This window comes from Salmo salar, chromosome ssa19 (assembly GCF_905237065.1).
Source record: "Salmo salar chromosome ssa19, Ssal_v3.1, whole genome shotgun sequence".
Taxonomy (NCBI): Eukaryota; Metazoa; Chordata; class Actinopteri; order Salmoniformes; family Salmonidae; genus Salmo; species Salmo salar.
The window spans coordinates 2,256,311-2,522,177 of record NC_059460.1 but is presented as its reverse complement, the minus strand read 5'-3'; the positions used below and the strand labels follow the sequence as shown (position 1 = coordinate 2,522,177).

The 265,867-nt window shown below is 43.1% G+C and overlaps 2 protein-coding genes and 1 pseudogene across 4 annotated transcripts; all 3 read right to left on the bottom strand.

The window, feature by feature from the left end:
- Window positions 1-54,682: 54,682 nt before the first annotated feature.
- Window positions 54,683-198,064, bottom strand: LOC106578315 (MAGUK p55 subfamily member 2-like). Of its 2 annotated transcripts, XM_014157001.2 has the most exons (13): window positions 197,688-198,064; window positions 161,031-161,112; window positions 106,501-106,601; window positions 102,334-102,510; window positions 101,824-101,979; window positions 101,368-101,595; window positions 73,108-73,239; window positions 72,875-72,977; window positions 67,920-67,988; window positions 67,538-67,699; window positions 65,644-65,846; window positions 65,100-65,228; window positions 54,683-60,872 (listed from the first exon to the last, which is right to left on the bottom strand). In XM_014157001.2, the coding sequence occupies exons 2-13, from the start codon at window positions 161,059-161,061 to the stop codon at window positions 60,696-60,698; spliced, it is 1,668 nt and encodes a 555-aa protein (XP_014012476.1). In that variant the 5' UTR covers window positions 161,062-161,112; window positions 197,688-198,064; the 3' UTR covers window positions 54,683-60,695. The 2 variants fall into 2 exon arrangements, with proteins under 2 accessions (XP_014012476.1, XP_045557941.1); XM_045701985.1 differs by lacking the exon at window positions 197,688-198,064 and having other exon boundaries at window positions 161,031-161,293.
- Window positions 198,065-198,391: 327 nt separating this feature from the next.
- On the bottom strand, window positions 198,392-219,345 carry LOC106578324 (peptide Y). 2 transcript variants are annotated; one of them, XM_014157008.2, is made up of 4 exons: window positions 219,301-219,342; window positions 213,012-213,199; window positions 200,093-200,173; window positions 198,392-198,623 (listed from the first exon to the last, which is right to left on the bottom strand). In XM_014157008.2, the coding sequence occupies exons 2-4, from the start codon at window positions 213,197-213,199 to the stop codon at window positions 198,599-198,601; spliced, it is 294 nt and encodes a 97-aa protein (XP_014012483.1). In that variant the 5' UTR covers window positions 219,301-219,342; the 3' UTR covers window positions 198,392-198,598. The 2 variants fall into 2 exon arrangements, with proteins under 2 accessions (XP_014012483.1, XP_014012482.1); XM_014157007.2 differs by having other exon boundaries at window positions 198,393-198,623; window positions 219,291-219,345.
- Window positions 219,346-229,574: 10,229 nt separating this feature from the next.
- Window positions 229,575-231,569, bottom strand: LOC106578322 (speckle targeted PIP5K1A-regulated poly(A) polymerase-like; annotated as a pseudogene).
- Between the last annotated feature and the right edge of the window lie 34,298 nt (window positions 231,570-265,867).

The following is a 265,867-nucleotide window of genomic DNA, read 5'->3' as shown; positions in this document are numbered from 1 at the left end:
ACTGGGGTAGGCCTATTCATAGGAAAAATAGCCTAGATATGGAGGCTGCAAGTGCCCAACATGTGGGAATATTGAAAATGTGCTGGCGTATAGGGACTTGGCAAAATCATTGATGAAAGCTATGTCATCCCAAGACCATTTCCAGAGAATGGGTTTTTGACTGGGTCTCTTCTGTACAGATGACCAATTTTATGGGTTATTCAGAGGTGGTGTGAATCATACCGTTATGACTATAACTACTGTTCCCTGAAGGAGGGAAATGAGGTACAACACAGCTATGGGGAGTTTGTGCTCTCTACTGAAGAACATTAGAAGGCCGATGAACACCATGCCTCACTGGAAACCCCACCTTCCACAGGTGATACACCCGAGGCATGGATTCATTCCTTAAATTTGGTACCGCTCTTCACCGAGCCCAGAAGTGGGCGGGGCGGAGCCGAACAGGTGTTGTACCTTGTTTCCCTCCTTAAGGGAACAGTATAGTCCTCCCAACAAACCGGGAACATTCCCAGAACATTAGCTAAGATTCCCATTACGTTCTACAGTAGTTAGGGTTTTATCTCACATTATGATGATAACATTCCAAAAATATTCAAAGAATGCTTTTGATAACATCTTTATAGTTTATTTTTTTAATGAAATATCCTTGGAATATTCTCCTGACATTCACTAAAATATTGTGAACAACATCTGTAACAACCCCCACAGAACATTCCCCAAAAGTTATCTTTAGGTATCCAGGTAATGTAATAACACAATGTACCAGTAATGTTTTCACAGCAAACCAAAATTGTTTATGTGAAAGTTCCCAGAACATTTGTTAGATTGCGGCAAATGTTCTCATAACACAAAAACTATCCAGTCATGCTGATGATTATACAATGTTTGTATAAACATTCCCCTGATGTTTCAAGAACATTCCCAGAAAACATTTTGTCTGTTCTTTAAAGGTTTCCAAATTGTTTCTTTAGGTTGTGGGAACAGTCTGGTGGGAATATTGTGGGGACATCACAAAAGATATTTTACCAAAACACAAAACACTGTCCAGTTGTGCACATGATTACACAAAGTTTCTTTTAGTGTGCAAAAAACTTTCACGTAAGAAAGCAGATTGGAATGCATCTCCATTATTTCTACCCAGATTTAATGGCAATTTGCATTTGGGGACTGTATTGTAGGCCCACTACAAGGTGAGATAGAGACAAATGGCATTTTAATTTCATAGGACAAGTGAACAGCATTTAATCATACAAACGTTGGTCAAAACATATACAGTGTAGGTTCAATGGTTGTAAAGACAGGGAGAGGTCTGTTTGTAATAAAGAGATGCTCTGCTTTTTTGACACCGCACTCCACAAAGCAAGTCCTGCTGGCTCTAGTTTTATCTTATGTTGCTTATTGACCAGCCCAGTGTACAGTTGAAGTCGGAAGTTTACATACACCTTACACCAGTTTTTCACAATTCCTGACTTTAATCCAAGTAAAAATTCCCTGCCGTAGGTCAGTTAGGATCACCACTTTATTTGAAGAATTTGAAATGTCTGAATAATAGTGGAGAGAATGATTTATTTCAGCTTTTACTTATTTCATCACATTCCCAGTGGGTCAGAAGTTTACATACACCCAATTAGTATTTAGTAGCATTGCATTTAAATAGTTGAACTTGTGTCAAACGTTTCGGGTAGCCTTCCACAAGCTTCCCACAATAAGTTGGGTGAATTTTGGCCCATTCCTCCTGACAGAGCTGGTGTAACTGAGTCAGGTTTGTAGGCCTCCTTGCTTGCACACACTTTTTCAGTTCTGCCCACACATTTTCTACAGGATTGAGGTCAAGGCTTTGTGATGGCCACTCCAATACCTTGACTTTGTTGTCCTTAAGCCATTTTGCCACAACTTTGGAAGTATGCTTGGGGTCATTGTCCATTTGGAAGATCCATTTACGACCAAGTTTTAACTTCCTGACTGATGTCTTGAGATGTTGCTTCAATATATCCACATAATTTTCCTACCTCATGATGCCATCTATTTTGTGAAGTGCACCAGTCCCTCCTGCAGCAAAGCGCCACCACAACATGATGCTGCCAGCCCCCGTGATTCACTGTTAGGATGGTGTTCTTCAGCTTGCAAGCTTCCCCCTTTTTCCTCCAAACATTAAGATGGTCATTATTGCCAAACAGTTCTATTTTTGTTTCATCAGACCAGAGGACATTTCTTTGTCCCCATGTGCAGTTGCAAACCGTAGTCTGGCTTTTTTATGGTGGTTTTGGAGCAGTGGCTTCTTCCTTGATGAGCAGCCTTTCAGGTTATGTCGATATAGGACTCGTTTTACTGTGGATGTAGATACTTTTGTACCTGTTTCCTCCTGCATCTTTACAAGGTCCTTTGCTGTTGTTCTGGGATTGATTTGCACTTTTCACATCAAAGTACGTTCATCTCCAGGAGCGTTATGACGGCAGCGTGGTCCCATGGGGTTTATACTTGCGTACTATTGTTTGTACAGATGAACGTGGTACCTTCAGGCGTTTGGAAATTGCTCCCAAGGATGAACCAGACTTGTGGAGGTCTACAATTGTTTTTCTGAGGTCTTGGCTGATTTCTTTTGATTTTCCCATGATGTCAAGCAAAGAGGCACTGAGTTTGAAGGTAGGCCTTGAAATACATCCACAGGTACACCTCCAATTGACTCAAATGATGTCAATTAGCCTATCAGAAGGTTCTAAAGCCATGACATCATTTTCTGGAATTTTCCAAGCTGTTTAAAGGCACAGCTTACATAGTGTATGTAAACTTCTAACCCACTGGAATTGTGATACAGTGAATTATAAGTAAAATAATCTGTCTGTAAACAATTGTTGGAAAAATGACTTGTGTCATGCACAAGGTAGATGTCCTAACTGACTTGCCAAAACTATAGTTTGTTAACAAGACATTTGTGGAGTGGTTGTAAAACGAGTTTTAATGACTCCAACCTAACTGTATGTAAACTTCCGACTTCAACTGTATGTGAGCAGAGCATAGCGGAGCTGGAGTGGAGCTTGCCCAGTTTGCCTGAAGTGCAAAGCGAGATTCCCAAAGGCTGGAGCATTGGCCTTCTTGCCCACTCCAATTTCGCTCCAGTAGCACTCCAGTAGAGCTCACTTCACGAGCTCAGGGTATGCCCGGCCCAGCATGCCTTTGTAGTCTACTTGTGTGCTGCTATAGCCCCTTGCTTTATTTTTATTTATTTTTATTGAACCTTTATTTAACTAGGCAAGTCAGTTAAGAACAAACTCTTATTTACAATGACGACCTACCAAAAGGCCTCCTGCGGGGATTGGGGCTGGGATTAAAAATACAAATAAATTAAATAAAAATATAGGATAAAACACTCACAGCGACAAGAGAGACAACACAACACAAAATAGAGACCTAAGACGACAACATAGCATGGCAGCAGCACATGACAACAACATGGTAGCAACAGAACATGGCAGCAGCACAATATGGTAGCATAACAAAACAGGGTACAAGCATTGTTGGGCACAGACAACAGCACAAAGGGCAAGAACGTAGAGACAACAATACATCACGCAAAGCAGCCACAGCTGTCATATAGAGTGTCCATGATTGAGTCTTTGAATGAAGAGATTAAGATACAACTGTCCAGTTTGAGTGTTTGTTGCAGCTCGTTCCAGTCGCTAGCTGCAGCAAACTGAAAAGAGGAGCGACCCAGGGATGTGTGTGCTTTGGGGACCTTTTACAAAATGTGACTGGCACAACGGGTGTTGTATGTGGAGGATGAGGGCTGCAGTAGATATCTCAGATAGGGGGAGTGAGGCCTAAAAGGGTTTTATAAATAAGCAACAAACAGTGGGTCTTGCGACGGTTATACGGAGATGACCAGTTTACAGAAGAGTATATAATGCAGTGATGTGTCCTATAAGGAGCATTGGTGGCAAATCTGATGGCCGAATGGTAAAGAACATCTAGCCGCTCGAGAGCACCCTTACCTGCCGATCTATAAATTACGTCTCCATAATCTAGCATGGGTAGGATGGTCATCTGAATCAGGGTTAGTTTGGCTGCTGGGGTGAAAAAGGAGCGATTACGAAACCAAGTCTATATTTAACTTTAGCCTACAGCTTTGATATGTGCTGAGAGAAGGACAGTGTACCATCTAGCCATACTCCCAAGTACTTGTATGAGGTGACTACCTCAAGCTCTAAACCCTCAGAGGTAGTAATCACACCTGTGCGGGAGAGGGGCATTCTTCTTACCAAACCACATGATCTTTATTTTGGAGGTGTTCAGATCAAGGTTAAGGGCAGAGAACGTTTGTTGGACACTAAGAAATCTTTGTTGTAGAGCGTTTAACACAATCCGGGGAGGGGCCAGCTGAGTATAAGTCTGCATCATCTGCATATAAATGGATGAGAAAGCTTCCTACTGCCTGAGCTATGTTGTTGATATAAATTGAGAAGAGCGTGGGGCCTAGGATCGAGCCTTGGGGTACACCCTTGGTGAGAGGCAGTGGCTGAGACAGCAGATGTTCTGACTTTATACACTGCAGTCTTTGAGAGAGGTAGTTAGCAAACCAGGCCAAAGACCCCTCAGAGACACCAATACTCCTTAGCCGGCCCACAAGAATTGAATGGTCTACCGTATCAAAAGCTTTGGCCACATCAATAAAAATAGCAGCACAACATTGCTTAGAATCAAGGGCAATGGTGGCATCATTGAGGACCTTTAAGGTTGCAGTGACACATCCATAACCTGAGAGGAAACCAGATAGCATACCAGAGAGAATACTATAGACATCAAGAAAGCCAGTCAGTTGATTATTGACAAGTTTTTCCAACACTTTTGATAAACAGGGCAAAATAGAAATAGGCCTATAACAGTTAGGATCAGCTTGATCTCCCCCTTTAAAATAAAGGACTAACCGTGGCTGTCTTTCAAGCAATTGGAACATCCACAGAGAGGAGAGACAGGTTAAAAAGCTGTATTTTTCTACCTATAGAAAAATGTAAAAACAACTCTGTATTTCTGCCCAGCCTGACAAGAGTAGCCAAAAGGGTGTTTAGCATTCCAAGTGGCTCTGCAAGTGTGGAGAGGATATTCTCTACTGCTGGCTGGCTCTCCAGGCACCATCGCATGAGCCTGAAACCACTTGTGCTAAAAATGAATTCAAAGGCACCAATGAGTCATTTTTCATTTAATTTGTATTTAGTTCTAAGTCACAGCCTATATGTGCAAATTATAGACTATGATGATTTACTACAATAAAATGCTATTTAAATGCTGAGTGCTTTACGTCCTTACCAGCCTATTTTGTCGCACTTGCAAAAGCTTCACAATGTATTTCTTTGTAGGCTATAGTCTTGAAATAAATGAAATAATATAGCCTAAACAATTTCTTTTTCTTCCTTCTTAGGCTCCCCGTCTGGCTCCTGACCTATTTAGAGTGTTTATATGCTGTTTAATATGACATGTAGCCTATTTGGAGTGTTTATATGATGTTTAATATGACATGTAACTGACTGCATCTCTTCTTTTTTATAAGAAACATTAATGTGATGGAAATTCCAAATTGTTTGCATAGTCAACTTACACACAGCACTACACACTCTTACCCCACCAGAAATGCCACCAGGGGTCTTTTCACTGTCCCCAGGTCCAGAACAAATTCAAGGAAATGTACAGTATTATACAAAGCCATGAGTGCATGGAACTCCCTTTACACAGCACAAGTGAACAGCAAACCTGGTTTCAAAAAATAAAGTCACAGCCTATATGCACAATTTATAGATTATGATGATTTTCTACAATAAAATGCTATTTAAATGCTGAGTGCTTTACGTCCTTACCAGTCTATTTTGTCGCACTTGCAAAAGCTTCACAATGTATGTCTTTGTAGGCGATAGTCTTGAAATAAATGAAATAATATAGCCAAAAAAATTCATTTTTGTTCCTTCTTTGGCTCCCTGTCTGGCTCCTGACCTATTTAGAGTTTATATGCTGTTTAATATGACATGTAACCTATTTAGAGTGTTTATATACTGTTTAATATGACATGTAGCCTATTTAAAGTGTTTATATGTTGTTTAATATGACATGTAACTTATTTAGAGTGTTTATATACTGTTTAATATGACATGTAACCTATTTAGAGTGTTTATATACTGTTTAATATGATATGTAACCTATTTAGAGTGTTTATATGTTGTTTAATATGACATGTAACCTATTTCGAGTGTTTATATGCTGTTTAATATGACATGTAGCCTATTTCGAGTGTTTATATGCTGTTTAATATGACATGTAGCCTATTCAGAGTGTTTATATGCTGTTTAATATGACATGTAACTTATTTGAAATTATGTGCACTTCTTACATTCACCTTTTCATGTTTATTCAAATACTGTTCATTCAAATCATATGGTTTGGTTTCAATACTTCAAAACCAAATGGTAGGTCCAAGGTAGTCACAAAAATAGATGGGTATTGGTTAAATTGTGATTTTAATGAATGAAGCGAATTTTGAGCTGCATTTTTTCCCCCTGTGAATGTGGAGTGTTTTTTAGCGGAGCGGTTGGAAAGGATGTGGAGCACTGCACTCCATGAGTGATGAGCGGGTTGATGAGCGGGATTTCCAACCGCTCAATTCCACTCACAATCTCTGGTCCAGTCATATGGTCAAGTGCTGCAAAGAAAGACCTATTTAATCTGCACCTGGCTCAGAACAGAGCAGCACGTCTTGTTCGTCATTGTAATTTGAGAGCTAATATCAATACTATGCATGCCAGTCTCTCTTGTCTGAGAGCTGATGAAAAACTGACTTCATCTCTTCTTTTTTATAAGAAACATTAATGTGATGGAAATTCCAAATTGTTTGCATAGTCAACTTACACACAGCACTACACACTCTTACCCCACCAGAAATGCCACCAGGGGTCTTTTCACAGTCCCCAGGTCCAGAACAAATTCAAGGAAATGTACAGTATTATACAAAGCCATGAGTGCATGGAACTCCCTTTACACAGCACAAGTGAACAGCAAACCTGGTTTCAAAAAATAAAGCAGCACCTCAGAGCAAAACGCCTATTCCCCATGTGACCTACATATGTGTATGTACTGACATGAACAGCATGTGTAACTGATAGATGCACACACACACACACACACACACACACACACACACACACACACACACACACACACTACATGTTAATGTGTTTGAATGTACAGTCAAAAGTTTGGACACACCTACTCATTCCAGGGTTTTTCTTTATGTGTACTATTTTCTACATTGTAGAATAATAGTGAAGACATCAAACTATGAAATAACACATATGGAATCATGTAGTAACATAAAAAAATATGTTTAACAAATCAAAGTATTTTTTATATTTGAGATTCTTCAAAATAGCCACCCTTTTCCTTTGATGACAGCTTTGCAAACTCTTGGCATTCTCTCAACCAGCTTCATGAGATAGTCACCTGGAAAGCATTTCAATTAACTGGTGGGGCTTGTTAAAAGTTAATTTGTGAATCGTCTTTCCTTCGTAACGCGTTTGAGCCAATCAGTTGTGTTGTGACAAGATTGGGGTGGTATATAGAAGATAGCCCTATTTTGTAAAAGACCAAGTCCATATTATGGCAAGAACAGCTCAAATAAACAAAGACACATGACAGTCCATCATTACATTAAGACATGAAGGTCAGTCAATCAGGAAAATGTCAAGAACTTTAAATGTTTCCTCAAATGCAGTTGCAAAAACCATCAAGCTCTATGATGAAACTGGCTCTCATGAGGACTGCTACAGGAAAGGAAGACCCAGAGTTACCTCTGCTGCAGAGGATAAGTTCGTTAGAGTTACAGCCTCATATTACAGCCCAAATAAATGCTTCACAGAGTTCAAGTAACAGACACATCTCATCATCAACTGTTCAGAGGAGACTGCGTGAATCAGGCCTTCATGGTCGAATTGCTGCAAAGAAACCACTACTAAAGGACACCAATAAGAGGAAGAGACTTGCTTGGGCCAAGAAACACAAGCAATGGACATTAGACCGGTGGAAATCTGTCTTTTGGTCTGATAATCCAAATGAGAATTTTGGTTCCAACTGCCGTGTCTTTGTGAGACGCAGAGTAGGTGAACGGATGATCTCCGCATGTGTGGTTCCCACCGTGAAGCATGGAAGAGGTGGTGAGATGGTGTGGAGGTGCTTTGCTGGTGACACTGTCGGTAATGTATTTATAATTCAAGGCACACTTAACCAGCATGGCTACAACAGCATTCTGCAGCGATACGCCACCCCATCTTGTTTGCGCTTAGTGGGACTATCATTTGTTTTTCAACAAGACAATGACCCAACACACCTCCAGGCTGTGTAAGGGCTATTTTACCAAGAAGGAGAGTGATGGAGTGCTGCATCAGATCAGACAATCACCCGACCTAAACCCAATTTAGATAGTTTGGTATGAGTTGGACCGCAGAGTGAAGGAAAAGCAGCCAACAAGTGCTCAGCATATGTGGGAAGTCATTCAAGACTGTTGGAAAAGCATTCCAGGTGAAGCTTAATAAATAAACGAACATGGAACAAAACATGAAACACGGGTAGCGTATAGACATGAAACACTGGAACAGAAACAATAACACCTGAGAAATGAACCAAGCGGAGTGACAGATATACAGTAGGGGAGGTAATCAAGAAAGTGATGGAGTCCAGGTGAGTGTCATGAGGTTGGGACTCTCAGTTGAAGGCAGGTGTTGTCTATCTGCCTTTGATTGAGAGTCCCATATATTAGGGTGTGTTTGTATGTGTTATTTGTGGGTGATTATTCTGTGTATAGCCTTGTGCCTTACCAGACTGTTTATTTGTCGAGTGTTCGTTTTTTCGTGTTTTGTTATTTTGTATGTTCATTTTTGAGAGTAATTAAAAATCAAGATGAGCATTCACGTACCTGCTGCGTTTTGGTCCTCATTCACCGACAACAACCGTGACATGACCGTACGTACATTTCCCAACCAGAAGCCATGGATTACAGGCAACATCCACACCGAGCTAAAGGCTAGAGCTGCCGCTTTCAAGGAGTGGGACACTAATCCGGAAGCTTATAAGAAATCCCGCTATGCCCTCAGACAAATCATCAAACAGGAAAAGTGTCAACACGGGACTAAGATTGAACCTTACTACACCGACTCTGACACTCGTCGGATGTGGCAGGGCTTGAAAACTATTACGGACCCCAAAGGGAAACCCAGCCGTGAGATGCCCAGCGATGCGAGCCTACCAGACAAGCTAAATGCCTTTTATGCTCATTTTGAGGCAAGCAACACTGAAGCGTGCATGAGAGCACCAGCTGTTCCGGATGACTGTGTGATCACGCTCTCCGTAGCCAATGTGAGCAAGACCTTTAAACAGGTCAACATTCACAATTCGCATTCTGCCCCAACAGATCCACAGATGACAGAATCTCAATCGCACTCCAAGCTACCCTCTCCCACCTGGACAAAAAGAACACCTCTGTGAGAATGCTGTTCATCATCCTGGACACTCAGCATTCAACACCATAGTGCCCACAAAGCTCATCACTAAGCCAAGGACCCTGTGACTTAACACCTCCCTCTGCAACTGGATCCTGGACTTCCTGACTGGCCGCCCCCCAGGTGGCCAGTCAACAACCCATCTGCCACACTGATCCTCAACACTGGAGCCCCTCAGGGGTGCATGCTTAATCCCCTCCTGTGCTCCCTGTTCACCCACAACTGCGTGGCCAAGTACAACTCCAACACTATCATTAAGTTGGCTGATGACACAACAGTGGTAGGCCTGATCACCGACAACAATGAAACAGCCTATAGGGAGGAGGTCAGAGACCTGGCAGTGTGGTGCCAGGTCAACAACCTCTCTCTCAATTTGAGCAAGACAAAGGAGCTAATTGTGGACTATAGGAAAAGGAGGGCCAGACGGGACTGAAAAGGAGCGGGTCAAGAGTTTCAAGCTATTTGGTGTCCACATCACAAACAAACTATCATAGTCCAAACACACCAAGACAGTTGTGAAGAGGGCACAACAGCACCTTTTCCCCCTCCGGAGACTGAAAAGATTTGGCATTCCCAGATCCTCAAAAAGTTCTACAGCTGCACCATCGACAGCCTCCTGACTGGTTGCATCATCGCCTGGTATGGCGGCTTCTCGGCATCTGACTGTAAGGTGCTACAGAGGGTAGTGCGTATGGCCTCGTACATCACTGGGGCCAAGCTTCCTGACATCCAGGACTTATATACTAGGCGGTGTCAGAGGAAGGCCCAAGAGTTGTCAAAGACTCCAGTCACCCCAAGTCATAGACTGTTCTCTCTGCTACCGCACGGCAAGCTGTACCGGAGTCACCAAAGTCTAGGACCAAAAGGCTCCTTAACAGCTTCTACCCCCAAGCCATATATAGACTGCTGAACAACTAAACTAATCCAATGGTCACCCGGACTATTTACATTGACATTCAGTTTTTACACTGCTGCTACTCGCTGTTTATTATCTATTTATAGTCACTTTACAAATGACATCGACTAACCTGTACCCCCACACATTGACTTGGTCCTGGTACCCCCTATATATAGCCTCGTTATAGTTATGGAAATTGATTGTGTTACTTTTTGATTGATATATATTTAACTAAATATTTTATTAACTCTATTTCTTGAACTGAATTGTTGGTTAAGGGCTTGTAAGTAAGCATTTCACGGTAAGGTCTATACCTGTTGTATTCGGCGCATGTGACAAATACAATCTGATTTGGTTAAAAAGTATGGCTAAAAAGGCTAAAAAAAAGGATGGAATTCCTGAATGACTACACTACCATTGCTACAGTGCCTTCAGAAAGTATTCACACCCCTTGACTTTTTCCACATTTAGTTTTTTTCCTCTGGCCCACACACAATACCACATATTTTTATTATATTTTATTTTTTACAAATTAATAAAAAAATGAAAAGCTGAAATTTATTGACTCAATAACTATTCAACCCCTTTGTAATGCCAAGCCTAAATAAGTTCAGGATTAAAGATGTGCTTAACAAAACATATAATGAGTTGCATGGACTCACTCTGTGTGCAATACTAGGGTTTAACATGATTTTTTAATGACTACCTCATCTCTGTACTCATCTCTGTACCCCGCACATACAGTTATCTGTAAGGTCCCTCAGTTGAGCAGTGAATATCAAACACAGATTCAACCACAAAGACAAGGGACTTTTTCCAATGCCTTGCAAAAGAAGAGCACCCATTGGTAGATCCAAAATGTAAAAAGCAGACACTGAACATGTTGAAGTTATTACTTACACTTTGAATGGTGTATCAAAACACCCAGTCACTACATAGATACAGGCGTCCTTCCTAACTCAGTTGCCGGAGAGGAAGGAAAACGCTCAGGGATTTCACCATGAAGCCAATAGTGACTTTAAAATATTTACAAAGTTTAATGAATACAGTGAATGTTCCTGAGTGGCTGAGTTAAAGATTTCAAAAAAAAATCTTGGAAATCTATGGCAAGTCCTGAAAATTATGCTGGCCGGGATGCTGGCCTTCTAGGCAGAGTTGCAAAGAAAAAGCCATATCTCAGACTGGCCAATAAAAGGAAAAAGATTAAGATGGGCAAAAGAACGCAGACACTGGACAGAGGAACTCTGACTAGAAGGCCAGTATCCCGGAGTTGCCTCTTCACTGTTGATGTTGAGACTGGTGTTTTGCGGGGTATTATTTAATGAAGCTGCCAGTTGAAGATTTGTGAGGCATCTGTTTCTCAAACTAGACACTCTAATGTACTTGTCCCCTTGCTCAGTTGTGCACCGGGGCCTCCCACTCCTCTTTCTATTCTGGTTAGGGCCAGTTTGCGCTGTTCTGTGAAGGGACTAGTACACGGCATTGTACCAGATCTTCAGTTTCTTGGCAATTTCTCGCATGAGATAGCCTTCATTTCTCAGCACAAGAATAGACTGACAAGTTTCAGAAGAAAGTTCTTTCTTTCTAGCCATTTTGAGCCTGTAATCAAACCCACAGATGCTGATGCTCCAGATACTCACCTAGTCTAAAGAAGGCCAGTTTTATTGCTTCTTTAAACAGAACAACAATTTTCAGCTGTGCTAACATAATTGCGAAAGGGTTTTCTAATGATCAATTTGCCTTTTAAAATTATAAACTTGGATTAGCTAACACAACGTGCCATTGGAACACAGGAGTGATGGTTGCTGATAATGGGCCTCTGTACGCCTATGCAGATATTCCATTAAAAAATCTGTCGTTTCCAGCTACAATAGTCACTTACAACATTAACAATGTCTACAATGTATTTCTGATAAATGTTATGTTATTTTAATGGACTTTTTTTTCAAAAACAAGGACATTTCAAAGTGACCCCAATCTTCTGAACGGTAGTGTACATGAAAAAGGGCATCAGGTCCATGGGAGAGAATTCACTTAGACTGCAGAAGACCGCAAGCAAATGTTTTTGGTTGTTATGGATTCTTATGCTAGATTGGCAGAAATTGTACACATGCAGTGTACTACTTCAGCTAAAACTGTTGAGGTACTCAGAAATCTGCCCCAGGAAGTAGTCACACATAATTGCCCACTCCTGTGAAATGAAATCATTCTTAAAATTGAACTGTAACAAGCTTACCATGTCACCTGCATATCACCCAGCTTCAAATGGGTTAGCTGAAAGGCTAGTACAAAATCTTAAGAAGTCGCTAGCTAAGAACAGAGCAATAGGTGGTATGACGTTACTGCATTGTGTTACTAACATCCTATGGCTACCTCAACACACCACATACTAGTACACGGAAAACGCCAGCAGAGCTGTTCTTAAAGAGACAGGTTTGTACACAACTGTCCCTGGTCAAATCACAGTTCTTACCGAGTGTATAGATTGAGGGGGTCACAAAACAAAAGTGACAAACTACAGTAGGTCAGATCCTTCTCTGTTGATCAAGAGGTCTTGGTAAAGAATTACAGGGGAGGAGAAAAATGGTTCTGGGTCCTGTCACATACATGGTTAATGTTGAGGGTACCTGTGTGAAAAGACATGTGAATCAGTTAATGAACATCAAGATGGTTCTCTTTATGTAGGAGGATCTAGGATGCTGATGACATTGATATGGACAATGCGATCAATGTGCCTCAGAGCACAGCTGCTGAAGCAGTTGAGGTGCCTCCACCACAGCCTCAGAATGTTGTTCTGAGACCCCGTCCTGACCGTAACAAACGCCCACCACAGAGGCTGGACTTGTAAAAGGACTATTGAAAAAAAACAGTTTGAAAAAAAAATGTAAACAAAGTAATTTGTAACAACTTGTTTTGAAGAATCCTCTTACCTGTAAAAGGAAATGTTAAAACGCCATAAATGGGTTATGTACTGTTATGTTATTTTTTCATAAACAAAAAACATTGTTTAAGGTAAAATAAGAGAGTAAGGTTCTCAAAACTAGTTGAAGTTACAAGGGAGGAGCTGTAGTGTTTGAAAGATAAGCAGTGTGTTATTATGCACTTCTGGTTTAAATGGTATACACGTGTAACTTAATTGGAGGCCCTCATTGGTTGCTAGCCAGGGTATTCAAGTGTGCTACATTTGAGCAGGTGCAGATGGACTTAGCTCGGAACACGCTATGTTGTATCCGCTGTTATGTTGGAAATAAACCATCTTCGTGATGTTAATGCATTATACTGTCGAGTTTGTGTGACGGCCGGCTGCCCAACAACCTGCCCACTTGACCCTATCCCCTCCTCTCTTCTCCAGACCATTTCCGGAGACCTTCTCCCCTACCTCACCTCGCTCATCAACTCATCCTTGACCACTGGCTACGTCCCTTCCGTCTTCAAGAGAGCGAGAGTTGCACCCCTTCTGAAAAAACCTACACTCGATCCCTCCGATGTCAACAACTACAGACCAGTATCCCTTCTTTCTTTTCTCTCCAAAACTCTTGAACGTGCCGTCCTTGGCCAGCTCTCCTGCTATCTCTCTCAGAATGACCTTCTTGATCCTAATCAGTCAGGTTTCAAGACTGGGCATTCAACTGAGACTGCTCTTCTCTGTGTCACGGAGGCTCTCCGCATTGCTAAAGCTAACTCTCTCTCCTCTGCTCTCATCCTTCTAGACCTATCTGCTGCCTTTGATACTGTGAACCATCAGATCCTCCTCTCCACCCTCTCCGAGTTGGGAATCTCCGGCATGGCTCACGCTTGGATTGCGTCCTACCTGACAGGTCGCTCCTACCAGGTGGCGTGGCGAGAATCTGTCTCCGCACCATGCGCTCTCACCACTGGTGTCCCCCAGGGCTCTGTTCTAGGCCCTCTCCTATTCTCGCTATACACCAAGTCACTTGGCTCTGTCATATCCTCACATGGTCTCTCCTATCATTGCTATGCAGACGACACACAATTAATCTTCTCCTTTGCCCCTTCTGATAACCAGGCGGCGAATCGCATCTCTGCATGTCTGTCAGACATATCAGTGTGGATGACGGATCACCACCTCAAGCTGAACCTCGGCAAGACGGAGCTGCTCTTCCTCCCGGGGAAGGACTGCCCATTCCATGATCTCGCCATCACGGTTGACAACTCCCTTGTGTCCTCCTCCCAGAGTGCTAAGAACCTTGGCGTGATCCTGGACAACACCCTGTCGTTCTCCACTAACATCAAGGCGGTGACCCGATCCTGTAGGTTCATGCTCTACAACATTCGCAGAGTACGACCCTGCCTCACACAGGAAGCGGCGCAGGTCCTAATCCAGGCACTTGTCATCTCCCGTCTGGATTACTGCAACTCGCTGTTGGCTGGGCTCCCTGCCTGTGCCATTAAACCCCTACAACTCATCCAGAACGCCGCAGCCCGTCTGGTGTTCAACCTTCCCAAGTTCTCTCACGTCACCCCGCTCCTCCGCTCTCTCCACTGGCTTCCAGTTGAAGCTCGCATCCGCTACAAGACCATGGTGATTGCCTACGGAGCTGTGAAGGGAACGGCACCTCCATACCTTCAGGCTCTGATCAGGCCCTACACCCAAACAAGGGCACTGCGTTCATCCACCTCTGGCCTGCTGCCCCCCCTACCTCTGAGGAAGCACAGTTCCCGCTCAGCCCAGTCAAAACTGTTCGCTGCTCTGGCACCCCAATGGTGGAACAAGCTCCCTCACGACGCCAGGACAGCGGAGTCAATCACCACCTTCCGGAGACACCTGAAACCCCACCTCTTTAAGGAATACCTAGGATAGGATAAAGTAATCCTTCTAACCCCCCCCTTAAAAGATTTAGATGCACTATTGTAAAGTGGTTGTTCCACTGGATATCATAAGGTGAATGCACCAATTTGTAAGTCGCTCTGGATAAGAGCGTCTGCTAAATGACTTAAATGTAAATGTAAATGTAATGTAATGAGTTTCTCTTTGCAAGAACAAAAAAAAAAACGCTTCCTTTAACCCGGAATGCAACATACCCCAAAGTCACTGTTCGCATAGTCCAGGGTGACACTGCTCATGCACGCCATTGGTGGACGCCATCTGAAGTGCCTTCTGAAGGAGCAGAACGCCACCTTGCCTTTTTTCATTTCCACCACTCTCGACAATCAAGTGTCTGAATGTGGGGAAGGGATGAATTTTATTCAGCTTACATGGAGGACACAACACTCTTGATGCCTGTGAACACTGTTGAACTTGTGGTAGAAACAAGGTGTTTAAGTGCCAACGTTTGCCTGAAGTTGGTCCATTCTGGGTGTGGGGGCTTTGGCTACTAGTGTCGTAGCCCGATTGGCTTTGCCTCTTGGTGGTACTGTTGTCACAAAGAACATCTAGGGAGGGGACCGTGCCACCTCCCCTCTCATTGTTCTAGATGAGCTGCAGAGGGACCAGCTTTCACTTCACCCTTGGGAGTAAAACCGCATTTGTGCCAAGCAGACTGGCGCTGCTCTTGTGGAACAGGACAAGCAGGAGCAGAATTGGCCACTGTCTGCAGATCCTCTAGAGGATGATGCCGCCGCAGCAGCAAAGGTCCTCCGAGGAAGGAATACGAGCAATACCACCTCCTTCTTTTTCTCCTCAAAACGAAACTGCATAGATTCCAGGGCCTAGCCAAACAACCCCGTAAAAGAAATCGGCTCATCCAAGTATAACTGCCTGTCTCTCTCAGTCACCTGTGACAAAGTCAACCAAAGGTTGGGCTGCACCACCAACGTAGCCCCCATGCTTTTCCCGAGCTCCGACATGGTGCAACATGCGCAAGACGAAATCGTCCGTAGCACGAATCATCTATGAGCCCTGCATTGGGCTCCCCAACAGCCAGAACCATGCCCAGGTCCACCAACAGCTCATTTTGGTAACCCTGCAGAACTGTGACCGTATACACCTTGTCAAGCTACGCCCCAGAAAAATGAGTGCTTATTTGGGAGCGACGGGTTGGAGTTAGCCATCCCTTTGTTAGCCAACAGGCCTAGGTCATCAGCTAGCTTCCCATCTACAGGAGGCATGAGGATAATCCCTGCCCCCTCAAAATCGAAGAAGTGGGAATACCCATGCAACATCAGCTTGGCTGAATGCGGCTGGGTCCAAGTCTGGGGGAAAAAAAGGCAAGTGGTGTTTGACTGCTGCTAGCACCTGTGGCAGATATTTCCTATCAATTCAAGACACCTTCCGCCGTGGGGTGGGGGGTGGGTGGGTGGACACTCCACTGACAAGCGTGCAGCCGCTCGGCGACATAGATCAATGAGTGGCGCTCTAGAAGCCAGGGAATCCCTTACTACATATGAAGGAGTGATGTGTGGCAGCTGAGAAGCCAAACCCTCTCTCTCTCAGAAAAGTCCCTGGAACCGACACCACGTTGTCATCAGAACGTGAGTCCTGACTCCTGTGTAACACTGAAGGAGACCGAAATATCAGCCAGTTCTATATTGCCATGCTGGGAGGATAGCTACATGGGATCCAACCACAAGCCCAGATCCACCCCTGTATCCTTCAACTCAGACTCCGCCGAGGTACAGGCACCCAGGGGAAGAAAGTCAACTTCAGTCCTATCAAACCTTCTAAGGAAGGCTACACGTCGCACGAGCTGGTTCGATCCAGGGCAGCTTGAGCATACAGCCAGCCAAGACATACAAGACAACACTCATGAGTATCATTCTAAGACATAGTGAAACCGCATGACTGTGGGCAAGGTTGTGAACTCGAACCCAGCCTTCGTGGACTTGGTCATGCTTGTCATCTTACTTACATCCATTTAGTGAGGCTAAACAGACAGAAGAATAACTAACAAATTGGTAAGGAACTTCACCAAACTAGTTAACAAAATGTAACACACAACATCTAGAAGGATGAGCATGGCGTCTTTAAGTGAGACAGTTAAGTTGGAGTAAAGCCTGATACATTTTGAATTACAGTGTTTGTTTTTTAAGAAAAACATAAATTGTTCTGCTCAGCTCGAGGTGAAGAGCGGAAGAATTGGCATTGTCAGGAGTGATTTTAATGTTCTTCAGTAGAGGGCTCTAGCGTGTGAACTCCCCATAGCTGTGTTGTACCTAGTTGACAAACGAAAAGGGAACCTACTTGACACACACTGTATAGGTATAGATGTTACCGCTGAACTAGAAGGTTTTGAGACTAAAACTTAAATTTTTTCAGATGAAATGTTTTATTACCAAGGACCATTTTTCTGATTTTGAATTTGAATTGTCATTTGCCCTACAGTATAATGCGGATCTTCAGTGCTACGGATGAAATCCATGGCTAAGTATGTTTTGTTGAGTTTATTTACAAATAACTATATGTTTCACCTAATAAATCTGAATATCCTGGAATAACTGTTGGTTGTCTGGCTGACTGTGACTGTTAGTAACTTGTCATTGTCAAACAATTAATTTACTTAAATGTGCAATATGCAGAAATCGCTCTGCCATTTCCTGGTTGCAAAAATTCTAATAGTTTGCCTAATTTCAGTTTGTGACAAAACAAGCAGTGATTGTGTAGAGAATCATTGTACCATCTAAACCACTGTGAAATATATTTTCCATGACCCCCAAAAATATTGTATTTTCAGCTGTTTGAAGCTGGTGTCCAAAACCGAAAGTAAAAGGTGCAAAACAAAACTTAATAACGGAAAGTATCGAAATAGCGCACATAGAACAGATCTACCACTTCTTAGACTTGCTTTTAATGAGATTGACAGATCTATAACTCCGAGTTCTATGTGAATTAGATCGGGTCGCCCAAAATGTAACGTATTGCAGATTTAAATAAACTATAGAAACTATTAAACTATGACAGATTCTAATTGTGTTTTAGTTACCTTAACAAACCATCTCGAACCTCCACTCCATTGAGGTTGCAGAACATGCAACCCCTGGAGATAGTGAATGTTTGAACAAGTAATGGTACTGAAGTGTGGGAGATTCCTCAGGTGATTGGATGACTCACCACAGTAAACAGACTGGATGGAGAGGGATTACAAATAAGAAGCTTTAATTAACTCATTCACCTGGCAACTATAGACAACTGTTGTCAATAACTGTCTGTCACTTCCTGTTTTAATAAAGCTTCAAAAACATTGTTTATTTCACACAATTCAAGTGTGTATGAAAGTACAAAGATTAGCTTGTCAGAATACAATATACACTACATGCTTTGAGAAAGTAATTTTATTTTGAGATGTATCATTTTCACAAACATAAAAAATAACATACAGTGAGGGAAAAAAGTATTTGATCCCCTGCTAATTTTGTACGTTTGCCCACTGACAAAGAAATGATCAGTCTATAATTTTAATGGTAGGTTTATTTGAAAAGTGAGACACACAATAACAACAAAAAAATCCAGAAAAACGCATGTCAAAAATGTTATAAATTGATTTGCATTTTAATGAGGGAAATAAGTATTTGACCCCCTCTCAATCAGAAAGATTTCTGGCTCCCAGGTGTCTTTTATACAGGTAAGGAGCTGAGATTAGGAGCACTAATAGTTTCTCTTAAAGGGAGTGCTCCTAATCTCAGTTTGTTACCTGTATAAAAGACACCTGTCCACAGAAGCAATCAATCAATCAGATTCCAAACTCTCCACCATGGCCAAGACCAAAGAGCTCTCCTAGGATGTCAGGGACAAGATTGTAGACCTACACAAGGCTGGAATGGGCTACAAGACCATCGCCAAGCAGCTTGGTGAGAAGGTGACAACAGTTGGTGCGATTATTCGCAAATGGAAGAAACACAAAAGAACTGTCAATCTCCCTCAGCCTGGGGCTCCATGCAAGATCTCACCTCGTGGAGTTGCAATGATCATGAGAACGGTGAGGAATCAGCCCAGAACTACACGGGAGGATCGTGTCAATGATCTCAAGGCAGCTGGGACCATAGTCACCAAGAAAACAATTGGTAACACACTACGCCATGAAGGACTGAAATCCTGCAGCGCCCGCAAGGGCCCCTGCTCAAGAAAGCACATATACATGCCCATCTGAACTTTGCCAATGAACATCTGAATGATTCAGAGGACAACTGGGTGAAAGTGTTGTGGTCAGATGAGACCAAAATGGAGCTCTTTGGCATCAACTCAACTCGCCGTGTTTGGAGGAGGAGGAATGCTGCCTATGACCCCAAGAACACCATCCCCACTGTCAAACATGGAGGTGGAAACATTATGCTTTGGGGGTGTTTTCTGTTAAGGGGACAGGACAACTTCACAGCATCAAAGGGACGATGGACGGGACCATGTACTGTCAAATTTTGGGTGAGAACCTCCTTCCCTCAGCAAGGGCATTGAAAATGGGTCGTGGATGGGTATTCCAGCATGACAATGACCCAAAACACACGGCCAAGGCAACAAAGGAGTGGCTCAAGAAGAAGCACATTAAGGTCCTGGAGTGGCCTTGCCAGTCTCCAGACCTTAATCCCATAGAATATCTGTGGAGGGAGCTGAAGGTTCGAGTTGCCAAACGTCAGCCTCGAAACCTTAATGACTTGGAGAAGATCTGCAAAGAGGAGTGGGACAAAATCCCTCCTGAGATGTGTGCAAACCTGGTGGCCAACTACAAGAAACGTCTGACCTCTGTGATTGCCAACAAGGGTTTTGCCACCAAGTAGTAAGTCATGTTTTGCAGAGGGGGTCAAATACTTATTTCCCTCATTAAAATGCAAATCAATTCATAACATTTTTGACATGCGTTTTTCTGGATTTTGTTGTTGTTATTCTGTCTCTCACTGTTCAAATAAACCTACCATTAAAATTATAGACTGATCATTTCTTTGTCAGTGGGCAAACGTACAAAATCAGCAGGGGATCAAATACTTTTTCCCCCTCACTGTAACAATTGGATAATACTGCTAGGAAACATAATTTCGAAAACTTGGAGAGAACCTACGTTTTCATATTTTCCCATAAAAGACTTGACAAAAGGAAGATTTAAACAACCTAAATGACTTCACTAATCAAGAACAGAATCACTTTCTTTCGCTGGTGGTAACTCAAATCTGCTCACATTAGTCGTGTGAATGAGGCCAATAGGGAACGATAGCATTGAAACGATTGTTCCTATGTTGCGCCTCGAACAATGAATGATTACTAATGACAGTTGCAGTTTCAGATTGAGATCATGTGTGCTTGAATGGGCCAAGTTTACACCCAAGCCGTGGCATGCCATTGACATGTAAGAATGTACCCACTGGGCACACACTGGTTGGATCAATGTTTCCACGTCATTTCAATAAAATTAAGTTGAACCAACGTGGAATAGACGTTGAATTGGCGTCTGTGCCCGGTGGGTAGTTACTCCCCTTTCTGCTGCTGTGAGATACCTACTGTAGATCTAGCTTGAGGTACAACTCCCAACCACAGATCTAGGATCAGATTAAACTACCCTCAAACTTCACCTTAACCATTAGGTGGACAAATTATCTGACCCTGTGTCAGTAGTTAGGGAAAACTTTTATCCGTAAATCTGCTGTCTCAATATCCCAGTGTACTCTTACAAATGTATATGACGATTTACAGTTCAAGGTGATGTTGTTGTTGTTCAAGGTCTGTGAAAAGCCTGATAACTTAAGCACCTCGGACTACTCTACATGTGGCGACTTGATTCTTATCATTCAGCCAAGGTCTTTGAATCCAAACCTTGTCCTATTCACCACTTAACTTTTGCCTCCCCTCTCCATCCTGATAACAAGGTATGTTGATGACTGTCTGATTGTACTTGCTCATTGCCATAACCAGAGGTTACTATATCTTTTACAGGCCTTTGCTCCATACTTTTTTTTATTGCAAATGAACTTTTGTAACACATTGGTTAATTTGTGACCATAAAGTACAGATGTGATTGATACAATAAGACAAAGTAAGACATACAGTACAATTGATTTAACATTAGAATATCTCTTAGGAATGTATTAATGATGATTCATTAATTCATAATTCATTCATAATTAATATGATTCATTTAATTGTGCTACACTCTCAGTAAACACGTTCTTGACTTACTGTTGATTCAAAAGCAGACACATTCGTTTAGATCAATTGATTTGCTTGTTTCAATCATGTTACGTAAACTTAGATCTAGGGCAGGATCAAATATTAGGTTTCTAGTTCAACCTCAAGCAGGTTTTGACTTAACAACCTCAATCAGAGTTACTATAGTTCAATGTCACATGACGACATTGGTCTGAAGATGCTCTTTCTGTCTGGTCAGAGCAGCCGGAGGATCTCAGCTAGGATACACATCATCACAGATATCTCACCTGCTCTTACTGTCAACTCTAGGTGTGCGCACGCACGCACACACACACACACACACACGCACACGGTCTCCATACTGCTTCTGACGTGTTTGGGCTCTTGATGCATCTTTGGGGAATAGCAGAAGATGACTATGTTACTCACTGAGGGAGGATCTTAGTTGACCTCACTACTCACTGGGCTTTGGTCTTGATGGTCTCCTACATATGGATGAGACACAAGGTGTGATATAATTGGAGCATGCCGCGTGATGGAGTAGTCCGGAGTGCATGTGCATCATTCAGAAAACAAGGGCTGAACTTTGTGGTAACCTGTTCATACATTTCAACACATTAATAATACTCTCAGCTCAATGTCACATGTAAAATACAGTGGAAGCATGTCTCAAGCAATATTTGTGACAGATGATATTGTGCTTTAAGAATGTAAGACATTCCTTCTCTCTCCAACCTACCCTAAGTGGAAAACCTCCATATCCCAAGCTGATCAACAATAACAAGTTCCGTTTGACTAAACAGCGGGAAAAGGAAGCCTTGAGGTCTTGAGCGGTCAGTGCTGTAAATGTGAGGCTGATAAACCATCAGACATGGATCTAAGGTCAATGTTACCTGGGAACAAAAAAGTTTCCTGGGACTATAGCGTCAGTCAGCGAGCTCACCATGAGTCGTTAATCATGAAACATTCACCCCCGCCCTTCTTCAGGTGCACAATTGAGAGCATCCTGTCGGGCTGTATCACCGCCTGGTACGGCTACAGCACCGCCCACAACCGCAGGGCTCACCAGAGGGTTGTGCGGTCTGCACAACGCATCACCGGGGGCAAACTACCTGCCTTCCAGGACACCTACACCACCCGATGTCACAGAAAGGCCAAAAAGATCATCAAGCACAAGAACCACCCGAGCCACTGCTTGTTCACACTGCTATCATCCAAAAGGAGAGGTCAGTACAGGTGCATCAAAGCTGGGACCGAGATTGAAAAACAGCTTCTATCTCAAGGCCATCAGATTGTTAAACAGCCACCACTACCACCTGCAGACTTGATATCATTGGCCACTTTAATAAATGGAACACTAGTCACTTTAATAATGCTACTTTAAGAAAGTTTACATATCTCGCATTACTCATCTCATATGTATCTACTGTATACTGTATCCTTCACTATCTATTCTTTACTATCTATTGCATCTTAGCCGCTCTGTCACTGCTCATCCATATATTTTATACTGATATATTCTTATTCCTTTACTAGATTGTGTGTATTAGGTTTTGTTGTGGAATTGTTAGATATTACCTGTTAGATACTGCTGAACTGTCAGATCTAGAAGCATAAGAATTTCGCTACACTAGCAATAACATCTGCTAACCATGTGTATGTGACCAATAAATTTGATTTAGTGTCTGTCTATTACCGTCTATGCAAGGCAACCCCAGTCAACCCTTTCTCCAGATTCTAGTACAATAATTGAATTGAGAAGCTGCAATGGAACTCTGTGAAGTGTGGCGAACCCAGGAAATCCCAATCACCACAGATAAAAGAGGCATATACTATAGGGTGTGTGTGTGTGTGTGTGTGTGTGTGTGTGTGTGTGTGTGTGTGTGTGTGTGTGTGTGTGTGTGTGTGTGTGTGTGTGTGTGTGTGTGTGTGCGTGCGTGCGTGCGTGCGTGCGTGCGTGCGTGCGTGTGTGCACGTATGTGTGTGTGTGCCTGCGTGCGAGTGTGTGTGTGTTTCTGTGTGTGTGTGTGTATGTGTTTCTGTGTGTGTGTGTGTGTGTGTGTGTGTGTGTAGGTGCTGGGGAGTTGGTTTGTTGGAGAACACAGTGTACATGGTTCACTCAATCAGTGAGGCTATAGCAGGGATTGGAGTAATCGGAGATGTTGTAAGTGTGTTTATATCATGGTCCCCTACTCTCCTCATCTCCACCTTCTGATGGTTAATCAATTTTCTATCATTGTTGTTCTGGTGGAGTGTGGTTGGCAAATACGAACCATATCACACAATGACATGATGCACTTGCAACAGTGTTTCCCTGGTCCCCCTGGTCCTCAAGTACCCCCAACAGTACATTTTTATTGTAACCCTGGACAAGCACACCTGATTCAACTAGTCAGCTAATCATCAATCCCTCAATGAGTTGAATGAGATGTATGTCAAGGGCTACAACGAAACTGTGTACTGTTGGGTGTACTCGAGGACCAGGGATGGGAAACACTGATTTACAACGTTTACATTCTGTTCTGCCAATGACATCTTAGAAAACATCCAAATACAGTACCATCAGTGTCTTTCGAATGGTTATAGTATAGTAGTATATGATAGAAAATATAAGTGCAACTCACTTCAATACTGACGTTTCAGGCTCCGCTGCCCTCATAAGAATAACAAAACTGATATAGAAACAGTTGTGTTTCCCATCAAATGAGGTCATTTGTATCAAATGGCTAGATGAACACGTGAGTTCCACACTGTGCCTCTGTTACAACAACAAGCCTATAAAACAGCACTACGGCAGTGCACCATACTGTTAGTGCTGAGGTGGATATTTTGAAGGGTTTGGTTTCTCCATGGGGGGGGCAAAAATGAGTAAATAATATGCTTTCTCTCGTGAGAAAGTTTCATCTCTTGAGAATATTCTGTGATGCACATTGTTTGCATTTAAGGTTAAGCCTATAATGAGTATACACAGTGTGTAATATTTTATCCTAGCCTCTTGGCTACAGAAGAAGCACATGCATGGGGATACTTTTATGAAACAGATTCTGGAGAAAAATCATTGGCTACATTTTATTGGTTATGGCATTACTCATCATAGCAACGTCTGGGTATTATTCAACTTAACTCTGGCCTCGATATAAGCCTAGGGATTTTTTTTCAAATCAAATGTGAAACTGCACCTTATTCACAAGCCAAATAGTTACTTTCCATAACACATGGAACTACTGTATGCAATCTTTCGTAAACATAACAGCTAGAGAGTCCTTCATAGCAAAGTAATCATAATCATAAAAACAGGTCATTAATGGTTACAAAAAGCCCAATCTGCAGTCAACAAGCTCAGAGAGCTACTGATGTAATGACTTGAGGTCAATAGGAAAACAGTGAGAGGCACTGAAGAGGGCAGCCTCGAGGTCTCTGCATTCTCTATGCTACATCAGTGTGCTCTCTCCTATAGTACATGAGTACAGTCTCTATAGGGCATGATGAGTGTGGACTGTCCTCGGCATAACAACAAGGGCTTGGTATTAAAATGATTAATCATTCATCACAATATGAATTATTATAAATGTATAATTTCAATATATGAGTTATTATAGATGTAGCTAGTGTTATTGTATTGTAAAAAGCTACTCTCTGTAGGTATTCATTACAAGGCTTATTAAATTGAGCCGAACAACAAACACTAGCTATGAAATAAGAGACATTAATACATGTCAGACTAGAGGGAACGCTTAGTGCTACACAAGAACACTTTATTAGGAAGAAACAGAGTGTTCTTATACAAATGAATGAATCCTCAGGGAGATACTGCACAGTATGCAGCAAAGTATACTTTTCCTGCTTAATGTTGAACAAGGAAAGGACCCCTACACTTATGTTTTTCTTTGTATCTACCTCTCAATAGATTGTCAGAGAGGAACTAAAGTATATGAAAGGTATTATCTTTGTATGCGACCCAATTGTAATTACCTTTGAACAAATGTAGGAGACTTCATTATTATTGTGCACAGATTTTCTCAGCTACAATAAGTTTCAATGAGCTAAACAATTCCAATTGAATCCTTAGTCCATTCCATTGCCCCCAGATGTACTGTACATGATCGAATACACATTCAAGCATCATCTGCTTGGCAGAAAATACACTTAAATCTATAATGTTTGTGATGGCATGATAGTCTGAAATAAATAAATAATGATCAAATGCTATATTCGAAAATGAAAAAACATTTCAAGTGATCTTTGACCTCTAACTGCTCTGGATTCTGAATGGCCTGAATAGCCTGTGTGGAACATGGCAGTATAAGTAGCACAAGAACGCAGATAAAGAAATAAAAATTGCAAAGCAGTAGTCCTTATCAGAGGTTAACAGGACACAAAGATCATGTTTACTAGGTAATATGAGCCATAAAATGTGATTAACCATGGCTGAAGAGAGAATTACACAATCCCATAATCATTTTCTGTCATAAAACAAAAGGTAGAACAACTAAGGGTAAGTCAATGAGACACGAGGTTACGTTCAAAGATCATGTAAGATACTGTAGCTACCCCTATACAATATCTGACCGTGAAAGAACTCTAGATAGCCTGACTGAAGCTTATTTGACTGTTTTATATGTTAACATTTATTTTGATGGAATATAAATTGATCCAGGCACAAAAGACAGCCAGTAATTTTATTTTCATATTGAACTAAGTTAACTATATAACACAAGGGCACTAAGAAGTTGTATTTTCGTAAGGCCTAGGGGGTTTATATTATTTTCTCTTTGCTTTTTAAATTGAGGCTAATAACTTCAAGGGACAGATACTCCCTTCCCCTAAGTTTAGGAGAATGTGCATTATGTTAGGTTGTGGGTAACGACCCCAATGTACAATCATACTTTGTTGACCAAGACTTAGAATTGTATAATAAGTGTTGCGATGTATTTTTATTAGTTTTGTGAGGCTACAAAATACATTTTTCTTATATGAAAGTGTCACGACATCGGCCGAAGTCGGTCCCTCTCCTTGTTCGGGCGGTGTTCGGCGGTCGACGTCACTGACCTTCTAGCCATCGCTGATCCATTTTTCATTTTCTATTGGTTTTTGTCTTGTCTTCCATCACACCTGGTTCCAATTCCATCAATTACATGTTGTGTATTTAACCCTCTGTTTCCCCTCATGTCCTTGTCGGTGATTGTTTGTTGTATGTATTGGTATAAGTTATGTTCTGGTGTGCGATGGGTTTTGCACCCTCTTATTTTATTTTGGTTTTCTGAGTTTTTGTATATTCATTAAACTGCTCCGTTTATACCAAGTTCACTCTCCTGCGCCTGACTTCCCTGCCATCAGCACGCACCCATTACAGAAAGGCCTTGGAGTGAGATTAATATTATTATTATTTATTTATGTTATATGGGGATAGCTACCCCCTTCCCTTTGGATAATGTATTTTTTGTTATGTATGTTGATGTCCAGCACTAATGAATATAGTATGGAGTGTTTCTGTTTATTGCTGTAATATTCTGCTGGGTCGCCCGGGGTTCAGTGCAGGGGAAGGCTGCATTTGGGATATTACACAAAGTTTAATAGGGGCACCCAGACGCTGTTTGTGTCTCCTCCTGCACTGTCCCCCTGCTGAGTCAAAGAGTGTGCCCCACATAGCATGGTTAGATCTATGACAGTCTTTTGGCCAGTTAAACTGACACTTTTTCATTTTATATGTCAATTACTAGACAAAAGGTATCTTGCTGTCCAAGACTTATAATTGTATTATGAGAGTGTTATCATTTATTTATTGTATTCGTTTTTTGTGTAGGCATTGCCAAGTGCAACATGGACTTACCCTCTGAGCAACTCTAGGGGTCCAAGCTCCTCTAAGGAGACAGGTTGGGATAGGTATTAGGGACATTTTTGGGGTAATTGTATTTTGTTAATAGTTTTTTTTGTTTTTGTGGGAGGGGTGTTGGAGGACAACTGGAGGACGACTTCGAGTTAGTATGGATCAGTGGTGATTTTAGCATGTAAATCTTGGTGGGGCAAACAACAAAAACTATTTTTAGATGCATGCCAGAAAAGGCACTACACAACACTAAACAATACATTAATTGCACTATAACGGTGACAAACGGTGCCCACAAACTGTTAGGGCCTACATAAAGCTGTCCCAATATCAGAGCTTTCTTTTCAGCACCATTGAGTGAATCCTTACCACCGCTACACCTGGCTATCAACAGAGCCTTGTCTGGCAGCTAAATAGTTCATTCAGCCTCATTTACTGCCTTTAAAAAAAACATAGATGATATGGCTGACTGGCTTAAAACCTCTTGCATCTAGACGTTCCGCTAGCGGAACGCCTCGCCAAATATCCAATGGAAGAACATGGTGCGAAATACAAATACCTCAAAAATGCAATAATTTCAATTTTTCAAACATACGACTATTTTACACCATTTTAAAGACAAGATTCGTTAATCTAACCACATTGTCCGATTTCAAAAAGGCTTTACAGCGAAAGCAAAACATTAGATTATGTTAGGAGAGTACATAGCAAAAACAATCACACAGCCATTTTCCAAGCAAGCATATATGTCACATAAACCCAAAACACAGCTAAAAGAAGCACTAACCTTTGATGATCTTCATCAGATGACACTATGTTATACAATACATGCATGTTTTGTTCAATCAAGTTCATATTTATATCCAAAAACAGCTTTTTACATTGGCATGTCATGTTCAGAACATGCATTCCCACCCAAAACCTCCGGTGAATTTACTAAATTACTCATCATAAACGTTGACAAAATACATAACAATTATTTTAAGAAATATAGATACAGAACTCCTTTATGCAATCGCTGTCAGATTTTAAAATAGCTTTTCGGCAAAAGCACATTTTGCAATATTCTGAGTACATAGCTTAGCCATCACGGCTAGCTATTCACACACCCGCCAACTTCGGGGCTCACTAAACTCAGAATTACTATTAGAAAAATGGTATTACCTTTGCTGATCTTCGTCAGAATGCACTCCCAGGACTGCTACTTCCACAAGAAATGTAGTTTTTGTTCCAAATAATCCATATTTATGTCCAAATACCTCTGTTTTGTTCGTGCGTTCAGGTCACTATCCAAAGGGTAACGCGCGAGCGCATATCGAGACAAAAAAAATCAAAATGTTCCTTTACCGTACTTAGAAGCATGTCAAACGCTGTTTAAAATACATTTTTGTGGTATTTTTCTCGTAAAATAGCGATAATATTCCAACCGGACAATAGTGTATTCATTCAAAGACGAAAAGAAAAAACAGCATGGTCGCGGGACCGCGCATCTCCAATCTCTGGATTGATGGTACTTTCAACTGGGAACTCCCCCCTCCCGCCCAAAAACAAAACATGGTCGAATCATGATGTCAGGGATCTTCAGGTCAGAGCTCCAGAAAGAGGCCAGAGTTCGACTTGGAATTCCGAGTTGGATGACCGTACAAAACGTATTTTCCCAGTCGGAGCTCATTTTTGCGAATGCCAAGCACGTGTAAAGCTGTCAAGGCAAAGGGTGGCTACTTTGAAGAAACTAAAATATATTTTGATTTGTTTAACACTTTTTTGGTTACTAAATTATTCCATATGAGTTATTTCATAGTTGTGTCTTCACTATTATTCTACAATGTAGAAAATAGTAAAAATAAAGAACCCTTGAATGAGTAGGTGTCTAAACATTTGACTGGTACTGGGGCCTCATACAAATGTCCTTGTTTTTGAAAGACAAGCAAACTTTTTGTCCATTTAAAATAACATAAAATTGATCAGAAAAACAGTGTAGACATTGTTAATGTTGTAAATGACTATTGTAGCTGGAGATGGCTGATTTAAAAAAAATGTTTAATGGAATATCTACACAGGCATACAGAGGACCATTATCAGCAACCATCACTCCTGTATTCCAATGGCACGTTGTGTTAGCTAATCCAAGTTTATAATTTTATAAGGCTAATTGGTCATTAGAAACCCCTTTTGAAATGATGTTAGCACAGCTGAAAACTGTTGTTCTGATTAAACAAGCAATAAAACTGGCCTTCTTTAGACTTGCTGAGTATCTGGAGCATCAGCATTTGTGGGTTCGATTATAGACTTAAAATGGCCAGAAACAAAGAATTTCTTCTGAAACTCGTCAGTCTATTCTTGTTCTGAGAAATGAAGGCTATTCCATGCGAGAATTTGTGTACTACTCCCTACATTTCTAAGTGACCCCAAACTTTTGAATGGTAGTGTGTTGATATATTTTTTGATACTGTAGCTACCCCTATACAATATCTGACAGCGAAAGTACTCTGTAGATAGCCTGACTGAAGCAACTCACAGCGAGGGAGAGCTGTGACACACTGGTCTGGACTGGAGGCCATTGCAAATGCAGTATTCGCACAGAAATGTGCTCCTGAATGTGCTGAGCTTTGATTGGTTCTCTCAAAAGTTTTGTTTTTCTGGAGGCTTGAGACCTAACCTTGTTTCGATTTGAAAATCCAACAGTTGGGGGCTGTGTGTGGTGGTCCATGTGGGTGTTTGAGTGAGAAAGACCCAGAGGAGAACCAATCAGTAAAAAAGCACATTCCCTTCATTATCGATGCATTGTGCTGACAACATCTAAATAGCCTTTCCAGACTCTGAAGTCAGGAGGACTTTGAGTTAGGTGTTAAAGGCAGTCCACTCTATAGAGATAATAGGGCTGCTTTTACACAGGCAGCCTAATTCTGATTGCAGCCAAAGGATCGGATAGAGAAATAAATAAATATTGTGGCGATTGAGATATTGACAATTTTCTATTTTACAATCAGTCTATCAATTTCAAGGTAATTCAAGTTGAAGCATTTTGCCCAACAAAAGCTTTGTTCCAATCTCATGTATGCATCGCCATATGTCAGAGGAAACAGCTATGACGTTACATTTTTGAAAGGGACAAGACACCTTATTGCACGATTATCCATAATCGTTCAAAATGGCTTTCAGTTCATTATCAGATATTCTTTATTGGCTTATTGATAAGTAATCATAGCAGTGTCAGAACATTATCATGGGCATTGATACCCAGCAGCACTTATTGACTGACCTCACTTAATGTGGCTCAAAGGCCGTATAGTCTTTACAATCTCCGCTGCTGGCTTGTTTGTTACACAGGAAATAATGGAGAGTCATTACAGCAGAGTTAATATTATTTTACTCTAAAATAGTTAAATTAACTCTGCAGAGTGAACTTAAACTTGGTTGTTTAAAAGAACCCCAGTGTTGTTGTTAATTACCAGAGTTGAGCATGATTCTGCCATTTTTCACTCTGTGTAGAGTAAAACACTCAAAACCACGCCATTCATTATCATATTCTCCAGCATGCTCTATTGCAGTTAGATTTTTTTGAATTGTTTGTTTCAATATTTGTGTTCTTGCATGTACATTGATTGATACATTAATCGTATGCAACACAAAGATAAATAACATACATTTTTCTAAACTAATCCAATCTGTTAGTTGGACTTATTGCACCCGTTACTGAAATGGTTGTTCCAGTTTAGATGATTTAGGTAGTCTCATTTCTTTATCTTTCTAACCCTGGCAGTCATTCTGAATGCAGGTTGTGGGTGAAAAGATATTCCAATTGTTGGATATCCCCACTCTGGCTGGATTCCAATAGGAATTAAACATCACTTTGCAAGCCAGAATAATGTGACTTGCAGGCCTAATGTGGCCTGCGAACCAGGACTTTCAGGTCACTGTATTACAATAGTATTTTTCTGTGTTTACCCTGATCAGAGTCAATTTAACCCTGATCAGAGTCAATTTATTTAGTGTTATGAGTCTGAGTAAATATCTAATGACACTGGTAGAACTAAAAATTACTCTAAACAATGAACTCTAGAATAGTGGGACAACACCGCAGAGAGTTAATAAAAGTAATGTTAATCAGGGTGAAACACAAAGACGCAGAGTTAAATATCAACACTAAATTGAGCAAACACAAACTCTGAAAAATAACTCTGTTGCCAGAATACATTTAGCCCTGTTTTAGACAGAGTAATGTTATCTGCACAGTCATTGTACTGTGTGAGAGCCTATCTATGGATCATGGCAAGGAAGGTACAATGCAGCAAATAGACAGGAGGAAGCACACTTTATGGATGCACAAGTTTTTTAAATGTAAAAACATAAATTTGACATCATCATTTCATGCTATTGTGGAGATAGGGTATGGATTTAGATACAGTATACACTCTTCAGTTGTCCCCATAGGAGAAACCTTTTGGGTTCCAGGTCGAACCCTTTTGGATTCCAGATCGAACCGTCTTCAAAGGGTTATCATATGGGGACAACCGAATAACCCTTTAAGCTTCTAGATAGCACCTATTTTTCTAAGAGTGTAGAGCGCGTTATCCATATAGCACAGACAGGCAGGCAGGCAGGCAGGCAGACAGACAGACAGACAGACAGACAGACAGACAGACAGACAGACAGACAGACAGACAGACAGACAGACAGACAGACAGACAGACAGACACATGCACAAGCCCATGAGAATGGACCTATATGAACTGTTGATGCCTTTAGAAAATGCATTATATAAGGCTGACCTCTAGTGGAGGTTCAGTAGAGTATCGCTTTATTCATGTATTTACAGTGAGCTTCAAAAGTATTGGCACAGTGACACATTTTTTGTTGTTTTGGCTCTGTACTCCAGAACTTTGGATTTGAAATTATACAATGACTATGACGTTAAAGTGCAGACTGTCAGCACAATACCCATACCCCCCCAAAATGCTAACCTACCCTATTACTGTAATGGTGAGAGGTTAGCATGGTTTGGGGGTATGATACAGTATATGTGCGTCTAACTTTCTCAGTCATTATTCACGATTCATTCAGGACTATCCGTAATTATGGTAGCATCCCCATTAATATAGAATTGTTAATAAAAATGACTCCAAAATGACATTTACAATTCATTTCTATTGGGCACAGAATAGAGCAAATGCATCCAACAAGTTTGTAGAGTCACAAGCATTGCATGCTAGGAATGTTGGACCAAATACTAAACTTTTAACTACTTTAATAAACATACAGTGGCAAGAAAAAGTACGTGAACGCGTTGGAATTACTCGGATTTCTGCATAAATTGGTCATCAAATTTGATCTGATCTTCATCTAAGTCGCAACAACAGACAAACATAATAATAAAATAATAAAACACAAATTATTGTATTTTTCTTGCCCTGATTGAATACATAATTTAAATATTCACAGTGTAGGTTGGAAAAAGTATGTGAACCCCTAGGCTAACGACTTCTCCAAAAGCTAATTGGAGTCAGGAGTCAGCTAACCTGGAGTGCAATCAATGAGACGAGATTGGAGATGTTGGTTAGAGCTGCCTTGTCCTATAAAAAACACTCAAAAAAATCTGAGTTTGCTATTCACAAGAAGCTTTGCCTCATGTGAACCATGCCTCGAACAAAATAGATCGCAAAAGACCTAAGATAAAGTGTTGACTTGCATAAAGCTGGAAAGGGTTACAAAAGTATCTCTAAAAGCCTTGATGTTCATCAGTCCACGGTAAGACAAATTGTCTGTAAATGGATAAAGTTCAGCACTGTTGCTACTCTCCCTAGGAGTGGCCGTCCTGCAAAGATGACAGCAAGAGCACAGCGCAGAATGCTCAATGAGGTTAAGAAGAATACTGGAGTGTCAGCAAAAGACTTACAGAAATCTCTGGAACATGCTAAGATTTCCCTTCACTGGAACCAAGGGACCAAGCCTGAACCAAGAAAAACACCCCAAGACCATTATTCCTCCTCTTCCAAACTTTACAGTTGGCACTATGCATTGGGGCAGGTAGGGTTCTCCTGGCATCCGCCAAACCCAGATTTGCCCGTCAGACTGCCAGATGGTTAAGCATGATTCATCACTCCAGAGAATGTGTTTATACTGCTCCAGAGTCCAATGGCAGCGAGATTTATACCACTTTTCACCACCATTGTGCATGGTGATCTTAGGTTTGTGTGCGGCTGCTCGGTCATGGAAACCCATTTCATGAAGCTCCCGACGAGCAGTTCTTCTGCTGACGTTGCTTCCAAAGGCAGTTTGGAACTCGGTGATGAGTGTTGCAACTGAGGACAGGCAATTTTTCCGCGTTAAGCGCTTCAGCACTTGGCCGTAACACCCAGCAGACAAAGGGCTGTGAGACGGGTTTAATTCTAGATACATGAAAAGTGGGATGTATACAGAGGGTGCGGGACAATCAAAGACAAACAGCAGAGGGGCTAAGGATTTTAGAGATGGGGAAAGGGCCGATGAAACGGGGGGAAAGTTTACGAGAGTCCATCCGGAGGGGCAGGTCCCGAGTGGACAGCCATACCCTCTGCCCGAGAAGATAGCGGGGAGCAGGGATCCGGTGGGCGGTCCGCTTGTCGCAGATTCTTGAAAAGAGCGTCTCTCTTCCGGGTATGGCAACAGCGGCGGATGAACATTTGGGCTAAAGATATGCTGACCTCTTCCTCTTTTTCAGAGAAGAGCGGGGGCTGATATCCCATGGAACACTCGAAAGGCGAGTGACCAGTGGCCGAGCAGGGAATGGTGTTGCAGGCGTACTTCACCTACACAAGTTGCTGGCTCCAAGTGGTAGGCTTGGGAGAAGCCTCGGATCTCTCCACCATTCCCGTGGAGTACCAGGACCTCTGGGAGGTTTTCAACAAGGCCCGCACTACATCTCTCCCTCCGCATCAACCCTACGACTGCGCTATCGACCTTCTCCTGTGTACTACTCTGCCTCGGGGGCGGGTCCAGAGACCAAGACCATGGACAGGTACATTAAGGATTCTCTTGCTGCAGGGAGTATTCGTCCATCTGCCTCCCCCACTGGCTCAGGGTTCCTCTTTGTGGAGAAGAAGGACAAAACCCTGAGCCCCTGAGCCTGTGTATCGACTACCGGGGCCTAAATTACATCACGGTTAAAAACGGTTACCCTCCAACACTCATCTCCTCTGCTTTCGAGCCTCTCCAGGGGGTGATGAATATCTCTAAGTTGGACTTTCGGAACGCTTACCATCTGGTTCGGATATGGGAAGGAGACGAATGGAAGACAGTTTTTAACACGGCTAGCAGGCATTATGAGTACCTAGTTATGCCATTCGGACTGACCAATGCTCCCACAATATTCCAGGCCCTGGTCAACGATGTGATCCGTGATATGTTTGTGTTTGTGACCAGTTTGTGTTTGTCTACCTTGACGACATTCTCGTTTTTCACCCAGTCAGCTCAAGAACACGTCCTCCTTGTCAGACAGGTCCTTCAGCGTCTCCTAGAGAACCAGACTTTTTGTTGTAGATGAATTTAACATTTATTTAACTAGGCAGAAAAATTTAAGCAAAAAAAAATTTGAATTCCATCACTGCACCATCTCCTTCCTAGGGTATGTCATTTCTGCTGGAAATATTCAGTTGGACTCTGACAAGGTGAGAGCGGCGGTGGATTGGCCTCAACCCATATCCAGAGTGCAGCTGCAACTTTTCCTGTGCTTTGCTAATTTCTACTGCCGCTTCATCCAGGTTTACAGCACCGTGGCTTCCCCCCTCTCAGCACTCACCTCTCCCAAGTTTCCGTTCATGTGGTCTCCAGCAGCTGACTGGGCGTTCTCAAACCTCAAGAATCGATTCACCACAGCTCCCATCTTAGTCCATCCGGACCCGTCCCGTCAGTTCGTGGTGGAGGTTGACGCCTCGAACGTTGGATTGGGGGCTGTCCTGTCCCAGCATTCTGCCCAGGACCAAAAGTTGCATCCCTGCGCTTTCCTTTCCCATTGTCTTAACCCCGCTGAGAGGAACTACAACGTGGGAAATCGAAAACTACTCAAGATGACAGTGGAGTGGAGGCACTGGTTAGAGGGGGCTGAACATACATACATTCACCGGGAATATCTCCGCACCGCCAAACGCCTCACACCTTGGGGGTGGGGGGGGTACTCTCACACATTGATCTGTTTCACTTGTCTTGTGCTTGTCTCCACCCCCCACCAGGTGTCTCCCATTTGTCCCCATTATCTCCTCTTGTCCCGTCCTGTGATCCATTTTTTTTATTTGTATTAGTCTTCCCAGTTCTGACCTTTCTGCTTGTCCTGACCGTCAAACTGCCCACCGTCCTGTACCTGCCTGACTCTGATTTGGATTACAACCCTTTTCTTGCCCCAACTACTCTTTTCTCTGCCCTTTGTACTATAATAAACTCTGAGACTCGTACTATCCGCCTCCTGTGTCTGCATCTGGGTCTTAGCCTGAGTCATGATAGTATAAACTGGCAACAGATAAACAGAAAACACAGGTATAAATACACAGGAGATAATGGGGACAGATGGGAGACACCTGGTGGAGGGTGGAGACAAGCACAAGATGGGTGAAACAGATCAGGGTATGACACATATACTATCACTATGAACATACATCATACTACTCTGTACCATTCTAGAAGAGAGCAATTGTCAGACTGGTACAGTATACTGCTCTGTGCTCAGTGTGAACAGTATAACAAGAAGATATATATATATTTTTCATTTCACCTTTATTTAACCAGGTAGGCAAGTTGAGAACAAGTTCTCATTTACAATTGCGACCTTGCCAAGATAAAGCAAAGCAGTTCGACAACATACAACAACACAGAGTTACACATGGAGTAAAACAAATATACAGTCAATAATACAGTAGAAAAATAAGTCTATGTACAATGTGAGCAAATGAGGTGAGATAAGGGAGGTAAAGGCAAAAAAGGCCATGGTGGCAAAGTAAATACAATATAGCAACTAAAACACTGGAATGGTAGATTTGTAGTAGAAGAAAGTGCAAAGTAGAAATAATGGGGTGAAAAGGAGCAAAATAAAATAAATAAAATGATTAGAACAGTAGGGGAAGAGGTAGTTGTTTGGGCTAAATTATATATGGGCTATGTACAGGTGCAGTGATCTGTGAGCTGCTCTGACAGCTGGTGCTTAAAGCTAGTGAGGGAGATAAATGTTTCTAGTTTCAGAGATTTTTGTAGTTCGTTCCAGTCATTGGCAGCAGAGAACTGGAAAGAGAGATGGCCAAAGGAGGAATTGGCTTTGGGGGTGACCAGAGAGATATACCTGCTGGAGCGCGTGCTACAGGTGGGTGCTGCTATGGTGACCAGTGAGTGGAGATAAGGGGGGACTTTACCTAGCAGGGTCTTGTAGATGACCTGGAGCCAGTGGGTTTGGCGATGATTATGAAGCGAAGGCCAGCCAACGAGAGCGTACATGTCGCAGTGGTGGGTAGTATATGGGGCTTTGGTGACAAAACGGATGGCACTGTGATAGGCTGCATCCAGTTTGTTGAGTAGGGTATTGGAGGCTATTTTGTAAATTACATCGCCGAAGTCGAGGATCGGTAGGATGGTCAGTTTTACGAGGGTATGTTTGGCAGCATGAGTGAAGGATGCTTTGTTGCGAAATAGGAAGCCAATTCTTGATTTAACTTTGGATTGGAGATGTTTGATGTGAGTCTGGAAGGAGAGTTTACAGTCTAACCAGACACCTAGGTATTTGTAGTTGTCCACATATTCTAAGTCAGAACCGTCCAGAGTAGTGAGTCGCTCTGGACGTCCAATTTGTAAGTCGCTCTGGATAAGAGCGTCTGCTAAATGACTTAAATGTAAAGAAAAATGTAGTGATGCAGGACAGGCGGGCAGGTGCAGGCAGCGATCGGTTGAAGAGCATGAATTTAGTCGAAAGCTTTCAGTCGAAAGCTTTGGCCAGGTCAATGAATACGGCAGCACAGTATTGTTTCTTATCGATGGCGGTTACGATATCGTTTAGGACCTTGAGCGTGGCTGAGGTGCACCCATGACCAGCTCTGAAACCAGATTGCATAGCGGAGAAGATGCGGTGGGATTCAAAATGGTCGGTAATCTGTTTGTTGACTTGGCTTTCGAAGACCTTAGAAAGGCAGGGTAGGATGGATATAGGTCTATAGCAATTTGGGTCAAGAGTGTCCCGTCCTTTGAAGAGGGGGATGACAGCAGCTGCTTTCCAATCTATGGGAATCTCAGACGACACGAAAGAGAGGTTGAACAGGCTAGTAATAGGGGTTGCAATAATTTCGACAGATCATTTTAGAAAGAAAGGGTCCAGATTGTCTAGCCCGGCTGATTTGTAGGGGTCCAGATTTTGCAGCTCTTTCAGACCATCAGCTGAATGGATTTGGGAGAAGGAGAAATTGGGAAGGCTTGGGCGAGTAGCTGTGGGGGGTGCAGTGCTGTTGACTGCAGTAGGGGTAGCCAGGTGGAAAGCATGGCCAGCCGTAGAAAAATGCTTATTGAAATTCTCAATTATAGTGGGTTTATCGGTGGTGACAGAGTTTCCTATCCTCAGTGCAGTGGGCAGTTGGGAGGATGTGTTCTTATTCTCCATGGACTTTACAATGTCCCAGAACTTTTTAGAGTTTGTGTTGCAGGAAGCAAATTTCTGCTTGAAAAAGCTAGCCTTGGCTTTTCTAACTACCTGTGTATATTGGTTTCTAACTTCCCTGAAAAGCTGCATATCACGGGGGCTGTTCGTTGCTAATGCAGAACGCCATAGGATGTTTTTGTGTTGGTTAAGGGCAGTCAGGTCTGGGGAGAACCAAGGGCTATATCTGTTCCTGGTTCTAAATTTCTTGAATGGGGCATGCTTATTTAAGATGGTGAGGAAGGCATTTAAAAAAAATAACCAGGCATCCTCTACTGACGGGATGAGGTCAATATCCTTCCAGGATACCAGGGCCAGGTCGATTAGAAAGGCTTGCTCGCTGAAATGTTTCAGGGAGCGTTTGACAGTGATGAGTGGAGGTCATTTGACCGCTGACCCATTACGGATGCAGGCAATGAGGCAGTGATCGCTGAGATCTTGGTTGAAAACAGCAGAGGTGTATTTAGAGGGCAAATTGGTTAGGAGGATATCTATGAGGGTGCCAGTGTTTACGGCTTTGGGGTGGTACCTGGTGGGTTCATTAATAATTTGTGTGAGATTGAGGGCGTCAAGCTTGGATTGTAGGATGGCTGTTTTGTCAATTCAAAGACAGGGTCACCAAAACCATAAAACCAGCTAAAATGATGCACTAACCTTTTACAATCTCCATCAGATGACACTCCTATGACATTATGTTAGACAATGCATGCATTTTTAGTTCTATCAAGTTCATATTTATATCCAAAAACAGCGTTTTACTATGGCATTGATGTTGAGGAAATCGTTTCCCTCCAATAACCGGCAGTCAAGTCAGCGTCACAAATTAAATAATTAAAATTAGAAAACATTGGTAAAATATTATATTGTCATTTAAAGAATTATAGATTTACATCTCTTGAACGCAATCAACTTGCCAGATTTAAAAATAACCTTACTGGGAAATCACACTTTGCAATAATCTGAGCACTGCGCCCAGAAAAATACGCGTTGCGATACAGACTAGACGTCATGTTGGGGAGATCTAAAATCGAAAATACTATGTAAATAATCCATTACCTTTGATTCTCTTCATCAGATGTCACTTCCAGGTATCACAGGTCCATAACGAATGTAGTTTTGTTCAAAAAAGCTCATCATTTATGTCCAAAAATCTCCGTCTTGTTAGCACATGATCTAAGCCAGCTGGACTTCTCGTCATGAACGAGGGGAAAAAATATATTTACGTTCGTTCAAACATGTCAAACATTGTATAACATAAATCATTATGGCCTTTTTTAACCAGAACATGAATAATATTCAAGGTGGACGAATGCATACTCTTTTATAACGTATTGGAACGAGGGTACCCAACATCAACTCGCGCGCCAGGTGTCTAATGGGCCATCATCGTTCCATGGCTCTTGTTCGGTCAGATCTCCCTCCAGAAGACTCAAAACACTTTGTAAAGGCTGGTGACATCTAGTGGAAGCAATAGGAAGTGCCAAAATATTCCTCAGCCCCTGTGTTTTTCAATGGGATAGGTTTAAAGGTAATACAACACATCAGGTATCCACTTCCTGTCAGAAAATGTCTCAGGGTTTTGCCTGCCAAATGAGTTCTGTCATACTCACAGACACCATTCAAACAGTTTTAGAAACTTTAGAGTGTTTTCTATCCATATATAATAAGTATATGCATATTCTAGTTACTGGGTAGGATTAGTAACCAGATAAAATCGGGTCCATTTTTTTTATCCAGCCGTGCAAATACTGCCCCCTAGCCCTAACAGGTTAAGCATGTCCCAGTTTAGGTCACCTAGTAGCACGAGCTCTGAAGATAGATGGGGGGCAATCAGTTCACATATGGTGTCCAGAGCACAGCTGGGGGCCGAGGGTGGTCTATAGCAGGCGGCAACGGTGAGAGACTTGTTTTTAGAGAGGTGGATTTTTAAAAGAAGAAGTTCAAATTGTTTGGGTACAGACCTGGATAGTATGACAGAACTCTGCAGGCTATCTCTGCAGTAGATTGCAACACCGCCCCCTTTGGCCGTTCTATCTTGTCTGAAAACGTTGTAGTTAGGGATGAAGATTTCAGAGTTTTTGGTGGACTTCCTAAGCCAGGATTCAGACACGGCTAGGACATCCGGGTTGGCAGAGTGTGCTAAAGCAGTGAATAAAACAAACTTAGGGAGGAGGCTTCTAATGTTAACATGCATGAAACCAAGGCTATTACGGTTACAGAAGTCATCAAAAGAGAGCGCCTGGGGAGTAGGAGTGGAGCTAGGCACTGCAGGGCCTGGATTCACCTCTACATCACCAGAGGAACAGAGAAGGATGAGGGTAAGGGTACGGCTAAAAGCTATAAGAATTGGTCGTCTGTGACGTCCGGAATAGAGAGAAAGAGGAGCAGGTTTCTGGGGGCGATAAAATAGCTTCAAGGTATAATGTACAGACAAAGGTATGGTAGGATGTGAGTACAGTGGAGGTAAACCTAGGCATTTAGTGATGATGAGAGAGATATTGTCTCTAGAAACATCATTGAAACCAGAAGATGTCATAGCATGTGTGGGTGGAGGAACTGAAAGGTTGGATGCGGTATAATGAGCAGGGCTAGAGGCTCTACAGTGAAATAAGCCAATAAACACTAACCAGAACAGCAATGGACAAGGCATATTGACATTAAGGAGAGTCATACTTAGCCGAGTGATCAAAGGGTCCAGTGAGAGTTAGATAGCTAGCCGAGCCATAGGTAGCAAGCTGGTAGAAGATGGAGGAAGGTCTGTTTTTAGCCAATCGTGCGATTCCGAGAAGCCTATAGCATATCACATTTTATGATTTCTCTTAATGTTTAAGCAGGAGGGCATTGTTTGTATGAAAAAACCATACTGTACTGTTTCACAAGTTACTTCATGAGACTACAGTACAGCATGGGACTTTTGTTCAATAGAAGTACAGTACAGTATCTTTGGTTGGGAATATACTATTGTGCGTCCCAAATGGCACCCTAGTCTCACTGTAGGTAATAGGGTGCCATTTGGACCCAAACTAAGTGTTGTAATACCTGTGCTGTTTCCCAGGCTGTAGATTCATCAGGAGAAAGTAGCTCGGAGAAAGATTTCATCACAGTAACAAAGTTGGCTTGCACCATGTTAATGAGCCCTCCCAAAGCTGGCCGGGAGCCCGAGGGCCGCTACACCAGACAATACATTTTCCCTTGTGGAGTAATGTATCCCATTAGACTTAGCATTGAGATTTGTTAAAGTAATATGTTATTGATTTGACAATGCCAGCAGCACATAAACAAGACACTCTCTCTATGAATAATATATAGCAGTCTACAACATTGTTATTACAAGTCTCTGGTATTATTAGCACTAGCGTGTCACGCTTGTCGTCGTAGAGAGAACGGGACCAATGCGCAGCGGGTTTCGTGCTCAACATATTCATTTAATGCGAACACCACGGAAGAAAACAATAAACAAACTAGCGACATGAAACAGTGAAAGCAGGCTCAACAAAAAGCAGTGCTCTCAAACAACTACCCAAGAAAAACAAAGCCAAACACTCCCTACTATATAGGACTCCCAATCAAAGGCAACTCAACACACCTGCCTTCAATTGAGAGTCCAAACCCAATCAACTAGACATAGAAACACAGACATAGACCAGTGACAAACCCCATAATACATACATCAACTACCCTCTGCCACGTCCTGACCAAACTACAATAACCAAATATACTCTCTACTGGTCAGGACGTGACAGTACCCCACCCCAAAGGTGCAGACCCCGGAATGCACCTACACAAAACACAGAAAACCCCCAAAACAACCAGAAAAATCCCCTAAACAAAAAGGGAGGGAAGGGAGGGTGGCTGCCGTCAATGACGGCACAGTGCTACACTGGCGGGCGACCCTTGCCGCGCCCGGCTGGCGGGCAACCCTTGCCGCGCCCGGCTGGCGGGCGACCCTTGCCGCGCCCGTCTGGCGGGTGTCCCTGGCTGTGCCCGGCTGGCCGGCGACCCTTGCCGCGCCCGTCTGGCGGGTGTCCCTGGCTGTGCCCGGCTGGCCGGCGACCCTTGCTGCGCCCGGCTGGCGGGCGACCCTGACTGCGCCCGGCTGGCGGGCGGCGATGGCTGCGCCCGGCTGGCGGGCGACCCTGACAGCGCCCGGCTGGCGGGCGGCGATGGCTGCGCCCGGCTGGCGGGCCACTCTGGCAGATCCGGCACGGCGGGCCGCTCTGGCGGATCCGGAACGGCGGGCCGCTCTGGCGGATCCGGAACGGCGGGCCGCTCTGGCGGATCCGGAACGGCGGGCCGCTCTGGCGGCTCCGGAACGGCGGGCCGCTCTGGCGGCTCCGGGCAGACGGGCCGCTCTGGCGGCTCCGGGCAGGCGGGCCGCTCTGGCGGCTCCGGACAGGCGGGCCGCTCTGGCGGCTCCTGACAGGCGGGCGGCTCTGGCGGCTCCTGACTGGCGGGCGGCTCTGGCGGCTCCTGACTGGCGGGCGGCTCTGGCGGCTCCTGACTGGCGGGCGGCTCTGGCGGCTCCTGACTGGCGGGCGGCTCTGGCGGCTCCTGACTGGCGGGCGGCTCTGGCGGCTCCTGACTGGCGGGCGGCTCTGGCGGCTCCAGACTGGCGAGGCTGGGCTGACGCACTAGAAGCCTGATGCGTGGGGCTGGTACAGGATGTGCCAGTCTGGGCACACGCACCTCAGGGCTAGTGCGGGGAGCGGGAACAGGCTGAACAGGACTAGGCTGACTACCGGGAAGCTTGGTCCGGGTTGCTGGTACTGGTCATGCCAGACTGGAGGTACTCACTTCCGGGATAGCACGAGAGGCAGGAACCAGAAAGACTGGGCCATGGAGGCGCGCAGGTGGCCGTGATCGCACCGCCTGCACAACCCGTCCTGGCTGGATGGAACTAGTAGCCCTGCACGAGCGGGGTGCTGGTACAGGGCGGACTGGGCTGTGCGTGTGTATGGGCGAGATAGTGTGCACCTCAGCGAAGCATGGCACCCGCCACTCCCTACGCTCCTCCACATAATCACGGGTAGCTGGCTTATGGCTCTTCATTGGCCTAGCCAAACTACCCGTGTGCCCCCCCCAACATTTTTATTGGGGGTGCCTCTCCGGCTTCCTCGCCAGTCGTGTACCCTGGTAGCGTTCCCGGTCCTCACCAGCCTTCCTCCACGGGCCCTCTCCCGCCAGAATCTGGTCCCAAGTCCATTTCTCACGAGTGTCCCTGTCAAAATCCCTTTTCTCAGCGTAGTCCATATAATTAGTGTTCTGCTCCTTCTTCTGCTGCTTGGTCCTGGTATGGTGGGTAGTTCTGTCACGACTGTCGTGAGAGAGAGTGGACCAAAACGCAGCGGAGTTAGTGTTCATCATATTTAATTATTAAACGGAACACTATACAACTACAAAATAAGAAACTGACAGCCAAACTGTCCTATCAGGTGAAACACAATGACATGAAACAGTGAAAGCAGGCTCAACAAAAAGCAGTGCTCTCAAACAACTACCCACGAAAAACAAAGACAAACACACCCTACTATATAGGACTCCCAATCAAAGGCAACTCAACACACCTGCCTTCAATTGAGAGTCCAACCCCAATCAACTAGACATAGAAACACAGACATAGACCAGTGACAAACCCCATAATACATACATCAACTACCCTCTGCCACGTCCTGACCAAACTACAATAACCAAATATACTCTCTACTGGTCAGGACGTGACAGTACCCCACCCCAAAGGTGCAGACCTCGGAATGCACCTACACAAAACACAGAAAACCCCCAAAACAACCAGAAAAATCCCCTAAACAAAAAGGGAGGGAAGGGAGGGTGGCTGCCGTCAACGACGGCACAGTGCTAACCAAATATACTCTCTACTGGTCAGGACGTGACATAGCGCTTATTAGCACTTACTTACTTTGTCTGTAATTCAATCCCGCAATAGCAATGTTAATCGGCCATCTTCTTGTGTCAGCTATCTATCTAGATGCTGAATATAGAGCAATAATATGGTTGTGATGTTTTCCCAATTTATTGTCTTCCCCAGCTCAAGGAGCTGCAGCCTCGGAAGAGAACAGAGAGCGTGCAGAGTACATGGCGCTGTGGCCCGGTGGAGTGTCTCGTTGCACCTGCTACCCAGCCTGGGGAACCCTCCTCTGCCAGCATCAATAATGGTCTCTACAGGTAAGCACAGCACTAGTTGGAATAGTGATGGGGTATGACCAGTTATTATACTGTAGTTAACCTGTTAGGGCTAGGGGGCAGTATTTGCACGGCTGGATAAAAAAATGTACCCGATTTAATCTGGTTACTAATCCTACCCAGTAACTAGAATATGCATATACTTATTATATATGGATAGAAAACACTCTAAAGTTTCTAAAACTGTTTGAATGGTGTCTGTGAGTATAACAGAACTCATTTGGCAGGCAAAACCCTGAGACATTTTCTGACAGGAAGTGGATACCTGATGTGTTGTATTACCTTTAAACCTATGCCATTGAAAAACACAGGGGCTGAGGAATATTTTGGCACTTCCTATTGCTTCCACTAGATGTCACCAGCCTTTACAAAGTGTTTTGAGTCTTCTGGAGGGAGATCTGACCGAACAAGAGCCATGGAACGATGATGGCCCATTAGACACCTGGCGCGCGAGTTCATGTTGGGTACCCTCGTTCCAATACGTTATAAAAGAGAATGCATTCGTCCACCTTGAATATTATTCATGTTCTGGTTAAAAAAGGCCCTAATGATTTATGCTATACAACGTTTGACATGTTTGAACGAACGTAAATATATTTTTTCCCTCGTTCATGACGAGAAGTCCGGCTGGCTTAGATCATGTGCTAACAAGACGGAGATTTTTGGACATAAATGATGAGCTTTTTTGAACAAAACTACATTCGTTATGGACCTGTGATACCTGGAAGTGACATCTGATGAAGAGAATCAAAGGTAATGGATTATTTACATAGTATTTTTCTGGGCGCAGTGCTCAGATTATTGCAAAGTGTGATTTCCCAGTAAGGTTATTTTTAAATCTGGCAAGTTGATTGCGTTCAAGAGATGTAAATCTATAATTCTTTAAATGACAATATAATATTTTACCAATGTTTTCTAATTTTAATTATTTAATTTGTGGTGCTGACTTGACTGCCGGTTATTGGAGGGAAACGATTTCCTCAGCATCAATGCCATAGTAAAACGCTGTTTTTGGATATAAATATGAACTTGATAGAACTAAAAATGCATGCATTGTCTAACATAATGTCCTAGGAGTGTCATCTGATGGAGATTGTAAAAGGTTAGTGCATCATTTTAGCTGGTTTTATGGTTTTGGTGACCCTGTCTTTGAATTGACAAAACATTACACACAACTCTTGTAAATGTACTGTCCTAACATACTCTAAATTTATGCTTTCGCCGTAAAACCTTTTTGAAATCGTAAAACGTGGTTAGATTAAGGAGATGTTTATCTTTCAAAGGGTGTAAAATAGTTGTATGTTTGAAAAATTTGAATTTTGACATTTATTTGGATTCAAATTTGCCGCTCTTGAAATGCACCTGCTGTTGATGGAGTGCACCACGGGTGGGACGCTTGCGTCCCACCTAGCCCATAGAGGTTAAACCAATGATAATGCCCTTATTACCAGTAACAGATGGACATTAGTCTACATTGTCTTAGAAAACACATTTTATGTCCATTTTTAAAATAACATCAAATTGATCAGAAATGCAGTGTAGACGTTGTTAATGTTGTAAGTGACTATTGTGACTGGAAACGACAGATTTTTTTGGATGGAATATCTACATAGGCATACTGAGGCCCATTATCAGCAACCATCACTCCTGTATTCCAATGGCACGTTGTGTTAGCTAATCCAAGTTTATCATTTTAAAAGGCTAATTGATCATTAGAATACCCTTTTGCAATTATGTTAGCACAGATGAAAACTGTTGATCTGATTAAAGAAGCAATAAAACTGGCCTTCTTTAGACTAGTTGAGTATCTGGAGCATCAGCATTTGTGGGTTCGATTGCAGGCTCAAAATGGCCAGAAACAAAGAACTTTCTTCTGAAACTCGTCAGTCTATTCTTGTTCTGAGAAATGAAGTCTATTCCATGCGAGAAATTGCCAAGAAATTGAAGATCTCGTAAACGATTTGTACTACTCCCTTCACAGAACAGGACAAACTCTAACCAGAATAGAAAGAGGAGTGTGAGGCCCCGGTGCACAACTGAGCAAGAGGACAAGTACATTAATGTCTAGTTTGAGAAACAGACACCTCACAAGTTCACAACTGGCAGCTTCATTAACCTGTTAGGGCTAGGGGGCAGCATTGACACGGCTGGATAAAAAACATACCCGATTTAATCTGGTTACCACTCCTACTCAGTAACTAGAATATGCATATACTTATTACATATGGATAGAAAACACCCTAAATTTTCTAAAACTGTTTGAATGGTGTCTGTGAGTATAACAGAACTCAAATGGCAGGTCAAAACCTGAGAGATTCCTTTACAGGAAGTGGCCTGTCTGACCATTTCTGGAACTTCTTTGCCATCTCTATCATTTACTAAGGATCTCTGCTCTAACGTGACACTTCCCACGTCGTCCATAGGCTCTCAGAGCCCGGGAAAAAAGAGAATGTCGTCATTCCAGCCCCAGGCTGAAACACATTATCGCCTTTCTCAAGTGGCCCATCAAGAGACACTAGCTTATGCGCGTGACCCCGACCGCCCCCGCCTTTGGGATTTTTTCCTCTGTTTGCCGAAAAGGAGATTCCCTGTCGGAATTTTATCGCTTTTCTACGAGAAAAATGACGTAAAAATTGATTTTAAACAGCGGTTGACATGCTTCGACGTACGGCAATGGAATACTTTGAATTTTATTGTCAGGAATTGCGCCAAGCGCGCGACACTTCTTTACTATTTCGGATAGTGTCTGGAACGCATCGAACAAAACGCCGCTATTCGGATATAACGATGGATTATTTTGGACCAAACCAACATTTGTTATTGAAGTAGACGTCCTGGGTGTGCATTCTGACGAAGACAACAAAAGGTAATGACATTTTTATAATAGTAAATATGATTATGGTGAGTGCTAAACTTGCCGGGTGTCTAAATAGCGAGCCCGTGATGCCTGGGCTATGTACTTAGAATATTGCAAAATGTGCTTTCACCAAAAAGCTATTTTAAAATCGGACATATCGAGTGCATAGAGGAGGTCTGTATCTATAATTCTTAAAATAATTGTTATGCTTTTTGTGAACGTTTATCGTGAGTAATTTAGTAAAATGTTAGCGAATTCCCCGTAAGTTTGCGGGGGGTATGCTAGTTCTGAACGTCACATGCTAATGTAAAAGCTGTTTTTTGATATAAATATGAACTTGATTGAACAAAACATGCATGTATTGTATAACATAATGTCCTAGGGTTGTCATCTGATGAAGATCATCAAAGGTGAGTGCTGCATTTAGCTGTCTTCTGGGTTTTGGTGACATTATATGCTGGCTTGAAAAATGGGTGTCTGATTATTTCTGGCTTGGTACTCTGCTGACATAATCTAATGTTTTGCTTTCGTTGTAAAGCCTTTTTGAAATCGGACAGTGTGGTTAGATTAACGAGAGTCTTATCTTTAAATGGCTGTAAAATAGTCATATGTTTGAGAAATTGAAGTAATATGATTTTGAAGATTTTGAAAATCGCGCCACAGGATGGCAGTGGCTGTTACGTAGGTGGGACGAATTCGTCCCGCCGGTCCCATAGAGGTTAAATAGTACCCGCAAAACACCAGTCTCACATCAGGCGTTCTAGGCAGAGATTAGCTAACACAACATGCCATTGGAACACAGGAGTGATGGTTGCTGATAATGGGCCTTTGTATGCCTATGTAGATATTCCATAAAAATCTGCCGTTTCCAGCTACAATAGTCATTTACAACATTAACAATGTCTACACTAAATTTCGGATCAATTTTATGCTATTTTAATGGACAAAAAAAATGCGTTTCTTTCAAAATCAAGGACATTTTGTCACGGCTGTCGAAAGGAGCGGACCAAAGTGCAGCGTGGTTGTAGTTCCACATTTTTTTAAATCCGTGAAACCTTTGCAATACACAAATAACTGAAAATGACAAAACAACAAACCGTGACACAGAGAGAAACAAACACTACTGAAAATATACAACCCTCAAACACAAATGGAAAAACCCCTACATAAATATGATCTCCAATTAGAGACAACGAGAACCGGCTGCCTCTAATTGGAGATCATCCCAACAACCCCAACATAGAAATAGAAACCTAGAAAAACAACATAGAAACAGATAACAAGATAACCACCCAAAAACACCCCCTGTCACGCCCTGACCTACTCTACTATAGAAAATGACATCTTACAAGGGTCAGGACGTGACAGTACCCCCCCCCCCCCCCCCCCCCAAAGGTGCAGACTCTGAATGCAAACAAAAAAAACAACAAAACAACCACAAAACACAAAGGAAGGGTGGGGAGGGTGACAAATGTCTATGGCGGCTCTAGTGCTAAACACAGAACCTTACTGTCCCTCCGATCCTCCAGCAGCGGAGGTGGCTCCGGTTCAGGGCGTAACCCCCCATTCCGCCCGCAGATCCCTCCGCTTCTGTAACACCGGACCATGGATCGTTGTCGGAGGAATCAGACTGTAGATCATTACCGGAAGCTCTGTGCTGCAGACCACCGCTGGAGGTTCTGGGCTACAGGCCGCTGCTGGAGGATCTGGGCTGCAGGCCGCCGCTGAAGGCTCCTGGCTGCGGACCGTCGCTGGAGGCTCCGGACTGTTGGCCGTCTCAGTAGGTTCCGGACTGTAGGCCGTCTCAATAGTTTCCGGACTGTAGGCCGTCTCAGTAGGTTCCGGACTGTAGGCTGTCTCAGTAGGTTCCGGACTGTAGGCCGTCTCAGCAGGTTCCGGACTGTAGGCCGTCTTAGTAGGTTCCAGACTGAAAACCGTCGCCGGAAGCTCTGGACGGGGGACTGTCGCCGGAAGCTCTGGACGGGGAACTGTCGCCGGAAGCTCTGGATGGGAATGTGCACTGGAATCCTGATGCGTGGGACTGGAATGGGTGGCACCAGACTAGTAACACGCACCTCAGGACGAGTGCAGGGAGCAGGAACAGGACACTCCGGACTGGGCATGCGCACTGGAGGTCTGATGCGTGGGACTGGCCTAGGTGGCGCCAGACTGGAAACACGCACCTCAGGACGAGTGCAGGGAGCAGGAACAAGACACTCCGGACTGGGCATGCGCACTGGAGGTCTGATGCGTGGGACTGGCCTAGGTGGCGCCAGACTGGTAACACACACCTCAGGACGAGTGCAGGGAGCAGGAACAGGACACTCCGGACTGGGCATGCGCACTGGAGGTCTGATGCATGGAACTGGCCTTGGTGGCGCCAGACTGGTAACACGCACCTCAGGGCGAGTGCGGGAAGGAGGCACAGGAAGTACTGGGCTATGGAGGCGAACTGGAGACCAGGCATGCTGAGCAGGTCTACTCCTTCCTGGCTGAATGCCCATCTTAGCCCGACACAGGTGAGGAGCTTGCACCGAGCGCACCGGGCTGTGAGTGCGTATGGGCGATATAGTGCGCATCACACCATAACCCAGTGCTCGTCCATCAACTCGCTCCTCAGCACGCCCACTCCGCAGCACTCTTAACCTGTTATGGCTAGGGGGCAGTATTTTCACGGCTGGATAAAAAATGTACCCGATTTAATCTGGTTACCACTCCTACCCAGTAACTAGAATATGCATATACTTATTACATATGGATAGAAAACACCCTAAAGTTTCTAAAACTGTTTGAATGGTGTCTGTGAGTATAACAGAACTCATTTGGCAGGCAAAAACCTGACAAGGTTTCAGGCAGGAAGTGGCCTGTCTGACATGCTTCGAAGTACGGTAATGGAATATTTAGATTTTTTTTGTCACGAATTGCGCCATGCGCACGACCCTGATTTACCATTTCAGATAGTGTCTGGGACGCACGAACAAAACGCCGCTATTCGGATATAACGATGGATTATTTTGGACCAAACCAACATTTGTTATTGAAGTAGCAGTCCTGGGAGTGCATTCTGACGAAGACAACAAAAGGTAATCAAACTTTTATAATAGTAAACCTGATATTGGTGAGTGCTAAACTTGCCGGGTGTCTAAATAGCTAGCCCGTGATGCCTGGGCTATGTACTTAGAATATTGCAAAATGTGCTTTCACCAAAAGCTATTTTAAAATCGGACATATCGAGTGCATAGAGGAGTTCTGTATCTATAATTCTTAAAATAATTGTTATGCTTTTTGTGAACGTTTATCGTGAGTAATTTAGTAAATTCTTAGTGAATTCGCCGGAAGTTTGCGGGGGTATGCTAGTTCTGAACGTCACATGCTAATGTAAAAAGCTGTTTTTTGATATAAATATGAACTTGATTGAACAAAACATGCATGTATTGTATAACATAATGTCCTAGGGTTGTCATCTGATGAAGATCATCAAAGGTTAGTGCTGCATTTAGCTGTCTTCTGGGTTTTTGTGACATTATATGCTAGCTTGAAAAATGGGTGTCTGATTATTTCTGGCTTGGTACTCTGCTGACATAATCTAATGTTTTGCTTTCGTTGTAAAGCCTTTTTGAAATCGGACAGTGTGGTTAGATAAAGGAGAGTCTTATCTTTAAAATTCTGTGAAATAGTCATATGTTTGAAAAATTTAAGTTTTTGTATTTTTGAGGAATTTGTAATTCGCGCCACGCCTATCATTGGATATTGGAGCAGGTGTTCCGCTAGCGGAACGTCTAGATGTAAGAGGTTAACGCCAGCACCTCTCTCCGGGAATCTTGCGTCGAACTCCGCACTTGACTCTCTGACTGGCTCCGGTTCACTCCACAGCTCTCCACGGTAAGCACGGGAAGTTGGCTCAGGTCTCCCCTCTGACATTGCCAAAGTTCCCGTATGCCCCCCCCCAAAATGTTTTTTGGGGCTGCCTCTCAACCTTGCCTCTTGGTGGATATAGCGCCTCGTAGTATCGTCGCTCCCTTTTTACTGCTTCAATTTCCTCCCTCGGGCGACGATACTCCCCAACCTGCCTCCAGGGTCCTTTCCCATCCAAAATCTCCTCCCAAGTCCATTCCTCCAGCTGATCCCTACCACGCTGCTTGGTCCTTTTGTGGTGGGTTGTTCTGTCACGGCTATCGAAAGGAGCGGACCAAAGTGCAGCGTGGTTGTAGTTCGACATTTTATTAAATCCGTGAAACCTTTGCAATACACAAATAACTGAAAATGACAAAACAACAAACCGTGACACAGAGAGAAACAAACACTACTCAAAATATACAACCCACAAACACAAATGGAAAAAACCCCTATATAAATATGATCTCTAATTAGAGACAACGAGAACCGGCTGCCTCTAATTGGAGATCATCCCAACAACCCCAACATAGAAATAGAAACATAGAAAAACAACATAGAAACAGATAACAAGAAAACCACCCAAAAACACCCCCTGTCACGCCCTGACCTACTCTACTATAGAAAATGACATCTTACAAGGGTCAGGACGTGATACATTTCTAAGTGACCCCAAACTTTTGAACGGTAGTGTATGTATGTATGTATGTATGTATGTATGTATGTATGTATGTATGTATGTATGTATGTATGTATGGCGCAAATTCACATACAAAGTCAAACGCACACCTTTCTGTCAGTCACTCAGTCAGAACAGAAAAGCAGGAAGGTAGTGCCGAAAAAAATTTGAGACCAAAAAAGCTCTTGAGGCCGACGCTGCTAAATTTGTGAAATTAACCGACTTATTTGCTAATAGTTCTGGTACTGCTTGTCCTAGTGCTGTGTCTGTGTCTGTGAGAGAAAACGGACAAAGACACAGTCACGCACACTGACGCACTGCTGCCAGTTAGGCCTAATATTTTGCCTGTATATTGTATGAAATACATTTCATACCTACTATAGTGGACTCATTAGGGAAGGGAGGATTCGCGGGAACATTTAGACGCTAGGCTACTTACATTATAGCCTAACAAGTCGTTAGATTATAACACATAGGTGTCATGACGTTGCCCTCTCTTTGAGTACAGGGAGCACAGTTGACCCCCTCCCCCTTGCACCATCCCCCTACCTACCTCTCCCTACCCAGGCCCGGTGAAGGCGGTCGTAAATTCCAAAGGAAATGTCCTGCCGCCTGGCCCAGTTGAGACACAGAGGGGTTTCATAGAGAGACCAAGGAAATTCTTCCAACTCACAGAATTGGGGAACCGAACGACATTTATGTTCTGGAGAAGGTATAAAAGATTGGTGAAGAATCCAGCTACGAACTGGTCCGCTTGGTACAATTTTGTGATACTCAAAAGAGACAATATAGCCATATTACCATAATACTGTTTATATAATAGCCTCAGCTATGGGACTTGCATCTAAATGGTTGTATAAAATGTATTAATAAGGATAAAGCTATTTGTAATACGTTGAGATGCTATGTACTGATGTTAATGTGATAGAATGTATTTCTGTTCAAAGCTGTAATGGCTGTCTTCTTCGTCAGACGAAACAGAGAAGTCATTGTCCAAGAAAGTGGACCAATACGCAGTGGAGTTAGTGTTCATCTTTCAATTTAATTACAGCCAGAACACTATTCAAACAACACAAGGAAACCGACAGCCAAACAGTCCTGTCAGGTGCAAAACACTAAACAGAAATAATTACCCACAAAACCCCAACAGAAAAACATGCACTTATGTGTGACTCCCAATCAACAACAACGAACTTCAGCTGTGCCTGATTGGGGGCCACACACGGCCCAAAACAAAGAAATACAAAAACATAGAAAAAGAACATAGAACGCCCACCCAATGTAACACCCTGGCCTAACCAAAATAAAGAACAAAAACCCCTCTCTATGGCCAGGGCGTTACAAAAGCTTAAATCAGTCATCGGCACGCCCCCCAGGGACACAGACAGGACCAGGCGTCATGTGACAAGCCTGTTCTATGTTCACGTATAAAACCCCTACCCTGATTTACTTTCTTGAGACCAGGCCTCCACTCCATGACGAGTTGGCCAATAGGTTTGACCATCCAATTCCTCTACTGAAAGTTAACTTTTAGACTACCGATACCGACAGAATAATAGCAAGTCTTTGATATTAATTAATAGTCTGCAGCTAAGTTAATTATATCATTGAACGCGAAGACCGACGAAACATCCATTCTATAACGACATTAATGAATGTCGCTTTGAAAGATCCATTCTAACCGAGAGAGAGAGAACAGGACAAAAACTCTCCAACAAGGATCCCGACGACACACTGAGCGTAAATATATATTGATTGCAATTGTTCCCGAATGAGTGAGCGTTCCTGTGCAAAGGCTTAGCATATCAATTGTTAATATTTATCAACTCTGTCGTGTCTTCTCAGCTGCCCTTTATGACCCTTTGTTTAACAAGACACCAGCCATGCCTGTTTAGCCCACTAGGGCACATTACTCTACCAACTCTTTGTGACGATAATTACTGTTTGTATGCTTTCTGTGAATTACTTAGTTTAGTAAATAAATGATTTTAAGACAATTGATGTACGGATGACTTTAGTAAAGGCTGGATTCGTGCAGATACAACAATTTACGACGTTTGGAATGAGACTGGACGCGAGGTAAAATACACCATTTAAACCAGAAGATAATCGGCCTATACTATAATATAATATAATATATAATGTTATAATATAGGAAAGTTATATTAGGAAAATTATAACTTTGTAATCTGAATATTTTCCTTGGTGCCCCGATCTCCTAGTTAATTACAATTAAACAATTAATCAGTTTAATCGCGTGATAATAATTACAGGGAGTTATTTGATAAACATGTCTTCAAGTTAATGGTGCCCAAAGACACGACATAGGTAAGGCAATAGCCATCTACTAAACATTTATACAGTGCTTTTTATTAAACACAAGTCATCATGTATTACAATAAAGGTCAATTCGGGGACTGTCTGTGTATTTGAATAGTTTTATCAATGTTTATTCGCTTCTGAATCAGTCTCTTCAGCCCAGCAAGTGGGTTTATGACCTGTAGTAACGAGAAACTCTGGTGTTGGATTACATTACATCGCCACCACCACTGAAGGCTGGAAAGTCCCCCCTATCTCCAGCTTATTTCATTCGCTAAAAGGCCCATCACTTCTAATCAGAAAGATACGCGTACGCGCATGTCACTGTCAAACGAACCACAGCACTAGAAATCTATGCGCATCCACATAAACTAGTCCCTGCATCGTTCTATGACAAACACAGAAGGTTGTATATTGAATTCAATAGGAGAAAACAGAGATGGCAGAGAGAGAGACTGTTCGTTCCTTAATGTAGCCATTGGCTGTATTATATAGCCAAAACATTAAAGAACTGGCAGTTTCTTGCTCTCTTTCTCTCTCTCTCTCTGTTTTCTTCTATATAATTATATGTAGTCTAATATTTAAACACATAGCTACATGGGCAGGGGGGAACACATGACATGCACTTATTTGAATATGTAGTTAAGCTGTTATACGGTATACAGAGGAGAACAAGGAGAATGTGGACTAGTGACTAAAATGGCAAGGCTGAATTTTTGTCCCAGTCCGCCCCTGCCTCAGAATGCTATTTTCTGTATTCTCCACATAGAGAGAGACCTGTCACAACAACAGACTACGATGGACACTGACAGTTGGTTACTTGGTTCAATAAAGTAAGTCTTTATTTTTCTGTTTCATTCTGTTTGTGATCTGCACCACTATCAAAGGGAAAACACTTAAATTAATTAACTTAATACACAGATGTGGATGTACTGGATACTACACATCACATCAGTATGTGAGCAATAACATGAGGTTATACATATTTTAAAGACAATATCCTAATGTAAAAGTATAAAATATGATGAATTTGGTGTACTATTTATAGAGCTAGATTAAAACTATTATTTTTATCTCATGGATGGTCAGTCCTTGCATCCATAGCTATGTCTATGAATTTGAGAGTGGTTACATTTCTTCAGCCCCCTCCTTCAGCTGTTGACCAAAACAGTGCCGGGGTGTTCGCTTTGGTGTTGTTAGATCTGCAAATTCCCCCTTTAAGTTAGTCTGCCCCATTTCTTTTTTTGTTGTTATATCTGCAGAGTTTCTACCAAAGCATTTCAACAGACCTCACACAAGACTAAAATAGTTTCTGTAATTAGAAAAGACTCTCTTTTTTACAAAAAAAAAGAACAAATGTAGCATCACTAAAGCACTGAGTTACACAATCTCATTCAAAAGAGCACATTCACTGTTTTGACCTGCCCAACTTCACCTGGCAACAGAGAGATCTCTTAAAATAATTATAGAATAATAATATAGTAGATCGGCCAACCGGGAAAAAGTGTTTGAAAAAATGTTTCTTGTCAAAAGCCGTCATCTGGGGGCCTCCCGAGTGGCGCAGTGGTCTAACTGCATTGCAGTTCTAGTTGTGCCACTAGAGATTCTGGGTTTGAGCCCAGGCTCTGTCGCAGCCGGCCACAACCGGGAGACCGGGAGACCTATTTCCAACATCTCACACAATAAACCAATTAAAAAAAATACATATTTGTTAAAAACATGGCAACAAAGAACAAAGAAATGGAAGCTGACAGTAAAACATTCCATTCTCGGAGTAAGAAAATAGAGCATGTGCTGCAACAGGGTAAATTCAACAGAAGGATGCATTGTTGATTGCTGTGTTAATGTCTTTGCATGTGTGCCTATGCATTCATGCATGCATTTGTGTATATTTATCTCAGATCATGTATTGCTATGCCATCTTATTTTTTTCAACAAAGAACATTAATAAGAATAAGTACAGTAAGATCAACAGTTGTCAATTATTTACAATTGTATGATCATATGACCAAATATACAGAATTTCATATAAAGAATAGTGACAGTTGGTACCTTTGTGTATTCTTTAAATCTGCCATAAAATGAAACACTGAATGTAAACATTGCAGTACATAGTTTTTGTAAGATTTGGTAAGGCCCCAATTTTCTTTAATAAATAAAACATATTTCGTAAGGATAAAAATGTTCAATGAACTCCTGGTAGTATAACAATGTTCATTATACTCCAAGACCTCCAGCACAGTATTTGCTAAATATATAAGCCTACTTCAACCTATATAATATACTGTCACTCGTATCACTCACACGCTACCCAAAACACCTCTAACGCCTCCACAACAAATACCAATATATATTTTGTTAATATATTTTTTATATTAATTAGGCTACTTCTTTTTACAGAAATTACAGTTCGACATCATGTCTGTGGAGGAACTATAATTTGTGCAACAGTCTACCATGAGGCAAACCCCTTGCACTGGAGCATCTGAATTGGCCCTTTACAACAGGCCTCCAACCAATACCCCATGAAAGTGATGCTTCCTATGTCATACGTCTGTATCCATGTCCCTGGGCCCGGTTTCCCAAAAGCATCTTAAAGGAGAATTTCATTATTTAGGAACCTAATCTGTAAATTTGTGATGTACTGTAAATGGCATGCTATAGAAGGGTCCAGACACTTTTTTTGCATTTTCACTTGGTTTTGAGAAACTTACACTAGCAGCGATTGACTTTCTGAGTTCCAGGACGTCCAAAGAACACAAAAAAAACCACCTAAATACGTATTTTTACAAACGGCAAAGCTCTTAGTATCGTGATGCAGGTCTTTAGCATCTTTACAGATGACATTGCGGATAAAGTTCAGAATGACACAATGTTATAAACCATTTTGTGGTGTGGGGCAATGACCATAGGGGATGTGGGGACCAAGTTAAAGAAAATAAATAAAACAACTTTTATAAATCAATAATATACATATTAACAACTGCAACAGTGATGAATGTGGGGGCAGAGTAAAAGTCAGTTGGGGGTATGGGGGAAAATGTCCATACAGGGAGAAGCATGTAAGGTAAATAACCGTTGAGGGGATGTGGGGAGGAAATGTCCATAGGGGATGTAGCGGGGGGGAAATGTCCATGGGGGAGTGGCAGGGGGAGATGGAAGGCTCATCAGGATGTCCAGGACCCAGTTACATACGGAGGAGTTCAGACCCATGGCCGTGAGCTTTGTAATGAGCTTATAGGGCACTATGGTATTGAACGAGCTGTAGTCGATGAACAGCATCCTCACATGTGCATTGCTTTTGTCAAGGTGGATAAGGGAAGTGTGCAGTACAATGGCGATTGCGTTGTCTGTGAATCTGTCAGGGCGGTAGGCGAACTGGAGAGGGTCGAGTGTGTTGGGGAGGGAGGTGATATGGTCTATGACAAGCCTCTCGAAGCACTTCATGATGACGGAAGTGAGTGCTGCTGGTCGGTAGTCATTCAGTTCAGTTACTTTCCCTTTCTTGGGCACAGGGATGATAGTGGACATCTTGAAGCAGGTTGGTATAGCGGCCCGAGCTAGGGAGAGATTGACAATGTCAGAGAACACAACAGCCAGCTGGTCTGCACATGCTCTGAGGGCTCGGCTAGGGATGCCATCTGCCATACGTCCTCAGTGGAGACTGTGAGTGTGTAGCCCACGTTGTCATCGTGGGCTCTCCTGGGCAGCTCAGGGTCATTGTACTCAAAACGTGAGAAAAAGGTGTTTAGCACCTCCGGTAGGGTGGCATTGATGACCTGCCACACATGCCTTGTGTCTGACCTGCTGAATTGCTCCTCCACTTTGTCCCTATACTTGTGTTTTGCCATCTTGATCGATCTGAGTAGGTCTTATTTGTACTGTTCAACCAAACTATTGTCCCTGGTAACCTTGCCCTGTTTATAAGCAGCATCGCTCTCTTTCAGTTTTCCTACAAGGCTGCTATCAATCCACGGTTTTTGATTCAGGAACGTTTTGAAAGACACTATTGGTATCACGTCATCTATGCATTTTCTTATGAATCCGGTGACTGAGTCAACGTATTCATTGATTTTGAAAACATATTCCAGTCCATGTGATCAAAACAGTCTTGGAGCGTGAATTCTGATTGGTCCAACTCTGCACAGACCTGTCCACCGGAACTTCCTTCTTGAGTTTTTGTTTGTAAGCGGAGAGAAGCAAGATGGAGTCATGGTCGGATTTGCCGAAAGGAGGACGGGAGAGGGCCTTATACCCGTGTCGAAAGGTGTGTAGCAGTGGTCAAGAGTAGAATTTCCACAAAATAGACAGTCGATGTGTTGGTAATAATTTCGGTGCACATCTCTCAAATTACTTTTGTTAAAGTCCACTGCAACAATGAACATTGCCTCCGGGAATGTGCTCTCCAGTTTGTTCAGGGTCCAATGAAGATCTTTGAGATCCTTTTTGGTGTTGGCTTGGGATGGGATGTACACAGACATGGCGATAATCCCTGATAACCCTCTCCGTAGCTAAAAAGTGTGACATTTGATGACCAAGTATTCCAAGTAGGGGGAACAGAAGCTCGCAAGTTCATGTACGTTTCCTCCATCGCACCATGTGTTGTTGGTCATAAAGCAGAGCCCAACACCTTTGATCTTGCCAGAGAGAGCCGTTCGAAATATACTAAAACCCACTGGTTGTATATAATCCGTTTGGATGTTGGAGGAAAGCCAAATCTCAGAAAACCAGAGTATGTTGCAGGATCGGATGTCCCTCTGGAAGGAGATCCTCGCTCTGAGTTCGTCAAGTTTGTTCATTTAATGACTGAACATTGGCGAATAATATGCTCGGAAATGGAGGACGGGACGCACAGCGTCTTAATCTCACTAAGATCCCGCCACGTCTGCCTCTCCATTGGCGTCTTCGCTTCCTACTCTAGGGAGGTCGGGTGGATGGTGAGTACCGAGTGATTCATATTCTAATAGTTCTACCCGGGTGTATGTAGTAATGCATGAAGTAAAATTATTATGAAAATTTGAGAAAAACAGCAGAAAACACCCACAAAAAAAGTAGAAACCTGCAATGTTTTATCAGAGCTCGAGGCGAGGCGCCCTCGGTCGGTGCTATCTTAACCACACACGCATACAGAGATCTCCGCTAAACATAGAATTAAGATGTTTTTCTGTCTCTCTGTGACCACCGATAACTTCAGAACGAAGTTGACTACAAATACAAAGTTGGCAATGTCTTTGCAATTGTTACAAACAAGCAAATGACAAACAATGCTTCAAATGAAAACTAAGATGACTGCATTAAAATATAAATAATATAGGCTACATAGGCCTATATACAGTATTTCAATCATATTGAAATACATTTTATGTTCAATCAGTTATATTTTGCTCATTTTAGGCTAAGCTACTCTTTGTAATTTTGGCCTCACTATTTGTCATTATGTTTAGCAACATGTGCAATGATGTGACACATTTTGTGCATTATTATTGGATAAGCATTTAGAATAAGCAGCCTCAATATTTGTTGCCATATGTGGAAATATCTAAAGCTGATCTGAGAGCAGCACTGCCTGTCTTTCGACCCTATCAGTATCGACACATGCTCCAACGACGCATTTAGCAAACATTCTCTCTGCGTGGTGTTTTGGGAAACGCATGTTACATATTCGGCCGTTGTAGGAATGATAAAAATGTTTAAACACTCGTAAGCCTAAGTTACATCACTATTGGGAAACTGGGCCCAGGTCTTTTGAATGGGAATGAAGACTATATCATTAAATTCAGGAAAACAAGGTCATTTAAGATATATATGATATAACATCATATTCATATTCGTGTTTTAGTCATATCAATGCCTTTTCTAAAAATATTTGACGCTCAAGAAGTAAGACATTGCAGAAAGTTAGAAAAGTCTCATTTGAACTACATCTCCTGCTGCTTTGACAGCATGCCGTAACATGCATGCTCTAGCCGAGAACTTACCAGTTTCGTCCTGCAAATAGGCATTTATATTAAGATTTAAATACAAATAAAAAACTTTACTGTTACTTTACTGTTAATTGATGCCAAGTTGTGGAAAGAACTGTATCCTGGATCCCTTCATCAAACAAACCTAAACTATTTGGTTTCACCAAAAAAAAAACATTTCCCATCAACAAATGCAGATCCATAATGTCGAGGAACAAAACTTATGATATGTTGGGTTGAATGTGTCCCTCGCTATCAAATAAGCGTTTAAAACACATTTCTATCCAGGGTCTTCCATGTTCGTCTGTGGGCTGCCATTGTAGATCACGCAGTAGCTAACTCTCACAATAAGAACCCGTTACTTACAGGCTGATTGATGTGTTGTATATTAAATTACACTGTTTGTTTTTTTATGAACATTGCCAGCCGGTACTTTTTTTAAATGCAAAAAAAAAATTAAATGCAAAAAAAAAAATGTGTAGACCTGGCGAGCTGTCGAAAGATTTGTAGTTCTAATGAAACGGATTTCACTTTTCGGCTTCATGCTTCTTCTTGGCCATCAAATACATTGAAAACCAGCATATGGTAGAGTATACAATTTAATATATATCTTAAATGACCATGTTTTCGTGACTTTGACGATGCAAATTTGAAGCTCATTCTTAGCCTACAAAACAAGGGAAACGGAACTAAAATTGATGTAACTTGCACATCGTATAGCGTCACACGCTGCTGAGGGAAACTCCACTCCTTTACAATTTACTCTCTCCTAATTGGTCCCACTCTACCTGCCAACTCCTCAGACCTTTGACCCCTATCCTGACCTCCTGACATCTAGCTCTGACCTCTGACTGATTGGCCTTTAGAAGACCCAGCTGACAGGAACCCACTGCTGCTCTGAGCTCAGTCTCTCCAGTGCCGTCTTCAGGCCGCAGAAGGCCCCCTCCAGGCTGTCGTTGATGATGTTCAGGTCAAAGTAATGTCCGTAGGCACGCTGGATCTTCCCGCTCTCATCCAATGTCGTCTTCAGCTCAGAGTCCTGCATGAGAGGAACAACATGGTGATGATAGTGGTGATAGACGTCTATGATAGAAGTCTATGCCCAAACAGTTCTAGCTTCTAATTTAAAAAATGAATCTCTCCAGAAATAAGTCTCTTACTGTTTCCGCCTGTTATAGACACCCCTCAGCACCCAGCTGTGCCCTGGACACCATATGTGAATTGATTGCCCCCCATCTATCTTCAGAGTTCGTTCTGTTAGGTGACCTAAACTGGGATATGCTTAACACCCCGGCAGTCCTACAATCTAAGCTAGATGCCCTCAATCTCACACAAATTATCAAGGAACCCACCAGGTACAACCCTAAATCCGTAAACATGGGCACCCTCATAGATATTATCCTGACCAACTTGCCCTCCAAATACACCTCTGCTGTTTTCAATCATAATCTCAGCGATCACTGCCTCATTGCCTGCATCCGCTATGGGTCCGCGGTCAAACGACCACCCCTCATCACTGCCAAACGCTCCCTAAAACACTTCTGCGAGCAGGCCTTTCTAATTGTCCTGGCCCGGGTATCCTGGAAGGATATTGACCTCATCCCGTCAGTAGAGGATTGCTGGTCGTTCTTGAAAAGTAATTTCCTCACCATCTTAAATAAGCATGCGCCTTTCAAAAAATGTAGAACTAAGAAGAGATATAGCCCTTGGTTCATTCCAGACCTGACCGCCCCCGACCAGCACAAAAACATCCTGTGGCGGACTGCACTAGCATCAAATAGTACCCGCGATATGCAACTCTTCAGGGAAGTCAGGAACCAATACACGCAGTCAGTTAGGAAAGCAAAGGCTAGCTTTTTCAAACAGAAATTTGCATCCTGTAGCTCTAACTCCAAAAGGTTTTGGGACACTGTAAAGTCCATGGAGAATAAGAGCACCTCCTCCCAGCTGCCCACTGAACTGAGGCTAGGAAATACTGTCACCACTGATAAATCCACAATAATCGAGAATTTCAATAAGCATTTCTTTACGGCTGGCCATGCTTTCCACCTGGCTACCCCAACCCCGGCCAACAGCGACGCACACCCCGCAGCTACTTTCCCAAGCCTCCCCAGCTTCTCCTTCACCCAAATCCAGATAGCAGATGTTCTGAAAGAGCTGCAAAACCTGGACCCGTACAAATCAGCTGGGCTAGACAACCTGGACCCTCTCATTCTAAAATTACCCGCCGCAATTGTTGCAACACCTATTACCAGTCTGTTCAACCTCTCTTTCGTATCGTCCAAGATCCCTAAAGATTGAAAAGCTGCCGCAGTCATCCCCCTCTTCAAAGGGGGTGACACTCTAGACCCAAACTGTTATAGACCTATATCCATCCTGCCCTGCTTTCTAAAGTCTTTGAAAGCCAAGTTAACAAACAGATCACTGACCATTTCGAATCACACCATACCTTCTCCGCTGTGCAATCCGGTTTCAGAGCTGGTCACGGGTGCACCTCAGCCACGCTCAAGGTACTAAACAATATCATAACCGTCATCGATAAAAGACAGTACTGTGCAGCCATCTTCATCGACCTGGCCAAGGCTTTCGACTCTGTCAATCACCACATTCTTATCGGCAGACTCAACAGCCCGGATTTCTCAAATGACTGCCTCGCCTGGTTCACCAACTATTTCTCAGATAGAGTTCAATGTGTCAAATCGGAGGACCTGTTGTCCGGACCTCTGGCAGTCTCTATGGGGGTACCACAGGGTTCAATTCTCGGGCTGACTCTTTTCTCTGTATATATCAACGATGTCACTCTTGCTGCTGGTGATTCTCTGATCCACCTCTACGCAGATGACACCATTCTGTATACATCTGGCCCTTCTTTGGACACTGTGTTAGCAAACCTCCAAACGAGCTTCAATGCCAAACAACACTCCTTCCGTGGCCTCCAACTGCTCTTAAACACGAATAAAACTAAATGCATGCTTTTCAACTGATCGCTGCCCGCACCCGCCCGACTAGCATCACTACTCTGGACGGTTCTGACTTAGAATATGTGGACAACTACAAATACCTAGGTGTCTGGCTAGACTGTAAACTCTCCTTCCAGAGTCATATTAACCTCACTAGGGCAGGGGGCACTATTTTCACCTCTGGATGAAAAGCGTGCCCAAAGTAAACTGCCTGCTACTCAGGCCCAGAAGCTAGGATATGCATATAGGATAGAAAACACTCTAAAGTTTCCAAAACTGTTAAAATAATGTCTGTGAGTATAACAGAACTGATATGGCAGGCAAAAACCTGAGAAAAATCCATCCAGGAAGTGGGATTTTGTTTTATATTGAATGCCTATACAGTATCCCATGATTTAGGACTCAAAATACACTTTCTATGGCTTCCACTAGATGTCAACAGTCTTTAGAAATTGTTTCAGGCTTGTATTCTGAAAAATGAGGGAGTAAGACCACTTTGAGTGAGTGGACCCTGGGAAGTCGCCAGACCTGTTTCCTGCGCACGACGCTATTGTCCGGTTGAAATATTATCGATTATTTAGGCTAAAAACAACCTGAAGATTGATTATAAACATCGTTTGACATGTTTCTACGAACTTTACGGATACTATTTGGTTTTTTGTCTGCCTGTTGTGATTGCCTTTGAGCCATTGGATTACTGAACAAAACGCGCCAACAAAACTGAGGTTTTTGGATATAAAGAGGGACTTTATCGAACAAAATTAACATTTATTGTGAAACTGGGAGTCTTGTGAGTGCAACCATATGAAGATCATCAAAGGTAAGTGATTCGTTTTATCGCTATTTCTGACTTTTGTAACTACAATACTTGGCTGGTAACTGTTTGTAATGTTTTGTGTGCTGGGCGCTGTCCTCAGATAATCGCATGGTATGCTTTCACCGTAAAGCCTTTTTGAAATCTGACACCGCGGTTGGATTAACAAGAAGTTCATCTTTAAGCCGATGTATAACACTTGTATGTGTTATGACATTTTATTATGAATATTTCTGTTTTTGAATTTGGCGCTCTGCAATTTCACCGGATGTTGGCCAGGTGGGACAGTAGCGTCCCACATACCCATAAGAAGTTAAACATCTCCAATCCAAAATTAAATCTAGAATCGGCTTCCTATTTCGCAACAAAGTCTTCTTCACTCACGCCGCCAAACATACCCTCGTAAAACTGACTGTCCTACCAATCCTCGACTTCGGCGATGTCATTTACAAAATAGCCTCCAACACTCTACTCAGAAAACTGGGTGCAGTCTATCACAGTGCCATCCGTTTTGTCACCAAAGCCCCATATACCACCCACCACTGTGGCCTGTATGCTCTCGTTGGCTGGGTTAGGGTTAGGGTTAGTGGTGGGTCACTATAACAACACCCACCAGTAGCACGCGCTCCAGCAGGTATATCTCACTGGTCAACGCATCCTTTGGCCACCTTTCCTTCCAGTTCTCTTGCTGCCAATTACTGTAACGAATTGCAAAAATCGCTGAAGTTGGAGACTTATATCTCCCTCACTAACTTTAAACATCAGCTATCTGAGCAGCTTGCCGATCGCTGCAGCTGTACACAGCCCATCTGTAAATAGCCCATCCAATCTACCTACCTAATCCCCATATTGTTTTTATTTACTTTTTTGCTCTTTTGTACACCAGTATCATCTGCACATCTATCACTCCTGTGTTCATTTTCTAAATTGTAATTACTTTGCTACTATGGCCTATTTATTGCTTTACCTCCTCACGCCATTTGCACACACTGTATATAGACTTTTTTCTATTGTGTTATTGACTGTACGTTTGTTTATTCCATGTGTAACTTTGTGTTGTTGTTTATGTCGCACTGCTTTGCTTTATCTTGGCCAGGTCGCAGTTGTAAATGAGAACTTGTTCTCAACTGGCCTACCTGGTTAAATAAAGGTGACTTACTATGACTTATTTGCGTACAAATAATTGCGCCCATTCAAAAAGCGTCTCAGGGTAGGAGTGCTGATGTAGAATCTTATTGATTGTGGTCTAAAAGGTCAAACTGATACTATGACATGACCGAGACAGTAACAAGGGGTTATGTAACACTGAGATTAGTGGTACACAGTCAGAAATGAATTGGTGTTAATGGGCTTATTAAATATGATGAATTGCTAGGGTTAATGCATTCTCAACATACCAGTCATACATTTTAACGCGTTTCAAACAACATATTCTGCTAACTGGAACAATGATGTAGCTATGATACAACTGTCCAGTCTGTCTGGGACTCACCGTTAACTGCTTAGTCATCACTCCGGCTTCTTTGGCAGACTTATTCATGGCTTTGAGGACCTCATAATCTGGAGCCTCAATAAACACCACGTAGGGAAGGAACTCTGATGTCCGCAGAACCTTAAGTGCCTGCAGAAATAAATGAAATAGTTGGAAAGCAGTTTTAATAATAGATTATTAATAGATGCTAATGCAGTAACAAGCTAATCAAATTAGCCATGAACCACTTGAGAATATTGAGTCTCATTAAAGTATTCCATTCCTTCCATTTCATCTCCGTAATGCAAACCTTGGCTTTGGTTAAAAAATATAATTCTATAATAATCCTATTACTTCACTGATCTATGTGCCAAAGTTTGGCATAGTAATGTAGCCAACAATCTCAATAAAACAATAAAATACGAAGGGGGGACCGAATTCTGTTGTCCTTTCAAAAAGAAAGAAAAAGGTAAAGATCAACCTCTTCTCTGGACATTGATGCAGAGAAAATGTCTGGAGTATTATACCGATGAACGAATAAAGATGCCCAGATGCTATAGTCTACCTGTGGGTTGACATCCAGGATGCAGATCTTTCCAGCATCCACCACCTCATGGATGGAGTTGATCTTCGTGCCGTAGAGGTTCCCGTCGTACTCGCCGTGCTCCAGGAAGCGTCCGTTCTTAATGTCCATATCCATCTCACTGCGAGTCATGAACGAATACATCTGTCCATCCTTCTCATCCACCTTGGGTTTCCTCGAAGTAACTGGAAACAGGTAATAAAGAGAGATTGATGGTTGTTGTTGGGTTATGTACATGAAGGTATAGCAACTGACAAACACAGTGCTGAGCAACGCACACAGAATAAAATAAAATGTAGTCTTTGTATCTCATACAAATGTGAATACAGTATTTATATTTCTAAATTGTTTGTATGTTTTTTTAATATTTTTTTAATATGGCATAAATTACAGAATACCAGAGTAAATCAAAGGGTCAATGTCAATGGCTTTGTCAGTGTTAACCTGTTAGGGCTAGGGGGCAGTATTTGCACGGCTGGATAAAAAAATGTACCCGATTTAATCTGGTTACTAATCCTACCCAGTAACTAGAATATGCATATACTTATTATATATGGATAGAAAACACCCTAAAGTTTCTAAAACTGTTTGAATGGTGTCTGTGAGTATAACAGAACTCATTTGGCAGGCAAAACCCTGAGACAGATTCTGACAGGAAGTGGATACCTGATGTGTTGTATTACCTTTAAACCTATGCCATTGAAAAACACAGGGCTGAGGAATATTTTGGCACTTCCTATTGCTTCCACTAGATGTCACCAGCCTTTACAAAGTATTTTGAGTCTTCTGGAGGGAGATCTGACCGAACAAGAGCCATGGAACGATGATGGCCCATTAGACACCTGGCGCGCGAGTTGATGTTGGGTACCCTCGTTCCAATACGTTATAAAAGAGAATGCATTCGTCCACCTTGAATATTATTCATGTTCTGGTTAAAAAAGGCCCTAATGATTTATGCTATACAACGTTTGACATGTTTGAACGAACGTAAATATATTTTTTCCCCTCGTTCATGAAGTGAAGTCCGGCGGGCTTAGATCATGTGCTAACAAGACGGAGATTTTGGACATAAATGATGAGCTTTTTTGAACAAAACTACATTCGTTATGGACCTGTGATACCTGGAAGTGACATCTGATGAAGAGAATCAAAGGTAATGGATTATTTACATAGTATTTTCGACTTTAGATCTCCCCAACATGGCGGCTAGTCTGTATCGCAACGCGTATTTTTCTGGGCGCAGTGCTCAGATTATTGCAAAGTGTGATTTCCCAGTAAGGTTATTTTTAAATCTGGCAAGTTGATTGCGTTCAAGAGATGTAAATCTATAATTCTTTAAATGACAATATAATATTTTACCAATGTTTTCTAATTTTAATTATTTAATTTGTGGTGCTGACTTGAATGCCGGTTATTGGAGGGAAACGATTTCCTGAACATCAACGCCACAGTAAAATGCTGTTTTTGGATATAAATATGAACTTGATAGAACTAAAAATGCATGCATTGTCTAACACAATGTCCTAGGAGTGTCATCTGTTGGAGATTGTAAAAGGTTAGTGCATAATTTTAGCTGATTTTATGGTTTTGGTGACGCCTGTCTTTGAATTGGCACAACATTACACACAACTCTTGTAAATGTACTGTCCTAACATACTCTAAATTTATGCTTTCGCCGTAAAACCTTTTTGAAATCGTAAAACGTGGTTAGATTAAGGAGATGTTTATCTTTCAAAGGGTGTAAAATAGTTGTATGTTTGAAAAATTTGAATTTTGACATTTATTTGGATTCAAATTTGCCGCTCTTGAAATGCACCTGCTGTTGATGGAGTGCACCTAGCCCATAGAGGTTAAATGCTACTGTAGTGCTACTCACAGGGGATGGTGGTCCCGTAGCGCAGGGGGTCAGACACCAACAGTTTGTTTTTTAGACTACGGCGGCCCACTCCCTGTGCTCCAATCAGAACCAATGTCTTCCGGCGAAACGGGGAAACTTTGGCCACCTCCTCGTAGATCCTCAGCTCGTGCCGATCAAACTCTGAACAAGAATATATTCATATCAGATATCCACATAATCAGTATTACTATCAGTATTACTTTACCTAATCTAATTCATGCTGTGCATACACAATATAGCATACCACATTGACAACCGTTTACACTTTTTTCGAATAAAGTTTACAAGTAAAGAATACAATGGCAGCAGTTTCAAACATTGTTACGTTTACAAATTGTCATTTTGGCACAAAAAAACTTACCTGCATTTTTGGTTGTCAGATACATCATCTTTTTTTTCTTCTTCCCACCCATTCCAGAACAAAAAGGACCTGAGAAAGGCAACACACAAAATGTTGTCTTCATTCAGTACTTCTCAACCCACTTAAATTGAGTCTTACAATGTTGCTGTTCTGTATCATAAATCAACTCTGCAATATGTAGCCTGTACCACCAGAGGGGAGTATGCCAATGCATTACAGCAGGGGCCTTCAATCTTACCCAGAAACCCCCTCCCAGGCAAACAGCTACCCAGGGACCCCCTTCATATATTATCAAAAAATATAATTTTTCCCACGTCTTGTCTTATCATTAGGTGACAGATAATGACAAGGAGAACTAATCAACATTTTATAATCAATGGATTTAGTAGATTGTTTTTCATTATTTTGACCTCCCCACATTTGATTTGTTAGAGGAAGTGTAACTCTAACATAGCCTATTAGCTAGAAGGGTAACCCCAAACACATTTTCACTAAGAGCAGCTGTTTAGCTGTATAAACAAAGTTCAGCTATGTGTTGGCAAAAATGTATGTTCAAGTCAAAAAAGCTTGCTAGTAGTTTTATTCTCCTCTTTTCTACTGTAGATAAGTAATTTGAAATGTGTTTATTCTGCTGTTTCTAGCGATATTCATAGAAACGTGAATAAAAAAATAAAACATACATTTTTTGGATATATATCTATAATTTAAAAAAATTCAGAATCCCGGTTGAATACCCCTGCATTACAGAAAGGATGGCCGTTCAATTTGATTACAACAGTACATCTGGGAATCTCTGTCACTGCCCAGTCGTCTCTTCAGTATGGCTGACAGGTGGGCTTTAAGGACATTTGTTTGAAGCAAAGACAACAATGGGCATGACATAACCTTTTGATATGTCTCTTTGTTCATGGATACAATTATGACTGTAATATTGACGCAGTTTATATATTTGTTGATGGAATGCATTAAAGGGCCAGACCTTTGAAAATGGACCACTTCTGCTTTTTAAATATGGCTCGATCACATTATAATCATATACTGAATTCTGGTTCCAACGGCTCATTCGGTAGGACCATGGTGCTTGCAACTCGACAATTGTGTGTTTGAGTCTTACATTGACTTGATACAATCAATACATGTGTTGACTATAAGTAGCTTGAGATAGGCATTTTATATAGTCGTGGCCCAAAAAAATTGCACCCTTGTACTTTTTTCAAGTAACTCACAATTTTCCCTAAAAATAAGTTGAAATTGAACAAAGTATTTCGTCTCCACAATTCTTTATTTCACTGTTAATATTACAGAACCTTTGTTTTTTTATTCAGAACTTAATATACTGCTCAAAAAAATAAAGGGAAAACTTAAACAACACAATGTAACTCCAAGTCAATCACACTTCTGAGAAATCAAACTGTCCACTTAGGAAGCAACACTGATTGACAATAAATTTCACATGCTGTTGTGCAAATGGAATAGACAACAGGTGGAAATTATAGGCAATTAGCAAGACACCCCCAATAAAGGAGTGGATCTGCAGGTGGTAACCACAGACCACTTCTCAGTTCCTATGCTTCCTGGCTGATGTTTTGGTCACTTTTGAATGCTGGCGGTGCTTTCACTCTAGTGGTAGCATGAGACGGAGTCTACAACCCACACAAGTGGCTCAGGTAGTGCAGCTCATCCAGGATGGCACATCAATGCGAGCTGTGGCAAGAAGGTTTGCTGTGTCTGTCAGCGTAGTGTCCAGAGCATGGAGGCGCTACCAGGAGACAGGCCAGTACATCAGGAGACGTGGAGGAGGCCGTAGGAGGGCAACAACCAAGCAGCAGGACCACTACCTCTGCCTTTGTGCAAGGAGGAGCAGGAGGAGCACTGCCAGAGCCCTGCAAAATGACCTCCAGCAGGCCACAAATGTGCATGTGTCTGCTCAAACGGTCAGAAATAGACTCCATGAGGGTGGTATGAGGGCCCGACGTCCACAGGTGGGGGTTGTGCTTACAGCCCAACACCGTGCAGGACGTTTGGCATTTGCCAGAGAACACCAAGATTGGCAAATTCGCCACTGGCGCCCTGTGCTCTTCACAGATGAAGCAGGTTCACACTGAGCACATGTGACAGACGTGACAGAGTCTGGAGACGCCGTGGAGAACGTTCTGTTGCCTGCAACATCCTCCAGCATGATGGGTCAGTCATGGTGTGGGGTGGCATTTCTTTGGGGGGCCGCACAGCCCTCAATGTGCTCGCTAGAGGTAGCCTGAATGCCATTAGGTACCGAGATGAGATCCTCATCTTGTGAGACCATATGCTGGTGCGGTTGGCTCTGGGTTCCTCCTAATGCAAGACAATGCTAGACCTCATGTGGCTGGAGTGTGTCAGCAGTTCCTGCAAGAGGAAGGCATTGATGCTATGGACTGGCCCGCCCGTTCCCCAGACCTAAATCCAATTGAGCACATCTGGGACATCATGTCTCGCTCCATCCACCAACGCCACGTTGCACCACAGACTGTCCAGGAGTTGGCGGATGCTTTAGTCCAGGTCTGGGAGGAGATCCCTCGGGAGACCATCTGCCACCTCATCAGGAGCATGCCCAGGCGTTGTAGGGAGGTCATACAGGCATGTGGAGGCCACACACACTACTGAGCCTCATTTTGACTTGTTTTAAGGACATTACATCAAAGTTGGATCAGCCTGTAGTGTGGTTTTCCACTTTAATTTTGAGTGTGACTCCAAATCCAGACCTCCATGGGTTGATAAATTGGATTTCCATTGATTATTTTTGTGTGATTTTGTTGTCAGCACATTCAACTATGTAAAGAAAAAAGTATTTAATAAGATTATTTCATTCATTCAGATCTAGGATGTGTTATTTTAGTGTTCCCTTTATTTTTTTGAGCAGTGTATATCAATTTAATCAGAAAATAAACATAAATTACATTGACAAAATGATTGATACCCTACCCTGGTCAAAATAACTGCAATCAAGCGCTTCCTGTAGCCAACGATGAGCTTCCTGCACCACTGTACTGGCTGTTTGGCCCACTCCTCTTGTGCAAACTGCTCCAGTTCTCCCAGATTTTAAGGGTGCCTTCTCCCAACTGCTGTTTTCAGATCTCTCAACAGGTTTTCAATGGGATTTAGATCTGGACTCATTGCTGGCCACTGCAGAACAGGCCAGTGTTTTGTCTGGAACCATTCCAAGGGGCTTTATGAAGTGTGTTTGGGGTCATTGTCCTGCTGGAAGACCCATGACCTTCGACGGAGACCCAGCTTTCTGACACTGGGTTGTCAGAAAGGCATGCTCAAGTGTGTGTTGGCAAATTGCAGTCAGGCTTTCTTATGTCTCTCTCAGCAGTGGGGTCCTCCTGGGGCTCCTACTGTACCATATAACCCCCTTTCATTGAGTTGGCGACGGATGGTGCGACAGGAAACTGTCGTACCTTGTGTCTGAAGGTCAGCTTGAATATGTGTAGCAGTTGGCCGAGGTGTTATCCACCATTCTAACAATTCTTCGCTGCAATCTTCCATCAAGTTTTCTCTTGCTGCCACATCCAGGGAGGTTGGCTACAGTGGCATAGGCCTTAAACATCTCGATAACATTACATACGGTGGAAACAGGAACATCAAGGTCTCTGGAGATGGACTTGTAGCATTGAGATTGTCCATGCTTGACTACAATCTTGTCTGACCTCAGATAATTCTCTGTTTTTCTTTATTTTCTCCAAACTCATTGTCATACACACAGTGACACAAAACAGGAGAATTAATCCTTTTCTCTATTCAAACTGGTTGAATTTATGATTTTTATATTACATGCACCTGCAACTCACCACTGGTGAGTACAATTCCAAAGTAAAGGAGAATCACCTGCTTGAAATCTAATTATTTCGAACTACTTCTGGAAGGTGCCAATAATATTGTCCGGGCCATTTTAGGATTTCTTTGGGGAATAAGCTACGATATAAATTAATTATTCAGAATTAATTTTATTTAAAAATAAATTGCACACCGAAGACCAAAATGTTTTATTTTTTAAACAGTTTTCTGGAAGAAATTGTGCATATTTGAAAAAGTGCAAAGGTGCCAATAGTTTTGGCCACGACTGTATGACCATATCATATACTGCGTGAATAGCCCCCACAAGTGTCCCATATTTGTCTCCTACAGGTCCAAGGGCAGTCTTAGTGCCTTAGTGGTCTGCCTGACTGCCACTTCCCTCTACTGAAGTGAAGAGCATGTGGCTGCAGGCGGAGTGGGGGACTCACCACATACCACCTGTGCTAGTGTGCTACAGACAGAAAGAGAACACTACAGTATGAATGTGACCTGGCACCTCCTGTCTAGATTGAGCTTAATGAGGAACAACCTGCCTTTCTGAGTTATGTCTTTCTAAGTCTGCTGCATTTTGCTAGTCCCTCTTCACTGATTAAACAACCATCTTAAAGGGTGACAAGGGGACAAGCAGGCAGTTAAAGCGTATACATGCACACAAAACACCCAGAACAACAAATGTCTTTATTTTGTCACAATTTATTCTACTCATTTTTGGTGGACCATTTGCGCATTCAGACAATAAAAAAGTATAATCTTATCCCATTTTATTTTTTCTTGTTTTATCTCCCTGACAAATGTGGGCTCCTGAGTGGAGCAGCGGTCTAAGGCACTGCATCTCAGTGCTAGAGGCATCACTACAGACCCTGGTTTGATTCCAGATTGTATCACAACTGGCTGTGATTGGGAGTCCCATAGGGCGGCGCACAATTGGCCCAGCGTCATCCAGGTTAGGGGTTGGCTGGGGTAGGCCGTCATTGTAAATAATTTGTTCTTAACTGACTTGCCTAGTAAATGTGTTCAACTTGAGTAAATTGAGTGCTGTCTTTAGTTTGTAGAAGATGCCAAGCTCCTTTGTGTCCTCCAGTACTTCTGTGGGTTATAATGCAATATATAATATACAGTACCTGCAGTAACCAGCTCCAGATCTCTCTTGACAAAAGCCTTCCTCTTCTCTTCCAGTAGCTGGCTAGGAATGAGGCCTGCACTGCCCCCCACTAGGTGACATGCCTGTGATGGAAAGAAATTCATAAATTGGTTCTATCACTGCATTGCAACAACAACATTTTTTAAAAACTATTTAGGATAAACATGATAAAGTGAAAGACTAAATAGTGGTTGTCCATTAGAAGGGACTGACCTGCCACCAGTTGAGGTCCTCCTGGTTGAAGAGCTGCAGGATGTCTCCACTGCTGAAGCCCAGGCCTGCCTCCTTACAGGGGATTAAGTTGTCATGGGACGGGTCATAGTCAAAGTGACACTTCACATACGCCTGAGGGAGATGGAGAGGGAGTTTGGTGAACAGGTCAGAGCTTGAGTAGAGGTAAACACCATCTAAACATAATACATAATATCTAGTGCTCAATACACTGCCTACTTAAAAATGCTATGTTAAACACTTTATTACAGTATTGTTTACATGCCATACTACTATTAACACAATACCGGCAACCAGTGTGTGGTCTCAATGGTTCCTGGTGAATAGCTACAGTATCTGGTCAAGACCATCTCAATCAGACAGCCTTGCTCACTTGAAACTCATTAATCTGCCTCTTACTTTCCCAGACAATACAAAGCTAGAGCACCACCCTTCGAGCCCAACCCCTGTATCCCATCTCCTAAAAATGGAAGAGTCGAAAGGAGTTAGAGCCAAAACAGGTAGCCATGGCAACCATTCCCTATGCTCAACGGCGATTACTCATGGCAGCAAGTTGAAGTGTGAATGAAATGTTCCCCTCAGCCCCTGAGCTACTCTAGACCTCCCATCACCCCTTCTACCCCCCAGTGACTTTAGCAATGTGGAGGGAAATGTTGTCACTTGGAGTCACAGACAGGACACTGGGTAAAATAAGTTTTCTACTTAGCTCGGTCACCTCAGCATACACCAGCACAGTACAGAGAGATGGTAGTTAATGTTGATACTTTGTAATATACCGGGCTGAACATCTCTTTAATGGACTGGATTAATTGGGCACTTAAGAGGAATGTATCATCCACTATCAATGTACTGTAGCACCCACCTGCACAAAGCTCCTTATATGTAATGTAATGTTACAGTGTTTTGACAAACTGTTTATCTCATTGTTGAAAATGTGTTGTGATGGTGGAGCAGTTTTGAGATGCAAGGGAAATGTCTGCACAAACAGACAATAGCATCTTATCTGTCATCTCTCTCCCTTTCAGAGAAACCATTTTGCAGCAACTCTTGGTTTGGATAGCTTGAAGTCACCTCCGGAGATCAAAATACTTCAAAATGGACCCTCGCCGGTCGCAAGGAAGCATTTCAATGCTGTAACCTCTAAATCTTTTGTCCGAACCTTTTGAAATGCGCCAAATATAATTTCAAAAAGAATAGCCCAGGGACTGATTCAAAGGCACTCTTTCAAAATGTCAGTGGAATGGATGGACAGTACAGAGCTGTGGGCTATTAGCATGCCATGAATTACTGCTATTTGAGAGAGGTGTCCAGTCCTGTGATCTTTTCCTTGATCTCTGGGCCAGTTACCGAAGGGTCGCTGGTTCAAATACTCGAGCCGACAAGGTGAAAAATCTGTCTGTGCCCTTGAGCAAGGTACTTAACCCTAATTTGCACCAGGGGTACTGTATTACTATGGCTGACCCTGGAAAAGAAAACCTTTCACTATACCTATCCGGTGTATGTGACAAAACATTTTATTGTTATTTATTTCATTTGGGTCATGATGTCGCTGAGTACAATCAATCTCGCACACTCTTTCCCACTGGGCACACACTGGTTGAAACAACCGTGTTTCAACATCATTTCATGAAATGACATTGAACCAACGTGGAATAGACATTGAATTGACATCTGTGCCCAGTGGGTTGACTCCTCAGAGACTCTGTGTCCATTAGCTAGACTCCAGGGGCAAATACTCACAGAGCTAAGGACACTATACTAACAAGGAATTCAAAGGCTGGGCGGAAGAAGTTCAGGGGGACTAATAGTAACCAGTAATGTGTTTTAGGTGTATTCATTTAGGGTGCATACACTATTTTAAATAACTATTTTTGTCAACTGAATGCTGAGTCTGTGGGTTGAAATGACAGATTGAAAAATGTTCTTTCTAGTTGGAACAGATGTACTGTACAGATCTTTTTCTGTGTTTTTCTGGTCCTTTTTGCTCTCTCATCCTCACAGTGACTCCAGTAGCTAATTCATTATCCATGAGAGAAAAGCCATTAGTAGGATTACACTTTCCCCCCCAAAATTCTCACAAAACTGTAAAAGTAAAATTGCAGGTGCAATTGGCAGGTTGACGTTTATTGGCCTGTAGGGAGAACTGAGTGATTTCCACTAGATGGGCCAGCTACAAACTCAAAATTGGATATATCATGCAAATTCAGGAAAATGTAAATGTGCTTTTTGGTCTTAATCTAAGGTTAGGGTTTGACATTAGCATTAGAGGTGTGGTTAAGGTTAGGGTTAAGGTTAGATTTTAAATCTGATTTTATGACTTTGAGGCTAGTGACCACTCTTGCCTCCAAGGCAAGATTCATGACAATAAATGCCACCATAGCACTCACTTGAGGAGGTTGCATTGGATGCGTATTCTTGGCAGGAGACACAAGGTTAAAGACTGCAGGAGGGAGACATTGCCTCTACAGTATTTTCTGAAAAACCAAATAGAATTTCATGTAAATTTGAAAAGATTTGCTAGGCTAAGTGGACTTTTTTGGCATATTGGATACACATATAAAATGCTTTCAGATATACAGAAGTCCCAAAACAGATATGGGCTAGGGTTACATTTATACTGAACCAAAAAATAAACGCAACATGTAAAGTGTTGGTCACATGTTCCATGAGCTGAAAAAAAAGATCCCAGAAATTTTCCAAAAGCATAAAAAGCTTCCTTCTTGCAAATTTTGTGCACAAATTTGTTTACATCCCTGTTAGTGAGCTTTTCTCCTTTGCCAAGATAATCCATCCACCTGTCTGGGGTGGCATATCAAGAAGCTGGGGACAATAAAAGGTCACTCTAAAATGTGCAGTTTTGTCACACAACACAATGCCACAGATGTCTCAAGTTTTGATGGATAGTGCAATTAGTATGCTGACTGCAGGAATGTCCACCAGAGCTGGTGCCAGGGAATTGAATGTTCATTTCTCTATCATAAGCCGCCTCCAATGTAATTTTAGATAATTTCGCAGCATGTCCAACCTGCCTCACAACAGCAGACCACGTGATACCACGCCAACCCATGACCTCCACATCTGGCTTCTTCACCTGTGGGATTGTCTGAGACCAGCCACAAGGATAGCTGATGAAACTATCGGTTTGCACAACTGAAGAATTTCTGCACAAACTGTCTGGAACCGTCTCCGGGATCTCATCTGCGTGCTCAACGTCCTCAACAGGGTCTTGACCTGACTGCAGTTTGTCATCGTAACTGACTTAAGTGTGCAAATGCTCACCTTCGAATAGGTACTGGTACGCTGGATAAGTGTGCTCTTCACAGATTAATCCCAGTTTCATCTCTACCGGGCAGATGGGGCCGTGTGGGAGAGCGGTTTGCTGATGTCAATGTTGGGAACAGAGTGCCCCATGGTGGCAGTGGAGTTATGGTATGGGCAGGCATAAGCTATGAACAATGAACACAATTGCATTTTATCTATGTAAAATTTGAATGCACAGAGATACCGTGACGAGATCCTGAGGCTCATTGTCATGCCATTCATCCGCCTCCATCACCTCATGTTTCAGCATGATAATGCAAGACCCCATGTCGCATGGATCTGTACACAATTCCTGGAAGCTGAAAATGTCCCAGCTCTTCCATGGCCTGCATACCCACCAAACATGTCACCAATTGAGCATGTTTGGGATGCTCTGGATCAACAGCGTGTTCCAGTACCCGCCAATATAGAGCAACTTCGCACACCCATTGAAGAAGAGTGGACAACATTCTACAGGCCACAATCAACAGCCTGATCAACTCTATGCAAAGGAGATGTGTCGTGCTGCATGAGACAAGTGGTGATCACACCAGATACTGACTGCCCTACCTTTTTTTTAAGGTACACTATATGGCCAACAGTATGTGGACACGTGCTCGTCAAACATTTCATTCCAAAATCATGGGCATTAATAAGGTTGTTGGTCCGCCCTTTGCTGCTATAACAGCTTCGACTCTTCAGGGAAGGCTTTTGACCAAATGTTGAAACATTGCCACGGGGACTTGCTTCCATTCAGCCACAAGATCATTAGTGAGGTCGGGCACTGATGTTGGGCGATTAGGCCTGGCTCGCAGTCGGCGTTCCAATTCATCCCAAAGGTGTTCGATGGGGTTGAGGTCCAGGGCTCTGTGTAGGCCAGTCAAGTTATTCAACACCGATCTTGACAAACCATATCTGTGTGGACCTCGCTTTGTGCACGGGGGCATTGTCATGCTGAAAAAGGAAAAGGGCCTTCCCCAAACTGTTGGTATAAAGTTGGAAGCACAGAATCGTCTAGAATATCATTGTATGCTGTAGCATTAACATTTCCTGTCACTGGAACTAAGGGGCCTAGCCTGAACCATAAAAAACAGCCCCAGGCCATTGTTCCTCCTCCACCAAACTTTACAGTTGGCACTATGCATTCGAGCAGGTAGCATTCTCCTGGCATCTGCCAAACCCAGATTTGTCTGTTGGACTGCCAGATGGTGAAGCGTGATTCATCCTGCGGAGGCTCCTCAGAGGAGGAAGGGGAGGACCATCCTCCTCAGTGAAATTTCATTAAAATAAAAATAGTGAAACACTAAAAAAGTTTAGATAAAAACCTTTATTGATAAAACTATACTAAATATATTCATATGTCACCAAATACGAACTGGCAACAGACAAACAGAGAACACAGGTATAAATACACAGGGGACAATGAGAAGATGGGTGACACCTGGAGGGGGGTGAAGACGAGCACAAAGACAGGTGAAATAGATCAGGGTGTGACAGTACTCCCCCCTCTAGGGACGCCACCTGGCGTCCTACCTGGGCGCATACCTGGTTGACCGGGATGCCGGCGATGGAACTCAGCGATGAGGGCTGGGTCGAGGATGTTCCTAGCGGGAACCCAGCACCTCTCCTCCGGGCCATAACCCTCCCAGTCAACCAGGTACTGGAATCCCCTGCCCCGCGGCCGAACCTTCAGGAGGTGCCTGAGACAGGGTAGAGGGGTGGGCCTGGAAACAGGAGACAAAGGGCTGTGAGACATAGGTTTAATCCTAGATACATGAAAAGTGGGATGTATACGGAGGGTATGGGGCAACAAAAGATGAACAGCAGAAGGGCTAAGGATCTTGGAGATGGGGAAAGGGCCATTACAACGGGGGGACAGTTTGCTGGACTCTACACGGAGGGGCAGATCCTGAGTGGACAACCATACCCTCTGCCCGAGACGATAACGTGGAGCCGGGGTCCGGTGGTGGTCCGCCTGTCGTCGATACCTGGAGGTGGTCTTGAGAAGAGCAAACCGGGCTCTCTTCCTCTTGCTCTGGGAAGAGTGAGGGCTGATATCCCATGGAACACTCAAAAGGTGAGAGACCAGTGGCTGAGCAAGGGAGGGTGTTGTGGGCGTACGCTACCCACATGGGCTGCTGGCTCCAGGTGGTGGGATTTGGCAGAGACCAGGCAGCGAAGAGTCGTCTCCAGGTCCTGACTGGCTCGCTCCTGACTGGCCGTTAGACTGGGGTTGGAACCTGGAGGACAGGCTGGCCGACGACCCATTGAGTGTGCAGAACACCTTCCAGAACTGGGACAAGAACAGAGGACCCCAGTCAGAGACCATGACCACCGGAAGTCCAAGGGTAGCTTGGAGAGAGGGATGAAGTGGGCGGCTTTTGAAAACCGGTCCCCCATGGTAAGGATAACCATGTTGCCATCAGATGGGGGGAGACCAGTGATGAAGTCCAGGGATATATGTGACCAGGGACGGTGAGGGACAGGAGTCTTATTCTGGGCACACACGGTGCAGGCGAGCTGACGTCTCTGCGACGAAAGCAGAGACGTCAGGAACCAAGGTGGGTCATCAAAAACGTTGTCGTACAACGGCCAGGGTCCGATGGAAGCCTGGATGGAAGGCCAGTCGAGAGGAATGAGGCCATTCCAGAACCGAGGAATCTGGGACAAACATCCGGTTAGCCGGGCCACCCCCACGCTGTGCCTCACGGACCCGGTTCTCTATACAGTGGGGGAAAAAAGTATTTGATCCCCTGCTGATTTTGTACGTTTGCCCACTTACAAAGAAATGATCAGTCTATAATGTTAATGGTAGGTTTATTTGAACAGTGAGAGACAGAATAACAACTAAAATATCCAGAAAAACGCATGTCAAAAATGTAATAAAATGATTTGCATTTTAATGAGGGAAATAAGTATTTGACCCCTCTGCAAAACATGACTTAGTACTTGGTGGCAAAACCCTTGTTGGCAATCACAGAGGTCAGACGTTTCTTGTAGTTGGCCATCAGGTTTGCACACATCTCAGGAGGGATTTTGTCCAACTCCTCTTTGCAGATCTTCTCCAAGTCATTAAGGTTTCGAGGCTGACATTTGGCAACTCGAACCTTCAGCTCCCTCCACAGATTTTCTATGGGATTAAGGTCTGGAGACTGGCTAGGCCACTCCAGGACCTTAATGTGCTTCTTCTTGAGCCACTCCTTTGTTGCCTTGGCCGTGTGTTTTGGGTCATTGTCATGCTGGAATACCCGTCCACGACCCATTTTCAATGCCCTGGAGGGAAGGAGGTTCTCACCCAAGATTTGACGATACATGGCCCCGTCCTTTGATGCGGTGAAGTTGTCCTGTCCCCTTAGCAGAAAAACACCCCCAAAGCATAATGTTTCCACCTCTATGTTTGATGGTGGAGATGGTGTTCTTGGGGTCATAGGCAGCATTCCTCCTCCTCCAAACACGGCGAGTTGAGTTGATGTAAAAGAGCTCCATTTTGGTCTCATCTGACCACAACACTTTCACTAGTTGTCCTCTGAGTCATTCAGATGTTCATTGGCAAACTTCAGACGGGCATGTATATGTATTCTTGAGCAGGGGGACCATGCGGGCGCTGCAGGATTTCAGTCCTTCACGGCGTAGTGTGTTACCAATTGGGCTGATTCCTCACCGTTCTCAACATCATTGCAACTCCATGACGTGAGATCTTGCATGGAGCCCCAGGCCGAGGGATATTGACAGTTCTTTTGTGTTTCTTCCATTTGCGAATAATCGCACCAAATGTTGTCACCTTCTCAACAAGCTGCTTGGCGATGGTCTTGTAGCCCATTCCAGCCTCGTGTAGGTCTACAATCTTGTCCCTGACATCCTTGGAGAGCTCTTTGGTCTTGGCCATGGTGGAGAGTTTGGAATCTGATTGATTGATTGCTTCTGTGGACAGGAGTCTTTTTTACAGGTAACAAGCTGCGGTTAGGAGCACTCCCTTTAAAAGTGTGCTCCTAATCTCAGCTCGTTACCTGTATAAAGGACACCTGGGAGCCAGAAATCTTTCTGATTGAGAGGGGGTCAAATACTTATTTCCCTCATTAAAATGCAAATCAATTTATAACATTTCTGACATGCGTTTTTCTGGATATTTTAGTTGTTATTCTGTCTCTCACTGTTCAAATAAACCTACCATTAACATTATAGACTGATCCTTTCTTTGTCAGTGGGCAAACGTACAAAATCAGCAGGGGATCAAATACTTTTTTCCCCCACTGTACCCCAGATGAGTGCAACCGCGAGACAAGAGGTAGGGAGGATGGTCTCGGGGTCCGATGGTGTAGCAGTGGGGCAATATAGGCGTGACAGCGCATCCGGCTTCACATTCTTGGACCCTGGGCGGTAGGAGATGGTGGAGTGATGGAATTTATCTGCTTTGATGTACAGCTGGTTCTCCAGAAGATGCTGGAGGACTTGTCTGACATGGAGGACATGTTCTTGAGCTGAGTGGGAAAATATGAGGATGTCATCAAGGTAGACGAATATGAACCGGTTCAACATGTTCCAGAGAGCGTTGTTTCCCAGGGCCTGGAACACAGCAGGAGCGTTGGTCAGTCCGAACGCCATCACCAGGTATTCATAGTGCCCGCTAGCCGTGTTAATGGCGGTCTTCTACTCATCCCCTTATCGGATCCGTACCAGATGGTAGGCATTCCGGAGGTCCAACTTGGAGAAGATGGTTGCCCCCTGGAGAGGCTTGAAAGCCGAGGCAATGAGTGGAAGCGGGTAACAGTTCTTAACCGTGATGTCATTCAGGCCCCGGTAGTCGATACACGGATGCAGGGTTTTGTCCTTCTTCTCCACAAAGAAGAACCCTGGAGGTAGAAGGACGGATCCACCCTGCAGCCAGGGAGTCCTCAATGTACGTCTCCATCACTTTGGTCTCTGGACCTGACAGGGAATAAAGCTGTGCAGCATCCGGGAGAAGGTCTATGGCGCAGTCATAGGGCCGATAGGGAGGAAGCGCGGTGGCACGGGCCTTGCTGAAAACCTCCCGGAGGTCCTGGTACTCCGCGGGAATGGTGGAGAGGACCGGGGCTTTTCCCAAGCCCGCAAGAAGACATCCCAGGGCAGACAGCGCCGACTTCAGGCAATGCCCATGGCAAAACGGGCTCCAACCCAGGATAGAACCAGTAGCCCAGTCGATCAAGGGATTGTGCCTCTGGAGCCAGGAAAACCCTAAAACCACGGGTGCATGAGGGGATTCGATGGGCAGGAACTGTATAAACTGACTGTGATTACCCGACACCCTCATGTTAATGGGACACATGGTGTGGGTGACTCTGCCAATAGAGCGCCCCTCCAATGCTCAGGCGTCCATGGGAATGGAGAGGGGTTGTGTGGGGATTCCCAGCTCCGACACCAGGGTAGCGTCCATTAAGCTTTTATCGGCCCCAGAGTGTATGAGCATCCGGAGAGATTTGGACCGGTCACCCCACAACAGGGTAGCATGAAGAGGGGTACGAGCAATGGAAGATGGGAAACTCCCTGTATGGCTCACCAGCGTACTCGTACCTCCTTGATGAGCCTGGTTCTTTAATGGGCAGGTAGATAAAAAATGTCCCGTAGCTCCACAATACAGACAGCTCTGGGTGTTAAGTCTGCGTAAGTGCTCAGCAGGAGACAATCTAACCCTGCCCAGTTTATTAACCCCTCCACCACCCCCCTCTTTGGAGGACAAATATCTTAATTTTTTTACAGCTTTTCAGCCACATATACATACATTTTACATATACATTTTACATACACATTTTGCATACACATTTTACATACATGGTACTTTTATATAAAGCAGTCACATAACAGTAATACATTACCAAACATAAGCTCTTTAATCCCAACCTTCAGCCATTCTCAACCAACCCCATCTATCACCATAGACCACCCTCGTTTGGTTTCCATGTGCCATATATTTTTCAATTGTGCTGTGATGTTTTACATCATTGTTTAGCCTTTCTAATCATATTCTATCCACAGATTGTGAGCTAAAGATGAAAACCTTTCCTACGAGTATTATTATATTATTTATTAACTGACTATGGCTTTCCAAATCACCCAACACTGTTATTAGAAAGGTTAATTTTAAGTGCATGTTGTAATTTTTTAACCGTTCCTGAACCTGTGACCAGAAACGAGTTACAAACTAGGAAAATCTAAAGCGCTGAGATTGTTGTATGCCCCATATATATAGCATTCTGTTGGTGGCAATCATTTTAAATAACAATTTAAATTGAAAACCTCTAAGTGTGGAATCAAGTTTTTTGTAACAGTGCATAAACCAATTGGTACATCGAAAATCACTTCCCATTTATTTTGCAACCTGTATGGCGCAGCTGTCAACATTTTTGTCCTCAAATGAAACTGATATATTTTTATATTTATGCCAGTTCCTTTCAGCCAATTTGTATCTTTAATATATGAGAGGCAAACAATTTCCCTACCTTCTCCCTTTTTCACTTGCCTCCTCCATTTTTGTGGTGGTGCTGCAATCAGTTGATTGTAAATTTGGATTGAGCAGATATTCCCATATATTTTCGATAACTGTATATGTGACATAACTCCTCCGTTTCTATTCATAATATCATAATACCATAATATAATTTTTATGAATCAGTATATTTCAGTTTAACTATAACATTTGGTGTAATATTTGTTCTATATTTTCTGGAGGATAAAACTGAAATTCTAACCATTTTTGTATGGCTTGTTTAAGAAAGGGTGATACTTTAAACAAAATGTCATTTTCAATTAGTTGGAAACGAGAAGTTGTAATCTGTATTACAAGTGTTACAAGTGTTACAATCAACAGTAACCGTGAGCTCAAGGTTATTGGCAGACTTGTTTACGTGCTGCTGTGCGTTTTGTTGCCGATCTTACTTTGCTACCTGACTAACTCACGGTTTTTACTTTTTCATTACCGTATATTTTTTGTTTTTCCCTCACTGAACTTTTTTCATTCAACTTTTTCACCCCGGAGGTTTTATCTGGACATGGTTCGTCAGGACTTCAAACAGCCGAAGCTAAGTAACATTAACATGATGCCTTCTAATTGCAGTCGTTGTACTTATAATATACAGGAGAACGATCGCCTTACGGCAAGGATAGCTGTGCTGCAAGCCCAGCTTCAGACGCAATCGTTAGGCAAGGGTAATTTCAGTGTAGGAAAGGATGAAACAGCGTCTGTGCCACCAGTAAGTACAGATAGTAACGTTAGTATAAACCCCCTCGCACGGTCCCCGCAGCCGGACAACTTTCTCATGGCTTCTGGAGGGAAATGCTGTAGGAATGCTCAACCAGTGTCGCTTATTCAGCCGACAGAAACTTTCAACCGGTTCTCCCCATTAAGCGAGTCGGAGTCGGAGGCCGAAACTTCTCTGGTCTCTACTCCTCCCGTTGTGGGGTCTGAGACGCCGAAGGCTCCCACCATTAGCTCTGACAAATTGAAAACCCTAGTCATTGGCGACTCCATTACCCACAGTATTAGACTTAAAACGAATCATCCAGCAATCATACACTGTTTACCAGGGGGCAGGGCTACCGATGTTAAGGCTAATCTAAAGACGGTGCTGGCTAAAGCTAAAACTGGCGAGTGTAGAGAGTATAGAGATATTGTTATCCACGTCGGCACCAACGATGTTAGGATGAAACAGTCAGAGGTCACCAAGCGCAACATAGCTTCAGCGTGTAAATCAGCTAGAAAGATGTGTCGGCATCGAGTAATTGTCTCTGGCCCCCTCCCAGTTAGGGGGAGTGATGAGCTCTACAGCAGAGTCTCACAACTCAATCGCTGGTTGAAAACTGTGTTCTGCCCCTCCCAAAAGATAGAATTTGTAGATAATTGGCCCTCTTTCTGGGACTCACCCACAAACAGGACCAAGCCTGGCCTGTTGAGGAGTGACGGACTCCATCCTAGCTGGAGGGGTGCTCTCATCTTATCTACGAACATAGACAGGGCTCTAACTCCTCTAGCTCCACAATGAAATAGGGTGCAGGCCAGGCAGCAGGCTGTTAGCCAGCCTGCTAGTTTAGTGGAGTCTGCCACTAGCACAGTCAGTGTAGTCAGCTCAGCTTTCCCCATTGAGACCGTGTCTGTGCCTCGATCTAGGTTGGGCAAAATTAAAGATGGCGGTGGTCGCTTTAGCAATCTCACTAGTATAAAGACCTCCTCCATTCCTGCCATTATTAAAAGAGATTGTGATACCTCACATCACAAAATTGGGTTACTTAATGTTAGATCCCTCACTTCCAAGGCAGTTATAGTCAATGAACTAATCACTGATCATAACCTTGATGTGATTGGCCTGACTGAAACATGGCTTAAGCCTGAAGAATTTACTGTGTTAAATGAGGCCTCACCCCCTGGTTACACTAGTGACCATACCCCCCGTGCATCCGGCAAAGGCGGAGGTGTTGCTAACATTTATGATAGCAAATTTCAATTTACAAAAAAAACCAATGACGTTTTCGTCTTTTGAGCTTCTAGTCATGAAATCTATGCAGCCTACTCAATCACTTTTTATAGCTACTGTTTACAGGCCTCCTGGGCCATATGCAGTGTTCCTCACTGAGTTCCCTGAATTCCTATCGGATCTTGTAGTCATAGCAGATAATATTCAAATTTTTGGTGACTTTAACCTCTTATGGCTAGGGGGCAGTATTTTCACGGCTGGATAAAAAACGTACCCGATTTAATCTGGTTACTAATCCTACCCAGTAACTAGAATATGCATATACTTATTACATATGGATAGAAAACACCCTAAAGTTTCTAAAACTGTTTGAATGGTGTCTGTGAGTATAACAGAACTCAAATGGCAGGTCAAAACCTGAGAGATTCCTTTACAGGAAGTGGCCTGTCTGACCATTTCTGGAACTTCTTTGCCATCTCTATCTTTTACAAAGGATCTCTGCTCTAACGTGACACTTCCTACGTTGTCCATTGGCGCTCAGAGCCCGGGAAAAAACAGAATGTCGTCATCCCAGCCCCAGGCTGAAACACATTATCGCCTTTCTCAAGTGGCCGATCAAGGGACTGTGGGCTTAGGCGCGTGACCTGACTGCCCCCGTCTTTCTGATTTTTTCCTCTGTTTGCCGAAAAGGAGATTCCCGGTCGGAATATTATCGCTTTTCTACGAGAAAAATGGCATAAAAATTGATTTTAAACATGCTTCGAAGTACGGTAATGGAATATTTAGAATTTTTTTGTCACGAATTGCGCCATGCGCGCGACCCTTACTTACACTTCGGATAGTGTCTTGAACGCACGAACAAAACGCCGCTATTTGGATATAACGATGGATTATTTTGGACCAAACCAACATTTGTTATTGAAGTGGCAGTCCTGGGAATGCATTCTGACGAAGACAACAAAAGGTAATCAAACTTTTATAATAGTAAATCTGATATTGGTGAGTGCTAAACTTGCCGGGTGTCTAAATAGCTAGCCCGTGATGGCTGGGCTATGTACTTAGAATATTGCAAAATGTGCTTTCACCAAAAAGCTATTTTAAAATCGGACATATCGAGTGCATAGAGGAGTTCTGTATCTATAATTCTTAAAATAATTGTTATGCTTTTTGTGAACGTTTATCGTGAGTAATTTAATAAATTGTTAGCAAATTCCTCCAGAAGTTTGCGGGGGGTATGCTAGTTCTGAACGTCACATGCTAATGTAAAAAGCTGTTTTTTGATATAAATATGAACTTGATTGAACAAAACATGCATGTATTGTATAACATAATGTCCTAGGTGTGTCATCTGATGAAGATCATCAAAGGTTAGTGCTGCATTTAGCTGTCTTCTGGGTTTTTGTGACATTATATGCTAGATTGAAAAATGGGTGTCTGATTATTTCTGGCTTGGTACTCTGCTGACATAATCTAATGTTTTGCTTTCGCTGTAAAGCCTTTTTGAAATCGGACAGTGTGGTTAGTTAAAGGAGAGTCTTGTCTTTAAAATGCTGTGAAATAGTCATATGTTTGAAAAATTGAAGTTTTTGTATTTTTGAGGATTTTGTAATTCGCGCCACGCCTATCATTGGATATTGGAGCAGGTGTTCCGCTAGCAGAACGTCTAGATGTAAGAGGTTAACCTGTTGGGGCTAGGGGGCAGTATTTTCACGTCTGGATAAAAAAACGTACCCGATTTAATCTGGTTACTAATCCTACCCAGTAACTAGAATATGCATATACTTATTATATATGGATAGAAAACACCCTAAAGTTTCTAAAACTGTTTGAATGGTGTCTGTGAGTATAACAGAACTCATTTGGCAGGCAAAACCCTGAGACATTTTCTGACAGGAAGTGGATACCTGATGTGTTGAATTACCTTTAAGCCTATGCCATTGAAACACAGGGGCTGATTAATGTTTTGGCACTTCCTATTGCTTCCACTAGATGTCACCAGCCTTACAAAGTGTTTTGAGTCTTCTACTTTGAGATCTGACCGAACAAGAGCCTTGGAACGGTGATGGCCGATTAGACTCTGGCGCGCGAGGTCATGTTGGGTACCCTCGTTCCAAAACGTTTTAAAAGAGAATGCATTCGTCCACCTTGAATATTATTCATGTTCTGGTTAAAAAAGGCACTAATGATTTATGCTATATAACGTTTGACATGTTTGAACGAACGTAAATATATTTTTTCCCCTCGTTCATGAAGTGAAGTCCGGCGGGCTTAGATCATGTGCTAACAACACGGAGCTTTTTGGACATAAATGATGAGCTTTTTTGAACAAAACTACATTCGTTATGGACCTGGGATTCCTGGAGGTGACATCTGATGAAGAGAATCAAAGGTAATGGATTATTTACATAGTATTTTCGATTTTAGATCTCTCCAACATGGCCGTTTGTCTGTATCGCAAAGCGTATTTTTCTGGGCGCAGTGCTCAGATTATTGCAAAGTGTGATTTCCCAGTAAGGTTATTTTTAAATCTGGCAAGTCGATTGCGTTCAAGAGATGTAAATCTATAATTCTTTAACCTGTTAGGGCTAGGGGGCAGTATTGACACGGCTGGATAAAAAACATACCCGATTTAATCTGGTTACCACTCCTACCCAGTAACTAGAATATGTATATACTTATTACATATGGATAGAAAACACCCTACATTTTCTAAAACTGTTTGAATGGTGTCTGTGAGTATAACAGAACTCAAATGGCAGGTCAAAACCTGAGAGATTCCTTTACAGGAAGTGGCCTGTCTGACCATTTCTTGAACTTCTTTTCCATCTCTATCTTTTACTAAGGATCTCTGCTCTAACGTGACACTTCCTACGTCGTCCATAGGCGCTCAGAGCCCGGGAAAAAACAGAATGTCGTCATCCCAACCCCAGGCTGAAACACATTATCGCCTTTCTCAAGTGGCCGATCAAGGGACACTGGGCTTAGGCGCGTGACCCGACCGCCCCCGCCTTTGTGATTTTTTTCCTCTGTTTGCCGAAAAGGAGATTCCCTGTCGGAATATTATCGCTTTTCTACGAGAAAAATGGCGTAAAAATGGATTTTAAACAGCGGTTGACATGCTTCGAAGTACGGTAATGGAATATTCAGAATTTTTTTGTCACGAATTGCGCCATGCGCGCGACCCTTCTTTACCATTTCGGATAGTGTCTGGAACGCACAAACAAAACGCCGCTATTCGGATATAACGATGGATTATTTTGGACCAAACCAACATTTGTTATTGAAGTAGCAGTCCTGGGAGTGCATTCTGACGAAGACAACAAAAGGTAATCAAACTTTTATAATAGTAAATATGATTATGGTGAGTGCTAAACTTGCCGGGTGTCTAAATAGCTAGCCCGTGATGCCTGGGCTATGTACTTAGAATATTGCAAAATGTGCTTTCACCAAAAAGCTATTTTAAAATCGGACATATCGAGGACATAGAGGAGGTCTGTATCTATAATTCTTAAAATAATTGTTATGCTTTTTGTGAACGTTTATCGTGAGTAATTTAGTAAAATGTTAGCGAATTCCCCGGAAGTTTGCGGGGGGTATGCTAGTTCTGAACGTCACATGCTAATGTAAAAAGCTGGTTTTTGATATAAATATGAACTTGATTGAACAAAACATGCATGTATTGTATAACATAATGTCCTAGGGTTGTCATCTGATGAAGATCATCAAAGGTGAGTGCTGCATTTAGCTGTCTTCTGGGTTTTTGTGTTATTATTAGCTGGCTTGAAAAATGGGTGTCTGATTATTTCTGGCTTGGTACTCTGCTGACATAATCTAATGTTTTGCTTTCGTTGTAAAGCCTTTTTGAAATCGGACAGTGTGGTTAGATTAACGAGAGTCTTGTCTTTAAATAGCTGTAAAATAGTCATATGTTTGAGAAATTGAAGTAATAGGATTTTTAAGGTTTTGAAAATCGCGCCACAGGCTTCAAGTGGCTGTTACGTAGGTGGGACGAATTCATCCCGCCTAGCCCATAGAGGTTAAATGACAATATAATATTTTACCAATGTTTTCTAATTTTAATTATTTCATTTGTGGTGCTGACTTGACTGCCGGTTATTGAAGGGAAACGATTTCCTGAACATCAACGCCATAGTAAAACGCTGTTTTTGGATATAAATATGAACTTGATAGAACTAAAAATGCATGCATTGTCTAACATAATGTCCTAGGAGTGTCATCTGATGGAGATTGTCAAAGGTTAGTGCATCATTTTAGCTGGTTTTATGGTTTTGGTGACGCCTGTCTTTGAATTGACAAAACATTACACACAGCTATTGTCAATGTACTCTCCTAACATAATCTAACTTTATCCTTTCGCCGTAAAACCTTTTTGAAATCGGACAACGTGGTTAGATTAAGGAGATGTTTATCTTTCAAAGGGTGTAAGATAGTTGTATGTTTGAAAAATTTGAATTTTGACATTTATTTGGTTTCAAATTTGCCGCTCTTGAAATGCACCTGCTGTTGATAGGGTGCACCACGGGTGGCACGCTAGCGTCCCACATAGCCCCAAGAGGTTAACATTCACATGGAAAAGTCCACAGACCCACTCCAAAAGGCTTTCGGAGCCATCATCGACTCAGTGGGTTTTGTCCAACATGGCTCTGGACCTACTCACTGCCACAGTCATACTCTGGACCTAGTTTTGTCCCATGGAATAAATGTTGTGGATCTTAATGTTTTTCCTCATAATCCTGGATTATCGGACCACCCTTTTATTGCGTTTGCAATTGCAACAAATAATCTGCTCAGACCCCAACCAAGGAGCATTAAAAGTCGTGCTATAAATTCTCAGACAACACAAAGATTCCTTGATGCCCTTCCAGACTCCCTCTGCCTACCCAAGGACGTCAGAGGACAAAAATCAGTTAACCACCTAACCGAGGAACTCAATTTAACCTTGCGCAATACCCTAGATGCAGTTGCACCCGTAAAATTAAAAACATCTGTCATAAGAAAGTAGCTCCCTGGTATACAGAAAATACACGAGCTCTGAAGCAAGCTTCCAGAAAATTGGAACGGAAATGGCGCCACACCAAACTGGAAGTCTTCCGACTAGCTTGGAAAGACAGTACCGTGCAGTATCGAAGAGCCCTCACTGCTGCTCGATCATCCTATTTTTCCAACTTAATTGAGGAAAATAAGAACAATCCGAAATTCGTTTTTGATACTGTCGCAAAGCTAACTAAAAAGCAGCATTCGCAAATGGAGGATGGCTTTCACTTGAGCAGTATACAATTATGAACTTCTTTGAGGAAAAGATCATGATCATTAGAAAGCAAATTACGGACTCCTCTTTAAATCTGCGTATTCCTCCAAAGCTCCATTGTCCTGAGTCTACACAACTCTGCCAGGACCTAGGATCAAGGGAGATACTAAAGTGTTTTAGTACTATATCTCTTGACACAATGATGAAAATAATCATGGCCTCTAAACCCTCAAGCTGCATACTGGACCCTATTCCAACTAAACTACTGAAAGAGCTGCTTCCTGTGCTTGGCCCTCCTATGTTGAACATAATAAACGGCTCTCTATCCACAGGATGTGTACCAAGCTCACTAAAAGTGGCAGTAATAAAGCCTTTCTTGAAAAAGCCGAATCTTGACCCAGAAATTATAAAAAACTATTGGCCTATATCGAATCTTCCATTCCTCTCAAACATTTTTGAAAAAGCTGTTGCGCAGCAACTCACTGCCTTCCTGAAGACAAACAATGTATACGAAACGCTTCAGTCTGGTTTTAGACCCCATCATAGCACTGAGACTGCACTTGTGAAGGTGGTAAATTACCTTTTAATGACGTCAGACCGAGGCTCTGCATCTGTGCTCGTGCTCCTAGATCTTAGTGCTGCTTTTGATACCATCGACCACCACATTATTTTGGAGAGATTGGAAACCCAAATTGGTCTACATGGACAAGTTCTGGCCTGGTTTAGATCTTATCTGTCGGAAAGATATCAGTTTGTCTCTGTGAATGGTTTGTCCTCTGACAAATCAATTGTACATTTTGGTGTTCCTCAAGGTACCGTTTTAGGACCACTATTGTTTTCACTATATATTTTACCTCTTGGGGATGTCATTCGAAATCATAATGTTAAATTTCACTGCTATGCGGACGACACACAGCTGTACATTTCAATGAAACATGGTGAAGCCCCAAAATTGCCCTCGCTAGAAGCCTGTGTTTCAGACATAAAGAAGTGGATGGCTGCAAACTTTCTACTTTTAAACTCGGACAAAACAGAGATGCTTGTTCTAGGTCCCAAGAAACAAAGAGATCTTCTGTTGAATCTGACAATTAATCTGGATGGTTGTACAGTCGTCTCAAATAAAACTGTGAAGGACCTCGGCGTTACTCTGGACCCTGATCTCTCTTTTGAAGAACATATCAAGACTGTTTCAAGGACAGCTTTTTTCCATCTACGTAACATTGCAAAAATCAGAAACTTTCTGTCCAAAAATGATGCAGGAAAATTTATCCATGCTTTTGTTACTTCTAGGCTGGACTACTGCAATGCACTACTTTCCGGCTACTCGGATAAAGCACTAAACAAACTTCAGTTAGTGCTAAATACGGCTGCTAGAATCCTGACTAGAAACAAAAAATTTGATCATATTACTCCAGTGCTAGCCTCCCTACACTGGCTTCCTGTTAAGGCAAGGGCTGATTTCAAGGTTTTACTGCTAACCTACAAAGCATTACATGGGCTTGCTCCTACCTATCTTTCCGATTTGGTCCTGCCGTACATACCTACACGTACGCTACGGTCACAAGACGCAGGCCTCCTAATTGTCCCTAGAATTTCTAAGCAAACGGCTGGAGGTAGGGCTTTCTCCTATAGAGCTCCATTTTTATGGAATGGTCTGCCTACCCATGTGAGAGACGCAGACTCAGTCTCAACCTTTAAGTCTTTACTGAAGACTTATCTCTTCAGTAGGTCCTATGATTAAGTATAGTCTGGCCCAGGAGTGTGAAAGTGAACGGAAAGGCTGGAGCAACGAACCACCCTTGCTGTCTCTGCCTTGCCGGTTCCCCTCTCTCCACTGGGATTCTCTGCCTCTAACCCTATTACAGGGGCTGAGTCACTGGCTTACTGGTGTTCTTCCATGCCGTCCATGGGAGGGGTGCGTCACTTGAGTGGGTTGAGTCACTGACGTGGTCTTCCTATCTGGGTTGCCCCCCCCCCCCTTGGGTTGTGCCGTGGCGGAGATCTTTGTGGGCTATACTCGGCCTTGTCTTAGGACGGTAAGTTGGTGGTTGGCGACATCCCTCTAGTGGTGTGGGGGCTGTGCTTTGGCAAAGTGGTGGGGTTATATCCTGCCTGTTTGGCCCTGGTATCATCGGATGGGGCCACAGTGTCTTCTGATCCCTCCTGTCTCAGCCTCCAGTATTTATGCTGCAGTAGTTTACGTGTCGGGGGGCTAGGGTCAGTCTGTTACATCTGGAGTATTTCTCTTGTCTGTGTGAATTTAAATATGCTCTCTCTAATTCTCTCTTTCTCTCTTTCTTTCTTTCTCTCGGAGGACCTGAGCCCTAGGACCATGCCTCAGGACAACCTGGCATGATGACTCCTTGCTGTCCCCAGTCCACCTGGCCGTGCTGCTGCTCCAGTTTCAACTGTTCTGCCTGCGGCTATGGAACCCTGACCTGTTCACCGGACGTGCTTGTTGCACCCTCGACAACTACTATGATTATTATTATTTGACCATGCTGGTCATTTATGAACATTTTAACATCTTGACCATGTTCTGTTATAATATCCACCCGGTACAACCAGAAGAGGACTGGCCACCCCTCATAGCCTGGTTCCTCTCTAGGTTTCTTCCTAGGTTTTTGGCCTTTCTAGGGAGTTTTTCCTAGGGAGTTTTTCCTAGCCACCGTGCTTCTTTCACATGCATTGCTTGCTGTTTGGGGTTTTAGGCTGGGTTTCTGTACAGCACTTTGAGATATCAGCTGATGTACGAAGGGCTATATAAATAAATTTGATTTGAGTATAAAGGCAAAAAGGCAATTTTTGAACAAAGGATGAGCCTTTCTTAATAATTTACTGGAGAACCATTTGGGGTTTAAGTATAACTTATGTACAGTATGAGTGAAGCGTTCAGTGAGAGGTTCAAAATATAAAAAAATTAAATGTTAATAAATATCTGGGGTTGCTGTACATAACTTTAACCCATTGTATAAGAGATTCACCAAAATTAAAGTATTCCCGGCATTTATATATAAATTCTAGTCGTACTTTATCAAACGCATTTTCAAAATCTGCTATGAAGACCAGGCCTGGTATCTTCGATGTTTCATAGTGTTCAATTGTTTCAAGTAATTGTCGTATATTATCTCCATGTAAAAAACCTGTCTGATCAGGACAAAAAATATCTGGTAAAACCTTTTTTATTCTATGTGCAATGCATTTTGCCAGGATTTTTGCATCACAACACTGAAGTGTTAGAGGCCTCCAGTTTTCTAAATGGACTGGATCTTTATACTTACTTTCCTGTTTAAGTAGTAATGAAATCAGACCTTGTTGAGTACCTGAAAGTCTACCATTTGTATAAGAGTAATTAAAATATGCTAATAATGGATCTTTGAGTACATCAAAAAAGGTCTGATATACCTCTACTGGTATACCGTCAAGCCCTGGTGTTTTTCCATACTGAAAAAATGTTATTGCCTCAAAAAGTACCTCTTCTGTAAATTGGCTTTCGACACAGATCTTTCTGTAAATTTGTTAATTTCATTATTATTATTATTAGGAAAGACATCCTTACAGTTAACATCATTCAGTGGAAATGGAGGTGACTGAAAACAAAACATATGCTTAAAATATTTTGCTTCCTCTTTCAAAATATATTTTGGTGAATCATTAAATAGTACCCGCAAAATACCAGTCTTAACGTCAACAGTGAAGAGGCAACTCCGGGATGCTGGCCATCTAGGCAGAGTTGCAAAGAAAAAGCCATATCTCAGACTGGCCAATAAAAAGTAAAGATTAAGATGGGCAAAAGAACACAGACACTGGACAGAGGAACTCTGCCTAGAAGGCCAGCATCCCGGAGGCCAGCATCCCTCTTCACTGTTGACCCTGAGACTGGTACTATTTAATGCAGCTGTCAGATGAGGCATCTGTTTCTCAAACTAGACACTCTAATGTCTAGTCCTCTTGCTCAGTTGTGCCCCGGGGCCTCCCACTCCTCTTTCTATTCTGGTTAGAACCAGTTTGCGCTGTTCTGTGAAGGGAGTAGTACACAGCGTTGTACGAGATCTTCAGTTTCTTGGCAATTTCTCACATGGAATAGCCTTCATTTCTCAGAATAAGAAGAAAGGTCTTTGTTTCTGGCCATTTTGAGCCTTTGAGTGATGGTTGCTGATAATGGGCCTCTGTACGCCTATGTAAATATTCCACTAAAAATCAGCCGTTTCCAGCTACAATAGTCATTTACAACATTAACAATGTCTACACTGTATTTCTGATCAATTTGATGTTATTTTAAAAATGGACAAAACATGTGCTTTTCTTTCAAAAACAAGGACATTTCTAAGTGACCCCAAACTTTTGAACAGTAAATTATGTGAACAACAGCTTGTGCACAATATCTAAGGAAGTCTCGAGGATTTGCTCGCCTGAGGTAGAGTATCTCATGATAAGCTGGAGTTGGAGCCATTTGAAAGTGGGGTACAGGGCATGTCGTCTCTCCACTATTTCATGGGGAAATTGTTCATTAATAGAGAATGTTGTGTTCTTCATTTCCCTACCCTGTTGTAACAAGGCAATTTTCATAATGTGGTGGGTTAGCATAGCTACGATCAGACGAGGCCTTCCCTCTGCTCTGCCACTGAAACGGTGAGCCATTTGAAAATCAATTGTTTCCACCTGTTCGTCCGTCATCTTGAGATTACGTTTCATGAATACCTTGCCTTTTTCCTCCGTTGACTGATAGTTTTTGTTTTCATCCTCCTTTATTCCCATTATAACAATATTATTTTTGATGAAGTAATTCAGCTTTCGTTGTTTAATTATCATACCGTAGCCCCTCTGTAGTGTCTTTTAGGGAGTTCACGGTAGTTTTCAATATCAAATTTTCCGCTCGTATTTCTTCCGTCATTTTATTACTGTAATCCATTCCTGTTTCTAAGGCCTCAACCTCCCCCAGTAGCCCAGGCAATCGATCCAGTTCTTGTAACTGCCCGTAAGCAATGCTCTATCTTCTGGAGACATAGTTATAAAAACATCCCCCTCCAATGTTAAATTTTGAATTTTAGACGGCGGCTTCCCTTCAGTTTCGCTCGCAGAACTCGAGGAAAGGTCTTCTCTTGTTTGCTTCGATGTATCAGTTTCTTTTTCGAGCATATCAAAATGCTGATCAAGAAATAGTTCCAGATTCTCTATATTATCCAGAATGTTTGTTTCGTAGTTATCAGCTAATCCTCAATTTTTGTGATTAATTCATGGGACAAGCTGTGCCTACCACACTGCCACCTGCCACATCATCACCTTGAAGACTAACCCTGCCCAGTTGCATGGGCTCCGGAGGAGATGACTCGACAGCCTTCGGTGACCTCCGAGAGACTTCCGTCCGACATCTGATCCACTCGAAAATGTGGGCTTCGGGGATTTCCTGGATTCCTCTGAGGCAAGGTGGAAATCAAGGATCAGCGTCGGCGACAGGGAACAGACTCCCTCCCCCTCCTATGTTCCCGTAGCCGCCCATCGATCCGGATGGTCAAGGCTATGAGGGAGTCGAGGTCCAGGGGCAGCTCCCGGGCTGCAAGCTCGTCTTTAATCCCCTCCGACAACCCGTAAAGGAACACATCTAACAGGGCTCCCGGGTTCCAGGCACTGTCAGCCGCCAACGTGCGAAAATCCCCCATGTAGTCTGCCACAGGGTTCTTGGGAAGCCGTGGTAGATTGGGGAGAAACGCCACTGGTAGCGAGGTAATTGACAGTCTTGGGGGTTTACTGTAGTGGCGGGCTGCCTCAGACAATCTGCGGAATTGCTCCAGTAATGTGTTGAAAGCAAGGTATGGAATCCTTTCATCAGACCTTGAAGAAACTCCTTGTGTCTTCCAATGGTGGCTGCCTGGGTGGAGATGGCAATGCAGAGCTGGTTCAACTCTGCTGGGTCAGTTATGGCCAGTTCGTACTATCACAACTCAGGATATGACCCAGATGCAGACACGGGAGGCGGATAGTACAGTTCTGAGATGATTTATTAGAAACACCGGGCAGGCAAAGGGCAGGTCGAGGACAGGGAGAGGTTCGTGATCAGGTCAGAGTCAGGCAGGTACAGGACGGCAGGCAGGCTCGGGTTCAGGGCAGGCAGAATGGTCAGAACTGGGAAAAACTATGGAACAGAACTAGAGAAACAGGAAGGCAGGAAAGAATGCTGGTAAGACCTGACAGTAGCAAGTAACATTAGCTAGCTAGCTACCAGCTCCAGTGTGCAGTTTTCACCGCCAACACTACTGCAAATTTAGTTGACTTTTTGTTAAAGAACCCCTTTCATTCTCTGGGGTAGACAGAAAAGGTGCGAATTAAAACCGACGGTCGACCTCTGCCTGAGATCAGTTTCATGAAGAAGGATGGAAAGCTGAGGGCGTTCAATACCAATTCGTATCAAAAGTATAGCTGGTAAACAGGGAGCCTTTCATCAAGCCACCTGTATTGCTGGCTTTGCCTGCATTTTGGAAAGCCTTGGGCGAAAGAGGGGTACAAAGACCTGAAGAACATTGATCGGTCAGCTAAACGGCAAAACAAAAGCAGGGAGCATATAAATGCCCACATCAGATTCAAGCTTCTGGGGAAAAAGCCGTAGCAATCAGGACGAAGGTCTGCGTGTTCAAACTGCGCAACAACGAGAAAGTAAGAAGAAACAGAGATGTTCTCAAGCGGCCTATCTACACCACTGCGTTTTTGGGCATGTAAAATTAGAGGACACGACGAGACGGGAAAGTTCCGCTAACAAGTACAACTACCGTCCATCGCATCATCCATTAAAAGTTAGATGAATCTTCAGGATTATACCCTTTTTTAAAAAATGTGTTTATAACATTTTCAATTTCAATTTTGTTGTTATTCTGTCTCTCACTGTTCAAATAAACCTACCATTAAAATTATAGACTGATAATTTCTTTGTCAGTGGGCATACATACAAAATCAGCAGGGGATCAAATACTTTTTCCCCTCACTGTATAGAGAACATACAAAAACACTATGGTAATAAAAAAGAAAGACAGCAGGGGTTCAAACTGTAGAACCCAGTTCCTACATTTGAATATAAAAATGGATTTTGGCAAACAAAACTATGCTACCTTTTATCTCTGGTTTTATAAGGCCTACAGTTGCATAGAACTGCATGATGCAAACATGCATAAAGCAAGCTCAGCCCTGTGAGTTCTACTGTCTATCAGTTCTTGACTCTGTGTCTCTCCTCCCAGGGCCAGGAGTTTTCTTCAGTTTTTTAAAACCATGTGACCTGATTAGGAAAAACTGGTCCCATCATAGCCCATATAAAACCTTTTTACAACTGATTAATCACTGTCATACCTTATAGGGTCCAGAGTTTTCCTGGTTAGGTTAACAGATACGGAAAAACTCCGGGCCCCAGGGGGTAAAAATTGCCCCCCCACTCTGGGACCTATGGTGCCACCAGTCTGCTTGCAGTTGTCAGTTATCGTCAGGTATGTGGATGATCAGGGCTTTATTCAGGAATGTTTCTTGGGCTACTTTGATGTGTTAAGTGGACAAGATGCGCAGAGAAACTTGTTGTTCAAACCTATGATGGCGCAGCTGTAATGGAATGTATCTGCTATTTGTATTTCCAGCTAAGTCCTCTCCTGTTCCCTGATTAAGAGATGATGACCACTCCACTCTACTACCATTGTCAACTCTCTCCTGACATGAACTGAAACCAAGTCTCATGTGCCCGCTCATCCACTGGCACGTTGAATGTTTCCTCTCCAAGCACTGTGAGTACCCCTATCAATTTTCTCTCATTACTGTATGTAGAGTCAATCACATACACAATCACATTATTACACATCAATGATTTTACTCCTTGCTTGGACTAACTCATTCTTAGCTCTTTTGTCTAACTGTGTAGTGTGTTGTGTTATTGTTTGTCTTCCCAGTCAAATCCTGTCCTGCACTGAAAGCCTCTGAACACCTCAACTCATGCCTCATACAGGGGCGGAAATCCCGGGGGGGACGGGGGGGACACAACCTCCCCATCCTGGGAAAAATATGTTTTGTTCCCCCCAATATATCACTGTAAACATAACTATGTAATTAAAATAATAGTAATAATACGCAATGAAAGCAATTGTGCTGATTATAGACACTTGATAGCGCGTTTTTAAGTTTCAAAAGATTGCGAACCCCCACCCTTTGCTTCACAATGGTTTGATCCACTGCCAATTCCTTAGTTGGCAAGGTAACAGAGGGTTCCTATCTAGTGTCTGAAAGGCACTCAATGCACGTAACTGACGTGAGGTTAATCCAGTCAATGCGCCATAGCAATATTTTGTTTTATGTTGGCAGGGTTCACACACACACTAGCTGAATTTGCAGAGCTAGCGCGCAAATATTAACTATTAAGCTAGCTATTACCTATTCCATTTATGTGGCGTCGTTTATGTGGCAACCCGAGGACAGACAATTTTTACGCGCTATGCGCTTCAGCACTCAGCGGTTCCATTCTGTGAGCTTGTATGGCCTACCACTTCGTCGCAGCTGAGCCGTTGTTGCTCCTAGACGTTCCCACGTCACAATAACAGCAATTACAGTTGATCGGGGCAGCTCTAGCAGAGCAGAAATTTGATGAACTGACTTGTTGGAAAGGTGGCATCCTATGATGGTGCCATGTTGAAAGTCACTGAGCTTTCAGTACGGGCCCTTCTATTGCCAATGTTTGTCTATGGAGATTACATGGCTGTGTGCTCGATTTATACACCTGTCAGCAACTGGTATGGCTGAAATAGCCAAATCCACTTTTTTGGTCATGTAGTGTATCTATGACCAACAGATGCATATCTCTATTCTCAGTCATGTGAAATCCATAGATTAGGGTCTAATGAATTTATTACGATTGACTGATTTCCTTATATGAACTGTAACTCAGTAAAATCTTTGAAATTGTTGCATGTTGAGTTTATATTTTTGTTTAGTGAAGAATTCGTCATAAACCCCTAGGAATTTAGGCATCCATTGCTCAAAATCTAATCAACTATTTAATCGTCACATGCTTTGTAAACAGCAGCAGTAGACTAACAGTGATATTCTTACTTACGGGCCCTTCGCAACAATGCAGAGAGAAAGAAAATTGAGAAATAATCGAAAAGTAAAACACGTAATAATAAATACACAATGAGTAAAGCTAAGTTTTATTTTTTATTTTTTTATTTAACCTTTATTTAACTAGACAAGTGAGTTAAGAACAAATTCTTATTTACAATGACGGCCTACACGCGGCTAAATACACGGGATACCAGAACTGAGTGGATGTGCAGAGGTACGAGGTAAATGAGGTAGATATGGACATATAAATAGGAATAAAGTGACAGATAATAAACAGTAGCAGCAAAGTATGTGATGAGTCAAAAAAGTTAGTGCAAAAAGGGTCAGTGTATATACAGTGCATTCGGAAAGTATTCAGACCCCTTAACTTTTTCCACATTTTGTTACGTTACAGCCTTATACTAAAATTGATTAAATCATTTTTTTCCCTCATAAATCTACACACAATACCCCTTAATGACAAAGCAAAAATAGCTTTATAGAAATGTTTGCAAAATATTTATATTTTTTTAATGAAATATTAAATTTACATAAGTATTCAGACCCTTTACTCAGTACTTTGTTGAAGCACCTTTGGCAGCCATTTCACCCTCAAGTCTTCTTGGGTATGATGCTACAAGCTTGGCACACATATATTTGGGGAGTTTCTACCATTCTTCTCTGCAGATCCTCTCAAGCTCTGTCAGGTGTGATGGGGAGTGTTGCTGCACAGCTGCTTTCAGGTCTCTCCAGAGATGTTAGATTGGGTTCAAGTCCGGGCTCTGGCTAGGCCATTCAAGGACATTCAGAGACTTGTCCCGAAGCCACTCCTGAGTTGTCTTGGCTGTGTGCTTAGGGTCGTTGTCCTGTTGGAAGGTGATCCTTCGCCACAATCTGTGGTCCTGAGCGCTCTGGAGCAGGTTTTCATCAAGGATCTCTCTGTACTTTGCTCCGTTCATCTTTCCCTCGATACTGACTAGTCTCCCAGTCCCTGCCGCTGAAAAACATCCCCACAGCATGATGCTGCCATCACCATGCTTCACTGTAGGGATGGTGCCAGGTTTCCTCCAGACGTGACAGTTGGCATTCAGGTCAAAGAGTTTAATATTGGTGTCATCAGACCAGAGAATCTTGTTTTTCATGGTCTGAGAGTCCTTTAGGTGCCTTTTGGCAAACTCCAGGTGGGCTGTCATGTGCCTTTTACTGAGGAGTGGCTTCCGTCTGGCCACTCTACCATAAAGACCTGATTGGTAGAGTGCTGCTGAGACGGTTGTCCTACTGGAAGGTTCTCCCATCTCCACAGAGGAATTCTGGAGTTCTGTCAGAGTGACCATCGGGTTCTTGGTCACCTCCCTGACCAAGGCCCTTCTCCCCCGATTGCTCAGTTTGGCTGGGCGGCCAGCTCTAGGAAGAGACTTGGTAGTTACAAACTTCTTACATTTAAGAATGATGGAGGCCACTGTGTTCTTGGGGGACCTTCAATGCTGCAGAAATGTTTTGCTACCCTTCCCCAGACAAAATCCTGTCTCGAAATTCTACAGACAATTCCTTCGACCTCATGGCTTGGTTTTTGCTCTGACATGCACTGTCAACTGTAAGACCTTATGTAGACAGGTGTGTGCCTTTCCAAATCATGTCCAATCAATTGAATTTACCACAGGTGGACTCCAGTCAAGTTGTAGAGTCTCATAGCAAAGGGTCTGAAAACAAATGTAAATAAGGTATTTCTGTTTTTTATTTTTGATACATTTGCAAACATTTCTAAAAACCTGTTTTTGCTTTGTCATGGGGTATTGTGTGTAGATTGATGAGGATTTTTATTTATTTAATCCATTTTAGAAAAAGGCTGTAATGTAACAAAATGTGGAAAAGGGGAAGGAGTCTGAATTCTTCATTTTGGGTAGCTATTTGGTTAACTATTTAACTAACTATTTAGCAGTCGTATGGTTTGGGGTTGGAAGTTGTTCAGGGTCCTGTTGGTTCCAGACTTGAAGCAGCGGTACAGCTTGCTGTGCAGTAGCAGAGAGAACAGTCTATGACTTGGGTGGTTGTAGTCTTTTGAAAATGTTTAGGGCCTTCATCTGACACTGACTGGTATAGAGGTCCTGGATGGCAGGTCATATGATTCACTGTATGGGGTCACAGAGGAATCAAGGGTCAACTCACCTGGCGTGGGGTGTGAGGCTCCTGGTAGCTGGGGAGGATCTTGAGCACCACACTGCCGCTGGCCTCTTTCAGCATCTGCTGGAGCACCTTGGGGTCGTTGCCCACCTCTTTTGCGTTCACCTCCTTGATAATGTCACCCACGTGGAGAAGGCCCTGCTGGTCGATCATCCCGCCGTGGAGGATGCGGGCGATCACCAGCTCTCCGCTCTCTACCCGAAACGTCACACCCTACAAAGGCAAAGATATAGCACTGAGTCAAAGAAGAGTAAAACATCCATGACACTGAGTAGAAGGACTAACAAAGGTATAACAAGGACCGCCATTTTGTTTTTTCATTTCATTAAGAACCATACTCACAAACTGAACAAACAGTTGCACTGTAAGCCACTGTAAAGTAAGCCATTTCAAATTGGCTGCCAGGATGTTCAGCATTTCTTGCCCCTTACTGAGTCTTACCAGGTGCTCTCCAGACACCTTGCGGATGCCCACCATCCTGACTGCGTCTGGGGCTACAGGCTGGGTGTTGAAGGCAGCGTCCATGAAGGAACAGGGGCTGAGAGGAGGAGTCTCAAAGGTCTTGGATGCCACCGAATCATGGGTTTGCAGGAGAGACTGTGAGTGGACAAATAGGGGCAGAGGATAATGATGTTGATGATTGCATGACACATACTGTAGGATGGAATTGATCTAGTAAGATTTACAACTGATCTTAAGAAGACTGCATTCGATACATTAAACACAGTAGCATGCCATCCATGGTAGCTACATCAGTTAGGTCAGTTTCCCCTCAATAAGGTAAAGTTCTTTGAGAATGGGTTAAAAAAACTCAGTATAGAAGTCTCACAGTAGGAGTGCTGATCTAAGATCAGTTTGGCCATTCAGATCATAATGAATAAGAGTACGTGGACAAGAGGGAACTTGTCCTAGATCAGCCCTGATAAAAGCTAAAACATTGAGTGTTTAGACCTGGAAGTGTGGCTCCTTCAGTATGCATGCCAGTTCGTCTGCAGCCTTGTTCCTGTGTGTGAGGGGAGTGAGCTCCTTCAGGATGTCCTGCACCAGCTCCATGTTGTTGTCACTCACCGCCTCCAGCCTGGACTCCTCCAGGTTCTCATGGGCCTGAGGGTAGCTGGGAGATGGGAACTGAAGGTAAAAAACGCTCTTGTTAATAACTAGCAATCTTTGTTGGTAATTTTAGCCTACACTATTTAGCAGACACTTTTATCAAACGCATCTTACAGTGCAGTGTGTGCATACATTTTTGTACTCAAACCCATGACCCAGGCGTTGCTAGCGCCATGCTTTTACCAACTGTGCCACACAGGACCATTAGTACCAAATGAGAGCCAATACGTGCACATAGTCACAGAGTATTCACCATTCACTCAGTTCTTTTCTAGCATTAAAGTCAATGAATTGTAAAAAGACGGGAAACCCCAAAATAAACACATAGTACAATTCCCATTCAGAAACAAACAACAAACGTCTCAGAAGATAAGCATCTGCCCTAAAACAGTCAAATACGCTGTGTGTTTTCTCCCTGTGCTGTGGAGCATCAATATTTTATTTTTATTATGAATATTTCACTTTGTCTCTCATACCGAGGGCACTGAGCCCTCACCTTTTACCGCGACTGGCCTCTGGCCCACCGCCCATGTGGGACTAGTGAACTGAATGATAATGTGTTAATACCCATCAATCTCCAAATGTTTATTTTTGGCTCCCATTAACAGCAAACCCTTTAATTTAAAAGTTTGAAACGCTGCATAGTTCTTAAATGGTTTAACGTTATGTCAACTTATGCTGTCTTAAACCCATTAGATAAACCAGTACATACATAGGTAGGTACAGTATAACTATAGTGTTGATTCAAAGCACTAGATAAATTAATGAGAACACTCAGAAGACTACTCAAATAAGGATCTCTATGCATAGCCGTTACAGTCTGCTGATGCATAGAATATAAAGATAGAATAGTAAATTATAAATGATCTATCATCCTGCTACGTTACTCCCAAACAGATACAAATAGCCATGTTGTTTTGTGGGTAGATTCACAGAGACAGTCATACTCCCATGGGCCTGTTGTCTAATCTCTGATCTGGCAACCATGGGCTGTTTGTTTACGTGAGGGAAAGGAGAGCACCCCTGCTGTTAAACAAGACAGACAGAAAGACAACACACACACAGACAGACACTCACACACACACACAAAGAGAGAGAGCGAGAGTGACACACACACCCACACACATATACAATGTGTATTGGTAAGGGTGGCAAGGCTGGTGGAGCGAGCTTCAGAGAGTGGCCCTTGAACAGGAGAACAACACAGCCAAAGGCAGGTTATGCCCCCATATAATAGCTATCTTTGCCCTCTGCTGTTGTTGTCTGGCTTTGTAAGCTACTTCACAGGCAAATTGAAAATATGGGAGGCTGAAGAATCCAAATAGAGCAAAAGACCTGCAAGTCTGTTGTCATTTATTTAGATACAGTATCCACTCTTAGAAAAAAGGGTTCAAAAAGGCAGACCTGGCTCTCAAGAGAAGACTGCCCACAAAATGAGGTGGAAACTGAGCTGCACTTCCTAACCTCCTTCTCAGTTTCCACCTCATTTTGTGGGCAGTCTTCTCTTGAGAGCCAGGTCTGCCTTTGGCGGCCTTTCTCAATAGCAAGGCTATGCTCAAGGAGTCTGTACATAGTCAAAGATTTCCTTCATTTTGGGTCAGAGGGTTCTACCTGGAATCCAAAAGGTTTCTCCAATGGTTTCTCCAATGGGGACAGTTGAAGAACCCTTTTTGAACCCTAGCGCCACATATTTCCCTCAGTTACTCAGACCCACAAAGAATTAGAAAAAAAATCAAATTTGGACAAACTCCCATATCTATTAGGTGACATACCACAGTGTGCAATCACAGCAGCAAGATGTGTGACCTGCTGCCACAAGAAAAGGACAACCAGTGAAGAACAAACACCATTGTAAATACAACCTATATTTATGTTGATTTATTTATTTTGTACTTTAACACTGTATATAGAAATAATATGACATTTGAAATGTCTTTATTCTTTTGGAACCTTTGTGAGTGTAATGTTAACTGTTCATTTTTTATTGATTATTTCACTATTGTTTCTTATCTATTTCACTTGCTTTGTAAATGGAAACATTTGTTTCCCATGCCAATAAACTCTTAAATTGGAATTGAGAGTGAAAGCGAGAGAGCGAGGGGCTCTGTTCTTTTCTTCAACTGGAGGCATTTGATGCAGTGCTCCCCAAAGAGCTCTCATCTTCTTGTCTCTTCCAGAAAACTCTGTCTGAATGCTCTCTATAGGAGAGAGAGAAAGACCACACAGCACTAATGGGCCAGCGAGTCTGTTCTTTCTCTAAGCGCAAGGAAAATAACACATTATCCCCCAGGACATGGTATTGTAAAAGCTCAGAGCTTCTGTCAGTTCCTAGGCCTCAACTGCATTTGATTGGATGACGCAACAATTACGACTATGTTGTAATGTTAATAATTACAATGTTAATGTCAAGGTTGATTTGTTCATTTCAAAATGAAAGCAAAACAAGTTGCATTGAATAATTTTGATAGTTGACTTTTCATTCTAGTAGCTCTTGTAAAAGTAAAATATTTTCAAACCTTACACGTTAACCCACTGTTCCCCGGGCGCCGAAGACGTGGATGTCGATTATGGCAGCCCCCCGCACCTCGCTGATTCAGAGGGGTTCGGTTAAATGCATTTCAGTTGAATGCATTCAGTTGTACAGATTAGGTATCCCCCTTTCCCTTTCCCTTCACTCGTGGGAATTTGCCTAAATAGGAATAAGGCCATTTTTGGAATAGGGCTAAATTGAAATGTTTTTTACAGAAGAAAAACATTTGCATAACCATGGTAACAATTCAAAGAGAACAGTTTGGAGATTATGGGAAAATTGTTGGACTAAAGTTGAGGACACAACAGTTCACCTGACACAAGACTGAATGCAAACATTACACTGTTGATTTTATGTGCATTTTACATTAACTGTACATTTGTGGATAACAAAATCTGAAAATACTCTGGATACATTTAGTAACATGATAAGAATATTCTTGGAAAATTTGTGGTAGGTGCAACCAATTTACATTTTTGTCATTTAGCAGACGCTCTTATCCAGAGCGACTTACAGTAATGAATGCATACATTTCATACATTTTGTTTCTCCGTACTGGTCCCCCGTGGGAATCAAACCCACAACCCTGGCATTGCAAACACCATGCTCTACCAACTGAGCCACACGGGACCAATGTTCCTCTAAACTGTGCGCATGCACGGGCTTGCAGCTCCCCCTGGATTGACGCAGAGAAGTGCGAGATTGAACTACACTCAACTTTCAAGAGTTTTCCCCGTTTCTTGAGTTTTCCCCGTGTTAACACTATCAACTTTTCCCTTTACTGGGGGAATTGTGATCGAATCAATGCAATATTAGCAATACTATGCAAGACTTAGCATGCAAAACTAACTATGCAAGAGATTTTGTAGTAGGCAGAACACATCTGAGTAGGATTGTATTGCATTGACAGGCAAGACTCAACCTCTACACAGACTGGTGCGCCATAACCAATCAGAGCTGCAGTAAGCCTATATGCAAATAGACCATTGCCATATATGGCTCTGTGCCATTGACTTTGAACTGGACTGTTTTAACAGAACTTGCGTTGTGAGTAGATGTGCTTGTTTTGAGATCAAAGCGAGAGCTATATGTAGCCACGTGTGCACATTTGTACATTTGTTCATATCCTTTGCTAGCTAATTAGTTATTAGCTCAGTTATAGATAATTTGTAGTCAGCAATGGGGAGAGTGGTTGCTTCTTACAAGAGCACAAAATGTGTGCATTTTTCTAGACATCTTTGAAATGCGAGTCAGGTAAAGAGCTTTTTTTTGTCTTAAAGGGGCAGTGTTGTATTTTGAGACAGGCTTGAATAAGCTAAGTAGCCAATAGGCAGAGGGTAGCATAATTGTTCTGATTCTCTGTAATAATGGTCTGGGAATAATGATGCATTTTATTTTGTAAAGTGGTTTCTTGCATCAAAAAACACCATAGACAAGTAGGTATAATGTAGGTATTCTGTAGGTACATATATTCTCACCACGGGGCTCTCCATGATGCCCTTGAGGAAGATGAGGTCCAGGTCATTGGCCATGGTAGAGCTGGTGCTGTCACTCAGTGTGTCCAGAACCTGCTGCATGGCTGAAGACAAACACAGAGATGAGGACAGTTAGGACTACAGGTTACTCACCGTTCCACTTTTCCAATGTGTGCAAAGCTGTCATCAAGGCAAAGGGTGGCTATTTGAAGAATCTCAAATATAAAATATACTTGGATTTGTTTGACACTTTTTTGGTTACTACATGATTCCATATGTGTAATTTCATAGTGTTGATGTCTTCACTATTATTCTACAATGTAGAAAATAGTAAAAATAAAGAAAAACCCTTGAATAAGTAGGTGTTCTAAAACTGTTGACTGGTAGTGTGTGTACTTACTGGTTTTATGCACCTCCCATGGTTTTCTTTTGTTTAGTCTCACACACACACACACACACACACACACACACACACACACACACACACACACACACACACACACACACACACACACACACACACACACACACACACACACACACACACACACACACACACACACAGAGAGAGAGAGACAGAGACAGACAGAGCAATTTCACCACTGTCATTCACTTCCCTTTGAAGTCTCTTTCTGTCAGTGGTGACAGCATTTTACTTCCCTTCCTCCTCAGTCTCTCTCTCTTTTATCTCTCCGATGTAGTCACAGTAGGGAGAGACTGGGGGCAGCGGGAACTGTACGATCTGACAAAGTCACGTCAACAACTCTACTTGTATTACTAGGAAGGTTGGCAGTGCAGTTGGTCCACTGGTCTTACATAACAAAAGGGATGCATTGAAGTAAAGTTGACTGACTAGTGGCATGTATTCATGGATGCCAAAGGAAGCCAGGCTTCCCAAAAAAATGTAACTTGAATTTTTTACTTTTTTTATCTCTCATCTCTCTGTGTTTCATAAATGTCCTTCAATTAGCAAGAGGCTGAATGTCTCACTGGAGAAAGCATCAGAGCGAACGAAACAGCGCCCCTCTCTCTCAGTATGTGCAGCATATCTATCTGATGCTGTCTGGTCAGAAAGAGCATGACATTGTTGCCGCCCCGTAGCGTTGAATGCAAGGGAAGCCAGCAAGCATTTGGTCTCCCTTGATAAAAAAATTAATAAAATAATAGCCAATCAGCGTTGAGCTAAACTGCATGAGCTCAGCTGTAAATGGTCCTGGGGCACCAAAAGAAAGTATCAAGGGAAGCCAGTTTGGATTTGGCTTCAAACCAATCACATTACAAGCCAAACGTCATTACTGACAGAAAGAAACTTGAATTGTTGCATCTCGTTGTTGTTTTGTTGTCCTCCGGTGGCTAGCTAGCTATCTCAAATCAAATCAAATCAAAGTTTATTTGTCACGTGCACTGAATACAACAGTTGTAGACCTTAAAGTGAAATGCTTACTTACAGGCTCTAACCAATAGTGCAAAAAAGGTATTAGGTGAGCAATAGGTAGGTAAAGAAATAAAACAACAGTAAAAAGAAAGTCTATATACAGTAGCGAGGCTATAAAAGCAGCGAGGCTACATAGACACCGGTTAGTCAGGCTGATTGAGGTAGTATGTACATGTAGATATGGTGAAAGTGACTACGCATATACAGTGAGGGAAAAAAGCATTTGATCTACCCTATACTACCCTGCTGATTTTGTACGTTTGCCCACTGACAAAGAAATGATCAGTCTATAATTGTAATGGTACGTTTATTTGAACAGTGAGAGACAGAATAACAACAAACAAATCCAGAAAAACGCATGTCAAAAATGTTATAAATTGATTTGTATTTTAATGAGGGAAATAAGTATTTGACCCCCTCTCAATCAGAAAGATTTCTGGCTCCCAGGTGTCTTTTATACAGGTAATGAGCTGAGATTAGGAGCACACTCTTAGAGGGAGTGCTCCTAATCTCAGTTTGTTACCTGTATAAAATACACCTGTCCACAGAAGCAATCAATCAATCAGATTCCAAACTCTCCACCATGGCCAAGACCAAAGAGCTCTCCTAGGATGTCAGGGACAAGATTGTAGACCTACACAAGGCTGGAATGGGCTACAAGACCATCGCCAAGCAGCTTGTTGAGAAGGTGACAACAGTTGGTGTGATTATTCACAAATGGAAGAAACACAAAAGAACTGTCAATCTCCCTCGGACTGGGGCTCCATGCAAGATCTCACCTCATGGAGTTGCAATGATCATGAGAATGGTGAGGAATCAGCCCAGAACTACACGGGAGGATCTTTTCAATGATTTCAAGGCAGCTGGGACCATAGTCACCAAGAAAACAATTGGTAACACACTACGCCGTGAAGGACTGAAATCCTGCAGCGCCCGCAAGGTCCCCCTGCTCAAGAAAGCACATATACATGCCCGTCTGAAGTTTGCAAATGAACATCTGAATGATTCAGAGGACAACTGGGTGAAAGTGTTGTGGTCAGATGAGACCAAAATGGAGCTCTTTGGCATCAACTCAACTCACCGTGTTTGGAGGAGGAGGAATGCTGCCTATGACCCCAAGAACACCATCCCCACCGTCAAACATGGAGGTGGAAACATTATGCTTTGGGGGTGTTTTTCTGCTAAGGGCACAGGACAACTTCACCGCATCAAAGGGACGATGGACGGGGCCATGTACTGTCAAATCTTGGGTGAGAACCTCCTTCCCTCAGCCAGGGCATTGAAAATGGGTCGTGGATGGGTATTCCAGCATGACAATGACCGAAAACACACGGCCAAGGCATCAAAGGAGTGGCTCAAGAAGAAGCACATTATGGTCCTGGAGTGGCCTAGCCAGTCTCCAGACCTTAATCCCATAGAAAATCTGTGGAGGGAGCTGAAGGTTCGAGTTGCCAAATGTCAGCCTCGAAACCTTAACCTCTTGACGGTCGCCTAGGATAGGGGGCGCTACAGCGATTTTTGAAAAAAATTCGTGCCCATTTTAAACGGCCTCCTACTCAAACTCAGAAGCTAGGATATGCATATAATTTATACTTGTGGATAGAAAACACCCTAAAGTTTCTAAAACTGTTTGAATGGTGTCTGTGAGTATAACAGAACTCATATGGCAGTCAAAACCCCGAGACCGATCGTAACAGGATGTGGAATTCTGAATTGCGGACTCAACTTCATCACTTTGCCTATAACTCACACCGTGAGCAATGGTTCATTGAGCACTTCCTGTTGCTTCCACTAGATGTCCCCAGTCTTTACAAAGTGGTTTGAGCCTTCTACTGTGAAAACTGACACAATGAGAGTCTGTGGAACGTGGTCACATGAGGAGGGCCATCACCATTATGATGCCGGCGCCCCTGGCTACCCTCCCCTTTCGAAACGTTTTGAAAGACAATGCAATCGTCCCCCTTGAATCTTATTGGAGCTCTGGTTAAAAAGGCCCTAAAGATTTATGTTATACAACGTTTGACATGTTTGAACGAACCTAAATAAAAAAAAAAAATGCATTTTATTGAAAGAGGAGTCCCGCGGCCGACGGAGCTTTTGGAGCAGCCTTCAGAACGCGCTAACAAGAACAAGCTATTGGGACGTAAAGGATTAACTTTTTCGAACGAAAATACATTTGTTGTGGACCTGGGATTCCTGGAAGTGCTTTCTGATGAAGATAATCAAAGGTAAGGGATTATTGACAATAGTATACAAGAGTAGATTTGATATGTGATTGTTCCAAGATGGCGCTGACCTGTAACGGTATCGCATCCCCTTTTATCGCAAAGTGTGATTACCCAGTAAAGTTATTTTTAAATCTGGCATTGCAGGTGCTTTCAAGAGATGCTAATCTATTAATCTTAGAATGACAATATTACATTTTTAAAATGTTTTCGAATAGTAATTTAGTAAATTGTAGCGCTGTTTCACCGGATGCATTTGAGGGAAAATAGTTAGTCAACGTCACACGCCGATGTAAAATGCTGTTTTTATATATAAATATGAACTTTATCGAACAAAAGAATGCATGTATTGTGTAACATGATGTCCTAGGAGTGTCATCTGATGAAGCTTGTCAAAGGTTAGTGCTGCATTTAGCTGTTTTTTGGTTATTTGTGATGCATGTGGTTGGTCGGAAAATGGCAATGTGGCTACTTTTACGATATACTCCTCTAACATAATCTAATGTTTTGCTTTTGCTGTAAAGCCTTTTTGAAATCAGACAACGTGGTTCGATTCAGGAGAGGTTCATCTATAAAACGATATAACATAGTCCTATATTTGAAAAAAAAAAATATTACATTTTGTTATGCTAATGGCGATAGGATTTTTCACTGGATGTCAGCCCGACCAGGGGTTAATGACTTGGAGAAGATCTGCAAAGAGGAGTGGGACAAAATCCCTCCTGAGACGTGTGCAAACCTGGTGGCCAACTACAAGAAACGTCTGACCTCTGTGATTGCCAACAAGGGTTTTGCCTCCAAGTACTAAGTCATGTTTTGCAGAGGGGTCAAATACTTATTTCCCCCATTAAAATGCAAATCAATTTATAAAATTTTTGACATGCGTTTTTCTGGATTTTTTGGTTGTTATTCTGTCTCTCACTGTTCAAATAAACCTACTATTAAAATTATAGACTGATCATTTCTTTGTAAGTGGGCATACGTACAAAATCAGCAGGGGATCAAATACTTTTTTCCCTCACTGTATGATGAACAGAGAGTAGCAGTAGCGTAAAAGAGGGGTTGGCGGGTGGTGGGTGGGACACTGCAGATAGCCCGGTTAGCCAATATGCGGGAGCACTGGTTGGTCGGCCCAATTGAGGTAGTATGTTCATGAATGTATAGTTAAAGTGACTATGCATATATGATAAACAGAGAGTAGCAGCAGCGTAAAAAGAGGGGTTGGGGGTGACACACAATACAAATAGTCCTGGTAGCCATTTGATTATCTGGTCAGGAGTAGGCCTTCCTCTGACACCGCCTGGTGTAGAGGTCCTAGATGGCAGGCAGATTAGCCCCAGCGATGTAGTGCCTTGCGGTCAGAGGCCAAGCAATTGCCGTACCAGGCAGGGATGCAACCAGTCAGGATGCTCTCGATGTTGCAGCTGTAGAACCTTTTGAGGATCTCAGGACCCATGCCAAATCTTTTTAGTTTCCTGAGGGGGAATAGGTTTTGTCGTGCCATTTTCACAACTGTCTTGGTGTGCTTGGACCATGTTAGTTTGTTGGTGATGTGGACACCAAGGAACTTGAAGCTCTCAAACTGCTCCACTGCAGCCCCGTCGATGAAAATGGGGGCGTGCTTGGTCCTCTTTTTCCTGTTGTCCACAATCATCTCCTTTGTCTTAATCACATTGAGGGAGAGGTTGTTGTCCTGGCACCACATGGCCAGATCTCTGATCTCCTCCCTATAGGGTGTCTCATCATTGTCGGTGATCAGGCCTACCACTGTTGTGTCGTCTGCTAACTTAGTGATGGTGTTGGAGTCGTACCTGGCCGTGCAGTCATGAGTGAACAGGGAGTACAGGAGGGGACTGAGCATTTACCACTGAGGGGCCCCTGTGTTGAGGATCAGTGTGACGGATGTGTTGTTAAGGTTAGGATCTTGTTAAGGTTAGCATCTTGTTAGGATTGAGGAGAGGGTAATCTGATCCTAGATCTGTGGTTATGAGCAAACAATATTATAGTGGGAGGCATGACCCAGGGTCTGTGTGTCTCCAAACTGCAGCACAGGCACTCCTAAGGGAGCTAATTAAACTGCTTAGCTGTGCTACAATTGGACACGTCCTCTCTGAGTGACATATCACACCCTCGTTAGAGAGGGATGCCTTGTTAGGAAGTGATGACATGGGCAAAATAACTTTTGTGGATTCCAACTGTGACTTATCTAACAATTTACATGTCTGTTGAATTGCAATTTGTTGGTGATGGGACAAGACAGTGAAGATGAACAAAAAGCTATCCAACAAAATGAGGGATGAATAAAGTTCTGAGAACAAAAGCCACTGACTCCATCATTCAGTCAGCCAGATTGTTATTGTAAAAGAGAATGTGTTCTCAACGACATACCTGGTTAAATAAAAATCAGTCAGTCAGTGATAGTTAGTCACAGGAGTGGTGCGTGGGTAAAATCAAAAAGCCATATTGCAACCTATGTGTTGTGATAATTGCGTTGTTTGCTCTATAATTAATTAATATGCCTTGATGCAGTTATGCTCTATATACAGTGGTTCTTCCTTTAAAAGTTTTGAGCTTATGCCACGGCCATTTGTGGTAGATGGTGGCAGATTGTGGTAAATTGCGTCATTCTGGCAACAATGGCTGATGATTAAATGACGTGCCATAGAATTCTGTGTCACCCCACAAGCTGTGCTGCAGTAAGCCACAACTTTTAAAAGGAAGAACCACTCTATGCCTAACGCCGAGACAATAAAAAGACACAGTGGCAGAAAAAAATTCAACCACACATTTGTTTCATTACAAAACCGGAGAGCAACATCCGGTGAAGTCCACAAAACATATTGCATGTAACAAGCAGTTACATGATCTACAGCAAGGTCAAGCAAGGTCATGTTTCTGACATTTTCGGATGACTAAACAACTATTGATTTAGAACCACAGAGAGTTACCGCAAGTTGCAAAGAAAACAGGAGCTGCCTCCTCCATTCCAGCACCATTTCAACTTCAACATGATCTAATCATGTATGCTTAGTCTAATACTACAACTAAAAGATACCAAAAACAGTTTAGTCCAATCAACGTTAGCTAAATATGATGTGGCTGTCCATGGTACTGATTTATGTGTGTGGTGTGAATGGGTACGTGCGTGCAAGTAGAAAAAACATGTCGGCTCACCCAACTTGTAGATAAACACCAATGGCATCCTCCTCTCTTTCATATTGATGAAACGGTCTATCACTCTGTCATACAGTACATGCTTTTAGTTTTTGTTGTCCTATGCTACCTGGCTAAAATACTTTCTCTCTAGCCTAACTTCCTTTCATGGGCAACGATACGCCAGGCTAGCTAGTTAACATTAGCATATTACATCTAGCTACATGTTGAACTTCCATCCTCTCAGGCCAGGGACACAATGTATGAATTTATGTTTGGATCAGAATCGCCGTTATGGTCATTGGCCAGTATGGAGAATAAAATAAAACCACAAGTCCAAATCCCAATGTCCATCCATGACTAATTTAGGAAAGGGAGAATTTTAGATCCTGGGACTAAACACCTCCCTCTGCAACTGGATCCTGGACTTCCTGACGGGCCACCCCCAGGTGGTGAGGGTAGGTAGCAACACATCTGCCACGCTGATCCTCAACACTGGAGCTCCCCAGGGGTGCGTGCTCAGTCCCCTCCTGTACTCCCTGTTCACCAACGACTGCATGGCCAGGCATGACTCCAACACCATCATTAAGTTTGCAGACGACACAACAGTGTAGGCCTGATCACCGACAACGACGAGACAGCCTATAGGGAGGAAGTCAGAGACCTGGCCGGGTGGTGCCAGAATAACAACCTATCCCTCAACGTAACCAAGACTAAGGAGATTATTGTGGACTACAGGAAAAGGTGGATCGAGCACGCCCCCATTCTCATCGACCGGGCCTATTCCCCCTCAGGAGACTGAAAAGATTTGGCATGGGTCCTCAGATCCTCAAAAGGTTCTACAGCTGCACCATTGAGTTGCATCGCTGCCTGGTATGGCAACTGCTCGGCCTCCGACTGCAAGGCACTACAGAGGGTAGTGAGAACGGCCCAGTACATCACTGTGGCCAAGCTTCCTGCCATCCAGGACCTCTATACCAGGTGGTGTCAGAGGAAGGCCCTAAAAATTGTCAAAGACTCCAGCCACCCTAGTCATAGACTGTTCTCTCTACTACCGCAAGGCAAGCGGTACCAGAGCGGCAAGTCTAGGTCCAAGAGGCTTCTAAACAGCTTCTATCCCCAAGCCATAAGACTCCTGAACATCTAATCAAATGGCTACCCAGACTATTTGCAATTGCCCCCCCCCCTCTTAAACCGCTGCTACTCTCTGTTGTTATCATCTATGCATAGTCACTTTAATAACTCTACCTACATGTTACCTCAACTAACCGGTGACTCTGTACCCCCTGTATATAGTCTCACTATTGTTATTGTGCTGCTGTTCTTTAAATACATGTTACTTTTATTTCTTGTTCTTATCCGTAATTTTCGGCGCATGTGACTAATAACATTTGATTTGATTTGATAATCATTGGGGTTATGAAAAACATCTGACCCCGTATCAGTGGTTACGAGTAACTTCTACTAATTCCACCTCACTCCATAATACTAGCTCTGAAGGCAAAGAGGGGCTAGAAGACATAAAATATAGAGAGGAGAGATGTTGTGTATCTTTTCCATTACATGAGGATCAGTGTGACACATGGTCAAAAGTGACAAGTAGTTCTGTACTCACATCACTATAGAGACACTTCAAAGTAAGGCTGTCAAGTTACATTCACATTTTACTAATTTAGCAGACACTCTTATCCAGAGCGACTGACAGTAGTGAATGCATACATTTTTTTTTTTTTTTTTTTAATGTACTGGCCCCCCGTGGGAATCAAACCCACAATCCTGGCGTTGCACACACCATGCTCTACCAACTGAGCCACAGGGAAGTTCAGTCATTCATTGTACATCAGACACAGCCTTGACAAGATAAATGGAAGTCACATATGTACACTATAGACTTCTCTAAATCCTCAAGCATGCCACTTTTTAAGAGAAACACACTATTATTAACCTTTATTTAACTAGGCAAGTCAGTTAAGAACAAATTCTTATTTTCAAAGACAGCCTAGGAACAGTGGGTTATCTGCCTTGTTCAGGGGCAGAACAACAGATTTTTACCTCGATCCAGCAACCTTCCAGTTACTAATCCAATGCTCTAACCACTAGGCTACCTGCCGCCCCAATTGACAGATGACGGATCTGTTACCACATAATCAGAACGATACTGTTCATCTTCAAGCAAATACTGATTCATGGTCTATTGCGTAACCTACCATTTTTAACACCTGTCCTATCATTACAGACCTATCCTCAATAATAGAGACATTAGTGTAGTAATACACTAATGTGTCAGAGGAAACACTGTACACCTGGCTACCGTGTCAGCATGCACTGTGCCCGGCACGCCACAGGAGTCACTAGTGCACGATGGGACAAGGACATCCCTGCCGGCCAAACCCTCCCCTGACCGGGACGATGCTGGGCCAATTGTGCATCACGCCATGGGTCTCCCGGTTGCAGCAGAGCCTGGACTCAAACCCAGAATCTCTAGTGGCACAGCTAGCACTGCAATGCAGTGCCTTAGACCACTGCGCCACTCAAGAGTTCCTACTGTAGTAATACTGACCCTTGACAGGTTCTGCAGCTTCAACAATTCCACCCCCAGCTGTCAGCAGCAAAACATGAGGATTAAAGATGCAGCCCTTGTCTTGATTTGGCTTCCACAAGACTGGAAGGAAGACAGAAAGAGAGGAAGTAAGGCCATAATTAAAAAACCCAGTCTCCATCTGCTTCCCTAAACAAAGAATTATGTGTGCAGAGGTGAAGGCTCGTTATCCCTCCCCTCTTCCCCTAAACCCCTACTGTCATCTGGAGATCTGGAGCGGAGGTTGCCAGATTGGAGAACAGATCAAACTGCCCACCCAGCTTTTACAGGCCTTGTATAATTCTCTTTAATAACCAACACTCACCACAGTGTGCCCACTCTACACTTTTACAATAAATGTTGGTTCTACTACTTTGCTTCGGCTTCACACAGGGTTTGTTTACACTTCAGTTTAGAACTTCCTTCCTTCCTTACTTCTCTCATATTATCGCGCTCTGTCCCTCTCTCCTTTTCAGTCTCGCTATCTCTCCCTCTCTCTCCTCACATTCCCTCCTGTTCCTATTCCCGTCAGTTCCTACAATTCTGACAACATCATGTAACGTTACATAGTCGGCTCCTTAAATGGATTGAATGAGATAATAAGGAGAGCTAGCTAACAGACAGGGGAAATAAGTAGCCTAGCAATGCTTTTCGATGAGGTTTTCTGCTGTTTTGGAATAGGTTTGATGTCTAGGCAAATTACGAGCGAAATGTGAAGCGATAAGAGAATAAGGGCCCTATTGTATTATTCAGAAGGATTATTAAAAATCCAACTTGGCCTACTTCTTGTGTATCGCTGTGTGTCAGTTGCCAGATTGGGTTGCCTCGCTCACTTTTCCTGACACACTACAACAAAAAGTGTAAGAATAAGTCGTTTCACGTTTTATTAGTCGCTTACTTGCAGGTTCTTTCTCTATAATGCGACAACAATAACAAATCATAAAAGATAAGAATATGAACATAAAGTAAATGGCTCAGTAGAATAGAATAAACATTTGAGCATAAGTATAATACAGGAAGGCACAATTTATAGTCCAATATTTATTGATTGAGAGGCAAGTGTTTCAATTGTGCAATATTTAGCAATCACACTGTTATAAGAGTCTGATAGCAGCAGTTGTGATGCGTTTGTAGCATGAATGTGTGTGTGTGCGTGGTGTGTGTGTATGCGCGTGTGTGTGGGCGGTCAGTCCAGTTCTGATGGCTTGTAGATAGAAACTGTCCCTGAGCCTGTTGGTATCAGATCTCATGCTCCGATACAGTCTGCCCATATAAAAAAAGAGAAATATTAGAAAAATAATAACACAAGGAATAAATTAACAATGAGTAACTATAGCTTGGCGACATACACGGGGTACCAGTATCGAGGTAAAAAAAAAGTGACAAGGCAACAGGATAGATAATAAACAGTAGCAGCAGCGTATGTGATGAGTCAAACGATTTAGTGCAAAAGGGGTCAATGCACATAGTTAAATAGCTAACCAATAGCAACTGGACTAACTATTTGGCAGTCTTAGCATGGTGGATGTTTCATTGCCTATCCTCACCACCTGGAGGTGGCTTGGGGGTAGAAGCTGTTCAGAATCCTGTTGGTTCCAGGCTTGTACCGCTTGCTATGGTTCCAGACATCGGTACCGCTTGTCATGCGGTAGCAGAGAGAACAGTCAATGACTTGGGTGGCTGGAGTCTTTGACAATTTTTAGGGCCTTCCTCTGACACCACATGGTATAGAGGTCTTGCGGTCGGAGGCCGAGCGGTCGGAGGCCGAGCAGTTGCCATACCAAGCAGTAATGCAGCCAGTCAAGATGCTCTTAATGGTGCAGCTGTATAACTTTTTGAGGATCTGAGGGCCCATGCTGAATCTTTTCAGCCTCCTGAGGAGGAAGAGGCGTTGTCCTGCCTTTCTTTGCGACTGTGTTGGTGTGTGTGGACCATTATATTTCCTTAGTGATGTGGACACTGAGGAACTTGGTCCACTCCAATACAGCCCCCTCGATGTGGATGGGGGTGTGCTTGGCCACTCCATTTCTTGCAGTCTACAATCAGCTCCTTTGTCTTGCAGACGTTGAGGGAGAGGTTGTTGTCCTGGCACCACACTGCCAGGTCACTGACCTCCTCCCTATAGGATGTCTCATCGTTGTTGGTGATCAGGCCAACCACCGTCGTGTTGTCAGCAACCTTAATGATGGTGTTGGAAAAGTGTGTGGCCAGGCAATCGTAGGTGAGCAGGGAGTACAGGAGGGGACTAAGCATGCACCCCTGATGAGCCCCCTTGTTGAGAGGCAGCGTGGTGGATGTTTCGTTGCCTACCCTCACCCCCTGGAGGGCTGAACGCTGAGCTATAGTCAAAGAACGAGTCAGCCTATAGGGAGGAAGTAAGTGGTGTCATGACAACAACCTCCTTCTCAACGTCAGCAAAACAAAGGAGTTGATTGTTGACCTAAGGAAGCAGATGAGGAACATGCCCCGATCCACATCAACGGGACTGCAGTAGAGAGAGTATGCCGTTTTAAGTTCTTCAGCATCCACATCACCGAGGACTTGTCATGGACCAACAACAAAAACAACTCTTGTCAAGAGGGAGCAACAGCGCCTCTACTTTCTAAGGCGGCTGAAGAAATACGTCATGCCACCCCCGGTCCTCTCCAAATACTACTGCTGCACCATCGAGAGCATCCTGACCGGTTGCATCACGGCCTGGTACGGGAATTGCTGCTTCCATGACGGCAAGGCCCTCCAGTGCGTGGTGAAGATGGCCCAGTACATCACTGGGACAGTGCTCCCACCCATCCAGGACATCTACAAGAAACAGTGCCTGAGGAAGGCATGCAGCATCATCAAGGACCCCACACACCGCAGCCACAAGCTGTTCACTCCCTTACCGTTGGGCAGACGGTATTGGACCCTGAGGTCTGATACCAACAGACTCAGAGACAGTTTCTATCTACAAGACATCAGACTGCTGAACACTTGAACTGAACTTACCACCTGTTCTGATTCTCCACACCTTAGCACACATGCACTCACTCATGCACACACCCACACAGACATACACAGACACATATACAGTGGGTGTACAAAACATTAGGAACACCTTCCTAATATTGAGTTGCACCACCTTTTGCCCTCAGAACAGCCTCAATTCGTTGGGGCATGGACTCTACAAGGTGTCGAAAGCGTTCCAAAGAGATGCTAGCCCATGTTGACTCCAATGCTTCCCTCAGTTGTGTCAAGTTGGCTGGATGTCCTTTGGGTGGTGGACCATTCTTGATGCACATGGTAAACTGTTTAGTGTAAATAATCCAGCAGCGTTGCAGTTCTTGACACACTCAAACCACTTACCGTATTTTCCGGACTATTGAGCGCACCTGAATATAAGCCGCACCCAATGAATTTAAAAAAATGATTATTTTGAACATAAATAAGCCGCACATGTCTATAAGCCGCAGGTGCCTACCGGTACATTGAAACAAATGAACTTTACACAGGCTTTAACGAAACACGGCTTGTAACAAAAATAAATAGGCTTTAACGAAACACGGCTTGTAACAAAAATAAATAGGCTTTAACGAAACACGGCTTGTAACAAAAAATAAAAAATTAGCAGTAAACAGTAGCCTACCAAGAAAGTCATTGGTCACTATCTTCCTCCTCCTGTGCACTGAAACCACTGATGTCATCTCCTTCGGCGTCGGAGTTGAATAGCTTCAGAATTGCTTCATCCGATATTGGATCGTTTTCATTGTCGCTCTCGTCACTTTCATCCGGAGGCAAATCCCCCGCTGCCAGATCAATTGCCTTCAACTTGAAAGCTGCATCATATGCATTTCTCCGTGTCTTTGCCATGATGAGGGTGACAAAATGACTACCGTAATCAGAATGATGGGAAGTTTGAGCGAGCTCGATTTAATCTAAACAGTAAACAAAAAAGTTGTTTGACCTTAACCCGTTCGGTAATTTCATTGGTCTAATGAAAGCTTCATGCCGCCAAAAAACTGAGCACGTTACAGAATGTGTTTTTTTGAGAGAAAAAAAATTTTAAGCGGGAAAAATCCATATATTAACCGCGTCATTGTTTAAGCCGCGAGGTTCAAAGCGTGAGAAAAAAGTTGCGGTTTATACTCCGGAAATTACGGTATATCTTTTGAAAGTGTGGAACTGTGGGAAGCATTGGAGTCAACATAGGCCAGAATGCTTTCGACACCTTGTAGAGTCCATGCCTCAATTAATTGAGGCTGTTCTGAGGGCAAAAGGGGTGCAACTCAATATTATGAAGGTGTTCCTAATGTTTTATACACTCAGTGTATTACTCTACCAAGAACAGGCTCTAGTAGTAGCTAAAAGGAATAGGTCAAGTAAATCAAGTCACTCTACCAATAAAAGCAGGAAGTTGTCAAGAAAAACTATTCTCACGCTTGACTTAATCCCGGTTTAACAGGGAAACAGAGTGAACATTGGGTCTACTACAGCAGTCAGCGGGATTACCACATTCCACCCGCTTCATTAACAGCCTAAAATGGCCGACAGACGGAAACTTGGCCGCTAGCCAATCACAAAAGGTAAAACTATGTCAAATAATGCTCCCTCCTTGTCCATTTCTGCCCAAAACAACAGCATGAGGCCACAGGTGACCAGCCTGTGACTGTTAAGCTTCAGTTGATCTCACAGGGAAGCTGCTAAGGTCCCAATATGTACATCAATGGCATAACGAAAACCATACAGTGGGTTTAGTGGGTTGTAATAACCTCTGTTTGCTTAAGAGAAACAGATAGACATATTTAAACTAGAAAATACCGAAAAATATAATAGGGAGAGGGGACTACCTTGAGTCACCCAGCATTCATGCATTATCATACTACGTGGTCACCTCAACACCAAAAAAAGCTGCAATTAAAGCTCCAATGTTCTGTGTCACCGAAACATTCAGAGTTGTTATTGTTTGTGGTTCTGGTATGGGAACACAGTGGGGAACATTAACCTCATAGTATTAGCAGAGGCAACCGGTTGCTATGGAACTCTGTGGCTCAAGTGAGTGAGACAGGGGCAGTGGGTGTTTTTGTTGTGTAGTGACTCCGCATAGGGAATGTACTGTTCTGAGATCTGTCTGTTGTTGTCATGCCATACATATGTCAGAAGAGTTGCCTAAAGTACATGCAGATCTCCAATATGGAGCACCTCACAATAACAACAGGATGTACTGTGGATATAGTTTTTTTAGAGGATTGAAGGATGTAGGAAATACAGACTAATAATGTCTATAGATGAAGCTATGGCTTAAACATTTGAGTTTGCTGAAGAACTACACAGTAATTCACACTGGCATGTCTTGAGGGTCTTAATAGGTAGTGTTTCTGTAGGCTATTTGGGTAGTTTCCCTGAAATCCTCTTCGACTTTGCTCCTTCTGAGTAAATCCATGAGCTGTTTGATATGACTGTAAGGAATTGCTGTTAAATGGCTTTTTAGAAGTAAGTGCACTGCCGTGGAGCAATTTATAAATCAAATACATTTCATATTAACAATTACTGACACCCTAATTTGCCTAAATGATCTATCGGCAGTAAGCCTTTTACAACATTAGATTTGACCGAGAAATGATGAAACAGTTAGAGGCAGTAGACATAATATAATAATATTCCTTGCTTTCCTTCGGTGTTGTGTAATTAAACTAAGGCATCCAGTAAAGATGATGACTATCAGTAGACAATATTCAGTAAATGTTTTGGAGTGGAGCTTATTCCTGAGTGGTATGTCACTGATTAGCAATTTCTGATGGAACATGCACTTTTAATCACTAGCTTTCATTATTGTATGTGCTGTGTTTCTGAACTTGGAACCCTTGAAGAAAAGCCTTAAATTCCCACTTTCAACCAACATCTAGGCTACATCAAATATCATTCAAAATGCCATCCAGCACAAGAGGTATTGTATTATCAATTGAGCCAGTCTAGTGTGCAAATGGAGTTCTAGTTTGTGAACAGAGTCTCAAGAGTCTCAAGAGTTGAAGTCAACATTCACCCAGTGACACAGTAACTTCACTGTTAAGACAACTGATTTGGGCTGATGTTTGTGCGCAGTACATGTGCATGCAGTGTGTGTGTATCTGTGTGCATTTGTGTGCATGCATGTGTGCAATGCATGCATACCATATCAAGTATGTGTGTTACATATTCTGACAGTTAAGATATTTCCAACCCCCCTTCCCTCGAGAACACAACAAGCCCTCTGAAGGGCCTACAGTATAGCAGCCATTGAAACCACAACATCTCCATGGTGATGGTCGTTGTCCCAGTCTACGTGCCTCAGGACTCAGAGCTCATTATCAAGCTGAAGGTCACCAGTCCAGACAACAACCAGTGATATTTAGCTCCCATTATATCTAATCCTAGTATGTCCAGGATAAAACTACAGGGTTGAACAACAGGCTTATTATATGATGGCTGTCAGGGAAGAAACAATGAAAAATGTGTGGTGTAGACACACTTTGTTCATTTTTATAATGACAATTATAATATATAATAACATGTCAATAGCAATATGACATGGCATTACATGACATGACAGAGATGAAGACGTCACCATCGTCACCAAACCATCATTGGGTCATTGAAAATGGCTATATAAAACCCAGGTATTATTATCATCGTTAACAAACCACATAATCAAATCAGGATGTAAGACTGTCACAGTCAGTCCAATTCACTCAGGAAGAATACACTCAGCAGTCACCCTTCTATGGCACCACACTTGTATTACTGACAGCCTAATCATACATGAAAACTCCCCTTACTCATCGTCAATGGTGCTGAAGGCTGCGTCCCAAATAGCACCCTAATCCCTTTATAGTACACAACGTATGACCAGAGCCATATGGTTATTAGGGCACTATATAGGGAATAGGGTGCCATTTGGGATGTTAACAATGATGTCTTTCCTGGGCCATTACCTATTGTGCATATCATTGAGTATTCAATGTGACAGGTCCTGGTCCAGAGAGGGCAGAGAGAGAGGGATGTTATTTGAAGGTTGTGTCTCTGTCTCTGAAACTCCCAAACGTGACCGCTCTGAGAAGCGCACTGTTGCATATGAATTACCGCATAGCAGCTTCCATAGAATACACAATGCACTGGGTAGGAGGGAGGTCCTCAATGAAGGACTAATGTGAATGTACTGACAGACTGTGTAGTTCATAGGACTGTGTTGTCTGTCACGTTAACTTGTATTGGAAGATAGTGTACATCTCGAACTCACTGTGCTATACAGCAGTATGCACCACGTGCATTATCTTATTCATTCCTCATTCACCTCTCTCTTGCTGTTTATATAATGTATATAATAACATACACTGAACAAAAATATAAACGCAACATGCAACAATTTCAAAGAGTCTACGGATTTACAGTTCATATAAGGAAATCAGTCAATTGAAATTAATTAATTAGGCCCTAATTTATGGATTTCACATGACTGGGAATACAGATATGCATCTGATGGTCACAGATACCTTAAAAAAGTAGGGAAGGCCTCCCGAGTGGCGCAGCGGTCTAAGGCACTGCATCGCAGTGCTAAGGCGCCACTACAGACTACGGATCGATCCCAGGCTGTCACAGCCGGCCTGTGACCGAGAGCCCCATAGCCCCAGCGTCGTCCGGGTTAGGGGAGGGTTTGGCCGGGGGGGGGGGCGTCTCCTTGATCCTATGATCGTTAGTTGATCGTTAGTTGATCGTTAGTTGATCGTTAGTTGATCGTTAGTTGATCGTTAGTTGATCGTTAGTTGAACAGTGTTCCCTCCGACACATTGGTGCGGCTGGAATCCGGGTTAATCGAGCAGTGTGATAAAAAGCACCTCGGCTAGGCGGACTCAACCTTCGCCTCTCCCAAGCCCGTTGGGGAGTTGCTGTGATGAGAAAAGATTGTAACTACTAATTGTGGAGAAAAGGTAGGGCCGTTGACCAGAAAGCTAGTCAGTATCTGGTGTGACCACCATTTGCCTCATCCAGTGCGACACATCTTTGCCTCATCCAGTGCGACACATGTGGCCTGTGGAATGTTGTCCCACTCCTCTTCTATGGCTATGCAAAATTTCTGGATATTGGCGGGAACTGGAACACGTTGTCGTACACGAAGATCCAGAGCATCCCAAACATGCTCAGTGGGTGACATGTCTGGTGAGTATGCAGGCCATGGCAGGATTGGGCTTTCAGGAATTGTGTAAAGATCCTTGCGACATGGGGCTTTGCATTATCATGCTGAAACATGAAGTGATGGCGGCGGATGAATGGCACGACAATGGGCCTCTGGATCTCATCACGGAACCTCAGTGCATTCAAATTGCCATCAATAAAATACAATTGTGTTCATTGTCTGTAGCTTATGCCTGCCCATACCATAACCCCACCGCCACCAGGGGACACTCTGTTCCCAATGTTGACATCAGCAAAGCGCTCACCCACACTGCCCCATCTGTCCGGTACAGTTGAAACTGGGATTCATCTGTGAAGAGCACACTTATCCAGCATGCCAGTAGCCATTGAAGGTGAGCATTTGCCCACTGAATTCGGCTATGACGCCGAACTGCAGGGTGGTCAAGACCCTGGTAAGGATGACAAGCACACAGATGTGCTTCCCTGACAGTTTGTGCAGAAATTATTTAGTTCTGCAAACCCACAGCTTCATCAGCTGTCCGGGTGGCTGGTCTCAGACAATCCTGCAGGTGAAGGAGCCGGATGTGGAGGTCCTGGGCTGGCGTGGTTATAGGTGTTCTGCGGTTGTGAGGCCAGTTGGACATAAAGCCAAATTCTTTAAAAAATAAGTTGTTGGATGCTGATAGTCGAGGATGCTTACTAAATGCTTACTAAAAGGGATGTAAAAAATGTGTGCATAACATTTTAGAGAAATAAGCTTTTTGTGTGTATGGAACATTTCTGGGATCTTTTATTTCGGTTCATGAAACATGGGACCAACACTTTACATGTTGAGTTTATATTTTTGTTCAGTGTATTATGATAGTCAATGCAACATAATGTCTAACAAAGGCACATGATTCTAGTTTGTCCTGTGAAAGCTTTATGTTCCATTTTGACCCCTATCCATTTGTACAGTGATACATTTTCTTAGTGGCTGTGATTTCAGTGACTGAACATATTTCTTAATTTCTTTACTTTGTTATTTTTCTGGATTATGTGTGTATTGTTTTATTGCTATATATATAATCCTGTCTTAGGTCAGTTAGGATCACCACTTTATTTTAAGAATGTGAAATGTCAGAATAATAGTAGAGAGAATTATTTATTTCAGCTTTTATTTCTTTCATCACATTCCCAGTGGGTCAGAAGTTTACATACACTCAATTAGTATTTGGTAGCATTGCCTTTAAATTGTTTAACTTGGGTCAACCGTTTCGGCTAGCCTTCCACAAGCTTCCCACAATAAGTTGGGTGAATTTTGGCCCATTCCTCCTGACAGAGCTGGTGTAACTGAGTCAGGTTTGTAGGCCTTCTTGCTCGCACACGCTTTTTCAGTTCTGCCCACTCATTTTATATAGGATTGAGGTCAGGGCTTTGTGATGGCCACTCCAATATCTTGACATTGCTGTCCTTAAGCCATTTTGCAACAACTTTGGAAGTATGCTTTGGGGTCATTGTCCATTTGGAAGACCCATTTGCGACCAAGCTTTAGCTTCCTGACTGATGTCTTGAGATGTTGCTTCAATATATCCACATAAGTTTCCTACCTCATGATGCCATCTATTTTGTGAGGTGCACCAGTCCCTCCTGCAGCAAAGCACCCCCACAACATGATGCTGCCACCCCCGTGCTTCATGGTTGGGATGGTGTTCTTCAGTTTGCAAGCCTCCCCCTTTTTCCTCCAAACATAATGATGGTTATTATGGCCAAACAGTTCTATTTTTGTTTCATCAGTCCAGAGGACATTTCTCCAAAAAGTACGATCTTTGTCCCCATGTGCAGTTGCAAACCGTAGTCTGGCTTTTTTATGGCGGTTTTGGAGCAGTGGCTTCTTCCTTACTGAATGGCCTTTCAGGTTATGTCGATATAGGACTCGTTTTACTGTGGATATAAATACTTTTGTACCTGTTTCCTCCAGCATCTTCACAAAGGCCTTTGCTGTTGTTCTGGGATGGATTTGCACTTTTCGCACCAAAGTACGTTCATCTCTAGGAGACAGAACACGTCTCCTTCCTGAGCGGTTTGACGTCTGCGTGGTCCCATGGTGTTTATACTTGCGTACTATTGTTTGTACAGATGAACGTGGTACCTTCAGGCGTTTGGAAATTTCTCCCAAGGATGAACCAGACTTGTGGAGATCTATATTGTTTTGCTGAGGTCTTGGCTGATTTCTTTTGATTTTCCCATGATGTCAAGCAAAGAGGCACTGAGTTTGAAGGTAGGCCTTGAAATACATCCACAGGTACACCTCCAATTGACTCAAATGATGTCATTTGAGTCAAAACTGTTCGCTGCTCTGGCACCCCAATGGTGGAACAAGCTCCCTCACGACGCCAGGACAGCGGAGTCAATCACCACCTTCCGGAGACACCTGAAACCCCACCTCTTTAAGGAATACCTGGGATAGGATAAAGTAATCCTTCTAACCCCCCCCCCCCCCTTAAAAGATTTAGATGCACTATTGTAAAGTGGTTGTTCCACTGGATATCATAAGGTGAATGCACCAATTTGTAAGTCGCTCTGGATAAGAGCGTCTGCTAAATGACTTAAATGTAAATGTAAATAATACTGCACTGTTGGAGCTAGAAACACAAGCATTTCGCTGCACCTGCGATTACATCTGAAAATCTGTGTATGCTGCCAATAAACTTTTATTCGATTTTTATGATCAACAACAATCAATGCAAACAGTATGAACACGCATGCAGTAGAGTATGCAATATAGGGCTGGGAATTGCCAGGGACCTCACGGTACGATTTTATCACAATACTTAGGTGCCAATACGATATGTTTTGCCATTCTCACAATTCTAGATGTGTTGCGATTCGATACTGTCATTTTATTACCATATGTCTGCTGCAGAGAAACAAGAAAGCCATGAGAAAACAAGTTTTTAACAGTCATGGAAATAAAAGTTCTTAAAAGCAATTAACTCCCTATTTAAAAGGAATATGGCGAACAAGCTACGCAGGTACAGCCAACTAGTGCAAATATAACATTGCGATATTGTCAAAACGATACAATATATAGTCAAAAGGAATATCCCGATATGTAACTATCATTTTTTCCCCCATCACTAATGCAATACATAAATATTTAACACCATCAATGATGGATATAATGTAGAAGAGCACTTCCCCCACACACTCATTCAGCTTTGTCAGGCACAGCGATTTACTGTTAAGGGCAGCCATATTTGTCATAAAGAGTATAATGGTTTTTATCATAGAAATACAATCTAAAAAAGTGACTGTATTTCTATGGCCATTTGAGGCCTGTGTTTAAAGTACTACATGTTTTCTCTCTATGGACTCTCATTTTCCCCTAGTCATAATGGACATTGGATCAATACATAGTTTAGCTAGTAGGTAATAATTACACTTTATCAATGGTCAAATCAAGGACAGTAATACCATATAAAAATATAAGTATTGCCATATGCTTGAGATTCTGCTGTTTGTTATTTCTGACATCAGGTGAATACAGTTTCCCACCAATGAGTCTGACACATCCACACCCTATTGGCCTCTCGTCTGTCTGTACCTACTGTATCTATAGGTAGGTAATCAAATAGATAGGTAATCATTCTCACTCACACTTCACTTCTAGACCAATACATAAAACAACATCTAAGAAGTAAGTGGAACACATCCATAGATGAGCCATAGAATCCAAACCCTCATCCCTTCACCATAGATGAACCACAGTCACAACCCTTATCCCATCTCCATATAGTCCAAACCCTCATCCATATACTATGACCCCCATCACCATTAGCATCACCTCAGCCCTCTGTCCTTACCTTCCCCACTGAGTTCCAGGCCCTCCAGGGACATGACAAAGTCCTCCTCCTCCTCTAGGGAGAGTCTTCCAAACAGGCTGCCAGCCATGTAGACCACCCACCGACGACTCACACACTCACAACTGAGAAGCTCCTCTCCTCCTCTTTATCCTTCCCTTCCACAGAGCGCCTCTATCTCTCTTCTCTCTCTCTCTCTTCTCATCTCAATACCTACAGCTCCTGAGAGCTGCCAAGGCTGATTGAGCCTCTCCCTCTGAATGGAAGCCTCTCAGAGGAGAGAAGGAGGGGGGAGATAGAGAAAGTGAGGGGGGTAGAGCGATGCTTCTCTAGAGAGACAACACGAGAGAGGTGTGATGCTTGGAAATGGGGAAACGAGGCACAATAATCTTCTACTACCGGCCACTACTCAGTATGTGTGTGTGTGTTGGGAGGGAGAGCAGGGGGGCTGAGAGGGGCATCTTCTGATTGGAATTTAAACCTAGAACTTCCTTCCTGTTTAGTGACATCACCACAGTTCACCACCCATTGGATGTGTCCTAATTAGAGGTATTCACCGGTCCACCATCCAAAAATATTTTCCTTTATGTCAGGGTCAGGTCCTGTTTGTTTGTCATCTGTTCTCGGGTCTATGCAACTACAGCTAATAAACCCAGAATGGACCCAACCACGGCTCTGCCTAGCCTATAACATACACTGAACCAAAATATAAACTCAACATTTAAAGTGTTTCATGAGCTGAAAAAGAAAGATCCCATAAATGTTACATACGCACAAAAAGCTTATTTTCAAAAACAAATTGCACAAATTTGTTTACATCCCTGCCAGTGAGCATTTCTCCTTTGCCAAGATAATCCATTCATCTGACAGGTGTGGCATATCAAGAAGCTGATTAAACTGCATGATCATTACACAGGTTCACCTTGTGCTGGGGACAATAAAAGGCAACTCTCTCCCAAGTGGACATTCTCTCTTTCTCCCTCATTTGAATTCCATGCTGTCACAATCACTAGCCCATTCAAGCTTAACATCCTTACCATTTATCGCCCTCCAGGTTCCCTTGGAGAGTTCATCAATGAGCTTGACGCCTTGATAAGTTCCTTTCCTGAGGATGGCTCACCCCTCACAGTTCTGGGTGACTTTTGACTCATTTCTCTCTGCCTCCTTCTTTCCACTCCTCTCCTCTTTTGACCTCACCCTCTCACCGTCCCCCCCTACTCACAAGGCAGGCAATATGCTTGACCTCATCTTCACTAGATGCTGTTCTTCTACTAATCTCACTGCAACTCCCCTCCAAGTCTCCGATCACTACCTTGTATCCTTTTCCCTCTCGCTCTCGTTCAACACTACTCACTCTGCCCCTACTCAGATGGTATTGCGCCGTCGCAACCTTCGCTCTCTCTCCTGCTACTCTCTCCTCTTCCATCCTATCATCTCTTCCCTCTGCTCAATCCTTCTCCAACCAATCTCCTGATTCTGCCTCCTCAACCCTCCTCTCGTCCCTTTCTGCATCCTTTGACTCTCTATGTCCCCTATCCTCCCGACCGGCTCGGTCCTCCCCTCCTGCTCCGTGGCTTGACGACTCATTGCGAGCGCACAGAACAGGGCTCCTGGCAGCCGAGCGGAAATGGAGGAAAACTAGCCTCCCTGCGGACCTGGCATCTTTTCACTCCCTGCTCTGTTTCTGCTGCTAAAGCCACTTTCTACCACTCTAACTTCCAAGCATCTGCCTCTAGCCCTAGGAAGCTCTTCGCCACCTTCTCCTCCCTCCTGAATCCTCCTCCCCCTCCCCCCCCTCCTCCCTCTCTGCAGATGACTTTGTCAACCATTTTGAAAAGAAGGTCGACAACATCCGATCCTAGTTTGTTAAGTCAAACGACACCGCTGGTCCTGCTCACATTGCCCTACCCTATGCTTTGACCTCTTTCTCCCCTCTCTCTCCAGATGAAATCTTGCGTCTTGTGACGGCCGGCCGCCCAACAACCTGCCCGCTTGACCCTATCCCCTCATCTCTTCTCCAGACCATTTCCGGGGAGACCTTCTCCCTTACCTCACCTCGCTCATCAACTCATCCTTGACCGCTGGCTACGTCCCTTCCATCTTCAAGAGAGCGAAAGTTGCACCCCTTCTCAAAAAACCTACACTCGATCCCTCCGATGTCAACAACTACAAACCAGTATCCCTTCTTTCTTTTCTCTCCAAAACTCTTGAACATGCCGTCCTTGGCCAGCTCTCCTGCTATCTCTCTTAGAATGACCTTCTCAATCCAAATCAGTCAGGTTTCAAGGCTGGTCATTCAACTGAGACTGCTCTTCTCTGTGTCACGGAGGCTCTCCACACTGCTAAAGCTAACTCTCTCTCCTCTGCTCTCATCCTTCTAGACCTATCTGCTGCCTTTCATACTGTGAACCATCAGATCCTCCTCTCCACCCTCTCCGAGTTGGGTATCTCCGGCGCGGCTCAGTCTTGGATTGTGTCCTACCTGACAGGTCGCTCCTACCAGGTGGCGTGGCGAGAATCCATCTCCGCACCACGTGCTCTCACCACTGGTGTCCCCCAGGGCTCAGTTCTAGGCCCTCTCCTATTCTCGCTATACACCAAGTCACTTGGCTCTGTCATATCCTCACATGGTCTCTCCTATCATTGCTACGCAGACGACACACAATTAATCTTCTCCTTTCCCCCTTCTGATAACCAGGTGGCGAATCGCATCTCTGCATGTCTGGCAGACATATCAGTGTGGATGATGGATCACCACCTCAAGCTGAACCTCGGCAAGACGGAGCTGCTCTTCCTCCCGAGGAAGGACTGCCCTTTCCATGATCTCGCCATCACGGTGGACAACTCCATTGTGTCCTCCTCCCAGAGTGCTAAGAGCCTCGGCGTGACCCTGGACAACACCCTGTCGTTCTCCGCTAACATCAAGGCGGTGACCCGATCCTGTAGGTTCAGGCTATACAACATTCGCAGAGTACGACCCTGCCTTACACAGGAAGCGGCGCAGGTCCTAATCCAGGCACTTGTCATCTCCCGTCTGGATTACTGCAACTCCCTGTTGGCAGGGCTCCCTGCCTGTGCCATTAAACCCCTACAACTCATCCAGAACGCCGCAGCCCGTCTGGTGTTCAACCTTCCCAAGTTCTCTCACGTCACCCCGCTCCTCCGCACACTCCACTGGCTTCCAGTTGAAGCTCGCATCTGCTACAAGACCATGGTGCCTGCCTACGGAGCTGTGAGGGGAACAGCACCTCCGTACCTTCAGGCTCTGATCAGGCCCTACACCCAAACAAGGGCACTGCGTTCATCCACCTCTGGCCTGCTGGCCCCCCTACCTCTGCGGAAGCACAGTTCCCGCTCAGCCCAGTCAAAACTGTTCGCTGCTCTGGCACCCCAATGGTGGAACAAGCTCCCTCACGACGCCAGGACAGTGGAGTCAATCACCACCTTCCGTAGACACCTGAAACCCCACCTCTTTAAGGAATACATGGGATAGAATATAGTAATCCTTCTACCCCCCCCAAAAAAAGATAGAGATGTACTATTGTAAAGTGGTTGTTCCACTGGATATCATAAGGTGAATGCACCAATTTGTAAGTCGCTCTGGATAAGAGTGTCTGCTAAATGACGTAAATGTAAAATGTGCAGTTTTGTGTATATATATATATATATATATATATATATATATATATATATATATTATATTAGCCACATGCCTTCTTGAGTAAGGCAGCTCCAAAATGCAGGTGTTTCAGCCTAGCTCAGTGCTTTCTGTGGTGGTGGGGCAGCCAGCGGAACATACAGATCGTAGGGGTTGGTAATGTTCTCTAGTTGTGCCGTGATTGGCTCAGTGTTCTGTCACTCATGGGGACACAACATCACCGCAGAATCTACAGGGAGAACTAGAAAGTTCAAGCCCCTTTGGGTGCTGCCATAGATTTAAAATAGAAGTGCCCGTCCAAGAAGGCTCAAGGTCATTGGCCACGGATAAATTGACGTCAAATCACGTTTTATCTACCATAGCTTTGATTGGACTGATCATGTCAACATCATACTTTCAAAATCTTAGCTAGCAAGCTAGACAAGCAGTCATCATCATGAATCACATTGACAATCTACTGGCAAATCATTTTCAATCCTTGTCATATGAAGATAAATTAGAGATAAATTCTATTCTCTTTTTGCTAGTCCTCCCGGTTTTGACCCTTGCCTGTTTTCTGGACCGTACCTGCCTGCCTGACCATTCTGCCTGCCCTGACCTCTGGTCAGCAACCTCTCGGTGCTCATCGGCCATTGGACATAAACATTACACAAGAAGTTGGAAATCGCAAATTCAACAATGAGTAGTTTGGAATGAAGCAGTGGCTAACTGCAAGCATCTCAAAGCAATCACTATTTTGCTTCCCCTGCCTGCTATTCAGTGGAGAGGGTGTGTTGTCCAAGTCTGGGTTTAAGGACTTAAAACATATAGACAACACATATAGACAACGCTGCTAAACTCGGATGACTGGGGAAATCAAAGTTGTGGCTCAGCTAAACACCACATATAGACGAGCCATCGACCTTCACAACCAATAAACGGAGGAGAATAGGTACGCGCTTGCCAGAATTACAGCATGCATTAAATTGTGTGGCAATTGTGAGACAGCACTGTTTGTACAACAGTTCTGACTTTGTGGTTCCCCACTAGTTTTAGAGAAAATGTCATCATCGAATATTGTAACAGCTTTCATTGCCTGCTTACGTGCCCCCATTGTAAGAGCTTTCATTGTCTGCTTATGTGCCCCTGTTAATTTAGACCACTGTTCGGACTTGGTGTACAGGGAGAATACTGTAAGAATGGCCCATGTTCTGAATTATGTCGCTGTCCATTTCAAAAGAGCTGAACAAATAGGCATATAGGATACTGTTCTGACTTGGTAGTGCACATGTAGCCTACAGCGTGTTTTAAAGAAATGTCATCATCGAATATCGTAAGAGCTTTCATTGTCTGCTTATGTGCCCCTGTTATTCATCCTACAGTTCTGACTTGGTGTACTGGGAGAATACTGTAAGAACGGCACATGTTCTGAATTATGTCGCTGTCCATTTCAAAAGTGCTGCACGAATAGGTGGCATATAGGCTACATCCGTCTCAACTCGCTCATGTCTTAATCGAATTTACAGCTTGCCTCTTAAAACTTCACTAGGGTAGGGGGCAGCATTCGGAATTTTGAATGAAAAGCGTGCCCATAGTAAACTGCTTGCTACTCAGGACCAGAAGCTAGGATATGCATATAGATTAGAGTTGGATAGAAAACACTCTAAAGTTTCCAAAACTGTTAAAATAATGTCTGTGAGTATAACAGAACTGATATGGCAGGCGAAAACCTGAGGAAAATCCATCCAGGAAGTACTATTATTTTGAAAGGCAGTTTTTCCATTGAAAGCCTATCCACCATACAAAGACTTAGGACCCAGTTCACGATCTCTATAGCTTCTTCTACATGTGGCCAGTCTGTAGGCATTGTTTCAGGCTCTTACTCTGAAAAATGAGGGAGATACAGCACTTTCAATGAGTGGACAAGGGACATTTCCATACATGAGTCCAGCGCGCGATCGGGACCTTTTCTCCTTTTCTATTGACGAAGCTTTTGTCCGGTTGAAATATTTTTGATTATTTATGACAAAAACAACCTGAGGATTGATTTTAAACATCGTTTGACATGTTTCTACAAACCTTTATTGTACTTTTTAGATTTTCGTCTGTCTGTTGTGACAGCGCTTTGTTCCAATGGATTGCTGAACAAAACGCACCAACAAAACTGAGGTTTTTGGACATAAAGAGGGACATTATCGAACAAAACAAACATTTATTGTGTAACATGGAGTCTTCGGAGTGCAACCATATGAAGATCATCAAAGGTAAGTGATATATTTTATCGCTATTTCTGACTTTTGTTACTCCTCTTCTTGGCTGCTAACTGTTTGTAATGATTTGTCTGCTGGGCGCTGTTCTCAGATAATTGCTAGCGTCCCACACCCCCTAGTGAGGTTAACCTGCTTACCATCATATATGTCATAGTTCGTACATCTGCATTGTTATATTGCTTATATAGGTCTATCTCATTAGTATCATATTCATAATTTTAGGCAATGTTAGAATGATGCATATCATTGTTTTGTTTACTTTGTGTGTTCTGATTAGCTCAGGTGCTTTTCTCCAAAAACATTATAGTATCCCCTCCTCGTAACCATGTTGGCCAGTGACACTCTCTTCCCATTCAAATATTATTTTTCAACAAAAAGTTCAGTAATATAGATAGACCCATGTAATTCCAGTTGATATTGCGAGGGTTGTTTTGTTTCCGCAGTGCGCTGTCAGTGCGTCTGTATATTGTCTATACAGGTGGTTCCTCGTGAATGTATTGTCCTTCCTTTTTAGACCACATAGACCTAATAAAATACTTCAAATGGTAGGCTAACCGCTGAGTCTGGGTCTCTCTCTCTCTTTCTCTCTCTGTGATGACTTAAAGAAGAGTAAAGTTAAGGCCTCAACATCTTGCTGAATTTATCTGAACTAACATCTATCTGAATTTCTGTCGCTTTTCTTTTTCGAAATTGCTGATCAAATAGGCCTACCTCATCGCAGCTCATTTGCTTGCACTTGCTTATACTTGTGCTTATACTTACATTGTGAATTTACTGAACATAAATGTAATAGGTTTGTGTATGGTTCAAAGGTCAAAACTCATGTTGACATTCATTATTGTTGAAAGAGAATGCTGTTCTTACCCAGTTACACAAATCCACAAGGAGTCAGTAGAAACCAGATTTATTTAAGCAAGTCAGCCGTAAGCTCCATTGTCGGGACTGCTTTATGAAGACCCTAACAGTTTGTGGGCACCGTTTGTCACCGTTATAGTGCATTTAATCTATTGTTTAGAGTTGTGTAGTGGCTTCGCTGGCATGCATCTAAAAAAAATGGGTTGTATGCCCCACCAACATTGACATGCTAAAATCACCACTGCCCCGTGGTGGCGGTGGGGTTATGGTATGGGGAGTCATAAGCTATGGACAACGTACACAAATGCATATCTGTATTCCCAGTCATGTGAAATCCATAGATTAGGGCCAAATTAATTTCTTTCAATTGACTGATTTCCTTACTTGAACTGTAACTCGGTTAAATCTGAAACTGTTGCATTTATAGAAACGCGTACAAAGCTCTCTCTCGCCCTTCATTTGACAAATCTGACCATAACTCTATCCTCCTGATTCCTGCTAACAAGCAAAAATTAAAGCAGGAAGCACCAGTGACTCGGTCTATAAAAAAAGTGGTCAGATGAAGCAGATGCTAAACTACAGGACCGTTTTGCTATCACAGACTGGAATATGTTCCGGGATTATTCCAATGGCATTGAGGAGTACACCACGTCAGTCACTGGCTTTATCAATAAGTGCATCGAGGACATCGTCCCCACAGTGGCTGTACGTACATATCCCAACCAGAAGCCATGAATTACAGGCAACATTCGCACTGAGCTAAAGAGTAGAGCTGCCACTTTCAAGGAGCAAGATTCTAACTCGGAAGCTTATAAGAAATCCCTCTATGCCCTCCGACGAACCATCAAACATGCAAAGCGTCAATACAGGACTAAGATCGAATCGTACCACACCGGCTCCGACGCTCGTCGAATGTGGCAGGACTTGCACCATCGAGAGCATCCTGACGGGTTGCTTCACTGCCTGGTATGGCAACTGCTCGACCTCCGACTGCAAGGCACTACAGAGGGTAGTGCGTACTTTCCAGTACATCACCGGGTCCAAGCTTCCTGCCATCCAGGACCTCTATACCAGGCGGTGTCAGAGGAAGGCCCTAGAAATTGTCAGACTCCAGCCCCCTAGTCATAGACTGTTCTCTCTGCTACCGCACGGCAAGCGGTACCGGAGCGCCAAGTCTAGGTCCAAGAGGCTTCTAAACAGCTTCTACCCAAGCCATAAGACTCCTGAATTTCTAATAAAATGGCTACCCAGACTACTCTCTGTTATTGTCTATGCATAGCCACTACCTAACTCTGCCTACATGTACATAATTACCTCAATTACCTTGACACTGGTGCCCCCCGCACATTGACACACTGACTCTGTACCGGTACCCCCTGTATATTGCCCCGCTATTGTTATTTACTGCTGGTCTTTAATTATTTGTTATTCTTATCTCTTACTTTTTGGGGGATTTTCTTAAAACTACATTGTTGGTTAAGGGCTTGTAAGTAAGCATTTCACTTTAAGGTCTACACCTGTTGTATTCGGCTCATGTGACAAATAAAATTTGATTTGATATATATTTTTGTTCAGTATATTTATTTTACACTAAATAGGTGAATTGACTTATAGATGCCTAGCCAACATACAAAGATATATTCGTTAAAGGTCCAATGTAGCCATTTATATCTCAATATAATATCACATTTCTGGGTAACAATTAAGTACTTTACTATGATTGTTTTTAATTATCAAAAAATATATTTAAAAAATTATTCTTAGGAATGAGCCATTTCTCAAGCAAGAATTTTGCCAGGACTGTCTGGGAGTGGTCTTAATGGGGAGGGGGACTCTCTCTTATTGGTCTATTAACGAATGTACCACTGGTGATGTCACGCCATCCCATTTCAGGTGGGCTTTTTAAACAAGTCTTACACTAAAAGAGCATTATCATCAATTAATATACTTTGAAATACTGTGTGGTGGTGACTAAGAGCTAATAAAACTCTGGTTATGGCCTGGTTCTTGATGGACCGCCTCTAGTGGGCCAGACCAAGGACAAGTCAGCTTAAGTCACTAGCGGGTGATGGTCCTAGCTCTCGCCGGAATTAGCGACAAACAGTTTTTGTGATCCCACTTTAACCTAATACAATTACAAAGGCTTTATATAGCATACATACAGGTTTTATAATCACTACATCAATGCTTCACAAATCATCTATAAGTGTATATCGTACTACATAAATGGGGTATGAAAATAGTGCGATTTGGCAAATAACCCTTCAGTGGGAATTGTTATGTCACCCTTTATAGACCATTTAGAATATGACATACGCTTGATTTGTAAAGCATTTATGTAGTGATTATGAAACATTTATGTATGCTATATAAAGTACTTTGTTTAGAGTGGGACCCAGTTTTTACATGGTCCTTCGAGACAGATAATTGACTGAAAGGAAGGTGTTGTGGCATGCATTGCATGCATGTGTAGTGACTGTATGCATCCCTTGATGGACTTGCTGTCAGAAGCCTGCCTCTTGGAGTGATTGGACCTGCATCTCTGTCCCTGCACTGCTTTGGCGGTGTGTGTGTCAGGGGGGTTGGCTCAAACGCCCCCGTGCCCGACCGCATGTTGAGTGATGGCATAGGTAGCATTAGAGCTCCCCCTCCCCCAATTCTCAGTATTATTCCAACCTCATAATTTGAAAATATATATAAAACACAGGAAATCACATTTGTGACTGCACTGGGCCTTTAACCAGAAGAGCAACTTGAGTCCATTCGGTTCCGGTTCCAACTGTAGACCTCTATTTTCTTTTATGGTTTGAGCTACAAACCATTAAAAGCTATCTATGAAAAACAGAGATTTTATGACGCTCACAAGCTACACAAGAGTCGTAGAAGGTAAGGGGTTCTTCTACATAGAAGATCATAGGAAATCTCAGGACAGTGTCTATAATACTGAAATAAGCTCACATAGTTCCTGTCAAAAACTCCAAACTCCACACAGTTGTCAGGATATTAATCTTCCACTGAGCAAACAATTTCTGTACTAACAGCATTCATATAAATTCCTTTTTATCAGGTTTTTGCATTATCGAACCTTATTTTTTTTATTGAAATCTGTCAATAAAACTCATGAATGCAACTGCTTATGTCAAATAGTTTTGTGTTCTACATGTAGCCCTGGTTGTCCTGAAAATAAAAAGGTAAAACACTTAATTGTGAGGCTAAATATAAGGGCTGGACATGCAGATAAATTAAAGTTAGATAAATGAAAATTACATTTTTGCTGGGGTCTCGGGACTGATAGGGTTAAATTCCCTGAAGGTTTTGCCATGCTTTGTACCCATTTTGTGGCCTGATTTCTGTCTATCTGTACTTGCTATTGGACAGGGACAGGGCTCAGGGACAGCGGCAGAGACAAGGACAGTGACAGGGAGAATGACATAAACAAGGACAGGGACACAGACAGACACAAGGACAAGGACAGAGACAATAAATATCATGTTAATTTATCACTCCACTGGGAGGGGAAGTGAAGGAGAGAAGAGAGAGATAGAGGAGAGGGAAAATGTAGCTGTTTTCTTCTTATTTGGCTGGCTGAATCAATCTATTAAGTTGTATGGCCTCTGATGGAAAACATAAGTATATCGTGAGTTCGAGCAGGACGGAGAGAGGAGATGAATTTACTCTGATGGAAATTCAACTCCCCTGAGCTATTGAATGTGCATTTATCAGGGATCAAGGTAAGACCCAGGCTGTCGAAGTAACAATGTTTATTGTAACAACAAGGGCAGGCAAAGACAGGTCAAGGCAGGCAGTGGTCGAAAATCCAGGGTAAGGCAAAGGTACAGGACGGCTGGCGGACTCAAGTTCAGGGACAGGCAGAGTTCAGTAATCCAGAGGTGGAGCAAAGGTACAGGGTGGCAGACAGGCTAAGGGTCAGGCAGAGAGGTCAGGCGGGCGGGTACAGGGTCAGGACAGGCAAAGGTCAAAAACCAGGAAGACGAGGAAAGAGAGGCTGGGAAACGATACAAGCTGACAGGAAAAACGCTGGTAAGCTTGAACGAACAAGACGAACTGGCCAACACAGGTATAAATACACGGGGGATAATTGGGAAGATGGGCGACATCTGGAGGGGGTGGAGACAAGTACAAGGACAGGTGAAACAGATCAGGGCGTGACAGCATTACATTTGTTTAAAAAAATGTCCCACACATCAATCTCTTTTTGGAAACTAGCCGAAGGGGAAGTCTCCCCGACTGGAATTTTCAGTAACCTAGAATAAATTGTGCCTCCAAACCATTTCATGTCTCCCGTTTATGAAAAAGGATAGCATTTATCATTGTTGATATTTTTGGCAATGGTATGCCGGATATAATTACATTTTGATTTGGAGCAAGTAGGTGGTTCATGCACTCAGTCAATGAACCTGTAACATTTTTATGTGCAATGAATGGTGAGCAAAATGCTAAAAGTTACAGTGCCTTCAGAACCCTTCCCATTTTCCAAATTTGGTCACGTTACAGCCTTATCCTAAAATTGATTTCGATAAAAAAACATCCTCAGCAATCTACACACAATACCCCATAATGCCAAAGTGAAAACAGGTTTTTAGAAATATCTGCACATGTATTAAAGATAAAAAACAGAAATAACTTATTTACATAATTATTCAGACCCTTTGCTATGAGACTCGAAATTGAGCTCAGGTGCATCTTGTTTCCATTGATCATTTCTAAAACTTGATTGGAGCCCACCTGTGGTAAATTCAATTGATTGGACGTGATTGGGAAAGGCACACACCTGTCTATATAAGGTCTCACAGTTGACAGTGCATGTCAGAGCAAAAGCCAAGTCATGAGGTCAAAGGAATTGTCCGTAGAGCTCCGAGACAAGATTGTGTTGAGGCACAGATCTGAGAAAGCGTAGCAAACATTTTCTGCAGCATAGAAGGTCCCCAAGAACACAATGGCCTCCATCATTCTTAACTGGAAGAAGTCTGAAACCACCAAGACTCTTTCTAGAGCGGACTACACGGCCAAACTGAGCAATCGGGACAGAAGGGCCTTGGTCGGGGAGGTGACCAAGAACCCGATGGTCAATCTGACAGAGCTCTAGATTTCCTCTGTGGAGATGGGAGAACCTTCCAGAAGGACAACCATCTCTGCAGCACTCCACCTATCAGGTCTTTATGGTAGAGTGGCCAGACGTAAGCCACGCCTCAGTCAAAGGCACATGACAGCCCTCTTGAAGTTTGCCAAAAGGCACCTGAAGACTCTCAAACCATGAGAAACAAGATTCTTGGCCTGAATGCCAAGTGTCACTTCTGGAGGAAACATGGCACCATCCATACAGTGAAGCCTGGTGGTGGCAGAATCATGCTGTGGGGATGTTTTTTAGCGGCAGGGACTGGAAGACTAGTCAGGATCGAGGCAAAGATTAACAGAGCAAAGTACAGAGAGATTCTTGATGAAAACCTGTTGTTTCTCTGAAGAAGTAAGCGTGTAGGGTAAGTTACAGAATGCTACGAGCCAGAACATATGGGCTGGTCGATTTTAAGTATTCTGAGGAATAGTCATTGGGCCAAAATGTAGTACTATTTCTGTCTCTCGCGTTTCAGGAGCGAGTACACTCTGTCATTATTAATTTCTTGAGCCAGGACATATGGGCCGGCCAATTAGAAACATTTTTAGTAGATATTTTAGCTTGACTGAAGTGAGTAATTATCTCTCCATCTCTCACATTTCAGTAGCGTGAGAAGAACAAGGTGTATTTCTTCATGTTACCGCACGTTCCGGTAAATATTGCGAAAATAATGCCTAAAAGGGTGAACGTGAGACGTCATTAGTAAACCAATTAATTGCTGCACAAGTAAGGCTAGCTTTGCACTAGATGCTAAGCTAACACAGGGAGAGCAGACATTTTTTTCCTTCTTTGTTCCCAAGGCAACACGCTGTGTTTTGGGAAACGGAAGTCCCGCCCTTTGGAATCCTGTTTGATTTCAGCTTTCTGCGACCACTGGTGGTGAAGAATCGGCAGTAATTAAAAAATATATATTTCCATGTGACAGCAACCATATGCTCACGTCTGTTACAACGGGTTACACTTATGATATCCAGCCATTCTCAACTTATTGGATATCGTTGTCCCATTCAATTTAACAAGGAGGTTAAATTGCCTAAACATACCTTTTCAGGTCGATCCAAATTGAGGTCCAAATTGATTTGTTTCAACCAATGAGACATTTTAAACTCCACATTAACCTAGATACAGTGACCACTTCAGGTTAATTAAACTTTAAGTCCCGGATAGCCGATACAGGTATGACTAATCATTAACATTGATTAATCAATTTCATTTAATTTAGCAAATTCATTCACATCCAAATCCAACATTACTGATCCAGTATTGATGGTTCATTAACGTCTTTAACCTCTATGGGCTAGGTGGGACGCTTGCGTCCCACCTACTCAACAGCCAGTGTAATCCCGTGGCGCGTTATTCAAATACCTCAAAAATGCAAAAACTTCAATTTTTCAAACATATGACTATTTTACACCATTTTAAAGACAAGACTCTCGTTAATCTAACCACACTGTCCGATTTCAAAAAGGCTTTACAACGAAAGCAAAACATTAGATTATGTCAGCAGAGTACCCAGCCAGAAATAATCAGACACCCATTTTTCAAGCTAGCATATAATGTCACATAAACCCAAACCACAGCTAAATGCAGCACTAACCTTTGATGATCTTCATCAGATGACAACCCTAGGACATTATGTTATACAATACATGCATGTTTTGTTCAATCAAGTTCATATTTATATCAAAACCCAGCTTTTTACATTAGCATGTGACTAGCATGTGACTAGCATTCCCACCGAACACTGCCGGTGAATTTACTAAATTACTCACGATAAACGTTCACAAAAAACATAACAATTATTTTAAGAATTATAGATACAGAACTCCTCTATGCACTCGATATGTCTGATTTTAAAATAGCTTTTCGGTGAAAGCACATTTTGCAATATTCTCAGTAGATAGCCCGGCATCACAGGGCTAGCTATTTAGACACCCTGCAAGTTTAGCACTCACCAAAGTCAGATTTACTATAAGAAAAATGTTATTTCCTTTGCTGTTCTTCGTCAGAATGCACTCCCAGGACTTCTACTTCAATAACAAATGTTGGTTTGGTCCCAAATAATCCATTGTTATATCCAAATAGCGCCGTTTTGTTCGTGCGTTCAAGACACTATCCGAAAGGGTAAATAAGGGTGACGAGCATGGCGCATTTCGTGACAAAAAAAATCTAAATATTCCATTACCGTACTTCGAAGCATGTCAACCGCTGTTTAAAATCAATTTTTATGCTATTTTTCTCATAAAAATGCGATAATATTCCGACCGGGAATCTGCGTTTAGGTAAACAGACGAAAGAAAATAAAGCATGGGGTCGACTCGGGCACGCGCCTAAGCCCATAGTACTCTGATCGGCCACTTGCCAAACGCGATAATGTGTTTCAGCCAGAGGCTGCCTCGATATCATTTAGCTTTTTCCCGGGCTCTGAGAGCCTATGGGAGCCGTAGGAAGTGTCACGTTATAGCAAAGATCCTCAGTCTTCAATAAAAAGAGCCAAGATGAACAACAACTTGTCAGACAGGCCACTTCCTGCATGGAATCTTCTCAGGTTTTGGCCTGCCATATGAGTGCTGTTATACTCACAGACACCATTCAAACAGTTTTAGAAACTTTAGGGTGTTTTCTATCCAAAGCCAATAATTATATGCATATTCTAGTTACTGGGCAGGAGTAGTAACCAGATTAAATCGGGTACGTTTTTTATCCGGCCGTGTCAATACTGCCCCCTAGCCCTAACAGGTTAAATAGATTAAACTCGTTTTACAGCTTCCAACGACTCAAAACCCAAACCTTTGAAAAAAAGTAACTTAAAAAAAAAAATTATGTGCAAGCTATCAGAGGGGGTGGTCCTCAGTCCCCCGCTAATTAACCTGTTAGGGCTAGGGGGCAGTATTGACACGGCTGGATAAAAAACGTACCCGATTTAATCTGGTTACTACTCCTGCCCAGTAACTAGAATATGCATATAATTATTGGCTTTGGATAGAAAACACCCTAACGTTTCTAAAACTGTTTGAATGGTGTCTGTGAGTATAACAGAACTCATATGGCAGGCCAAAACCTGAGAAGATTCCATGCAGGAAGTGGCCTGTCTGACAATTTCTTCCCCTTCTTGATTATCTCTATCCATTACAGAGGATCTCTGCTGTTACGTGACACTTCCTACGGCTCCCATGGGCTCTCAGAAGGCGGCAAATAGCTGAATCGTGGCTTTGCAGGCTCTGGCTGAAAAAAAGTAGCGCGTTTGGGTAGTGGCTGGTTACAGTACTGTGAGACTCAGGCGCGTGCCCGCGTCGACCGAATGCTTTGTTTTCTTTCCTCTGTTTACCTAAACGCAGATTCCCGGTCGGAATATTATCGCTTTTTTACGAGAAAAATGGCATAAAAATGGATTTTAAACAACGGTTGACATGCTTCAAGTACGGTAATGGAATATTTAGAATTTTTTGTCACGAATTGCGCCATGCTCGTGACCCTTACTTACACTTCGGATAGTGTCTTGAACGCACGAACAAAACGCCGCTATTTGGATATAACGATGGATTATTTTGGACCAAACCAACATTTGTTATTGAAGTAGCAGTCCTGGGAGTGCATTCTGACGAAGAACATCAAAGGTAATCAAACTTTTGTAATAGTAAATCGGAGTTTGGTCAGGGCTAAACTTGGTGGGTGTCTAAATGGCTAGCCGTGATGGCTGGGCTATCTACTCAGAATATTGCAAAATGTGCTTTCACCAAAAAGCTATTTTATAATTGGACACCTCGATTGCACAAAGGAGTTCTGTATCTATAATTCTTAAAATAATTGTTATGTTTTTTGTGAACGTTTATCGTGAGTAATTTAGTAAATTCACCGGAGGTTTGCGGGGGGTATGCTAGTTCTGAACGTCACATGCTAATGTAAAAAGCTGGTTTTTGATATAAATATGAACTTGATTGAACAAAACATGCATGTATTGTATAACATAATGTCCTAGGTGTGTCATCTGATGAAGATCATCAAAGGTTAGTGCTGCATTTAGCTGTCTTCTGTGTTTTTGTGACATTATATGCTAGCTTGAAAAATGGGTGTCTGATTATTTCTGGCTGGGTACTCTGCTGACATAATCTAATGTTTTGCTTTCGTTGTAAAGCCTTTTTGAAATCGGACAGTGTGGTTAGATTAACGAGAGTCTTGTCTTTAAAATGGTGTAAAATAGTCATATGTTTGAGAAATTGAAGTAATAGCATTTCTAAGGTATTTGAAAATCGCGCCACGGGATTACACTGGCTGTTGCGTAGGTGGGACGATTTCGTCCCGCCTAGCCCAGAGAGGTTAATGAACCTTCACCCATAAAAGGATTAATCGCTGACCTCGGCACACTAATTATGCCATTAGTGGAAAAACAGCAGAAATTCAGTCTCAGTCTTCTCCTCTTGGCCATTTGGCACAGAGTAATATTGGGCCTCCTCGCCAACAAAGCCAAAGCTTGGCTTCTCCTCTTGGCTTTTCGGCCACAATTTCCCCACGGATGAAGCCAAAAATATCCACCCACTTGGCACGGAACGCCTTGACAAACTCGGCAAAAACTCCTGCACCTTTGACCCCTTTCCAGGTAAGCTAAACGACACTAGCAGACATATAGGATGCTTTGGATGGCTACCCAAATGCTATGGGTTCTGACAGGCTTTACTTGCTGAAGCGAACGTCGAATAGGCACGTGACAAGGTTAATTCGTCTACAACAGCAACACGTGCAAAACAACTACACTAAACTTGCCACGGCTTTGAAAATAGAATTCAGTGGTTCAGTGACTCGCAAACACGACAGCTCGCTGGCCAACACTGTGTCGTGACGTTGCTATCATTAATGCGATGATAGCTATTCATTGAATAATTACATACCACATTCAATTATTACGCAATTAAATTAATCATATAACAATTAATTAAGTAGTAATCTGGGGCACCACGGGAAAAGTTTATTTAATGAGTTACCATTTCCGGAATTAACTCCAAAATATCAGAATATCTCGATTTACTATCCATCATCCACCAATCATTTGCTCCTATTTCAGTCTCATTCTGAATGTAGTAATATCCTATAAATCTGCATGAACCCTGGTCTCAATGATGAATCAGCTTACACAAATTGGCTTAATTATTTATTTACTAACTAATGAAATAATCCCACAGAAATACATAAACACACACACAGTATAGTACTGAATATTAACATAATGCAATGAAAAGTCCCTAGTGGGGAAAAAAAACGATATGACGGCTGGTTACACAATGTAAGGGGGTGGGACACGAAAGAGCGGGAGGAGGAGAGACAAAGGAATTCAACTATCGTACATACAGTTGAATAATACGCTCATCGTAAATATGGATATTTAGCACCCTAACAACCGCTCATTCGTGTTTAGAAATGCAACACATATTTACGCTTCTATGTATTTGTCGTCTCTCATTGTTGAAAGGCCGATCAGTCTGTGGAGTCAGTCGTCAGAAAGTCTCTGGTTGTGTAAGTCTCTGGTTGTCCGCCAGAGGTCACCATGTCCTTTGTAGTTGTAGTAGGTTGGTCTCGAGGTGTCTGTTAGAACGGCTCTTCCAGAGGTGTACCACGCTGTGTGTCTGCGGGCCTTGTCCTTCACTCTGTTTGTTTAGAATAGATACCCTGGATATACTTATAGCGGTGAGAGGAAATTGTACTTTGTCTCTCGTCTTCGGTCACGCTTCCTAGGCTAACAGTGCATAAACAGCTGCAGACTGAATGTTCCTGTGTAGTCTTCTTCTTCTCGAGAGAGAGTCTTACCATTTTCTGGTATTGTAGTTTCAAACCTTTTTGCCATATCCTGCTCGCGCTGTACTTCGGCTGGTCTTTAGTTTTAAACCATTTCTCAGCAGTGTAGCCACTGCTTCATGCTGTCTGGTCTGGTAGAGATTTTCTTCTTCTCTGTTGAAAGTTTCAGAGTTTCAAACCATTTCGTACCTTTCAGCTCATGCTGTCGGTCACGCTGGTCTAATGTAGAGTCTAACCATTTACACGTCTGGCTTACCGTTCGTATACTGGTCTATAGAGATTCCAACCATTTCAACGTGTGGGTGGTCCTTTCTCTGGTCTAAACTACATTTCGTTAGTGGTCCTTTTATGCCCTCGCCTTGGAGGGCGGTTACATCATATTGCCAAGGTCTGTGCTCACGTGGGCGTGGTTACGGACTGTGTAAAACTTTACATGAAAAACAATTCTCTCATTTAGAAGGATAAAATCACATTTCATCTTCTAACAAATAGTTTAATATTTAATCATATAAGTCCCACAACATTTAGATGTAAATCTGATAACTGGGATATATACATTTGTAGAGTTATCATTATTTGGTTATACCATCCTTAATGATATCACAAAACAACAACTGATCTGACATAATTGTTCTTTAACCTGTTTGGGCTAGGGGGCAGTATTGAGAATTTTGGAAAAAATATGTGCCCATTTTTAACTGCCTCCTACACCAACTCAGAAGCTAGAATATGCATATTATTGTTCAGGTTTGGATAGAAAACACCCTAAAGTTTCTAAAACTGTTTGAATGGTGTCTGTGAGTATAACAGAACTCCTATGGCAGGCAAAAACCTGACAAGGTTTCATGCAGGAAGTGGCCTGTTTGACAAGGAGTCGTGCGTCTTGCATCTGTTTATTGAAGAGTAAGGATCTTAGCTGTAACGTGACAATTCCCAGGGCTCCAATAGGCTCTCAGGACCCGGGAAAATCATGAAGGTTGACGAGGCAGCCTCAGGCTGAAACAGATTATCACTTTATCCAAGTGTCCCATTAGGTGACAATGGAATGAGGCGCGTGCGCGATTAGCCCCCGTGGAGTATTTTAATTCGGCTGTTTAGTTTATTGCAGATTCCCGATCGGAATATTATCGCTTTTCTACGAGATAAATGGCATAAAAATTGGTTTTAAACAGCGGTTGACATGCTTCGAAGTACGGTAATGGAATATTTAGACATTTTTTGTCACGCCATGCGCCATGCGCACTACCGTGGATTACCATTCGTATAGTGTCTAGAACGCACGAACAAAACGACGCTATTTGGATATAACTATGGATTATTTGGGACCAAACCTACATTTGTTATTGAAGTAGAAGTCCTGGGAGTGCATTCTGACGAAGAACAGGAAAGGTAAGAACATTTTTCTTATAGGAAATGTTATTATGGTGAAGGCTAATCTTGCCGGGTGTCTAAATAGCTAGCCGTGATGGCTGGGCTATGTACTTAGAATATTGCAAAATGTGCTTCATCCGAAAAGCTATTTTAAAATCGGACATATCGAGTGCATAGAGGAGTAATGTATCTATAATTCTTAAAATAATTGTTATGCTTTTTGTGAACGTTTATCGTGAGTAATTTAGCAAACTGTTAGTAAATTCCCCGGAAGTTTGCTTTTTCTGAACGTCACATGCTAATGTAAAAAGCTGTTTTTTTATATAAATATGAACTTGATTGAACAGACATGCATGTATTGTATAACATAATGTCCTAGGTGTGTCATCTGATGAAGATCATAAAAGGTTAGTGCTGCATTTAGCTGTGGTTTGGGTTTTTGGTGACATTATATGCTAGCTTGAAAAATGGGTGTCTGATTATTTCTGGCTGGGCACTCTCCTGACATAATCTAATGTTTTGCTTTCGTTGTAAAGCCTTTTTGAAATCGGACAGTGTGGTTAGATAAACGAGAGTCTTGTCTTTAAATAGCTGTAAAATAGTCATATGTTTGAGAAATTGAAGTAATAGTATTTCAAACGATTCAAAAATCGCGCCACTGGATTAGACTGGCTGTTACGTAGGTGGGACGAATTCGTCCCGCCTAGCCCATAGAGGTTAAGTCCCACCCGACCAATTTCCACATTGTTTGTGTTGGGAATAACCTTTTGATGTTACAGTACTACCAAGTCTCTCTCTGGGGTAACAAAGGGATTTTTAACTTCCATTTCTGCAGAGTGGAAGAGAGAGTTCCTGCAAGGTATTTACGACCCGGTTGTTAAGTCATAAAACTCTGGTGGAATAGAGAGAAGGGGGGGTCTGGCTATCTGTCAGCCCTGTGCCGAGCTGATCTGGCACCTATGATCCTCACCCAAGAGGAAAAGTCAAGAAAACTGTCAAACAAGCTCGGAATGAACACCCACAAGCTTACTATCATAGGCTTCGTTCAGCTTACTTTGGCCTACTCACTGAAACAGGAATGGAAAAGCTGATACCATTCAAACAAATGTTTCTGTCAAACATGTATCCCCGCTTCATTACCTACTTGTGCCCTCAGTCCGATTTTCCGAAAAGTCAGATTTTCCGAAAAGTCCGAAAAGTCCAAAAAGTCCGATTTTCCGAAAAGTCCGAAAGTACGAAAATGCCGAAAAGTCCAATTTTCCGAAAAGTCAGATTTTCCGAAAAGAGATTGCGAGCACAGCTTTTGAGGCATCAAAAGTCTGCAGCGCTGCGAGCCCTGGCATCTCAGATTTGAAGTTTGAAAAGGATCACTCACTCCAGTTAGAGGGTGCATTATCAGGTGTTGGAGCGTCGACGCACAACAACGGTTTCTACCATGAAGCTACGATACCAATGCCCACCGCGGTCAAAATAACTGTAAAGTACGTCGCCAGAGAAACGACTACTGCTACGATTGACCTGATTGCTATGTTCCTATACCCTACCCACACAAAGTGTCAGAGCACAAGGGTAACAAGGGCAACACAGGGTTCAATGACAATCAAAACATAGACCAATGCTCTCTAGAAGTTCTACCACGTGAAGTACTAAAGCGAGAAACATTTGAGAAAGGGAAAAAGTGAAGTCAATATGACTAAACGTGGAATTGCTGGGCAACAGGGTTAGGGTTAGGGTTAAGGTTACATTAACAATCAAAATAATCCCTCTCTCACTCGAGACCCTATCCATGACCCGCGCGATCAAAGAACAAGCCCACCGGCTTTGTCTATAGACTCTGATACAAAGTTTGCGAAGAAAAAGGTCAAAAGCTTTGCAAGAGCCAAGTCCACTCAAAACCCGATTAGTCAATCTGTCTTCACCATGAACAGAAATGACATATCACATCGTAGCGAACAACCACTCCACTTTTTGGGGAATATGTTCACTAAACACAACTCAAAGAGGCCATACCTGGAAACAGTCCTGGAGGACTGCTTAACCTTTGATGCACTAATTGATTGGGCTTGACAATGTTGCTCATCTCTCAAACGTTGTTCAATGATCTAAAAAGGGCTTTGAAGCTAGCTAAATGTTGTTTAAGGGGCAGTATTTGCACGGCCGGATAAAAAACGTACCCGATTTAAACTGGTTACTACTCTTTTCCAGAAACGAGAATATGCATATAAGTAGTAGATTTGGATAGAAAACACTCTCAAATTTCTAAAAGTGTTTGAATGGTGTCTGTGAGTATAACAGAACTCATATGGCAAGCAAAAACCTGAGAGAAATCCTACCAGGAAGTGGAAATCTGGATGTGTGGGCTCTGTTCAAGTCATTGCCTATTGAACACACAGTGAAATAGTAATCATTGTGCACTTCCTAAGGCTTCCACTAGATGTCGACATTCTTTCTAAAGTTGTTTGAGGCGTCTACGATGAACAGAGACCTGATGCGAGGGCTGGGAAGTTGGTGACCCAGGGAAGGCCATCGCCTCATTGGCGCTCGTTCACGCGAGAGGTAGCTCCGTTCCAAAGTGTTTTTCAAGACACAGGAACCGTCCGGTTGAAATATTACTGAATCTTCACGTTCTCAAGGCCCTAAAGATTGATGCTTTACAACGTTTGACATGTTTGAACGAACGTAAATATATATTTTTTGACTGTTCGTCGTGAGATTTTCGGCGCGCTTCCTACATTTGGAGTACCTAAAGGTAACGCGCAAACAACATGGAGTTATTTGGACATAAATTATGGATTATATCGAACAAAACATTTGTTGTGGACCTGGGATTCCTGGAAGTGCCTTCTGATGAAGACTACTAAAGGTAAGTGAATATTTATAATGCTATATAATATATTAGATGCTCCAAGATGGCGGCTATCTGTATTGTGTAGTGTATTTTTCTGAGCTCACTACTCAGATTATTGCAGTGTGCCTTCCCAGTAAAGTTATTTTGAAATCTGTCAATGCGGTTGCATAAAGGAGATGTTCATCTATAATTCTTTGAATGACAGTTTAATATTTTATAAACGTTTTTGACGAGTAATTTTGTAATTTGTAGTGCTGATTTACCGAGGGAAAATATATTCTGAACGTCACGCCCCAATGTAAAATGCTGTTTTATATATAAATATGAACTTTATCGAACAAAAAATGCATGTATTGTATAACATGATGTCCTAGGAGTGTCATCTGATGAAGATTGTCAAAGGTTAGTGCTGCATTTAGCTGTGGTTTGGTTTTTTGTGATGCATGTAGTTGCTTGGAAAATGGATGTGTGATTATTTCTGGCTGGGTACTCTCCTAACATAATCTAATGTTTTGCTTTAGCTGTAAAGCCTTTTTGAAATCAGACAACGTGGTTGGATTAACGAGAGTCTTATCTTTCAAATGGTGTAAAATATGTTTGAAATATTGAAATGATAGCATTTCTGAGGTTTTGAATATCGCGCCACGCTCTACCACTGGCTGTTGAATAGAGTGGGACGCTGACGTCCCACGTGTTCCAGACAGGTTAAAAAGGGAATGATGCGACACTACACTTCAAGGTTTCACTCAGACTACCTCGCCTCTCACATTGAGACTCATGCTGAAACTACACTTCCAGGACGTATCGCTTGTTCACCCTGTGTATGTTAACAGACTCGATTCTGAACCCCTGCTACTCGGAGCAGACTTGATGGATCGGAAAACCAACCAAGTATGGTCACAGGTCACAGTGCCGTCTCCACTGACCACACTGTCTGCTCCTAACGCTAGCTGCAATGCAGTCATCCACGAAGGGTATCTGTCGACAGCACCCCTTGGGAAAAAGACGTTTCAAAACCTCTTGAAGCGGAATCTGACCCAAGGAGATATTACGATACTACGTACAACACTGTACGAGGCCGCCAGAGCAGGAAACAAATCTAGTTGTAAACTTCCCCATGAGAACAGAGAGAAGGGGACAGGGCCCTCGACGGGGATAACCTTAGAACACATCTGAGATATCACTGAGGTGTAACACACTGATCGTAAAAGAAGTCCAGTGGACTTCCCACCTCCAAAACAAATGCCAACAATAATCAACTACAATGCAACTAGTAAAATGCTCTAATCATGTGTCCGGGTAGGATAACATTTCAGAATAAATCGGTAGGATAACTGGTCCCCTTGAGTACCAATGCCAGCAGTCAGTCCAGCCACGTGGGACTCTGCTGTGCGTTTTTGTTGCCGATCTTACTTTGCTACCTGACGGTTTTTACTTTTTCATTACCGTATATTTTTACTTTTTCCCTCACTCAACTTTTTTCATTCAACTTTTTTTACCCCGGAGGTTTTATCTGGACATGGTTCGTCAGGACTTCAGACAGCCGAAGCTAAGTAACATTAACATGATGCCTTCTAATTGCAGTCGTTGTACTTATAATATACAGGAGAACGATCGCCTTACGGCAAGGATAGCTGTGCTGCAAGCCCAGCTTCAGACGCAATCGTTAGGCAAGGGTAATTTCAGTGTAGGAAAGGATGAAACAGCGTCTGTGCCACCAGTAAGTACAGATAGTAACGTTAGTATAAACCCCCTCGCACGGTCCCCGCAGCCGGACATCTTTCTCATGGCTTCTGGAGGGAAACGCTGCAGGAATGCTCAACCGGTGTCGCTTATTCAGCCGACAGAAACTTTCAACCGGTTCTCCCCATTAAGCGAGTCGGAGGCGGAGGCCGAGACTACTCTGGTGTCTACTCCTCCTGTTGTGGGGTCTGAGACGCCGAAGGCTCCCACCATTAGCTCTGACAAATTGAAAACCCTAGTCATTGGCGACTCCATTACCCGCAGTATTAGACTTAAAACTAATCATCCAGCGATCATACACTGTTTACCAGGGGGCAGGGCTACCGACGTTAAGGCTAATCTAAAGACGGTGCTGGCTAAAGCTAAAACTGGCGAGTGTAGAGAGTATAGAGATATTGTTATCCACGTCGGCATCAACGATGTTAGGATGAAACAGTCAGAGGTCACCAAGCGCAACATAGCTTCAGCGTGTAAATCAGCTAGAAAGATGTGTCGGCATCGATTAATTGTCTCTGGCCCCCTCCCAGTTAGGGGGAGTGATGAGCTCTACAGGAGAGTCTCACAACTCAATCGCTGGTTGAAAACTGTGTTCTGCCCCTCCCAAAAGATAGAATTTGTAGATAACTGGCCCTCTTTCTGGGACTCACCCACAAACAGGACCAAGCCTGGCCTGTTGAGGAGTGACGGACTCCATCCTAGCTGGAGGGGTGCTCTCATCTTATCTACAAACATAGACAGGGCTCTAACTCCTCTAGCTCCACAATGAAATAGGGTGCAGGCCAGGCAGCAGGCTGTTAGCCATTCTGCCAGCTTCATGGAGTCTGCCACTAGCACAGTCAGCGTAGTCAGCTCAGCTTTCCCCATTGAGACCGTGTCTGTGCCTCGATCTAGGTTGGGCAAAATTAAAAATGGCGGTGTTCGCTTTAGATATCTCACTAGTATAAAGACCTCCTCCATTCCTGCCATTATTGAAAGAGATTGTTATACCTCACATCTCAAAATTGGGTTACTTAATGTTAGATCCCTCACTTCCAAGGCAGTTATAGTCAATGAACTAATCACTGATCATAATCTTGATGTGATTGGCCTGACTGAAACATGGCTTAAGCCTGATGAATTTACTGTGTTAAATGAGGCCTCACCCCCTGGTTACACTAGTGACCATACCCCCCGTGCATCCGGCAAAGGCGGAGGTGTTGCTAACATTTACGATAGCAAATTTCAATTTACAAAAAAAAAACAATGCTGTTTTCGTCTTTTGAGCTTCTAGTCATGAAATCTATGCAGCCTACTCACTCATAGCTACTGTTTACAGGCCTCCTGGGCAATATGCAGTGTTCCTCACTGAGTTCCATGAATTCCTATCAGATCTTGTAGTCATAGCAGATAATATTCTAATTTTTGGTGACTTTAACATTCACATGGAAAAGTCCACAGACCCACTCCAAAAGGCTTTCGGAGCCATCATCGACTCAGTGGGTTTTGTCCAACATGTCTCTGGACCTACTCACTGCCACAGTCATACTCTGGACCTAGTTTTGTCCCATGGAATAAATGTTGTGGATCTTAATGTTTTTCCTCATAATCCTGGATTATCGGACCACCATTTTATTGTGTTTGCAATTGCAACAAATAATCTGCTCAGACCCCAACCAAGGAGCATTAAAAGTCGTGCTATAAATTCTCAGACAACCCAAAGATTCCTTGATGCCCTTCCAGACTCCCTCTGCCTACCCAAGGACGTCATAGGACAAAAATCAGTTAACCACCTAACCAAGGAACTCAATTTAACCTTGCGCAATACCCTAGATGCAGTTGCACCCCTAAAAATTAAAAACATCTGTCATAAGAAAGTAGCTCCCTGGTATACAGAAAATACACGAGCTCTGAAGCAAGCTTCCAGAAAATTGGAACGGAAATGGCGCCACACCAAACTGGAAGTCTTCCGACTAGCTTGGAAAGACAGTACCGTGCAGTATCGAAGAGCCCTCACTGCTGCTCGATCATCCTATTTTTCCAACTTAATTGAGGAAAATAAGAACAATCCGAAATTTGGGAGGGGTGCGTCACTTGAGTGGGCTGAGTCACTGACGTGGTCTTCCTGTCTGGGTTGGCGCCCCCCTTGGGTTGTGCCGTGGCGGAGATCTTTGTGGGCTATACTCGGCCTTGTCTTAGGACGGTAAGTTGGTGGTTGGAGACATCCCTCTAGTGGTGGGGGCTGTGCTTTGGCAAAGTGGGTGGGTTTATATCCTGCCTGTTTGGCCCTGTCCAGGGGTTTCATCGGATGGGGCCACAGTGTCTCCTGATCCCTCCTGTCTCAGCCTCCAGTATTTATGCTGCAGTAGTTTATGTGTCGGGGGGCTAGGGTCAGTCTGTTACATCTGGAGTATTTCTCTTGTCTTATCCGGTGTCCTGTGTGAATTTAAATATGCTCTCTCTAATTCTCTCTTTCTTTCTTTCTTTCTATCTCTCGGAGGACCTGAGCCCTAGGACCATGCCTCAGGACTACCTGGCATGATGACTCCTTGCTGTCCCCAGTCCACCTGGCCGTGCTGCTGCTCCAGTTTCAACTGTTCTGCCTGTGGCTATGGAACCCTGACCTGTTCACCGGACGTGATTGTTGCACCCTCGACAACTACTATGATTATTTGACCATGCTGGTCATTTATGAACATTTTAACATCTTGACCATGTTCTGTTATAATATCCACCCGGCACAGCCAGAAGAGGACTGGCCACCCCTCATAGCCTGGTTCCTCTCTAGGTTTCTTCCTAGGTTTTTGGCCTTTCTAGGGAGTTTTTCCTTAGGGAGTTTTTCCTAGCCACCGTGCTTCTTTCACATGCATTGCTTGCTGTTTGGGGTTTTAGGCTGGGTTTCTGTACAGCACTTTGAGATATCAGCTGATGTACGAAGGGCTATATAAATACATTTGATTTGATTTGATTTAAGAAGGTTATAGACCTCACAATTCAAATTAATATTGATAACAGTGACAGAGGAGTTAGTAGTCACTCAGATTGCATCACGTGGACGGGAATCTCTAAAACGCTCTTCTGATGGTTAACACACATGCCACTAATAAATAGAACCCTGCATTCAGGAGAAAAGCTATTAAAAGTCATGAACCATGATCACACTGTACGACCAGTTCCGTGCTTATAGAGTACTTCCGTCGTGAGGTTATCTCCTCCGTGGATAACATAGCTATGAAATAAACTCCATCATACCTATCGCCACTACAATGGTGTAAGACACTGACTCATAGTAAATCTACTACAGGTCCCCTTAACATATGTCTCGAGGTCGGCATCAATTCTTACTGACCTCCAGGCATTGACATGAAAATTATCCGATGACGTCAGACTCATTCTGAACAGGTTGCAACCTACTTCTTTCCCTTGACGTGCGCTTGTGTAAGCCTAAACGCACATGTATAAAGGAACATTTAATGAGGATTTATGCTAGGATCACTTAAGGGTCCGAGCAAAATACCTGCCTTAGTAAAGTTGAACATTTACCCTGAGGCCTTTGACTCTACAGCTACCGTACTCACAAGTTTCTCCCCAGAGGTCCATAGGTCATCCCTGTAGACTGTCCAAAGCTGGTGCCTTACAGCTGTAGACTTATCATGTAGTTATCAACTGAGGATAGTGCCCTAAAGCAACACACCGCTAAGTAGGAATGCCCTAGATATGACATTAGACACAACGCCATGATAGGGTCATTTTGCCAAGACCGTGGACGTACATAGAATACAGTCCCATTAGATGATTAAGGTGGGGTAACTATTTTTTGTATATCTTTTGTTTATGCTTTTATTCATTTTTGTTTCATTTTCTTTGACACTTAGGAAGTAAACTCAGCAAAAAAAGAAACGTCCCTTTTTCAGGACCCTGTCTTTCAAAGGTAATTCGTAAAAATCCAAATAACTTCACAGATCTTCATTGTGAAGGGTTTAAGAGCTTTGCACAGCTGGATTGCAGAATATTTTCCCATTATTCTTTAAAAAATGTGTCCATGTTAAGCACATTTTTGCTCCTGAACTTATTTAGGCTTGCTATTGTCACGTCCTGGCCAGTATAAGGATTAATTGTTATTGTAGTTTGGTCAGGACGTGGCAGAGGGTATTTGGTTTATGTGATTCGGGGTGGTGGTTTTTCTAAAAAGGGCATTTGATTTATGTATTCCGGGGTTTTTGGGCACTGTTCCTTGTTATGTATGTCTATGATTGATCTAGCTGTTGTATGTCTATGTGTGGTCAATTGGGGTTGGGACTCTCAATTGAAGGCAGGTGTTGTCCATTTGCCTTTGATTGAGAGTCCCATATATTAGGGTGTGTTTGTATGTGTCTTTTGTGGGAGATTGTTTGTGTGCACTGCGTTTGTTAGAGCCTGCCACACTGTTGCCGTTGTGAGTATTGTTTTGTTTCGTTTCAAGTGGATACCTTACATGTTTTATCAGTAATAAACATGAGTGTCCACAATCCCGCTGCATTTTGGTCCTCCTTTCCTCAACACGACGAAATGCGTGACAGAATCTCCCACCAAACCAGGACCAAGCAGCGGAAGAATTCTGGTGAGGACTGGGGAACACGACGGGTAAGGGAGACCGAGAGGCACCCCCAATAATTTTTTAGGGGGGGGCACAAGGGCTGTTTGACGGGGCAAGACTGGAGACCCATGCCAGCGCCCCGTACCCTTGTTAGAGGTAAACAGACTGGACAGGTCCCGTGCTTTGGGGTAGGTGCCATGGTAAGGCCTGGTATTTTCAGGCCAGTAGGCTCAATACCAGCACCCCGCATGTGCCAGGAAAAAGTAGGCATCGAGCCAGCACCGGAGATGCCAACCCTGCGCTTAGGACTGCCAGTGCGCCTCTAAGGTCCGGTGTTTCCCATTACACGCACTAGCCTTGAGGTGCGTGTCTCCGGGCTGGCACGTCCAGTACCAGCCCCATGCACAAGGCATCTAGTGCGTAAACCCAGCCTCGCCAGTCTAGAGTCGCCAGAGCTGCCCGCCAGTCAACAGTCACCAGAGCTGCCCGCCAGTCGTAAGTCGCCAGAGCTGCCCGCCAGTCGTAAGTCGCCAGAGCTGCCCGCCAGTCGTAAGTCGCCAGAGCTGCCCGCCAGTCGTAGTCGCCAGAGCTGCCCGCCAGTCGTAAGTCGCCAGAGCTGCCCGTCAGTCGTAAGTCGCCAGAGCCGCCCGCCAGTCGTAAGTCGCCAGAGCCGCCCGCCAGTCGTAAGTCGCCAGAGCCGCCCGCCAGTCGTAAGTCGCCAGAGCCGCCCGCCAGTCGTAAGTCGCCAGAGCCGCCCGCCAGTCGTAAGTCGCCAGAGCCGCCCGCCAGTCGTAAGTCGCCAGAGCCGCCCGCCAGTCAGGAGCCGCCAGAGCTGCCCGCCAGTCAGGAGCCGCCAGAGCCGCCCGCCAGTCAGGAGCCGCCAGAGCCGCCCGCCAGTCAGGAGCCGCCAGAGCCGCCCGCCAGTCAGGAGCCGCCAGAGCCGCCCGACTGCCCTCCGGGTCTGCCAGAGTGGCCCGACTGCCCTCCGGGTCTGCCAGAGTGGCCCGACTGCCCTCCGTGTCTGCCAGAGTGGCCTGACTGCCCTCCGGGTCTGCCAGAGTGGCCCGACTGCCTGGAACGGCCAGAACCGGAGCCACCTCCAGATATAGGTGGGTTGGGGAGGGGGGGTGTAGCACAGTGCCGTCGTTGACGGCAGCCACCCTCCCTTCCCTCCCTTTAGTTAGGGGGATTTTTTTGTTGTTGTTTGGGGTTTTTGTTAATTTGAGGTGCTTCCGGGGTTAGCACTTTTAGGGGGGGGACTGTCACGTCCTGGCCAGTATAAGGATTCATTGTTATTGTAGTTTGGTCAGGATGTGGCAGAGGGTATTTGGTTTATGTGGTTCGAGGTGGTGGTTTTTCTAAAAAGGGCATTTGATTTATGTATTCCGGGGTTTTTGGGCACTGTTCCTTGTTATGTATGTCTATGATTGATCTAGCTGTTGTATGTCTATGTGTGGTCAATTGGGGTTGGGACTCTCAATTGAAGGCAGGTGTTGTCCATTTGCCTTTGATTGAGAGTCCCATATATTAGGGTGTGTTTGTATGTGTCTTTTGTGGGAGATTGTTTGTGTGCACTGCGTTTGTTTGAGCCTGCCACACTGTTGCCGTTGTGAGTATTGTTTTGTTTCGTTTCAAGTGGATACCTTACATGTTTTATCAGTAATAAACATGAGTGTCCACAATCCCGCTGCATTTTGGTCCTCCTTTCCTCAACACGACGAAATGCGTGACAGATATAACAAAAGAGTTGAATACTTATTGACTCAAGACATTTTAGCTTTTCATTGTTTTAAAAATGTGTAAATATTTCTAAAAACATAATTCCACTTTAACATTATGGGTATTGTGTGTAGATCAGTGGCACACAATCTCAATTTATTCAATTTTAAATCCAGGCTGTAACACAACAAAATGTGGAAAAAGTCAAGGGATGTGAATACTTTCTGAATACACTGTATGGGTAACTGGGTTGACGAGTTATTCTCGACCCACTCAGTTTTCCACCACAAAACACCAGAAAATGGCCAGAAAGAGCAGAACCAGCTCACCTGCTTTTACAATCTGATTTGACTATTCAGTTCACATAACAGGTTTGACCTTAAAATGAGGGGCAGATGTATGTGAAACACTAATCACATTAAACAAATTATAATCTTCAGAAAGGACTTTCTCAAAGCAACAAAATAACTATGGCTTTACAATGATGGTGACAACTTGAAGAAATCTTGGATTTTGCTGAATGCTGAAATGTGGCACTTTATCAAGTCTTTAATCATATTAAGATATTTATTGAATTGTCCATGTGGTCTATATTAAAGGGCACTTCATTTAGTATAAAAGGCTTTTAAAATACAATATTGGTACACAATCTCTAGTTAAAATTCAAAAGGGGAATTCATTTTGTGGAATGACCCACCCACTAGAGAAGCCTTGCCTGAAGGGCACGCACCAAGGGCAGTGTGCCTCCATTGGAGGGCAATGAGGGCTGATAACAGACAGATCCTTCCAGCCAGCCAGATTGATAAGTCTGAGTTTGACTTTACTGCTCCATTAGACACATCATTAAGTCACATTAGAGGAGTGGAGACTTGCAGGGCCCCGTGTGATAAACTGTCCCTCCCTGATCATCTCTCTCTCGCTCTCTCCATCCCTCACTCTCTCATTGTAATGTTTTATCTCTCTTTATCCCTCTCTCCCTTTCTCTCCCTTTAGCCCTCCATCACTGTCTTCCAAGCTTCCCTCCATCCCGCTCCCTTTCTCTTTAGCTGTGTTTCTCTCTGTTATGTGGAAATATGCTGGAGTACAGGTCACTCTTCCAGCCTCATTCATCAGTGAAGAAGGTTAACCTGTTAGGGCTAGGGGGCAGTATTGACACGGCCGGATAAAAAACGTACCCGATTTAATCTGGTTACTACTCCTGCCCAGTAACTAGAATATGCATAGAATTATTGGCTTCGGATAGAAAACACCCTAAAGTTTCTAAAACTGTTTGAATGGTGTCTGTGAGTATAACAGAACTCATATGGCAGGCAAAAACCTGAGAAGATTCCAAACAGGAAGCGCCCTCTCTGACAAGTTGTTGTTCATCTTGGCTCTTTTTATTGAAGACTGAGGATCTTTGCTGTAACGTGACACTTCCTACGGCTCCAATAGGCTCTCAGAACCCGGGAAAAAGCTGAATGATATCGAGGCAGCCTCTGGCTGAAACACATTATCGCGTTTGGATAGTGGCTGGTCAGAGTACTCTGAGACTCACGCTCGTGCATGAGGGCACGAGATGTATTTATTTTCTCTCTCTTTGTACGTATACAGGCTTTCCCGGTTGGAATATTATCGCTTTTTTACGAGAAAAATAGCATAAAAATTGATTTTAAACAGCGGTTGACATGCTTCGAAGTACGGTAATGGAATATTTAGAATTTTTTTGTCACGAAATGCGCCATGCTCGTTACCCTTATTTACCCTTTCGGATAGTGTCTTGAACGCACGAACAAAACGCCGCTATTTGGATATAACAATGGATTATTTGGGACCAAACCAACATTTGTTATTGAAGTAGAAGTCCTGGGAGTGCATTCTGACGAAGAACAGCAAAGGTAATAACATTTTTCTTATAGTAAATCTGACTTTGGTGAGTGCTAAACTTGCTGGGTGTCTAAATAGCTAGCCCTGTGATGCCGGGCTATCTACTGAGAATATTGCAAAATGTGCTTTCACCGAAAAGCTATTTTAAAATCGGACATATCGAGTGCATAGAGGAGTTCTGTATCTATAATTCTTAAAATAATTGTTATGTTTTTTGTGAACGTTTATCGTGAGTAATTTAGTAAATTCACCGGCAGTGTTCGGTGGGAATGCTAGTCACATGCTAGTCACATGCTAATGTAAAAAGCTGGGTTTTGATATAAATATGAACTTGATTGAACAAAACATGCATGTATTGTATAACATAATGTCCTAGGGTTGTCATCTGATGAAGATCATCAAAGGTTAGTGCTGCATTTAGCTGTGGTTTGGGTTTATGTGACATTATATGCTAGCTTGAAAAATGGGTGTCTGATTATTTCTGGCTGGGTACTCTGCTGACATAATCTAATGTTTTGCTTTCGTTGTAAAGCCTTTTTGAAATCGGACAGTGTGGTTAGATTACCGAGAGTCTTGTCTTTAAAATGGTGTAAAATAGGCATATGTTTGAGAAATTGAAGTAATAGCATTTCTAAGGTATTTGAATAACGCGCCACGGGATTACACTAGCTGTTGAGTAGGTGGGACGCAAGCGTCCCACCTAGCCCATAGAAGTTAAAACATCCCCCTTTCTCTCTCTCTCACCTTGTCTCTTTCTCTCACCTCCCCCAAGGTTAAAACCTGTCTATGGTTAACACCTTGGACCTCAACCTCTCACGCTTTCTCTCTCTCTCTCAAACACACACCCACGCACACACACACACCCACGCACACACAGGGCCGGCCCTAGCCTTTTGGGGGCCCTAAGCGAGATTTGGTTGGATGCCCCCCCCACCTTGCAGCGAAAATATTTTAGTGGCCCCCCTCTTGACGGCAGAGAGAAAATGTTTCATTTTTAAGTTGTTTTCCTGCAATTCTACACATTTTGCCAAGACTTATGCCATGTTAATGATATCTGAGTGAAAGTGACTAACAAAATCAATGGACTAACTAATCAATCAACATTTTTTTTGCTGTAATGTAATGGCAAATTGACTGTCAGAACAAGAGACAAACTGATGATGCACAACCAAATTTCACATTGCAACTTGTGTATTCTACTATTCTAACTCTCAACAGTAAGCTGAGACCCCGACTAAGTTCATAAAAAAAGAGTCCCTAAGTGACCACTTATGTCGCTTAAGCATGGAGCCACACACGTACACATACCTTTCTCACCCCTCTCACTCTCTCTGTCTCTCTCTAGCTCTCTGTCACGATGAGGCCAAGCCACTTACCAGACTCTGAGTTGGCTGATGCCACAGGCATTTTGGAAATCTGGTACTCCCAAATCCTCTTCTTCGAATCTTGTTAGGTCAGCTGGAGAGAGAATGTGAGGGGAGGAAAGAAGGAGAAGTACATGTGAACGTAACACACGTGAATTATTGACCAGTTATCAATACAATCACCCTAAAACACCAAACAAGAGGTGAAAAGAGGGAAAAGAAGGGAGGGAGGGAGAGGGAGAGGGAGAAAGAGAGAAGGAGAGGAATGAAGGAAGGAAGGAAGGAAGGAAGTGAGGGTGGGAGCTCACAAGGGGGAGGGAGACTGAGGGAGTTTCTCTCACTCATGTTATTTGTGCCCAGTGCCCACCCAGTCCAAATATAGTTTCCATGCCCACACATGCCCAGTCTCCTACACCCCCCGCCTTCCTGTAAATGGATAAAAAGTGTCTGCTAAAGTACTAAAAAGCAGACATTGAATATCCCTTAGAGCATGGTGAAGTTATTAATTACACTTTGAATGGTGTATCATTACACGCAGTCACTACAAAGATACAGGCCTCCTTCCTAACTCAGTTGCCAGAGAGGAAGGAAACCGCTCAGGGATTTCACCATGAGGCCAATGGTGCTTTTAAAACAGTTTTAGAGTTTAATGGCTGTGATAGGAGAAAACTGAGGATGGACCTACAAAATTGTAGTTACTCCACAATACTAACCTAGTTGACAGAGTGAAAAGAAGGAAGCCTGTACAGAAATAAAATATTCCAAAACATGCATCTTGTTTGCTACAAGGCACTAAAGTAAAACTGCAAAAAATGTGTCAAAGCAATTCACTTTTTGTACTGAATACAGTGTTATGTTTGGGGCAAATCCAATATATTTTACATTTTACATTTACGTCATTTAGCAGACGCTCTTATCCAGAGCGACTTACAAATTGGTGCATTCACCTTATGATATCCAGTGGAGCAACCACTTTACAATAGTACACTATATCTTTTTTTTTGGGGGGGGGGGTTAGAAGGATTACTTTATCCTATCCCAGGTATTCCTTAAAGAGGTGGGGTTTCAGGTGTCTACGGAAGGTGGTGATTGACTCCGCTGTCCTGGCGTCGTGAGGGAGCTTGTTCCACCATTGGGGTGCCAGAGCAGCGAACAGTTTTGACTGGGCTGAGCGGGAACTGTGCTTCCGCAGAGGTAGGGGGGCCAGCAGGCAAGAGGTGGATGAACGCAGTGCCCTTGTTTGGGTGTAGGGCCTGATCAGAGCCTGTACGGAGGTGCCGTTCCCCTCACAGCTCCGTAGGCAAGCACCATGGTCTTGTAGCAGATGCGAGCTTCAACTGGAAGCCAGTGGAGTGTGCGGAGGAGCGGGGTGATGTGAGAGAACTTGGGAAGGTTGAACACCAGACGGGCTGCGGCGTTCTGGATGAGTTGTAAGGGTTTAATGGCACAGGCAGGGAGCCCCGCCAACAGGAGTTGCAGTAATCCAGACGGGAGATGACAAGTGCCTGGATTAGGACCTGCGCCGCTTCCTGTGTAAGGCAGGGTCGTACTCTGCGAATGTTGTAGAGCATGAACCTACAGGATCGGGTCACCGCCTTGATGTTAGCGGAGAATGACAGGGTGTTGTCCAGGGTCACGCCGAGGCTCTTAGCACTCTGGGAGGAGGACACAATGGAGTTGTCCACCGTGATGGCGAGATCATGGAAAGGGCAGTCCTTCCCCGGGAGGAAGAGCAGCTCCATTTTGCCGAGGTTCAGCTTGAGGTGGTGATCCATCATCCACACTGATATGTCTGCCAGACATGCAGAGATGCGATTCGCCACCTGGTTATCAGAAGGGGAAAAGGAGAAGATTAATTGTGTGTCGTCTGCGTAGCAATGACAGGAGAGACCATGTGAGGATATGACAGAGCCAAGTGACTTGGTGTATAGCGAGAATAGGAGAGGGCCTAGAACTGAGCCCTGGGGGACACCAGTGGTGAGAGCGCATGGTGCGGAGACGGATTCTCGCCACGCCACCTGGTAGGAGCGACCTGTCAGGTAGGACGCAATCCAAGAGTGAGCCGCGCCGGAGATACCCAACTCGGAGAGGGTGGAGAGGAGGATCTGATGGTTCACAGTATCAAAGCCAGCAGATAGGTCTAGAAGGATGAGAGCAGAGGAGAGAGAGTTAGCTTTAGCAGTGCGGAGAGCTTCCGTGACACAGAGAAGAGCAGTCTCAGTTGAATGACCAGCCTTGAAACCTGACTGATTAGGATCAAGAAGGTCATTCTGAGAGAGATAGCAGGAGAGCTGGCCAAGGAAGGCACGTTCAAGAGTTTTGGAGAGAAAAGAAAGAAGGGTACTGGTCTGTAGTTGTTGACATCGGAGGGATCGAGTGTAGGTTTTTTGAGAGGGGGTGCAACTCTTAATACAACACATGACTGTGTACAACTCTCCATATTTTCAAGCATATAGTGCTGGCTGCATCATGTTATGGGTATACTTGTAGTCGTTATGGACTGGGGAGTTTTTCAGGATAAAAAAGAAACGTAACGGAGCTAAGCACTTGTACAATTCTAAAGGAAAACCTGGTTCAGTCTGCTTTCTACCAGACACTGGAAGATGAATTCACCTTTCAGCAGGACAATGATGTAAAACACAAGGCCAAATCTACACTGGAGTTACTTTGAGAGACTAGTCAAGGACCATATCACCTCCATCCTACCTGACACCCTAGACCCACTCCAATTTGCTTACCGCCCCAATAGGTCCACAGACGACGCAATCGCAATCACACTGCACACTGCCCTAACCCATCTGGACAAGAGGAATACCTATGTGAGAATGCTGTTCATCGACTACAGCTTAGCATTTAACACCATAGTACGCTCCAAACTCGTCATCAAGCTCGAGACCCTGGGTCTGACGGGCCGCCCCTAGGTGGTGAGGGTAGGTAACAACATCTCCACCCCGCTGATCCTCAACACTGGGGCCCCACAAGGGTGCGTTCTCAGCCCTCTCCTGTACACCATGCACGCCTCCAACTCAATCATCAAGTTTGCAGACGACACTACAGTGGTAGGCTTGATTACCAACAATGACGAGACGGCCTACAGGGAGGAGGTGATGGCCCTCGGAGTGCGGTGTCAGGAAAATAACCTCACACTCAACGTCAACAAAACAAAGGAGATGATCGTGGACTTCAGGAAACAGCAGAGGGAGCACCCCCCTATCCACATCGATGGGACAGTAGTGGAGAGGGTGGAAAGTTTTAAGTTCCTCGGTGTACACATCACGGACAAACTGAAATGGTTCTTAGGTTAGATTACTCGTTGGATAATACTGCATTGTCGGAACTAGAAGCACAAGCATTTTGCTACACTCGCATTAACATCTTCTAACCTGTATGTGACAAATAAAATTTGATTTGTTTTGAGACTGACATTGAACGTTTCTGAGTGGCAGTTACAGTTTTGACTTAAATCTGCTTGTATTGTGCAATCCAGGGGTGCAAAGCTCTTAGAGACTTACCTAAAAAGACTCACAGCTGTAATTTCTGCAAAATGTGATTATAACATGTATTAACTCAGGGATATGAATAATTACCGTAATTTCCGGACTATAAGCCGCAACTTTTTCCCCACGCTTTGAACCTCGCGGCTTAAACAATGACGCGGCTAATATATGGATTTTTCCCGCTTTCACATTTTTTGTTACAAGCCGTGTTTCGTTAAAGCCTGTGTAAAGTTCATTTGTTTCAATGTACCGGTAGGTACCTGCGGCTTATAGACATGTGCGGCTTATTTATGTTCAAAATTTTAAAAAAAATGTAATTCAGTGGGTGCGGCTTATATTCAGGTGCGCTCAATAGTCCGGAAATTACGGTATAAATTTGATATTTAATTTTCTATACATTTGCAGACATTTATAAAAACATGTTTTGACTTTTTCATTATGTAGTACTGTGTGTAGATGGGTGAGAGAAAAAACATTAAAAATCCATTTTTAATTCAAGCTGTAACACATCAAAATATGGAAGTCAAGGGGTATGAATACTTTCTGAAGGCACTGTACACACAAACACACAGACAAATGACAGAGCTTGTTGAAAGTATGCTGGGAGCAGGCGCGTGGTAGAGCCCTGCAAGGCATTAATTTTAAGCCTACGTCCTACTCAGGCCCGGCCCAGGTCTGCCCGAAACCAGAAATTACTTTCTCCGTTAGTAAATCCATTAGCAGCTCCTCTCTGTCTGTCACTCGCTCCCTGCGCACAGCTTGCTTTGCATGAGCTCCGCTCATGGTGGCTCTGAGTCTGTGAGTATCCATAGCAACGGCTCCACTTGGGCTGCTCTGCTTAATGAAGAGACATGAGAGAGCAGTTAGCTGCTACTCATTGTCACTCTAAACTACGACAAAATTCAAGGAACATGATTATTTTCTGTCATATTTGATGAGGTTGAAGCACTTCTGACACCATGTTTATGACCTTCTATGACTGTACTGAGCGGCAGATCACGAGCCAATGTCTCAGCTTCAAAATGCTAGTTGCCAATTTAGTGATACCCGAGCCCTGCCCATATCCTAGTTATTGATGAAAAAAAGGCACTGCCCGGCACTAACCCAATGTATAATGTCTGGGCCCGTCGGGCTCAGGTCGGGTAGCAGAGCTCCAGGGTGTGGCAGCTAAGGAGTCAAGCAGATTGCAGGGTGCCTTGGCCATGCATAAGCTAGGTTGATGGAGGGAGGGGAGCGAGAGTGTTTACAGACATTTTAAATCTCTCCCTATCCCAGTCAGTCTGCTGTCCCCACTTGCTTCAAGATGTCCACCATTGTTCCTGAACCCAAGAAAGCAAAGGTAACTGAACTAAATGACAATCACCCCATAGTGCTCCGTTCTGTCATCATGAAGTTCTTTGAGAGGCTAGTTAAGGATCATATCATCTCTACCATACCTGACACCCTAGACCCACTTCAATTTGCTTACCACTCCCAATAGATCCACAGACGATGCAATCACCATCGCACTGCCCTATCCCATCTGGACAAGAGGAATACCTATGTAAGAATGCTGTTCATTGACTATAGCTCAGCATTCAACACCATAGTACCCTCCAAGTTCATCATTAAGCTCGGGTTCCTGGGTCTGAACCCCGCCCTGTGCAACTGGGTCCTGGACTTCATGATGGGCCGCCTCCAGGTGGTGAAGGTTGGAAACAACACCTCCACTTCGCTGATCCTCAACACAGGGGAACCATAAGGGTGCGTGCTCAGCCCCCTCCTGTACTCCCTGTTTACCCACGACTGCATGGCCATGCACGCCTCCAACACAATCATCAAGTTTGCAGGAAACACAACAGTAGTGGGCCTGATTACCAACAATGACGAGACGGCCTACAGAGAGGAGGTGAGGGCTCTGGGAGTGTGGTGCCAGGAAAATAACCTCTCACTCAATGTCGAGAAAACAAAGGAGCTGATCGTGGACTTCGGGAAACAGCAGAGGGAGCACGCCCCTATCCACATCGACGGGACTGCTGTAGAGTAAGTGGAAAGCTCAAGTTCCTCGGCGTACACATCACTGACGATCTGAAATGGTCCACCCACACATACAGTGTGGTGAAGAAGGCGCAACAGTCCCTCTTCAATCTCAGGAGGCTGAAGAAATGTGAGTTAGCACCTAAAATCCTCACAAACTTTTACAGATGCACAATTGAGAGCATCCTGTCGGGCTGTATCACCGACTGGTACGGCAACTACACCGCCTACAACCGCCCGCCCAACGCATCATCAGGGGCAAACTACCTGCCCTCCAGGACACCTACAGCACCCGATGTCACAGGAAGACCATCAAGGACAACAACCTCCTGAGCCACTGCCTGCTCACCCCGCTATCATCCAGAAGGCGAGGTCAGTACAGGTGCATCAAAGCTGGGACCGAGAGACTGAAAAACAGATTCTATCTCAAGGCCATCAGAATGTTAAATAGCCATCACTAGGCGGCTTCCACCCGGTTACTCAACCCTGCACCTTAGAGGATGCTGCCCAATATACAGTGAGCACCATAATTCATTGGACAGTGACCATTTTTTGTTATTTTGGTTCGGTACTCTAGCACTTTGAGTTTGAAAGGATACAATGACATTGAGAGTGAAGTGCAGACTGTCAGCTTTAACTTGAGGGTATTTTCATACATATTGGATGAACCGTTTAGAAATTATAGAAGCTTTTGTACATAATCCCCCCGGTTTTCGGGCATCAAAAAACATTGGACAGTTTAACATAATGTAGAATAAAGTAATCATTGTTAATATTTGGTTGCATATCCTTTGCATGCAATGACTGCTTGAAGTCTGCGATGCATCGACCTCACCAGACACTGGGTATCTTCCCTGGTGATGCTCTGCCAGGCCTCTTCAGTTCCTGCTTGTTTCGGGGACGTATTGCCTTCAGTCTCCTCTTCAGCATGTAAAATGCATGTTCAATTGGATTCAGATCTGGTGATTGACTCGGCCAGTCAAGGATTTTCCACTTTTTGGCCATCAAAAACCCCTTATTTGCTCTAGCAGTATGTTTAGGGTCATTGTCTTGTTGCATGATGAAGTGCCATCCAATGAGTTTGGAGGCATTTGGTTTTATCTGAGCAGATAAAATATTTCTGTAGACTTCAGAATTCATTGTTCTACTTCTGTCAGCAGTCACATCATCGATGAAGACAAGTGAGCCTGTTCCACTGGCAGCCATACAGGCCCAAGCCATAACACCCCTTCCACCATGTTTCACAGATGAGGTGGTATGCTTTGGATCATGGGAATGTCTTTTTTTTCTCCACACTTTCCATCACCCTGGTACATGTTAATCTTTATCTCATCTGTCCACAATACTTTTTTTTCCAGAACTCTTGGGGCTCTTTTAGGTGCTTTTTAGCAAACTGTAATCTCGCATTTCTGTTCTTCAGGCTTATCAGTGGTTTGCATCTTGTAGTGTACCATCTGTAGTCCTGCTGGTGTAGTCTTCTACGTATGGTAGACTTTGACACATCAACACCTGCATCCAGGAGAGTGTTTTTGATCTGTTGGGCTGTTGTCAGGGGGGTTTTCTTCACCATAGAGAGTATTCTCTGGTCATCCACTACCGTGGTCTTCCTCAGTCTACCGGGTCTTTTGACATAATTGAGTTCACAGGTTGTTTTTTTCTTGTTAATGATGAACCAAACTGTTGACTTGGGCATGCCCAGGGTTTTTGCAATGTTCCTGATTGATTGATTTTCATTTCTGAGCCTTATAACGGCCAGCTTCATTTGCATCGACACTGCTGTCTTCCTCATGTTGTCACACCCCAACAACAACCTCCAAAGGCAATAGCAAAGTCTAGAATCAATACTATTCATCAACAGCTCTCCTGCATTCACTAACGACACAAATGAATACACCTGCCTAACGACACACATCTGTGAAGCCAATTGCAAAAGGTGCTGTCATTTCTAAACGGTTCATCCGATATGTATGAAAATACCCTCAAATTAAGGCTGACAGTCTGCACTTCACCCTCATTGTCATTGTATCCTTTCAAACTCAAAGTGCTAGAGTACAGAACCAAAATAACAAAAAAATTGTCACTGTCCAATGAATTATGGGGCTCACTGTACAGTACATAGACTTGAAATCACTGGCCACTTTAATAATGTTTACATATTTTGGCTCTGCTCATCTCATGTACACACTGTATTCTATTCTACTGTATTTAGTCTATGCCACGCCAACATTGCTCATCCTAATATTTATATATTCCTTAATTCCATTATTTTACTTTTAGGTTGTGTGTATTGTGGTGAATTGTTAGATATTACTGCACTGTTGGAGCTAGAAACACAAGCATTTCGCTACACCCACAATAACATCTGCTAAACATGTGTATGTGACAAAAAACATTTGATTTGATTTGAGCGAGCGAGAGAGGTCTCAGCATTTTTCTGCTTTCCTTCTCCAGCACTCTCCCTGAAACGATTTCATAACTACAGACGCTGGGAGACGGGAAGCAAGTACAGGGTGAGGATTTAATGATAAATAGACATGAAACTAAACAAGAACAGCGTGTGGACAAAGACAAACAAAACAACATCAATGCAGACACGGGAATAAAACTGAGGAAGTGACAGACATAGGGGAGGCAATCAATGATGTGATGGAGTCCAAGTGAGTCCGACGAAGCGCTGGTGCGCGTAACGATGGTGACAGGTGTGTGTAAGGATGAGCAGCCTGGCGACCTCGAGCTCAAGAGAGGGGGAGCGGGAGCGGACGTGACACTCCCTCTCTCCTTCCTCTCTTTTTTTCGGAGCATTTCTTGTGCAGGGGCAAAATCAAAGGATATTGTTTTCTTAGCCTATTATGAAAATGGATGAAAGTGCAATCAGGCATTTATAATACACTTTCCAAACTGAATAATAAGGGTGGGTTCATAAACGTACAATAGTAGCATTAGATTCTACAACAGAGACCAGGGTTTGTAGCGTTCACATAAAAACACAATGTTCCTGCTAGGTCTTTGTTATTTGTTATTTAAACGTCTTTGTCTTTAGGTGTGCTCTTGCCCCACTCACTCACTCACTCACCCACACACACATACACACACACACATATGTTCTCTGTCCCACTGAGTCAAGGGCACATCGACACTGAGGGTAAAAAACATTAGGAACACCTTCCTAATATTGAGTTGTGACCACTTTTTCCCTCAGAACAGCCTAAATTTGTCAGGGCATGGACTCTTCAAGGTGTCGAAAGCGTTCCACAGGGATGCTGGCCCATGTTGACTCCAATGCGTTCCACAGTTGTGTCAAATTGGCTGGATGTCTTTTGGGTGGTAGACCATTATTGAAACACATTGGAAACTGTTGAGCGTGAAAAACCCAGCAGTGTTACAGTTCTTGACACACTCAAGCCAGTGTGCATAGCACCTAATACCATATCCTGTTCAAAGGCACTTACATCTTTTGTCTTGCCCATTCACCCTCTGAATGGCACACATACACAACCCATGTCTCAATTGTCTCAAGGCTTCAAAATTATTCTTTAACCTGTCTCCTCCTCTTCATGTACACTGATTGAAGTGGATTTAACAGGTGACAACAGATCATAACTTTCACCTGGATTCACTTGGTCAGTCTATGTCATGGAAAAAGCAGAGGTTCCTAATGTTTTGTACACTCAGTGTATACCAGAGCTGCTATGACATCATGGTCGCAGTGCAGGCCTAAAATCATCATCTCTCAACCCAGCCAACCAATTAAGACAAGAGCCGAGGTGTGGTGAAAAGAAACACTGACACTGGGCCACACAAACAGAGGGACGGATGACAACAGGATTACTCAACACAATCTCAGAGAGAAGAGGAGTGAGAAACACTGGGGGTAGCATTTATACATGGCTATACAGTCCTTTACATGTCTCTGAAATATATTTTTAATAGGGTTACTTAAGCTAAAGCCCAGTTTCCACTGTCACTTAAAATTAGGGCCAAATTAGGGCCAAATTTGAGCTGGGTCAAGGGAAACACGGGCTAGCGCAGCCCAGTTTCACAACTGGTGTCAGCAAAATAAAAATTTGCCCTGGTGACACCGTTACTATGCAACCACCAAGCTGATCACGGCTGGATGTTGACACAACATTTAGCTAGCTCGTCTGGGCTTCTTACTGTTAGCTAGCACATGGCCAAGCAGTACTGCAGTAGTCAGTCATGACACAAATTACCACCATAGCTGGATTCTTCCTTTATTTTTGCACTACACAATAAACTTTAATGAGAACAGTCAGCCCACGAATGCTAGTTACCCAACGTTAGCTAGCAAATCAGAGTTGAAACAAGCTAGCTAGCTAGTTAGCTAATGTGTGCTAGCAGGAATTTTAGCTGGCCAGGTTTTTATTGAAAGCTAGCTAGCTAGCTACATCATATCAAACCTGTCATCTGGTTTGCTTGGTTAGCTAGCTCGCTAATAGCCAATACCATGGCAAGCAAGGTGGGAATTAAGCTAGATAACCTGTTCTGAGAACTTGTTCTCAACTAGCCTACCTGGTTAAAAAAAATGTAAAATGCTAGCAATGACGCTAACCATTCAGCTAGCTAACGTGATTCTGGCTGGCACTGGCAGGAGTATGGTGTAATTTTAGTTACAACATGGTGATGGTTAATTGAATTATTCAACATTTTGCTAGCTAGCTAGCAACATTAGCAAAACCAGCTGCAGTCACATATTGGCTACCTAGTAACATGACATCCTTTCTAATTTCTGGAGCAGGTGGAAATGCAATTTGAACTGCCCCACCAAGGCCAACACAACCTGGGTTGGCTTAAGTGTCTTGGATCCATTGCAGTTTCATCAACCAACACATCTTGGCCAGGAGCCAGCCCCTACTTTCTTAATGTCTGTCACTGGCACACAGGTGTTATGTCTACCCCCACCAGGCAGTTTCCAGTGTAGAGCTGTGATACCCAGACTTACACACACACAGACTCTCTGACAGAAACACACAGACACAGACACACACTCGCATCACACCTAAAAATAACCCTGCCTGCGCTTCCACAGGTTCCTCTCCTCCTATCATTACTTTACAGGGGGAAATGCTGGTATCCAAGACAACCGCGAAGACCTCTTTTGTTTTTTTTCCACCGCTTTGCCATGGCAACAAGGAAAAATGTGTTAAATAATTAATAAGGGGAAAGGGAATCGCAATTGTACTCAACTTGGGAATAATTAAAAATAAAATTGTGTAGATTAATGTATCTCTGCTACTGTATTGGAGTTTTATATTAAAACAATATTGAGAATGTGAACGCCGCCATTGAAATCCAGAGTATTGCCTCAAACGAATCACAGTGGAATCGATCACAGCGCAATGAGATGCACAAACTGGATCACAAGGTTTGGCTTAAATGGCAGTTTAAAAGGCCAACTCAGAGGTCTATGATGAAAGCGCTCAATCAATGGGTGAGAAATGTCTGTGTGAATGTGCTCTCTCACCCGAAAGACTGATTAACTTGATTTCAGAACCTGGGTCGATGTATGTCTCACTCCATTGACCAAAGTGCTTGAATGAACTTCAGGGGTTTGAGTCTGATTGTCTAGAGTTTATATAGTTTATATTCAGGTCCACTGGTGGAATATTTAAGTGGCAAGCGTATGGTGCATTTGGTCTGGAGCCGGGTCTGTATTCATTAAGTGTCTTAGAGTAAGAGTGCTGATCTACGATCAGTTTTGCCTTTTAGAACCTAATGAATATGACTACATGGACAGGAGGGACCTGATCCTAGGTCAGCATTCCTACTCTAAGACGGGGCCTGATTTCTCCAAGAAGAACTAAATGTAGAGAATCCCAGAACATTTATAAGGAGCTTTTAAATAACATATTAAATGTCGTTTGAAGCTAGTACCTGCTACATGGTTGACTGAGATGTGCATATAGAACACTGTTTTCATTCTCACCTCATGTATATTTACATTAACAGCTGTTACTATAGTTAGCTACCTAAACTGCCCTGAGATCGACAGTGATAGCCCAAACTCAACTGGAAAATAACATTTTAGCCACACACACACATGCACACACTCCTGCCTTAGCACTGTACAGCCTAGGGGGATTGTTCTAAAGCGGTTCCACTGCCGGTAAATCAGTCAAGGTTCCTGTTCCCCTTCCCATACTTTTATTTCAGAGGGGAAGGAATTACTGATTGAATAAGACTGAATAATGACAGGCCGTTGTTCAATGTCATTGACATCCCTCTTGACTGACGATGCAATGGGAGTTTCTGAACAAATGTTACAGATGGTACAGTACAGTACGATACAGTATGATATATTAGGGTGAAGTGCGAAGGGGTGTCTCTAGAATAGATGCTGAGGCTCTGTATACCGTCGCTGGTTAATCTCCATGCCAACTCATCATGCCAACAATGGAGGCCCTACCTCTGCGCTTTCTCTGCTGACAGCTGATTTAAATTCCACAGTAATTACCCAGCCAGAGGAGAAAGCAAAGTTAAGAATATGGAGCTACTGAGCCACATAAGAAGAAAATATTGTTAATATTAATAAAGGTACAATCAGGCTTGGTATTTAAGGAAGAACTTGCCGATAATCTAATCTTTCATGGACAGACTAACATAAATGGTATAAATAATTAGAGATTTTCGTTCTGGGTTAACTAAGATCACCAATAACCAGATCTAGGATCGGGTTACACTACCCCCATGACAACCTTATAATTGTGAGATTTGAGGCTGCCCTAGGCAGATATATGTCCTTCCTTCCTCTTAGAGATGTTTCCTTACTTCCTATTTCCTTCCTTCATCAAATAAAATACAATTTAATTCGTCACATGAGCCGAATACAACAGGTATACATAGACCTTACTGTGAAAGCCCTTAAACAACAATGTACTTCAAGAAATAGAGTTAAGAAACTATTTACAAAATAAACTAAAGTGAAAAAAAATGATTATTAAGGGGGAAAAAAGTAACACAAGAAAATTACAAAACAACAACAAGGCTATATACAGAGGGTACCGGTATCGAGTCAATGTGCGGGGTACAGGTTAGTTGAGGTAATTTGTAAAGTGACTAAGCATACAGTTGAAGTCGGAAGTTTACATACACTTAGAGGTTGGAGTCATTAAAACTCGTTTTTCAACCACTACACAAATTTCTTGTTAACAAACTATTGTTTTGGCAAGTCGGTTAGGACATCTACTTTGTGCATGACACAAGTCATTTTTCCAACAATTGTTTACAGACAGATTATTTCACTTATAATTCACTGTATCACAATTCCAGTGGGTCTGAGTTTACATACACTAAGTTGACTGTGCCTTTAAACAGCTTGGAAAATTCCAGAAAATTATGTCATGGCTGCAGGAGGGACTGGTACTCCTCACAAAATAGATGGCATCATGAGGCAGGAAAATTATGTGGATATATTGAAGCTATATATTATGTGGATACATCTCAAGACATCAGTCAGGAAGTTAAAGCTTGGTCGCAAATGGGTCTTCCAAATGGACAATAACCCCAAGCATACTTCCAAAGTTGTGGCAAAATGGCCTAAGGACAACAAAGTCAAGGTATTGGAGTGGCCATCACAAAGCCCTGACCTCATCCTATAGAAAATATGTGGGCAGAACTGAAAAAGCATGTGCGAGCAAGGAGGCCTACAAACCTCACTCAGTTACACCAGCTCTGTCAGGAGGAATGGGCCAAAATTCACCCAACTTATTGTGGGAAGCTTGTGGAAGGCTACCCGAAACGTTTGACCCAAGTTAAACAATTTAACGGCAATGCTACCAAATACTAATTGAGTGGGTGTAAACTTCTGACCCACTGGGAATGTGATGAAAGAAATAAAAGCTGAAATAAATCATTCTTTCTACTATTATTCTGACATTTCACATTCTTAAAATAAAGTGGTGATCCTAACTGACCTAAGACAGGGAATTTTACTAGGATTAAATGTCAGGAATTGTGAAAAACTGAGTTTAAATGTATTTGGCTAAGGTGTATGTAATCGTCCGACTTCAACTGTAGATAATAAACAGCGAGTAGCAGCAGTGTAAAAACAAAGGTGGTGTCGATGTAAATGTCCAGGTGGCCATTTGATTAATTGTTCAGCAGTCTTATGGCTTGGCGGTAGAAGCTGTTAAGGAGCCTTTTGGTCATAGACTTGGCGCTCCGGTACCGCTTGCCGTGCGGTAGCAGAGAGAACAGTCTATGACTTGGGTGACTGGAGTCACCGTTTAGCAAATTGACACTATCCTACATATGGCGACCATTTATCGGTTTCCAGGTCATGGAGGAGAGGAGGACGTAGGAGAGGACAGACTTTTTCCCAATTGAGAATCTCCCCAAATCGGCTAATAATAATGGCTGGAATGGAGTGAATGGAATGGTATCAAACACATGGAAACCATGCGTTTGATCTACTTGATAGCAATCCATTGATTCCGTTGCTGTCATTACTATGAGCCTGCCCTCACCAGCCACCTGTGTAGAGCTCACCACTGATCCTGCAGCATTACACATCTGTCAAACCTGCCAAAAATCCAGTTGCAGCTGCCAGTTCTCAAATGGAGACTAATGAATGACCAAGTGTTCCCATCATTGATGGTCCCATCCACCAGGTATCATAAGGACAGGTACAGCCCATCACCTAAAGTGCACCATTCTCCCTATAGTGCACCATTCTACACCTGAAGCCTGGCATGAGGACAAATTCTATGTCTGTCTACTATCCCAGAATGATCATTCCCAGTTATGATATCATTTTAGTTTTCATAGGATAACATTAATATTGTAGCAAACGGTGGGGCAGAGAAGCAAACCCAGGGTGCTGGCATGAAAGCCAAGCACCCTACGCATCACACCAATAGGGTTAACCTACTTGGTGGGAATTGCAATGTGGCTCAGATAGCAAGGATCGCTACACTGCCCTTCCGAAACGGAAAAGCACGTCCCCATGCTTCAACCTACCATGACCCCCTCCCACATCCGGCTGTGCGGTCCGATGGCTAGAGATACCATATTTCAAGACAAACAACATATATGTCCTCTACCATTAGCAACTGCAATTTCAACTCTAGGGTAAATTAGTTTATATTCAATTGAGGAAAACAGAACTACCGCAACATTATTTTTGTACCTGCCAGCGGGGCGGGAGTAACACAGCCTTGGGCTGGAAGTAACACAGCCTTGGGCCGGTAGTAACAGCTGGCGAGAAGTGTACAATATCTGTCTTTTCTCCATGGTTCTGGTTTGTAATGCTCGTTACTTTCAACAAATGTACTATCAGACATAATTTCATGTTTGTATCGATTTGAATAATGCTATAGGTTCTAAATGTATGAAAATGAACTACAATATTAATGTTATCCGCAACCACAATATTTTGCCCTACAATAATAATGTTATCCGCAACCACAATATTTTGCCCTAAAATATTAATGTTATCCGCAACCACAATATTTTGCCCTACAATATTAATGTTCTCCGCAACCACAATATTTTGCCCTACAATATTAATGTTATCCGCAACCACAATATTTTGCCCTACAATATTAATGTTATCCGCAACCACAATATTTTGCCCTACAATATTAATGTTATCCGCAACCACAATATTTTGCCCTACAATATTAATGTTATCAGCAACCACAATATTTTGCCCTACAATATTAAGCGGACTAAAATTTATCATATAATAGCTATATTAACCATCATTTTCTCATCTAACTTTAATGGCATTGTATCTTGATAGAATAAACGTTTTTAGACAAGAGGATCGAAAATCAGGCTGATGGAGCATAAGTCTACCTTGTCACTCCGTCGTCCATACCAGCGCATAAAAATGGCAGCGCCAATGACAGAGAGAATACCAGAGAAAGAGGTATTTGGTATTTTTGGTATTTTATTAGGATCCCCATTAGCTGTTGCAAAAGCAGCAGCTACTGTTCCTGGGCTCCACGCAAAACATGAAATATATAACAAACAATGACATAATACAGAGGATCAATAGACAAGAACAGCTCAAGGACAGAATTACATAAAAAAAATTAAAGGCACATGTATAATACTGTGTATAACGTAGTTGTTGTGAAATTGTTAGATTACTTGTTAGATATTAATGCACGGTCGGAACTAGAAGCACAAGCATTTTGCTACACTCACATTAACATCTGCTAACCTTGTGTATGTGACCAATAAGATTTGATATGATTGATATGAGCCTACATATCAATGTATACAGACAAACTATCTAGGTCAAATAGGGGAGAGGTGTTGTGCCGCGAAGTGTTGCTTTATCTGCTTTTTTTAAAACCAGGTTTACTGTTTATTTGAGCAATATGAGATGGAAGGAAGTTCAATGCAATAAGGGCTCTATATAATACTGTACACTTTCTTGAATTTGTTCTGGATTTGGGTACTGTGAAAAGACCCCTGGTGGCATGTCTGGTGGGATAAGTGTGTATGTCAGAGCTGTGTGTAAGTTGACTATGCAAACAATTTGGGATTTTCAACACCTGAATGTTTCTTATAAAAAGAAGAAGTGATGCATGTCACGCCCTGACCTGAGAGAGAGGGTTTGTTTCTCTATGGTGTTAGGTCAGGGTGTGGGGTGGGCATTCTATGTTTTGTATTTCTTTGTGTTGGGCCGAGTATGATTCCTAACCAGAGGCAGCTGTCTATCGTTGTCTCTGATTAGGAACCATACTTAGGCAGCCTGTTTTTCCTTTGGGTTTTGTGGGTAGTTGTTTTCCGTTTAGTTGTAAGTACCTGACAGAACTGTCTGCTGTCATTTTTGTTTAATTTGTAAAGTGTTCATTCTTTCATTAAACTACAAGATGAACATATTCCACGCTGCACCTTGGTCTACTCATTTTGACGCCTGTGACAATGCAGTTAGTCTCTCCTCAACTCCTAGCCAAGAGAGACTGGCATGCATAGTATTTATATCAGCACTCTGATTACAAATAAGAGCAAAATGTGCCGCTCTGTTCTGGGCCAGCTGCAGCTTAACTAGGTCTTTCCTTGCAGCACTGGACCAGACAACTGGACAATAATCAAGATTAGACAAAACTAGAGCCTGTAGAACTTGCTTTTTGGAGTATGGTTTCAAAAAAGCAGAGCATTTCTTTATTACGGCCAGACCTCTCCCCATCTTTACAACCATTGGATCTATACGTTTTGACCATGTGAGTTTACAATCTAAGGTAACACCAAGTAATTTAGTCTCCTCAGCTTGTTCAACAGCCACACCATTCATTACCAGATTCAGCTGTCTAGAACTTAGGGAATGATTTGTAACAAATACAATGCTCTTAGTTTTAGAGATGTTTAGGACCAGTTTATTACTGACCACCCATTCCAAAACAGACTGCAACTCTTAGTTAAGGGTTTCAGTGACCTCATTAGCTGTAGTTGCTGATGCGTATATGGTTGAATCATCAGAATACATGGATACACATGCTTTGTTTAATGCCAGTGGCAGGTCATTGGTAAAAATAGAAAAGAGTAGAAGGCCTGGAAAGCTGCCCTCCGGTACACCACACTTTACATGTTTGATATTAGAGAAGCTTCCATTAAAGAAAAACCTTTGCGTTCTATTATAGATAGCTCTGAATCTACGATATGGCAGAGGTTGAAAAGCCATAACACATACGTTTTTTCAACAACAGGTTATGGTCAATAATATCAAAGGCTGCACTGAAATCTAACAGTACAGCTCCCACAATCTTCTTACAATCAATTTCTTTCACCCAATCATCAGTAATTTGTGTCAGTGCAGTACACGTTGAGTGCCCTTCTCTATAAGCATGCTGAAAGTCTGTTGTTAATTTGTTTACAGAGAAATAGCATTGTATTTGGTCAAACACAATTTTTTCCAACAGTTTGATAAGAGCTGGCAGCAAGCATATAGGTCTGCCATTAGAACCAGTAAAGGCCGCTTTACCACTCTTGGTTAGCGGAATTACTTTGGCTTCCCTCCTGGCCTGAGGACAAAGACTTTCCTCTAGGCTCATATTAAAGACATGACAGATAGGAGTGGCTATAGTCAGCCACCATCCTCAGTAGCTTTCCATCTAAGTTGTCAATGCCAGGAGGTTTGTCATTATTGATCGATAACAATACATTTTTTAATCTCTCCCACACTAACTTTACAAAATTCTAACTTGCAATAATTTTCTTTCATTATTTCTTTTTTTATGCATGAATACAATTGCTCACTGTTAGAACAAAGTTCTACAGCATTAGTAAAAATGTGATCGATACATGTGGATGATCTTGTTCCTGTAGTGTGGTAGGTTGATTAATAACCTGAACTAGATTACAGGCACTGGTTACATTAAGAAGCTTCCTCTTGAGTGGACAGCTTGATGAAAACCAGTCAATATTCAGGTCCCCAAGAAAGTAGACCTCTCTGTTTACATCACATACACTATCAAGCATTTCACACACATTATTTAGATACTGACTGTTAGCACTTGGTGGCCTATAGCAACACCCCAAAAGAAAGGCTTTAGATGTGCCAAGTGAACCTGCAACCACAACACTTCAATAACACTTGACATAAGATCTTCTCAAAGCATTACAGGGAAATGGCTCTGAATATATACAGCAACACCTACCCCATAAGCATTTCTGTCTCTTCTATAGATGTTATATCCTTGCACTGCTACGGATGTATCATCAAATGAATTATCTAAGTGAGTCTCAGAAATGGCTAATATATGAATGTATATGATGTTAGTAAGTTATTGATTTCATGAACCTTATTTCTAAGGCTACATATAATAATATGGGCTATTTTCAGCCCTTTCCTGGGTAGCTTATCAGAGATAGACATAATACTGAAAAGAGCAAACAAAGGAAGAAAACAATACAAACATTCAGCTGTCCATTAATCAATTGGTGTGTGTGTGTGTGTGTGTGTGTGTGTGTGTGTGTGTGTGTGTGTGTGTGTGTGTGTGTGTGTGTGTGTGTGTGTGTGTGTGTGTGTGTGTGTGTGTGTGTGTGTGTGTGTGTGTGTGTGTGTGCGCGCGCTGCGGGGTTGAAGCTACGAACCCATCAGCTTGGCTCTCCCATCCCTTCCAGGCTTCTGGGAGGGAATGTGGACAATGAGCCTGTCATAGCAGATGTAAGCAATGTCCCCACGTGCTCTGGCAGCTTTCATGGCTGAGATCAGTTCTTTCCTCTTCTGGCGCACAGCTTCAGGATAGTCCTCGTCAAGGAAGATATATATTCCTCTCAAGTTCTCAGAACAAATTTCCAGAACAGCTACCTTGTCCTTGAACCTCAGGAACTTGACCACTATCGGCCTGGTCCTATCACCTGGGGAGGTGGTGGGTTTTCCAGTCTTGTGGGTGCGCTCCACCTCAATCTTCCTGTGGTCCATCTTCAAATTCTCAGAGATCATTTCCCTCACCTTGTCCTCAGACTCTGTTCAGGTCTCGTGGAGATTCTGCAATTCCGTCCACAATCATGTTGTTCCGCCTTGATTGTCCCTCGAGATAGTCTGATTTATCTGTCATTGTTATCATGTATTCACACACAGAACTGATGTCCTCTCTCAATGACTTACAGATTGCTGTCATATTGCAAGTCTCCTGTTTCAACTCATCGAGCTGACCCTGGGAGAACTGCAAACTGTTCTTCAGGTCCTGGACATCTCTGGTCAGGTCGTCCATCCTTTTATTAGTAGAATCCACAAGTATTTGGACAAAACACTTGAAGCTATTTTCTTGCCTACTGCTTGTAGGTCTCTTTTTGTTCGTTTAAAAGATCCTTCACGTGTGATAAAAAGACACCAATGTCCTCAACGGTACTCCCGCCGACTTTGGTCTTTGCATGGTAGCTAGCAACGTAGGTTACGCTGTTACTCCTCGCAGTTCCAGACAGGGCAGGTCAAGGGGAAGATTGAAAACAGCAAACAGCAGGGATCTAGACATCCACAAACCTGGGACAATCTGCGGTCCCAGCCACAATGGTTAACCCCGGCGCGGGCTGCGTTCAAGAAAACCCTGCTAGCTTGATATGCAGCTGGCTAGCTGTGACGCCATATAGCTCCTCAAACCCGTCCTTGGTCGGCAGGATCACTGGGAAGAGACAAGCAGTCCCAGCAACTGATGCCAACTACGTAGCTGGATCCAAACTAAGAAGCTAGCTAGCTACCAATAACTTTCCAATACACTTTCAAACAACAAACTTTTCAAACAAACAAAACCGAGCTCTTCCTCGTTTCGTGTTCAACAGGAAGAGGAACAGCCAATTGCCTTGAATCTACAGAAGTGGGTAAGACAAATTGGCAATTTTTTTTATACGACTTGAACAAGAGGGTGCATTGCACAAATGAAGAGAGGAAACTAAACTCATGAAACTAATGAAAGCTGTTAGTGAAGGGAAATGTAGCAGTAGTGACACAGTGATAGCAGCAGGAGGGAAGGCTAATAATGATGTCTCTGGGGCTTGCCGACAGAGGCTCAAAGTAGGCCGTTTGATGGACAAACGTCATGGAAAGCCTTCAAAGCCAAGTTTAAGCTAGTGGCTGCAGCTAACAGGTGGCCACTACAGAGAGAGCAGTACAGTTGGCTATGTCACTGGAAAGGGAAGCCCAGCGAATACTACTGGATCTGTCTGAAAAGGAGATGCAGGATCCCCAGGCTATAGCAACTGCAATAGCTCTACGGTTTGGTGAAGCTTTGACAGACGTAGTGAGGCGTCAACAGTTTGCTGAGCAAGCCCGGAAGCCCGGGGAGACACTGGGTGTTTATGCCGCTAAGGTTCACTATTTGGCACTGAAGGGATACTCCCAGTACTCAGACAGCATTGTCATGACCCTTGCTACATAGACTTTCATCAAGGGGCTAACACCAGACAGACTCCGTAAACAGGTTTGTTGAGGCGGCACTAACGAAGGCCCTGACCATCGAGGAAGTCCTCAGAGAAGGGCAGGCCACCTCAGCTGGGAGACCCCACTCCCAAACGTACCAAGGGCAACTTCCAAGCCCCCCACCTAGACCAGCGGCGGACAGAACCTAAACATGATGCCTGCCCCGGCCTGGTGGTCGACCAACGGATTTATCACGCCAAATCTGCTGGCGCTGTGGCCGGTAAGGCCACCAGATGAGATATTGCACCCTTGTGGAATCTAGAGCCACTCCAGAGCAACAATATTTGGGAAATGGGATGGAACCAGTGCAGTAGGGGCACCACTGGGCTCCACACCAAAACCACCCACAGAGAGACTGCCACTGGTGAATATTGTCTGGCTTGCCCTCCATCACCTACTCGCTGACAGCTGTCGGATACCTGTGCAAATAGGAGGCCAGAGCATGGAGACCCACCTTGATACAGGCTCCAACGTTACAGTGATCCACCCTAATCTATAGATAAACCCACACCTACCTGTGGGCTGTCGGTGCCCCATTAGTCACTGTCACGGGTGGATATACATATAGCTGGTTGAACATTCCACCACCCCGTCTGGGTCGCGAGGTCAGAATGAAGTTCCTGTTGGAGCAGTCACCCACTGTGAACAGACCGTGGTCACAGTGGCCAGGGATGGACATAAAATATGGAGCACTTAAAAGAAGCAGGTTGGAACCAGCCACAGGAGAGGCTCATTGCCAGTTGTTGGTCCCAGAGGTCCTGACAGAAGAAGTTCTGGAGATACACCCTGGACGCCCTGGTGTAGGACATTTCGGCGTTACCAAGACTCTGAAGCGAATCTGCCAATCCTTCAACTGGGGACAATGTAGATGGGACGTGGAGGATTACTGCCATTGCTGTGATTCCTGCACAGCCAAAGGCCCCCAGAGTCAATCGCATGCCCTCTTGCAGCAACACCGAGTTGGTGCTCCCATGGATCGGGTCGCCATGGATGTGCTGGGCCTATTCCCAAAATCCACCAGCGGTAATCAATTCATCCTTGCAGCGGTCAACTACTTCATAAAGTGGCCATAGGCCTATGCAATACTTGACCAGGATGCAGAGACTGTGGCTGACGCCTTGGTGGGGGGCATATTTAGCCACTTTGGAGTGCCCTTAGTCCTTCACTTCGACCAAGGGGCGGAACTTTGAGTCCAAGGTCTTCGCTGAAATGTGTCGGAAACTCAGGATCCATAAAGCCAGAACCAGCCCCCTTCACTCACAAACTGATGGACTGGTAGAGAGGTCCATGCATACCCTGGGCGCACAGCTGGCCCTCATCAACATCCAAAACGTCTGGCATGTCCAGCTGTCGTTAGTCCTCCTTGCATGTCATAGCTGTCACGCTCTGACCATAGAGAGCCCTTGGTTCTCTATGGTGTAGTAGGACAGGGCGTGACTAGGGGGTGATCTAGTATGTCTATTTCTATGTTGGTGCTAATATGGTTCCCAATTAGAGGCAGCTGTTTATCGTTGCCTCTGATTGGGGAACATATTTAGGTAGCTATTTCCCCACCTGTGTTTTGCGGGATATTGATTGTTTGTTAGTGTGTTTGGGCACTACGTCCTCACGGTCTTTGTAAGTTTTGTTATTTTGTTTTGTTAGTTTCACTTAACTTCTTTGGGATCTGGGAGCAGTATTGAGTAGCTTGGATGAATAAGGTGCCCAGAGTAAACTGCCTGCTACTCAGGCCCAGAAGCTAGGATATGCATATTATTAGTAGATTTGGATGGAAAACACTCTGAAGTTTCTAACTGTTTGAATGATGTCTGTGAGTATAACAGAACTCATATGGCAGGCGAAAACCTGAGACAAATCCAACCAGGAAGTGGGAAATCTGAGGTTTGTAGTTTTTCAAGTGATTGCCTATCCAATATACAGTGTCTGTGGGGTCATATTGCACTTCCTACGGCTTCCACTAGATGTCAACAGTCTTTAGAACGTTGTTTCAGGCTTCTACTGTGAATGGGGAGAGAATAAGAGCTATTGGAATCAGGTGTCTGGAAAATTGGTATGAGCACAGTCATGCGCAGCCGTGAGAGCGAGCTGAGTTCCTTTTCATTTCTGAAGACAAATTGTCCGGTTGGAATATTATTGAAGATTTATGATAAAAACATCCTAAAGATTGATTCTATACATCGTTTGACATGTTTCTACGAACTGTAATGGAACTATTTTGACTTTTCGTCTGGACTAAACGCGTGTGCTTTGTGTAGTTGGAATGCTGGACTAAACGCCCAAACAAAATGGAGGTATATGGACATAAAGATGTACTTTATCGAACAAAACAAACATTTATTGTGGAACTGGGATTCCTGGGAGTGCATTCCGATGAAGATCATCAAAGGTAAGTGAATTTTTATAACGCTATTTCTGACTTTTGTTGTTTTGGTGTCTGAGCGCTGTACTCAGATTATGGCATGGTGTGCTTTTGCCGTAAAGCTTTTTTGAAATCTGACACAGCGGTTGCATTAAGGAGAAGTGTATATATAATTCTATGTAAAACACTTGTATCTTATATCAACATTTATGATGAGTATTTCTGTAAATTGATATGGCTCCCTGCAAAATCACTGGATGTTTTAGAGGCAAACATTACTGAACATAACGTGTCAATGTAAACTGAGATTTTTTGATATAAATATGAACTTAATCGAACAAAACATACATGTATTGTGTAACATGAAGTCCTATGAGTGCCATCTGATGAAGATCATCAAAGGTTAGTGATTAATTTTATCTCTATTTCTGCTTTTTGCGACTCCTCTCTTTGGCTGGAAAACCCTAGTGTCCCACATATCCCAGAGAGGTTAAATAAATATGTGGAACTATACTCACGCTGTGCCTTGGTCCGATCATTTTCAAGAACGTGACAGAATATCCCAACAAACCAAGACCAAGCAGTGTGTTCACCAGGAAAAGGAGTTTTGGACATGGGAAGAAGTGATGGGTGGATGCGAAACCCTTCCTTGGCGGCAGACGGAAGGTAATAATGGAGGACAGCGATGACGCCAGGGTTCGCGGCCACAGAAAGACCACGGACAACCCCAAGATCTTTTTTTGGGGGGGGGGGGCACAAGGGGTGGCCGGTCGAGCAGAGGAGATTGCCAGAGCCCGAATGGCAAACTCTGGAGGAGCGTGTCATCAGACCATGGCCACAGAAACCCCAAGATTTATTTTGGGGGGAGGCACATGGAACTGGCAGCTGAGCCGCGGGAAGAGCCAGAGACTGTCAGGGAGGCAATGGAGAAGTTGGGAGAGCGAGAGATAACCTCGGGCTAGGGGGCAGTATTGAGAATTTTGAAAAAAATATGTGCCCATTTTTAACTGCCTCCTACACCAACTCAGAAGCTCGGATATGCATATTATTAACAGATTTGGATAGAAAACACTCTGAATTTTCTAAAACAGTTTGAATGGTGTCTGTAAGCATAACAAAACTCATATGGTAGGCAAAAACCTGAGAAAAATACAACCAGGAAATTAGAATTTTGTGGCTGTACTATTTTCAAGTCATTGCTAATAGATCACACAGTGACAAAGGATTCATTTTGCACTTCCTACGGCTTCCACTCGATGTCAACGATCTTTATAAAGTTGTTTGAAGCTTCTATGATGAACAGAGACCGAATTAGAATGCAGGGAAGTTGACGTCCCTGGGATGTCGTCACTTCATTATTGCATGCACCTGCGTGTGCATGTGAGGCGAGACATTTTCAAAAACGTTTTTCAAGACACAGGAGAGGTCAGGTTGAAATATTACTGATGTTTCACGTTAAAAATGGCCCTAAAGATTGATGCTAAACAACGTTTGACATGTTTGAACGAACGTAAATAGATTTTTTTTTACTTTTCATCGTGACTTTTCCCCCCCGCCCTACATTTTGAGGAGCCTACTGAACGCCTAACAACATGGAACAACTTGGAGTTATTTGGACATAAATTATGAACTTTGTCGAAAGAAACCACATTTGTTGTGGACCTGGGATTTCTGGAAGTGCCTTCTGATGAAGATAATCAAAGGTAAGGGATTATTTACAATAGTATTATTGATATTAGATGGTGCTAACCTGTATATCCTAGCCTATTGTTCTTAGCATAGCACCCCGTTTATTGCAAAGTGTGATTTCCCAGTTAAGTTATTTTGAAATCTGGCAATGTGGTAGCATTTACGAGATGTTAATCTATAATTCTTTGAATGACAATATTATAATTTACCAATGTTTTCGAATAGTAATTTTGTAAATTGTAACGCTGATTCACCGGAAACATTTGAGGGAAAAAAAATTCTGAATTTCACCGCTACTGTAAAATGCTGTTTTTGGATATAAATATGAACTTGATGGAACAAAAAAATGCATGTATTGTATAACATAATGTCCTAGGAGTGTCATCTGATGAAGATTGTCAAAGGTTAGTGCATAATATTAGCTGGTTATCTGCTTTTGGTGATGCCTGTCTTTGAATTGACAAAACATTACACACAGCTATTTTCAATGTACTCTCCTAACATAACCTAACTTTATGCTTTCGCCGTAAAGCCTCTTTGAAATCGGACAATGTGGTTGGATTTAGGAGATGTTTATCTTTCAAATGGTGAAAAATAGTTGATTGTTTGAGAAACTGAAATTATTAGATTCTTGCAGTTTTGAATTTCCCGCCATGGTCACTTGTCAATAAATCCCAATACCGGGATCAGAGCGGGAAGGGGTCCTCAACAGGATAAGAGAGATGTTGTGCAAGTGTGTTCTGCTCAACATTCGACCAGAAGATCCAGTTAGCAGCCTGGTGAAACCTGTGTCGGCTCCACGCATCTGGCCTCCAGTGCGCCTCCCCAGTTCGGTACGTCCTGGCCTGCTCCTCACACTCGCCCTGAAGAGCGTGTCACCAGTCCGGTGCAACCTGCGCCGGCCCCACGCATCAGGCCTCCAGTGAGCCTCCCCAGTCCGGTACGTCTTGTGCCTGCTCCTCGCAGTCACCCTGAAGTGCGTGTTCCCAGTCCGGTACGTCCTGTGCCTGCTCCTCGCACTCGCCCTGAAGTGCGTGTCCGCAGTCCGGTACGTCCTGTGCCTGCTCCTCGCACTCGCCCTGAAGTGCGTGTCACCAGTTCGGTGCCACCTGTGCCGGCTCCACGCATCAGGCCTCCAGTGCGCCTCCCCAGTCCGGTACGTCCTGTGCCTGCTCCTCGCACTCGCCCTGAAGTGCATGTCCGCAGTCCGGTACGTCCTGTGCCTGCTCCTCGCACTCTTCCTGAAGTGCGTGTCACCAGTCCAGAGCTTCCGGCAACGGTTCCCAGTCCAGAGCTTCCGGCGACGTTTCACAGTCCACAGCTTCCGGTGACGGTTCACAGTCTGGAACCTCCTGCAACGGTCCGGAACCTCCAGCGACGGTCAATGGTCCGGAACCTCCTGCGACGGTCAACGGTCCGGAACCTCCAGCGACGGTCAATGGTCCGGAGCTTCCAGGCACGGTGCCCAGTCCAACTCCAAGGCCGGAGCCTTCCTCTGCGCCTATGCCCAGTCCAGGCAAGGTGTCCAGTCCTGCTCCATGGCCGGAGCCTTCTTCTGCGCCGGTGCTCAGTCCAGGCACGGCGTCCAGTCCAGCTCCAGGGCGGGAGTCTTCCTCTGCGCCGATGCCCAGTCCAGGTACAGCGTCCAGTCCAGCTCCAGGGCAGGAGCCTTCCTCTGCACCGATGCCCAGTCCAGGCACAGCGTTCAGCCCGGCGCGATGGCCGGATCCGGGGTCTGGGCGGGGGCTACAACCTGCACCGGGGCCGCCACCGACACTAATCACCCCCCCTACCCTCCCCATTTGTTTTCAGGTTTTGCGACCGCACCTTGGGGGGGGGGGGTACTGTCACGCCCTGACCACTGTCACGCCGTGACTAGGGGGTGATCTAGTATGTCTATTTCTATGTTGTGCTAATATGGTTCCCAATTAGAGGCAGCTATTTATTGTTGCCTCTGATTGAGGAACATGTTTAGGTAGCTATTTCCCCACCTGTGTTATGTGGGATATTGATTGTTTGTTAGTGTATTTGGGCACTACGTCCTCATGGTCTTTGTAAGTTTGTTATTTTGTTTTGTTAGTTTCACTTAAATAAATATGTGGACCTATACTCACGCTGCGCCTTGGTCCGATCATTTTCAAGAACGTGACAATGGCACAGTAAAAGAATCTACGGGATGCACCACTGCGCTTGTGATCTGAGCTTAGAACCCCTACAGAACTGGCCTATGGTTGGGCTCCCTACTATCCAGCCGCCCCTCCGGGCCCAGATTACACAAGGCAGCTAGCTGCAAGACCACATGGATGTTGCCCACAGATTTGCCCAAGAGTAAGCCAAGGTGGATGGTGTGCGGCAAAAGTGAGGGTACAATGTGCGTGTGAGAGGGAAACATTTTACATCAAATCAATCAAATAAAATAAAATTGTGTTAGTCACATGGGTCGAATACAACAGGTGTAGACCTTACAGTGAAATGCTTAATTACGAGCCCCTAACCAACAATGCCGTTTAAAAAAAATACGGATAAGCATAAGAAATAAAAGTAACAAGTAATTAAAGAGCAGCAGTAAAATAACAATAGCGAGACTATATACAGGGGGTTACCGGTACAGAGTCAGTGTGCAGGGGCACCGGTTAGTTGAGGTAATATGTACATATAGGTAGAGATTTTAAAGTGATGATAACAACAGCGAGTAGCAGCGGTGTAAAAGAGGGGGGGGGGGGCACTGCAAATAGTCTGGGTAGCCATTTGATTAGGTGTTCAGAAGTCTTATGGCTTGGGGATAGAAGCTGTTTAGAAGCCTCTTGGACCTAGACTTGGCACTCCGGTACCGCTTGCCGTGTGGTAGCAGAGAGAACAGTCTATGACTTGGGTGACTGGAGTCATCTTTTAGCAAATTGACAATATCCTACATATGGCGACCATTTATCGGTTTCCAGGTCATGGAGGAGAGGAGGACGTAGGAGTCAAGGAGAGGACAGACTTTTTCCCAATTGAGAATCTCCCCAAATCGGCTAATAATAATGGCTGGAATGGAAACCGTGACACCGTCTGGTATACAGGTCCTGGATGGCAGGGAGCTTGGCCCCAGTGATGTACTGGGCCGTTCGCACTTCCCAAGCTGGACAGCAACTGGGTGGGTCCCTGCTACGTGGTTGGCCGGGTTGGAGGGATAGCACCCCGTGGCCATACAGTTGTCATCCACCGAGACAGAATGATGCCTTATCAGGTCCGGAACCAGCCCCAATTTGACTGGAGCGAGGAGTGAGTTTCCCAAAGGCCTTCTCACACGCTCCAATTTCGCTCCAGTAGCACTCCAGCAGAGCTCACTTCACTAGCTCAGGGCATGCTCGGCCCAGCATGCATTTGTAGGCTACTTGTGTGCCGCTATGTGCTGCTTTAGCTACTGTCATGGAGTTCGCTAAATACTTCTATAAAGAAACTGATAAAACACACAGGTTTTACATTATTTTTCTGACAAATTTGTTTAGTGCAAATGTAACCCTTGTATTCTAGGTACAGTACTGTATATTTAAAAAAAAAAAGGAGCAGGCAATTTGTAGGCTAATTAAAAATGTGAAAAAATGAAATAATGTGGTATGGGGAGTGTTTATTTTCTGAAAATGATTTTAGAATGATCATAAGGTCATCACTAGCACATTAGAGGCTGCTGCATATATACATAGACTTGAAATCAGTGGCCACTTTAATAATGGGACACTAGTCATTTTAATTTTAATGTATTTTTATTTCACCTTTATTTAACCAGGTAGGCAAGTTGAGAACAAGTTCTCGTTTACAATTGCGACCTGGCCAAGATAAAGCAAAGCAGTTCGACAACATACAACAACACAGAGTTACACATGGATTAAAACAAATATACAGTCAATAATACAGTAGAAAAATAAGTCTATGTTCAATGTGAGCAAATCAGGTGAGATAAGGGAGGTAAAGGCAAAAAAGGCCATGGTGGCAAAGTAAATACAATATAGCAAGTAAAACACTGGAATGGTAGATTTGTAGTAGAAGAAAGTGCAAAGTTGAAATAGAAATAATGGGGTGCAAAGGAGCAAAATAAAATAAATAAAATAAATAAATACAGTAGGGGAAGAGGTAGTAGTTTGGGCTAAATTATAGATGGCCTATGTACAGGTGCAGTAATCTGTGAGCTGCTCTGACAGCTGGTGCTTAAAGCTAGTGAGGGAGATAAGTGTTTCCAGTTTCAGAGATTTTTGTAGTTCGTTCCAGTCATTGGCAGCAGAGAACTGGAAAGAGAGACAGCCAAAGGAGGAATTGGCTTTTGGGGGTGACCAGAGAGATATACCTGCTGGAGCGCGTGCTACAGGTGGGTGCTGCTATGGTGACCAGTGAGCGGTGATAAGGGGGGACTTTACCTAGCAGGGTTTTGTAGATGACCTGGAGCCAGTGGGTTTGGCGACGATTATGAAGCGAAGGCCAGCCAACGAGAGCGTACAGGTCGCAGTGGTGGGTAGTATATGGGGCTTTGGTGACAAAACGGATGGCACTGTTATAGGCTGCATCCAGTTTGTTGAGTAGGGTATTGGAGGCTATTTTGTAAATGACATCGCCGAAGTCGAGGATCGGTAGGATGGTCAGTTTTACGAGGGTATGTTTGGCAGCATGAGTGAAGGATGCTTTGTTGCAAAATAGGAAGCCAATTCTTGATTTAACTTTGGATTGGAGATGTTTGATGTGAGTCTGGAAGGAGAGTTTACAGTCTAACCAGACACCTAGGTATTTGTAGTTGTCCACTTATTCTAAGTCAGAACTGTCCAGAGTAGTGATGCAGGACAGGCGGGCAGGTGCAGGCAGCGATTGGTTGAAGAGCATGCATTTAGTTTTACTTGTATTTAGGAGCAGTTGGAGGCCACGGAAGGAGAGTTGTATGGCATTGAAGCTCGTCTGGAGGGTTGTTAACACAGTGTCCAAAGAAGGGCAATAATTTATACATAATGGTGTCGTCTGCATAGAGGTAGATCAGAGACTCACCAGCAGCAAGAGCAACATCATTGATGTATACAGAGAAAAGAGTTGGCCCAAGAATTTAACCCTGTGGCACCCCCATAGAGACTGCCAGAGGTCCGGACAACAGGCCCTCCGATTTGACACACTGAACTCTATCAGAGAAGTAGTTGGTGAACCAGGCGATGCAATCATTAGGGAAACCAAGGCTATTGAGTCTGCCGATGAGGATGTGGTGATTGACAGAGTCGAAAGCTTTGGCCAGGTCAATGAATACGGCAGCACAGTATTGTTTCTTATCGATGGCGGTTACGATATCGTTTAGGACCTTGAGCGTGGCTGAGGTGCACCCATGACCAGCTCTGAAACCAGATTGCATAGCGGAGAAGGTGCAGTGGGATTTGAAATGGTCGGTATTTTGCAGCTCTTTCAGAACATCAGCTGAATGGATTTGGGAGAAGGAGAAATGGGGAAGGCTTGGGCGAGTAGCTGTGGGGGGGTGCAGTGCTGTTGACTGCAGTAGGGGTAGCCAGGTGGAAAGCATGGCCAGCCGTAGAAAAATGCTTATTGAAATTCTCAATTATAGTGGGTTTATCGGTGGTGACAGAGTTTCCTATCCTCAGTGCAGTGGGCAGTTGGGAGGAGGTGTTCTTATTCTCTATGGACTTTACCATGTCCCAGAACTTTTTTGAGTTTGTGTTGCAGGAAGCAAATTTCTGCTTAAAAAAGCTAGCCTTGGCTTTTCTAACTGCCTGTGTATATTGGTTTCTAACTTCCCTGAAAAGTTGCATATCACGGGGGCTGTTCGATGCTAATGCAGAACGCCATAGGATGTTTTTGTGTTGGTTAAGGGCAGTCAGGTCTGGGGAGAACCAAGGGCTATATCTGTTCCTGGTTCTAAATTTCTTGAATGGGGCATGCTTATTTAAGATGGTGAGAAAGGCATTTAAAAAAAATAACCAGGCATCCTCTACTGACGGGATGAGGTCAATATCCTTCCAGGATACCAGGGCCAGGTTGATTAGAAAGGCTTGCTCGCTGAAATGTTTCAGGGAGCGTTTGACAGTGATGAGTGGAGGTCGTTTGACCGCTGACCCATTACGGATGCAGGCAATGAGGCAGTGATCGCTGAGATCTTGGTTGAAAACAGCAGAGGTGTATTTAGAGGGCAAATTGGTTAGGATGATATCTATGAGGGTGCCAGTGTTTACGGCTTTGGGATGGTACCTGGTGGGTTCATTAACAATTTATGTGAGATTGAGGGCGTCAAGCTTGGATTGTAGGATGGCTGGCGTGTTAAGCATGTCCCAGTTTAGGTCACCTAGTAGCACGAGCTCTGAAGATAGATGGAGGGCAATCAGTTCACATATGGTGTCCAGAGCACAGCTGGGGGCCGAGGGTGGTCTATAGCAGGCGGCAATGGTGAGAGACTTGTTTTTAGAGAGATGAATTTTTAAAAGTAGAAGTTCAAATTGTTTGGGTACAAACCTGGATAGTAGGACAGAACTCTGCAGGCTATCTCTGCAGTAGATTGCAACACCGCCCCCTTTGGCCGTTCTATCTTGTCTGAAAATGTTGTAGTTAGGGATGAAGATTTCAGAGTTTTTGGTGGACTTCCTAAGCCAGGATTCAGACACGGCTAGGACATCCGGGTTGGCAGAGTGTGCTAAAGCAGTGAATAAAACAAACTTAGGGAGGAGGCTTCTAATGTTAACATGCATGAAACCAAGGCTATTACGGTTACAGAAGTCATCAAAAGAGAGCGCCTGGGGAGTAGGAGTGGAGCTAGGCACTGCAGGGCCTGGATTCACCTCTACATCACCAGAGGAACAGAGAAGGATGAGGATAAGGGTACGGCTAAAAGCTATAAGAATTGGTCGTCTGTGACGTCCAGAATAGAGAGAAAAAGGAGCAGGTTTCTGGGGGCGATAAAATAGCTTCAGGGTATAATGTACAGACAAAGGTATGGTAGGATGTGAGTACAGTGGAGCTAGCTAGCTGCAAGATCCAGGTGTAGATGTCCAGAGCCTGCGGTAGAAATCCGGGGATATGGAGAGAGAAATAGGTCCGGTATGCTCTGGTCTGAGTCGCACTGTACAAAAACTGCTGATAGCTTTTCGAGCTAATGGATAGCTGAGGACCGCTAACCGTGAATAATGAGTGGTTTGTAACGTTAATAATGTTTACATATTTTGCATTACTCATCTCATATGTATTTCATGAATTCTATTCAATTCTACTGTATTTTAGTCTATGCCGCTCCGACATTGCTTGTCCAAATATTTATATACTCTTAATTCCATTCCTTTACTTTAGATTTGTGTGTATTGTGTGTATTGTTGTGAAAATGTTAGATACTACTTGTTAGATATTACTGCAGTGTTGGAGCTAGAAACACAAGCGTTTTGCTACACCTGCAATAACATATGCTAAACATGTGTATGTGACCAATCAAATTTGATTTGAATTGATTTGAAGTTCAATGGCATGGAGGAGGATTACAGAGATGTTGGTGTTGATGGTGGGAAGAGAGATTTGCACAACAATGTTCGCAAGTCAAATCCACAATTTCCTTTACCCAGAGAACCCATATCATATCCATGTAGGCCTATGTATTTTACAGGAAGTGAGCTATAATCATCAATGTCATGACACAAGTATAATGAAAGAGCAATAAGCTATAATATATGAGAATCATAATGTTATGATACCATAATCCAATTGATAGCATATTACATGGGAAATTCATGCTTAGTGTATCATTTACAATGTTATAATGTGTGTTACTGGTGATTTCTATCCTTTGGTGGACAAATTTCGCAATGTAATTTACTCAACACATTCACAAATGGTGGCTTTGATCATAGATTTGAGGTTCATGTTGCTTGATGTTTATAGCTAGCAGGCAGCACAAACAAACACTGTTGTGCAAATCTCTCTTCACCCACCATTAACACCAACAATCGTTGCAATCCTCCTTCATGTCATTGACCTTATGAATTTGTCTCTGTATTCTAGCAAAGCAAAGTCATATAAAATTGGAAAACCAGGAACAGCAATGATTGGCTTTCCTCCATCTTTTTTGGTTGTGCTTGCCCAGAATTAATGACAGGTGGGAAATATGTTTCATGAAGGGAAGATTTTCAAGCAAACATCTGCTCCTCACCTGATTGGTTAACGGCAGCAGTGGCCGGTGCAATATGCATAAAGTAGTGCAGAGCTGAACTTTTTATATCGCTCCGCTAGCAGGGTTCGAGCTGCTCACCTTCCCACAATCCCCTGCACATTGCTTGGTGTGCTCCCATTGAAAATGAATGGGGGCGGAACTTTGTCTGGTGAATTCGGAAGTGGTGGAAACCGTACACGAGACACTGTTGACTGCGTTGACGCTAGCGGCCTGTCTGTTTTCTCTCATTCACAACCGTGCATCCTAATTCCAGCACAAACACGCCAGTTCACGCATGTAAAAAAAAGAACACTTTTTGTTTGAGTTGGGCTTTAGTCTACCAGTCTGGCTCCTGGCCTATTTACAGTGTTTATATTCTGTTTAATACGCAGTGGCGATTTTAGCATGTAAATCTTGGTTTGGCAAACTCAACATATATTTTTTTGCATGCCAGCAAAGCCACTACACAACACAAATCTAAACAATACATGAATTGCACTATAACGGTGACAAATGGTGCCCACAAACTGTTAGGGCCTACATAAAGCTGTCCCAACAGAAGAGCTTTCTTTTCAGTACTATGGAGTGAATCCTTACCACCGCTGCACCTGGCTATCAGAGGAGCCTTGTCTGGCAGTGAGACAGTTCATTCAGCCTCATTTACTGCCTTTTTAAAAAACATAGCTGATATGGCTGATTTGCTTAAAGAAATGTGGTTTCTACTGACAAATGAGATGTACAAACTATGGCATACGGGAACGATAAGACGCAATCCGTAATTTCAATTACGATATTCATGAGCAAGCTAAGACGGACATAGTCAAAATAACTATTTGTTCAGCTCTTTTGAAATGTACAGCGACAGAATTCAGAACATGAGCCTTTCTTACAGTGTTCTCCCTCTACACCAAGTCAGAACTGTAGGATAAATAAAGGGTGCATATAAGCAGACAATGAAAGATCTTACAATATTGGATGATTACATTTCTCTAAAACAGACTATAGGCTACATGTGCACCACCAAGTCAGAACAGTAGGCTTAGTTATGAGTGGGAAAGGGAACAAAATATTAGGGTGAGGCACATGGGCTACTAACAGCGTACTACACAAAATACACTTAGTATTACTTTCTTAGCTAGAGTACACATATCTCCCTGGCATAATACAACATTTATGCAACAGCATACAATACATTTTTGGACTCAGAGTTGTGCTGTGCTCACTTGAACAGGAAGGTGGCGCAGCAGTCCTTCTTGTGGGCTAATTTTGTCATGAAACTTTGTCATCAAAGTCTGGCATTCTCTGGATTTATGGTGCTTTCCCAGCTCATTTCTTTCAGTTCCCAGTAGTCTTGAACTCGCTTAAGTCTGAGATTTCCCAGTTCCGAGTTTCTATTGACAGTGGGGACAATTTATTCAACCTTTTCTTGCCCATGGTGTTGCATGTGAATTTGTATCCTTTTAAGCTTGGAAAGAGACCCCTAAACTTCAACTTGGACCACACACCCTCTCCACCGAATAGCAGGGGAAGCAAAATAGTGATTGATTTGCAACGCTTACAGTTAGCCACTGATTCCTTCCAAACCACTCATTGTTGAATTTGCCATTTCCAACTTGTTGTGTAATGTTTATGTCCAATGGCTGATGAGCACCGATACATTTTATCTATAATTTCTCTTCATATGACAAGGATTGAAAAAGATCTTCCAGTAGATTGTCGATGTGATTCATGATAATGACTGCTTGTCTAGCTTGCTAGCTAAGATTTTGAACGTATGATGTTGACATGATCAGTCCAATCAAAGCTACAGTAGATATAACGTGATTTGACTTAGTTTTATCTGTGGCCAATGACCTTGAGCCTTCTTGGACGGGCACTTCTAATGTAAAGCCTTCTTGGACGGGCACTTTTATTGTAAATCTATGGCACCACCCAAGGGGGCTTGAACTTTCTAGGTCTCCCTGTAGATTTTGTGGTGAAGTAGTGTCCCCATGAGTGACAGAACACTGAGCGAATCAAAGCGCAACTAGATAAGATTACCAACCCCTACGCTCTGTATTTGCCGCTGGCTGCCCCTCCAACACAGAAAGCACCGAGCTAGGCTGAAACACTTGCATTTTGAAGCTGCCTTACTCAAGACAGCGAAAAAGAGATCATTTTTGTATGCAGCTTTATTAACTCAATACATGGTTTATTAAATTGTTTGCAAACGGATACGTGACACCTGAATGACAGGTCTGTCATGCCTGCGTCCGCTCCCCCTCCCTGGCGCTCGAAGGTGCCAGGCTCCCCAGCATTACGCACTACTGCCACCATCAGTATGCACACCTGCCTTCCCCCGTCACGCGCATCAGCGATTATTGGACTCACCTGGACTCAATCATCTGTGTCATTACCTCCCCTATAGCAGTCTGTTCCCAAGCTCTGTTCCCTGTCAGGATTAATGTTTGTTTGTCTCTGCATACCCGGTTCTGACGCTGTCTCTGTCCTGTTTGATGTCTGTTCCCTATTAAATGTTCTACTCCCCGTACCTGCATCTCTTCTGCAGCGTTGGTCCTTACAGGGTCGCCACTGGTAATACGACATGTAGCCTATTTTAAACGATGAGCACTTCATACATTCACCTTTTGATGTTTTTATATTTATTTTTAATCATTCAAATCATATTGTTGGGTTTCAATACTTCAAAAGCAAATGGTAGGTCCAGGTACAGCATTCAAGGAGACCCCCGGGTCGGTTCCGAGACTTTATCCTCAGGGACGAGTACTTGAAGGGGGAGCATTAGGGTGGGCAGACCCTGCCCCAGGCTGGCAGCACCAGTTATGCTCATTGTTTATGGGGTTGTGATGGTAATAGAAGAGGGGGGGCTGCGCATAGGTTTGTGGGGATATAACTATTGGGGAGAGCCCCATTTTCTCTCCGGGGAGATACCTCCAACAATGTTTATAACTAACCCAAGATAGACCACAGCCTGTATTGAGATCAAATGTTTTTTCGTTGATGAGGAAATTAGCAGAATGTTGGCCCAAATTCATCTCATTCCATCTTCTCCCTCCGCCGATCACCGTGCTTCCTCTCACCACCATATTTGGTAATGAGTGGAAATGCAAACCGGATGCTTCACATTTATACATCCCGTGAAATATCTGTGATACGTCCCGCTGTACTGCTAGCTAGTTCAGACTAGGTTTGTTGTTTTGTGCAGCTATCTCCCATTACCTCGTGTAGTCTAACATTATCTGTTGACATTAACCGTATTTCCCTCTCTGTCCGTTTGTTAATTAAGCTAACGTTAGTAAAGTTGTATATATTCAGAATAAAACTGAAAGTGAAATGCGGTGTGTGGTTGGTGACGTGGGCATGCACCAGGTAACAGGTGCTGCAAAGCATATGATGTCCCACTGTCCTTATAGCTACATAAGGTCTGCAATTCTGCTATTGTAAAACAGCAATTTTCTCCAAGTCCCAATTACATTTTACAAAATAGTATGATTGATCATTCATGATTAACTCATAGGTTATTGTTCATACTTGTAATGTCAGGGAATGTTATAATTCACTAGCGCAAAATACGGAAGATTGCACACGGTTTACTATCCCCTCACACAACTTGGCACTTATTGAGTCCCGTAAGTGTGATAAGAAAAGAGAATCAGAAATAGTTTGTGTTTTTGCTTAAATGCTTTTCTCTCAGGTCAGTCCTCACGAACTGTGGGCTTTGTATGCACTACGCACACATATAGGCTCCTGCGTAATAACCATAGACATCGATTGTGGACGTAATCTAGAGGTAAAGTGCTGGCTAATGGTTTGCACTGTCATCCTTTGTGAGATTGTGATACCACCACTATGATGAATTCACACTGTCTAGTCGATTCATTTGTCATTTGGATTCCAGCATAAAACAAGCCACCTGGTGCCACGCGCACATCACGGCAGAATCACAATGGATTTTAAATAGCTGGGCTACGAAGAGGAACATTATGATGACAAAAATGTATAATATTCTAGCCTATATCAACAACCTCATTCATTCTATTCAACAAATGACTAGTTTATGAGCTCATACCTGTTAGGTTACCTTGCTTCAGTTAGTTCCGATGTCCAATTCGAGCTGAAAGCTAGACGGAGCGGCTGAAATGTAAAATCCTTGAGCACGGTTGCTGGAGATAAAGGGGGAAATGGGCTGTGTGACAGTGCGGACCCCACTGAACTGCGATTCGAATGCCTATTGTCGAGTAGGTTGCTTGTGATGGGAATTTCACAAATGATAAGACAGTATAGCCTACCATAAAAAATGAAAGAGTAAACTAATACCGTGTCCAAAAGTTTCAGAATTATGAGTTTCATCTTCACCCTAGGAAACGGTATTAAAATACTTATACTTCAATACACCCCTGCTCTTTTTTGTAATATTGTGAGGAATTATGGTCAATGTAGGCTATGCATGTCCTGCAGCATGGTCAGTAGACTATGTTGTCTAATGCATAAATTGTCACATAACTAAAATGGCAAATAAGGCAGAGATAGAAAATTGTTAGAGTAACTGAATTTTCTTGTAATATACTGTCACCTATTGGTATGAATATGTAACACATACTGTTAGAAGATGGTACTCTTATAACCATAGGCCTGAAGTGCTGGGTGGTCTAGGATCATTTATTTCCCATCATGGCTTCTGAATAAAAATATTGTTTTGCTTATCTGAAACCGAAAGGTCAACTAAAACTAACTGTGACCAGATGTATTATTACACATTCATTTCTTTATTATTCATTATTTAATAACACATTATTTACAGGATGAGCAATGAGAGAGAGAGAGAGAGAGAGAGAGAGAGAGAGAGAGATGCATGCGTGTCGGACAGAAGTAGTGGGCCGCACAGTCCAGTGAAGGCTTCCAGTTGAGCAGCCTGTTTGAGTTGTTTTTAGGCCCGCCATTTAAGTGGAACAGCAGAGCAGTACACCAGAGGTACGAGATTTACCATAGATCACTGCCTTCCGAACTGAAAGAAAAAGACACAAAAAGTCAGTACCTCAAACTCACTAAACTCCAGTGATCAAACCTAGATATTGCTATTCATTATTGGCACTACTTTTTGGAATTTCAGAATGGACTGACACATTGCCACTGCAGTGTGTGGATGGGTCATCATGGTTTGGGTTAATTCCACAAATTGAATTACCTCTCCCTGTACATTCAGTTTAATTCAAATTCCAGGTCAGTCATTGAATTCAGAGATAATTCAATTCCTCTCAATTCTAATGTTAGATAGATTGTAATAAGTCAATTCCCAATTCAATATTATCCCCACCAATTCCACAAATTCAAATTCAATTCCCGTAGGCTTTCAGGCTAGTCACTGTTCAGACAGTTATACTGGAAATTTAGAAATACAAGTTTAAATAATTTAAATGGTCGAATTACCGACTGGGGGAACCCCATTGATTGATTTTGTTAGTCACTCTCACTCAGATGTCATACATGAAAATTCTCTCCACCCTATGGCAAAATATGTAGAACTGCAGCAAATTAGCTGTAAAATTGCTCATTTTTCTCTCCTCCCAATGGCAAAATGTGTAGATTTGCACAAATTTAAATGTAAATCTTTTCTCTCCGCTGTCAAAATGTTTTCCTTGCAAGGTGTGGGGGGGGGGGTTCCAACAAAATGTAGTTTAGGGGCCCTAAAAGGCTAGGGCTGGCTCTGACTGTATGTGTGGGTAAAGATGTGGGTATGCAGACCCTGTAAGGACCGACGCCGGAGATGAGAAGCAGGTACGGGGAGTCAACATTTAATAAGGAACAGACATGAAACAAGACAGGAACAGCATTAGCAAATGAACGACGTTCGACAATCAATGCTGAAGCGGGGAACAGAGCAGGGGAACAGACAGATATAGGGGAGGTAATGACAGAGGTGATTGAGTCCAGGTGAGTCCAATAATCGCTGATGCGCGTGACGGGGGAAGGCAGGTGTGCGTAATGATGAAGTCAGGAGTGCGTAATGCTGCGGAGCCTGTTGCCCTGGAGCGCCAGGGGGGAAGAGCGGGAGCAGGCGTGACAGACCCATGAACCACTGCGTCTCCTTATGATGAGTTCAGATTTTTTGTGGCCCCCACCCCCATCAAAGTTGCCGATCCCTGATTTAAAACATATCCTGCTGTCAATGTTTTATGCTAAGTGCATTAGCCAGGGAAATGTACAAATACTGATTTCCAATTCAACTCCAATTCAAACAGTCCAAACAGTCTAATTCCACTTCGATTACAATTCCATAACTTGAAGATTGTTGAATTTCGCATTGAATTCAACGTAAATTCTCCACGTCATGAGTGAATTCAAGAACTGAATTGGAATTTCAAATTAAATTTGAATTGACCCCAACCCTGTGAGTCATGTTGATATATTCAATGTATGAGTATATTGGAACACATAGGAGAAGCAGTTATTTTGTTATTCTCTTCATCCTCTCACCGTGGTGTTAGGTCGCCTTCTGACTCGTCTCCAAACAGCAACCACGCCATAGCTGACTCAGGGGAAGACCTCTTCCCATACCTAGTGTACACAGAGAGGCCATCACTGTTACTGTATGTCACCAAGAAATATACATTGCTTGCTGGAGTGTGCCTACAGGGGTCCTATGACCATATCATGTCCCCTTGTGGCCATGAGTAGCCTGCCCACCTCATAATCTACAGCCCCATGAATTCAAAGACACTAGTACCTCAATTCATCTTTCCGAGATCCCTTGTGTCCTATCTCCTCACCTTCTTCTCAACCGTATTGGAGAAGATCCAAGGTCCTTCCCTTCGGACCTCCCTCTCACATGCGTTTTGAGAAGAAGGCGAGGAGAGAGGATGCTAGGAATCGAGGAAAGATTCATTGAGAAAGAGTAAAAGTGTCAAGAAATTAGACATTCTAAGTGCTTATACTCTACTCGGTGTACTCACTAATCACCAATGCCCTTTTTATTTCCAGAGACAAGATCACATATCTCTTATAGCTCCAAACAAGGAGAGATTTCCAATGCCCAATGCTCAATAAGGCAAGCAACCCTCAGCTCCACAGACAGCACCAAGGCTTTTAAAATATCTTTACTGAAGTCAATGCCTGGCAATTGTGGAGTGATTCTCCCTTTGTGTGAGAACAGAGGGGCTGAACTGCATGGCACACAGCCCTTGCAGTGCATTGACAGCTCCAGCCCTTTTAATGATAGACTCTGCAGTTTTTAGATGTTTAATAGGAGACTGGTTCAGGTTCCCTCAAACTCTACACGCCTACATGAAATCTCTCTCTGAGCAACAGACGTACCTGCACAGATACATACGCACAGATGCACAAGCAGGCAATCATATGCACACACAGATGCAGACTCACCATGCATGCATGGACACACAGATTCACACACACACACACACACACACATATATAAAACTGCTGATATCGTTGTCCAAAGGGAGAAGACGCATGTTTCTGAGGACTTTTTATTGTCGACAGTGACAAAAATGTCAATGTTGTACGTGCATAGAAATGTAAGTTGCAGGGGGGTTTTACTGGGGATTTCACATGTTGTGTAAAAATAGGTAATTGCCACTACTTACTTAATGTTACTTTGATAAGATTCAGCCATATGTTCTAATGTTAGTAATTTGTTAATGTTATTAGTATTCTTTAATGTTACAGTTGCCAATGCTGCTTTGTGTATTGTTTATCATATGCAGTGGTGACCTGTTTGCATGTTATTTTGGCATTAATACGTGTCACATATCAGTTTGCAATGTAAATAAAAATCATTGAGTTAAGAAAGCCTCCATACAAACATGGTCTCTTTTTTGCTTTCTTGAGTAAGGAAGCTCCAAAATGCAGGTGTTTCAGCATAGCTCAGTGCTTTCTGTGGTGGTGGTGGAGCAAGCGGAAAATACAGAGCGTAGGGGTTGGTAATGTTCTCTAGTTGCGCCGTGATTGGCTCAGTGTTCTGTCACTCATGGGGACACCACGTCACTGCCAAATCTAACAGTGGAAAATTCAAGCCCCTTGGGTGATGCCATAGAGTTACATTAGCCTGTTAGGGCAAGGGGGCAGTATTGACACGGCTGGATAAAAAACGTACCCGATTTAATCTGGTTACTACTCCTGCCCAGTAACTAGAATATGCATATAATTATTGGCTTTGGATAGAAAACACCCTAAAGTTTCTAAAACTGTTTGAATGGTGTCTGTGAGTATAACAGAACTCATATGGCAGGCAAAAACCTGAGAAGATTTCATGCAGGAAGTGGCCTGTCTGACAAGGTGTCGTTCTTGTTGTCTCTGTTTATTGAAGAGTGAGGATCTTAGCTGTCCCGTGACACTTCCTACGGCTGTGCCATAGAATCTCAGAAGGCGGCAAAATGCTGAATCGTGGCTTATCAGGCTCTGGCTGAAAAAAAGTAGCGCGTTTGGGTAGTGGCTGGTTACAGTACTGTGAGACTCAGGCTCGTGCCCGCGTCGACCGAAAGCTTTGTTTTCTTTCCTCTGTTTAGCTAAATGAACATTCCCGGTCAGAATATTATCGCTTTTTTACGAGAAAAATGGCATAAAAATGGATTTTAAACAGCGGTTGACATGCTTCGAAGTACGGTAATGGAATATTTCGATTTTTTTTGTCACGAATTGCGCCATGCGCACGACCCTGATTTACCATTTCGGATAGTTTCTGGAACGCACGAACAAAACGCCGCTATTCGGATATAACGATGGATTATTTTGGACCAAACCAACATTTGTTATTGAAGTAGCAGTCCTGGGAGTGCATTCTGACGAAGACAACAAAAGGTAATCAAACTTTTGTAATAGTAAATCTGATATTGGTGAGTGCTAAACTTGCCGGGTGTCTAAATAGCTAGCCCGTGATGGCTGGGCTATGTACTTAGAATATTGCAAAATGTGCTTTCACCAAAAAGCTATTTTAAAATCGGACATATCGAGTGCATAGAGGAGTTCTGTATCTATAATTCTTAAAATAATTGTTATGCTTTTTTGTGAACGTTTATCTTGAGTAATTTAGTAAATTGTTAGTGAATTCGCCGGAAGTTTGCGGGGGGTATGCTAGTTCTGAACGTCACATGCTAATGTAAAAAGCTGGTTTTTGATATAAATATGAACTTGATTGAACAAAACATGCATGTATTGTATAACATAATGTCCTAGGGTTGTCATCTGATGAAGATCATCAAAGGTTAGTGCTGCATTTAGCTGTCTTCTGGGTTTTTGTGACATTATATGCTAGCTTGAAAAATGGGTGTCTGATTATATCTGGCTTGGTACTCTGCTGACATAATCTAATGTTTTGCTTTCGTTGTAAAGCCTTTTTGAAATCGGACAGTGTGGTTAGATTAACGAGAGTCTTGTCTTTAAATAGCTGTAAAATAGTCATATGTTTGAGAAATTGAAGTAATAGGATTTTTAAGGTATTTGAAAATCGCGCCACTGGATTAGACTGGCTGTTGCGTAGGTGGGACGAATTCGTCCCGCCTAGCCCAGAGTGTCACGTCCTGACCAGCAGATGGAGCTAGTGTTTTAGTTTTGGTCAGGACGTGGCATGTTTGTGTTGGGTATGTTTGTATTGTTGATTGGGACTTCCAATTGAAGGCAGGTGTGTTGAGTTGCCTTTGATTGGAAGTCCTATATAGGTGTGTGTGTTTTTCTTTGGGGTTGTGGGTGGTTGTTTTGCACTGCGTTTTTTAGCCTGCAAACTGTTGCTGCTGTCACTTTTATTGTTTCCTGTGGATGCTTTACTCCTTTTGTTGGGTAATTAAAAAATGAGTATTCACATACCTGCTGCGCCTTGGTTCATTTCAGAAGACAGTCGTTACAGAACCACCCACCAACACAGGACCAAGCATCGGAAGAAGGCTGGCGATGTAAGGGAGACCGAGAGGCACCCCCAATAATTTTTTAGGGGGGGGCACAAGGGGAGTTTTGCGGGGCAAGAATGGAGCCCCAGGCCAGCTCCCCGCACTAGCATGGGGGTGCGTGTTCACAATCTGGTACGTCCAGTACCAGCCCCACGCATCAGGAGACTAGTGCGTCATCCCAGCCTCGCCAGTCAACAGTCACCAGAGCCGCCCGCCAGTCAACAGTCACCTGAACTGCCGGAGTGGCCAGACTGCCCTGAACTGCCGGAGTGGCCAGACTGCCCTGAACTGCCCGAGTGGCCAGACTGCCCTGAACTGCCCGAGTGGCCAGACTGCCCTGAACTGCCCGAGTAGCCAGACTGCCCTGAACTGCCCGAGTGGCCAGACTGCCCTGAACTGCCCGAGTGGCCAGACTGCCCTCCGGTCCAGCCCGAGGGGCCCTCCTGCCCTCCGGCCCAGCCCGAGGGGCCCTCCTGCCCTCCGGCCCAGCCCGAGGGGCCCTCCTGCCCTCCGGCCCAGCCCGAGGGGCCCTCCTGCCCTCCGGCCCAGCCCGAGGGGCCCTCCTGCCCTCCGGCCCAGCCCGAGGGTCCCTCCTGCCCACCGGCCCAGCCCGAGGGGCCCTCCTGTCCCCCGGCCCAGCCCGAGTGGTCCGTCTGCCAGGGTCAGCCCGAGTGGCCCGTCTGCCCGGCACAGCTATCGGCGCCATCAAAGTGGGCGACGCCGAGGGTGGAGCGAGGTCCACGGCCTGCACCTGAGCCACCTCCAGGATAGGTGGGTTGGGGAGGGAGGGTGTAGCACAGTGCCGTCGGTGACGGCAGCCACCCTCCCTTCCCTCCCTTATTGTTTAGGGGTTATTGTTTATGGGTTTTTTGTTGGTGTTTTTCTGTTGGTAGGTGAAGTAATAGGATTTTTAAGGTATTTGAAAATCGCGCCACTGGATTAGACTGGCTGTTGCGTAGGTGGGACGAATTCGTCCCGCCTAGCCCAGAGTGTCACGTCCTGACCAGCAGATGGAGCAAGTTTTTTAGTTTTGGTCAGGACGTGGCATGTTTGTGTTGGGTATGTTTGTATTGTTGATTGGGACTTCCAATTGAAGGCAGGTGTGTTGAGTTGCCTTTGATTGGAAGTCCTATATAGGTGTGTGTGTTTTTCTTTGGGGTTGTGGGTGGTTGTTTTGCACTGAGTTTTTTAGCCTGCAAACTGTTGCTGCTGTCAAGTTTATTGTTTCCTGTGGATACTTTACTCCTTTTGTTGGGTAATTAAAAAATGAGTATTCACATACCTGCTGCGCCTTGGTTCATTTCAGAAGACAGTCGTTACACAGAGAGGTTAGAAGTGCCCATCCAAGAGGGCTCAAGGTCAATGGTCACAGATAAAATTACATCAAATGACGTTATATCTACAGTAACTTTGATTGGACTAATCATGTCAACATTATAATTTCAAAATCTTAGCTAGCAGTCATCTACATTAACCTCTATGGGACCGGCGGGACGAATTCGTCCCACCTACGTAACAGCCAGTTGAATCCTGTGGCGCGATTTTCAAAACCTTTGAAATGCTATTACTTCAATTTCTCAAACATATGACTATTTTACAGCTATTTAAAGACAAGACTCTCGTTAATCTAACCACACTGTCCAATTTCAAAAAGGCTTTACAACAAAAGCAAAACATTAGATTATGTCAGCAGAGTACACAGCCAGAAATAATCAGACACCCATTTTTCAAGCTAGCATATAATGTCACAAAAACCCAGAAGACAGCTAAATGCAGCACTAACCTTTGATGATCTTCATCAGATGACACACCTAGGACATTATGTTATACAAAACATGCATTTTTTGTTCAATCAAGTTCATATTTATATCAAAAACCAGCTTTTTACATTAGCATGTGACGTTCAGAAAAAGCATACCCCCCGCAAACTTCCGGGGAATTTACTAACAATTTACTAAATTACTCACGATAAACGTTCACAAAAAGCATAACAATTATTTTAAGAATTATAGATACATTACTCCTCTATGCACTCGATATGTCCGATTTTAAAATAGCTTTTCGGATGAAGCACATTTTGCAATATTCTGAGTAGATAGCCCGGCATCACAGGGCTAGCTATTTAGACACCCGGCAAGTTTAGCCTTCACCAAAATCCCATTTACTATAACAAAAATGGTCTTACCTTTCCTGTTCTTCGTCAGAATGCACTCCCAGGACTGCTACTTCAATAACAAATGTTGGTTTGGTCCAAAATAATCCATCGTTATATCCGAATAGCGGCGTTTTGTTCGTGCGTCCCAGACACTATCCGAAATGGTAAATAACGGTCGTGCGCATGGCGCATTTCGTGACAAAAAAATTCTAAATATTCCATTACCGTACTTCGAAGCATGTCAACCGCTGTTTAAAATCAATTTTTATGCCATTATTCTCGTAAAAAAGCGATAATATTCCGACCGGGAATCTGCAATTAGCTAAACAGCCGAAGGAAAATACTGCACGGGGTCGAATCAGGCACGCGCCTAATTCCATTGTCCTCTGATGGGCCACTTGGAAAAGGCGATAATGTGTTTCAGCCTGAGGCTGCCTCGTCATCGTTCAGGTTTTTCCCGGGCTCTGAGAGCCTATTGGAGCCCTAGGAAGTGTCACGTTACAGCTAAGATCCTGACTCTTCAATACACAGAAGCAAGAACAACGACACCTTGTCAGACAGGCCACTTCCTGCATGAAATCTTCTCAGGTTTTTGCCTGCCATATGAGTTCTGTTATACTCACAGACACCATTCAAACAGTTTTAGAAACTTTAGGGTGTTTTCTATCCAAAGCCAATAATTATATGTATATTCTAGTTACTGGGCAGGAGTCGTAACCAGATTAAATCGGGTACGTTTTTTATCCGGATTTGAAAATACTGCCCCCTAGCCCAAAGAAGTTAATCAAGTCAACAATCTAGTGGCAAATCATTTTTAATCATTGTCATATGAAGAGAAATAATGATAAGAAATTATAGATAAAACGTATTGGTGCTCATCGGCCATTGGACATAAAGATTACACAACAAGTTGGAAATCGCAAATTCAACAATGAGTGGTTTGGAAGGAATCAGTGGCTTAATGCAAGCATTGCAAAGCCATCACTAGCCTGCTATTCAGTGGAGTGGGTGTGTAGTCCCAATTCTCGGTTTAAGGTTCTCTTTCCCAAGCTTAAAATGATAAACATTCAACACTGGCCATGCTGTCACTCCAGTATGATTTCTGCCACGCTCAAAACAACTGTTAACTCAGAACTGGGAAGTCTGACTTCAGTGAGTTCAGGACAAATGGGAACTCAGGTAAAAACGAGCTCCGACTGGGAAAATACGTTTTGAACGGTCATCCAACTTGGAATTGTACGTCTGGAACTTAGGCCTGTTTCTAGAGCTACGACCTGAAGATCACTGAAATCATCATGAACGATCTTGTTTTTTTTTTAATTCCCAGTTGTCTTCAAAGCACCACAAATCCAGAGAATGCCAGACTTTGTTGACAAAATTTGCCCACAAGAAGGACCGCTGCGCCACCTTCCTGTTCAAGTGAGCACAGAACAACAAGTTGAGTCCAAAAATGTAATGTATGCCGCTGCATAAATTATGTAATATGCCAGGAAGATATGTATACTATAGCTAAGAAAAAAATACAAAGTGCATGTTGTGAAGTAAGCTGTTAGTAGCCCATGTGCCTCACCCTAATAATTTGGTTTATTTTCCCCTCTTAATTTTGCCTACTGTTCTGACTTGGTGGTGCACATGTAGCAAATAGTCTGTTTTAGAGAAATGTAATCATCAAATATTGTAAGAGCTTTCATTGTCTGCACATATGCCCCCTTTATTTATCCTACGGTTCTGACTTGGTGTACAAAGAGAACACTGTAAGAACAGCCCATGTTCTGAATTCTGTTGCTGTACATTTCAAAAGTGCTGAACAAATAGTTATATTGACTATGTCCATCCTAGCTCGTTTATTAATGTCTTAATTGAAATTCCGGATGGCCTCTTATCCGCTTGTCGTCCCCTTATGCTACAGTTCCTACATCTCAATTGACATTAGAAACCACATTTGTTTAAGCAAGTCAGCCATATCAGCTGTGTTTTTTTAAAAGGCAGTAAATGAGGCTGAATGAACAGTTTCGCTGCCAGACAAGGCTCCGCTGATAGCCAGGTGTAGCAGTGGTAAGATGTTGGGACTCTGTTGTTGGGACAGCTTTATGTAGGCCCTAACAGTTTGTGGGCACCGTTTATCACCATTATAGTGCAATTAATGTATTGATTAGTGTTGTGTTGTGTTGTGTAGTAGCTTTGCTGGCATGCATCCCCCCAAAAAATGTTTTTGGTTTGCCCCACCAAGATTTACACGCTAAAATCGCCACTGATTGTATGCAGTATTATTCCGACATGCCATAAGTGTTATTGCATTGGTTGCAAAAGTACTTTTGCAGAAGTGGTTTATTTGTTGTATTGTTAAGCATAGTCTTTTGAAAGTACACGCTACCACAGCGTTTTCCATAGTGACCTTTATTAAGGTGTTTTATTGCCATTGGCGAGCTTCTAGAGACATCCCAGACAGTTCTTGGAGCTTGCTCATGCGCAGAGTAAATTACAACCCTGTGGTACCAGGGCAGCTCTTATAAGATCTCAGCCGGGCAGATTCTCACACAAGGCTGGAGAGAGAGGCTGCCATAAATCTTGACCCTTTGTCAATCCAAGTAATTGGTTTCTCTCTCTCCAAGAGGTGAATGTTTATGTTTATATTGATGCTGATAGTTATAACTCTTAACTAATTATGTTTAGTATGTGTTCATATCTATGTCTTATAGAACCACAACAATAAGATTCTAAGTCATTCGTTTTACTAAATCATATAAATATCCTCAAATGTAAACCGCTGTTTTTGTGTGTGTGTGGTGGTGACTATCAAGAGTACAGCACTATACTGGGGAAAACCAAACCAATCAGTTATAAGTATATAGCGGGTGAGGGCATTCACATTGACCACTCAGACGGGTGAGGGCATACCAGCCAATCGTTTTTACGTGGTACTTCTAGATGGATTAATTAACTAACAGTTTTTACAAGGTCCGTAATTTCTCCAGATTTAGTGACCAATAGTTTTTACAGCTGTACTGAGAGACAGGGGCAATTCCTGTTGAGCTTTCCTCTTGCCCCAAGACACAGAGACAGGACATGCACTTAAGTTAATGCCTACTTTTTTTCTATCCAACACACCAGTCATTGGAGATCACACATGCACTGTACAGCAGTGCATCATTGCCTACAGCAGTCCTGCCCTTAGGTTGAGGGAATAATGATAGCAACTCATTATAGATCAGTATAATGAAGCCAGACCAGACCAGACAAGTAAGGTATATTTGCCGGTAATAGCACATCTCCATTACCCAGACCAAGGTCTCAGTGGAGCCATTATAGGTCTCTATCGCTGAACTCTATCCCTCTACGCAAGGTTGCTCAGTGATGGAGCAAAACCAGGCTCCTTTCCTTTCCATACCATCATTAGTTTTAATAACTACACTCTGTGATCTCCAAATACAAATCTCTCTGCTGCATATGTGGTTTTCCAAAACTGGAATTAAGTTATGTTATCACAGTGTTCAGAACAACATGCTGGTCGGAGAGCCAAGAGATCATTATCCTCAGGCTTAGTTAAAATATCCTCAATAGAAAATGTTGTTGTCATATGCACATCTTTAAAAACTTAGGTGCTGGGCTAATAAAGAATATTTGTAAAGAATCATCATGAATCACAGAGGTACATATGGTCATAAACGATTATAATCGGAAGAGTAAAACCCACAAATTCAGATAAACAAAAAGTTCCATATCAGATTTTGCATATAGTTTATGAGTTGGCACCACATATTTATGAACAGCTGTGCCTGGTGTCCTTTGTGGTGTGCTATCTCATGAACTGACATGATGTATTCAGGTGAGAGGACACCTGGGGCAGTTGATTCGTGACTTGCCCTTCGTGCCCGCTCCCATACCTTATAATTTTGTATTTCTTTGTGACTCATTTGTATACAGGTAGAGCAGACAAGCCACATCCCTGATTGGCAGATGACTGGCAACCCTGATTAGAAGCAACTACTGCTCATCGGTTGTTCTCTACAAATGCTGTTTTGAATTAAAATAAAATTGTACCTACACACTGAAGAAGGCTGTAATGCTGAAACGTCTGTGTAAACTATCCCTGATGCAATTAAAATAATTTAAGTAAGCTTTATGCAACATCTTTTTGAGTGCGAACCCACTTTCTGTTCATAAAGGATTATAAAGTGCCTTCGGAAAGTATTCAGACCCCTTAACTTCTTCCACATTTTGTTAGATTACAAAAATAAAATCAAATAAATATTACATTTACATAAGTACAGTACTTTGTGGAAGCACCTTTGGCAGCAATTACAGCCTTGCGTCTTCTTGGGTACGACACTACAAGCTTGGCACACCTGTATTTGGGGAGTTTCTCCCATTCTTCTCTGCAGATCCTCTCAATCTCTGTCAAGTTGGATGGAGAGCGTTGCTGCACAGCTATTTTCAGGTTTCTCCAGAGATGTTCGATCAGGTTTAAGTCTGGGCTCTGGCTGGGCCACTCAAGGACATTCAGAGACTTCAGAGACATTCAAGACAACTCCTGCGTTGTCTTGGCTGTGTGCTTAGGGTCATTGTCCTGTTGGAAGGTGAACCTTCGCCCCAGTCTTAGATGGATGGAGTGTGGCTGGAGTGTTTACGGACATATTCAATCTCTCCCTATCCCAGTCTGCTGTCCCCACATGCTTCAAGATGTCCACCATTGTTCCTGTACCCAAAAAAGCAAAGGGGACTGAACTAAATGACTATCGCCTCGTAGCACTCACTTCTGACCTCATGAAGTGCTTTGAGAGACTATTTAAGGATCATATCAACTCTACCCTACCTGACATCCTAGACCCACTTCAATTTGCTTACCGCCCCAATAGATCCACAGATGATGCAATCACCATCGCACAGCACACTGCCCTATCCCATCTGGACAAGAGGAATACCTATGTAAGAATGCTGTTCATTGACTATAGCTCAGCATTCAACACATAGTACCCTCCAAGCGCATCATTAAGCTTGAGGCCCTGGGTCTGAACCCCGCCCTGTGCAACTGGGTCCTGGACTTCCTGACGGGCCGCATCCCTGGTGGTGAAGGTAGGAAAAAACACCTCCACTTCGTTGATCCTCAACACTGGGGCCCCACAAGGATGCGTGCTCAGCCCCCTCCTGTACTCCCTGTTCACCCATGACTGCGTGGCCATGCACGCCTCAAACTCAATCATCAAGTTTGCAGACAACACAACAGTAGTAGGCCTGATTACCGACGAGACAGCCTACAGGGAGGAGGTGAGGGCCCTGGGAGTGTGGTGTCAGGAAAATAACCTCTCACCTAGCGTCAACAAAACAAAGGAGCTGATCGTGGACTTCAGGAAACAGCAGAGGGAGCACCCCCCTATCCACAATGACGGGACCACAGTGGAGAAGGTGGAAAGCTTCAAGTTCCTTGGCGTACACATCACTGACAAACTGAAATGGTCCACCCACAGAGAGAGTGTGGTGAAGAAGGCGCAACAGCGCCTCTTCAACCTCAGGAGGCCGAAGACATTTGGCTTGGCACATAAAACCCTCACAAACTTTTACAGATGCCCAATTGAGTTCATCCTGTCGGGCTGCATCGCCGCCTGGTACGGCAACTGCACCGCCCGCAACCGCAGGGCTCTCCAGAGCCCCACGCATCACCGGGTGCAAACTACCTGTCCTCCAGGACACCTACAGCACACGATGTCACAGGAAGTCCAAAAATATCATCAAGGGCAACAACCACCAGAGCCACTGCCTGTTCACCCAGAAGGCAAGGTCAGTACAGGTGCATCAAAGCTGAGACCGAGAGACTGAAAAACAGCTTCTATCTAAAGGCCATCTATCTAAAGGCCATCAGTAGCACATTAGAGATTTGAAATCACTGGCCACTTTAATAATGGAACACTATTCACTTTAATAATGTTTATATATTTTGCATCTCATATGTATGTACTGTATTCTATCCTATTCTACTGTATCTTAGTCTATGCCACTCTGACATTGCTCTCTCAAATATTGATATATTCTTAAATCAATTCCTTTACTTTAGATGTGTGTGTTTTGTTGTGAAATTGTTAGATTTTACTTGTTAGATATTACTGCTCTGTTAAAGCTAGAAACACAAGCATTTTGCTACACCCGCAATAACATCTGCTAAACATGTGTCTGTGACAAATACAAGTTGATTTGATTTGATTGGAGCACTTTGGAGCAGGTTTTCATCAAGGATCTCTCTGTACTTCGCTTTGTTCATCTTTGTCTCGATCCTGACTACTCTCCCAGTCCCTGCTGCTGAAAAACATCCCCACAGCATGATGCTGCTACCACCACGCTTCATCATAGAGATTGTGCCAGGTTTCCTCCAGATGTGACGCTTGGCATTCAGGCCAAAGAGTTCAATCTTGGTTTCATCAGACCACAAAATCTTATTTCTCATGGTCTGAGACTCTTTAGGTGACTTTTGGCAAACTCCAAGCGGGCTGTCATGTGCCTTTTACTGAGGAGTGGCTTCCGTCTGGCCACTCTACCATAAAGGCCTGATTAGTGGAGTGCTGCAGAGATGGTTGTCCTTTTGGAAGGTTCTCCCATCTCCACAGAGGAACTCTGGAGCTCTGTCAGAGTGACCATCAGGTTCTTGGTCACTGCCCTGACCAAGACCCTTCTCCCCTGATTGCTCAGTTTGGCCTGGCGGCCAGCTCTAGGAAGAGTCTTGGTGGTTCCAAACTTCTTCCATTTAAGAATGATGTGTTCTTAGGGACTTAGGGACCTTCAATACTGCAGAATTGTTTTGGTACCTCTCCCCAGATCAGTGCCTCGACACAATCGTGTCTACGAATGATCATATGGCCGTGTATTCCATCAGTTTCCAATGTCATCATTTTTTTTTTACTGTTGCCTAGGTTTTAAATTGGATGAATTTGTATATAATCCTTTGACCATATGTACCTCTGTGATTAATTATGATTGACTATGCACAAAAGTGAATTATATATTTTGGGATGTGAGCACACCTGTTTGACCTGAGGAAGATCCATTTCAATTGAAACGTCAATAAAGTGGCGAATTGGGAGCATAAACAGTGTGTGGGCCTTCCTGTTCATTATTAGTTAACATATCCCCCATAACTTCTCCTGTGACCTTTGCTATAGTGGTCATTTGACCTCTTAAGATTATCAGCAAAATCTGATTGGAATTTAGGGAGGGGCATTTTTAAATTTTTTTTTTGTATTCAAATTGAATGAAGGGACATGTTATCAATATATTGGTTGTTAGTAGGAGCTTATGCTTCCTTCAAACCCAATAGGCTGAAATGTTTGCTTTGTTAGAGTGCTGACTCACTCACCTCTGTCTAGTGATGAGGTTTATGTAGTGTCGCAGCGCCGTGTTGTATCTGGCCCATTCCTCCGGAGGCGCGTTGTTGTCGGGGCTCACAGGCTTGGGCGGGTAGGCATCTGCGAAGGTGCCCAGACTAACCAGCACGCACACGAGGAGGGCTACGAGGATCAACCAGGGTCTCAGTATGATGGCCATCTGTAAATAAAGACTGTAGTCAAACATTTCCCTGGAAACTGCTGGACATAGTTTTGTTTTAGGTAAAGCTTTTTGATGAGTAAGATGAGTAAGATTTTATATTTTTGAATGGAGGATTCATTAGAGACGCGTTAGCAGGTGCTCTGTCTATGGTGCCAAAATGTGTGCCAAAGTTGTTTACGAAATAAATAAATTGGTCTTCAACCTATTGATTTTATAGTGCTAGGGAACATTCTGGAAGTGTTAAGTAATGATAATGAAGAATCGCTTTTTACTCTAACATTCGGACTTGCTACGCCTATTGGCCGTTCTTGAATTGCGGTGGCAGTTGCGTCCCTTGCCTTTGCAACAATGAAAAACACTTTCAAATGACAAACAGTTACACATGCATGTTTTTGTTTATATTGAAGTGTTTATCAATGATAAAACAATGCCACAAAATGTTATGTTTATACATTGTTTAAAGTTCTGTGGGCAAGCAAATTGGCTTGTCCCAATAGAGACCCAGTATAATTTTAGTATCATGTGTTGGGGATTTAGAGATATCTATCTATTATTTTGAATGCTAGAATGTAAATACAAGTACTTAATATATTGCATGAATCAATAAAAAGGCTATTATTTTATATATATATATATATATATATATATATATATATATATATATATATATATATATATATATATATACAGTGGGGGGAAAAAGTGTTTGATCCCCTGCTGATTTTGTACATTTGCCCACTGATAAAGAAATGATCAGTCTATCATTTTAATGGTAGGTTTATTTGAACAGTGAGAGACAGAATAACAACAAAAATATCCTGAAAAACGCATGTCAAAAATGTAATAAATTGATTTGCATTTTAATGAGGGAAATAAGTATTTGACCCCCTCTCAATCAGAACGATTTCTGGCTCCCAGGTGTCTTTTATACAGGTAACGAGCTGAGATTAGGAGCACACTTAAAGGGAGTGCTCCTAACCGCAGCTTGTTACCTGTAAAAAAAGACACCTGTCCACAGGAGCAATCAATCAATCAGATTCCAAACTCTCCACCATGGCCAAGACCAAAGAGCTCTCCAAGGATGTCAGGGACAAGATTGTAGACCTACACAAGGCTGGAATGGGCTACAAGACCATCGCCAAGCAGCTTGGTGAGAAGGTGACAACATTTGGTGCAATTATTCGCAAATGGAAGAAACACAAAAGAACTGGCAATATCCCTCGGCCTGGGGCTCCATGCAAGATCTCACCTCGTGGGGTTGCAATGTTCATGAGAACCGTGAGGAATCAGCCCAGAACTACACGGGAGGATCTTGTCAATGATCTCAAGGCAGCTGGGACCATAGTCACCAAGAAAACAATTGGTAACACACTACGCCACGAAGGACTGAAATTCTGCAGCGCCCGCAAGGTCCCCCTGCTCAAGAATACATATACATGCCCGTCTGAAGTTTGCCAATGAACATCTGAATGATTCAGAGAACAACTGATGAAAGTGTTGTGGTCAGATGAGACCAAAATGGAGCTCTTTGGCATCAACTCAACTCGCCGTGTTTGGAGGAGGAGGAATGCTGCCTATGACCCCAAGAACACCATCTCCACCGTCAAACATGGAGGTGGAAACATTATGCTTTGGGGGTGTTTTTCTGATAAGGGGACAGGACAACTTCACCGCATCATTTGACGGGGCCATGTATTGTCAAATCTTGGGTGAGAACCTCCTTCCCTCAGCCAGAGCATTGAAAATGAGTCATGGATGGGTATTCCGGCATGACAATGACCCAAAACACACTGCCAAAGCAACAAAGGAGTGGCTCAAGAAGAAGCACATTAAGGTCCTGGAGTGGCCTAGCCAGTCTCCAGACCTTAATCCCATAGAAAATCCGTGGAGGGAGCTGAAGGTTTGAGTTGCAAAACGTCAGCCTCGAAACCTTAATGACTTGGAGAAGATCTGCAAAGAGGAGTGGGACAAAATCCCTCCTGAGATGTGTGCAAACCTGGTGGCCAACTACAAGAAACGTCTGACCTCTGTGATTGCCAACAAGGGTTTTGCCACCAAGTACTAAGTCATGTTTTGCAGAGGGGTCAAATACTTATTTCCCTCATTAAATTGCAAATCATTTTATAAAATTTCTGACAGGTGTTTTTCTGGATCTTTTTGTTGTTATTCTGTCTCTCACTGTTCATATAAACCTACCATTAAAATTATAGACTGATCATTTCTTTGTAAGTGGGCAAACGTACAAAATCAGCAGGGGATCAAATACTTTCCCCCCCCACTGTATATATATATATATAAAATGTGTCCCTAAGTGTTATGTAATTGGTGTTTAACACTTTAAAAATCACTCATTACAAAGGATATACAAGGACCTTGAGCATTCCCTCCTGTGGCAAACAGTTTTTGAGGGGGGGGTCTTTATTAATGAAAATGATTAACTATTCACACCCTTTTAGTATGTCATAAATTGTAGGATTCCATTGATCATGTGGTGAGTCTAAATGTTACTCAATGTAAATGATGGAAAATTACATTGTGAGCAAAATTATTAATCATATAACTTTAGTAAATTAAGGGTTAAAGGGTTAATTAATTACCTTAGATTTGGGCATTTGTTGCCTCCATTTAAGAAAATCCTCAATTATCAAAAATGCGTCATAGGTGTTATCGTCATTGGTGTTACTACTCCTAGGGTGAAGTCAGCATAAGTGGGACACTTTTTGGTGAATCACTATGTATAAAATCAAAATCAGCCTACCTTACTCAACTAATGTTTATTTCAATTAATGAAGGTTGTATCTGCATGTTTGTGATGAAACAAGTTGATAGTTTATTATTTGGTGGATGCTACCATCCCTAAAACAACATCAGACCCCTACTTTTGCTAAAGTGTGTCTTTCAGTTGTAGTGGGACACTTTTGTAGATTTTTTATTTAACTAGGCAAGTCAGTTAAGAACAAATTCTTATTTACAATGACAGCCTAGGAACAATTGGTTAACTGTGTTCAGGGGCATAATGACAGATTTTTAACTTGTCAGCTCAGGGATTCAATCAAGCAACCTTTCAGGTTACTGGCCCAACGCTCTAACCACTAGGCTACCTGCGGCCCCACTTAGTAGATGAACTGGGAAACTATTTTCTCATTAGACACATTAATGTCCCACTTTACCTGTCACTTATTATAAAATGATCAATAACACTTTGCAGGGGCTTATAGATAACACACTCTCCATGCCCTTACAAAATTGATTTGGGGACATTCCAAGCTCTTCATGAAAATCTAACTAAAGGACTCTGGAGTCCGCACAGCTTTTACTTGATCCTGAAACAGCTCTATTATTCCCCAAATTTTGTCCCCTTTCATAAATGTAACCTCTTTTCTATCCTTACTTTCCTACATGCCATTGTCCTTTGTTTCCTTTCTTCCCTACCCTTGTTATTTTTCTCGCATTCCTTCCAATGTTATATTATTGTTATAATATGCTGTTTATGTGCTATATAGTGTCTAGAATACATTTTGAGATATTAAAAACGACTAAAACAACATATTTTAAAGGCCTAGTGCAGTCAAAAAACGTATTTTTCTGTGTTTTATGTACAGTGAGTGTACAAAACATTAAGAACACTTGCTCTTTCCATGACATAGACTGACCAGGTGAATCCAGCTGAAAGCTATGATGACTTATTGATGTCACTTGTTCAATCCACTTGAATCAGTGTAAATAAAGGGGAGGAGACAGGTTAAAGAATTATTTGTAAGTCTTGAGACAATTGAGATTGTGTATGTGTGCCATTCAGAGGGTGAATTGGCAAGACAAAATATGTGCCTTTGAACGTGTCAAGAAATGCAAAGCTGCTTGGTTTTTCACCAATTTCCCGTGTGTATCAAGAATGGTCCACCACCCAATGGACATCCAGACAACTTGACACAACTGTGGAAAGCATTGGAGTCAACATGGGCCACATCCATGTGGAATGCTTTCGACAGCTTGTAGAGTCCATGCCCCGACGAATTGAGGTTGTTCTGAGGGCAAAAGGGGGAGGTGCAACTCTATATTAGGAAGATGTTCCTAATGTTTGGTATACTCAGTGTATATCTCCACGCTATGAGGTTGGAATAATGTTGTGAAAATTAAGACGATGCCCTTTTAGTGTAAGAGCTGTATGAAAAGGCCGCCTGAAATTTCTGCCTGTTTTAGTGGGATGGAGTTTTAGACTTCCGTGGTGACATCACCATGCAATAAATGAGTTAATAGACTAATAGGTCTAATAGGTCTATTACAATAAAACGTCACAATAAGGTGCAGAGCATTCGATTTGCCTGCAGGGGGGCAAGGAGACTCGCAGCTCGGGTAAAACCATTGACAACTGCGTGCCGTTATCAAGGGATTTTTAAGTAAGTGTTAACTATTTGGTTGTAATATCATCACCTCTTGAAGAGCATAGTCAAAACTAAAATGTGTAGATTATTCCATGCAAAACAATTGCACACATTTAGATCTATCATCAGAGTTATAGGCCTACAGCAAGTTACTGCATGCTTTTCATGATCAGTAAACATCATGTAATCATGATCATGATCATGTAATTTCAGATATGTGAGGGTAACCTCACCATATCTGTCAATATTGGCCACTATTAATTGCATATTTGAGTGATATAAAACTGAACTATACCTGACCAATATGAATGGTTTAGGTTCATTTCCCATCCTTTGTGGGGTCTGCCTGTCAAGCAGCAGTAGGGCGCATTTGCCGATGTAACGGTACGGTTTCAATGCCTTCAGAAAGTATTCATACCCCTTAACTTACTCCAAATGTTATTTGTTTAATTATCTATAGTGGTGATGACAGTAGTTCGACTGACACCTTTACCAGGACGATGTCAAGCACTTTCCAAAAGCCTTATCTCTGATGAAGCAAGCTAAGAGACACATTGTTTGCTTTAGCTAGTTATCTAGCTACATGCCAACTGGATCTGGCTAGCCTGACTTAACTGAAAATACATGATCAAATGATGTTTGCTGATTGCTGTAAAACTCTGATGACAGAGCTAAATGTGGAATAATCGGAAATGCGTAGTTCTGACTATGCTCTTCAAGAGGTGATGATATTAAAACCAAGTAGTTATAATGTTTATTTAGAAATCCCTTGAAAACGGCATGGATTTGTCAATAGTTTTAGCGGAGCTGGGGTCTCCTTGCCCCTCAGCAGCCGAATCAAACGCTACTGTGAAGTTTTATTGATAGCAAAACATAAGAAAGAGAGTTCCAAACCTCTCTGCCAATAACAGCTCATTTTCAGTTGTTCCCTCCCCACTTAGACCACTCCCACACAGTCTTAGCAATAATTGAAAACAATCACAGTATGGTACTTCATTGTTAGAAATGATATGATATTGAGACAAAAATGGCTGCATTGGACATTTAATGTATTTTTGAATATCTAAAGGAAATTGCATTTATATTGATTAACAGATGTTTTGTGCACAGTACACATTTAGCAGAAACCCAATAGCATGTGTTGTGATTGGGTTGCAAAATGACCATAGTGCAGGACATTCAAACAGAATGCCCTACTACACCTGTCGGATATACTACAAAGCAGGATCAAAGAGTTAGCCAGATAACTTTTCTAATTGTTCTGAAATAACTTGAAAGATAAGCTTGAAATGGGCATGCTCTAACTGACTCAAAAACCCCAAACTCTAAGTTTAGCTTTCTTAATGAACCTGAAAATCAAGTTATTTCTGGTTGTTAATCAAAATTAGCTAGCAAATTCATTGATCCTGCTTTGTAGTATACTACTCTGATGTCTCACTAATTCTGACTTCACTTTACTGGTGGCACAATGTTATCATAATGGTAAAATATCATCAAGCTGCCATATTAATTTATTTAGAATTGGAAGATACTCACATAGCCTACATTTGAATAAATAAAATAATATATAAGATTTCTTTCCTTCTAAAATGCTTTGCCCAAATGCTATCGCAATTCAAGAACGACCCAATTGCTAAAACTACCACAACAGTCAAAACCTCCCAAACTCAGCCTTACATTCATAGTCTCAGAAAGAAAAAACTCACTTTTACTCACTTCGCGGCAGGCTTGCTTCACCGGTTTTCACTTGGTTCTTGTTATGCGTCTTGTTTTGATTCCCAAATCCCGAAGGTTTATATAGGCAAGTCTATGTGATGCGCGCGCCATGAGATACAGTAGGAGCATCCAATGAAAACCACACCCCTATTATTTTTAACAATAGTCATTGGCCAGCTGGTGATCACAGTGTTGTGTAACAAATGTTTATGACAAATTGACTGTATCAATAACGCGCAATAAGGGTAAATACATGCATATAATAACCAATAAAGAAGCAATACATTCGTACATAAAGGTCTACTTCGGTCTAAGTGCATGACACATCGTGTGTGCTGGGTTTCATCATTTAGAGGACAGTTGGAAAAGTATGTTCTGCTTGGACCACAACTGCAAATGTGCGACAAACTGCCAGTTCTCAAAGATTATTTCACCATATACTTCAACCCTTTATTATAATACTATTGGGTGACCACTACTCATGCTACCCATTTAAGGCCAAGTTGGTCTCTTGAGAGGAACACACACATCGTATTCATTCTCATTGTGTACTGAATACTAGTGTGTTTTCCATACATTTGTGAATAATTGTGTTTGTGAGATAATATTTAATCTTTCACAAAATATGTAGATTAATTTTCCACTTCTGCACACAACTCCTGTAATGCAACACACCATTACTAAAAACTGCACGAAAATAAAAAGACTTCATTCCCCAATTGCAATGTAGCTATAAAGCTCTAAGAGTAACAAACCAATATAAATTAGGCCTATATGTCTGACAGCAGTTATTAAGCCACATTTTGAATTCTATGCTGCTGGCCTTTTTTCTTATAGGCAACTATTATTATAGGCCTATAACTCGGGGGGAGTCGTGAGTCATGGCCTGTGGTTTGAGAACTTTAGAACCACTGGCTTAAAGCAGTTTCTCTGGACCCCCCCCCAAGGTTGGAGTTCACACCCCCCCTAAAATAAAAATCTAATCTGTCCGCCAAAGCCACTCAAAGAACAGACTACAAATAAAAAGTAAAATGAAAGAAAGTATAGACTACCGATCTCTGTCCACCGTACTGAAATTGCGCAGGGTTTGCACAAGGTGATTTAGTTGCTTAATTAAAGTACTTGAATTCGGCACTCTGAAATTCAACTATTAGTATACCTTGAAAATCATACATTTTCTCAAGTTGCTACTTGGAAAGTACTTGAATTAAAATCATAGGAGAACAGAAAATGCTCAAATATGTTACTATGAAAAATATTAGAAAAATGTACTGGTCTTGTGAATTCATTTCCATGCAGACTACCGAGTTTTATTTCCTCATGGGTTTCGCGCACTGGTTGCCAGGCGAGTTCGCTCATTCCACCCACACTGCCACTCAGTCATGCAGGTACAGAACTGACTGACTAGGCGCCGCCAAACGTCACATCGATAGCTAAAATGCCAAGCAAATGTAGATTCAAACCCGCCTGGCAGGATATTGATGTTTATGAATGAGTTTTGCCATACCCAACCAGGGATGTAGTGGAGGGTAAACACACGTACGCACATTTTTATTTGTGAAATAGCGTTTACTCACGTTTTTATTTAGTTCATTATCGTTTACGCACTTATTATTGCGTTCCAAGCATTGATCAACGCTCAGAAGGCTTCTTGATCTGGGTTCTAATTAAGCAATAAGGCCCGAGGAGGTGTGGTATATGGCCAATATACCACGGCTAAGGGCTGCTCTTATGCATCGAGCAACACGGAGTGCCTGGACACAGTCCTTAGCCGTGGTATATTGGCCATATATCACAAACCCCCGAGGTGCCTTATTGCTATTATAAACTGGTTATCCAACGTAATTAGAGCAGTTTTGTCATACCTGTGGTATACGGTATGATCAGCATTCAGGGATCGAACCACCCAGTTTATAATCTCAAATGATTAATGTATGCATGCACGTTATATTTGCCTGCTCCCCGGATTTGCAGTGTTAGCAGCGCATTCATTCAGCACTCTGTCCTATGGGAAACTCTGCATGTCAACAGACATCCCCCCCAAATAAAAAAACCCTGACTCTCGGAGAATTAGTGCACAACTGATAAATAGATGCTGAAATTAAGATAGCTATAATCAAAAAGATGGGCTACTATAAGTTCTCATAACAAAATAAATCTACCTCTCTCTACAGAGAGTAGTGAGACAGACAGTGGTGAGTCAGGCTGCAATGACTTTTTTTGCCTGAATTTAAAATGGATTAAATTTAGATTTTGTGTCAGGAAATCGGTCAATTGAAATAAATTCATTAGGCCCTAATCTATGGATTTCACATGACTGGGAATACAGATATGCATCTGTTGGTCACAAATACCTTTTAAAAAATGGGCCTCACAATGGGCCTCAGGATCTCGACAGTGTTTTTGTGCATTCAAATTGCCATTGATAAAACGCACTTGTGTTCGTTGTCCGTAGTTTATGCCTGCACATACCATAACCATACCGCCACCATGGGGCACTCTGTTCACAACGTTGACATCAGCAAACCGCTCGCCCACACGACGCCGTACACGTGGTCTGGGGTTGTGAGGCCGGTTGGACGTACTGACAAATTTTCTAAAACGACATCGGAGGCGGCTTATGGTAGAGAAATGAACATTCAATTCTCTGGCAACAGCTCTGGTGGACATTCCTGCAGTCAGCATGCCAATTGCACGCTCACTCAAAACTTGAGACATCTGTGGCATTGTGTTGTGTGACAAAACTGCACATTTTAGAGTGGCCTTTTATTGTCCCCCGCACAAGGTGCACCTGTGTAATGATCATGCTGTTTAATCAGCTTCTTGATATGCCACACCTGTCAGAGGGATGGATTATCTTGGCAAAGGAGAAAGGCTCACTAACAGGGATGTAAACAAATGTGTGCACATCATTTGAGAGTAAGAAGCTTTTTGAACATATGGAACATTTCTGGGATCTTTTATTTCAGCTCATGAAATATGGGACCAACAATTGCGTGTATATTTCTTTTCAGTGTATACTGTATACCTTGAAAACTTGATTGCTGACATGCAAAACATTTTTGGGACTATATCAATAATGCACTAATGAAACAAAAGACAGTTTTTGGGTAGAATTTTCCTTTAAATATTTGACACACTTCGCTTGTTAAGCTGTTGACATTAACAAGCAATTAAGCAGAGAAGTATATGAGAGCACCATAAAGCCTCCAAGTGGATTACACATTGATTACTTTGCTTTGGCCATTAAAAATCAATAATTGTCAAACAGTCTGCAGACACTGAGAAGCAATTTGTGTTTGTTTTACAAAATGATATGTTCCTTAAAAATCAAAGCACAGAAGAGTAAGAATGAGCAGTTAAAAGTCAAAATGCTAAATTATTCAATTTCTTACTCTCTCTCTCTCTTACCGTGATTGGCATGTATCTTTCTCTTGCACCCCTCACCTCTTGTCTATGGGATAGCAGTAACAGCACAAAGCATATCCTGTTGTCTCAATCTACCTCTCTCTGTTTAACCTGCTCGCAATAAAAGTCAATGACAAGAAACAACAGGTAGAAGACAAACTCATCTCAGAAGATAAACTGATCTCTGTCTCTATAGGTAAACATTCAGAAAGTAATGGCAGATAACGAAAAGGGAAACAGTTTAGGGGTTTTCATGGCTCATCGGGCCCAATAAACTCCCCCAGACAGGTCTCTGGCTAATGTACTCCAAGACAGCAGCAGATACAACTAATTTACAACTCAATTACAACTCAGTCAGAACCACATTCTGGCTCAATGCCAACAGAATCTCACTGAGATTGCACTGGATTTGTGATGTTTCACATCTGTATCAGGCCTTGCCATATTTCGTTACTAACGATGTTGTTGTGCCCATTACTCAATTACAGGTTTAATTGATACAGATGTATGTGCTGATGAACCTCTTTAGCAATAGGGAACATTTGACATTTTCTTTACATAGACACTGAGTGAACAAAACATTAAGGACATCTGCTCTTTCCATGACATAGACTGGCCAGGTGAATCCAGGTGAAATCTATGATCCCTTATAGGTATCACTTGTTAAATCCACTTGAATCAGTGTAAATGAAAGCTTAAAGAAGGATTTTAAGCCCTTTTTTATTTAACCTTTATTTAACTAGGCAAGTCAGAACAAATTCTTATTTACAATGACAGCCTACCGAGGAACAGTGGGTTAACGGCTTGTTGAAGGGCAGAACGACATATTTTTACCTTGTCAGTTTGGGGATTCAATCTAGCAACCTTTCAGTTACTGGCCCAACGCTCTAACCACTAGGCTACCTGCCGCCCCAAAATTGAGACATGGATTGTGTATGTGTCATTCGGAGGGCAAGACACAAGATTCTTGACACAAACCGATACGCCTGGCACCTACTGCCAGGTGTACCGGTTTGTGTCAAAAACTGCAACGCTTCTCTGTGGTCCACCACCCAAAGGACATCTAGCCAACTTGACACAACTGTGCGATGCATTGGAGTCAACGTGGGCCAGCATCCCTGTGGAACGCTTTCGACACCTTGTAGAGTCCATGCCCTGATGAATTGAGGCTGTTCTGAGGGGGGAATGCAACTCAATATTAGGAAGGTGTTCATAATGTTTGGTATACTCAGTGTATGTTATCTGTATTTCAGGGAATACTAGTGTGTATGCTAATTATGTTAGAATGCTAGACCAAAATCCTCTATTGTTTGAAAAACCTCTCGCTTTGAAGACTAGACAATATGATTCTGCCCTATTTTGCACTCATTACATTTGCTGCTTCTACAAATAGAAGTAGAGGGAGGAGTAATACACAGACAGAAAATTGGCTTCATAACATGGATGTCTCCCCAGAGAAATCTATGACTCCTTCCGTTAGTATTGGAAGGTTGTAAAGGGTGAATGATTATGCGTTTTTATTTAGCCTTATCTTCCGAGTGAGGCATCCACTAATGTGAGCAGAGTGCTTTCCAGTGATCCAGTCAACCCCGTCTGTTTACACTGCATACTTCATCATTGGATAGAAAACGGAGGTTGACGATTGTCTGTTAGTGCAATCATTTATGAACACATGAATTGCCCTGAAAAGACCGCTGAGCATCACTCAGAAGCACTATCAAATGACAGTGACCAAACGATGAGATATTTCCCAGGAGGTTTTTCATTTCATGTGGGGAAAATAACCTTTGAGTCACCACACGTTGGAGAGAATATGTTTAGTAAGAAATGCCTGGCTGTCATTTGTAGCTTATGTGTCCCAAAAGGGTTATTCCTTTTACACATGAAGCCCTCTGTGTGTATACATAATATCACTCCTCATAATGACACCCACGCAAAATATTAACATCCGTGTTTCGCAGTACATATCGGCAGATATTAGTCTTGCTAGCTATGGATGAGACACGTAGCTTTGATTCCCTCACGAGAGATGTAATTCGTCACCTCCCCAGAGGAACAAAGCCAGTCTGCATGTAGAAGCAATTAGACCGTTTTTTTATTGAAAACAAATCTGACCAATTAAACCAATAGAAAGCCACCTGATATATCTCTTTATGACCGAACAGACAGCCACAGTCCTAATTTCCATGGTTAACTTTGATTGATTGACTCAAAGTCTGTTGAGAGTTGGGACTAAATAGATGATGCCATTGGTCTGAATCCCTAGGTATGTGTGGTGTCTGGGGAACAAATTGACACCGTGGCTGTATCATGGACACCAATTAAACACAACATGAAATTAGGTTGTTTGCGAGGGGTTCAATATTTTTTAATCAGTCCTGAAGAAATTTCCAAATTAGAGATGGATGTAAGTGTCACAAAAACAACCACTAAATAAGAACGTTAACAAGCACACTCGATCCTGATGGTATTGATTTCTCTGGCTGTGTTTACACAATTTGGATCCTTTTCACTAATTGGTATTTTGACCAATCAGATCATCTGTTAAAAAATATCTGCTGTGATTGGTCAAAAGACCTATTAGTAGAAATATATCAGAATGGGGCTGCCGGTATAAATGCAGCCCGTGTAACTGAGACTGATTGGCAATTAGCCTACATGATGAAATCATTGTTCATTGCGGAAGTCAGAAAATAATATACAAGGATCTACAAAGGCTATTCAGAAAAAAAGGTGGATCTTCCCTGTTGGACTTTATTGGACTGATCATTGAGGTGGACAATAGCAAGTATCAAAGCCCCCATATGGCAAAACTCTTCATTTTTATATAATTTCTTCCAGCCTTGTTATTTTCAGAAATGACTGTGTTCTAGGAAATTTGAGAAACATCTCACAAACAAGCAAAGCTCCTGTGAGTCTGATGTAGCTGCCAAGACAGGCTTCAAAGACTGTAGAAGAATGATGGGGGTAAACTGAATGGCAGTGGTGATAGAACCTTTAACCTTCATTTCATGTACTGGAGGTACATGCTGCAGTACATCATGTTCTGTGGTCTCTTCAGTGATAGCAGGATTCTAGTAGATATGTAAAATATACAACTGTCTGTTATCAACTGCTTTTCTTCCACTGGTGAAATTGGGTTCCAAGCCAGCCAGCCATTCATAATAAGGATGAAGATTTCATTTAAAAGAAGTTGGATCCAAGAAGCTACCCGAAAACCTAGCAAGACACAAACGACATCAAACACAGACAATGTGACCACAAACAATATACACAGGCAGTTAGAAAAGCCAAGGCTAGCTTTTTCAAGCAGAAATTTGCTTCCTGCAACACAAACTCAAAAACATTCTGGGACTCTGTAAAGTCCATGGAGAATAAGAACACCTCCTCCCAGCTGCCCACTGCACTGAGGATAGGAAACTCTGTCACCACCGATAAATCCACTATAATTGAGAATTTCAATAAGCATTTTTCTACGGCTGGCCATGCCTTCCACCTGGCTACCCCTACCCCGGTCTACAGCACTGCACCCCCCACAGCAACTCGCCCAAGCCTTCCCCATTTCTCCTTCTCCCAAATCCAGTCAGCTGATGTTCTGAAAGAGCTGCAAAATCTGAACCCCTACAAATCAGCGGGCTAGACAATCTGGACCCTTTATTTCTAAAATTATCTTCCGAAATTGTTGCAAACCCTATTACTAGCCTGTTCAACCTCTCTTTCGTATCGTCTGAGATTCCCAAAGATTGGAAAGCAGCTGCGGTCATCCCCCTCTTCAAAGGGGGACACACTCTTGACCCAAACTGCTACAGACCTATATCTATCCTACCCTGCTAATCTAAGGTCTTCGAAAGCCAAGTCAACATATTACCAACCATTTCGAATCCCACCGCACATTCTCCGCTATACAATCTGGTTTCAGAGCTGGTCATGGGTGCATCTCAGCCACGCTCAAGGTCCTAAATGATATCTTAACCGCCACCGATAAGAAACAATACTGTGCAGCCGTATTCATTGACCTGGCCAAGGCTTTCGACTCTGTCAATCACCACATCCTCATCGGCAGACTCAATAGCCTTCGTTTCTCAAATGATTGCCTCACCTGGTTCACCAACTACTTCTCTGATAGAGTTCAGTGTGTCAAATCGGAGGGCCTGTTGTCCGGACCTCTGGCAGTCTCTATGGGGGTGCCGCAGGGTTCAATTCTTGGGCCGACTCTCTTCTCTGTATACATCAATGATGTCGCTCTTGCTGCTGGTGAGTCTCTGCTCCACCTCTACGCAGACGACACCATTCTGTATACTTCTGGCCCTTCTTTGGATACTGTGTTAACAACCCTCCAGACGAGCTTCAATGCCATACAACTCTCCTTCTGTGGCCTCCAACTGTTCTTAAATACAAGTAAAACTAAATGCATGCTCTTCAACCGATCGCTGCCTGCACCTGCCCGCCTGTCCAGCATCACTACTCTGGACAGTTCTGACTTAGAATATGTGGACAACTACAAATACCTAGGTGTCTGGTTAGACTGTAAACTCTCTTTCCAGACTCACATCAAACATCTCCAATCCAAAGTTAAATCTAGAATTGGCTTCCTATTTCGCAACAAAGCATCCTTCACTCATGCTGCCAAACATACCCTCGTAAAACTGACCATCCTACCGATCCTCGACTTCGGCGATGTCATTTACAAAATAGCCTCCAATACCCTACTCAATAAATTGGATGCAGTCTATCACAGTGCCATCCATTTTGTCACCAAAGCCCCATATACTACCCACCACTGCGACCTGTACGCTCTCGTTGGCTGGCCCTCGCTTCATACTCGTCGCCAAACCCACTGGCTCCAGGTCATCTACAAGACCCTGCTAGGTGAAGTCCCCCCTTACCTCAGCTCGCTGGTCACCATAGCAGCACCCACCTGTAGCACGCTCTCCAGCAGGTATATCTCTCTGGTCACCCCCAAAGCCAATTCCTCCTTTGGCCGCCTCTCCTTCCAGTTCTCTGCTGCCAATGACTGGAACGAACTACAAAAATCTCTGAAACTGGAAACACTTACCTCCCTCACTAGCTTTAAGCACCAGCTGTCAGAGCAGCTCACAGATTACTGCACCTGTACATAGCCCATCTATAATTTAGCCCAAACAACTACCTCTTCCCCTACTGTATTTATTTATTTTGCTCCTTTGCACCCCATTATTTCTATTTCTACTTTGCACATTCTTCCACTGCAAATCTACCATTCCAGTGTTTTACTTGCTATGTTGTATTTACTTCGCCACCATGGCCTTTTTTGGCCTTTACCTCCCTTATCTCACCTGATTTGCTCACATTGTATATAGACTTAATTTTCTACTGTATTATTAACTGTATGTTTGTTTTACCCCATGTGTAACTCTGTGTTGTATGTGTCGAACTGCTTTGCTTTATCTTGGCCAGGTCGCAGTTGCAAATGAGAACTTGTTCTCAACTAGCCTACCTGATTAAATAAAGGTGAAATAAAAAATACAAACAGAGACACATACAACAGCTGAAGTTTACAAGTCTAATACTATAAATCTTAATAGTCTCAGTGCTTTTGATTTGTCCAAAAGATGAAATGCACAATGTTAATCTGAGCATGGGGTTGTGAGCTATCTCTGCTTCCCTGAGCTATGGCTCCTGGTTCGCTAATAAAGCAGCGTGTCTGCCTGAGGTAATTGCAGTCGTTTCTCTCAGTCGTATGAGCAGAGAGGACTATCTGGACTAGACCAGTAAACACAGGTCCCCTGGTAGCAAGCATACAGAAAGAGAGAGCATGATTCAGACCGGTGTCTACCAGACTGTTTCAATGGTGGACAGAGGGTCAATGACACATGTACCATGTCATTCTGACCTGAGTAACATAAACAGGCAAGCCCTCCTGGAGACTTAATGTTGATAGCCTACCTTTGTTACTTATGGACATGGGAGCTTCTACAATAGTAAAACATTGGACATATTCTGTGGCACAAAGCTGCTAAGTCAAACTGTAAAAGTTGGCTTATGAAAAAAAGATCAAAGTTGTCCTATTGCTTGATAAATATTGTGTTCATTTAATTCCAACTGTTGAGAACTGTTTACAATAGCTTCAGTTAATGGTGGTTGTGGGCAGAGGCAATATCCGCTACTTACATGAATTCCCTTAAAAAATAATCATAAGGGGGTCATACTTTAAAACAGAGGTCAAATCAAACAAATCACTGATACAATACAAAGTAGTGCACTTCTGCAGGGCACTTCAAATAAAACATGCCAGCCCTCCTCTAAGATATAAAACGAACTAACTGAATAGCATGACAGCACACAATCAATATTTACAATATTTTTAATTGCTTTATAAACACAAGCTCTTTCATTACAATTCAGAGCTTTCTTGGTCGGATCGGTTTTCAAAAAGAGACATCAATTTCCTAACGTTTTACCAAACAAAAATCTCTCATATGAAAAAATAAATAAATAAAAAATTGTCCAGATTCACCCACTATCTCTTCCACTTTTCGAAAAAGAAAAATGTGATTATCAGAACACACAACCCATTTACAAAACAGTCCGACATCTGCCATCTTCTACCCAGTCTTCCCCATCAGTGTGTCAGCCATCTTGGGCAGGAACATTTCTAGGAAGTGAAAGAAGTCCTGGTACAGTCCGGTGCCATTAGCAGAGGGGCGAAACATGATCATGGCCATGGTGCTCTCTGTGCCGCCCACCACCTGGGCCTGAACCTGTAACTCCAGTGGCTCCTTGTCCACTATGTGCTGGGTCTCCAGCTCCACACTGCTGCCCTCTGGCCTGGAGTCCATGTTCATCGCCCCTTTAAACAGCTCCCACCTCACCTCCCACCGGCATGCTCACACCCTGTGCCTCTGGACATAGGTCCAGCGTGGAGACCCGGGCTGATTCCCGCTGTAACTGTCCAGCCTGGGCCTCATGCCCTGCAGGGACATGGAGGCGTCGCTGCTCTCAGAGGACAGCAGCGCTCTCTTCCTCACCGTGGTTGTTTGTTGATTTACAGTATCCATTCCCTCAGCTCCAGTGCCTTCCTGCATGCCTGTGTTAATCAGGCTGCACTTGAGCACTCCCTGAAACAGCCCCTCCACTGCAGAGCACACCCTCTGGAACCAGAGCAGGCGGAAGCCGTCCCCGGGAGAGTGCACATGGCTGCGGACCGCCTCGGGGAGCGAAGAAGCTTTAAAGGGGATGCTGATGGCTAGTGCCTGCTCCGCCCCCTTGTGGTGGTGGAGGTGAGGACCCTCGTCCCAGGGGGTGAAAAGGCACACCAGGACCCACACCTTGCCTTTGGTGGACTTGGGCTCGTACTGCAGGCTGCAGCAGTACTCTGCCTCCTGGCACACCCTCTGAAAGCTCCTCTGGCTGCGCTCCGTTAGGTTGCCCGCCACATTGTGGCTCAGCTCGAAGGGGTCCAGCACACTGAAGTGGCCAAGCTTAGGGTCTAAGGTCCTCTCCTGCTCCGTCCCCTTCCCGCTTTACCTTGTCGCGGCTAAGAAAGCTGGTGACGGGGAGTGAACAGCCCTCCCTGATGGAGCTGACAGAGCTGGCAAAGACAAACTGGGCATAGGAGAAGTCCGACAGCAGGGAACCGACAGAGAAAAACAAAGGAAAGCTTCAAGCTATTGATCAGCCCAAAATGAATAAATGATGTGAAAACAACTGAGGGTGTTATACCGAAGATGTACTTAGAGCCAGTTGGGTAAGATGAGGACAGATTTAATTGATAACCTGTAAATAATACATCCAACTTCACCATTACTCCCTAATTGGTATAAAAACAGATTTAATATTGTACCTGCCATTACAACGAAGATATTTTAATTACTTTTATGAAGAGTGCGTTACTTTTCCTTCTTCGTCTTTCTCTAAACCAAATAGCACCTTCAATTCTACTACTGATATCCTGACTTTCTCTCGTAACGCTGCCCATCCTCTTCTTCTGCATGGTTGGATGTATTTTTCATACAATTTTTGGTGTAAATTGCCCAGATCCTGGGTGTTCTTGCTGGAGGGCACAGCAATGGGCTTACTGGGGAAGGTGCAGCTCCAGCCTTCAATAACATACTCTTCCTCCTCACCTTAGAGGAATAGAGAAGTACAGTGAAAAAAACACATCAAGACAAATAATAATTGAATTCACTAGGCACAAAACTATACACATCCTCAGGTTAAACCTATTTTCTGCCATATAGGGGACTGCATGGGTTAATATAGGGTACAACATGGACTACATAAATACTAGTCCTAACAGTAGTACAAGTCCTATACATGCTAAATAGAAATGGCTTGAGAGGAGAGAGGTGTGTTATCAGCATGCATGTGATATTTGTGTTGAGCTTGAAAGCGGTGCAGACAGGAAGAAGTACATAGAGGCCATGTCCTTCAGCTGGTCCAATGTGGGGAGAACAGGAGGGTCACACTTCTGCAGATAGATCACCAGCAGGGTCAAAGCAAAGATATTCAGCAAGTGTCCCACACCACTGAGATTACACCATAAAGATAAAACTGTCATTCCAAGCATGTGACACAAAGCAGCATAATAACTTATCGTCTGTTGACAAAAACGTTAAAGAAAGGCAGCAAGGTTCTGCTGCCCCCTACTGAATACAGTTCAAAATGGTATGAAATCTAAGACGTTAGTCTCTCATACAGGACGCTGTGAAGACCACTCACCAGCCAGCTGCTTCTGTTTGGCCCAGTAGCGGGATGGTGTAGACCAGAGGACGCAGCCTGGAGTCCAGCCCTGAGCACTGCTGCAGAAAACGGGTGCTCCTCACCGCCAGTCTGATGGGTGGAGGAATAGAGAGCAGGAGGGTCGGTTGGTGGTGACCCATGTTTGTGTTCATACCAGAAATACTAATAGTTGTTGTTGTCTGACTTTTCTGATCATTATCAAGTTCCTAGGATATAGGGCTAGGTGTCAGTCTGGGTCTGAGCCATACACAGTACAGTAGGCATAGAGATACAGTTGAAGTCGGAAGTTTACATTTACATTTACGTCATTTAGCAGACGCTCTTATCCAGAGCACATACACTTAGGTTGGAGTCATTAAAACTAGTTTTTCAATCAGTCCACAAATTTCTTGTTAAACAATCTATAGTTTTAGCAAGTCGGTTGGGACAACTACTTTGTGCATGACACAAGTAATTTTTCCAACAATTGTTTACAGACAGATTATTTCACTTATAATTCACTGTATCACAATTCCAGTGGGTCAGAAGTTTACATACACTAAGTTGACTGTGCCTTTAAACAGCTTGGAAAATTCCAGAAAATGATGTCATGGCTTTAGAAGCTTCTGATAGGCTAATTGACATAATTTGAGTCCATTGGAGGTGTACCTGTGGATGTATTCCAAGGCCTACTTTCAAATTCAGTGCCTCTTTGCTTGACCTCATGGGAAAATCAAAAGAAATCAGCCAAGACCTCAGAAAACAATTTGTAGACCTCCACAAGTCTGGTTCATCCTTGGGAGCAATTCCCAAATGCCTGAAAGTACCACGTTCATCTGTACAAACAGTAGTACGCAAGTATAAACACCATGGGACCACACAGCCGTCATACCGCTCAGGAAGGTGACGAGTTCTGTCTCCTAGAGATGAACGTACTTTGGTGTGAAAAGTGCAAATCAATCCCAGAACAACAGCAAAGGACCTTGTGAAGATGCTGGAGGAAACAGGTACAAAAGTATCTATATTCACAGTAAAACGAGTCATATACAAACATAACCTGAAAGGCCGCTAAGCAAGGAAGAAGACACTGCTCCAAAACAGCCATAAAAAAGCTAGACTACGGTTTGCAACTGCACATGGGGACAAAGATCGTACTTTTTGGAGAAATGTCCTCTGGTCTGATGAAACAAAAATAGAACTGTTTGGCCATAATGACATCATTATGTTTGGAGGGAAAAGGGAGAGCTTGCAAGCCGAAGAACACCATCCCAACCGTGAAGCACGGGGGTGGCAGCATCATGTTGTGGGGGTGCTTTGCTGCAGGAGGGACTGGTGCACTTCACAAAATAGATGGCATCATGGAGGGAAATTATGTGGATATATTGAAGCAACATCTCAAGACAAAGTCAGGAAGTTAAAGCTTGGTCGCAAATGGGTCTTCCAAATGGACAATGAACCCAAGCATACTTCCAAAGTTTTGGCAAATATAATGCAAGTGGTAACAATGAGTTGATATCCACTTAATTATTGTTTTGTGGCACATACATTTATTTTATTTTCCGTGTTTCATAAGCCTACTTTAGCCAGCCACGGAGTGTGTTGACTAGCTTATAAAAGGTATCAAACTAACTGAATAAAGTCAATCTCCTGTATCCCTTTGCTATTCATAAATCAAACAACGTAGTTATATGTTCATGGTATCTCATCGGGACAAGTAGACCTAAACCCAATAATTTGTTTTTTCCTAGGATTCAAAACCCATATCACCCATGTACCAGTGAACTCTAAAGTGACTCGTCAGTGTAGCCTATGGGTTGTTTGCGAACAAACGTCTCTTTTAGAACTGATCTTTTAGGTGAATGGAATCGAGTGAGAGAGCCATTCATTTGGCTCACTAATTTGCATGTTGGTAGACTACTACTGCTTTTTGACTAATACTATATCTGAAAATCAATTATGATTGACGTTAGTATTTGATTACTTGCGAGAGTATTCACTTTTGGAGAAAAAAATTATAATATAGGCCTATTTTAATAAGGCTTTGTCTAAAATGTAATTATCTACGTGAAATTGTTACTACATACAAGGACAGGGCTCTACAGTGCGAACATTTTACTCATATGCGCCTTAATATTTTGTTGTGACTTGGAATTTTTATTTAAGAGCACCAGTGCGCCACTCTGGACCCTGATCTCTCTTTTGAAGAAAAAATCAAGACTGTTTCAAGGACAGCTTTTTTCCATCTACATAACATTGCAAAAATCAGAAACTTTCTGTCCAAAAATGACGCAGAAAAATTAATCCATGCCTTTGTTACTTCTAGGTTGGACTACTGCAATGCTCTACTTTCCGGCTACCCGGATAAAGCACTAAATAAACTTCAGTTAGTGCTAAATACGGCTGCTAGAATCCTGACTAGATCCCAAAAATTTTATCATATTACTCCAGTGCTAGCCTCCCTACACTGGCGTCCTGTTAAGGCAAGGGCTGATTTCAAGGTTTTACTGCTAACCTACAAAGCATTACATGGGCTTGCTCCTACCTATCTTTCCGATTTGGTCCTGCCGTACATACCTACACGTACGCTACGGTCACAAGACGCGGGCCTCCTAATTGTTCCTAGAATTTCTAAGCAAACAGCTGGAGGCAGGGCTTTCTCCTATAGAGCTCCATTTTTATGCAATAGTCTGCCTACCCATGTGAGAGACGCAGACTCAGTCTCAACCTTTAAGTCTTTACTGAAGACACATCTCTTCAGTAGGTCCTATGATTAACCTGTTAGGGCTAGGGGGCAGTATTGACACGGCCGGATAAAAAACGTACCCGATTTAATCTGGTTACTACTCCTGCCCAGTAACTAGAATATGCATATAATTATTGGCTTTGGATAGAAAACACCCTAACGTTTCTAAAACTGTTTGAATGGTGTCTGTGAGTATAACAGAACTCATATGGCAGGCCAAAACCTGAGAAGATTCCATGCAGGAAGTGGCCTGTCTGACAAGTTGTGTTTCATCTTGGCTCTTTTTATTGAAGACTGAGGATCTTTGCAATAACGTGACACTTCCTACGGCTCCCATTGGCTCTCAGAGCCCGGGAAAAAGCTGAACGATATCGAGGCAGCCTCTGGCTGAAACACTTTATCGCGTTTGGCAAGTGGCCGATCAGAGTACTATGGGCTTAGGCGCGTGCACGAGTCGACCGAATGCTTTATTTTCTTTCGTCTGTGTACCTAAACGCAGATTCCCGGTTTTAAACAGCGGTTGACATGCTTCGAAGTACGGCAATGGAATATTTCGAATTTTTTTGTCACGAATTGCGCAATGCTCGTCACCCTTATTTACCCTTTCGGATAGTGTCTTGAACGCACGAACAAAACGCTGCTGTTTGGATATAACTATGGATTATTTTGAACCAAACCAACATTTGTTATTGAAGTAGAAGTCCTGGGAGTGCATTCTGACGAAGACAGCAAAGGTAATAACATTTTTCTTATAGTAAATCTGACTTTGGTGAGTGCTAAACTTGCTGGGTGTCTAAATAGCTAGCCCGTGATGCCGGGCTATCTACTAAGAATATTGCAAAATGTGCTTTCACCGAAAAGCTATTTTAAAATTCGGATATATCGTGTGCATAGAGGAGTTCTGTATCTATAATTCTTAAAATAATTGTTATGCTTTTTGTTAACGTTTATCGTGAGTAATTTAGTAAATTCACCGGCAGTGTTCGGTGGGAATGCTAGTCACATGCTAGTCACATGCTAATGTAAAAAGCTGTTTTTTGATATAAATATGAACTTGATTGAACAAAACATGCATGTATTGTATAACATAATGTCCTAGGGTTGTCATCTGATGAAGATCATCAAAGGTTAGTGCTGCATTTAGCTGTGGTTTTGGTTTATGTGACATTATATGCTAGCTTGAAAAATGGGTGTCTGATTATTTCTGGCTGGGTACTCTGCTGACATAATCTAATGTTTTGCTTTCGTTGTAAAGCCTTTTTGAAATCGGACAGTGTGGTTAGATTAACGAGAGTCTTGTCTTTAAAATGATGTAAAATAGTCATATGTTTGAAAAATTTAAGTTTTTGCATTTTTGAGGTTTTTGAAAAACGCGCCACGGGATTACACTGGCTGTTACGTAGGTGGGACGATTTGGTGCCACCTACCCTAGAGAGGTTAAGTGTAGTCTGGCCCAGGGGTGTGAAGGTGAACGGAAAGGCTGGAGCAACGAACCGCCCTTGCTGTTCTTCCATGCCGTCCCTGGGAGGGGTGCGTCACTTGAGTGGGTTGAGTCACTGACGTGGTCTTCCTGTCTGGGTTGGTGCCCCCCCTTGGGCTGTGCCGTGGCGGAGATCTTTGTGGGCTATACTCGGCCTTGTCCCAGGATGGTATATTGGTGGTTGGAGATATCCCTCCAGTGGTGTGGAGGCTGTGCTTTGGCAAAGTGGGTGGGGTTATATCCTACCTGTTTGGCCCTGTCCGGGGGGTTTCATCGGATGGGGCCACAGTGTCTCCTGACCCCTCCTGTCTCAGCCTCCAGTATTTATGCTGCAGTAGTTTATGTGTCAGGGGCTAGGGTCAGTCTGTCACATCTGGAGTATTTCTCTTGTCTTTTCCGGTGTCCTGTGTGAATTTAAATATGCTCTCTCTAATTCTCTCTTTCTCTTTCTTTCTTTCTCTCTCTCGGAGGACCTGAGCCCTAGGACCATGCCTCAGGACTACCTGGCTTGATGACTCCTTGCTGTCCCCAGTTCACCTGGCCGTGCTGCTGCTCCAGTTCCAACTGTTCTGCCTGCAGCTATGGAACCCCGACCTGTTCACCGGACGTGCTACCTGTCCCAGATCTGTTGTCCCAGACCTGCTGGAACCCTGACCTATTCACCGGACGTGCTACCTGTCCCAGACCTGCTGTTTTCAACTCTCTAGAGACAGCAGGAGCGGTAGAGATACTCTCAAAGATCGGCTATGAAAAAGCCAACTGACACTTACTCTTGTGTTGCTGACTTGTTGCACCCTCGACAACTACTATGATTATTATTATTTGACAATGCTGGTCATTTATGAACACTTGAACATCTAGGCCATGTGCTGTTATAATCTCCACCCGGCACAGCCAGAAGAGGACTGGCCACCCCTCATAGCCCGGTTCCTCTCTAGGTTTCTTCCTAGGTTTTGGCCTTTCTAGGGAGTTTTTCCTAGCCACCGTGCTTCTACACCTGCATTGCTTGCTGTTTGGGGTTTTAGGCTGGGTTTCTGTACAGCACTTTGAGATATCAGCTGATGTAAGAAGGGCTATATAAATAAATTTGATTTGATTTGATTTAGAAAAAAAGAAATAATTGTTGCAATGATTACTTCACTGTTCCTCAGCCCCTGAGTGCCATGGAGAATACACTGAGCGCAGATTCATGACCGTCATGCTTGCACCATTTCTACAAAGAGAACTTGTTACCTCAATTATTTTGTGCTCCTAAATTTCTTTGTGCTCCGAGATTTTCCAATTTAGGCACACGTGCTCTTTGTAAAAAAGGTAAGCATAGAGCCCCGAAGGATAAACCATGACATTTTAATAAAACAACGGTTTTATTACAGGCTATATGAGTGCACCCCATAAAAAAATACGTATTGGTAATCTACACACTAAGTGTTTTCCTTGTTATTGTTGGTCAATCAAAGCAGCACTAACATTACAGTTAGAGGCTCCATGTGTAGCAACTAAAGTGGGAGATTTTTAATCAAAGCTAAATAGAATTACTATTATGGAATTAGGTTGGCTAAATGATCAACCATCAGGCAGTCTGTTGTTTAATATGAATGGAGTTGTTGTAGACAAGGTGCACAGCAAAATTGCCTCAATTAGCCAGCTAGCTAACTTGGATGGCTAGGGTAGCTAGCTAGCGTCTTTACATAGATTTGATGCAGTCAAGACAAACACTGCCAGATGAGATGATATACACTGAACAGAAATATAAACGCCAACATGTAAAGTGTTGGTCCCATGTTTCATGAGCTGAAATAAAAAATATGCACAAAAAGCTTACTTCTCTAAAATATTTGTTCACATCCCTGTTAGTGAGCATTTCTCCTTTGCCAAAATAATCCTTCCCCCTGACAGGTGTGGCATATCAAGAAGCTGAGGACAATAAAATACCACTTTAAAATGTGCAGTTTTGTCACACAACACAAAGCCACAGATATCTCAAGTTTTGAGGGAGCGTGCTATTGGCATGCTAACAGCAGGAATGTCCACCAGAGCTGTTGCCAGATAATTTTATGTTGATTTCTCTACCACAAACTGTCTCCAACGTCTTTTTAGAGAATTTGGCAGTACGTCCAACTGGCCTCACTACCGCAGACCACATATAACCACACAAGCTTCTTCACCTGTAGGATCGTCTGAGGGGGGGTGGGGAGTGGGGCTGAGGAGTATTTCAATCTGTAATAAAGCCCACTTGTGGAGGAAAACTCATTCTGATTGACTGGGTCTGGCTTCCCATTGGGTAGACCTGGCTGCCAAGTCAGTGGGCCTATGCCCTCCAAGGCCCAACCATGGCTGCACCCCTGCCCAGTCATCTGAAATCCATAGGGCCTGATGAATTTATTTAAATTTACTGATTAATTTATATGAACTGTAACTCAGTAAAATCTTAGAAATGATTGCATGTTGCGTTTATTTTTGTTCAGTATAGATCAACTATTGCAGCAACAAGTTTGTCCAACTTGCATGAGTCGGTTTGGCTACATTCTCTCTCTTCAGTGTCAGACACACTGGCCCCTGCCCGTCTCCCATCCCTCCCCCACCCTTCTGTGCTGAAACAACAAGCAGAGTGCACAGCCAATCCTGAGTTGCACAAGCAAGTCTCCATTCGAAGTTTACAAAAAAAAAGATACATTTAAAACGTCTGTATTTCAGTTATCAGGGAAGAATTCTATTATTTGAATAGTGAAATAATTTCAAATGCCCATCCCTAAATCAGAAACAGCTGCAATGTTATTCCCAAACAGCCTTGTGTCCACTTGGCCGCCTTAACCATGGCACAAATTAAAATAGAGGGTGAAAATTTGTTTTTCCACCACCAACTTCTTTTTTTGGGGGGGGGGGGGATTCGCAATCATGTTTTAATTTTCACTTAATTTTGAACTTGTGTGTATTGAGATATATATAAATATACACCGTACCAGTCAAAAGTTGACACACCTACTCATTCAAGGGTTTTTCTTTATTTTTACGTATTTTCTACATTGTAGAATAATACTGAAGATATCAAAACTATGAAATAACACACACGGAATCAATAAGCAAAAAACAAATCAATATATTTTAGAGTTCAGATTCCTCAAAGTAGTCACCCTTTGCCTTGACAGCTTTGCTCACTCTTGGCATTCTCTCAATCAGCTTCATGAGGTAGTCACCTGGAATGCGTTTCAATTAACAGGTTTGCCTTGAGTTCATTTGTGGAATTTTTTCCCTTCTTAATGCATTTGAGCCAATCATTTGTGTTGTGACAAGGCAGGTGTGGTATACAGAAGATAACCCTATTTGGTAAAAGACTGAGTCCATATTATTGGAGGAACAGCTCAAATAAGCAAAGAGAAATGACAGTCCATCCATCATAACTTTAAGACATGAAGGTCTGTCAATACGGAACATTTCAAGAACTTGGAAAGTTTCTTCAAATGCAGTCGCAAAAACATCAAGCGCTATGATGAAACTGGCTCTCATGAGGACCGCCAGAGGAAAGGAACACCCAGAGTTACCTCTGCTGCAGAGGATAAGTTAGTTACCAGCCCAAATAAATGTAACAGACATCTTTTGATGTCTTCACTATTATTTTACAATGTATAAAATAGTAAAAAAAAAAAAATAGAACTTGAATGATGATGTATGTGTATTTGAGTTAAATCAAAGACAGAAATATAAAATTTAAGTATCAGAACCTACTCAATCAGTCATGCCTAATCAATAATGCTACAAATTATTTCATTGTTCTATATTACGATTTTTAATACGAATAATTTTTACAATGTAGCAAAACTAACCACAATTAAGACCAATACCATTAATCTAATCATCTTGCAAAGCACTGCTAAGGACATCAATTATACAGGATATACCTGTTACTATAACACCAGACAAGTAAAAAAAAATTAAGTTGAGCAATCATACATTAGCATTTTTATACCTAAGTATTAAACAAAAATGTATGAATGCCTAAGCTCTATGGTCTTGCAGCTATCCCTCTACGGGGCTTACCCAGCTGCTCTGATTCAGTAGCTTGCTCAATGTCAATTTCCTGAGATACAGCTTTTTCCCTTTTGTGCACTTTTCCTCTTCCTTCTGAAGCTGCTTCAGAGATGGTCTCTGGCACTTTCTCCATGACAGTAGGAGTAGTGCTGGTGGCCTCAATGGGAGCTGCATCAGTAGACTTTGCTTCTCGTCTTGTTTTTTTGACAGATTATTTTGGAACAGCTTTATTTGAGAGATCTGCCTCTTCAATTTTCTTCGTATTTCTTGCTGTATTTCTTTTGTTTACAGGCTTTGAAATACGGACAGCGGCTTCAGCAGTGGAGGTCTCTGTGGACTCTGTAGCACCATGGTGTGCCCTTTTTGAGGATGTTGATTGTGCGGTCTCAATGACCTCTACATTAGTTATTGCCCCTTTTCCTCGCACTACCTTCTGTTCTTCAACTTGTGCAGTCCGTTCGTCAACCTTACAAATGGGAATAGTATCATTCCGTCGGGATTTTCTCTGTTTAGGAAGAGGGGTGACCATGTGTGTAACTTCCAAATCAGGTTTCCTATTAACAGATTTTGAGGTCTTTTTTGAGACTTCATCGATGGTTTCCATGCCTTCAATAGAACTTTTCTGGTCAGAGGTAGTGTCAGAAACGGCCTTTGCCTTTTTAGTGGCTTTTCCTTACTTATCCTGACAGGAAACTGAAATCTGATGTATGGATATCACTTCAAACATTTGCCATTGAAACACACAGGGGCTTGTGATTCATTTAGCACTTCCTATGGCTTCCACTAGATGTCCCCAGTCTTTACAAAGTGGTTTGAGCCTCCTACTATCAAAATTGACTGAAAGAGAGGATGTTTACCTTGGTCACAGGGGATGGGCCATTACCATTGTGACGTCGGCGCCCATGGGTACTCTCCCTTTTCGAAACGTTTTGAAAGACAATGCAACCGTCCCAATGGAATATTATTGAAGCCCTGGTTGAAAAAGCCCCTAAAGATTTATGTTATACAACGTTTGACATGTTTGAACGAACTTAAATATATATTTTTTGCTCATTCCTGACGACAAGTCAGACGCACACGGTACATTTTCACTAGCCTTCGGAGCGCGCTAACACTATTGGGACATAAATTATTAACTTTTTTGAACAAAACTACATTTGTTATGGACCTGGGATACCTAGAAGTGCCTTCTGATAAAGATAATCAAAGGTAAGGGATTATTTACAATAGTATTTTTGATGGTTGATCGTTCCAAGATGGCTCCAACATTTATAGCCTAGACTTTTTTTCTGGGCATACCACGTCGTTTATTGCAAAGTGTGATTTCCCAGTAAAGTTATTTTTAAATCTGGCAAAGAGATGGCATTCAAGACATGTTAATCTATAAGTCTTTGAATGACAATATTACATTTTAACAATGTTTTCGAATAGTAATTTTGTAAATTGTAGCGCTGATCATCGGAAGCATTTGAGGGAAAAGATTTTCTGAACGTCATGCACCGATGTAAAATGCTGTTTTTATATATAAATATGAACTTTATCGAACAAAAAATGCATGTGTTGTGTAACATGATGTCCTAGGAGTGTGATCTGATGAAGGTTGTCAAAGGTTAGTGCTGCATTTAGCTGTGTTTTGGTTATTTGTGATGCATGCTAGTTGCTTTGAAAATGGCTGTGTGATTATTTCTGGCTGGGTACTCTGCTGACATAATCTAATGTTTTGCTTTTGCTGTAAAGCCTTTTTGAAATCGGACAACGTGGTTCGATTCAGGAGAGGTGTATCTATAAAATAGAATCTATAAAATGTAAAATAGTCATATGTTTGAGAAATTGAAGTTATAGCATTTATGAGGTTTTGCATTTAGCGCGACGCGATTCCACTGGCTGTTGATTAGGGTGGGACGCAAGCGTCCCACTGGCCCAGACAGGTTAAGGGACACACAAGCTGCGCCGTCCAGGAGTGGCTCCTTTGCATAGTGGGGAGCCAGGAGGCAGACGTTTATCGAACAGTTCTGGCTCCAAATGAAACCCTTTTCCTCTTGCCCAGTGGTGTTGACAATTCTGTTTTAAGGTCTCCACTCTTCCGTTTCTTAGCGGATGACTGTTTAACTGGAGACAGAAATTAATGTAATAATTATCAAAGAACTGACATTGAAACTAGAACAAAGTAGGCAAATAATTATTGAATTGGGAAATAAACTGGCATTGTTCTCACCATTGGTGGGTGTGGTCACCTCTAGTTCATGAAGCACATCATGGGCTTGAAGTTTTTTTCCCAGCAGACCTTGGTGAAGCCCTTGGAGAGCGGGAAGGCTCTGTCTTAAAGGTACTTGGCGTGGAATTTTCATTCACTACGCTCTGGTCTTGGTTTAATATGACAAGGTAGGCAGGTGGTTCTACCTCAGTTACCGAAGATTTTATGGGAGTGGCTTCCTTGCTCCTCCTCCTCTTCGTGGTTTCTGCAGTTGGACACTCAGAAACCTGCTCAACCCCTTCACTAGCAGTGAACATCTGGGGTGTTGTCGGACGACTCTTCCTTTGAGAAACAGTGGTGGATTTTTCTTCAACAGTGGTAGGTGTTTGGGACTGTGAATAATGCTTTTTACCTTTGTGAATTTCTTGAATAGATGGAGTCAGTTGGATGAAATCTTTGACTGGCACATTCCCCTCAACAACCCAACCTTGGAAGGACTTTCGCCTCTTCTGAGCTGATTTTGGAGTCACTCCAGTGATAGCAGGTGACACATTTTCAGTCTCCACCTACTTGGGTGTGGAAATGACAGACACCCAATCCACTTTATCGGTTGAGATAGGTTTCTGTGGGCAAAGCCTTGAAGCAGGTGTTCCAGGTGCTTTCTTTGGAGTCTTGGAATCCGGTTCTTGTTTGAACATTTGATACAGCTTACAGAAGGGGGAGCTCGGCTTGTTCTGTTCAAGAATTCCATCCTCCTTGAGTTTGACCACAGAAGTGTTGGTTCCATCTTTAGCACTGGTATCCCTTGCTTGGGTTTCATGTAAAACCTGTGACAGAGACAGCTTGAGCAGACTTCCTAGGTGAATCATAAGATAGATTTCCTCAATGGGCATATAAGTGGTAAGTCATGCTTTATCAAATATGCTTCAGGCTTTGACTTTTAGTGTATAACACACATAATACCTGAGGAGTTTCATTTTTTCTAGCAGCAGAAGAGAGATTTTTCTTTGGAGTGGGTGGTGGAGAGTATTCAAACCTGGAAAGGAAAATATCAAATGAACCGTAAAAGTACAAATACAACAGGAACCCATTACAATATTGTGTATCAAAGTATATGGTTTAACATGCCAAATACTTGTTCAATTATGGCATGCTGTCCATTAAAATGTAAAAGGACAGTAAGCAGACTAAACACCAGGGATGCAAACTGGGGAGGGGCCCCCAAAAGATTATGCGCGGAAACGGCAAGACAATTTGCCTATTTACAGAATTTGGTTGTCACAATACCTACATTTTACTAACGATGCGATACCAGGCCAAGTATCACAATACCAAGTAGTATATTTTTTCAGCAGCAGTGGCAAAGTTAACGGAAGGGGTGGCGACCCCCACCCCATCGAGGGCGCAGAGACAATTTTGCTCTTTTAAAGCTAGTTTCCTGCAATTCTATACTTTGTGATGGGGCTGAGAGAAAAAGACAAGTTTTAAAGCTATTTTGCCATGGCTTATACTGTGTTCTTATGCTATCTGAGTGACTCATAACAGAATCAACGGGGTCCCATGCCATGAAATGTAGATTCTCCCTGAATGTCTAGTTTTTATTTTGGTGATGTTCTGATCTTATTAAAAATATGTATAACACTAAAAACGTTTTACCATCATTTTTTGGAATGTCAGCAACCATTTAGAGAATGTGCTGATATCCAACACTCTCCCTCCCTTCCTCACACTTACTCCCTCTCCCACACACGTCCTCGTTCTCCATCACACACACACACACACTACTCTCTCACTGCTCAGCAAACAGAATTTAAGGAACACCAGAACTTGTAGTTTTCAGTTATGTAAAGGTGCAAGGATGATTGTCACTGTGCTCCGTTTCTCCTCTATGGCAGTTGCACTGGAGAGCCTAGTCAGACTGACCTGCTTCTTGTTACAGGCAAAATAAAAAAAGATCTACGTATTCACTTCGCTTGCGCTGGGAGACTCTCCAATAATTAAGCAAATGTAACAACAGAAACCCCATCACTCTCTGCACAACCCAGCTTGCCATCAGTTTTAAAATGTTATTTAGCGTTGATGGAGAGGCGCAGAAAGAACGGATGGAGAGAATCAGCTGAGTAGGCTAATGGGTGGTTAGGGGATGCAGCTGGCTGCTCACAGCTGTCACTGTCACAGGTGATATTGGATGAGCACTCATCACTCAAAGGGTGATACACCCTGCGTCTGCACACTTTTCATCAAACCTTTCCTCCCCAACACTTTTTTTGATGGATCTACACGATTCACGTGGATGAGATCAAAACGGTGAACGACGCTGAAAAGTGGCGAGTTTGCATCCCTGAAACACATCAAATATACTCTTATTCTCTGACCATTGTGATAAACTGACATAAGATGCACAAACCTGAAAGAACGGTCAATAATTGTGATTAGATCTCCATGTTTCAAACGTTCAGACTGCCGAAAAACCTCCCCATTGACACGGGTTGGGTTCACTGAAGTCAAATTGGTTAAAATAGCCTGGAAGAGAAAAAATACAGTCTTTCAGTACTTGCTCTACAGACACTAAAATAAAAAAGTAACTGATTTATGGATGGTAGCAATTATTTTGGCTGACTGCAGTTACCTGCAGTCGTGCCTGGCCGTGCAGTCATGAGTAAACAGGCAGTACAGGAGGGGGTGGCCCGTCAGGAAGTCCAGGATCCAGTTGCATAGGGAGGTGTTTAGTCCCAGGGTCCTTAGCTTATTGATGACCTTTGAGGGCATTATGGTGTTGAACGCAGAGCTATAGTCAATGAATAGCATTCTCACATAGGTGTTCCTTTTGTCCAGGTGGGAAAGGGCAGTGTTGAGTGGAACAGAGATTGCATCATCTGTGGATCTGTTAGGGCGGTATTTCTAATTGGAGTGGGTTTAGGGTTTCTGGGATAAGGGTGTTGATGTGAGCCATGACCAGCCTTTCAAAGCCCTTCATGGCTACAGATGTGAGTGCTACGGGCCAGTAGTCATTTAGGCAGGTTACCTTAGTGTTATTGGGCACAGGGACTATGGTGGTCTGCTTAAAACATGTTGGTATTACAGACTCGGACAGGGAGAGGTTGAAAATGTCCGTTTGTTAGCGCACGCTCGGAGTACACGTGCTGGTAATCCGTCTGGCCTTGTGTCCTTGTGAATGTTGACCTTTTTAAAGGTCTTACTCACATTGGCCATTTCAGTGTTATTTGCCTCGAAGCGAGTGTAGAAGTAGTTAAGCTCGTCTGGTAGTCTCATGTCACTGGGCAGCTCTCGGCTGTGCTTCCCTTTATAGTCAGTAATGGATTGCAAGCCCTGCCACATCCGACGAGTGTCAGAGCGATTGTGTAGTACGATTCGATCTTAGTCCTGTATTGATGCTTTGCCTGTTCGATGGTTCGTTGGAGGGCATAGCGGGATTTCTTATAAGTTAGCCTCTTGACGGTCGCCTAGGATAGGGGGCGCCACAGCGCATTTTGAAAATAATTCGTGCCCATTTTAAACGGCCTACTTCTCAAACTCAGAAGGTAGGATATGCATATAATGAATACTTGTGCATAGAAAACAGCCTAAAGTTTCTAAAACTGTTTGAATGGTGTCTGTGAGTATAACAGAACTCATATGGCAGTCAAAACCCCGAGACAGATCGAAACAGGAAGTGGAATTCTGAATTGCGGACTCAACTTTATCACGTTGCCTATTAATCACACTGTGAGCAATGGTTCATTGAGCACTTCCTATTGCTTCCACTAGATGTCCCCAGTCTTTACAAAGTGATTTGAGTCTCCTACTGTGAAAACTGACAGAATGACACGCTGTGGAACGTGGTCACAAGCTAATGGAACATAAAGGATGAACTTTTTCGAACGAAAATACATTTGTTGTGGACCTGGGATTCCTGGAAGTGCCTAAGGATGAAGATAATCAAAGGTAAGGGATTATTGACAATAGTATACAAGACTAGATTTGATATGCGATTGTTCCAAGATGGCGCTGACCTGTATTGCTAGCCTATTGTTCTGAGTATCGCATCCCCTTTTATCGCAAAATGTGATTACCCAGTAAAGTTATTTTTAAATCTGGCATCACAGGTGCTTTCAAGAGATATTCATCAATAAATCTTAGAATGACAATATTACATTTTAAAAATGTTTTCGAATAGTAATTTAGTAAATTGTAGCGCTGTTTCATCGGATGCATTTGAGGGAAAATAGTTAGTCAACGTTACGCACCGATGTAAAATGCTGTTTTATATATAAATATGAACTTTATCGAACAAAAGAATGCATGTATTGTGTAACATGATGTCCTAGGTGTGTCATCTGATGAAGATTGTCAAAGGTTAGTGCTGCATTTAGCTGTTTTTTGGTTATTTGTGATGCATGTGGTTGGTCGGAAAATGGCTATGTGGCTACTTTTACGATATACTCCTCTAACATAATCTAATGTTTTGCTTTTGCTGTAAAGCCTTTTTGAAATCGGACAACGTGGTTCGATTCAGGAGAGGTGAATCTATAAAACGCTTTTTTTTATTGAAAAAAACAAATGATTACATTTTGTTATGCTAATGGGGATAGGATTTTTCGCTGGATGTCCGTCCCGCATACGGGAAGGAGGCCGCACAGGGGTTAGAGTCCTGCTCCTTGAAAACGGCAGCTCTAGCCTTTAGCTCAGTGCAGATGTTGCCTGTAATCCATGGCTTCTAGTTGGGGTATGTATGTACGGTCACTGTGGGATGACATCATCGATACACTTATTGATGAAGCCAATGATTGATGTGGTGTACCCCTCAATGCCATCAGGAGGAATCCCAGAAAATATTCCAGTCTGCTAGCAAAACAGTCCTGTAGGTTCATCTCACCACTTTTTCATTCATCGAGTCACTGGTGCTTCCTGCTTTAATTTTTGCTTGTCAGCAGGAATCAGGATGATAGAATTATGGTCAGATTTGCCATCTGGAGGGTGAAGGACAGCTTTGTATGCATCTCTGTGTGTGGAGTAAAGGTGGTCCAGAGTTTATTCCCTCTGGTTGCCCATTTAACATGCTGATAGAAATTTTAGTGCGTTTTCCTATTTGCTTAGGGCAGAATACAGCTCATTGAGTGCAGTCTTAGTGCCAGCATCAGTCTGTGGTGGTATGTAGACAGCTACGAAAAATACAGATGAAAACCATTATGTTACCATTCAAACAAATGTTTCTGTCGAACATGTATCCCACCTTCATTACCTACTTGGGCCCTGCAGCCCACGTTGGCTTGCCTATCTTACAACTCAGAGAGCTTGCAAGCACAGCTTTTGAGGCATCCAAAGCTCGCAACGCTAAGAGCCCTGACCACTCGGATTTGAAGTTTGACCAGGAGCACTCACTCCAGTTAGAGGGTGCATTATAAGGTATTGGAGCGTTGAGAGATGACGCACAACAACGGTTTCTACCACGAAACCACGAATCTAATAACCTCCGCGGTCGAAATAACTGTAAAGTACATCGCCTTCAAAACGACTACCGCTACAATTGACCTGTTCGCTACGTTCCTGCACCCAACCCACACAAAGTGTCAGAGCACAAGGTTAACAAAGGGTTGAAGGACGATCAAAACGTAGACCAATGTTCTCCAGAAGTTCCACTACGTGAAGAACTAAAGCGATAAACATTTGAGAAAAGGGTAAAAGAAAAGTCACAAGGACTAGACAGGGGATTACCGGACACCAGGTCCGCAGGAATTAACACCCATAGCAAGGACGTTAAAGTTCAAATTTCTCCCGCTCTCATTCAAGACCCTATCCAGGGCCCGCTTGATGAAGAAACAAGCCCCCGGGCTTTGTCTATAGACTCTGATACAAAGGTTGCGAAGAAAAAGGTCAAACGCTTCGTTAAAGCCAAGCCCACTCAAAATCGGAAAAGTCAATCTGCTTCCACCTTGAACAGAAATGGCACACCACGTCGTTGCGAACGACCACTCCACTTTTTTGGGAATATGTCCACTAACTACGAATCTAAACGGCCATACCTGGAAACAGTCCTGGATGACTGCTTAACTTGTCATGAGCTAATTGATTCGGGTGCGACAATATCACTCATCTCTCAAACATTGTTCGATGATCTCAAAAGGGCTTTCAAGCCAACTAAACGTTGGTTAAAAGTGGAACGATGCGACACTATAAATTGAGGGGTCACTCAGACTACCTCGCCTCTCACATTGAGAGTCATGCTGAAACTACACTTCCAGGACATATCGCTCGTTCACCCTGTGTATGTTACCAGCCTCGAGACGGTACCCCTTCTACTTGGAGCAGACTTGATGGATCGGTTACTCCCATTGATGGATTGGAAAACCAACCAGGTATGGTCACAGGCCACAGTGCCTTCTCCACTGACCACACTGTCTTCCCCTAACGCTAGCTGCAACGCAGTCATTCACTGGGATTCTCTGCCTCTAACCCTATTACAGGGGCTGAGTCACTGGCTTACTGGTGTTCTTCCATGCCGTCCATGGGAGGGGTGCGTCACTTGAGTGGGTTGAGTCACTGATGTGGTCTTCCTGTCTGGGTTGGCGCCCCCCCCCCTTGGGTTGTGCCATGGCGGAGATCTTTGTGGGCTATACTCGGCCTTGTCTTAGGACGGTAAGTTGGTGGTTGGAGACATCCCTCCAGTGGTGTGGGGGCTGTGCTTTGGCAAAGTGGGTGGGGTTATATCCTGCCTGTTTGGCCCTGTCCGGGGGTATCATCAGATGGGGCCACAGTATCTTCTGACCCCTCCTGTCTCAGCCTCCAGTATTTATGCTGCAGTAGTTTATGTGTCGGGGGGCTAGGGTCAGTCTGTTACATCTGGAGTATTTCTCTTGTCTTATCTGGTGTCCTGTGTGAATTTAAATATGCTCTCTCTAATTCTCTCTTTCTCTCTTTCTTTCTTTCTCTCGGAGGACCTGAGCCCTAGGACCATGCCTCAGGACTACCTGGCATGATGACTCCTTGCTGTCCCCAGTCCACCTGGCCGTGCTGCTGCTCCAGTTTCAACTGTTCTGCCTGCGGCTATGGAACCCTGACCTGTTCACCGGACGTGCTTGTTGCACCCTCGACAACTACTATGATTATTATTATTTGACCATGCTGGTCATTTATGAACATTTTAACATCTTGACCATGTTCTGTTATAATATCCACCCAGCACACCCAGAAGAGGACTGGCCACCCCTCATAGCCTGGTTCCTCTCTAGGTTTCTTCCTAGGTTTTGGCCTTTCTAGGGAGTTTTTCCTAGGGAGTTTTTCCTAGCCACCGTGCTTCTTTCACATGCATTGCTTGCTGTTTGGGGTTTTAGGCTGGGTTTCTGTACAGCACTTTGAGATATCAGCTGATGTACGAAGGGCTATATAAATAAATTTGATTTGATTTGATTCACAAGGGGTATCGGTCGAAAGCACCCCTTGGGAAAAAGACGTTTAGAAACCTCTTGGTGCCGAATCCGATCCAAGGAGATATTACGATATCTCGACACATTCCATCAGCCAATCTGAATGACCATTCTTTTTATGATTTCGAGCTAGCTGTCTCTGTGAATGAGCAACTTCCCTCCTCCTTGCAGTCGTGCAATACGGTAGTTGAGATTAACTTCTCTTGCCCTTCGGACACTTCCGCAAGCACTGTGGCCGTCTCAGACAGAAAAACATTGATGCGCAGAGTATACTCTGCTTCCGATGATACACCTTCCGCTTTGTGGGGGACTTTGTGGGGTCAACCCTTACAATGACACTAATGGCGTCAGTCCAGCAACTGATCCGATGACTCCCACTGGTGAAACACTTTGCAATATCACAGACCGATATCCTCGTCTCAGTTTGCAGGTACTGAAGAGGTTGCCACACTTGGACGCGGTGGTGACTGACAGACCTCGACAGCCACTGAGGATGTTGAAGCACAAACACCAGGAGATTTGGTTGAAAGGTCACAGCCATTCTCATAATAACGCGGCCACTGACAACTCGTACATAGGGTCTGACCTTTTCGTTAGCACCTCAGACACCAACACCACCCGCTGGTGGGGGGGTCCCGAGACACAAAGGGGGGGAATAGTAGCCCAGACCCATGATGAGGCCGGTGGGGGGGGGGCGTCGAGACTACGGACAACACCATACGAGGCCGCCAGAGCATAAATCAAATCTAGTTGTAAACTCCCCTATGAGAACAGTGAGGAGCAGACAGGCCCCTAGACGGGGATTATCTTAGAACACATCTAAGATAGTACTGAGGTGTACCACACTGGTCGTAAAGGAAGTCCAGTGGACTTGTCCACCTCCAAAACAAATGGCAACAATAATCATTCCTTGCCATGTGTAGGTTCAACTACAATACAACTAGTAAAATGCTCCAATCATGTGTTCCGGTAGATAATATTTCAGAATTAATCGGTAGGACAACTGGACCCCTTGAATACCAGTACCAATACCACAGTCAGTCCAGCAACACTCAGTAAGAGGATTAGTAACCTCACAAGTTAAATTGCTATTGATAATAGTGACATAGGAGTCACTCAGAGTGCAACACGGGGAAGGGAATCTCCATTGCACTCTTCCAATGGTTAACACACGCCACTAATAAATAAGATCCCTCCGTTCAGGAGAAAAGTTATTAGAAGTCATGAACCATGATCACACCACGTACGACTGGTCTAATACTTAAAGTACTTCCGTCGTGAGGTTAACTCCTCCGTGGATAACATAGCTATGAAGTAGACTTCTTCATACCTACCGCCACTACAGTAGTGGAAGACAAGTGACTGGTAGTAAAACCACTACAGACTCCCTCGACACCAATTCTGACTGAACTCCAGGCATTGACCTGAAAATTACCTGACTACGTCAGACTCATTCTGAACAAGTTGTAATCTGCCAGAATACTTGGTTTTCTTCCCTTGACATGTGCGCTTGTGTAAGCATAAACGCACATGCACAACGGAACATCCAATTAGGATTTATGCTAGGATTACTTAAGGGTTCGAGCAAAATACCAGCCTTAGTAAAGTTGAACATTTATTTTGAGGCCTTTAACTCTACATCTCCAGCACTCACCAGTTTTCTTCTCAGAAGTCCATAGGTCATCCCTGTAGACTGCCCAAAACTAGTGCCTTACAGCTGTAGACTTATCATATAGCTGTCAACTTAGGATAGTACCCTAAGCGCCACCCCGCAAATTAGGAAAGCCCTAGATATGACATTAGACAATGCCATGATAGGGTCATTTTGCCAAGACCATGGATGTAGATAGAATACAGTCCAATTAGATGATTAAGGTGGTATAACTATATTTTGTTTTGCTTATGCTTTCATTCATTTTCTTCGGCACATAGAAAGTGATAGAGCCATAAACAACTCCCCCATACAACCATCAGTTAGCGCTACAACGCCGCTCATTTGGGAGGAAATGTAATGATATATTTCATGTGTGTGTGTGCGTTGTTAACATCTGCCTAAGTTACTGCCCAGATATTCCAGTCTGGACGACCAGACGACGGGTCCGGAACGGCGATCCCAATCCGGACATCCGCTGCCGAGCCATGGAACGGACCTCTTCATTTGCAGACACCCTACCTGGGTCGACCGCCAGATGGGGACCACAACAATGATCCACAACCAGGACAACCCACGTTCATTTTTATGTTGGTTTGCAACATGCAGTTTAAACGCAAGATTGAACCCAACCTGGGGGGACTGTCATGATGTTGGCCTGTGGGTAAGGTTTATGACCCCCCATAAATACCTTTCTCCCTTCCCCTCTCTCTCTGACCCTACTGAAGGACTCTCGAATAGCCTTGTTAAACATAGAGAGTCTGGGAACATCAAACAAATGGGGGAAAAGGAACCATATTTCGGTAATAGAACCAGTTGGAAATATGCGTTCGAACTTAATGAGTATGGATGTCAGTTCGGTTGTCATCTGAGACATTATGACTGATGACAGGACGACATAAACTGTACCTGGGAAAGTCTACACATTCTAGTTATCAGATTCACATGGAATTGTTGTGCAATTTAAATGTTTGATATTGAAACTGTTTGTTAGGAGATTAAATGTAATTTTAGCTTCCAATTGAGAGAATTGGGTTTTCATAAGGAAAGTGCCCTGCTTAATCAGTGGCCCGCCCCTGTGAAGAGACAGGGGTTATAAACGATGAAACACACCCTTCTCCCCTCGCCACTATATAAGACAATGACACAATGTAACCGGAGTTCCGGTGCATGAGGTCTGCAGCCTCTGCGTTAAAAGGACACACATGTCAAGTACAGAACTAAGCCAACCTCGGCGTGAGCTTTGGTTGCGAATGGTATGAACTTTGAACTTATTCACTACAGAAGTGATACTTCCTAGCCGTTGAGTTAGCAGCGGCCGCTGAAGACGTGGGCTAGGAAAGGACAGACGATGGATCCAGTCTAACACACGATGAAGATACTACAACGTATCCAATTTACCACCAGAGACATTCTTCCAAGGACAGGAAGATCTCTGTTGGCCAACCCGGCCAGCATCTACGACCAACCTATCGAAGCGCAGCTCAGAGTAAATATTTATTGCATTTTCCTTTTCCAAATGGGCGGTAATTTAGAATGCATACGATAATGTATTTACGATGGCATAGCAAAGCTGCTTCTGTGTTCCTCAGTCTTCCCGCTCTTTCATTCAAGCCCAACCCCCTCTCTTTGTGTAACAAGCCTCATACAGGTTCCGTCCACCAGGGACGTTTTCTATATGACATAATTTGCATTCTGTGTATATGTAATTCTGTGTGATTAGTTTAGGTATTTGGTAAATAAATAATTAAACCCAATTTTGTATTGCTGATTCAACTTGTTCGTGAAGATAACCAAGAATTTACAACTTTCATTATAAGACTGAAAATAAGATGAGGATTAATATTGACTGCTATCGATGTAAAATATTACTGTCTTTAAGAGTTTATTCGGAAGATAACGGCTCTATAAACACTCTTCCGTGGTGTCCCGACTTTCTAGTTAATTACATTTACATGATTAGCTAATCAGGTGATATTAATTACAGAGAAAGGATTTTATAGGATAGCATGTCATATCACTTAATCCGGCATAGCCAAAGACACGACAGATGGATTGGTAAATAAGTGGGTGGCGGGGATGGTGTGATCAGATGCACCGCCAGCGAGTTAGCTAATCAGACAGGTAGCTGGGGATTGACTGTAATTTCTTTTAAAAGCCCTGTGTTTTGTGGTGTTCGGGGTTGGGAGTAAGGGATGTGATTCTTCCTGTGTTCCCCTTACACTACGCTTTCTCTCTCTGGGATGTTTTGCCATGCCACTGAAAGCCACTACTGATGGCAGGTTTCTCTGCCGTCTGTCTTCCTCTCGTTTAGCACTGGAGGCGGGGCCATCAGTGACGTCGCTAAGCAGTCTCACCTTTCGTGTACACTAGCACGCAGTGAAACTGATTCATTTTCAATAGAAGGAAAGCGGTGAGAAGCGGAGTGAGTGGCAGTCCTTTGGGCGGCGCGAACGTGGCGTGGGAGGCAGTGAAAATGACTGGCCGCGTTCCAGGACAGGGAGCTGTGAGGATCTTGATGTCGCCATACAGAGACGTTTAGGGCCCGAAAAACCGAGAACTTCTCCCCACCCTTTCTATATCTTGTCTGTCTTTCCCTCCCTACTTTGTCCCATAGCAGTAGATAGTCTGTTAGATGGGTTGGCAGAGTAGAACAGGACCAAGGGTGGGTCCCATATTGTGTACAGCACCAGAGCGAGATTGTAGTGCCTTTCACCATATTGTTTGCAGTGCCTTCCCTTAGAATAACTATCTTGTTGCAGTGCCATATCAGAATAATTCACAGTGTGCAGTGGAGTGAGATTTGCAGTATCTTTTACCATATTGTTGCAGTGCCATATCAGAATGTTTACCCGAGGGAGCCAGGGGGAGGGTAACACACCTGAGAAGAGGCTCTATTGTGTCGACACATTCTGGGAAATCGTGCAGTCTGCTATCATGACGTTGCCCTCTGGGTTTTCTATGCACCATCCCCCTACCTACCTCCCCCTACCCAGGCTGCTGTGGTCAGAAGGCCGTCGTAAATTCCAAAGGGAATGTCCTGCCTCACAGGCCACAGTTTTGAGACAGAGTGTTTCACAGTATAGAGACAAAGGAATTGTTCCACCTCACAGGACGGGGGAACCGAACGACATTTAGGTTCTGGAGAAGGTATAAAAGATCGGTGAAGAATCCAGCTACGAACTGGTCCTGTTGGTACAATTTTGTGAAACTCATGAGAGACAATACGGCCACATTACCATGGCTCTGTTTATATAGTAGCCTCAGTGGTGAGACTTACATCTAATGGTTGTATAAAATGTATTAATAAGATTAAAGCTATTTGGAATATGTTGAGATGCTATGTACTGATGTTAATGTGAGAGAATTGTATTTCTGTACAAAGCATAACTCAGTCATCGGCACGCCCCCAGGGACACAGACAGGACAAGGCGTCATGTGACAGCCTTTTTACGTTCAGTATATAAGCCCCCACCCAGGGCTTCTTTCCTTAGACCAGCTTACCTCGAGAAGAGGGCCAAGATTTGGCCATGCATTCCTCTACTGAACTTTAACCATACCACGTGGTTAACCTCTTATGGCTAGGGGGCAGTATTTTCACGGCTGGATAAAAAACGTACCCGATTTAATCTGGTTACTAATCCTACCCAGTAACTAGAATATGCATATACTTATTATATATGGATAGAACACACCCTAAAGTTTCTAAAACTGTTTGAATGGTGTCTGTGAGTATAACAGAACTCAAATGGCAGGTCAAAACCTGAGAGATTCCTTTACAGGAAGTGGCCTGTCTGACCATTTCTGGAACTTCTTTGCCATCTCTATCTTTTACTAAGGATCTCTGCTCTAACGTGACACTTCCTACGTCGTCCATAGGCGCTCAGAGCCCGGGAAAAACCTGAATGTCGTCATCCCAGCCCCAGGCTGAAACACATTATCGCCTTTCTCAAGTGGCCGATCAAGGTACTCTGGGCTTAGGCGTGTGACCTGGTCGCCCCCGTCTTTGTGATTTTTTCCTCTGTTTGCCGAAAAGGAGATTCCCGGTCGGAATATTATCGCTTTTCTACGAGAAAAATGGCATAAAAATTGATTTTAAACAGCGGTTGACATGCTTCGAAGTACGGTAATGGAATATTTAGAATTTTTTTGTCACGAATTGCGCCATGCGCACGACCCTTCTTTACCATTTCGGATAGTGTCTGGAACGTACGAACAAAACGCCGCTATTCGGATATAACGATGGATTATTTTGGACCAAACCAACATTTGTTATTGAAGTAGCAGTCCTGGGAGTGCATTCTGACGAAGACAACAAAGGTAATGAAACTTTTGTAATAGTAAATCGGAGTTTGATCAGGGCTAAACTTGGTCGGTGTCTAAATGGCTAGACGTGATGGCTGGGCTATCTACTGAGAATATTGCAAAATGTGCTTTCACCGGAAAAGCTATCGAAGCTAAATGCAGCACTAACCTTTGATGATCTTCATCAGATGACAACCCTAGGACATTATGTTATACAATACATGCATGTTTTGTTCAATCAAGTTCATATTTATATCAAAAAACAACTTCCGGGGAATTTACTAACAATTTACTAAATTACTCACGATAAACGTTCACAAAAAGCATAACAATTATTTTAAGAATTATAGATACAGAACTCCTCTATGCACTCGATATGTCCGATTTTAAAATAGCTTTTTGGTGAAAGCACATTTTGCAATATTCTAAGTACATAGCCCAGCCATCACGGGCTAGCTATTTAGACACCCGGCAAGTTTAGCCTTCACCAAAATCAGATTTACTATAACAAAAATGTTATTACCTTTGTTGTCTTCGTCAGAATGCACTCCCAGGACTGCTACTTCAATAACAAATGTTGGTTTGATCCCAAATAATCCATCGTTATATCCGAATAGCGGCGTTTTGTTCGTGCGTTCCAGAAACTATCCGAAATGGTAAATCAGGGTCGCGCGCATGGCGCAATTCGTGACAAAAAATTTCTAAATATTCCATTACCGTACTTCCAAGCATGTCAACCGCTGTTTAAAATCAATTTTTATGCAATTTGTCTCGTAAAAAAGCGATAATATTCCGACCGGGAATCTCCTTTTCGGCAAACAGTGGAAAAATCACAAAGACGGGGGCAGCCAGGGCACGCGCCTAAGCCCACAGTCCCTTGATCGGCCACTTGAGAAAGGCGATAATGTGTTTCAGCCTGGGGCTGGGATGACGACATTCAGGTTTTTCCCGGGCTCTGAGTGCCCATGGAAGACGTAGGAAGTGTCACGTTAGAGCAGAGATCCTTTGTAAAAGATAGAGATGGCAAAGAAGTTCAAGAAATGGTCAGACAGGCCACTTCCTGTAAAGGAATCTCTCAGGTTTTGACCTGCCATTTGAGTTCTGTTATACTCACAGACACCATTCAAACAGTTTTAGAAACTTTGGAGTGTTTTCTATCCAAAGCCAATAATTATATGCATATTCTAGTTACTGGGCAGGAGTAGTAACCAGATTAAATCGGGTACGTTTTTTATCCAGCCGTGAAAATACTGCCCCCTAGCCATAACAGGTTAATGATGCCACAGACACGACACTGCTGTGGGGGAAACAGGGTCCGATCCATGTTGACCCACGAATTGAAAATAAAACTTTCCTTGAGCATACTTATCTGCCCTGGTCTTCTGTGTTGGGGTTATTTGCTGGAGAACATTAACTCCTGTGTTGGGTGGAGTAAAAAGGGGTTGACTGTGACATTGACTCACTCCATTTTCTTAGAGCACAGAGAACACCACATGTGTCAAATGTTTCCCTAAGAATGCTGAGCTAAAAAAAAAGAGTATTTATCACTGTGGATGGGACTTTTCTGCTGGGATGGAGGAATTATCTGGAACGCTCAACAATATGATCAGGACAGTCTAGGGTACTATTTGCCCGAAAAGAGGTGAAGTCTTGCGATGAGCTATATGACTGAACTTCTGATTCTAATTTTCAAGAGGAAAGTTAAAACCCTTTGTGCCGTGAGGTCACTAAGGAGGACCAACAGTGTTTGAGGGATCGTCTGAAAGACATGTCTGACTTCACGGGTCATTTGATTAGTCCTGTACAACAGATGCATTTGTGGAACAAAACCGTTTCTGTGGTTTGTATGGGAAAAACATTGAGCCCACAAGGTGCACCTCAGAACATTGTGTAACTGTGCCATGGTGGATGAGCCTGGAACTTCAATGTTTCCATTGAACTTGTCACGCCCTGACCTGAGAGAGCCTTTTTTATTCTCTATTTTGTTAGGTCAGGGTGTGACTTGAGTGGGCATATCTATGTTTCTATTTCTTTGTTGGCCTACTATGGTTCCCAATCAGAGGCAGCTCTTTATCGTTGTCTCTGATTGGGGATCATACTTAGGCAGCCCTTTTTCCCACTTGTGATTGTGGGATCTTGTTTATGTGTAGTTGCTTTCTGCACTGCATGTAGCTTTACGTTCGTTTTTGTATTTTGTTGTGTATTTTGTTGTGTCATTGTTAATAAAAGAAAATGTACGCCTACCACGCTGCACCTTGGTCTCATTCCAACAACGAGCTTAACAGAACTCAAAATAAGAAGGAGGTAGATTTTGATAGCACACACCTTACAAATCATCTGGACCGCTTAACTAGAGAGTACAGTCGTGGCCAAAAGTTTTGAGAATGACACAAATATACATTTTCACAAAGTCTGCTTCCTTAGTGTCTTTAGATATTTTTTTCAGATGTTACTATGGAATACTGGAGTATAATTACAAGCATTTCATAAGTGTCAAAGGCATTTATTGACAATTACATGAAGTTGATGTAAAGAGTCAATATTTGCAGTGTTGACCCTTCTTTTTCAAGACCTCTGCAATCCGCCCTGGCATGCTGTCAATTAACTTCTGGGCCACATCCTGACTGATGGCAGCCCATTCTTGCATAATCAATGCTTGGAGCTTGTCAGAATTTTGGGGGTTTTGTTTGTCCACCCGCCTCTTGAGGATTGACCACAAGTTCTCAATGGGATTAAGGTCCGGGGAGTTTCCTGGCCATGGACCCAAAATATCTATGTTTTGTTCCCCGAGCCACTATTAACAAGGTGGAAAAGGCATTGTTCGTCACCAAACTGTTCCTGGATGGTTGGGAGAAGTTGCTCTCAGAGGATGTGTTGGTACCATTCTTTATTCATGGCTGTGTTCTTAGGAAAAATTGTGAGTGAGCCCACTCCCTTGGCTGAGAGCAACCCCACACATGAATGGTCTCAGGATCCTTTACTCTTGGCATGACACAGGACTGATGGTAGCACTCACCTTGTCTTCTCCGGACAAGCTTTTTTCTGGATGCCCCAAACAATTGGAAAGGGGATTCATCAGAGAAAATGACTTTACCCCAGTCCTCAGCAGTCCAATCCCTGTACCTTTTGCAGAATATCAGTCTGTCCCTGATGTTTTTCCTGGAGAGAAGTGGCTTCTTTGCTGCCCTTCTTGACACCAGGCCATCCTCCAAAAGTCTTCGCCTCACTGTGCCTGTTGCCATTCCTGAGCAAGCTCTGTACTGGTGGTGCCCCGATCCCGCAGCTGAATCAACTTTAGGAGACGGTCCTGGCGCTTGCTGGACTTTCTTGGGTGCCCTGAAGCCTTCTTCACAACAATTGAACCGCTCTCCTTGAAGTTCTTGATGATCCGATAAATGGTTAATTTAGGTGCAATCTTACTGGCAGCAATATCCTTACCTGTGAAGCCCTTTCTGTGCAAAGCAATGATGACGGCACGTGTTTCCTTGCAGGTAACCATGATTGACAGAGGAAGAACAACGATTCCAAGCACCACCCTACTTTTGAAGCTTCCAGTCTGTTATTCGAACTCAATCAGCATGACAGAGTGATCTCCAGCCTTGTCCTCATCAACACTTACACCTGTGTTAAAGAGAGAATCACTGACATGATGTCATCTGGTCCTTTTGTGGCAGGGCTGAAATGTAGTGGAAATGTTTTTGGGGATTCAGTTCATTTGCATGGCAAAGAGGGACTTTGCAATTAATTGCAATTCATCTGATCACTCTTCATAACATTCTGGGGTATATGCAAATTGCCATCATACAAACTGAGGCAGCAGACTTTGTGAAAATTAATATTTGTGTCATTCTCAAAATTTTGGCCACGAGTGTAGATCTAAAGGCTGGTATACAGTCCGTCTATCAACATGTCTGTAGGCAATTGTTGTAGCGACATCCCGAACATTGTCGTCCGACATCAAACTTGTCATCGTTATTAAAAAGTATAAAACGACTGGCAATGGTGTGCGTACTGGTAGCGGAGTAAGGTGCATGAGAGCAGAGAGTTGTGAACAGGCGCACACTTTATTTAGGCGTAAACAGTCACAATAATTATGTTCAAACAAATAAACATACCTCCTGATAAAACACGGAATACACGAACACCAGTCTGGCACGTCAAAATTGACACGTAACACAAAACAATTTCACACAAAGACATGAGGGGGAACAGAGGAATAAATACATGCAGTGTGATTGGGGAATGAAAACCAGGTGTGCAGGGAACAAGACAAAACAAATGGATAAATGAAAAATGGAGCGGCGATGGCTAGAAAGTCAGTGACGTCAACCGCCGAGCGCCGCCCGAACAAGGAGAGGAGCCGACTTTGGCGGAAGTTGTGACAACGACAGTCTCTGCATGACATCATTAGCCCGGTGCTCCAAATAGCATACTTTCTGTATTTCAACACCAATAAACCTAACAATTTAAAAATGAGTCCAGTAAATGTCAACATAGCAAGCAAGGTAACTAAAAGCAATTTTCTAAACAATGTTTTGGTTCATTATTAGCTGGCTAGCCAGTTCAAATAATGACGAGTATAGCTGACAACTTCTTAACTTTAGCACCTTCTTATTCATTATTACAGGAAAATAAACCCAAAACGACTATTAACAAGGTAATAACGAGCTTACAGAAAATAAAAAGTCGGCAATTCTATCTGAGAATTTTAGAACTTCTGCATCATGAGCTAATGTAGCCAACTAGCCAACCAAGGTGCCTAACTAGCTAGCCCACCAGGCAATATTTAGCTAGCTATATCCCTGCCCTGGTGGGCTAACGCTAGCTATCATGTCACCATGTGAAAAGTATGATTACACAAACTGTGAGCTAACGTTAACTAGCTCGCTTGCTCACAAAGGACTTGTCAATAATAAGGTCACAAAAACCATTATGATTTATGCTAGACTATGTGTACAACGTGTGTTGCACATGTAACTACAGACAGTGTTTATGTAGCCAATTTTCAAAAGCATCTACCTAACCACAGATCTTTGACCTAACCAAAAAAGCTTGTTAGCAGCTAGCAAACAGGGCTTACCTTATCACACAGCTCCAGCGATGCATTTCGTTTACAGAGGTGGGAAAACGATAAAATGTAGTGTGCTTATCGGAGTAGTGCTTACAATCCGGTACATAGCACAGAACCCTCCTTGCTTCTGATCGACGGAGTGACCTAAGGCTAGTTAAGTACAAAGGCTAGGGTAATTACAAATATTCTAGTAATAAAAAAATGCAATAAAAGGAAGAATACACATGAGAATTACACAATATCAATTATTTACATCAAATCAAATCAAATGTATTTATATAGCCCTTCGTACATCAGCTGATATCTCAAAGTACTGTACAGAAACCCAGCCTAAAACCCCAAACAGCAAGCAATGCATGTGAAAGAAGCACGGTGGCTAGGAAAAACTCCCTAGGAAAAACTCCCTAGAAAGGCCAAAAACCTAGGAAGAAACCTAGAGAGGAACCAGGCTATGAGGGGTGGCCAGTCCTCTTCTGGCTGTGCCGGGTGGATATTATAACAGAACATGGTCAAGATGTTAAAATGTTCATAAATGACCAGCATGGTCAAATAATAATAATCATAGTAGTTGTCGAGGGTGCAACAAGCACGTCCGGTGAACAGGTCAGGGTTCCATAGCCGCAGGCAGAACAGTTGAAACTGGAGCAGCAGCACGGCCAGGTGGACTGGGGACAGCAAGGAGTCATCATGCCAGGTAGTCCTGAGGCATGGTCCTAGGGCTCAGGTCCTCCGAGAGAAAGAAAGAAAGAGAGAAAGCGAGAATTAGAGAGAGCATATTTAAATTCACACAGGACACAGGATAAGACCGGCAAGGCAGAGACAGCAAGGGCGGTTCATTGCTCCAGCCTTTCCGTTCACCTTCACACTCCTGGGCCAGACTATACTTAATCATAGGACCTACTGAAGAGATAAGTCTTCAGTAAAGACTTAAAGGTTGAGACTGAGTCTGCGTCTCTCACATGGGTAGGCAGACCATTCCATAAAAATGGAGCTCTATAGGAGAAAGCCCTACCTCCAGCCGTTTGCTTAGAAATTCTAGGGACAATTAGGAGGCCTGCGTCTTGTGACCGTAGCGTACGTGTAGGTATGTACGGCAGGACCAAATCAGAAAGATAGGTAGGAGCAAGCCCATGTAATGCTTTGTAGGTTAGCAGTAAAACCTTGAAATCAGCCCTTGCCTTAACAGGAAGCCAGTGTAGGGAGGCTAGCACTGGAGTAATATGATCCAATTTTTTTTTTTTTTTGAGAAACTAAACGGCTATAATATCTACTTGCTACTTGTCGATGAGAGTTTGCATGAAGAAATGTGGAGTTTTTCCCACCCTGCCCCTTGAGTGATTATGTGTAGTTTTGTATGATAATTAGCGTTTCATTTTTGAGGGGTAATTACAGGCAAATATATTGATTAAAGTTACCTTGTCCGAGAGAGATTTGTGTGGTTATCAAAACGTCATGCCAGGGTAAGCTTACACGAAGTACGGATCTTATGTGAAGTAGTTCTAAAATCCCCTATGGAAAAATGAATGGAGGAAAAATGATTGGAACCATTTCCAGGTTTTTACCACTAGGTTTTATGAGTATTATGAATCTTACCGTGGTACTCATGCCTCGTTCAAAATGACTTGGAACTCGGAAATCTCTGACTTCAGTGCGTTCAAAACAACTGGGCACTCTGTAAAAAAAAGTAGATCCGACTGATAAAAATCCATTTGCACGGTTATCCAACTCGGAATTCCAACTCGGGCCTCTTTTTAGAGTTCCAACTTTCCGATTTGTCATGATTTGACCTCGTATTTTTCAGAGTTCTCAGTTGTCGTCACTCAGTAAAACATCTGTCAGTCAGCCGGAGTCTGCAGTATAGCAAATAATGGATATTCGGAACTTCTACCGAAAGGGGGGAGCAGTGAATGAAGTGGAGAGGGCAGAACAACCAGAAAGTCAAAGTGCAGCAGCAGAGTTAGCCACATGTTTAAGCACTCAGCATCCTTAAGCTATTGGGTGTCAGTCAGAGTTATTTAACAGCATATTTAGTGAACGGGCAAGCTAAGGATGTTGATATAAGTCATGATATTAGGAAAGCATTTATATCCAGCTAGTGTATTTGATGGGTTTTGTTTCTGTAGGTAACTGCTGGCTAGCCACTTTGGTAACTAGCTGGTTAGCTAGCTGAGACGAAGCATGAGAGAAGGTTTTTCTGACTGAAGCATATATACAGTATCTTCTGACAGTGACACAGTGTCCCCCTGTGGACTGAAGCTGAACTTTACTACAACTTGATTTAACGCTGTTTACAATAGGCAATGTTGAGGTGGTTTAAATTACAGAATAGGAAAGGGGATACCTAGTCAGTTGCACAACTGAATATAGAGGTCTTATAACCTAGGTCCATTCTACAGGTAAACATGCTTGACTCATGTCTGTTATTTCCATATAGGCTATGTATCTATTTGTAAAAAACAACCTATTATTAAATTGGTGAAATTATTTAATTGTGCTTATATTTGTATTTCTCTTTTTATTCACTTAGCTACTTACTTTTTCTATTGTTGTATTGTCGAGAGGTTACCCTGCAACTAAGCATTTCATTGTGCTGTGTACTCCATGTATATCATGTGTACAGTGCATTTGGAAAGTAATCTCACCCCTTGACTTTTCCCACATTTTGTTTACGTTACAGCCTTAATCTAAATTGATTTAAAAAAAATGCTCATCAATCTATACACAATACTCCATAATGACAACGCAAAAACAGGTTTTTAGAAAATTTAAATATATTAAAAATAAAAAAAGGAAATATCACATTTACTCTGTACTTTGTTGAAGCACCTTTGGCAGTGATTGCAGCCTCGAGTCTTCTTGGGTATGGCGCTATAAGCTTGGCACACCTGTATTTGGGGAGTTTCTACCATTCTTCTCTGCAGATCATCTCAAGGTCTGTCAGGTTGGATGGGGAGCGTCGCTACACAGCTATTTTCAGCTCTCCAGAGATGTTCAATCGGGTTCAAGTCCAGGGCTCTGGGTGGGCCACTCAAGGAATTCACTCCTGCGTTGTCTTAGATGTGTGCTTAGGGTCGTTGTCCTGTTGGAAGGTGAACCTTCACCCCAGTCTGAGGTCCTGGGTGCTCTGGAGCAGGTTTTCATCAAGGATCTCTCTGTACCTTGCTTCATCTTTCCCTGGATACTGACTTGTCTCCCAGTCCCTGCCACTGAAAAACATCCCCACAGCATGATGCTGCCACCACCATGCTTCACCGTAGGGATGGTGGCAGGTTTCCTCCAGACATGACACTTGGCATTCAGGCCAAAGAGTTCAATCTTGGTTTCATCAGACCAGAGAATCTTGTTTCTCATGGTCTGAGAGTCCTTTAGGTGCCTTTTGTCAAACTCCAAGCGGGCTGTCATGTGCCTTTTACTGAGGAGTGGCTTCCGTCTGGCCACTCTACTATAAAGGCCTGATTAGTGGAGTGCTGCAGAGATGGTTGTCCTTGTTCTCCCATCTCCACAGAAGAACTCTGGAGCTCTGTCAGAGTGACCATCGGCTTCTTGGTCACCACCCTGACCAAGGCCCTTCTCCCCCGATTGCTCAGTTTGGCCAGGCGGCCAGCTCTAGGAAGAGTCTTGGTGGTTCCAAACTTCTTCAATTTAAGAATGATGGAGGTCAATGTGTTCTTGGGGGACCTTAAATGCTGCAGACATTTTTTGGTACTCTTTTACAGATCTGTACCTCGACAAAATCATGTCTCAGAGCTCTACGGACAATTCCTTCAACCTCATGGCTTGGTTTTTGCTCTCACATGCACTGTCAACTGTTGTACCTTATATAGACAGGTGTGTGCCTTTCCAAATCATGTCCAATCAATTGAATTTACCACAGGTGGACTCCAATCAAGTTGTAGAAACATCTCAAGGATGATCAATGGAAACAGGATGCACCCTCAATTTTGAGTCTCATAGGAAACGGTCTAAACACTTAAGTAAATTTCCCTGGGGTATTGTGTGTAGATTTTAGGATTTTTTTTTATTTCATCCATTTTAGAATAAGGCTGTAACGTAACAAAATGTGGAAAAAGTCAAGGGGTCTGAATACTTTCTGAATGCACTGTATATGACATACAGGTATTAACAAACTTGAACTTGAACTTAGAAGGGAAGGGGGAGTTCAACCAGAAAGAGTAGGGAAAAGATGGCTGGCTTTGTGGTTAGATTGTGAAAAATATAGAAAATACATAGGCGTTTAAGTTATGTGTCCTCAAATATTATGTAATCTAAAAAATCTCACATTAGCTGGTAGAACTGACTCATTGAAATTAATCATAGAGGTCTTATAACTTGTACAGGTATTTTTTGGGGGGCTCATGTCTTTTTTAATTCATATAGCCTAGGGGCTATGTAGCCTCTTATCTGTCATGTTTGGAGTTGTGTTGCTCTGTTATGCGGACACTTTTTCTTTACAGTTGAGTTGCCCTGGTCATGTCAGTATTCAGTAACTTTAAAGAGCAGCTGCCCCTAAAAAACAACTTCTCATTTAGAAAACAGCCTATGTGGCATTGATATGAGTCAGAAACATTTATTATACTGTCAAATTGACTCCAAAGTGTAAATAGGATAATTTTGGTCATAAAATCAGTCTCGTCCAAAATTGAGTTTTGTGAGACTTGTGGTCGCGACTGCATCACAACGTAAATGAAGTTTTTTTTTTTCAGTCTTGCCCACAGCTGGCAGCACACAAGTAATCATAAATTCGGTGTGCAGCTGCACGCGACCCAATCATAATGTGTGGTAAATTTGGGTTGACTTTGGATAACCCTATGTGGCTAGTTAGGGACCATCGGTAAATTACACAATTAATATGGGACAATATGTTGAATTTCCGATATCTCCAAATTGCAATAACTTAAAAACCTCAAACCAACTATAAATTGTAGAAATTCATATACAAATATTGACAGCATTTAATGAGACAACTAAAACATGTGCAACATGAAAATGTTGTCCCATTTATATTGTGTAATTTATTGATTAGGCCAGGCTATCCAGGGTCAAAGTCAGGTCGCACACCAGCCAGCTGAAGCTAATTGGCAAAATTATTTGTCACATTCTTCCCACCTGCGAACACACATCAAACCACACCCCGAAATCAAACTCACGTTTCAATTCAGTCATGGGCGCTAGCATTTCATAATGAACCAAATCTAAAACGAGGCCAAATCAGGAAGTCACCCTTTAAAACTTACTAATGACATGTTGTACCTCTACCTTGCTACCTGGCAGATGAGCCAAGCAGGAGAACAGATGAGAACAGCAGGCCAGTTGAGCACTTAGAACAGCAGCATCTAGTAGGGAAGAGGAGGATTTAGGCAACCCAGACACAGGCCCAAAACAAGTTAACAACTTCTTCGGGATCGGTGTCCCTTCCACGGGACGGTTGAGCTAATGTAGGCTAATGCAAATAGCATGAGGTTGTAAGTGACAAGAACATTTCCCTGGACATATCTGATATTGGCAGGAAGCTTAAATTCTTGTTAATCTAACTGCACTGTCCAATTTACAGTAGCTATTACAGTG

Bases quoted from the DNA above. Each gene is read 5' to 3' on its own strand.
- LOC106578315 (XM_014157001.2), bottom strand. From the start codon at position 161,061: ATGCCTGTGGCATCAGCCAACTCAGAGTCTG. The intron at 67,989-72,874 runs GTACTGTATATT...TGCCTTTCTCAG, and splicing joins TCTGGAGCTGGTTACTGCAG to GTCCTTTTTGTTCTGGAATG. The intron at 65,229-65,643 runs GTAGACTATAGC...TTATTTCTGCAG, and splicing joins TCCTGGATGTCAACCCACAG to GCACTTAAGGTTCTGCGGAC.
- LOC106578324 (XM_014157007.2), bottom strand. From the start codon at position 213,199: ATGGCCATCATACTGAGACCCTGGTTGATCCTCGTAGCCCTCCTCGTG. The intron at 200,174-213,011 runs GTGAGTGAGTCA...TGTGTACACTAG, and splicing joins AACCTCATCACTAGACAGAG to GTATGGGAAGAGGTCTTCCC. The intron at 198,624-200,092 runs GTGAGAGGATGA...TTTTTCTTTCAG, and splicing joins GAAGGCGACCTAACACCACG to TTCGGAAGGCAGTGATCTAT.